At 42.6% G+C, this 225633-nt stretch overlaps 28 protein-coding genes and 2 long non-coding RNA genes across 50 annotated transcripts; 17 read left to right on the forward strand and 13 right to left on the reverse strand.

The window, feature by feature from the left end:
• Positions 1-692: 692 nt before the first annotated feature.
• On the forward strand, positions 693-44483 carry dve (SATB1_N and homeodomain domain-containing protein dve). The gene is made up of 6 exons (XM_044395829.2): positions 693-1446; positions 19919-20552; positions 38048-38257; positions 38750-38979; positions 41279-43041; positions 43256-44483. Exons 1-6 carry the CDS (start codon positions 1381-1383, stop codon positions 43413-43415), a joined length of 3063 nt encoding a protein of 1020 aa, XP_044251764.1. The 5' UTR covers positions 693-1380; the 3' UTR covers positions 43416-44483.
• A 7637-nt stretch (positions 44484-52120) lies between these two features.
• Positions 52121-55643, forward strand: LOC108064822 (uncharacterized). Its single transcript, XM_017152542.3, has 5 exons — positions 52121-52419; positions 52620-53889; positions 53951-54167; positions 54226-54488; positions 54541-55643. Exons 2-5 carry the CDS (start codon positions 52622-52624, stop codon positions 55535-55537), a joined length of 2745 nt encoding a protein of 914 aa, XP_017008031.3. The 5' UTR covers positions 52121-52419; positions 52620-52621; the 3' UTR covers positions 55538-55643.
• A 1059-nt stretch (positions 55644-56702) lies between these two features.
• On the reverse strand, positions 56703-71612 carry wdp (Leucine rich repeat protein windpipe). Of its 2 annotated transcripts, XM_017152510.3 has the most exons (3): positions 71378-71612; positions 67925-67983; positions 56703-59393 (listed from the first exon to the last, which is right to left on the reverse strand). In XM_017152510.3, exon 3 carries the CDS (start codon positions 59321-59323, stop codon positions 57314-57316), a length of 2010 nt encoding a protein of 669 aa, XP_017007999.2. In that variant the 5' UTR covers positions 59324-59393; positions 67925-67983; positions 71378-71612; the 3' UTR covers positions 56703-57313. The 2 variants fall into 2 exon arrangements, with proteins under 2 accessions (XP_017007999.2, XP_017008002.2); XM_017152513.3 differs by lacking the exon at positions 67925-67983.
• A 5995-nt stretch (positions 71613-77607) lies between these two features.
• On the forward strand, positions 77608-89629 carry Gp150 (glycoprotein 150). 2 transcript variants are annotated; one of them, XM_070213537.1, is made up of 7 exons: positions 77608-77711; positions 77849-77921; positions 85371-85920; positions 85982-86205; positions 86266-86596; positions 86658-88374; positions 88440-89629. In XM_070213537.1, exons 3-7 carry the CDS (start codon positions 85390-85392, stop codon positions 88772-88774), a joined length of 3138 nt encoding a protein of 1045 aa, XP_070069638.1. In that variant the 5' UTR covers positions 77608-77711; positions 77849-77921; positions 85371-85389; the 3' UTR covers positions 88775-89629. The 2 variants fall into 2 exon arrangements, with proteins under 2 accessions (XP_070069638.1, XP_044251724.2); XM_044395789.2 differs by having other exon boundaries at positions 77631-77921.
• Positions 89431-90144, reverse strand: LOC108064781 (uncharacterized). The gene is made up of 2 exons (XM_017152480.3): positions 90009-90144; positions 89431-89953 (listed from the first exon to the last, which is right to left on the reverse strand). The coding sequence occupies exon 2, from the start codon at positions 89942-89944 to the stop codon at positions 89627-89629; it is 318 nt and encodes a 105-aa protein (XP_017007969.2). The 5' UTR covers positions 89945-89953; positions 90009-90144; the 3' UTR covers positions 89431-89626.
• A 78-nt stretch (positions 90145-90222) lies between these two features.
• Positions 90223-92565, reverse strand: T3dh (Type III alcohol dehydrogenase). Its single transcript, XM_017152478.3, has 5 exons — positions 92490-92565; positions 92339-92423; positions 91529-91903; positions 91328-91469; positions 90223-91175 (listed from the first exon to the last, which is right to left on the reverse strand). Exons 1-5 carry the CDS (start codon positions 92537-92539, stop codon positions 90433-90435), a joined length of 1395 nt encoding a protein of 464 aa, XP_017007967.3. The 5' UTR covers positions 92540-92565; the 3' UTR covers positions 90223-90432.
• pgc (polar granule component) lies at positions 90284-93304 on the forward strand. Of its 2 annotated transcripts, none has more exons than XM_017152482.3 (2): positions 90284-90411; positions 92664-93304. In XM_017152482.3, the coding sequence occupies exon 2, from the start codon at positions 92686-92688 to the stop codon at positions 92899-92901; it is 216 nt and encodes a 71-aa protein (XP_017007971.1). In that variant the 5' UTR covers positions 90284-90411; positions 92664-92685; the 3' UTR covers positions 92902-93304. The 2 variants fall into 2 exon arrangements, with proteins under 2 accessions (XP_017007971.1, XP_070069644.1); XM_070213543.1 differs by lacking the exon at positions 90284-90411 and adding an exon at positions 90816-90834.
• A 274-nt stretch (positions 93305-93578) lies between these two features.
• LOC108064784 (uncharacterized) lies at positions 93579-93973 on the forward strand. The gene has a single exon (XM_017152484.3). It carries the CDS (start codon positions 93621-93623, stop codon positions 93771-93773), a length of 153 nt encoding a protein of 50 aa, XP_017007973.1. The 5' UTR covers positions 93579-93620; the 3' UTR covers positions 93774-93973.
• Positions 93964-143862, reverse strand: Liprin-gamma (liprin protein kazrin). 6 transcript variants are annotated; one of them, XM_070213538.1, is made up of 16 exons: positions 143509-143862; positions 142699-142851; positions 125847-125880; positions 112983-113044; positions 112236-112556; positions 110961-111522; positions 108628-108831; positions 106706-107623; positions 106582-106642; positions 105924-106123; positions 103653-104147; positions 99930-100091; positions 99682-99826; positions 96084-96195; positions 95422-95445; positions 93964-95361 (listed from the first exon to the last, which is right to left on the reverse strand). In XM_070213538.1, exons 5-16 carry the CDS (start codon positions 112347-112349, stop codon positions 94906-94908), a joined length of 3453 nt encoding a protein of 1150 aa, XP_070069639.1. In that variant the 5' UTR covers positions 112350-112556; positions 112983-113044; positions 125847-125880; positions 142699-142851; positions 143509-143862; the 3' UTR covers positions 93964-94905. The 6 variants fall into 6 exon arrangements, with proteins under 6 accessions (XP_070069639.1, XP_070069640.1, XP_070069641.1 ...); XM_070213539.1 differs by lacking the exon at positions 142699-142851; XM_070213540.1 differs by lacking the exon at positions 125847-125880.
• On the forward strand, positions 114699-115273 carry LOC108064780 (uncharacterized). Its single transcript, XM_017152479.3, has one exon. The coding sequence runs from the start codon at positions 114765-114767 to the stop codon at positions 115251-115253; it is 489 nt and encodes a 162-aa protein (XP_017007968.2). The 5' UTR covers positions 114699-114764; the 3' UTR covers positions 115254-115273.
• Positions 143863-146203: 2341 nt separating the features above from the next.
• Positions 146204-149446, forward strand: Rtf1 (RNA polymerase-associated protein Rtf1). The gene is made up of 4 exons (XM_017152531.3): positions 146204-146394; positions 146524-147487; positions 147547-148731; positions 148797-149446. The coding sequence occupies exons 1-4, from the start codon at positions 146314-146316 to the stop codon at positions 148898-148900; spliced, it is 2334 nt and encodes a 777-aa protein (XP_017008020.2). The 5' UTR covers positions 146204-146313; the 3' UTR covers positions 148901-149446.
• Positions 149447-149888: 442 nt separating this feature from the next.
• On the reverse strand, positions 149889-150746 carry LOC138912668 (uncharacterized). The gene is made up of 3 exons (XR_011418229.1): positions 150681-150746; positions 150300-150550; positions 149889-150228 (listed from the first exon to the last, which is right to left on the reverse strand). It is a non-coding gene; the product is annotated as an uncharacterized lncRNA (long non-coding RNA).
• An 809-nt stretch (positions 150747-151555) lies between these two features.
• On the forward strand, positions 151556-155161 carry wrapper. The gene is made up of 5 exons (XM_017152551.3): positions 151556-151854; positions 152728-153207; positions 153571-154080; positions 154553-154687; positions 154746-155161. Exons 1-5 carry the CDS (start codon positions 151677-151679, stop codon positions 154940-154942), a joined length of 1500 nt encoding a protein of 499 aa, XP_017008040.3. The 5' UTR covers positions 151556-151676; the 3' UTR covers positions 154943-155161.
• A 1950-nt stretch (positions 155162-157111) lies between these two features.
• LOC108064792 (protein amalgam) lies at positions 157112-168793 on the forward strand. Of its 4 annotated transcripts, none has more exons than XM_017152501.3 (7): positions 157112-157159; positions 160373-160518; positions 165377-165598; positions 165657-165979; positions 166068-166625; positions 167137-167341; positions 167397-168793. In XM_017152501.3, exons 2-7 carry the CDS (start codon positions 160455-160457, stop codon positions 167552-167554), a joined length of 1530 nt encoding a protein of 509 aa, XP_017007990.2. In that variant the 5' UTR covers positions 157112-157159; positions 160373-160454; the 3' UTR covers positions 167555-168793. The 4 variants fall into 4 exon arrangements, with proteins under 4 accessions (XP_017007990.2, XP_070068790.1, XP_070068791.1 ...); XM_070212689.1 differs by having other exon boundaries at positions 157112-157156; positions 160371-160518; XM_070212690.1 differs by having other exon boundaries at positions 157134-157159; positions 160394-160518.
• A 41-nt stretch (positions 168794-168834) lies between these two features.
• On the reverse strand, positions 168835-178075 carry babos. The gene is made up of 3 exons (XM_017152503.3): positions 177660-178075; positions 169389-169595; positions 168835-169333 (listed from the first exon to the last, which is right to left on the reverse strand). The coding sequence occupies exons 1-3, from the start codon at positions 177718-177720 to the stop codon at positions 169005-169007; spliced, it is 597 nt and encodes a 198-aa protein (XP_017007992.3). The 5' UTR covers positions 177721-178075; the 3' UTR covers positions 168835-169004.
• A 2392-nt stretch (positions 178076-180467) lies between these two features.
• On the reverse strand, positions 180468-181481 carry LOC138912746 (uncharacterized). Its single transcript, XR_011418302.1, has 3 exons — positions 181407-181481; positions 180653-180759; positions 180468-180587 (listed from the first exon to the last, which is right to left on the reverse strand). It is a non-coding gene; the product is annotated as an uncharacterized lncRNA (long non-coding RNA).
• LOC108064768 (uncharacterized) lies at positions 180575-185454 on the forward strand. The gene is made up of 3 exons (XM_017152454.3): positions 180575-180733; positions 183947-184228; positions 184522-185454. The coding sequence occupies exons 1-3, from the start codon at positions 180679-180681 to the stop codon at positions 184869-184871; spliced, it is 687 nt and encodes a 228-aa protein (XP_017007943.2). The 5' UTR covers positions 180575-180678; the 3' UTR covers positions 184872-185454.
• Positions 185455-185789: 335 nt separating this feature from the next.
• On the forward strand, positions 185790-186117 carry VepD (Ventrally-expressed protein D). Its single transcript, XM_017152456.3, has one exon. The coding sequence runs from the start codon at positions 185840-185842 to the stop codon at positions 186083-186085; it is 246 nt and encodes an 81-aa protein (XP_017007945.2). The 5' UTR covers positions 185790-185839; the 3' UTR covers positions 186086-186117.
• A 188-nt stretch (positions 186118-186305) lies between these two features.
• qkr58E-3 (quaking related 58E-3) lies at positions 186306-188964 on the reverse strand. The gene is made up of 6 exons (XM_017152549.3): positions 188721-188964; positions 188536-188657; positions 188112-188476; positions 187701-187790; positions 187488-187573; positions 186306-187164 (listed from the first exon to the last, which is right to left on the reverse strand). Exons 1-6 carry the CDS (start codon positions 188881-188883, stop codon positions 187031-187033), a joined length of 960 nt encoding a protein of 319 aa, XP_017008038.2. The 5' UTR covers positions 188884-188964; the 3' UTR covers positions 186306-187030.
• A 399-nt stretch (positions 188965-189363) lies between these two features.
• Positions 189364-190103, forward strand: PolE4 (DNA polymerase epsilon subunit 4). Its single transcript, XM_017152546.3, has 2 exons — positions 189364-189559; positions 189618-190103. Exons 1-2 carry the CDS (start codon positions 189379-189381, stop codon positions 189902-189904), a joined length of 468 nt encoding a protein of 155 aa, XP_017008035.2. The 5' UTR covers positions 189364-189378; the 3' UTR covers positions 189905-190103.
• A 413-nt stretch (positions 190104-190516) lies between these two features.
• qkr58E-1 (quaking related 58E-1) lies at positions 190517-193229 on the reverse strand. 7 transcript variants are annotated; one of them, XM_070213556.1, is made up of 5 exons: positions 192851-193227; positions 192278-192782; positions 192116-192217; positions 191627-191811; positions 190517-190879 (listed from the first exon to the last, which is right to left on the reverse strand). In XM_070213556.1, the coding sequence occupies exons 1-5, from the start codon at positions 193104-193106 to the stop codon at positions 190734-190736; spliced, it is 1194 nt and encodes a 397-aa protein (XP_070069657.1). In that variant the 5' UTR covers positions 193107-193227; the 3' UTR covers positions 190517-190733. The 7 variants fall into 7 exon arrangements, with proteins under 7 accessions (XP_070069657.1, XP_017008033.1, XP_070069659.1 ...); XM_017152544.3 differs by having other exon boundaries at positions 191627-191808; positions 192851-193225; XM_070213561.1 differs by lacking the exon at positions 190517-190879 and adding an exon at positions 191378-191579 and having other exon boundaries at positions 191678-191811; positions 192851-193228.
• A 1021-nt stretch (positions 193230-194250) lies between these two features.
• Positions 194251-195312, forward strand: LOC108064769 (trypsin beta-like). Its single transcript, XM_017152455.3, has one exon. The coding sequence runs from the start codon at positions 194545-194547 to the stop codon at positions 195310-195312; it is 768 nt and encodes a 255-aa protein (XP_017007944.2). The 5' UTR covers positions 194251-194544.
• A 71-nt stretch (positions 195313-195383) lies between these two features.
• LOC108064762 (uncharacterized) lies at positions 195384-198051 on the reverse strand. 2 transcript variants are annotated; one of them, XM_070213554.1, is made up of 9 exons: positions 197922-198051; positions 197291-197535; positions 197181-197226; positions 196968-197116; positions 196352-196912; positions 196169-196217; positions 195979-196103; positions 195555-195922; positions 195384-195455 (listed from the first exon to the last, which is right to left on the reverse strand). In XM_070213554.1, exons 2-9 carry the CDS (start codon positions 197499-197501, stop codon positions 195399-195401), a joined length of 1566 nt encoding a protein of 521 aa, XP_070069655.1. In that variant the 5' UTR covers positions 197502-197535; positions 197922-198051; the 3' UTR covers positions 195384-195398. The 2 variants fall into 2 exon arrangements, with proteins under 2 accessions (XP_070069655.1, XP_070069656.1); XM_070213555.1 differs by having other exon boundaries at positions 197291-197435; positions 197922-198023.
• qkr58E-2 (quaking related 58E-2) lies at positions 198001-200780 on the forward strand. Of its 2 annotated transcripts, XR_011418083.1 has the most exons (5): positions 198001-198526; positions 198593-199220; positions 199280-199380; positions 199437-199818; positions 199875-200780. XR_011418083.1 is itself a non-coding variant. In XM_017152526.3 (4 exons), exons 1-4 carry the CDS (start codon positions 198217-198219, stop codon positions 199679-199681), a joined length of 1284 nt encoding a protein of 427 aa, XP_017008015.2. In that variant the 5' UTR covers positions 198001-198216; the 3' UTR covers positions 199682-200780. The 2 variants fall into 2 exon arrangements, 1 of the variants encoding a protein (XP_017008015.2); XM_017152526.3 differs by having other exon boundaries at positions 199437-200780.
• Positions 200781-200943: 163 nt separating this feature from the next.
• Positions 200944-202374, reverse strand: mRpS29 (mitochondrial ribosomal protein S29). Its single transcript, XM_017152527.3, has one exon. It carries the CDS (start codon positions 202290-202292, stop codon positions 201120-201122), a length of 1173 nt encoding a protein of 390 aa, XP_017008016.2. The 5' UTR covers positions 202293-202374; the 3' UTR covers positions 200944-201119.
• Positions 202375-202713: 339 nt separating this feature from the next.
• On the reverse strand, positions 202714-205841 carry LOC108064763 (integrin alpha-PS3-like; the record flags this gene model as incomplete). The annotated part of the gene is made up of 7 exons (XM_070212094.1): positions 202714-202854; positions 202916-203672; positions 203736-204098; positions 204149-204278; positions 204335-204904; positions 205214-205316; positions 205374-205841. Coding segments are annotated over 7 exons (2532 nt in total), but the record flags the coding sequence as incomplete, so codon positions are not given.
• A 3075-nt stretch (positions 205842-208916) lies between these two features.
• On the forward strand, positions 208917-213451 carry rad50 (DNA repair protein rad50). The gene is made up of 9 exons (XM_017152536.3): positions 208917-209072; positions 209127-209697; positions 209763-209976; positions 210034-211212; positions 211268-211691; positions 211749-211918; positions 211971-212231; positions 212294-212396; positions 212454-213451. Exons 1-9 carry the CDS (start codon positions 209004-209006, stop codon positions 213390-213392), a joined length of 3930 nt encoding a protein of 1309 aa, XP_017008025.3. The 5' UTR covers positions 208917-209003; the 3' UTR covers positions 213393-213451.
• Positions 213452-213760: 309 nt separating this feature from the next.
• LOC123003417 (uncharacterized) lies at positions 213761-214180 on the forward strand. Its single transcript, XM_044395922.2, has 2 exons — positions 213761-213946; positions 214001-214180. Exons 1-2 carry the CDS (start codon positions 213779-213781, stop codon positions 214178-214180), a joined length of 348 nt encoding a protein of 115 aa, XP_044251857.2. The 5' UTR covers positions 213761-213778.
• Positions 213961-215181, reverse strand: LOC108064821 (probable palmitoyltransferase ZDHHC24). Of its 2 annotated transcripts, none has more exons than XM_070212946.1 (2): positions 214886-215020; positions 213961-214832 (listed from the first exon to the last, which is right to left on the reverse strand). In XM_070212946.1, exons 1-2 carry the CDS (start codon positions 214890-214892, stop codon positions 214228-214230), a joined length of 612 nt encoding a protein of 203 aa, XP_070069047.1. In that variant the 5' UTR covers positions 214893-215020; the 3' UTR covers positions 213961-214227. The 2 variants fall into 2 exon arrangements, with proteins under 2 accessions (XP_070069047.1, XP_017008026.2); XM_017152537.3 differs by having other exon boundaries at positions 213964-214832; positions 214890-215181.
• A 293-nt stretch (positions 215182-215474) lies between these two features.
• On the forward strand, positions 215475-217823 carry ppk12 (pickpocket 12). The gene is made up of 7 exons (XM_017152450.3): positions 215475-215842; positions 215896-216096; positions 216162-216443; positions 216497-216612; positions 216666-216754; positions 216812-217397; positions 217558-217823. Exons 1-7 carry the CDS (start codon positions 215691-215693, stop codon positions 217821-217823), a joined length of 1692 nt encoding a protein of 563 aa, XP_017007939.2. The 5' UTR covers positions 215475-215690.
• The last annotated feature ends 7810 nt before the right edge of the window (positions 217824-225633 follow it).

Consider the following 225633-nt stretch of genomic DNA (forward strand, 5'->3'; position numbering starts at 1 on the left):
AAAAAATGGAAATGCATCCTGTCATAGTCCATTGGAACTGTAAGGAATTCACTAAGCCCAAAAAACGAAAAAATACCTGTATGCAATGCGTAAAACACATGTTTCTACAGAATAAATGTTTATTTTTGAACAACAGTTTAAACTTTTAAATGATTTTTAGTTAGGGGCTGTTCATATATTTTGTATTCACAATTTTGGTGATTTTTGACCCCCTACAACACATTTGTTTTCGACTGATAATAATAAACAATAAGCATCCTTTGTTCACGATTCGGTTTGCTAAATGGCTTGATTTTTAATACATTCATAATGCCATTTTTATTGAATGATAAGATTGTCAGCCTTTATGCAAATCTACTACCTTTACAGAGTCTACTACTATTTGGGGCACTCTCCCGGCACTCACACATTGAAACCCCAAGCCAAAAGAGAGAGCGCTCTTTGGCTCTCCGGTCGCTCTGACTCACACCAGTGCACACGGAAAGGCGGCAAATGGAGCCGCGTTGAGAGAGCCGCCTGGGGGTTGCGGTGGGCTGGGGGAGGGGAGAACGAGACCGAAGACCGAATGCCAAACACCGAGCACCGAACACCGGCACCGGCAACATCGACTGCGACGCCGGCAGCGGCGGCGGCAGAGCCAGCGGCGAATGTGCGAAGGCGAAAGAATGCCAGTTGCGGCAGTTGTGCGACAACTTTGGCCAAGAGAGGATGTCTTGACGCGCGTCCGCTCACCAATACCCACAGCGATACCTTGCGAAGAGAGTCCCGTGCAGAGAGCCAGATCAGTCCAGAGTTCAAAGCCAAAGGACTCGGCTAAGAAGACGCATTTGCCCAAGGGAAAGGAACGTCAGAACGCCAGAACGTGAACGCTTCGCTGGATTTGCGATTGCCGCACCGCCAAATTCGATACGCTGCCAATCCTGGTGACGCAGCAACGCGATCAGCTCCCGATTTCATGGCACTAATGATGTCGCGTCGCCCACAACAACAACAACTGGAACAGCAACAACAAGAACAACAGCAACAGCAACAAGAACTGCAGCATCCGCATCCACTAGCGTCATCGAATCCGTTCCAAAAGGAAACGCGCGTTTCCACCTGAGCGTGTGTGCGGTTGCGCGTGTGTGTGTGCCTGTGTCTAATTTGCGTATCCGCGTCACAAAAAAATAATAATAAAAAATTCAAATCAAATCAAAGAATATATACCCCAATCGAATTTGAAATCGAGCTCCCCTTATCGCGTTTACAAATTGCAATCAAGCGAAATCGCAGCGAACCATCCAAATTGCAATTAATGCCCGAAAGCGCATCTGCATCTGGGCCATAAAAGAAATACGTGAACAGTAGAGTCAGTGATTAGAACTTTGAATCGCCAGCGAGATGGACTTCCAGAGCGCCATGGAGACCTTTGCCGAGGCCTGGGTGGCAGCCAATGCCGGCCAGCAGGTGAGTTTCCAAAATCTCTACGGAGATACACCCCCAGATTTCATCATCCCCGGCGAGATCGCTTTGCCGGCGGCACTTCACACCTATTAGTCAGATCTCTCGACTTTCCCTCGCTTTTTCCCCCGTAACTCCAAAATGAATCAGTTGAAAGCAAACAAAATCGGCCGGGCGACATATGGCCAAGCCAAAGTGATAACGCCCGTGTAGATATGCGCTCGTTTCGCTATTTATGCAGATTAAGATAATCCTTATCGGCTGAGATTTTCGAGATCGGTGCTGCGATAAGCCCCCAGCCCATTTGTTTATCTTTTTGCGCTGCGTTCTTCGTTTTGTTTGGCCACTAATTGCATTGTAAAGCCGATCCCCAAAGCCCCAGGCGAAAATGTGGGCTGAGTTCGGGGCCCCGAGTTCTCCGAGAGAGCTTTTGCCAGCCAGATAAGATAATCCCGACGGTAACTTTGACAAATGCTGGTAATTTCGGCATAAGGCGATGACGAACTTAGATATCGAATGGGGTTTACGGGTGGGGATATTACCGGCGAGTAGGGGTATGTAAGCACCCCCACCCCCTCTCTGGGCTTTGCCATCGCGTCATCATTGTGCGCTGCTTTTTTTTTATCGGACTCGAGCGCCCCTGTCACTGATATCGCAATTAATCCAAATAAGTGCGATAAAATTGATTATGAACATGCTGGCGTGATTAGTCCAACTCAACTCCCTTCCCACCCAAAAGCGATCCGCGAAAACAGAAAAAGGGGGGATCACTCATACACATGTCCGGAGATATCTGGGTGTGTGTGCGTGTGCGGTTTATTGGCAGACATAATTGATTATGTTGTGTGAGTGTAATTATTATTTATCTGGCTCTGCGGTCTGACTTCTGCCTTTGCTGCTTTGCTGCCTTCGCTGCTCAGCCCATTGATATCGCTTTGAAATCGCTTACCCAAACACCCGAAACGGGGGGTGACTAATCCAAGAATTTATGGATTTTATTTCCATTCGATTTCGAAAACATCTCCATGTTGTATATTAACCAAATCTCAATCTCGCCCAGACCCACCGCCATTGTCTTTAAGCTGAAATCATGCCACAAGAATTATTGTACTGGCCGAATCGAAAAGCAATCGAAAACAAGCACATACCCTTGCCATAGGGAATAGGTTCGGTTCCAATCACGAACTCAGGCCTTCCCTGAGGAGGATTGAGATTACTATATGGAGGAACTGAAATCCATCTTAACGGATCCTCAGGGATTTGCTTTTTCAAATGGGTCCACGCGTTGTGCCAATTGGGATTGCTGTTTGTTCTTTCTTTTCGCCTGATTCCATTTTCGATAAACTATTTTTTGTTAATTACTTATGACGAAGGTTTTATAAATTTTCTGTGATGATGTAATTATATTTTTAAAAATTTTAATTTCATTAGGCTAGAGCTAGAGCATTCGAAACTTCGGCTTGGCTGCGATTCGTTTCATCTTTTTTTTTTGTGTTGTTTCTTTTTAATTTTTTTTGACAGTTTTATGTGTCGACGCATATGCTTAGTGAATGGGATTAAGATAAGACGGCGTAAGTTGGCCGGGTCCTCTGCTGGCTGGGCTAGATAATAAACCAGTATGGCCAGAATGGGTATAAATAAATGTGAATTCTTTCAAAACTATAACAAATCATTTTCAATAGCAAAACTGCTCATGAGTGTGTGTGCGAGACTTTTTTGGGCTTGCAAACTAATTATAAAGCATTTAGCTTTATTGTTGTGATAATTTTTTGGGTTTTTTCTTAGGGACAAAATATCGGAATCGAACGCGGGGAAATAGATAATGCCGAGCGGTTAGATCACCTGGCGTAGCCCCCTTCGGGTAGTCAGATAGGCCGTCTTATAAATTATAAATGGTTCGATTTTGTCTAATCTGAAAGTGTTACGGGGGCCGGGGAGCTGGGCGGAGGCATTAGGAGTCAGATAATGGAATATTTATTAATTGAAATCTTCTTCGCCGCCGCTTCCTGCTCACCGTGTCGTGATCATCGAATAGTCATTTCCTCTGGCTCGTTTTCCCCTGCGATCTGTGATCTGCGCCCAAGACTAATGATAATCGGGGTTAATCTGGCCGCGCATCGAATCGGGGTTCCAATCAAATGCATTCTTCGCCCATTCTTTGGGCCTGCTACCGCTTCTCCTTCCCACGTTTTCGGTTTCGTTAAATTCCGGTAGTCAAATGTCCATTAAATGCCGCTCATAAATGTCCAAACTGTTTGTCATCTTTGTGGCTCCGTTGTTGTCGTGGCCGCCGCCTCCTGACTTCTGGCTTTCTTTTCTTCCTTGGCTCGAACACTACTGCCACTACCATTCTTCGGGCGGTGGCTGTCCGTATTTATCAGAGCTTAGGCATGTTCCCCTCCCGGACAGCCCCCAATATTTCCTGATCTCTTTAGCCGCTTGGGTGCCGAATCGGTGCTACTGATTGTAACACATTTTTAGCATTTCATTCGACGCTTTCTCACTCCGCTTTGGCTTTGTCGATCCGTTTGTCAGTTGAGCGGCTTTGGGGATTTTTACGGCCCGATTATGCGAGTTCGCATATCGCATATAAGCGATATATATAGTATATATAAACGTATTTATTAATTATTCAAAGCCGATTGGATTATAATAATTTATAATGATTATTATCATAAGTCGGCGGACTTGGCCTCAGAGATTGAGACTCGGTTCGAGATCCAGATTTCGTTTGTTGTTCGTTCTGCGAGCTTCGTTTTCGCTTCGTTTCAATCAAACTAAGAGCGGTGACAGTACTAGATAGTATTGTACTTGGCGGTAAGTGGCCAGGTATATCAAACACCGAAAACGCTTTAAGTTAATTACACGTTGTCAGCTTGTCGCTGAGACTTCCATTTCTATTTCGATTCCCTCATTTCTTCATTTTCATTATTATTTTGGCACTTGCGGAGCGGCCTTAAATCAATTCCCCACTATTTTGTGTGTGATCGGTTTTCGTGTGTTCATGTGCTCATGTATCGGTTTCAGTTTCAGTTTCGGTTTCGGTATTTCTATTCCCCATTCGGAATCGCTTTCAAAGGCGCCGCTCAAGCGAGCTCTCACCTCCTCTGCAGCTCCTCAGATAATCAACAAAACGTGTTCGACTTGTCGAGGTTTTCCTTTCTGCACTTATCATAGAACACCATTCGGTTTTTGTTGTTCTCCTCACAGCTAATGACACCTTGATAAAACGATTTGTAAGACATTGCGATAAAAGCGGTTCAGGCTTTGTAGCTTAAGGCAAACCGAAAGCTGATAAAAATACAAGCCGAAAAATACAATAGCAACAAAAAATGGAAAAGTTCGAATGATAATGACAACTTTGGGTAATTAATTTGTTGGGCCGGCAAAGGGGGTGGCGCAGTCCAGATTGTGGATACCCGATGTCTTTGGGTATTTGTTTGGGCATTTGTCATTCAGCTTAATCGGAATGCACGGACTGTGACAAAGCACGAGAAAAGAATCGAATTTTATACAATTTACGCATTTCGAAAGTCATCTCCAAATGTTTCCTCCCCCATTGTCACCTTTTTCATTCTTAATTAGTGGATTTAGCTTGTTCCCCGTAGATATACGAGGCTGAGTTCTCCATTTTTTTTAGCCCCTCCGCAACTATTTTTATTTGGGCCAGCCAAATCCGTATTCCTCCGGCTCGGTGGACATAAATTTCCGAATGTTTTGAGAATTATGACAAGTGGGTTGGGAGACAAGTGGAAATGAAATGAATATCTGGGGAGATTCATATATATCGTTTGTGTATATATAGGCGGTTCTGTTTCTGTGATTATAAACTTTGGTTCTGATCACGATGACATTGTGGGGCTTACATGAAGGTATTTTCGGCGTGGAAGATTTATTATTTATCACTAATACGCCCCGTTGAAAATCATAAGCCGCACCAGCAGCCGGTGATTTCTACAAGTCACAGCGACAATCGGCTTGCGAGCATATGTCTTCAAGTCCAGCGTCAAAGAGTCGGTAACCTCGTCTTATTTAAAGTATTAACTGCTAACTAATGTGCGACACATTATAAAGAGCGCTGCGGACCGGCAACTATCGATACGAATACCGAACAGGTGATCGCCAACACGGTGAGTAAAATAAGCGGCGATCATGCCTGGCATCGACAAAAGGGATTATATTTCCTAAGCGGTCCCAACAAAATGTGCCCAAAGCTGCTCCAGACGTCTGCTGGGGTATTCAATGCCCCGACGATCGCTGAGCTGCTTAACTAAATCCGGCTTAAGATCCAACACACAAAATTAATGTCGTTGAAAAACACAGCAAAAGTCACACATTAACAGCGACGACGACGACGACGATGTGGTGTCCCAGGAAGTGGCGATCTCTCTCGATTCTTCTGACTTGGCTAATGGGCATTGGGTGACTCCATGGGCAGTGGCTAATGGCGAGAGGAAATGCTCGGTGTGTGTGGACATCTTACAGGGGATTAGTTTCGAATTTGCAGCGCAAAGCGGAATGCGGGAAAATAAGCTCTATGCGCGGTACTCACTTGCTCCCTATCCGTCGATCGATGGAAATTACCAACGATTTATTGGCGATCGCCGATCGTCTGGCTACCGTGATCAACTAATCCACTTATCAGGCGGCATCTTCTGCCCCTTCCCCTACTTCCTTCCTTTATTTCTCTCTCTAAAATCGAACCATACACGCTTTTAATCGGCGTCATAAAGTCGGCAAGACGATAAATCGATCAATTAGGCCATTTAATCTATACAATGGGTCACCAGCCGCCTTTTATCCAAATCTAATCAATTTCACCAATATCACTGCCTCTTGGGCAATACTTGTGGCTAATATCTAAATGTGTAAATTAGTGTGTTTGCCTTTTATTTTATCGGTGGCCTTTGGAAACCCGAAAGCTAAAGCCTGACCACTACTAGGTGCATGTATCGAATGCCCCGACTTTTGTCGCCGGGTTAATCTAATCTAATAATTCTCTGGGAATTATGCGACCGTTTCGTTTCGGTAAGATAACCGCCGCAAGTCCAAGAAGGGAATTCGATAAATTCCCCATGCTATCATAATGAAGCGCCCTCAAAATTTCCAGTGTGGTTTTGGGTAAACAGAAATTGATTGATTAGACACACAATTAAGGCAATCACATCTGATTCCGGACTCGATTTTAATTTTGAATAAAAATGGGGGCAGGGTGAGTGCTTCCATTCCGGCAGCTGCATCTTTTGGGGGTCAAAGACGAGTGTCGATGTGCCGATGATACGATGACCCATGCTTGCGTGCTTGACACTAACCCCAAAAAAACCAGAAACAAAAAAACAAATCAATTCCTGTGCAAATTGAAAGCGGTGGCAGGTGGAAAAATCACCTGGAAAGTGGGTGGCTCGCATGTCAGACGGCGGTAGCCGCTTATCGGTGTCATCGTATTTTGTTCGCCACACACGCTGGATGCAATGCATCTAGACTTGGCTAAACTTTGCGTGTTAGCCGAACCTAATCCAGGCTAAATGGGCGGTGCAAGGGGGGTTTTTTGGAGCACTGCCCATGTGATATTATGTGAATGTCAGCTAATCTGCAAGGCAAAACGAGGCAGCAATTACACAAAACACTAATTAGAGAGAGAGCAGTTCCCCCCTTTTTTACCAGCAGGAAGTTGTCAGCAGCTCACTCAGTCAGTCAGTCAGTTACTCAATCACTCATTCAGCCAGTCGGGCATTCATTCAGTCGTCGTATACGTAAACCCGAGGGCCCCGGGAAGATCATGGAAATACGCTTATGTCGGATTATCCCATAATTTATGTGAGCTGCGCCCTGGCCAGACAATGGATTTGCCTTTCGAGCTCACAAGAACGCACACCGGTGCACACCTAATTGCCACGATCATCAGGCTGTGTATCTGTAGCGAGTATCTAGATATATAGAAAGGAGGCTAATGACAATGCCCAGAGGAAGCGAACTCCGGCGATCAGGGGCAGATGACAAAACAGAAATTGTGTCATTCGATTGCAGGATCGAGGAGGCATTTAAAAAAGGGAAGAGAGTAGGGAACCCGGCAATAGCAACCGGAAGCGTAATCGAGCTAAACGAACGCCGTCGGGGAAGTGATCAGATGTGCGTGTGTGTGGGTTAACCCATTGTGCCAAGGAGGAAAAAAATGAGCGGGAAGCGCTAAGGAAAAACGCGACGAGGAAAGTCAGAAAAATATATATAGGTAAAAAGAGAAAAAAAAACACTACCGGTCAAAAGGGAAGGAACTGGCAGGGAGAATAGGAACAACTGGGAAAAAAAGCGGCTAGAAGACAACCACCAAAGGTCCCCCCACGTGCAATTAATAAAAACGTTCTGGGCGAGGGAAACGACAAACTGGCCATAGGAAAAATGAGGCACCGAGGTACGAGATCCCCGTAGCTATGGCAGCAGTGCAAACAGGTGAGGGTGACTTATTCCTAGACCAGTCAGCTGGGAACAGCTGAAAGGCCAGGCAAGAGATATGTATCTGCGGGATGCAAACTGCAAACTGCATCTACGGCAGCTAATTAACGAAAAAGTCTTAAAGCACTCGCCACTAAACGGGAGTCCCAAGATTGCTATCTAAATAGCCAAAACTTTTGTATCTTTCGCTCGAAATCATTTAAGTTAACTCTTTAACTTAACTTAAACTTAAGTATAGCAATTACTTTTATTTTTATTGGCCATTAAAAATAGAACGTCTTACCTTTGCAACAAAATATGTAAATATCTAAAATTTCCTCTAAATATTTTTATTGCCGCTCAGATACACCTTTTAGAATTTTTCCGCACTGCAAATTCTGTGAAATACTTTTATTTTCCCCGAGAGCATTTCCTGTTTGGCGAGGCGATTTTCGGCCATTGCCAAACGTTTTCCCCTTAAAAATAAAGACATATTCGAGCGTTTAGAGCAGAAACCCATTCCGAGTGTCGCCAAAAACTGTTTGGCGAGCGGTAAATATATTTGGAAAACACATTACCCAGCGAACGGACTCGTAAAGTCGGAGCGTTAGGGCCTCGCTAAGGGGGCGGGTCCTCCGAGAAGATCCATAAACTTACATAGTTGGGCCTGTTTAAAATGCGCTTAATAGTTTCAACATGTGGCGTGGAGAGACAATTAGGCAATAAAATTAATTCACACCAAGAAAAGCATTAAAAGCGACGCCAGACGTGGAGCAAGGTGCCGCATTTTCCATTCGCCATCCTTCGTTTTTCCCGTTTGGAGTTTCCACTTGGCCATGCTACATTTTCGCACGCATAACTCGGAAATTGCAACTCCATGGTGGCGCGTGTCCGCCGACAGTTGGTGATACTTTCCATCACCCCCCGCGGCATTAGAGCTCCCCTCCCCCCACTTTAATTGACTTTTTTTGCGTTTGACTCCCTGAATGGCGAGAGTCATTTGTCTACGAATAATTAAGCCGATCAAACCAAACAAAAGTTGGCGGCAGGCAGAGAACTGTCATCGAATGCATAAAATCATTATTCGCAATTGCCGGAGAACTCTAACAAAAAAGGGGAGCATGTTGGCTTTACCTAGCCCTTAGACTGCGTTTATGGGATCAGGAAGTTTGACGTCAAAAAATCGCAGCATTAAAGTGTAATTATGGGAAGTTAGAGACAAGAGGAGGTCTCGTAAAATCAAGAGGAGGTCTCGTGTAATTTAAGAACAATATATAAATCTGTTTTACTAATTTTATAATTTATCTAGTTTGTCTTCTAGTTTTTTTTGTCATTTTCCACCTCGAAAAATCATTTATTAAAGGGTTTTGCTTTCTCTGAAAAATAATTCTAATTTAAGAATATTATTTTCTTTTTGTTTTTCTTATAAATATTTTGTGTCTATAATTCTCTTTAATTTTTTTTTGTAATTTTCCACCTTAACCACATAATTAAATGTAACAGTTTATACTTTTGGCAACATCTTCGAATGGGGCTACTTTTACCCTTGCTTTAAAAACAGCACGTGCTGTGTGTAAAAACCAGAATAAAGTCGGCACACGCTCATCTCCCGGCTTCCTGTCAGACCTCGGGTTACACTTTCTGGATCTGAAGAAGGAGCAGCAGGACCTGGCGAAGTAGGACACTGCTGTTACCTATACAAATGAGGGTGCTGCTGCTTCTCCACATCCGATGTGTGCCCTGATATGATAATCTCGCCATCGAGAGCTCGCACCTCATTTGTGGAACAGCAATTGTCTAGAGGTCTTCCCCCATTCGCATTGTATGCCGATGCCGCTGCCGCTGCCGAGTGCTTCCTGTCTCGATGTGGCAATAAAAACGGGAATACTTCCACTCGAGTCCAAGGTGAGCCTTGGCCTGTGTGTGCCTGTCTGTATGTCTAATCGTTCCCCCCTGCTAAAATAAAGAAGCGAAAAACGAGGGGCTGTTCGTCATTTGGTCTCTTATCATTAACGACTTTTGTTCTTTTTATTCTCGCACGATATCTGCGATCTGAAGAAGTCTGGGGTTCTTTATCCGCATCCCAGGACGAAAAGTGAAAGCGGCGAGTGGTTAAAAGTGACCTAACGCAATTGGGGCAAACATTTTAATTTACCCTGATGGGGTTGGGATGAGAAGGTCCTTTTGTCCTGCCTGATCTAATCAGGCTTCGTTACCGCTAACGGTAAAAGCTCACTGGCATTTCTGCAACCATTCCTCTCCAGCTTTGTTTGAAGTTCACATGTCCTGCTCACATCCTGTTTAGAAAACCTTTTGTTTTCTTTCGACTGTCTGCTCTCAACATTTGTATATTTATTTTTTATTGGTCTGCTGCCCAGTCTGTTTAGGCCAAAGCCACACAAATTAAGTTAACTTCCTGTCTGTCTATGGCTAATAGCAAATTAATAAGAGCTTCCGGTCAATTTGGCTTGCGGTTTTCTGTCGCATTTCCCTTTCGTTGGTCGCCGCTCGCTTCTCGCCGTTCGTCCTGTTTTTATGCTTCTGCGGAGGTGGGTGTGACCCCGACTCGAAACTTCGCGACAGCTGTAGGCTGCAGGTCTCCTCGACTCGAGGCTTTTTCCCCTCCATTGGTGCGCTTCTTTGGCGCCTGCCCTTGACACACATACGTATCCTCGCCCAGCCCGGGGCATCCTTTTCCACTCGAGTACTCCTCAGCTGCACTTACATTGCAAATGCACTTTCTGCAATTGTTATCTAAGTAGGGCTCTCGGCTATCTGCATTTCAGGCCGCTTCCTGTTCTTCCCGTTCGTCCCGTTCTTCCCTCGCTTACAGGCCTCGGGACCCTCAAGGTGGCACTTGCACTGGGCCAAATGTCAAAGCAAACGCCGACGCAACTGCAACTGCAGTTGCAGTTACAGGAAGAAGGACTCGCGTTCTTCGGAGGAGTAGAAGGTCCTGCAGAAGGTCCTGCTCGGCTACCTTCGCTGTCGCACAGCTGTCCAAATTGTGCAATTGAAATGGGTATCGAGGGATCTTAGGTTCTGTTCCTCAAACCTTCTTTGTTTAGCTACCTTGGCGGGATTAGGCCATTTCTGGATTAGTTCTAGGAGTCAAGTCATTCGGAAGGGGGTTTAGGGATTAGGAATTTATTTCAGGAAAATAGGGATATCTTTATTAGAAAATATTGATAGAGTTTCAATTTCTTTGTAATATTATCTCATCAATTAATCCACTCCATCACAGCCCCATCGACTAACGCCAATTAAAACTCTATATTCGAAACGACCTCCCCCATTTCCGATGCAACTCCGCCCCAGCCGTGGCGGTTTTATCAATTTAAAGCAGAGCTGGCATAATTTACATTTTTATTTATCGAGGGTCTACCGTTTCCAGGCGCAGACATGGCTGCCGAGTGTTTTTGGTGGACGGAAAGGGGGACTCGTGGATGTGGATGTGTCTATCCACTTTTACTGGAGTAACGCTGGGGGATATTTTTCACATTTTTAGCTTAATTGCATTTGGCTGGCCGCACGTTCCGTCCGAGAGGCAATTGTTTATCTTACGCTCGTCTGCGCTGCGTCTCGTCTGTCGTGCAACCTGCAACCTGCTACCTGCAACAGTGCAACACCAGCAAGTAGCAACTTGCCACGGCAACTGGTATTTTCCTAGCTGTCTTTCCTAATAGACACACGCACACACTGACTCACGTGGTGCCAGAGCAGTTGGCAGTTTGCAGCTTGCAACATTGCTGCAAAGTCAAACAATTGTCGATGGGGCACGATGGGCGGAGGAAGGGGGACCACTGGCCACAAATAGGGGGAGTGTTTTGTGTTCTGTGGCTTGTTAAGTTTAAGATTGTTTGATATAGGCAGAGGCCTGGGTGCCATCCCATTTAAGCCCCCTGCCCGCAGCAACTTGCAACGTGTTGCTGCTACGAGGCTTTCGGCGCTAAGAGACATGTTTTCAATTATGATTGCTGGCGTGTCTTATTAATTACAACCATCAAGCGATAGACAGCATTTAGTCCGGCATTTAGTAGGGGAGCGGCCAGGGGTGTTGGTAAACTTTAATTGGCTGCTCGAAATAGTTGAAATATTAAGTCAGTTACCTGATCTAAATGGATTAGGGTCTCGAATGAACAATTAGTGGGAATAAATAACAATTAAATTAACAAAAGTACAGTATTTGTGTATTGACTTTTCCCTAGAAAATAATATTTAATACAGATATCTAGGAAGTACAAATCTCGTCATCTCTTGTATCTATTAGATACATACATGCGCATTTGCCTCTCTGCGCAGAATCAGTAAGCTGCCAGAGCTCAACTGAACAATCTAACTGATTGCTTACAAATGAATCTCAATTAAAATTAATTCAAAACATGAACCGAGTATTATTTACCCATTTGACACTCGCTAGAAGTGCTCGCGTATGCGAGCCGCACTCACAGATTGACACACATCTCGCGATCGGCACCTCCTCCCGTTTCATTACCCTTCAAATGCGACGGATCATCAGCAGAGAGAAATGGGGAGCTCTTCTTCAGGCTGAAGACCATAAACCGAAGACTGAAAGACTGCGGAACACTGGGAGCTGCGCATATCAACGGCATCAATTAATTTGGTATTCGTGATTCTACTTAACATCGATTGACCCCGACAGATTAGTGAGCGAGGCGAACGAAATGTTGAACTTTGCTTTCGAGCATTCCTCGAGAGAGCCCCAACCCCTTCGAGCTGTGACGCAAATGGTCAAGCCGCAGTGCGATTATTTACATCTACAGATATTTCAGTTAATTGGGACCAACTGAGCCCATCCGAACCATCGGTGGCTATGCGACGTTTTTGGGGGCGCCACTGGATAGCCGCAATGGCCTAATTGGTGCGATTGAATTAAAATCGTTTGCCGCCACTTGATGGTTACACTATGCGATGCCTGTGCATCGGCTTCTTTCGGTGTCGATTAGGCTCACAGATCACTTGATTGCTTTGCTCTTGGTTCGCTTAAATGATTGATCAATGGGCCAATTGTCCGCGAGAATCAGTTTAGAATTTGCATGAATCTCGGCATTGGAGCGTGGCGTCTTTTATTGATTGATAAATAAAATATATTTGCCCGGAATCAGGCGATTACATAAGTGAGGAGCGGGATAGAATAAAATTCAAAAGTAGGGGGCAGGGGGAAAGGATCCTCTTCCTCGAAAACCGGAGGACACCAAATTGCTTCCTGCTCATTTGGCCGTGACAAAATTGTGTCCCCTAACTACTCCGCTTGCTCAGCCTTTTTATTTCTAACTTTTAACCTATTTAATTGACTTATAATTGGAGTGACCCACACAAACACACGGGCGAGGCCAGGCCATGTGTGTAGGTAATAATTTGCCGAGCAAGGAATTCCTCAAGCGCAACAAAGGATCATGTGAAACAGTTAGCAGAGAGCGAGAGCCCGGTCACACATGAACGAGTTTTCCGCAGCCGCAGGGAAAAAGGTAAAGGAGGGGCTGGCATCGAGGAAATTATGCCGCCCCGGCATGTTGAACTTGAAATTGTAATTTGGCATTCGGTGCCCGGCATTTGGCATTGGCAAGGGCACCTACATAGCCCAGGATGTCGTTCGACGGAACGAAAGGAACTCGGGGTTGTCACTGCAGTCTCTACTCTTCCGTTAACTGTTTCTGGTACTCTGGTCCTCCAGGAACTTTGTCAGCTGTTACTCGATCGATGGCAAATGACACTATGAAATTATCCACCACTTTGGGATATTGGAAATGTTAACTTAGTGAACACAGGCAGGTAGTTAAGGTGCTTCCTACTGTAATTAAAGGATTACGAGGAATTGCTGAACCGAACAAATTCCAAGATGATGTGTTATTCCCAATTCCTAATTTATTTAGTAAGTTCTTACCCAATATTTAGAAAGCTACAATTAAAAGTCGATAAGTATTGCTACTTTTTATTCCCTTCTCGATCGATTTAAGTGCCCATCAAGTGTTAAGTTAATAATTTGCCCAGGGAAATACTCAGACCAGGTAATTGAAAGAATGGAAAATGCCAACACACATTGTAAGCACGAGAGAGCTTTATTAATTTTTGTATTTAAAACATTTCAAGCACTCGACACCTTCTCCCCAAGTAGCAGTGGTAGTACCAGTTTAACTTGAGGTTCCCGAAGAGCCGCATCTCCAGTAGCCGTAGCACCAGTAGCAATGATCTCAAATTGATGTTCGGACGAGTAGAAATAATGAGGACCTTGCGGGGAAGACCGAGGACTGAGGGGGGGATCCATACGCAAGGAACGCGCGCATAATCAAGGCATGGGGACATGGACATGTACATGGACCTGCTCCTCCACTTTGGACATGCCATTGCCATTGCCAATTGGCGATTTGCCTTTGCTGCTGCTTCAGCCTCTTGCCCCTTTATGATTATTGTTATTATTGAGTGTAGGCCTCTGCAATTCAGGGCAAAGTCATCATTAATGCGTCGAGTGCAGCGAGCGAGCATTACCGAAAAAGCCCTCCGAGAGGCAGTAAAATAAAATGAAATGAAATATAATTAAATGTCCGCGTAGCCGGGTAGCTGGTAGCTGGTAGCTGTTGGCCGTCTCGTAATTTGGCCACAAATTCTTCAGCGATCGTCTGGGCTCTCGAGTTGAGTCTCTGGATCTGGCTATCGCTCAAACTGATCGCATACCAAGTCCGTCGTGTATATTTTGTCAACCGGTTCTCGCCATCCCATCCGAGGATCCGACCAGCCAATCAGCCATCCCTTTCGCACATTGTCTCTGCTTATCTGCGGCTTTGTGGCATCTTTAAATGGCGTTTTTTCGCACTCGCCAACTCGATGCGGGCGTCGATCTTTCCGGGGGAGGTTGAGAGGGGAAAAGCCCTGCTCTTTGGCAAAACGTTCGCTGATTTTTAATTATTTTGCACGTCGCAACGATGTTCGCCATCGTTGGGCCCGCCAGTTGACCATGTCTGCCGATGCTTTCGGATGGCCGATCTGCTGCCTTTCGTCACTTCGATATTGAAACACTTAATCACAATTTCGTTAAGGACACAAGGCATGCGGGTCGGACAGCAGGGACATAAGCACATACATAAATGGCAAAAGTCCGAGAATATTCCAAAAATCTCATACAAATTACGAAAATCAAAAGACAAGCGGAGAAATCACGAAGCGCGGAGACACGAAAATGATATTTCTACGCGCCGAATTCCGAATGATCGCATTCTGCTGATCGCAGATCGGCGATCGCCAAGTTGCCTCGCTGGGGAATTTGACGAACACGAAATGCGAAATGAGAAATTCGAATCTCGAATCTCTGGCCGCTGATCGCCTCCCGCTGACGATGATAATTAATAACAGGGGCCCGGCAAAAGCAAAATCAAAAGCAAAAGCCCAGCAAAGAGCATAAAAACGCTACCAAACACCCAATCGTACGGCCAGAAAAAAACCCAGAGTCTTGGCCAATGGAAATGGTAATGTCTCGGAGCGAAGCGAAGCTCCTCCCGATAAGCAAAAAAGAAGACAGACATAAACCAGTCGGACATAATCTCAGACGGTGGGGAATGTCAATGTGTAGCTGCACTTGAAGGAAAATATGTGTCTACTGAAGGGTATTACAAATTAAAACCGAAAAACCAAAAAAAAATATTCTTTTAAAAATTTAGATCTATTTTGATATTTATTTATTTTATTTTTTTTTTTTTACTTTATTTTCTGTAGTGTATAATGTCCGATTAAGATCCCAGAAAAAAGATCTCCGATCAGTGTTCGCTGCTCAAGTGATCAACACTTACACTTGCTTACGTGTCTGCTGGCTAAGCAAACTGACAGCGAACATGACAAGAACAAGGTCTTTGACAAGAGTCCCCAGATAGAGGAGCTTATCCACAGATGCTGCCCGAAAATTCCCACCGAACAGGCATTTTCAACTCATTCTCACCAGCGATCAGCTCGATCCACTCGATCCCTATCCCTAACCCATCCGCAAGTTGATCAGTTGATCAGTCATTCCCATCACGCAGCACTCGGGAAAAAACAATTAATGCCTGGCAGGAGGAATCAAATGATATTTGGCCAAGGACAAGACAGCGCCATGGTGCCAGGCGCAACCACGATTTATAGCCCGGGTGGAATGTGCCATACATCAGTCGCAGCCAGGATCAGAGGAGCAAAAACAATTTAGCCTGCAAGGAGGCAGGAGTATCTGCTGTCGATGATTAAAACACATTAAAAATCCAGTAGCCCCGGTAGCTGGGAAAGGGAAAGGGGTTTTTCAGTTTTTCAGTTTTTGGTCGCCTTTCTCGCTGGCTGGTGGAGCCCAAACTAATTTCATATTTTTCATGCAATTGATGAAATTCCATCAAGCCCCCGAAAAAGAGACTCCTTTCTTGGGCAGCAGCCCCATCCATCCCCATCTCCGATTTGTATCTGTATCTGTGTCGCAATCAGAATCCCCAACTGTCCGTCCATCTGTCCGTCCGTCCGTCCGTTCGCTTGATGTTCGGGGACTACCTGTTGCGACGTGTTATTAGGCGACGTATTGACGACAAGCAAACGTCAACCCGAAACGTCAGCTCATCATATCATCGATTGATGCGCATCGCATCGCCCTTCTCCTACCTACCAATCCACCCTTTTTTGGAGGCCCTCTGCATATTTTCGGGACTGAAACAGAAGCTCTCTGCTTGTTCTGGAATTTCAAGAGGGTAAAATAAAAAAAAACACGTCCAATGTTGGGCCTCTAATTTTGTGCACATCCGAGAGTTGCTGTAGTAGTGGTACCCCCTTCGTCAAGGTGGTGATATTTGTTAGTGTAAACTGTCCATCAGCCGATGGGCCGTTCTTGTTCTTCGCCAGCGGACCGAAGTGATTTTGCGCTTTAATGAGGATTATTAAATGCGAGATTATTATGTGCTGCAATTACTTTCCGCTGCCACTGTGCTCGGGGTTTCTTTTCCTTCAGTTTCTTCTTTTTTCGCTCCAGCATCGGCCGCCTCATATTCGGGTTTTTTCCCCCTCTTTGATTTATTTTATTGAACCATAAAAATGTAAATTTTCGCGAGACAAAAGACAAAGTTAATCGTTGTCAATTATGGCCTTTGACAGGTTAATATTAAAACGTTCGGCTTGATGGGTGGAAAGGAATGGGGCGAATATTCAGCTTGATTGGTAGCATTCAGCGAGGATGATCGGCTGGAAGATCAGGAGCGAACCGGGTTGATTAATGCCTTCGGATGGCCATTAATAAGCGGATGGAGAACGGCGGTGGTGTGATCGAGCAGGGATTACTTGGGGCTGCTTTTGGCATGATATATGTGTGCCTATCATAGAGCCAAGACCTTATAAGGAGTGTACAGATTTCTTTGCCAAGTATGATGACTCATTCAGTGCGTTCAATTGCTCCAGAGGATCAGCAACTCGTGGCATTCTTCTTCGATCAGCCCTAATGCCAGGCATTTGGTGGGCAGCCCTTGAAATGTTTGATTATTTCGCAATTTGAGCCCGCTGGCACTGCAGTTTCCGGCAGAGGCGAGCGCCGTCCTCCCCCTCGGGCGGGATGCGGAAACAGGAATCCGGGGGGCAGCACCTCTATTAACATAATCACAACACGAGTCGGTCGTCCGTCGATCCCAACCGAAAATTACGGCAAGTGCAAGCGCGAAGAATATACAGATGCCACATATACATGCATATATCGTATGTATCCTGGGATGTGCCGCTTGGGTAGATCAATTTTTCGGGAACCCAAATCACTGCAGGGCGATCAATTAAAATTTTGATCGAATTTTCGTCAATTTCTTGACATGTGGCCAGGAACAGAAGCCGCGTAGCAAGTCCGCAAAAGAGTGAAAAGTAAAAAGAGGACGGGCAGAGGGACTGAGACAAGACGAGATCAATGTAAGCTGAAATTGTCGGCCGGAGGCCTTAGGCGAAAATTGCTCTGTCTGCGGGTTCCTTTCCATATTCCGCTGCACAGGGAGAAAATCTTATATTTCACGTCTTTTGTTACATTCTAAAAAAAACTTGACTAGAAACGCTGATCGATTTCTTCTTATGATATGCGTGCACCTCAATTCAATATGCTCGAAATGTAAACAAGTCAGAGAATATGCGCATGCAATACTAGAAAATTACCATGCGCATATCGATTTTACCAAGACGTGCTATTTCGTGTGTAGAGCTATTTTATGTTTTTAAAATGTTATATAGATATTTTGAAAGACATCTTTTGTATATATTTTTTTCTGTGCATACCCCACTTCCTCTTCTTCGCTGGCTGCCGCTGCATAGTGAATGAAATTGATTAAAGCGTAAATGAATTTTTGCGGGCCTAAATCGCCGCTGATGGCCAAGAGGAAGAGGTGGGGAGCTGGCGATGATTATAACACAAGATCGATTGCTGCTTGTCGCTGATCGCTAACTCGATGCGGCTACTGTGGAAAGCAGAGACGCCGCTGCAGCTTCAGTTTTAGCCCCAGCTTCACGATGGTCCCAAACCCAAACGCAAACCCCTCTGCTCTCATTAAGTTTCCGAACATGTTTTCGAAAAGGATCTCCTTGGGCAGCGGCTGCCGCTGTTTTTATGCCCTCATTTGACAAACTAGCCAGGGGCGACGATCGACCTGGCCGGGATCAAAATCTCGATGCCTCGGCATCGATTTAAGTTTATCCGCACGATCAGCGCCAAAAAGCCGAAATGCCAATGCCATAATTTTTTGCCAATCCGCACGCACGGGAATGGGAATGGGTATGGGATCAGGGAAAAAACAAACGACGGGATGGAATCCCTGAGCCTTAGAAGCTGATGGAATTCCATGCGTGCCCAGCCAGCATAAACGGTAAAAACGGTAGCCACAGCGAGACGCTATAATTATTGGGGTCGAATCGGGATGGCTAGTGGGAAAATAATGGCTCCTAAGCAGACAGATGAGTTCGGTTCGCCGATGAGCTAGAACTAGTTCAAATGGTGTTATAAAATGTTCAAAAACACGATCTCAAATAAGATGTGATAGAGATAAACTGTTTATTTGGAGAAATAAAAGGAATATTATTACTAGACAACGGATTATATGCAAAAAGTATTCTAAACCTTCGATTCCTAGCGATTTTTGATTAAAGATAAATTGTACTTAAAAATTTGAAATTATTTTTTGAATTTGGATTTTAAGAAAAATAATTTCATCTTTACTAAGTCCGCTTGAACTCGAGTGTTATTAATACTATTTTACTAAAAAGTAGTATTTAATGATAATTATTTTAAATCTGTTATTCCATAAAATGTTGAGGATTCTTAGAACCTTAAATAATTCAGAAAATCTTATCTTACTCTCCAAACTAAGTTCCACAACCGACGGATAGCAATGACAAAATTAATTTATTTTTCTGGATTAGTATATCAGTTTCTTTCAAACTATTTCAATCAAACATATCCGATCAACTCGGAATTCGGTCACCACATCGCAAGGGCAGAGTGCCATCGCTGATTTCGCTGGGGACCAAGTCTTTGGGTCCGATTCCATCATCAATTGCCGCTTTGTGGGGGCTTCGGCTTCGACTTGGAGTTGGACTTGGTCTTGGGTGCGAGGCATTGTGAAAGAGCTTTCTGCTCTTTAATGGACTGGAGACGAGAGCCACATTAATTTAGTTACGCTTCGACAACGATCTCGAGTCGGAGATCTGCGCATCATTAAAGACAATTTCGTGATTCGCCACGATTTGTGCAGCAAATTACTTGCTAAATTATAGAAAGCAAACACTGCCCCTCTGCAGAGGCGGAGGCCTTTGCTCACAAATCAATAGAAATCAACGCCTGTCAGGGCTGAGACGATTCTCATGGCCATTGTTGACTTAATCAATAAAGCGAATTTGGGTTGTTTTCTATTTCGAGTGCGATCGAATCGAATCGAATCGAATGAAGTCGAATAGAGTGGAATGGAAGTGGAAGTGGAAATTTCACCGGATCATTTAGCCAAGCAAACAAGCGACAAATGGAAAATCTCGGCCCAAGTAACTCATTGTCTTTTTTCCCTCTTTTTTTCAGAGTCAGGCCTTGGCCTTAACCAGAGCTGCCAACGCGGCCGCCGTTGTGGCCGCGGCCAATGCCAAATCGCCGAACGCCTCCTCCGCCTCAGCCAGCCTGGCGGATCTGGCCGTCAAGAAGGAGCACTCACTGTCGCCGCCCCACAATGTGGTGCCCATAGTGGGAGTGCCCGGTGAGGATCAGATCCGCCGATCCTCGTTGCAGGGCGTGCAGGAGAAGCTCACCCAGCTGCAGATGCAGCAGCAACACCACCAGCAGCAACAGCAGCAGCAGCAACATCATCACCATCAGCAACATCAGCAGCAGTCGCAGCAGGCGGCTGGCGGAGTGGGTGGTGGCGAGGTGGCTGGGCGCAGGTCCTCTGAGGGCACCCCACCCACATCCTCCCATCCGCCGCCGAACGCCGAGGGACTGGCGCATTCCTCCTCCACAGCCTCATCTAGTCAGAATGCCACGCCCAAGAGCGATCGGGAAAGGGAGCGGGAGAGGGAGCGGGATAGAGAGGAGCGCGTGGAGCGGGGCAGCATATCCTGCCTCCCACCGGCCGCCCTTGGAATGCCGCAGCAGGCCGAGAAGCTCCTCAGCCATCCGGCCCTGGAATCGCGTCGCGAGTTCGACGTCAGCAAAGTGAATCGTGAGTAAAGGAAGCTTTCATTTTGTATTTGTGATGTAAAAGTTGGGCACTCATTCTGTACAATCCTGAGTTGAATGCATTGCATAGTGGTACCTATTCGTTTTTTGGGGTCAGTGAGTCACTAATAGTGACTTCCTTGCAGTTCAAATTGAATGTGACAGGATGCATTTTCCGTTTTTTTCGGTTTTGATATCCAATTAAAAGTTTATTGTTTAAAAATTTTCAACTTGAGTTAGCTTTTTTTGCTAGTATTGGCGACATATGGGTCAACAATAGGGCTCCCTAACACCCTTTTTAATTCTTCTCAATTTTCCGTCACTATTGCTTTCGTTATTGTGTTCGAGTATTCACAGCAGCTTCATTTTATTTAGACAGTGCGACTTCACAAAGCGTTCAAGTTCTAGGCTTAAAAAAAAAAACCATTGCCATTGTTTTCCATTTTTTTAAATTTTTTGATTTAGAATAGCTGGTACTAAAGAAAAAAGCAGAGAAACAGTTTAAAAACAGTTGAGATGAAAGTATCGTAGAAATGCATGAACAATTTCACAAATTAGTTTTTATAAAAGGTAAAAATGTTTTTTGACAGAAAAAATATTCAAATATATTTTATTCAAAGGGTAAAAAATGGTTCTATCTAAGATTCCTGTGCATTAAGAGCCTTTTGTTTAAGTTTTAGTAATTTTTGCAGATTATTTTTTACTTTGGTTCCTTTTAAAGCATCATTGATAGTTGGGGAAATTTAAGAATTGAGAACATGATTTTTCAAAAAAGTATGTTTATTAAAGCTTGATTGATAGGCTTAAATAATTTAAAAATTAATTGAAATGATTCGTAATCAATAATAACCAAGAGAAGGAGTAAGGCAAATAATATTTCTCAATACTATTCATAATCTAGTGCGTGATTATGCGTGTAATTAAAGGGAAGCAAACTAGAGGGGGTAAATTCTCCGGCCACTTTAAAGACACAACTTTAATCAGGCGGCCAGCTGCTGATGGTATTTCCTCTGCCCCAACTAATCCATGAAAAGTTCATTTGATTTGCTCACAAGGCATTAAGCACGTATCCCACAGAAACCCAGAGGAGCACAGAGACAGAGTGAAGCACACACACGCACTCACTGAGTGCGTTCCTTGAGCAATGGCCATGGTAATCTTGTTTGGTTCATCAATAGTTTAGCCATGGCCAGAAGTAAACCTGTGCCACCTTGTTGCGGATGCATACACCGAGTATCTGCCGGATATAAATGGAAACTGTGAAGCCTTTTGCATACCAACGATATCAGTTCACTTCCCTCACTCCATTCAGCCGGAGATACAGATACAGAAACAGACACAGAAACAGCACACAACACTCGTATATGGATCGAAATCCCCTGGATTAAGCATATGAAGCATTCATAACGTTTATTTTGTGTACGGATGTGTAGCTAGCCGTATGTCTATGGAATGTCTGTGTGTGCGAGCAAACATTCGCTTCTGGCTTAGAAAGTGGGTGGGAAGGCGGGGTGGCTGTCATTTGAGCACCCACTTGTGGAGTGTGGAGTGACTGCCACACCCCCGAGGAGGAAGCGTGCCTTGCTTTTGTTTGCCCTGGCTTCAGTCGCTCGTCTCTCGGGCTCTCGCTGCGTATACGCAATCTGGCAGGATGTGGGAGCTTCGAGCTTCGAGCATCGAGCACGTGTGCGATGGCTCAACAGGTGGCTGGTGGCAAATAGCTGTGGATGTGTCAGGGCCAATTTGTGGCTTCGCCTGCGCAAATAGTTGGCCAAACAATTGACTTGAGCGTTAAATATGGGTGTTAATATTTTTGAGTTACCAAATACTTTAAGCTATCTTTTCCAAAAACGATAGTGTGCCAAAAACTTAAACCAACTGAAACACAGAGGGGATTTGATTTGAATTTTGTTGCTGTGAATTTGTGAATCTGTATCGTGTATCGTGTGTATGTGTGTAATGTGCTTTGTAGCATATTTTGAGGATTTGCACAACAAAACGTGGCAGGAGTTGGAAATCGGATCTCCACTGGATGCCGGATCCTAGGATGGAGCTCAGTGCTGTTTGGTTTGCTTATTGTTGCCGTCATTTGGCATTGTTATTGCTGTTCTTGTTATTATTGTCATTTAACATTGCCATTTCCAACAATTCGAACAGCTGCCGTGTGGGTTCATATGTAAATCTGTTTTGTTTCGATGCGTTTTGTTGTGCATATTTCGGGGTGTGTGTGTGTGGGGGTGTGCGTGTGTTTATTGCGCCTAAGCTGCTCAGCGACGCAACACGATATTTATCCTGCCGCACCACCCAACTGCAACCCACCCACCCACTGACTCGCCAGCTGGGCTTTTTCATTTGGGGCTATTTTTATGTTCCTGTTTTTGCGATTCTGATTCTGATTCCGTCTCTGCTGCGCTTCGATTTATGCAGAGTTTAGTATGCAACATTTTCATACGTTAGCCTTAATAAATCCCCAGCCGGCTGCACTTGTCAATATGCCGACTGTCCTGCCCCCTGCCCTCCCCCCGTTTGGTCCTGCAGATGCCACACTGTTGGCACCTATAAGCCTATGCAAACACACACACACACAGGCGGCGCGTTCTGCAATTGAAAATCACTGCGCCTTAGTTAACGACACGTTTGTGGATCAACGCGTTCGGGAAAACGAAACAGGCAGCCCCATCCTCCACCCACTTGACCCTGCTGTTGAATCATTGTTACCACCAAAAGTGGAGCAGCAGCGGCATCGGTGGCAGCTGCATCCGCATGTGTCATAAGCCAGGCGGCGGCACCATGCACACAGGACATAAGCACGCGCTCAAGGATTCAAAAAATGGGCACCCATTCGATCGGCTATTATGCAGATGTCATGATGCGGGCGGGATTGTATAATGAGATGGAGGCGGCTAGAAAGACTGGCCGAAAGAACCCCCGATAAGCCCTGATGGACGCACAAGTGTCGGCAAAGCTGGGCAGTAAGTTCTACCCACTGGTAATCAGGCGACACAAAAGCATTGCACAGCTCCTGCTGCCGGATAAGAGATACTCAACGAGAGAGATGGAGTTTCGCAATCACACGCAAAACTAGCTCCGACTCAACTGAAGCACCTAACTCCTCCTCACCTGTGAGGGAAGTGGCTAAGTCCTGGGCCGATGGATCCGCTGGGGCGACAGGTGGGTGGGGTGGGGTTGAATGGGGTGAGGTGGGCTGAGCGGCAGCAGCTTAAGTGTTAAGCGTTATGCACAGTGGCCAGTGCAGAGCTGAATGATACCACTCACCTAAGCCGGTTCCCAAAACCCACTCTTCATTGCCCCACCACCCCATCCAAAACCCAATCCCAAAGCTCCATATGTGCTCTACTGCATAGAGACTAGATGCAGATGCGGATACAGATACAGATACAGCCTCAGATTGAGATACAAATTCGAATAAATGCCAAAAGCAACAGGAGGCCACATTTCCGAATTATAAGCAAAAAGGGATTGGCCCGTCCAGCAGCAGGAACAACAACAACAGTCGCAGGATAAAAGCCCGTTGTTGCCAACCAGCCACACACACAAACACTAACACACATATATATGTCGGAATACATTTAGCCAGGACATCGCCAGGAGCTAAAGGCAGGTGCTGCAGGTGATGCTGATTGAGTTAAGCCACCATCATCGAGTGCACTGAAAAATGTAGAAGACCAACCCTAAACGATAGTCGCCATAAGAAGGAAAATCTTAAAATTTTTATAAAAAATATCGGAAATTTCTAATTTAATTGTCATTATTTAAAATATTTATTTATTAAAACAAACCCTATTTTTTTATCACCAATTTTTCAACGTGCATCTGCGACACAAGATGCTCCTCCTGGTGCCTCCAGCTCCAGTTAGTCCCTTTATCCCTCACACAAAGAGAACTACAAATTTTAAGGATTTAAATGCAGGGCGAGGTGAACGAATCGAACTTTCGGAGCTGCCACAACGAGAGATGAGCCGGAGAAAGCATCCTGCCCCTCCTCCGCCCACTCGGCAATCGTGCCACTTCCACCTTGCAACCTAAAGCTCGATTCGAGCGGCTTAGGGCTCCAGCTCCCAGTGCGTTTTCGGTTTATAATCGAATAAATACTCCCTCTGTGTGTGCTGTGCGATTATCAAAACAGAAGCACATACCATATACATATGGCTGCAACAGAGGAACTGCAACTATAAATCACTTGCATTAACTTTGAGCGCTTTTGTGCGAGTAAATATATGTGGGAGCATAGAGTATATCTATTAATACTCGAGTGGAATTATGCCGGCAGCACATTTGTAATTAGACAAGGACTTGGCTCTGCCAAAGGGGTTCGATTATGAATATTATAAGACTCGGTAATTTTACGTTTTGCCAACAACAGCTGCAGCTGGGATTTGCCATAAGCTTCCCCTCAGAGGGTCTAAAGGACACACTTTCTTGAAACTCTCTACAGGCATCTTATTAAACTCCAAACAAAAGCCAGAGTGCCAATTAATGCTGCTGCTAAACCGTTTATTTCCTGTCACTTCATATTGAATTTTCCCCAACTAGCCGGCACATTCAATATTCCACTTTAACTCTATATTTTCACATACGCACACATAAAGGGTATTAGGGGAATTAGGAAAATCACCAGGCGAGAGAGAGAACAACTAATGCGAACGCAACTGGGCGTTTCATAATCCACAAGCGAAAACAAAATCATCATCATCATCAAGGAGAGAAGAGGGTATGAGAAGGACCACCCAAGGACATTAAGCAAAAGCATCAAGTTTGCGACTTATCCTGCGACCTAAGCCTCCTGAACCCGGTGAACATTCAGCTCAGAAAAAGGGTAGAAGCAGCCCTCTTGCCTCTCTTTCTACCCCTTGTATAGCGCTCTCTCTCTCCCTTTCGACTGCCTGCTTTGCATGCGAATTTGGCGCCAAAAACTTTCGAGTTCCAGCCCGAGTTGCTCGAGCCGAGGGCACGACATTATTTGGGAATCCCTTATCCCTTTATCTGGCTTTAGCCCTAATCCCATCAGACACAAATGAAGAGAAGTTTCACGTTTCGAGTTGCCTCGGCCGCCTCTTCCGTCGCCTCTGCTCCTTTTCCAGCTCCTTAAGCTTTTGTTTTTGTTCCTTTGCTTTTGAAGTGCTTTGGCAATGGCAACGACGTCGGGATTAGGCCGCCAGCTAATGCGTCCTTGTGCCTGTGTGCGTGTCCTTTTCCGTCTCCGCATCGGTATGTGTATATGTGTGTGTGTGTGTGTGTAAGCCAGGTGGGTTAGACGGCGGCCCAGACGATTCCCAGTTTTGGGAGCGAGTCGACGTCGAGTCTTTGGGGATGCTAATCCCAATACGACTGGCAATCCTGCCAAACTGCCGGCAGACAACGCACAACCTTGCCGCTTACTAGCTGCAGGCGATATACTGAGAGAAATATGTAGTGTGTAGTAGTAATTTAATTATTAAATATTATATTATTATTATTATATTATAAAAATTATTATTATAAAAATTAAATATTATTGAATATAAAAAGATATAAGAAATTTTATCCTATTGTGAAAATAAAATTCCTTTGAAATTTTTCTTGTTCTTAAAAATTATTACCATTTCCTCTCATTAAAAATAAATTATGTTGCAATTTTTTTGGTTCAATGTATCCAAACTTCCATAGATATACTTTCACACTCCCTTGCTTATTTCACCTCCCCTTATTTCTCTCGGTGTGCTGGCAGGCTTTATTGATCGCGCTGGGGATTATCCAGGGCGCTGGCATATTGGCAGCCTGGCAGTCGGGCAGGCGATTGTCCATTTTCAATTTGTGCTCCACCAGCGATTCGGGAACGGGAAGGGCATGGTCGTCGAAATGGAAGGGGTTTCGCTTTTGGAGGAGTGGGCAGTGGTAGTGGGCCTGTAATCCGTTCGAATGCCCGTCCAATGCTGCCTATAAGTTCGGATACATCTATATTCGTACATATATATGCACAGTGCACATTGTTTATGCTGCTTAAAGCCAGTGGCTGTCTGGTGCTTTGTTGTTTTAGCCTCCATATGAATCATACGCAACGTAATCCCAATTCGTTTAAGTCACTGACAATCCATGGATGCCCAGGCGATGCCGCAACGCATCCACACGAACACAGACACTCACACACACTCTCGCATTGTCCAATGCCAAATTGTAGCCCCCCTCCCCCACCCATGACAACCCCCCTTTCCGCCGCCACCACTGCTTTCCGTTGGGTCGAGCATATTTTCGCAATAAAGTAGATCCCGCATTAATCCCAACGATTTTGTGCTCTGGGCATTGCGTGTGCTTTATTTGTCCGTGTATGGGTGCCGGCTCCGTTCAATGTACGAGTGTATCCGTGTGCCCGTTTACATGTCTGTATGTGTGTGTCTGTGTTAATCCTTAAACCGGCAGAGCTAAAGCTGCCCGCGCTGACGTCGCTGCCGACTGCAACCGAAAAAGGCCCAAAAGCATGCCATGAGTTGGAGTTTTCGAAGGGCGTGCGGTGGTTTTTTGGGCGGAAGGAGGCAACGAAAGGGGGGTGGAGGTCGGTGGGCCCCACACAGCGACAGCAACGCACAGTGACAGCCCGACCCCCTTTCCCAACCACCCCCTTTCACGCCGCCCGCCCTTCGAGTCACGGTTTGCGGATGAGTCGATGGCGACGGCTGCTGCTGCTGCTGCTGTTGGGAGATTAACTTTTTTCCATGCAAACAGTGGCGGTGTGGCGGGGGGCTTAGGGGGGAATTGACAAGGGGACCGGCTGTGGGGGCCGGGATTTTGCGTTTGCGTTTGCTTTTGCTGGCCGTGTGGGCGAGGGATTTAATTTCGTGCGGGATTATTATTTCGGATTTAACTCTTCGTTTTATGGATCGCTTGGCATTATAATGAACAGCGGCGTCGCTGAATGGCCATGGGCGTGAAAGGGGGGCCAGCTAGTCATTACATCTAAAAATACAGAAATAGATACTTGTTTGATTTAAAATTATTTCAAATTTTAAAAAGTCAAGATGAGTAAATAAAATTATTTACCTTTAATTTATTATGAATTTTTTTTTTGTGAAATAAAAAAATATATTTTAAATGTTAGACTAATGTAACTTGTAGATTTATAATTACAGCTAATTACATTGACTACAATGTATGCATATGATCTTTCAGATAGTGTTTTACATTGTTGTTTGCGATTTTGTAGTACAATTCATGTTTTTCAGTAATTTCTATTTTCAAGACAAATCCATTATAATCCAACCATCCCCCCTTAACCCATCATATCCCAAATGTAAACCACTTTTACTCGAGGTTAGCACGCCACTGTTCTATAACCCGCTTTGGCATTATAAACTCCGGTGTATTTTTATAACTAAAACCTTCGCATCGCCTGCGACAGCTTCAGCTTCAGCGTTCAGCAATCCCCGCCAACGGAAACTGTGAACCCGAATCCATTATAGCTTAAGCTGCTGCCAACACCAACAGCCGGGGTACACACAGATACACACGCACACACGTACAGCTGGGGCATTATCCCAAAACGAAATGACATCCCTTGGAAATTAATCCTTAATTCCATTCATTTCGTATAATCCCTGAGATATACTTTGATAAGCGTAATGCGGGGCCAGGGTTTAACTGCAGAGCGAGCGAGATGGGGCTATAGAGAGAGAGAGGTAGTCTAAGAGGGGGGTGGGGGGTGTGTACGTGTGAGCCGCAGGAGAGAGAGCGAGAGTGAGAGAGAGAGAGCCCAGAGCCACATGTTGCTATCAATTTGTGTGCGTGTTTCCCCCGTTTGCATTTGTATCTGTGCCTCTGCCCCCGGCCTCTGTATCTGTGTGAGTAGCCCTATCGCGTCTGTGTGCGTGTGGGCCAGAACTCTCGACTCTCGCAGCTGAGTTTTCGGTTTCGGTTTCGGTCTCGGTTTCCGCTAAAGTATCTTTAGTATCGTGCCAAACATGCTGGAAGAAGGTTGGTGTTACTGTTACTGCTTCTCGCTACTCCCTGTGTTTTCGTTCCGTTCGCGCCGGTCATTTGTGTTTGTTGTTTGTGTTTGTTCTTGATGTTTTATGTTTGATGGCCTGGCCAGCAATTGGATTATGGATTTGAGGCTCGGGATTATGGGCAGACTCTATGAGTGTGTGTGTGTTAACCCAAGATGAACCCGTCTATCTAACTATCCTAGTGAACTGTGAATTGTGTGAGGTGGTGACCTGCAAGGACAAGTGGCTCAGGACATCCTACACAATAGATCCCGCCATTGAGTTCCTCTTTTAACACCCTGACAGCTGTGTGTGTGCTTGCGTGTATCTGAGTGTTTTGAGTCTCCAGACCAGATTTGCCACACCACTGTCAAGTCGCATTTGTCAACAAAGGCTACGGCTACGGCTAGAGCAACACACTGGCAAACAACACACAACACAACACAGCAAACAAACACACAAAGCGCTCAAATGAACTTAAAAAGCAGAGCGAAAGCTTTTAAATCTGTTGCTTTCGTGCAGGCTAATCCCTATGAAGTTCACTAGATTTTGCTTTGTTGCTGTTGTTGTCCCAGTTCAACAGTGGCAGACACCAGCTCACCAGCACACACACCAACACAGCGAAGTACTCGCTCACAGATACACACAGACACAGAGGAAGTAAAGCTGGCAAGGGAGAGCTGCCAACAAGAGCAACAACAATGCACGGCGCGCTTTGGCACTTAAACCGAACTGAGCCGTCGGGCAGAGCTCATCCTCATCCTCAACCCAACACCCCCCTTCCCCATCCCCATCCCCCCAAGGGAGCAGGTTGGAGCTGGGCAAAGCAGCCACCCACCCAACCACCCACCCACTGACCTAAGCCACGCTCACCCACCGCCATCCACAAGCCACCCAACACCCACAAAAATAAAAGCCAGAGCAAAAACAAACAAGCAGCGAGGCTGTGAAAATAAAATAAAGCCTGAGAGAAGGATAAATGAAAGGGGGAACTGAGCTAGGGGTCTGGACGGGATCATCTATGTGGGTACTACAGGTCTTCGAGTAAATAAAGTTGTGCTATATTGATCTTAAAGAAGTGACAGTTTAATATTCAGTCTAACCAGGCACAGTCTTACCTTACATCGGTCTTTAAATAGACAACCGATCTTACACAATGATTTATTCTTTAATATGAAATTATTTATTCTTTAGTATGATCAATACCTATATTTTTATTAAATATATAATGTTACATTAATAAGCTCTCCCTTATTATAAATTACATAAATTAATCTTAAATTCACTGATCTTTGTAGAAAACTTAAATAGAGTTTTATCAATTAAGGAAGATCGAGTTAGTCATTACTCTTTACCCCTAAAAAACGTTGTTGCCTAGCAAAAGCCTCTTAGATCCGTTTCCAAACCGATTACCATATGGCATTCTTGGCTTTCGAAATGCGTAACCAGGCAAAGTTCCGCTTTGATTTCGATCTGCAAATCCGTTCTCTTTGATCCCGATTTCAGAACATGTTCAACCCTAACGCAAAGCTTTTTCCACTGCCAATCTGAGATTAAGCGCGAGATCTGCTCATTACAATAGTGCTCAAAAGGCATTTAATTACCCAACCCTCGGGTTACTCGGAGTACTCCGTCATATCTGATTATAAAACCCGGAGTGACTCCTCAAGCGTGCTGACTGGTGATTAGTTAGCGTGGTTTCGCTTATTATGCCTAAAAAGCGAATTCCTCCTCGGATTAAAAACCATCGCGCAGCTCGGTGGCTTCATCCCTTCCTCAGCCGGTCGAGTTCCACCCCATTCCGCTTAGAGATTATACCAACTTTTGACTAATTTGATTATCTGATTTGGTATTCATAGTCAGAGGCTCCCTCGCCCACCTCGACCCGTTTTTAGTTGGCTAGCTGATGCATTTTTTCACTGGCTCCACAGGCGGTCGAGTGTCATGTGTGTCCCTGGAATCCCCAAAGATTTAACTGTAAAAGCCCCACGGCATTGCTCCCACATCCGAGTGCCCATGCATATGTACATATATGCATGGCATGGAGCACGGAGCACGGAGCGAAAAAAAAATCAACTCGAATACCGCCGGCATTGGATGAAATCGCAAAAAATTAGTAGTTAATCCCCTTAAATTGAATGCCGCAGATGGTGTGGCCATTGTCGTTGTCGTTCTGTTTCCGTTGCTATTTGGCTAGTTCATCTAGCTGATACAGGCAAAAAGGAAACAAAAGTAGAGAAGTTAACTGGGTGTTTTGGACAGCGCAGAGTTGGCCAACAGAGAAGCTAACACCGCAAACAAGAGGCGTGTGTTTGCGGCAATTAGCCGGAGTTGCCACATAATACGCGCGGATAAATGTTTAAGATTTTAAGTTGGCAAAGGCCAGATATGTTCTGTTCTGTTCTCGGACCTAAGCTGTCAGCCGAGGGAGCCGAGTATGTGTTACTGTGTTTGCGGTTTGGCTTTTGTGGCCAGGGCTTAGGGCCCCGGCACTTAATCCGCAACTAGTGAAGAAATCTGTTGAGAAATTTAACCTAATCCCGGCCAGAGTTCAGAGATCTCTGCACAGTGGATCCAACAAAAGGCTGAAAATAATGACGAACTCAAAGGGAGGGGGGACTTATAATGGCACTGCGTAAATCCCCTTCAAATTAAGCTCCTTGGCAGCCTCGCGTATCGACGTCTCGCACCCTTCATCCCAATTCCCAACTCCCAGCCATTCCAGCCCATTCCGATTTCGATTCCGATTCCGAGGCGAGGTTACGCTTAATGCAAATACAATGCTACGCGCTCACCGCAGCCGGATCAAATTTCATCCTCCTCGGAGGGCAACGCAAGCCCCTCGGATCCCCCTCCACTGCTCCCGCTGCCCCTGGGGGCAGACAAAGCCCAAATGCCAAAATACCAATGCGATATGGCGACATCGTCGACATCCTTTCTGCCTCCTTCTGAGTAGGACATCGTCGACATCGTCTGTGGGCCACTAATAAACCCAAGCTCCCCCTTCCGCCGCCGCCTCTGTAAAGCCGCTCATCTGGCAGCTCCTTCAGCACAGCCCCTCTTCGCCCCCTCCTCGCTTCTCTTCCAGTTCGCAGTTCATTGGCAGCGGATTAAGCCGGCGCGCATTCGCAGAGGCAGTAAATACAAAAGACGCTTTTGCCATTGGATCGATTTAAAATACTTCAGCGGCAAGGAAAATAAGCGGGACAGAGAAGAAAAATCAGTTGTGGGTATTATTAATAAGCGCAAAAGGGGCAGAGGCGGAGGAGGCGGAAGGGTAATATGCATAAGCACCATTAACTTGTACTTAAAACTGTGGCAGGTGGTTGAGCCGGGGGTGCGGACCGCTTAAAACAGGGGGGGGGGGGGGGGCGGTATCGCCCCCTCGCTCGCTGGCTGAATGTAACTTAATTCGCCGTGTGGCTGCCAGCGTCTTCAAGCGGATTATATTAATCAATACAGTGATATATATGGCCTTTGTTCAGCCTTCCAGCTCCTTGCAGCTCCTCTGCGCTTCCTCTTCCTCATTTGCCTGCGAGAAGGCTTTAAATCCGACTGACAGCCACTAGGCGTATACTTGATGTACTCCATCCGCAGTGATACTTTCGCTGGAGAGTGGAAAGCTTTGTGAATTAATTTAAATACATATTTGAAACTGAGAACGAAAGGTGTATTGTTTCAAGATAAATAAATTCGGGATATAATATTCAAGAGAATTTTTTAATTTGGAAGGATAGTTTAAACAAGTCCACTGGGTATCTGCAAGTCGTCATTTATGGATTGCCCCTTGGTTTCTCGCCTGAGACTCACTTCGAGTTCTTTTGCCCGCTTTAATTGAATCAATGGCACAGATCGCATGTTGTGCTCCTTTTGCCTTCTGCCTTCTGCCACCGCCGACCAGAGACTTTGTTTGGCTTTAAGCAGGAAGATTTAAACGTAATGCTAGCCGCCTGGCTGGCATATTCATGCATTTATGAATATATATGTATACACACATGCCTATAATTCAGTCACACAGTCAAAGCGTCTTAAGCGCTAAGTAGAAGCAACGTAAATAAGTAATATTGATAACTAAAGTGATTAAGGTTGCCTTTGGTCTGCTGTTGCCGTTGCAGTTGCAGTTCCCTTTGCTCCGTGTCTGTGGCTTTGTTTTTGTCTTTGTCCGCTGCAACTTAAGTATGGATCCCTCCACTGCTGCTGAGTGGGTGGCCAACTTGGTCAATTCAAAGTGCTTAAAACAAACGCAGTTCACGATGGGTAGACATACGATTTCTTGGGTGCCATTTCGGCTTTGGCCCTTTCTTTTCCGAGCTGCGATTATGTTTGGTTCAACTGGTTTCTGGTTGATTTTTGGAACAAAAACCCTTCCCTTTGGACTTCTATCTCGGCTGCGCTTGTTTGCAGACATTATCGACATTTAAATCCCTTATTTGTGTCTGCTGCTCGGGCGTCCTTTTCGAGCGCACTTGATGGCATTTGACAAATTGAAAATCCTTTTGTGGCCAGCGGTCGTCCTTGTGTGCACGCATGGCCTTATCCTGCAGTTCATAATTTTAATCCGGTTCCACAAAAATGTCTGCTTATTTGCATCGTCGGAGAACCCAGAGCTCTCGACATTCTTTGCGCTTTAATTATTCACTTCTTGGACTCGTTTTAATCTGGCTGCCATCAATTTATCATGGCTCTCGATTCGATACGATTGCATAACTGGGCATTGGCATTTGCCCGAGAGCTGAGAGTCATTTGGCCGAAAAATACACATCATAATCCTTTTGTAAGGATTTGTCCTCGGCACATGGCTTTGCCTCGCCTCGAGCAGCCCAACCCCCTGTGCATTCAATTATCGTTGGCCTCGCAGTTGGCCATTGTCTCAGGGTCCCTGTCCGCAAATTCGCAAAACTAATGAAGTGCTGCAGCTCCTTGAGCAGCCTGCTAATGCCACTAGAGTCCTTTTTCCTTGGACTTCCCCTCCGTGGACTCATGGACTCCTGGACGGCTGGACTCTTGAACTCTTCAGCCACTTGGCCGCATGTATAAGCATGTTTTCTGGTTTGCTTCACAGACAAAGCTTAGAACCACTTAAGAAAATCCATTCACAACCTGAAACTAACTAGAGTCCTGCCGTTGGCTCTGCCCATGTGTGTGTGAGTCCTGCAAAGATTTTCGAATGCTACGTCTGAGGTTTTGCCCCTGTCGTTTTTGCCGGCAAAAGAAAGCTCACCTGATGATGGTCCCAAATCAACATATGAAGCAAACAACAAAAAGGATTAAGTCCAAGACACACACAGACACCCACACACATTAGCCCTTTGCATAGTTTTATATGTCTAAGGACAAAAAATGAATTTATTGCGCAACAAAAACAAAACTTGAGACAATTCCGAAGCCTAAGCCATGGGGCCGAGGCCAATTTAGCAGTTGAGAACTTAAGGGTTGGGCAAAGGATTCAAATAAATTACCGCTACGGGCCATACTTATTTCATTAGGATTATTTTTGACTAACATTTACGGCCTCCCCCACTCCGAGGACTCCGTTTGCGAAGTAATTGGAGGAGAGCTAGATGGCGAGTCAAAGGATTCCTGATTTCCGGCTATATCCGACTGGGCGGATTTCGATTTGTTCGCCGATTCGGGGGCGCTAAACGCGAACAGTCAGCGATAAAAAGAAGGAAAAGGAAAATGCCTCACGGCATTAATTATAATCCGCTTAAAAGTTTCAACATGTTTTCCCAGCCCCCCAAAAGCCCCATTCAAAAAACACACGACTACAAATAAGGCGGCACAAAAAAAGCCAAAGTACAAATCTCAAAATACGCCTCTGACTCAGAGAAAAAAGGCCACGAGGAAGAGGGCCAACTCAAATGCAGAGTGCAGATTTCTCGCATGTGCACAAGTGGAACTCGAACTCGAACTCGGAGTGCTGAAGAGCATTGACTCTGATTCGGAACAGAAGTGTTTATGGGGGTGAAAGATCAGTCCAAGAGGCAGCTCAAAGACCCTCGACTTACAACAAAGGCGATTCGTAATCCTGGGAGAGAAAGCAAGGCGATAAAATACATGATTTCTTGTACCAATGCTATTTTGAAATAAAATCTACTGCAGTAGATTCATGAAAAGAGAAATATTCGAAAATCATTTTCCAAAACTTAGAAATATATACATTTCAACGATAATATTCTACTAATGTTTTTATGATATTGCTGCAACAAAACCAACCTTATATTGATTATACATTTTTAATGAATGAATGAATGAGAATTCACAATCATTCTTTATTACCTCAGTAATACCTAAAAGATCCAAACTAATTGGCAATCCCGCAAGGCTTTTCAATGGCTAATCTTTAATTTCCTAGGTATTCATTATTCCGTAAGGCAAGGGCAATTCTTAGGCAGCTTGTTTTTCCTGGGTCCTGCGGCAGGGGAGCAGAAAAGACCCGAGGCAAGACGCAAACCGATTTTCATTTTATTGTCCTGCTTAATATGTTTGTTTTTCTTTTGAAAGTGCAGCGGGTCAGGGAGCAGCGGGGAAAGGGGGCGAGCAGGAAAATCAGGGAAAGCGCAGGGACTAAGGCCAGGATATGTGCAGGCAGCCAAAGGTGTGAGATGCCAGCCAAGTGAAAGGCTCATGCGTGTGTGTGTGCGTACTTCCCTTTGTGTGGGGAAAGTTCTTAAGTCGCTCCGAATGCTGCTGAAGCTGAAACTCCGAGAGCTGTCGAGGCATTATAAATTAAAATGCACGCATTAAAAATTCTACTAAAAAGAGTTTGCAATTAAGTAGGACTTAAGTTGAAGTGTAAATAAAAATGCACACACACACATCCCGAAGGAAGCTGGAAATTTGTTTGCTGGCGTGAAGTGAAGGAAAAACTTGTGGCAATTTCCTTAAGACTATTGCTTAATTTCCGGTCACTCTTCCTTGCCGAACACCGCCCACTGCAAACACCCATGAACATACACACGATGGCAAAGGGAAGCCTACTTAAGACCCTTAAAATCCTTGAGATTTTTTGCACTGGTCAAGCAATGATAAGCAAATTTCCCAACAGTTCACTTGGCTTAAGACGAACCCTTTCCCCACAATCATCCCTTTTCCAGCTGCTGCTCATGTGTCCGTTCGGGTTATTAAAACTTTTGGTCTGTTGAAATTTTAATTTTCCTAAATACCCAAATCACTCAAAATCATTTTAATAAGTAAATTATGAGCAGGCTGCCTATAAATAAACAATCACACAATTTATTCCATCGAAAAAGTCGAGAAAAGACTACAAATATTTGCCAGGCCGAGAAGGATACTTGAGTAATCCTTTGCAGTCACCTAAATAGCTTCGCTTGCCCATAGTTTGTGTGCGTGTGTAGGGATTAAATCGTTTTGATGTCCTTGCCAGGGCAATTTATAATTATTTGTTTGCCTCGTTTGCCTGTGGTCAGCCAATTGGTCAATTTCTTAGAAGAAAGTCGAGTGGATAAAACTTTTCCCCCCAAACCCCAAATTCTGATATTTTATGCACATGAGATGTTTCTGGAAACTTTTCAAAAGATTATAAGTTGAGAGACCTTAAAGGAAAACGGGGGGGAAAACCGCTCCTGGCCGTTACCTTCGCTGCCATTCTCCTTGAGCTGGGAATTTTCCAATTTCGCTTGATTGCGATGACTGAACTTGATTATTTCTGCCGCCATCGATGCAGGTTAATAAATCTTAAGCCGCGTGCCGGTTCGCGGGGATTCGATTCGATGAGTAGGGCTGGTGGGATGGATAGCGTCTTAGCCCCCGGAAAGTAGAGTTCATTTACAAATCGTTTGTCGGCTTACCAGGGGAGCTCGCCCAGTAGAAGTCGTCTGGCTGCCACGCCAAGATTTAATGCCCTCAAACAGTTTTCCTCCCGCGCTTAATTCAATTTGTTTTGGCCCGCTTCGACTGTCTCGATTACTTACCATTTCTCCGTTTTTTTTCCTGCTATCCTGCTTTTTTGCCCTCCTGCCAGGGCCACTGATAATGCTAATAAGGATAAGCTCTGTCTGCCATCTCGTTGGCCCGGGTGACTTAAAGCTGCCGATTCCGTGGGCCGCCAGTGGTTGCTGAAATGCCAGTTCAGATGCAACAATTAGAGGCTGCTCGGTGGTTTTGGGGCTCCACACTCTGCCACCTAAAACCACGCACACTAAACGCAATTGCCACCCAAACACATATGCAGGTGGGCCAAATCCGCTTTTGTTTTAGCTCCGGCGAATCATGGCTCCATGGATAATGGATTTATTGAGTTTATAATACGGTTGTGCACAGGACCCACAACGAACTTTCATTCAGGGAAGCGGAACGCTGCACTAATGACCAGTTTTCGGTGGAAAAGGGAGAGGCCATGGCCATCATAATACGAGAAAATTGAGCTCAGGCCAAAACAATGCGTTTTGTGGGTGGATAATGGGGGCAGCAATCTAATTTCGATTTCCATTTTACGTTAATATCTGGCGGAATATTTCGAAAATTATTGAATTTAATGTGATTATTATCGGAACTCTTCCGTCACTTAAAGTTCTATCTGATCTGCGTCGGTGACAAACAATGCATTATAGTTGAATTCTTTATTCCTTTTCAACTCGGCATGGCCAACGCACAAACACACGTTGTCGAGGGGCTGATGTATTTATTTTTAATGCCGATGGCCCCCAATGAGGTTTTCATGGCAATTAAAAGATTTGCATGGCGCACACACACGCCTCCCACAAAAATATGGCATGAAAATCGCACGTAATTGGGCTGAACTTTTGGTTGGTCCGATTTCCACCGATTTTCCCCTGCTTTCCCCGACTTTCCCCGTGAGCGCCGTTCTTTAAAACGCTTTCAGCTGCCCGGACCTGTGGACTCGGCAAATGCCAATCGTTCGCCAATCTCTGGCTGCTTACAATTTTTATAATTGGAATAATTAATAATACCATTATGTCGGCCGAACCTGGGGCGTTAAGCCTATTTGCTGTGTGCCCCTCAACCCTTCGGCCCTTCAATAATACGGCCACGCCCACTTTGGCCCTGGGAGAGTATGTCTATAACTTCTATGTTCTGAATTTTGCCATTTTATTTTAAGCCCTTGATAACTGGTTAGTAGGGGCAGGATGTAAGTTCAGGTGGGCGATATTGAAAGGAAGAGCATAGTTCATAATTTCAAAAATGTGATTTCCCAAATTTCAAGTTCTTTCTGCCAGCTTTGGGGGATAGTTTGTGAAGCCACCCCCCTCAAATGGGTGGTATATTTAATCGGCTAAAACCATTTGCGGCTAACCGCAACATGCAATAATTTATTTTAATGCCATGGTGCGTGCGGAGGTGTAGAGCGAATCTGCATAAAATGGCCCATTTCAAATATGTTTTAATTGCTTATTTTAATTTGTCGATGATTTGCACTTGGAACTAGACTGAACTAAACCGATTATTAAACTGCACTCGAGTGTGGCAGCGTTGAATTATTAACATTAGTACCTATTATTTCTAACCAACCATTATCCCCCGTTTCTCCTGCTCCTTCCAGCCAAATCACTTCCACTTCACTGTGTGGTGGAGTCGGTGCACTCGCTGCACGCCTCCCTGACCATCGACACTCGCCAGCCCTGGAAGCGGCGGCCCAACATCGAGACGGACAGCTACGTGATCATCGCGGCGGCCACGCCCTGGAGCGAGATTGTCCAGACGGCCCTCCAGAGGCTGGGCTACTCGCAGGAGGTGGCCAACACAGCCAGAGGTGGGTGTTCCTATAAGACTATAAACAAGCTCTTTCCACAAAAATATTAGTTCGATTTGGAAAGTTATTCAGTTAGTAGTGGTTGGTGGTCCAAAACCGACACCCCAGTTACCTCAACATAAGTCCTAGAAAAAAATGTCTACACAGACAAAAGAAATCAATATCATTTATACATTATTTCATATCAATAAAACGCTGATATGATAAATTTATGATTCAAACATATTAACTAACATTTTATCATTGCATAAAATGTATAAAAATACTGTTTTAAAATACCAAATGATTTAATCATTATTCATATTAAATTGATATGAATAACTTTATTTTCTGTGTATCAATACATTCACTTATTCACTTAAATCGTACAAAAATATTTTATTTATGGTAATAATAATTTAAAGGATAATAATTAAATATCTAAATAAATCTAAAATAGAATATTGAATATTTTTTTGTAATGCTAACTCTCTGGAATTTCTCCACCCACAGGCTCTCTAATCATCAAACACTGGAAGCCCATTCCCCTAGAGCAGATATCGGACAACCCGGCGGTGCCCGTGAGCGATATTGTGGGGGAACTGACCTCGGTGATCACGCTGAGGATCGTGATCCTGCGGCCCAAGACCTCGCCCTTCGGGGAGATCAAGGACAAGCTGCTCAAGCTGCTGGTGCTGCAGTCGCATGCGGTGCTCCGCTCCACAGGATGCCCGCTGGATGAGGTGAGTTTCAGCCCGCCCGCCCCTTCGGCAGCCAATTAGACATTCACTTTGAACTTTCACTTAAAATTCGGCACTAAGACGACAAAATTCTATAATGATTCATAAGCGGTTTACGGAGAATCCCCCTCTGGTACTCTTATCCTTCTCGGAGTTGCCAAAACTTGCCGAAAAATGTCTCCGGATGAGAAGTGGCGACGCTAATTTGCGTGATGTGAGGAGGCATGAGCATACATATAGAGACGCACAACTTTTGCATGTCCTGCCTGCTGGGGGAATATTAAACTCATTGAAAATGTTTTGATAGCAGCTACAAAGAAATTTTGTTAAGCCGAGTTCATTTATTTGGTTCACTTAACTAATCCTTTTCTGCAATAGTTTTCGGTTTTAATCAGCTTTACGTTGCCAGGTCTCCTGTCTCCTTTCTCCAGGATGTGTGAGTCGGTCGGCTTGTGTGGCTTTTGTTTTCCTTATTGAAATCGGTTTAGAAGGCTTAGTTGGCAATCCTGCAGAAGGGGTTTGCACACTACTGCATTGCTCACATGACCCAATTCGCTGGGCGGGAGGCGATATCGGTGCATTAGGGCCATAAATCAAATGCTTCGTACACTATCATCGTCGGCGATGAACAACACGAAATCACGGCCAGAAATACCCTTCAATTGATATTGTGAATGTGATTTTATTGGCCCCGATCCCCCCGATCCCCTTCCCACGATTAATATTAGCAAAGCAAAGCACGGCAGTTGTCGTCCCTCCTAATCACCTGATAAGCATTTACCATAATTTCCACATTCGTTGTCTGACACTGTCCACTGAGGAGCTTTGCTTTTGCTTTCGCCTTGCTTTGGGGTGCGGCGATAGGAAAATCAATTTAATAATACCCCGCCACGTAAGAAGCGTCAACCCATTTTATTTACAATTAGGTGTCTACCCCACCTAACCCACCCATCCAGTTGGCCTGTGTTCTGAGCAGCTTAAGTGATTTGGGGCGCCTCCTTAGCTGATAGCACTGGAAAGGCTAGAGAACCGCAGCGGAACCACCGAACCGCCGAACCACCAAAACAGCCAGACATTATCTTTCTCCACCGTTTGGGAGACAAAGCAGTATCTGTGAGCATTTAATACGCCATACCTACCACCCTTTGGCCCGGCCAACTCATCGCGTTTCGATTCTATTTCTGTTGGGTAAATTCAATTTTAATCGCCATAAGCTGATGTGTCGCTGCCTATCAGGGACTATCTATTTATCGCCTTCGATTCGAGGCACCGTCTGTTAATATCAGCTCGCCGGCATGGTATCGCCCAGGTATCAGTCCCCAGGGTCTACATATATCGTAATAGGCAATTTTCGACTCGCACTCGCAGTCGCACATTTATGGCTAAGTAAATCCCGGCACTTGAGGCCCCCGGACAAGCCAACCGCCACCACAACTCCAACCACAACTACAAAACCCGGCGACTGTGATTTTTATGACAGCCGCTTAGTGACCGGCGGACTCTGGGGTCTTAGTGCAGCTACTGTTGACAGTCGCTCAGTGCAAACGCAATCCCCGGCCCAAGGTTGGCCCCACTAATCCCGTGCATTTCGCTCTGATTTCCACACGGAACACAGTTTTCCAAATTGCCCGATGATCGAATCGATGGTTTTTTGTTTAACCATCATATGACAGCACTTGTGTTAGGCATTCTTAATTATACAATCAGTCAATTGGGCAATACAAAATGTTTTCATTAATTTCCATGTGTATGACACATGATTTCTGGCTTAATAAAATCTAAGATTACTAACTACTTTGCTTTCCATAGGGATTTCATTTATTGGAAATTAAATATATAACTACCTTTTTTATTTGTCACAACTCTAGACCATTCCAATGCTTTGAAATTATCTTGAATTTATTGCTTACGATACTTTTTAGGGGGAATCCGAAATGTTTCCACTCATAATTTGTATGTCTCATGGTTATAACCCATCAAACTAAAGTTTTTCAAGAATAAAAATAACCAATTAGTTTCTACAATGAATGCTCAATGCTGCAAAGCAGTCATCAAAGAATTAAACGATTCTAAATATTTGCTTATTATTACTATTATTATTATATTAACATTTATTTTATTTTAAATATATTTAGAATACAATTATTTTTTTTTTTTATTTTGTCATATTAAAGATAGTATACAATACTAAAATTAATTTAAAGAAAATGGCACTGGAAACTGAAGTCCTTCGGCCACGAATACAATTATGTTTAAGCACCTAGTATTAACAGATCAACACACTTTTTTTGTCTTCTTCCAGGTGACGCTATCCCAGATCTGCCGGAGTTCCCACCAGAACACCTATGCCCTGCCGGGAGGAGAGATCTCTGACGACCTGCGCCGCAAATTCGACCAGTGGTGGTCCAACCAGCTATCCCCCCAGGCGGCGGCCATGGCGCCCAAGATGCTGCCCTTCATGGGTGGTCCCTCGGCAGTCCCAGTTCCGGTGGCGGTGCCCGGCGAGATGGACTTTCCGGTGGGCACGGCCATGGCGGCGGCGGCCGCTGCCGCGGCTCATGCGGCTGCAGCCGGCGGAGCAGCGGGCGGCAATCATCCCCTGGGATCGATGGGCAGTCGGGAGAGTCTGTTGCTGGCCAACGAGGCGGCCCATCATCCGGGCGCTGGACAGGCTCCGGTGGGTGGACACCACGGCAACATGCTGGTGCATCCCATGCACCCATCGCTGCACCACCATCACCATCACGGGGGCGGCGGTGGCGGCCATGGTCCGCCGTATCCCAACCAGAAGACTCGCATGCGCACCAGCTTCGACCCGGAGATGGAGCTGCCGAAGCTGCAGAAGTGGTTCGCCGACAATCCGCATCCCTCGCGCCAGCAGATCCAGACGTATGTGGTGCAGCTGAATGCCCTGGAATCGCGTCGGGGTCGCAAGCCGCTGGATGTGAACAATGTGGTGTATTGGTTCAAGAACGCTCGGGCGGCCCAGAAGCGGGCGGAGATGCGGGGCGGAAGCCTGGGCAGTGCGATGAGTGCTCTGGGACATGCCGCCATGAATGGCTATCTCAGCCAGCACGCCCCTTTGGGCCAGAACTCCAGCAGCAGTGCCGGCAGCCAGCCCATGAGCATGGGCAACCTGTCCATGTCGCACGACTATCTGAAGAGCCCGCTCAGCCTGAAGTCCGAGGACATCGACACCATGTCGCAGCACTCCGACGACATGGACGAGGAGCAGAGCAGGCCCAACACGCCGCAGTTGCCCCTCTCGCTGACCACCCACGAGCGGCATCGCAGCTCGCCGCTGATGGACGAGGACGACGAGGAGGCGGCGGGGGAGCGGGAGCGGGAGCAGCAGCAGGAGCGCGAGGCCAAGGGCGATGGCTTGAATGGCAGCTTGAACGACGAGGATCGACATGAGAAGTCGCGGGATGAGATGCAGGACAACGAGAAGGAGAACTCCGGCGCGGAGGATCGCCACCAGGACGCCCAGGATGCCCAATCGGAGTTGGCCTCGGCCAACCAACTCAACAACAATAATCACAACAACAGCGGCTCGCACAATGACCAGGATGTGGGTTCCACGCCCAAACGCGCCACGCCCAAGGAGGAGGACGACGACCTGGACATGGACGAGGACGAGGAGGACAACGAAAACGATGCCAGCCACTTGGACGAGTTCCGTTCGCCCTCGCCGGACTTGGCCGGCGGCGTGGTGCCGCACAAGGACCAGCTGCCCTTCCCCATGGTCCCCAACTCGATGTTCTCGCAGTCCTTCATGTACATGAGCCACTACATCCCGGCCTTTGGCCAGGCGGCCGCCGGGCATCCGCATCACCATGCCGCGGCCGCAGCGGCAGCAGCCGGAATCCAACCGAACGCCCTGATGGGCGGCGGCGGTCTGAACCTGTCGGGCATCTCGAACGAGGAGCGACGCAAGCGGAACCGCACCTTCATCGATCCGGTGACCGAGGTGCCCAAGCTGGAGCAGTGGTTCGCCATGAACACGCATCCCTCGCACAACCTCATCCTCAAGTACACCGAGGACCTGAACACCATGCCATATAGGTGAGATATCTTTACTTTCTATCTTGAAGAATTCAATTTTTTGGGTATCATTTAAAGTAATAATTTTGAGTAGTTAAATATTTTATATAAATATTTCATATATTTCATAAGTTGTTAGTCAAACGTATACATTTTTTTAAATAGATTTTTTTGTTCTGTTTTACATAAAATAATTTTAACTAATTTCCCATCCCATCTTTTCTTACTTTTCCAGGCAAAAGTTCCCGCGTTTGGAGAGCAAAAATGTGCAGTTCTGGTTCAAGAATCGCAGGGCCAAGTGCAAGCGCCTCAAGATGTCGCTCTACGACAGCAATCAGTGCGCCCAGCTGGGAGGACTGGCCTCTTTTGTGCCCAAGTACGAGGAGCGGGACTAAGATTAGGGAGCCCCGCCCGGAGTTCGAAATCAAAATTAGCAGCATTTCTTCTTGTAAATAGTTGAACGAGAGACACACAAACACACAACACCCAATTTAAGCAGCTGGAAAATCAACGGCTGCAGCTATGACAAATACTATACCATATACGATAGCTCATAAATATGTAATCCCCTAGTTTAGCCAACTCTAAGTATTATAGAACGAGAACTAACCCAGTTACGCGTTACCAGTTGCCCAGGAGCATCTAGCGAAAATTAGAGCAAATAGATAAAGCCACTTTATGAGTAATACGATCTTGCATGAACCAGTATGAGTAATTTATAGAGAACTTAACCCTAACCCAGTAAACGGCTCTCCTAAACCGCATCTATTTCTACCTAGTTATTAGCCATTGATTAGAAGGAGGGCGGCCACATTTGGGGGCCAGCTCGTTAAGGATAAGCAAACCAAAGAAAGCCAATTTTCGAGAACCGTAGTCGTAGAAGCGATCTGCGATCTGTATATAATGTATGTTATCCTAGGTACGCATTCTTTGAGCATTGTGAATTTTGTTTCGGCTTTAGTTGCATTTTAATCTGCAGTTTAAGTTAATGTTAAGTTCGAGTTACCAGTACCAGTACCAGTACGTTTAGTTGCCCTGCCTTATTTGAGAAGCCCCTTCCCACGCCTAGCACATATCCCCTTCGATCCATGCACACGGATATCGCATATAGAATGTATAACATACGATTCGTTGGTATCTAATACCAACCCCCAAAATCCAGCGACCCAATCAGCTTCGTTGCTATCCACTCCACTTCGGACACGTAACTAAATCTACACACTGAAATAAAATGTTTTACAAATTGTTCCATTAGTTTCGTAAGCCTTCAGATAGATAATAAACTTAATTCAAATAATATTGTAATTTATTGCAAGCATCGATACGCAGACACACACACAAGTAACACAGACAGACATACAGCGAAAACATCCACACATCTTTATATATAATATAAATAGAAATATATTCCCCAGCAATTATTAAATGATTAAATAAATACAATTTTAAATGTCAAATTCAAATGAAGACTTTTCATTGGCGATGAATGGCAGAGGGTGAGTAGCAAGAAAAGTGATGGAATTTGCATAAAGAAAGTAGATTAGGCTTCGTTGCTTATTCGTTTTAAAAATCTGGCGATAAGCTTTAATATACGGTGATTAATCAGAAAAACCTGAATGCTGTTTATTAGCATGAGGATAAACTTCGGATATAAAATATATTTTATTTCACTAAACAGGAAGTAGGTTTCTAATTAATTTCTAACTTAGAAAGCTAATTATTTTGTAACGAACCAATTTTAAATGTTCCTATTAAGAATAAAGTCTAGATTTTTCAGACACATAATTAAGGTGTTCATAAATTATCCAGGAATGCATTGCAAGGAAAGAATGGGGTAATATTCAAATTTCTCATTTTCTACTGAAGCCTTGGGCTAATGTGCTGCTGCAGTCGTAATGTGTTTGGCAATTTCTCATATGTGCCAGATCTTTGCTTTATTTCTTTCTCGCCTTTTTTCCACATTTTCGGTAAGTCACTGATAAGCGAAGGGAAATAAATATGCATATGTACGGGAAACGCAGAAAAAATGGCAATATGAGCAGCACATTTGGCTTCGTTTGTAGCATGAATTGTGGCACGGGGCGTATGAGTTATCTTCCGCCCTCCCGCATCTTGGCCGCAGATATGAAACAATTTATTAGCGCCAAAGTTTACTTATTTTCATTTCTTTATTTCGCTCGCCTTTGTTACATCCCGCAGACATTGCCAGATACCGATGGTTATGGTGGGTTTTTCAGGGGGTTGGGTTCGGTGCGGTTACTAAATCAGCAGTCAACATTATTTCTTATTTTAAGTACACGTGTGTGTGTGGTTTGTGGGAGTGTTCAGGGGATGTGCATCATTTGTTATCGCAAACTTTTAAATTAAAATTGTGGGAAGGAGTCAGCGCTCGAATTTATAGCATATCTTTGGGCCGCAGCATATTGGACTGCGGCTGCTTATTTATGGATTTCGTAATAAAGTGCGAAACTGTTGCATAGTTTACCGATTTCTTGCGCATTTAAAGAAATTATAAACTCCAAAGCGATGTAAATCATTCCAGGTATCTGCAACTTTGGAATTCCCTCCACTTCGCAAACATAAATATTTACCCAAAATATTTAATTCCTGGCCAAGAAGCTCCTGCTAACTGAGAAGCCCTCCAAGCTCCAAGCTCTATACGAGAATTCCGCATAACTTTATCCATTAATTAAAATTGCCAGCACTTTGCACCGCTCGGTGTGGTTGGCTCACGAATGAAATTACAGCCACGCCCCCTCCAGAGCTCCAACTGCAGGTCAAAATGGTGGGTGGTCCGAGGGGGCGGGGCGGTAGCATTAAATGTAAATATACATAAACAGGAGGCGAGCGGAAAAGAAAACATTTACATAGTTAACTACGCCGCACTTGCGGCTGTTGGCCAACTTTCGAGGTGGCTCAAAGGTGGGTTGCCACTCCACGCAGAGGAGCATAAATCTTGCTTTCGAAAACTTTTTCATATGCCCTTAATGACGCCAAATAGGGAATAAATCTGAATAATGCAATCATAATTAAGTGCTGTCCGAACCCCTTATAAAGATATTGAAATATCTATTGAATTCAGCTGGAGATCACTGCACCATTACGAGGATTCGCCATCAAAGACAAATTTCTTGGCGGCAATTAGAGCGGACGAAACAAAAAGGGCTCTTGCAGAGCCAAAAAGGACAGCGGGCGGGGAAAAGGACAAGTTCACCAGGAGGGTGGGACATAAATAGTTTTGCGGCTTTGACTGATATGCGGGGCAATAAAACTAATGAGCGTGCGAGCCAAAATAGTTGACAGTGGTTTGGTGGTTGGTTCGCCAGCGGTTTGCTCTCACCACCCATCCACCCACCACCCCCTTTACGTTTGGTGGTGGCGATTCATTTGCCAAATTGAGTGCGCAAACAAACCGTAACGAAAGTCAAATGAATATAACGCAAGTCCAATTAAATGGTCATAAGTAATAATAATTCCGCTTTGATTTGTGACATTCACTTTACACGACCGTCGAGGGTAAAGAAAAACGGAGAAAATAAGGAAAGTACAGGAAAGACATCTTCATCTTGGCCAAATTAGTTAATGAGCCCCTTTAGAAAAGGGAAAACAAAAGAAAGCCAATAACCGGGATGAGTAATAAATTGTCCAGGCTGATTAGAAAGCTTATAGAGCAGCAGAGCAGCTTGCCTATAAATTTAAGTTTTATAAATGATACCTACTTTTAAAAACTGTTGGGTTTTTTTATTTTCATAAATTTAATCCGTTAGTTATAATAGCTTCTAATAGAACAAACCCCAAATGCTAGTCTTTAATGGAGATCATTAAATAATAATTAATTTTAAGGGCCAGAAACTTGAAACGGTCATGAAACTAGATTTTCCAAAGGGGCTACGAAACCACCCACTTTAGCCCGGGTCAGCGGCAAATTACAACTGGTCTATCTAGATTTTGCGTAAGAATATGACAGGGGGGCTTAGGCGGACACGTACGATGGGCTATTTTGGGGAGTGAGTGGAAAAACATAGCTCAAGACACCCTCACACTCCCCACTTAATGCCCGCCTGCATTGGGCGATTATTATTTATTATCTTAATTACGTCTTAAAATCCCCTGTGAGGCGGGACAAGCACCTGCCTAGGAGAACAGGATGCGAGGGCAGACAGCCCCTGCCCCTGCCATTGCGAATCCCATGTCTCGGCGCTCATGTGCTTTTCCGGACTCTGCAGGTCGTAGGAAAGTATTTGCGCGGAAAATTGTGCTTCCTTTGGAGGGTGGGGGAGTGGAAAGAGTGTGTGTGCTTGGCGCACATGCTACCACTCTAAGCCTTCCCTTGTCTTGTCTTTTTGGCACCTTATCCCTTTGCATCCTTCTGCATCCTGCCCCGCTGTCAACTGTCGTTTGTCTTGGGCGCGTAATAAAAAGACTTAACAACGCGAGTTGTTTAATTATTATTTATGACACTCCTCGGCTCTCCCGGTTCGCCAGATTATTGCCCCAAAAAATTGTTGCTCTAGGAGCTGGAAGCCGGGAGTTGGGGGTTCGGAGATGCACAAGCTAGATTGCCGACTGCTTGATTTACCGTCTTGGCTGTTAGGACTATTTAAATCAATTGCGGATTCATGGGCTGCCGTTTGCGCCTTCAGATTTTCCTACAGAGAGCCAAGCCCAAGCCCGAGCTCAATCTCAATTCATTTTCATAAAATCCAAAACTTTTACTTGCCCATAATTTACGATGATAATTATGGCAACTGTGAATTACCCCCCAGGGAGGCTAAGCCAAGGCCGACTGCCGTTTGGCCCACATCCCACCCACAGGCCACCACCTTCTCCCACTTTCTCCCACTGGTCACTGGGCAGGCGGAAAAATATAAAAATGATAATCCCATTGTCAGGCGATAATTCAAAGTTTCCCATTCATTTGCGCCGCTGGGCAGCGTCCAACGATCAACAACTAAAAGGTGGAAGATTTTTCAACTCAACTTGAAGAGGGCTTTTTTGTGTGACTTTTAAATGTTGTTATTGTCTCTAGGAAATTATTAAGTTTAAGATATTATTTATAAGTGTATTTTTAAGTTTATTAAATTCGATTCTCTGAGTAGTCGATATGACTATTAGTGATGATTACAGGATTTGGTTGTGAAAGGTCTTTAAAGAAAATTGTTTGTTGCAGACTTTTTGAATGCCTCATTTTTTTCACTTTGCAATATTACTGTATTCATGGGTTTTTTTGAACAGAAAGTTTTACATTTTTAAAGAAATAAACAAAGTTAAACGACATTATATGTGATATACTTTTTCTTGTTTCTTTAACATTATAACAAATAATAATTTTGAAGGTATTTCCTGTTTTAGGTTTACATACATCTTTATTTTCCCCGGAGCATCTGCAGAGTGACTCAGCCTGATACTAAGCCCTGCGAATGAATTATGCTTTTAATTGGAAACGCTTGGCGCCAAACGCTTTCTGCTGATGCCGAGATGGCGTTGCCAAAAAAGATTTGCTCATTAAACCGCCGAAGGACTTTCTGGCCCACTCCGCCACCCCCCATCCTCTGGCCAGATTTTTCCCCATGGCTGTCTGCTGGCTGGTGGTGCGCCGCAGGTATAAATTTCATAAAACTAATACGAATTGATTTATGGCATTCTTTGCTGGCCTGGCGAAAGGCTTGGGTACATCTTCCTGGTCTTGCTTTTTTATACCCCCTTCCTTTACGCCCCTGCAGATGGCATTCGGGAGGCTGGCTTTTTAAATCTCACCCCAACCCCTGGAGGTGGCAGGAGCTGCTATCAGTAGCTGGCATTTGCTCTGGAGTTTGGAGTCTTTGTCTAAATCTTTGCCTGCTGTCAGAGGAACAAAGTTTTCGGCGTAAGGTGTGCTCCTGCCCTTCCGAAAACCCCTTCCCAAAGAAAAAGGGGTGAGTGGGTGGTGGTCTCGGTTGCCTCGGCGCGTCTTAAGCTTATAATTCATAAAACATTTAAGTTGACGAAAATCGAAATTTATTGCTATTCAAGATATTTTCCCCGGAACGTTTCCTTTGACTCGAGCTAAAAATCTAGAATGGCAAGCATTAAATGGGAATGTCTTTGGTTCAACTTATGTAAGCACCCACCCACCCCCTTGGCGGCATAACTGAATAATAAATATAATTGTCTATAAGGCATTCCAGGGCTAAGAATATGCAAATTGAGGGGTCTACTCCCTTGCTTTATCGCCCCCCTCCACCCAACATTTATTTATGTTATGTTTGTGTATCAAAAATGGTACTCCTTGTGACGTATCGTCCTGCAGATAGAAGCAAATTGTTTCTCTCCATCCCAGAGTGACAATAAAAAAAGCGAATCTCAAGGCATAAAAATATAATCAAAGCCACCGGAATGAGAGGTCGTTTTGGGGGCGGAGCGGGGGAGTGTGTGGCCCACATTTCAATGATGCGGCCGATTAGAAGAGTCATAATGGCGAAGATATCTTTATGACATCTGCGGAAATGCTAAGCCAGCAAGCTAGCAGGATGTCGATGGGCCATCGCACCTCCATTTCCACTCCGTGTCCATTTCCCACTCGCCAGGACTTCCTGCCTCTTCACCTGAGTTCGCATTTCACTTTATCAGCTCTTCACTTTTTCCGCCTCTGGCAGATGGACAGTTGGGTTGGGTGAGTGGGTGGAGTGCTTATCTCTCGACACCGCAGCTGTCATTCAACTTAACTTTAACTTTGACTGCACTCCGGGTGGTAAACGGTGGCACACTCCGCGATTCCTTTGCCCCGACTTAACGCTGCGAAAATAAATAAAAAGCACTTCATTTCTTATTAAAAAACCGCTGGAAATTGCCCAATAAAACGGAGCGAAGGCCGCGACAGCTCTAAGTCAGCCCAGATTAGACGGGAGAAAATTCAAAATCAAAATCAATCCATTAACAAAAGCACACAAAGGACCAAGTCCTTGGACCATGCGGCATTAACTTGTGATTTCAACTGTGCGAATTCCCAACGCCGGCGATGACTTTGCATCGCGGCGGCCGCTAATTATCCCATGGAAAGTGGGCGAAGGGGGCGGCGCTGGGAGCTGAAGGCCAGGACAAAAGGCGTCTCGGCAACAAAGCCGTTGCGATTCATTAAAACGGCAAGGACGCGGCAAACTTGAGTGGGAGAGCAGCATCCCTGCGCATCCCTGCTCATTTTCGTCCTCAATAGTGAACAGTTTGGAAAAATCAGAGAGACCCGCGAGGGGTCGGGGGTCGTATCCTGACGAGCTTATCAGTCGCGGCATTACGCCGACTTCTGCATTCTCCTTGGATTTCTTTGTTGCCCTCTGCTCCTGATTTGCCCCAACCCCCGAAAGGCAGGGCATCAACTTATTTCTATTTGTATCGTCGCTAACCATTTAAAATCGTTCTCTTCAAGTTCTCTAGAAATCTGAGGGAGTACATTGCTCCCTGGATTTAATTATCAAGTGAAAAATATCATCAAAATAAGTTGATTTGTATAATGGCAACAATATTTTAAACTCGATTTTAACTTTAGAGTATTAGCAACACACAAAATAAAAACATGCGTTGATCAAATCGATATGCGCATATCGTTTTTACCATGCAATACCGATTTCTCTCTCTCTCTCTCTGGAAGATTCTCTGACTTCGGAAAAGAGAGCAATATGCAATATGGCGACTAAAATTACGTGAGTGGAAGGTAAAAAGAACATTCAAAATTGTACCATATCAAGTCAAGTGTGATACCACATAACATCAAATTGATCATCGTATCATATCAATTTTTTTTTGGGTTTTAGTTTTTTTATTTCACCTTCGAAGTGTACACAAAGTTCGTTTATTTTTCTACAACTGTTTTTCTTCTTCTTACTAAGAGTACTTCGAATATTTCCTGTTGCCTTACCGCTCCTCACCGTAATCAAGCCACAAATATGTTGCTGTCAACACGTCAGCGATGGGACTCCTGTTTTTTATTTGCTCCCTGGGAATGGGTTCGTCTTATTTTTCATTTCGCACTGCATCTTTATCGCGCTGTCGTCTGAGGCGTCGTTTCTGTTTTGCTCACGCTTCATTACAATAAATCCGGTTACGGGTGTCTGCAGGTCGCTGCTGCACTCCGGCCGAATCCTCCGCCGGGAATGGGTATGGGTAATTTTAATGCCCTATCAGCGGCTGCCGGAGACGAAAAAGGAGTTGTCTGACTCTGGTACCGGATTCCCCATTCAAACAGTTGCACTTCAGTGGGTGACAAGTTTATTCAGTCTTAAACGACTCCATTTGTTGCCATCTCTGCAAGTACTCACGGTTGATTTGTTGACATATGCTGTAATGGACTTAGAGCCTTTTAAAAAATCAACTTAAAGTGGCAAGTAACAGAAACAAAAAACGGTTAGCCAAAAAAAAAAGAATTACATTGTACACTCTATTATTCTTTCATAATGAAATGCCAGACATTACCACATGATGATTATATATTTCACTAAATTTATGCACTAAATTAATGCCAAATATTTTGTCTTCTTTTCGACTGAGGAATTATCCTCTTTTCGACTCAGGAATTTTCCTTTGCAGCTGTCCAAATGACAAAACATTAAAAAAGATTTCAAGGATCGTTTTTCGTATCGCTAACTTCGATTTTGCGACAACCGCCAAAAGTATGGAAAAACCACCTTAAACCATACCCAGAACATGGAACAACTATTAACTAAATAAAATCATACTGCGTTAAGTTAGTACAAATATTCCCAATCGATTAGGCTTAAAATATAGAAAATCTTAGTGCTGACAATATTTTTAAAAGCTATGTCAAAAATAAAAAAATTCGAAATAAAAAGTTTTAACAACAAAAACTGTTTGAAAAATCAAATTATATCCAGAATCATCCAGATATTTCAAAATATTTTGATGTCGGCTAAGGTTTGAATATCCGCTAAGGTTTTCTAGTATTTTTTCGAAATTCCGTAACCCGTTTGCCCGGGAAATTCAAGTAGTGGTGCGCTTTGCCACACTGCTCGTTGCCCCATGCAAACGGCGGTCTTATCAGCGGCTTATCTTATCAGTCGTAGTGGAAGCCGTTGCCGAATGCCCGATGAACGCCGCCAGCGGCCAGCAGGTGAGTAATTTTCCTCAGTCGGCCAGTATTAGACCAGCAGTTGCGCGGCGACCCTCTTGAAAACCCAATAAAATAGGCCGGAATTCCAAAAACATTTAACCACAAAGTGAAAAATGCTGAGGGCGTGGCTGCATCCGAATGGCAGTTAAATTATAAATTGTAATATCAGATTTCAAGACTCCTCAGTGCTGGAAACTCCTTCCCGGTTTGGTTCTCTGTTTGGGTGCTCTACTTTTTCGAACGATAAGATAAGAGGAGTGCAGTTCGAAGGGGAAATACGAGAGGCAGCAATTCAACAGGTGAATAAGTTTGGGCTAACTGTGACGTCACAAACGCCTTGGAATCGTCGCAATTTGTAATTGCGTTTAAGCAAAACCCACAGAGACGAAGGTTGAAAACAAAAAGTGTCCGGTGATAAGGCTGTATATGAAAAATGCATGCGCAATAGAGTAGATTGTGGATCTCGAACTTAAATCAGCTTCAACCATCTCTATTGCAGACATGAGGTTCGCTTGGGATCTGATTTTCCCGCTCCTGTGGATCACCTCTTCCTGCTCGGCAGTCAACTGCCCTTGGCCCTGTCGTTGCACTTGGGTGGTGGACAGTTTGTATGCCGACTGCTCGAGGAGGAGTCTCCAGACCTATCCGAGCTTCGATGGGATTCCCGTGGAGCATCTGGATCTGTCGGGAAACAAATTCGGCGAGTTCCCCACCCAATACGCGGACATAGACTCGCTGATCTACATGGATCTGTCCAACAACCACATCTCGGCCATTGAAAGTAAGACCCTCATTGGTTTCACATCGCTGAGAACTCTGCTGCTGGCGAATAACTCCATAGATTCCTGGGAAGCCCTCACTCCCAACGAGGCCTTCAAATATGCACCGAGTCTCAAGCGTTTGGCCCTCGATGGCAATCGATTGGGTAGTTTTGGCACCGGCGAGAGCTTCGAGCTGCTGACCAGTTCATCGCTGACCGAACTGGAGCTTTCCTCCTGTGAAATCACCACCGTTGGCGGTGACCAGCTGGTCAATCAGCTGCCCAGCCTGGAACGCCTCAATCTGGCCAACAATAAACTGGCCCAAATAGCGGCCCTGCCGTCGAGAACCCTGAGGGCCCTGGACCTGAGTAACTGCAGCATTACGGAGCTATCCGGCTTCTTTCTCGATGCCCTGCAAAATCTCGAGGCCCTGAACTTGTCCCGCAACACGCAACTTCAGTTCGACAGCCTCTCGGAGGATCCCATACTGACCTACGTGCTGCGCAGGTTGGATCTCTCCTATTGCAACTTGGACGAGATAGAACTCAGTGGACTGCCCCAGCTGACGGAGATTCGATTGCGCGGAAATCTGCTGAGGGTCGTGGATGCCAACACCTTTGCTAACAACACCATGCTGGAGGTTCTGGATCTCTCGCAGAACGTCCTGCGATTGATTGGCCAAGATGCCTTTGCCAATCTGAAGCGATTGAAGGTGCTGAATCTGGCATTCAACGAAATAGCCCGGCTGGACAGGAACTTTGTTCGCAACAACGATGTGCTGGTGGAGCTCAATCTCAGTCGCAATGTCCTGCAGAAGTTGACCAAAATCGTGTCCAATTCGGTGCGCACCATAAACATGAGTTGGTGCGAGATTACCGCCATTGACAGCACCGCATTGTCCAGTCTGTCGGCCATTCAAAAGTTGGACTTATCCAACAATCTAATCAGTGATATACCCACCTTTATGCGATCCGAAACGCTGCAGCAACTGAATCTAGCCAACTGCAGGTGAACATAGCCCTTGCATTTCATATTTATATAACAGTAAGTAATAGATTTTCGATTTCAGGCTAACTACCGTTCGCAACAACACCTTCAGAGAGTTTTCCGAGTTGGCGGACCTCCACCTGAATGGCAATCGTCTCACGAGTCCCATTCCACCCCATTACTTTAGTGGCAATAAGTACCTCGATCAGTTGTGGTTGGGCGACAATCCCTGGATTTGCGACTGCCACAGTCCGCTCTTCGTGGACTTCTACGACTTTCTGACATCTAAACCAGCTAAGGTTTGTTTGGGCTCTAAGTTGATACACTAATCTCTTAACTTTTGCTTTACTCCCATAGATAAAAGATAAAAATCACTTGCGCTGTGCGGCTCCTGCTATTTTCTATGGAAAACTCTGGGAGTTTGCCTGTGCGGATGTGTGGATTGTGAATGCCAGGAGTAGTAGCGGTGGTGAGAAGGCCTGGTCCGTCATTATGATAACCCTGCTGGGGCTGGGTGCTCTGGTCCTGGGCTATGCCTGCCTCCAAAAGTTCCTGAGGAAGCGGAAAATCCGGCAGAGTGACAGGGAGTTCGAGGAGAACGATGATGAGCTGCGACGCATGTAAGAATGGAACCATATTAATTATTAACCATATTAATTATTTACCTTACAGACGAGATCTGAACTCCCGCATTCTGCTGGAGGACGCCACTCCGAGTCTGCAACATACCCAGGAGATAAGTCTGCTGCCCTCCTACGAGGACGCTCTGCGAATGCCCAAGTTGGTCAGGCCGGTGAAGTCGATGATGGATCTCTCGGGACCCGAAAGAGCTCGCAACTCCCGGAAGCTGAGACGTTCACAAACCCAGGCCGACGGTGAGGGATCCCAGTCGGAGGCGGAGGACGGACTGCAGCTGGACTCCCGCCAGCGATTCCGCAGCGTGGAGATGCTCTCGAACCGGGACAAGGAGAGAACCGCCCAGTATGGACCTTACAGGCGAACCGGTTACATGGAGTACAATCAGTCGGGTAGTCGGCGCTTCAGCATCGAGGACTCGCGATTCCCGGCGGCCCACCTGAAGACCCAGAACCTGCAGAGTGCCGAGCAGATCGGCAACTTTCAGAGCTACGAAAATAGTCCCTACACGAAGCGTAGGCCAAAAATAGCCGAGATTCCTCCGTTCAAGAGGGTAAATATGATGGCCGACAGCGTGGAGTTCCTGACGGATCCGGAATACGATTATGTGGGCAGCAAACATGGCAGTCCGTTTGCCAAGAGGAAGCCAAAAACCCCGATCCTAACACCGCCCACCATGAAGGTCAGCGCCCAGGTGTACACACTGCAACAGAGTCCCGTCCTGGAACTCGATCCCGCCATCGAGGACTACTTCAGTGCGGCCAAGAAGCAGCCCTCCTCGTCCACCATCGCCAGCGATTTCCAGGAGCTGGAGGAGCCGGAACTCAAGTCCCTGCCGGATGACAATCGATCAAGTGTCTCTCGATCGGATGGGGAACCGGATTTGGAGCGGGGAAAGCGCAAGAAGCGGAAGAATTCGGCCAGTCGGCGGGTGAGCGGCAGTTTCACAGCGGCCAATGCCGCCGATAGTTCCTCCAGCGACTCCGAACACCACGTCCTGGTCCACAAGCCCATGCGAGAGACTTTATTTTAGGCCCACACCGCATATAACACATATTATTAGTCATTTCCGACCTGTTACCATATCCATAAGACTATTTAAATGCACCGCTAAATATACTTACATTTTTGAGAATTCATTATTGGTATCTATCGCTGTGGATTGGTTATATTCATGCGCGATCCACGGGGGGTGATATGGGTGATATATCACCCCCCCCATTCGGGATGAAAAATTAAAGAAATTTTGGTATTCAACAAGAAAGGAAGCTTGGCCAGCCGAAGCTTATATACCCTTGTAGATAAAAGAATACTCACTCGGTGCAGTTCCAGGGATTCCAGATTCAGCGTTTCGATTTATTTCAATTTTGTTTTTAAGTAGTCAAGAATCAAAACGCCTACTTCCTACAAAGTTACAATGAATTTTCTTATATTTGATTGGGAGCCTTAAGATATAGTGGTCCGATCCGGCTGGCTCCGACATATGTACTACCTGCAATAGAAAGAAGACCTTCGGGAAAGTTTCATCGCGATAGCTTTAAAACTGAGAGACTAGTTCGCATAGAAACGGACAGACGGACAGACGGACAGACGGACAGACGGACATGGCTAGATAGACTCGGCTATTGGTGCTGATCAAGAATATATATACTTTATGTGGTCGGAAACGTCTCCTTTACTGCGTTGCAAACATCTGACTGAAATTATAATACCCTCTACAAGGGTATAAAAAGTAGGCAACAAAAAATTTGTTCTGATATCACCCCCCACAACAAAATCATGAATCCGCCACTGGTTTTATTTAGTTAATTAGTTAACAAATAATACTCAACGTTTTTCCAAACTGAATTATGACTCAAATATTTGAAAATGAGTGAAAGCTCGCCTTGGTAGCTTAAACTTCTGAACTTCTGCAACTTGTAAATGGTTCGAAACCTGGATAGTTTGCTTTGCATGTGGCGCCATCTACATAACAAACTAAACAGTTTGTAGTTGTTTCATTACCATTAGTTCCATTAGTCCATTACCACCACTGTGGACGGCAGTACACGTAGTGACGAAGCGCACCAGGAGAGTTTAAGAAAACGACTGTTATACCACCTAAAACACACAAAAGATGTGACGAAAAAAAAATAAACATGCGGGAAAAATGGTGTTTATGCCTACCTTTGATTAACAGAAATAAAAACAAACGAGGATTAATTTCAAAATTCGCTCGCATTTAATGAATTCACACATAATAATTTCACAAGAGAACGAGGCTTAAGTAGTTTACAGTATATAGGTAGGTTATAAAAGTACATATACAGTAAGTATGGTGTGAACATCACATGCAGATGCAGGTTGAAAGCGTTTATCATTCAAAAGAGTTATCTTCGTTATCTCCTTGCCGTTTTTCGACCCCGGTTCATTGATATTTTTGCACTCGACGATTTTTATACGCATATATTTTTTAACTTTGGTATTAAACTAGATTTACGCTTAGGAGTAATTAATTTACTTATGGCTAAAACACTACTTGTCGGTCACACTTAAGAGGGGGAGTTGGGTGCTTAACTCGAATAGTTTGCTGTTGTCGTCGCCTCGGCTTCAGTTTCTTCTGTTTTATTCTAGATGTTGCATATTGTTGGTGATGAAGCTGAGGAGGGATTACACCCCATTTCCCTGCCTTTCCAAAAACCGATCAGAGATTTCTGCATCCATAGAATAGAATCTCATGTCAAATCCGATCGGAATGAAGGGGGTAACATTCTTGGGGGCGAGTCGGGAAGGTCGGGCTGTGTCGAGAGTTTTAATGGCTGGGCCCAGATCAGTGGCCATTGATCACCTGGTGGGTGTGGGTGGGTTCGATGGGCCTGACGGGCGTGGTGATGATGTCCCCGGCATTCGACTTGCTGCGCGTGACCAGCATGGGGGTCTTGGGCTTCGGGGTCTCCGTCAGCTTGATCTTAACGCGACCCGTTTCGGGCGAGTAGACGGGCGAGTATCTTCCGGATTTCGGGGACGAGGGCAGGTAGGCTCCATCCGGTTCGTTGTTGTTATTCTGCTCGGCGTTCTGCTGCTGCTGCTGCTGTGAGTACTTCGAAGCCCTCGGCGACTGGGGGGTGGGGTAGCGCGGCGAGATGGGGTAGTACTCATGGGGGGCGGGCTCCTCCTTGGCAGCTCCATTTGCCGATCCGTTGCCATTGAGCAACGGCTGCTGGTTAGCTGCATCCTTGGTATCTCCGTTCTCGGGATACGGCTTCTTCACAATCTGGGCCTCGTCCAGCTTCGTCTTCTCACCAATCAGGGGGGAGTGCTCCTGCCCGTTGCCATGGCCATTCTTGTGCAGCGGCTTGCCCAGCTGCTTCTTGTCCATGTCCAGCAGCTCCGTCTGCCTCTGGGCCTCCGCATCGCGGGCGGCGGCATTGCTGTCGTACTTGCAACGCTTGATGGCCACAAAGAGCACCAGTCCGACCACAATCAGTCCAATCACCGCCAGCAGATAGTAGATGGCGCTGCTGTCGTCCTTGGACTTGCCCACCTTGGCGGTCAGGATGTCGGCGGACTCCTTGCTGTCGTCCAGCGGCCCATCGGTCACCACATCGGTCTCCAGTTTGGTCAGCACCACCGGCACAATGGCCTCCTCCTCCACGGGCTTCTTCTCCTCCTGGTCGCCGCCCTTGAAGATGCCAAAGCCGTTGGAGAAGACGGTCTCCGGGTTCTCCACGGGCTTCACATCGCTGTCCTCCAGCTTGCCATCCAGTTCGTCCTCCGAGGCGATCTTCACCTTGGAGAGGTCGGGAACGATGATGGGACCGCCACCGCTGCCAGAGCCCTCTTCGTCCTCATCGTCCTTCACGATCTTCTCCGCGATTTCGGGCGTTTCGACCACAGTCTTGGCATCTTGGGACTCCGCCGCCTCTGGCTCCTCCTCCTTGGCCACCTTAAGCTCCATGTTTCGTTCACTCAAATCTCCTGATCCTTCAACCAAATCACCGGGCAGCGGCTCCTGCGGCGAACGAGCCTTCTTGGAGGTGGCAACGACCTTTCGGTCAATGGGCAGGAAGTCCTTGACCAGTTCATCCTCGTCCTCATGCTCGCCGGAGGCAGCCACAGCCGGCTGGTCGCCCATCATCAGCTCGTTCTCATCGGCCTCGGAGTCGAACCACTGGTACTGCTCCTTCTTGCAGATCTCGTCCTGCTTCAGCTGCAGCCAGGGGCGACCCCGGAACTCCAGGGGATGGGAGCAGATCACGGGGTGCTCCATGTAGACAATGCGCTCCACCAGCCAGTTGCGCACCTCCAGCGTCTGGCAGGAGCAGTTGATGGCGTTGTGGCTGAGCTCCAGCTGGCGCAGCTGGTGCATGTGGGTCAGCTCGAGGGGCAGGGTGGTGATGTTGTTGTGCTGCAGGTTGAGCACCTGCAGATGCTGCGGCAGCTTCCTCAGCTTGTCCGAGGTGAGGCGGTTGTGCTTCAGGCTCAGTCGCTTCAAACCCTTGCCCAGGTGGCCCAGATCCGTGAGCTCGTTGTGCGACAGATCGGCGGAGGTCAGCTCCGGCAGCTTGTCCAGCACATGGCTCAGCCGGGTGAGGTTCAGGTGCGACAGGTCGATCGAGTGCACCGGCACCGTCGACTGGAAGGACTTCTCGGCCAGCCGCAGACCCTGGGTGCTGTTGCACTTGAGGTGGTAAAGTGGCTTGTGCGTGTGCTGCGACAGGCTGCAGATGCAGTCCGCCGGGCAGTCGGTGGGCGGGCGAGCGGCTGCGGGAGTGGGCGTGGCAGTGGCGACCACAAAGAGGAGCAGGGCCAGCCAGGCGGTCAGGTGGACGCGTTCCATGGCTGTGAAGATGGTTTGAGGGTGCTGTGCTGGCAGTGGATCCTTCTTACTTCCTCTCTTGGAGTCTTATCTGCAAGGGAGAAGAGCAGAAGAAAACGTCAGTAGAAATCTTTAATAACTTACAAGCTAAATGAAAGAGGTTTTTAATATTAAACAACAATCATTTCTAAGAAATCGATGACGCACATTAAGTGAAGAGATTAAAACTTCGATGAACATTCGTCTTGAATAAGTGTTTCGAACTTCAAAGTTCCTTTTCGTCTTTTATAACTGGTTTAAAAAAGTTATTTACTTATGATGCGTAATCAAAAAACACCTTAAATCGCAAATAATTAATATCCTGAATAATTACATACATTTGTTATACTTCTACGAATTTGTATGACTTTCTGTTTTAAATAAATAAAAATGGAAAAAATTATGACTCACTTTTCCCAAAAAATCACACGACTTGGGTTATTTACCTGCTTCTAAAAATATTTGTTTAAAACAAAGAAATATGTGTGTAGCCAAGTAATTAAAATTTAAGTACTCACAAAAACAGAATGCAAGACCTAGAAATACATTTCTTATGCGGTGATTTAGATGATTTTCGATCTGACTGACTCCACCTTTGAACGGAAACTAACTGAGCTTTCTTTGGCAATTATCTTTGCTTGGCAACCTGTCTTCGTCACTCGTTGCGTCATCGCCATATTCTACCAACTTCCACCATCTTCCTACCCCTAGCTTTTCCTCCTGCCAAAGACCAAACCAAACCCTATCGACAGACGTTATCGGTGTTAGATTCGCTTATCGCCGCCGTTCAAGCCCGAGTATTTGACGCTATCTGTGCGAAGGGTAATTGATATTTCACTCGTTTGTTTTCCGCCAAAGAGCTCCGTGACATCAGCGAAGCACCTGACCCACCAAAAAGGCCGCAGAGGAGTGACTCAAATCCAATGAGAACTGGAGAATCTCCAGCTGATACAGACTATTATTCGGGGGGCGGAGGAGGTGAGGAGGTTGGGGCCTTGGGCAGTTGCACTCGGTTGCTTAATCAGAGCAGATTGTCAGCGGCCCGCTTTTAATCCCCACATCTTCTGTTTATTGCTCGCTTTCCACGAGCCACGCAAACTGATTGACGGCTGTCTCGTGGATGCAATTTAAGTGCAACTGGCGCTCGTTTAGATCGACCTCCTCTGAAGCCCCCCTCACTGATAAGCCCTGAGCCTCTGACCGCAAAAACTGAAACTCTTGTACACCAAACGAAAATTTGAGATATTTGAAGTATTTATGTACAAATCTCTTAGTTTTTCTGGTATTTAAGGCAGAACAATAATTTTGAATTTCAATATTTAGGTTTGGAAATCCCCCATAACACATTGATAATTTTTAAAGAGCAATTAAATATTTTTTATATATATCTAAAAACTGTCTTGAAAAAATCTTTTAAATATTTCACTGCCATATAAGCAAGTAAGTAAAATAAAATTCCATTCCACCATCGGTTTTTCCCTCCGTGTGTCACAATGGCGATGCCCAAGCCTAATCAACAGATAGACGAGATCTAGAAAAGATGCCGTGTTGTCTGAGTGGCTCTAAGTTGCAGTCGCAGAGCCAGCTCAATTTGCAATTTGTAACGCGGACTTGAATTATTCAACAGTTGGACCATATTTGCATGCAAGTATTGTAAGCTGAAAATAACTACAATATAAGGGTTGCCCCTCCTGCACGTGTCGCCCGGCGGGGGATTCCCTTGTTTTTAGTACCCTTTTCGCCCTTCGATCCGATGAGGCTGAAAATTGGAAATGGTCACAAACATGCAGCTGCTGCTACTGCTGGGCAAATAATTGAGGGATCCCCGCCCCTCGGAGCGGAAAATACCAACTGGAAATGAGGCGTCACACGAGCATGCAAAAATAAATCTGCACGATCTCAAGGGGGAATCCAAGGTCAGTGTCATTATGCGGCCATTCGTCCGCAAAGCGGAGGAGACATATGAAAAGTGGTTTGCAGCTTCCAGCAATTGTGTCACTTCTTTTGGCTAAACGGGCACCACACAGTGTCTTCTTTTGGCTTTGGTGTTGACAAATTGCCACGACTTGAGATGCATAAACGGAACTTTCACCGGGGGAGGAGGTGGGTCTTCGGACATTTATCAAAATCTGTCAATTGCTGAATTCGTAATTTGCAGCTGCCACCTGTTGCGCCAATTGCAATCAATGCGGTTAATTGCATTTTGCTAAAATCTTCTGCACCATCAGCGATCGGCGATTGGCGATCGGAGAGCTCTGATATCATAATTCGATCACGAGGCATAGTTAATTACTTTCGGACGAGTCTAATACCCCTTTATACACATGCACTTTGATGTTTTGCGGCGACAGGAAGCCGAAATTAGAGAGGGGCATATAAGGGGGCCCTAACACATCCACCAAATGCCACTTAATGACGAAAACGAGACCAAGTTAGAATAAACCGTTTGCAAATTGAGAGAAATCAGCGCCAGACAACGGCGAAAATCTTAAACGATGACAAATGTTCAACCTTGACAGAGGCAGGAACAGAAAGAGAAAAGGAAAAAGTAAGAAGAACAATCTCAAGTTTCTGTCTTCGAGTTCAACTGGAAATGCCCTGCCGACTCTTCGCTTCCCCACAACTCGTTCTTCCATTCTTTCGCACTCAAACAACAAAAAATAAATACAAAGAGCCACAAAAATTAAATCACGTCATGCTGCGATCGCTGGCAAAATAAATTGTTATATATGCGTATTTTTAGATTTGTGCAAATCTTTTTTATACATTTCAATTAGCCTGCGCGCGGCGGCCAGAGCAGCCACAATGATAAAATGAAAAGTGTTTAGCTGGGCTTTTGTTTGGCCATATAATAAATGCACGGGTATATGCAAACAGACTTGGATCTTCTGGGCCACTCGCTTAAAATTCCATTTCTGCTGGCACTGACACATAAGGTGTGTTTCAAAATTATACGACACCAACACACTTATTTTTGGAAATTTTTTAGCGTTGTTGTTGTCTATAGAAAGCGAAACATTTAAATGCAGATCGAAAGAACAATGTATGATGTGTACGAAAAAAAATACCACGCGTCCTTCATCCTCTTTTTAAGGATTTACCGCTAATTTTTCGAAATATAGTCTATTTTTCGGCTATGTGCGATCGTTTCATAATTATACGACACCATCGATTTTTTCCGGTTCCAATGATCAAACTTGACCGAAATTTTTTTTCTGGTTAAATATAAACCAAAAGGTTCCATTTTGAGAGTAATCCAGCCCAAAGGTCCTTTCAATCTTCAACCAATACATAAATATTGAATATGTCTCTCTACACCTTAAAAAAGTAGTTTTTCGAAGTCATATCCCACAATTCGTCTTAACTTTTGTCTGGTCAATATTCTTAGCACTTTTGAATCAAATAAAAATCCTTTTCAGTTCATTACATGCACGAAACAGACCTCAAAAATCTTTTTTTAAAGGATTGCCCTTTTGGAACCAAACTGTTTTATTCCAAAAATATTTGATTTTGGGCGATACTTTCTGTCAGAATGCAAAAATTTGTTCTTCAAAACCTTAATAAACTTTCCACATTTCACGATTGGAACATTTTAAATGCGATCCCCAGTCTGCGCCCCCCGAATGAAATCCCATGGAGAAAACACTCAAATTCGTATGAAAAAATTTCGAAAAAACTTCAAAGTGGCGCAGACTGGGGATCGCATTTAAAATGTTCCAATCGTGAAATGTGGAAAGTTTATTAAGGTTTTGAAGAACAAATTTTTGCATTCTGACAGAAAGTATCGCCCAAAATCAAATATTTTTGGAATAAAACAGTTTGGTTCCAAAAGGGCAATCCTTTAAAAAAAGATTTTTGAGGTCTGTTTCGTGCATGTAATGAACTGAAAAGGATTTTTATTTGATTCAAAAGTGCTAAGAATATTGACCAGACAAAAGTTAAGACGAATTGTGGGATATGACTTCGAAAAACTACTTTTTTAAGGTGTAGAGAGACATATTCAATATTTATGTATTGGTTGAAGATTGAAAGGACCTTTGGGCTGGATTACTCTCAAAATGGAACCTTTTGGTTTATATTTAACCAGAAAAAAAATTTCGGTCAAGTTTGATCATTGGAACCGGAAAAAATCGATGGTGTCGTATAATTATGAAACGATCGCACATAGCCGAAAAATAGACTATATTTCGAAAAATTAGCGGTAAATCCTTAAAAAGAGGATGAAGGACGCGTGGTATTTTTTTTCGTACACATCATACATTGTTCTTTCGATCTGCATTTAAATGTTTCGCTTTCTATAGACAACAACAACGCTAAAAAATTTCCAAAAATAAGTGTGTTGGTGTCGTATAATTTTGAAACACACCTTACTTTTCTATCGAACTCGCCACATATTGTGGGTATTTTCTCTTTCGCGGGAGGGGAAAAAGAAGCAAAAAGCTGATGACGCCAGGCAATTAAAACATCAGGTGATTTGGGTATTTTACCTGGCCAAGCTGAAGCTGCAAACGCTAATGTGTTGACCGCATTAAGACGGCAAAAAGAGGCAAAAAGTACCGCCAAAGTCATAAGAGATGACGTCTAACTGCGGCTTGTGAGCCAATCGGTTGGCTTTGGCCAACACAGCCAGTCAGTCATTCACAGTATTCGCGACAACCATTCAAGACATTCAAGCGGCGGCAATGGATAGACAAATTAGCATATTCTAATTTCCGACTGACTCCGGCTGACAGATCGACTGATCGGCACATAATACATATATATAATGACCCACATTGAGGACGGAGTACGCCGTCAACATTATCAATAAAATGCCATTTAAGCGTTTTCGCAATTCAACTGTTCAATCAAGTGCAAATGAGCCTAAATTCAGGCGTAACCTGAAAAACTCTTTCCCATATTTAAGCGCGTTCCCGTTCTCTTTTTAGCCCGAGTTTTACCTTTCTTGGCCGTTGAGTGTGGAGTGTTTAATTGATTTCCACGAAACGGGAGAAAACCAATCACCGACTGGGGCATGCATAACCGAAAAATATGAAAATATGAGTAGCGAGCGGTGGCCAAAATACCGCATAAAAGCCAAAGAGACGGGCAAAAAGTGCAGAGCGTAAGCTGAAATTATGTGAATTATGCAAAACGTGTTGGCCAAAGCAGAAAGCCAAAGTCAACGTACCAGATAATAATGGTCAATAAACAGAGCGAACACCAGACCCTCCTCCGGGTAACATTGCGTATACGACAAGTGGCCGGATTCTGTACCGACTGGCCAGAGATAATCCCACCATACAACGCACCAATTGAACTTGACCTACGAAATCGTGGGCTATCAACGATCGGCTGATTTTCGCTTCTTGGGCAGGCGGCCAGAAAATGAAATGTTTGCCGTCCGAAAAGCAGGGCGCACAGAATCTTGACATTCAAATAATACTTTACTCTCCCTCTCACTTGAATTCTCGCCGCTATTGCACAGGAATTCTCAAAATAAACAAAGACCAGGAAAAACCGAATCGAAAGAGAAAGGCAGGCTGCCTAGCAGCCTTAAAAATATATTTTCATTCCCATTTCTTTTTTATTTTCGGGCTTCCTCTTGCAATCTATGCAAACATTTCACACCCACGCCCAGGCCACAAAACTTAAGACTTTGCCATTGACACAAAGGCAGAAATGAGGCACCCAGATACAATTGATGATGGACTTGGATGTCGACGAGTGTTGATTCTGATTAGTGCCAAACGCCATTTCAAATGAGTGTTTCTGTCAGTGGCCAGAGGTGCGAGATCGGAATGGCCGGGGGAAAAGCCACAAGAAACACAGTCTTTTTACGAGGAAATTCTCTTAATCAGACCCGAAGATCATTAAAAATGCTGTCATTAAAACATTTCTAAAGGCCCTGAAAATGTTCAACATATTCAGATTAATTTATTAAAGATTCTAGCCATAAATGTATTATATTACTTTGCAAAATTATACAACTATTTTGTTTATTTGCAATTAAATATTTTATTAGTCTAAGGCTGAGGTTGCAATCAATTATTTCTATTATTTAAAATAAACCAAAATAACCGATGACTTTGTTTTGATCCGGCTATTCTATTCTTAGATCCAAATTATAATTATTAATCCGTAATTGCTGTGTCGATTGATATGGGTGGAAAGTTCTCCACTTAGCGAGGAGGAAACGCTCTGATGACTCGGTCTGACTTTTCATTGAACTTTTCTGGCATTCAATTAGAAACACGTTAATTTAGTCCGAGCTCCCAACTGGTTGCCGATCAATGCCTTATAATTGTCCGAAGTTTATCAATAACAAGTTCTCAGAGATCAAATCAGCTCAGCTGGAAGTCGCGCCACGTAGCAGTAGTTAGCTAATTCGAGCCACAATGTTACGTGTGGATTCAGATACGAATACATCTATTTCTGTGTTTGTGCATACTAAATATCCACACTCTCGTTAATTGGAAAAAAACGAACGAAACCCTGCAGATCGTTCTGCCGGGGAACTCGACAGAGTCATGAGTTTCGGTTTCGCTTCTCGTTTTCGGCATCGGATGATGCAATTGGCAAAAAGTCGTACTTGGCTAGACGTTTGACCAAATTAACGCAGTTGTGTGGGCTGCGTTTTTCCGAAGCTCCAAATCGCCGATGAAATAGACTCGTGCGACGACCTTCCCCCAAGCGAATTGCATCCCATTAACACATGGACTGCTTCCGATTAAACTGGAACTAAAGCGTAATGCGGATTGAAAATCACTCACTGCTGGAGGTGAATTTTAAATTTACTCGACGTTACACTGACAATAAATCTCCGAGTTTCGCCATAAAATATCAATTGAAAGATCCATCCGATTGAACTATTCGCTGTGCTCGAAATCGGTCTTTAGCTTGAGCAATTTTTGTGTCTGGCCGAAAGGCATTTTTACAGCATGCCACATAAATGCCAAGACGACGCCTGACTCTTGCGAGAAATTATTTGCCAATCTGCACCTGCGAAATTCACTCCGCCGACTGCCTTATTTCCCCCTCTTTAATCTGCTGTTCTCTGGTTTATTTACACTGCACATCTCGAGTTCAAGTTCAGCCAGAGCCAACAAATTCAATTATGTTCGCTGCTCGGTGACAGTGCTGCTTACTTGATGATCAGGTTTCATAGGAATCCCAGGCAGAGAATAATTGGCACTCGTAATAAACTACATTTAATTGTTATATGTCATTATTTGTCAATCTGTGCGAATGGAATTCCCAGAAAAACTAAATGCCAATTCACTCGAAAGGTGTCGGACAGGAAAACTGACTCAATATCATTCGGCTGATGTCATAATTGTGATTATGAAATTTAGCGAAATTAATAACGCCAAATGACGTCAGGAAAGTGCCGAAAAAACAATCGAAAATGGAAAGGCCAATTGAGAGACTTCGTCATCGATTGCCGCATGAGATCTGGGAATTGGCTTAAACTTGGATTTCCCCCAGCTGCTTTGTTAGCTTCCTTAAAACCAGATATCATATCGCAGTATCGAGTTTTGCCCGGGGGTTAATTTCAAGAGCAAGTGCTGACCTTCCCGGGAGTTAATCATGTAGTGCAGTGTAATTATAGCCAGTGCATACAGCCCATTCACATTCCCACTGGCTGCTGTTGTGCACAGTAGGCGACTGTCGGGCCAGAAGAGCCCATCAGTTCATAACATCAGATTACACAACAACAAAAACATAATAGGCAAGTAATACTATGTATAATAAATTAAATAAATGGAGTAACAGCTTTCTGTTAAATAAAAAACCCAATAAAATCTTTCACTTTCTAATTTGTAACACCTTTTTAAACTGCAAAATAATTTACATTTTAGAAAATAATAGAGCACAGAAATTTAAACTTAGTTTATTAAGACTTTGTTTAAATATGAACACTATTCTTTAAATTGTGTACACTAAAAGAGATCAAAAAGCGCGCTTCTTAAGCAAAGCATTGTATTTACATCATGTAAAATTGAACTCTAAACAAATGGATAAGATTCTATATTTGATTTCTTTCGGTGCACGATATGGACACTCCTCCAGACAAATTAGCCTGCGGTTAGCTGTGGATGCATTCGAAGATCGCATGATCGTACAGCCGTTTTTCATGGCTTCGTTTGGCAGTTGACACGTTAAGAGCACGCACGTTTGCCGGCCATTTAAGTGGCCCCAGCATCGCAGCTCCGGAGCTTCGGAGCATCTCGCATCTTGGCCATTGCCACTGGCCAGAAGATGGAGGAGCCGATAAAGCGGAGAGCGGCATTTGACAGTTATGACCACTTGTTTTATTTTTAGAGCCAAAAACGGCTAGGCCAGTTGGCAAGCCGTAGCACAGCACGGCAAAAGCAAAAGCAAAGCGAAGCCGGCCGGCACCCACAGACTGGCTAAAAACAACAAACGCGGCCAAAAGTAACTGAACTGGTTTTCGTTTTTTTTCTTTCTGCGCGATGATGACTCGCAGGCCCAGTTAAGAGCACCAAAATATATCCCCTGCCCTCGCCTTGATCTTGACTTCGGTTTTTCTGTTTTCGTTCGGGGAATGCCAATTTGATGTTTGCACAACTCAATTCGTACCTTCTATAAGACATGCAGACGTCGATCCTCGGACGTGGAATCGGATCCTCAGGCCAGAGCTGCAAGAAACGGACAAAATGGCATTTTAATATCAACGATTCGAGAGTGCGCATTCGCATTCGCATTCGCATTCGAGTGACTTGCATTGGGGAGTTTTCTATTTATCTGCGCAATTATTTCTTGGCTTTGATTTTAATTGTGTGCAATTAAAGTCTTAATTGCCCGCCCGTCTAAATTAATTTTTAACGAACTTTGCTTCGGCAATAGACTGTCATTCAGCTGCAGCAGCTGCCTTGAGTTATTACGCTAATCCTAATCCTAATCGTCAGTGAAGTGTGAAAGTTTCGCCCAAATATAAAAACTCTCTTTAAAAGTAAAAGGAAAATTTAAATAAAATTGGCAGAGGTTCAGTCGAGTTCGGCCTCCAAGGTGAAGATCTGTTCTCTGAAAACATCATAGCTCTACCCACTAATGCCTGAATCACTGGCTCGTCGATTCTCAGGGCGTTGCTCATCCATTGTTAGAGCCGAAGAGCCAACAACCTGTTGCCCGATTGCTATGCATCGGACGTGACCGAAAATACTGTCACGTAATCCGTAAACTCCCACAGAAGTGTGGTGGGGTTTCGTTTGTGAATGGATTGTGATGGTTCGCAGCTCAGCGAAACATGCAAATTAACAGCCATTGATAGACTGGTCAGCCTCTGATCTTTGGAATCTTGTGCCACCTGCCAGAGATCACAGATCGAAGATCATCTGAGCAGCAGATGTCGAGATCTTTGAAAACTCTTGGCTGCTGAACTTGAATTGTTCGCAGAACCAAACTATTTCCCTGAGATGTTTACTTTTCGAAAAATTCGAAACGGATAAACAATCGGCTGGCCCATTCTGCGTCACGATTCTCTTGCCAAAGAGGAACTCTCCATATGCCCTAGCCGGAATTCCTTTCATTTCGGCGAGCTTTTCACACTATCTCTGCGACGGGGGTTTTTTATCTTATCGCCCCAACATTTGCTAATTATAGATAGGGCCGAACCCCAAAAAAAAGCCAACCAAACAGAGTCATGTGCACTTGAGCCCTGGGATTTCTGGCTCTCATTTGCGTTTGACAAAATATTCTGTTTCAGTTCCATTCCCTTTCCATTTTCCAGAATGCACTTCAATTTCGGAGCTATTTCCATTTAACCCCCACCCTCAGGGGTTGCCCAATGATATTGTTTTGATTGCGCCTCGATAACAGCTTGTTTCGCCTTATCGAAACACATTTGTTGCTCATCCCCCTTGAAACAACAAAACAACAAAACAACAAAGCAACAAAGCTTCTATATCTAATGGGGACAAGGTTGACACATCCACCCAAAATGGGACCATGAAGTGCACTCCGTTTGTATGGTGGGTGTTAGAGTGTTACTGCATTCGATCTCGAGTTGCCTTGGACCGAGACGAAACATAACACCTCGAAAATTGAGAACTCAGACGATAGGCGCCAATTGGCAATCGAGTTGAGTCATATTGGGTGAAAAATCCGCATAGACTTGAACTTGAAATATGCTTAACTTATGTTTCCTCCTTAGATATGTTATAGCGAAATACATTACAGGAAACTCTTTTCCGTTCGTGTACATTTTCGATAAATTGCCAAACCCCAGGGTAAAGATAACTCGCAGTACAGATACCATATATTAGCACCCACCAACTTGGGCTTTTTGCCTGCCCATAAATATGATTTCTGGAAATTGCCTGAAAAACAGTTTCCAGTTCGCACTCGCACACCCCTGTGAATTATGCGCTGGAAATTAGCACCTTCGCTCTGAGATGGAGAAAAAGTCGGAGGAGTATTACGCAAGACCTGGAGTTTAAAGCACTCCGTTCGATTCCGAGATGTTCGTTCCACCTTCGCAGTTTTCGCAACCCGGGATCATGTCTCTATCTTAGAGTTGATTGATAAGCTCATTAGGTGATGACGTTGCATGACTTTCTGCTTTCGGACCTGACACACAGCACTTTGTATTATTAATATTTCTTTTTTTAAAATTCGTGTACAAGTGATTCACGCTGCGTTTGAAGTGGGTGGTAGACCACAAACACAGGGGAAAAATCGAGAAAATCGTAAAGAATATAGCCCGATCGCTAACCTATCCATAACTGAATGAATCAACTGGCTGCCGTGTGTGCGGTTTCCAATGGTTTTACGTAAACGATTCCGAATTGCAGGGCGCCGAAAGCTCGCCGGCTGGAGAGGTGATCGGGTGGGTTTACGTGTACCCATATGTATATATGCATACATCATATGTACATCATATATGGGCAGGCAGCTTGGATCGCGGGGCTTGGGGTGGCTGGAAGCCAACTAGCGTAGGTAGCGGAGTGTCTGGCGGAGATTTCACATGAATGCGTGCTACTTCTGTCTCATATAATAAGTTTGCAATAGCATTCAAGTCGCTTTAAGTGCCCATACCCGGGGGTTAAAAGAGTAACCGTTTTATTATAGTTTACTCATCCCTCCTTCATACTTATTTCTCTTTTTTGGCAATTATATAACTTGGATGTGTTGGGAAATAAGGTCAAGTTTGCCACAGAAATCCAACCGCAAATGCAAGGCAGATACATATATGTAAGTAATAAAAGGTAAAGCTGTTCGGCGAGTCACTTGTTTCAGTTTTTGAGTTTTTTCAGTTCCAAAAACCTCGAACCCTGGCCTTTTACTTTGGGGAATTTCTCGAATCGAGATTAATCCCTTGTGGATTTTAATATCGCACTTGCTATGGCGATTTTCTTATCACATGTCGCAGACAGCGAGGCTTTTATTGTGGGTTATCAAAAGCCAAGATCGAAGACAAACTCACAGTACACACTAGATTTCTTCGTTATTTGTTCACAGTTTTTGCGGGCTTTATTTCTATATTTGAGAGCACTTTTGTTTAATCAGATATGTGTTTTTGCTTCGCAGTAAATGCGTGAGTACGTATTATTCGCTGTTAGCACTGTTTTTGTCTTTTGTTCTTGGCACTTAGGAACGCCGAGTCCTTCAACACACGATGCGATCGCAGCGTCTTTCGGTTTGAACTGGCGGCCAGAGACTGCCGAGATTTCTCAGACTGCTATCACAGAATGTGTCGCAGCCGCCAAAAAAGCGACAAAAAAATAATACAACGAGAAAAGATACAAAAATTCGAATCTCAAAAGGGGGAGAGCACCCAAAAACGCCGAGAGGGATGACAATGAGGGCAAAAACAAGAGCAGCAGCAGCATCAGCAGCAGCACGTCACAAGCAATTTAGACTCGTAAATCGCCCAATGCAAGTATCTTGATATCTGGCGGTTTGGTTTTCTGTTTGCCGAAAGATTTTTATGCGTGTTTTCCATACTATAATATTTCGCATGGCACTTGCACTAACTGCCAGCTAGTTTTTGCGAGCGTGTGTGGCAACGGAAACTATATAATTTTTAATTACCTAGACGGGTGGCGAGTTGGAACTCGGAACGCTGCCTTTTCGGATCGCTTTTAGATTCGCGCACACGCACCCGACGACACGTCTCGACTTTGGAGTTGCCCGAACCGAACAAAGCTCGATAGCTATACCTGCGAAAATCGGGGAACGTATAGAACGCAGACCGAAAGTCGGAGACCGGAGATCGGAGATCGTACGACCGTTCGCGGGGAGAGCTTGGCACCGAATGAACCGCTAGCGGAGCCCCCGGTTGCGAAGAGCTGAAAAACTTCACCGGAGCGGAGATACAGGCGGCAAGAGCACAGCACATGGCGAAAGCTACCGGGGATGGGATGGGATTCGGAAAAAGCGAGAGAGTGAGAGTGAGAGAGTGGCTAAGCAAACCCGTTGCACACACTATATCTATATAGCTATAGTACTGGAGAACACGTGGATAGTCGGCGGCACACGCGCTATGGAACTTTGTTTGGGTTACGAAATCCATCGAAAAAAGCTTCTAGATTTGCAAAAATATAACGAGATACAGGAGAGAGAGAGAGAGCGCGAAAGCTTATCACCAAATTCAGGCCTTATCAATGATGATGAGTTTACTTGGCGATTAAGTCTAAAAATATAGCCCCACTTATTTTTGCTTGCCTTACACGGTTTGCACTTTTCACTTCCTGCTGTAAAAATACGCAAAATGCACAGGTCTCACAAAAATATATGTAGATTCTGCTGTTTTTTATCAAACACCTTGCATATCTTATCATTTGCCATATTCTTTTCCGCTACACGATAAGTGTCTCTTCTTTTTCGTCAGTGTGTTGTCTCTTTTTGGCAACAGCTAATTAAAGTGACTTCGGGTTAAACTCAACTTCAACTCCGAATGGAAACTACAACTCCCAGTTAATGCGTGGGTGGGTTTTGTTTACGTTTTATTGGGTTTGTGGGTCAAAGTTAATGTTCATTCGTGAATGAATCGAATGAACCTCAAGCCGTTACGAATTTCTATGAGTGTGCATATGTCTGCTATGTATGTACATTTGTACATACGCGGCAGTTGAGTGGCAAAAAGTTGTGTTAATACCAATGTTAAATATTTGATTTCGATTTTATCTTATCGCCAGGGGCTCTCACATTCGCCGTGTTTGTTCTCGATGGGTTTTCGGGTGATATCACCCCTCTCGATTCTCAAGACCCTCTTGTATCCAAAGCCCTTTGCTTCTTTTACGCAAGAACACGGCGTTGGGCGCTAATTAAACGGATTTCTATTATTCTATTAGGAGGTAAGTTGAGGGGCACAATAACAATATTATCTCACCAGCCAAATATTCGCACACCCGAAACTTTTCTTTAATCGCTTAAAATTGAATGCCATCAGCCAGTTCGGCTGTTTGCTCACCTCTTGACTAGAAACTAAGCAATAGACTAAATCATACCCTCTAAAAGCTCTTCCGAATATGATTTTTAATGCTCAAATAAGAAAGTTATAAAAACATTTTTAAATTAAAATTCAAAACAATTTTAATATTTCATAAATTAAATGGAGAAAAAAATGCAATGTATTTATTTGCCTATACAACCTTTGTTTACTGATTGAAACATAGTATAGAAACGCCTGTTTATGGAAAACGGATAAAAAGGCGGACTATTGTTTATCTCACCCGGCGACCCACCTGCCGAAACGACGCCGCCGATCTTCTCCAGCTCTTGTATACGTCAATCGGTCGGAAGTGTCCAACGCCCCAAAACGGGCCACTGATAAAATGTGTGAGAAGTCTGAATGAATTTCTGTTTTGGCAATGGCCAAAATCTTAATTGCAAATCGACGATTTTGGGAGACGTGAACGTTAACGCTGGCAGCTGACGTCAGAGTGGGACATTTGAAAACTATGGGATCGTGGGCGATCGTCCCATATTGAGTTGCATATAATATTTACAGGCCGTGGATTGATCAGAGCCCAGAAAGCTGAGCTAACAAAGAGGTTCGAGTTTCGCGGCGCCTTGTTCTATCGCCTGTTTGTGTGTCTCAAGTAATTGTTTGGCCAACGGTCTATTTACCCACTAATTATATTACATATTCAGGCGGTTGCAGTGAAACCCCTTCAGTGGAACTTTGGAGAGGGCCCATGCGTCATGCAGTTCATCGATTTCCCTGCCGCATGAACGATGGAAACACTCGAACAAAATTGACTCTGTTCTCGATTAGATAGTCGTGATATTTATTAATAACATTAGCCCTCTCGCCTGACAAATATATCACTTCTCACCTCCGCCAAGCGGCCAATCAGCTGGCAACTGGCGGAAAGTTATGCAATTTCCAGAAGTTGTGCGCCAGAGATTGTTTGTTTGTCCAGCGGTGGATACCCAGTGCCTCAAGGTTAAGGCGTTGGCTTTCCCGCAAAAGTATTCCTGCAGCTGAACTGAATTCCCAGATCTCCGGTTTATGCCACATGGGGAACACTGTGTTTTTCGCGGTAGCGTTGACTTAATTGATTAGAGCACCTGACTAATTTCGTTTATGGGGGCTTTGCGTAGCGACAGCTCTGACAATGCGATTAAAGTTAATTTTTGGGTAAATATTGATACGATATCTTCGCAATACGAATGTATGCACTAACGATTAATTAAGCCCCGAATGCAGAGGTTATATAACTCTAGAAGTGGAAAAGTTTCAATTTGCTTGCAAATTAAATATTCCTTAGATGAGAAATCTCCTCGTATGCCAAGTAATGACCCACATTAATGAGATATGCGGACTCCGTGGCGGGGTTTCGTTTTCATTGACTCACTGACTGAGTGACTGACTAGGCGAGTGTCCCACAATGGATCGTCGATCGAGTGGCTTTAGCTTTTTTCTGGGCACTGCGATTGAGGGGCAGGCAAATGAGCTGCAATGAACCGGAAATTCACAATTAACCGTCAATCCCCCCACTCGAGCCGAGTTTCATAACCAACTGCATCTGCATTTGGAGTCGACTCCATTCCATCCACAGGGGTGCAGTATTCGTAGTCGGAATCGAAATCAAAATCGTATATGGAAATCGCACGTTCCGGCTCATTGCCCGCTGGACATTTATTTTCAGCCTAGGTGTAATTTTTAGATGCCTTCTTTGGCCCCCAGAAAATTTGATAAACAATGTGTACACAGCCAAGCATTTAAATTGTTTCTACGTGTTGTTCTACAAAGGCTTTTTCGGTTGCTGGCCAAAAATTATTATATTATGATCTGGCGGCAACGTGATCGCCCTTTCGGTTACTCGGCTCGGGTTGGATCAAACTGGGCGCCTTGATTTGGGGTCGCGGCGATTACAGTTACGCTGACTGGGAGAGTTCATTGGAGTCCCAGTTGCAGTCCCAGTCCCTTCGCCTCCCCAAATATCTTTATGATATCATGTAAATGCTGTTGGGCTTAAATATAGATAACTGTAGTTTCACTTTTTCGGCTCGGCCCATTCCTAGAATGGAATGGGAACGGTATTGGATGAGTAGCGCTTGAGCTTCGTACGTGACTGACGAATTGGTCATTCGAGAGCTTCTTTATCGTGTAGGACAAGTAAGCCAAGTAAATTTGAGCAGAGGGTATACCATAAAGGTAAATGGCTTTAGAAGGTGAGGTAAATTAAATATTGGTTAATTTTAATTTATCTATTAACTTAATTTCCTTTGAAGAAGTTTCATTACCTTTAGTAAAATATCTTACCTAAGAAAACACCTCTCAAAATGTTATCTTAATTTTAAAAACAAATTGCAACCTCCAAGTAAGTGATCTTCCTCAATGCAAGTCCCCAATTGAATCCTCCTGGATGGCTTGGTTTGACTAATGCGCATAACCCTGATTCATTACGCAAAGACTCTCTCCCGGCTTAATCATGCTGTTGCCTCGATAAACGATAAAGATTTTTCATACTAATCCCGCGTTGCAAGTGCAACTGGCAAATGGCATTCGCAGGTGGTCGCTAATCAACGTAATCAACTTGCAACAAGCTCGTTAGGCGAGCCAGACGAAGCATCGGCTGCAGCTTCATGGTAATCAGGCCACCAAGTTCTGGCCAAGTTTTTAGGGGGAACCGGGAAAGGAAAGGTAAACGCGGTGGTATCCGGCGAAGGCCGCTCTAACCAAATTGGTCAAGGAGCTGCCTCTAAGTCTCTGCAGAGAAAACAATAATTTTAATTTTCTCTTCTAGTAAGAGAATTTAAGGGCACTTTATTACAAATGTTTATGGACTGTTCCCAGAACTATAAGAGATTTTAATACAAAAGTTTAGATTTATTAAGTAAACAATAATGTTGTAAAAATAAAATTGAACAGAAGGGATTGTTTAATACTATGGAAACATAAATAAAATTTTTAAATCTCTACAAAAGCTTCATTTTTCGCTGTGTAGGACAGGTTTGTCGGGGCTGTCAGTTCATTGTCTAGGCAGCTAGCCTGACTTTACCGTTGCGGCGACTCGAGCGTTTAGTTGGGTCAAGGTCACCTCTGCAGATGGGAGTTCCTGGCTATTCGCCGGCAGAATCCAGCCGCAGAATCAGAATGGCTGCAATCGGGGGTCTCTAGCCTCGGCGGCAATCTTCTTGCGATGCCAGGCACGCACCAATCAAATGGCCGCCATTCAACGCCATCAGGTCTTCCCATCATCCAGCCAAAGCGATCCTCCGATGCTCGAATGCTGCAATGCTGCACAGATCGATCAGCGCCCAAGTGGCGGCGGATTGCTGCATTTGGTGCTGGCATTGCAAACTGCGTTCCCCATTGAATTTCGTTTTCGATTTGCTTCGATATTATTCATGCCCAATGCAGTGGCGGAATCGAAGGGGGGTTGTATTTAAATACTCAATAATAAAATAGCATTTATTTTGGGCAATAATTCAATGGTTCTTAATAACTGTTTGAAAATATTTTTGAGGTCCACTTAGTTATCCCTTTATCGCCCACTTTCAATTACGCCCATGTTGCTGCAAAAACAGCGACGACCGTTGAACACAAAGCTGAGATTTTTCACAAGAAAATATTCATGTGAAGGCGAAAACTGCGCAGGCGCATGTTTTGTCAACTGGCAATCGGCTGGCAAAAAGACAGCCAGACATTCGGAGGCTAAGGCTGAAAACTGTGACGTTTGCGTGACAGCGGCCACAGAAACAGCAACAATTTCAACTGCTACAATAACCGCATCCAGACGCGGTTTTGACCAGTTACCAATTTTGGCAGCAAGACTTTCATTTATTCGCGATACGATTTTGGCAGTTTAGGATCGCTCGCACAAAAGGGTACATCTCCTTATGACCCGGCAGAAAATGCGAATGGGCATTAACGGTCGCTTTGTAAAGGTTATAAAAATCCTGTTTCTAAATGGTTTTATTTAAAATAAAATGTTTGGCTGCATTTGTTTATATTAAAACGACAAAAAAGTTGTGAATCTATCCTTGTTTCGTTAAATGATCATCTTCTTAAAAGATCTAGCGGCTTCTATTTTACAAAAAAAGTTTAGGATGCGGAGGGGCATTGGGTATAAATCCTCCCACGAGTAAAAAGTACATGGAAATGTGACATTCAAAAAGTAGGCAACCAAAAACGTGTTTCAAAAGTCCCCCCCACAATTAAATCCTGTATCCGCCACTAAGTTAAGTACTAGGTAGGCAACTGTAAATGTTTTACATGAACTTGACTCCCACTATACTTTTGTTTTACATACCAGTTATTGAATTGATTCGTGGCGACATCTAGCGCTTATTTACAGAACTGCCCATGTATCTTACATATTATTTCTACATTAACTACCTGCGGAGGGTGTATTCGCTTCTTGTCCCAGGACACTGAAAAAAAATATACGTGCTTTAACTTAACTGTGGTCTTATTTTATTTTATTTTCAAACCTTCGGGTTAAGCAACAGCGATTTTAAACGGCTGTGTGCAGAGCCTATAATGCCCATAATTTGTAATATTCTATTGCGTCCACTGTATTGATGTTACAATTAAAATTAATTTATTATTAAAATTAATAGATTTTATTTGGACTTTCTCGATTCTGAAATGTCTTGTAGTTGTTGATCTTGAAACAACTTAAAGTGCAATCAAATCGCTAGGTCTAAACGAGAGTTGCAGAGCGAGCGTAAGAGCGTAAGAAAGAGTTTCACAAAGTAGTAAGAGTTTCGTCTAAGAGTTCGCGGGATTTTTTAGGGGGAAAGTATCGACTTTTTGAGATTTTTTAGGAAGAAAGCAACATTTTCGTCTGGTAACACTGGTTTCAAACTGCGAACTCAACAACTTGTTGAGCTCAGTTGAGTTTCAAACTTCAACAGGTGTTGAATACGCGCTACAGTAGACAGCTATCCCATACGATCAATCGATTCGGTAAAGCAAAACAAGCAAGCGGAATTAACGAACGAGCACGTGATCAGCGTCTCAAGTCGTAAATTAAGAAAAAGTGCCGGACCAAAAACTTGAAACCCCGGTGTGCCAGTCCACTAAAGTTTATGTGTTTCTTCTAGCGATCAAAAAACCACTCTTGGATTACCCCGCTTCACTTAGAGACCAGTTGTCTGCAAGCAGACCGCTTATAAGGTGAGTTTCTTGGGGCTTTGATCTGGATTTTGGATATCGAATTGTATCTCTAGTTCATGAGTCGGAGTTTTGGGATTTTGGGACTTGTAGAATCGATGGGAGTGGGGGGTTTTTCGGGAAGAAAAGTGCAGTGCAAGCGAGGGTTAATGTTTCGTCATTCAAAAGAGCGGGTGGGAGTGGGATAACACTAGTCGAACCCCTGCAATCAAGCAGTCGTCTCGCTCTCCGAGCGTATCTTTCCTTCTCCACAAGTGTGAGTGCGCTACCTGTGAATGTATCTTTACCTGGCGTATCTCGAAAAACATACCGAAACCCATACTCTCTCGCCTCGATTGCAGCTGCTCTTGTGTGTGTGAGAGTGAGTATATTGGCTCGCTGTGGTGACATATAAATTTTAAACCTGAGTCGCAATTATCTCGATAAATTCTGCAAGCAAAGCGATCATACTTTTGGTTCAAGTTCTTCAAGCTTATCAGTCGAGCCAATTAAGTTCCCTACCCCAATTATAGTGAAAAAAAACCAAAGCGTTTAAGCCAATTTAAGGCAAATGCACTGGGAAAGCCAAACAGTCAGGGGAAAAAACAGTTAAGAGACAACGCGTTGGCTTTCCACAACAACAAAAGCCACCAGGTAGATAAGATTACACCTGTGTATGTAGTCGGTCGTATCTGTGTGAGCCAGCGATCAGGGGAAAAACGAGAGGGAAAGGGGTGAAGAAACCGGTAATGCATTTACTCAAAAAGAAGTCACCTTCATAACAAACTGAACGCTCTGCTGCAAAAAGCACAACATACTCAACTGTCACAGTCGGAGAGATAAATCTATATAGTTTAGGTCCGACCATGATCGCAGTTTGCATATACCACCTATTATATGGTGGAAGACGGGCAAGCCAGCTATTGGAAAAGCTGAGTTTTTTACAGCTCCAAAGGTCACACTGTGGGTAGTATACCTATAGCATACCTATAGCATACCATACACCATACCCCTCGCTCGTGTTTAATCGGCTTCGAGAGCTTCCTTTAGTATCGGGCCCAATTAATCACAGACCAGAACTTCGATAACAGCCACGAAAAATTCTCCAAAAATAAATAATTTATTTCTATGCATAATTCAGAACCAGTTCCAATCGATTTTCAATTTTAATGCTAGCCGATTTTATTATAACCATCTCCGTTGGCTGTGGCGCGAACGAAGCTGGAATTTAAATGAAATGTACATCGCACACACAAATTATTTACCGAGATCTGGGCAATAAACACACGTTCATTTGATTTTGAGGTGCGACTCGATTTTCCAGACGTAATCAACCAGTTCAGAGGAGTGCACTGTGAATTCCTGGAAAGCGATTTTGTATGCAAATTTTCGCCCCAGCTCGACTTGACTACGACTTGGTTTGGATTGTTCTTGGGCAGGGCACTCGATCCGCTGAAGGATCAGGCAGACACATATAATGTGTCAGGCTGTCGCCAGTCGGCTGATGAATTCCGGGGGGCATTATCTAATCGCAACATAAGCCGGTTCCACATAGGAACCTCCGTACCGCCGTACCTAACCACCTATTTGTACAGATAAAGAGCCCAAAAAGCAAACACGGGGCCAGTTGAGACTTTGCCTCGCTCCACCGAGAGTTAATGAGGTCACAGCACTCTCCGCTCTAGCTGTTTCTGGTTTCATGGCTAGCAATTGGCCGGAGTACGAGTTTTTAGACTTACGACTACGCCGTGGAGGGCGAATTATGAATACTTAAACACATCTTTTATGGCCAGCCGGAGCTGGAGTTGGGCACTTAAGCCCAGCCAAACAATCAACCAGTCTTTCCGATCATCTGGGTGTGGGGGTAAATTTAACTTGGAGCTCCGTGTCTTACACAGAACTTAAGTGTCGGCACATGCGGCGTATGCGCAATGCGGCTGCTTTGCTCGCTGGCTCACTTAGAAGCTTTTATTTGGCACATGATTGCCATACGAAAACAGCGAAAAGTAAACTATTTTTGAGTGATTTAACGATCCAGGTTGCTTTGTTTTAACAGCTTTGGCCAACAATGATGTCATTTGAATGGGATTTGAATGCCCATACCTCCGGGGGAAAGCCGAATGCAATTCTCTCTGGCAGCTAGTTTTTTCACTGCTCAATTGAGCATGACGCTCGCTCCGCATATTTCGCACCCACATTGCGTTGACATTTTACCTTAACCCTGAATCTAATCGATCAAGCCTGACAGTCGGACAAAGTGGCATTAGCATTAATCAATTTCTGCCATAAAACATTAGTCATCGGCATCGCTGGTTCGGTGGTACCACCAGAAAGCAGCTGACAAATGGTGAAGTGTTTTGGCCCTATTCTCGGCTGCAACTTTCTCCTCTTTTGCAATTGTACTTTCGGAACCCAGCAGTTGGGCGTTGGATGCTAAACCCCTTTGCGGGATTGCCTTGACTTGCTCTGGTCTGACCATTACTCAAGATCTCCAGGCCTTAAGCCGATTTCACAGCCTCAAAGTTTGGCTTCAGGGTCTCGGCTTTGGGCTTGGATACTCACCCATTGGCGGGCTAATGAAATGCAGAGAGACTTGGAACTGGAAGTGACTCAGAGGAGTGTGTGCTTACGTGCTATGCAAGCGGTTTCGCGGCTCGGAATGCGGCCTGCCACATGGAACGTGGCCAACTACGTTGGTGGAGGCCGGTTGCAGTCATTCCAACCCTTAATGATATAAAATAGTGGAGTATTATGCCCTACACATGCCAAAAATGTATATTTAAAACGAAGAATACATTAGAAGTACGCAAGGATGAGTTCTTTTCTTACTATTTGAAGAGATCGAATTTAATAATTCGTTTTCCTAGTACATTTGATAAAAAAAGGTCGAGCTCCAGGAACTTAATGGGATTATAAACATTTATAATGCTTTAGTTTCAATTAAATTAGCTAATTATATTTATTATTATTTCACATAATTAAACAAGGACCCAACAACAAAAACCTTTGTTTCTTAATGCCTTTAAGTTAATAGGAACAAAAGCTGATTGCAGGTCTTTTGACAGCGGAGATCAGTGCCTTTCAATACTGGGTGCTTAGCACTCGACACTTAATAAATATATAGATGGCTCAACGGGTTGACAATTCCAGACATTCGTCTCTAGAGGCGCTCGTTCGACCGATAACCAATACGTGATGGCAAAACGCCTTTGTTATTGTCAACAAAGCCTCGTTCGAGTGCAAAGTTTAGAGCAAAAAGGTCGGAAAAAAGTGTTTAGTTTTTCGAAAATCACACTTGGTTGAGTAAACAAATTCAGGTTTCCGTCGGCTAAGCACAATGAAAAGCGCTTTTCAGCTGTTGGTGGCAGAAAAGTCGTGCCCCAGTCAGCCAGGCTTCTAATGTCGCATTATCCAGCACTCTAAAAGTCGGAAGCTGGAAGTCAGAGAGGCAAAAAGCGATACAGATATCGCTAATGAACCGCCCCCGCCAGGTGAAAGCCGGTTTCCCAGGCGCACCGCCTCCTTAAGTTCTTAATTTATGCCTCGCTTCCTGCTTCAGCATCAGGGCTATATATACGATACACCCGATACGATTCTGTTCGATCCAAACAAAGGGCAATTGCAGGCGAGGAAGCAGGCATAAACATCTGATCCGAATGGCTGAAATCAATTTATGGCACTTTTAATAACTGAATACCCATGCAGGGACCTCCCTCAGATAACAGCGAATGCACTTTATCGGCAAAGAACTCAGCGAACAAGTTGAAATTTTAAGTACGATCGATCAGGAGGTATTATTTAACGACAAGTTTTGGCAAGGTCTTAAGAAATGTCGCTTCGTTTATAGGAAATTGCAGCTGCTGCAAAATTAAACCCTCACCGCATGAAAAAAAATTAAAAGAAATTCAATTACTTAACTGACTTAGCGATACTCTTTCCTTTTAAGCAGATAAGACCTTTTTAGATTAGCTTTACCATTTCCTATAATCTAACTGCATTATTGATTGATTGTACCAGCAATATACCATTACAATGTAAAATGCCTTTGCGATTAAATTGTTTACGTAAACCCTAATGAGTTTATTTTGCTTCCAATAGCGCACATTCTCTGCAGAGAGTTCAAGCAACTTGAACGTGACACAATCGGTTATTTTACAGAAGCTACGTTTGGAAATGTTTAAGTTTGAGCGAATTGAAATGGCTTTTAGCAAGAATTTTTCGTAACTCGTAAAGTCATCTGCCTGACTTTTGGCTGCCACCGGGCTAACTTGGCTCACACATCTGCTGCGAGTGGCAATTTCCAGCCAAAAACCAGTCTGGCCATCTTTCTGAGCCAACAGTTTCCCCCTTTTTTCATTTTTTTTTTTTACCGACTGCGTGCTGGTGTGTGGTCAAATGTCGGCATTTTTTATACTTTTGTGTATATTTTTTATGTGACCGCCTTGGGCAATTTCGTCCATTGTACTGGCTGGCTGGCAAAAATTAACGTTGCAGAAATAATATTCCGGAATGGCGTCAACCGAGTAGGATACAGGCCACTCTAATGTACTGAACTCTTGGTCTGTGGTGTGTTTTTCAAGCAGAAATCATGATCGTAAATCTCAAAAATCAGCAGAAACTCGTGATGCTAATGAATCGGTCAACAAATTTGACGGCGTCGTGATCCGCAGATTTAGACCGGATGGAATTGTTTTGGGTTTGAGCCACCCTAATGAAGGCATCAGCTGAGGCATTTCCGTTCAGTCAGTCTCGCTCTTCCCATGGATCGATATCCTTAAAAGGGACGGAGATGAGTTCCCGAAAAAAATGCAATATTCTACCTACACGTCCGTTCCTCTCGTTTCACTTCCTGTTAACGCCAGCTATTTTTACCCAGCAGACAGCTCGATCATTATCCACCCACGCACACATATACTCAGATACTCGGAGATCCGTAGCATGAATGTATTATTTTGGGTATTTCTGGGTATTTGCCAGAGACATTTTTGTGCGTTGATCTTAAGTCGGAGTCAAGGCGAAACTACCTGAGTTCGATAACGTAGGCCGAGGTTCTTTAGCTGACCTTGCTGATCCCGTTGCTATCGCTCCGCAGGAATGCCATTTCTTTTCGGTAACATACGAGTATAATTTATAATATATCGGCTGGCCAGGGGTCGCACCCAGTTTCCAATTTCCGATCGACGCACCCATGCACCAATCGATAGCCGGGCCCCATCTGCTCTCTAAATCCACATGACATTTCTGGGTAACTTGATACACAAATGTGGGCTGCAGGGTCTCATGGGAATCGTTCATAACTCGAATCTGTTGACAAAGCCAAGACCACATGTCTGTGAACCAGTTGATAAACTAAAAACCGAAAAAACAAGCGACGAAGCCAAAACAAAATATAATAATAAATTGAATAGACCCTTACGTTTTAACAAATCTCAGTTAGTTTCGCGATTTGAAATCGGTTTGTTAGGCGACACTCGGGCGAAGTGAGCCTCTAAAGTTTTAACAAAACGATCCAAAATGTTTCCGTATCGGGTTACGCTGAGTACGGGGCCATTGGGTATAACAGGGCGAGATCAGGGTCTATCGCGATCGAATGTCAAAGTGTTCTAGAAACAGTTTCAGGAAAGCATTTCCCCCTTGGGTCTCAGCTAATTAGATGCACGACACTACAATGCACTCAGCTATATTTACTGGCGGGGGATCGATCGATTTATGAGGGGGAAGGATACAGCTCTAATCTTTACAGCCGTAGATAGCGACAGTAGTATATGATGAATTGGCTGACTCACGAATTTCCGAGTGGAAAACGTATTTGCATACATGTACAAGTATGGCCAGTGCCAGTTACCGGTTTCTCTCTAAACTTGAACGGAGCCTCCGTCTCAATCTCTCGGATAGCCCAGTTCGAGCGGACATCTGTGTACACATCGGATCGTATTGGATCGGTTTGGATCGTATTGGATCGCTGCAATGACAGAAATGGAATTAATTATGGTCGGTCGGAGTGTCGGCGGCGCCTTGGCCAAAGTTAAAGCCAAAGCCAAAACCGAAACCAAAACCAAAAGCAATTCAAAGCGAGCCAAAAAGCGCTGTCTGTCTTTCGTGACTCGATGAAATGTGTTAGCCGAAAGACCTAAACACGTTTAATGCGGTCTCGAGACTGCAGTTTTCCCTTCGGTTTTCTGTGGCCAGGCCAACTTGACACCCACTCACAAACACAGAGAGCTGGCTAAGCGGTTTTTGTGGGGTCTAATGAAATGCTCCAACATACGATACGATATGTATGTTCCCCGTATCCATATTGCATATTGGCTGGAATAAATGCGATCTATTCTGGCCGCGTTAACTGCGCACTTTGCATTTTGCTGGCGGTCTCCGATCTCCGATCTACGGCGATCCCGGGTCGTTTGCCTGGTTACGAAAAGCATTAATACCCAAAGATCTTTGTTTACCACTCGGCGAGCCACGGTCTCGAATTATGTGTTTGTTTTGCCATGAAAACGAAGGCAAACACAGGCGGGCTTTCAAAGGGGGCATCCACATCGAATGTCTGGAAAATGCATTCCAAAAAATGGTTAGTTGTATAAGAGACCTGAATCGTCGCGTTTTCAGTCTGGTTTTGGGAATTTCTTAGAATCAGCGAGCTGGCAAACGAGTTCTTAATTGGCGTCAAGAAACGCTCCGTGGGGATTCCCCTACTCGAATCAATTCAGGAGTAGAATGAGATTACCTAATTCACTCGTTAGCCAGTCGTCGTCAGTAATCAAAGGGCAAACAAACCGAAAGCCAAATAAATAAGCCACGAGCTCCAGCTGACGACAGACAAAACTCGAATTGAGACCGAGAGTCAGCGTTTCTGTATCTGATCGAGTGAGGCATCAACTTTCCGCATCTCCATATCTATAATATATAGCTGCCATATCAGTACTTTTCCGAAAAGGGAAGTACCTTACGGATATGGTAGAAAGTGCCAATTGATTTCGCTCAAACTCTGAGTAACGAGACGAAAATACGAAGAGAATCATTATATCTAACGGGGCAACTAGTAAAACGAAACAATTGCCATTAAACGATGAGCAAATATTTGGAAACTTGTGGATTCGGCTTGGTGTACTGACCAAATTAGCATGGCCATTGGCCAATGATGTCAACTCCCCGGGTGCCAAGGTGCTAATCAGGGGTGTCAGCATGGCTCACCGTTTCGCCATGCAGATCGGTGATTTTGGAGGAAATGGGTGATACGACGTGCGTATTCTGGGGCCAGCCATGAATACACGGCCACTTCGCCAGAATGTTGTTGATTCAATAAACGTATATCTGCTTATCTGGCTCCGGCAATTAGCGATAAGATACGGCTCCACTAGGTTGTGAGTTGTGAGTTGTGAGTCGTCTGTTTTTTCTGTTCCGTTTCTTGGAAGTGGCCACAACTGTACGAGTACAAGTCACTGATTCCTCTCTCTCTTGGTCCATTTGCAGTTTGCCCATCTACAGGAGAATGGGTCGCCAGTCGACTTGCAGGCTGGTCCTGCTGCTGGCCTTCAGCCTGGCCCTAATCCACGCCAGCCACTCGAGCGCCGTGAGCAACAAGATCCACTACGTCCAGGATGATCTGACGGAAAACGAGCTGAGCTCCGGCGAGGAGGAGGTGAGCCCCAAGATCTCCACGCCCAAAGTCAAGGAACTTCCCGTGGAGACGACGACGACCACCAAGAGTCCCGAGAAGAAGCCGACGCCCCTGGCCACCCAGAAGTCCCTCACCGAGGAGGCCCTCAAGGATCTAATGGAGGCGGCCAAGCACAGCCAGGCCCTTGCCGATGATCCGCACTTCAACAAGATGTTCAACTCGACGGTCGCCGCCGACGACAAGAACTCCACCGAAAGTGACGACAGCAGCGAGTACTACGCTTACGACGACGATTACAACTATTTCGACGAGGACTCGGAGACGACCACCTCGGGTCCCAAGAAGGCCAAGAGCAATCCCAAGCTGCAGCCCATCGTGGAATCCGCCTCCTTGAAGCCCAAGGTATGATCTTGAGATCTTGAGAGAGAGATCTTTAAATTTACTTACTTAATCTACATTTCAGGCGAAGACCTCCGACCAGAAGACCAAAGAAAGTACTAATGACATCGACAGCGACTCTCAATATGATTACGATGAGGACGAGGATGTAGATGATGATGAGGACGATGCTTCCGAAGATCTGCTGACCGATGATGAGCAGGTGGTCTTCAGCGAGGACGTTCCCTGCCCGCGATTCTGCCAGTGTGCCCGTAATGTCAACAGCTATCTGGTGGCCACCTGCAGCAGGTTAGTCTAATTCAAACTTCAAACTCCAAGACTCTAATTAACAATCCAAATACCTTTCAGACTCGACACCGGCATCCAGAAGTTCGGCTCGGACATCACCGACTTGGTGGTGACCAATGTGGGTCCCAAGTACCCCATCCTGATGGGCCCCAAGTTCTTCCTGAATCTGGGCCTCAAGAACGTGGCTTCGATCAAGATCGCCAACTGCACCTTGGAGTACCTGCACCAAGACGCCTTCCACGGCCTGAACGAGCTGTATGCTCTTAACCTGACCGACGTGGGTCTGGCCATCATCAATCCGGATACCTTCCTGGGCAACAAGAAGCTGCGCATGCTGACCATTTCGGGCAATGACCTGAGCGTGATGTCCAGCCTTCACTATCTGCTGAACGTAGGTTTTTGAACCTCTCTAATCTATAATCTGTAAGATCTTGTTAACCCGCTTTCTGCAGTCTTCCAGCATTGAGGAGCTGGACTTCTCGCGCAACAACCTCATGGAGCTGAGTCCCAAGGCCTTCTCCCAGCTGACCAATGTCGTCTACATCAACCTCAGCCAGAACAGCCTGAAGAAACTGCCCGAGAAGGCGTTCGAGAAGGTCACTCTGCTGGAGGAACTGGACCTTTCCTACAACTCGCTGACTGAGCTGCCCCGCGATATCTTCAACGGCACCACCCTGTCCATCCTGCACCTCAAGTACAACACCTTCAATGGCGATCTGCACTTCGGCACCAAGGATCTGCAGCAGCTGGACCTGAGCTTCAACTCGATCGTCCAGGTGCACCACAGCATGTTCGACAAGATGCCCGGCCTGACCAACCTGAACCTGAAGGGCAACGGCATCCGGAAGATCCAGCCCGACTCGTTCCTCACGCTGAAGAGCCTGCGCCACATCGATCTGTCCATCAACGAACTGGACCAGATCTCGGGAATGCTGTTCTTCAAGAACTCGGAACTGGACGTGATCCGCTTGAACGACAATCCCCGCCTGAGCCAACTGCCCACCGATGGGTTCCTGAGCTACAGTGGTGAGTTCACCGTCTACTACCTGGACATTTCCAACTGTGCCATCGGTCCGCTGGGCCACAAGGCCTTCTCCACCATGCCGCACCTGACCACCCTGAAGTTGGCCTGGAACAACATTAACCACCTGCCGCGTGAGGTCTTCACCAGGCTGCACAAGCTGATCGACTTGGATCTGAGCAACAATCTGATTCCGCGCATGGACGACCTGATCTTCATGGACAACGGCGAGCTCACCAAGCTGAGTCTGGCCGGAAATCCCATTAGCCGCCTGTCGGTCCGCCTCTTCCTTCCGCTGCACCAGCTTCGCTCCCTGGATGTCAATGACTGCGAGCTCACTTCCCTGCTCTCCGATCGCGAGATGGGCAAGGGCTACAAGATCTTCGACAGCCTGCGCAGCTTCAACGCCTCGGGTAATCTGATCAAGAAGATCTCGGCGGAGGATGTGAAGAGCTTCAAGAACCTGCGCTCCCTGGACATCACCAACAATCCGCTGAAGTGCACCCGCGACTTCCAGGACTTCATCAGCTACGTCACCCTGCAGATGCAGATGACGCCGAGGCGTCTGCCTGTCCTGGCCAATCTGGAGGACGATGCCACCATTGTGGAGCTGGAGACCCAGGCGCAGGCCGGATGGGCGTCCTTGGCCCACGAGGTGTGCAAGCATGCCGAGGGCTCTGAACTGCTGGACGAGAAGAAGGCCGACAGCGCCGAGGAGAAGCTGGAGAAGCGGCTGAAGGAGAGCGAGAAGAAGCTGGACGAGGACGAGGCCAAGCTGCTGAGTGTCCTGGACAAGAGTGTGCTGGACAAGAGCCGGCTGAAGGGCATGCAGGAGATCATGAAGGGCTCGGTCACCGCTGAGACGGTGAAGCCCGAGGACGATAGTTCCGAGGAGAATCTAAACAATGGTGGCGAGGACAAGGATGAGGACAGCAGCGACTATGACAGCGACGAGGACGACGACGATGATGAGGACGATGATGATGATGATGACGATCGCTTCGAGGAGGCCAAGAAGGCCGAGAAGAAGGCCGACAAGGCCTTTGACAAATTTGTGAACAAGGAACTGAAGCCAGTGCTGAAGGACGAAGGTGTCCAGGCGGAGGAGGTGGACATGTCCCAGGAGACACGGGATCGCTTCCTGCTGGGTGAGTTATCTTGAGTTAACTATGGGAGGATTTACATAATATAACCGAATGCTTTACCCCTTCAGACAAACTGGGCTTCGACAGCGAAAGCGAGGAGTCCGATGAATACACCGAGAAGATGATCTTCCACGGCCAGCTGTCCTACGACCTGGTGGTCCCACTGATCATCGTGTCCTTCTGCCTCCTGATGATCGTGCTCTCCATCGCCCGCGTGATCTACGTGGTGCTGCGCAAGCGCGGCGAACGCTACCGCATGGCCCTGCTGGCCTCGAAGAACTCGTTCGTGTACCAGAAGCTGAGCGAGGACATCGTCAAGCCCACCAGCGCCAAGGATCAGAAACAGCCCAAGCACCTGAAGCAGCCCAAGGTGCACCGATATGCGCCCATCAACCAGGTCTAAGGTCTAAGTCCACCTAGAATCAGCAGTTCCGGGTCGAACGAGTTGCGCTGTTTTTCTAATTTATAAGTTTATTGATAGTTGAAAAAGTGGAAAATCACATCAGACAATTGACTACACGCAAGCACAAGAATGAAATGAAACAGGAGCAGGAGGAGCAGTTAAAAGTATTAGCGAAAGTGCGAGGAAACAAAGCAACAACTGAGAAATACTTGAATCCAAATAAGAGGGAGAAGAATACTAGGAAACCAATCCTTTGTCCATGAAATAGCCTATACCGCCTAGAAAGTAGAGGTGGGTTTTTGAGTATGCGTTTGATTAGCAACCGTTTCGAAAGCAACGGACTTGCAACCTATCGAACCACTGCCCCCAACCCAATCCAATCTATCCATATCCACATCCATATATACTTATGAGAATTTCGGGAACAACTTGAAGATTTAGTGCCATTTTGCCAAAATTCAAACCGAGCGTAAATTACTTAAAAACATTAGGGTTTCTAAACTGAGTGCCACGTCGGGACTGAGAAACGAGGCGAGAGGAGCAGAAAGTAGTAAGGGTTTTAGATCCGAGTCTGTGTAGCAAACGGTTAGAAGACTCCCTAGAATGACGTCTGATTTTTAATCTGATCACGAGATGAGAGAAATAATTATTGCATAAACTATGTTAAGTCTTTTTTATTACCTTTTTTCCAATCGAATTCAAGTAACCGCTTGACGCATTCGACTTTGAAACCAATTCCGAAAACAATAAATTATTTTAACCAAACCGATCGTAATCTTTACAATGCATACTTAATAGACATACATACGTACTTTTAACAATAACATGCCTTTCAATAAAATTGAATATATTTTATCTGCGTTCAATAAAAGACTCAAGTGGTCCGACATCCCCTTCCTCCTCAACGTAGAGGGTTAAGTCTCGCTGGAAGGCGAGTGCAAAGTCGTTTACCTCCTGATCCCGCTTCAAATCATCTCTAATTTGGCGCCACATCAGTTCAAATCCGCTATCGAAGGGCATGCCCACAAATCGGTTATGTTTGGAACGAAGCTCCTCACCGATCTGCTGCCACATTATCTCAAAGTCCCTGTCGTAGGGCATTCCAATAAATCTACTGCCGTAATCGGAGTATTTAAACATGAATGAATACTCATGTTTGTAGTTGCGCATGTCCAAAATCTGCAATATTACTAAATTAAAATGGAAAAATAAAACCTTTTTGTGCTGTACATACGATGCTGAGATGTCAAGCTTTGTATTAGCTACGTATTGTAAATATTTTTAAATATTCCAAGTTCCAGCGTTGCTCTTTCCTTTTCAGCATAGAAATACTAACTGAAACTTTATAAGCAGAGGACTCTCGAGCGAATGCCAGACCAAAAGAGAGACCACAAAATAATGCTGAATATACATTAAGTCCATAATGTAAACAGAAACTCAGAAAGGAATCAAATTTCCAGTGATTCTGTATGGGATTTTTAATGGTATATATATGTACACACAAAAGTATATGGTCCACTCTAAGATTGGTAAGCGCTGTTATTATATTGGAATTTTAAAAGCTCAAGCATGGTCAGTTTGTAGACCAGGAACCGTTAGTTTAACACTTTTTCCTGAAGCGAACCAGTTGAGCGTGGGTAAGTTAATAGACCACCAAATTAATAGACCACCATGGAGTTCTCGAAGAGTTGCGACAGATTCTCCTGCGTCTGCGCCCTGGGTGCCAGCTTAGTGATCCTCTCCTGGGGCAGGGTTCCCTCAACCAAAGCGGGCACATCGCTGCTAGAGAATCCCAGCTCGCGGAGGCCATTTTCGATGCCAGCTCGTTGCATAAAGCCGCGTACAGTGTCCGCCAAAAGACGACCGGCGTCTGAGTTTCGAACACCCCGCACCTCGGCGCCCAGCAGCTGGGCAGCCTCCAAGTGCCGCTCTGGACAAGCTGGAGCGGTGAACTCAAAGACCGCCGGAGCACTGATCACCACAGAAAGACCATGAGGGATGAGAGCGTGATCCGCGGCGTAACCCTTGGGCTTGTAGTCCCTTACATTTCCGGAAATCGGGTAAGAAAGTCCGTGGCACAGGTGAACGCCGGCGTTGCCGAAGCCCACGCCCGCCATCGTGGATGCCAAATGCATCTGGGATCGGGCCTCCAGGTTGTCTGCCTGGTAGATGGCGTCCACGAAGTTCTTTCGTATCGCCTCCAAGGCGAAGCGGGCCCACACATCCGACACGGGATTCCTGCCCTGATATGTGGGTCTCAAGCTGGGATCACTGGGCGCCGGACCTCGTTCCCGGTAATCCACCGCCGTGAAGCTCTCCAGAGCATGACAGAAAACATCAAAGCCGGCGAAGGCCATCACTCGTTCCGGCTGGGACAAGGTGTGCAGGGGATCAATTATAGCTAAAGTTATAAAATCAAAAATTAGTGAGAGAAATTAATTTAGTGAGTTTTAAATTGAAGGTATTTAGATTGAATTCGATTTGAGTTTCTAAAGTTCTTAAACATTTCATTATGGTGCGCTAGTATTTATTAAATCGAATTAAAGTGCTTACCCAAAGTAGGCTTTAGGAATTTGCTGGAAATCCCAGTTTTGGCATGCAATTTCTTGTAATCAAATATAGCCACCCCAGTGGTTTCAGAGCCCGTCCCCGAGGTGGTGGGCATGGCAATCAGGGGCTTCAGTTTTACAGATATCTATGGGAAATTCAAAATTATTAATATTCATTCTAGTGTTATTATCATGCAGATTTCACCTCCTTGCCCTTGCCTATGGGACAGTTAACATAGTCCAAAAATTCAGCCTCCAGATCACTGCTAAACAGATTGGCTGCCTTGGCTGTATCCAAAGAAGATCCACCGCCAATGGCCAGAAACGCATCGAATTCCTTTCGACGAGCGAACTCCGCTGCGTGCCACATGCTGCCATCCGTGGGTTCCACCCGGGTTTCATCGTAGATTTCGTAGTTGATTCCATGACGGGCGAGTGAGTCCAGGGCCACTTTCACAGAGGGCAACTGCACCACGTTTTTGTCCGTCACCAGGCAAACCTTTCGGGCTCCCAGGTTGCGAAGATCAGCTCCCACTTCGGCACTTACTCCGGGTCCAAAGCGAACAGTTGAGGCCGACATCTGTTAAATGGGAAAGGGATATGATAATTATAATCAATTGATGATATCAGTACGACCTAGTTCAGATAAGAGAAAAATTAGTCCATCATATAGAGTAGATTAGAGTAGATGGGTGGTGCTGATTTTAATATATATGAGATCATAATTAATTTCTATGAAAATCATAGATCATAGAAAATCATTTTTATAGAAAAATCAAGTAATTAGTAATTATTTTGCAATCTCCCTTCCGTATGATAGTTTTCATTTAGCAGATAGTGGTTTTTAACTATCCAAATGGAATTGAATTGATAACTTTTTCATATGCATTTCAAGGGGGCAGGCTATAGTAATTTTAGATTTCAGATTACTATCTGCTTCAGACTTTGAATGTCTGTCTGGAGATGAGAATCTGCTATCTGCAGGTGATCCAAAGTCCAAGTTTTAGCCACTTACCTCGAAGGCGTATTCCATGCGACCCGTTTGGAAGGCGATTGGAGCAGCTGAACCATAATTATGCGAGTGGGCGGGGCACTTGCAACTGTAAGGTTATTATAATATTTAAATTTGTGGAAAACCTTCTACAGCTTTTTAGTTTTAAACTTACGAGTTGCCCACGATCGTGTTGATCAAACTTAAGACATTCTTTCGCGACATTCTGTATACCAATGGGATCAGCTGTTCCGACTCTTCGTTTGATAAGAACCCAAATCGATAGTTGGCGCCAAACGACAATAGTTCCCAATCGATAGCTAACCATTTGAATCTCTCTATCTTTCAGCTTTGAAAAAATAAACCTGAAAATGTGCGACTACCAGATGGAATACTCCTTTGTTTTTGAAGACAGCTCCTGCGAGGGCGACGTTTCAATGGCCACCTATGACAATGGATTCGAGTCCATGTGGCAGCAGGTGGGCGAGGAGCTGCGCAGGGAGCGGGAAATGAACGAACTCGGCCAACTTTTCCAGCAAAACTTGAGCCTGAGTCCGCCGCCCTTCGCAGATCAATGGAGATTCTGAGGGGACCTGCCAAAGCCAGCTCATTGTGATATTTGTAAATAATAGATTTAGCAGATCATTCGCCATATAAGTGGCCTTCTTTAAAGCACTTTCGATAAGTGCTCGTGGATTTTATATTATAACTAACAAACCCCAACATGTTTTTGTATACCTTTGTTTATGAAATCATCTCGTCCGTGTTTTCAAATGTTTGCTTTCGTGAAAATTCGCTTTGTTTTGTCACTTTACCAAGTAATCAATTTGTACCAAACACCAATGATTGTTCATAGATCTTAATTTGGCACTAGACTGCCTTCGATATCGTAAAGCTTAGCCCATTCTGTATACAAGAACAAAGAGGAAAGAAATTTGTCCAATACTTCTCCGAAACGATTCTAATAAATTTCCAATGTATAAAGTTTGATCGTTCGAAAGCGAATTCGTTTTTAATTAGAGGTCCCACAATGAGATGTGACTGCGATTCAATTGCAGGGGGAACAATTGTTCGATGGAGCTAATTACCTAAATGTATGTCCGCCCATTTTTCGCGCTAGATTTACAACTCAATTTGGCGCGTTATCTGGCCGATCTGCGAACATAAACAACTGGCAATGGTAAACGATGTTGACGGCTGTTCCCCTCATTAGCATGCAGATCGTCGCCGATCTGCTGGGCGCCAGACCATAAAACGTTCGATTCGCGACCGATCGGCCAGCAGTTTGCATCCAACATCGAGCGAGATGAAGTGGCTTAGTTTGTTCCTGGTATTCGGGATCCTCGGACTCATCGGCAGCCTGGGCACCCTGGCAATGGCGGAGCCCAATCCGGAACCCAAGGGTCGTCCGCACACCACTCGGCGTCCTCGGAACGATAATGACAGCGATCGACGTTAGCAATCCGATCGGATGGAGGAGATGGAGGTGGAAAAATCTGCAAGGAGATGCACCGAACCACAAAGAACCCAGGAGGCACATCGACTCTCGGTGAAGGTGAAATGTTTTGGAGTCGAGAAAATGCAATATGTTGAGGTCCTGCTCATCTAGCGGGTGGGATCTCCCCCGAACACAATAAACAGGCTTGCGATTACAACAGAGTTTTGATCATTGGTTTATTCGATAGTTTTTGTTCGTCATAGGTCTAGAGTTAAATTGGTCAGCTTAATAATACCCTGACGCTTTCGGGGATTCTTCGATACTGATAGATTGGCGGATAAAGCGGGCTGACTGACATTCTTTGGTTGTGCGAGGGTTTTCGGGGAGTGCGTTTGTAATTACCATATATTTGATTCTGTTTCTGTTTTCTTTTTTTACCATTACCATGCGATATTGAACGTTACTTAGGGCTTACCGTAATTTACAAAGTGCCGCCGTTTCGCGGCTTATCAAATTTAATTCAATAGTTTTCCGTTTCCATTTGCTTAGCTACGATAGTTTCGGTTACAAAATAATTTCAATTTATCTAAATTGCAATCGCACCTCCAGTGTCTGCATCGGCTTATAATTCTGTGAGTATAGTATCTTTCGACTCGACGTGCCTCTCAATATTAACTCGGTTTAGAACTAACTTTACACGTTACAATTACAATTAGAATTACATATACGCGACTGATTAAACTATTCCAGTTTGAGTTCGGGGTGGAGTGTTTTTATCGTTCATTCTTTTCTTATTTTTTTTTTGCCTGCGGATAGAGCCTAGTCTACACAATATTTATGTCGTTAATTACGTTTAGCATATAGTTCGTAGTTCTATCTGATTTGATCAAATGATTACTCGCTTACTTTGTATTTCTTGACGCATATGTATCTGTATCTGCTGAATGCTTGTATCTTGTAGGTGGGTCTGACACTGACTTGAATATAATTGAGTTTGCTCACAGGGCCTAAGCTCAAATGCAGCTGGGAAGGTTAATTGATTGGACTCTGAGGGGGAGGGGAGAGGATGGTCTTTGATTTTCATGCGGGATTACAGCTGAGTATCTTTGGTAGTGGTAGTTAACATGAATCCTATCTAGCTAGCTTTTCACTCTTATTCGGGGGACTCCGAGGAGGCCGAGATGCCCCCCAGGCTGCAGGCTCCCACGCTGCCCGCACTCGTCGAGGCCCCAATATCGCTGATGCTCTTCACGCGCCGGCGACTCTGCTCGTACAGCATCTGGGGGTCCGTCAGTCCGGCATCCAGAGCTCCACCACCCACGGGCGGAGCACTCACTCGATGGCCGGGCGGCGGACCGTGACTGTAGATGCCGCCAGCCGAGGGAATCGGCGGCGGAGCCGTCGTCGGAGGCGGCAGGAAGTGGTGGTAGTGCTGCTGCTGGGGATTCGTGTGCGGATTGGGATACTGGTGGCCTATGGTTGCGTATATTCCTCCGCCACCCTCGCTGCTGCTGTACGAAGGCGTTGGGGAGGTGGAGTTCCCGAAGGAACTGCGGTCGCCGGTGCGATGGGGTTTGCTGTTGAACCGAAAGGCTTTAGAAAGGGAGCTCTGCAAGGAGAAAGAGTGGCGTTACTAGAGATTCTTTGGGAATGCAGTCTACCATCTCACCTGAGATCCTTTCCATGCCGAAATCTGTTTGGTACAAGAAAGGAAAGAAACAGAATATTAATGTTTTCAATTGGCCTAAATAGGTTTTATTTAATCTCCTAAAAGTGCGCTAGGGAACTGTCGTGAAACTTGTGATGTCGCTAGATGCCTATTAACTAATTAAAACTTGTACAATTTTCTTGATTATGATTAAGTTTTAACAAGTTTCTATTAAATCTGTAAATATTTAGAGGTTTGAAATCACTCTAAAAGGGCGTTAAGGTGCCTAAAAGTATGCTGTGAAATATTTTTCCTCATTTTCTACGTGTTTATCAGCACTCAGAGCTAAAATATATCACTTACTTGCAAGCACCTCAGAAAATAAATGCATCATAAATTGAATTTTCAATTTGGATGAAAGCTTGAGACCACAAAACAGGCTTTCAGTGAGATGAAAACACTTGCTCGTTGACTCCCCTTGGGGATTTAAATAATTTGCGACATAGACACCGAAGGACAACAAAAGCTTCACGTCAATTCAGGATAAGGACACATAGTATATAGTATATGCTTTGGCCAGCACTAGATTATCGTATTCAAGACTTAATTGGCAATAACTATAGGACTATAGCCTGTAGCTAGTACTATGGAGAACAAGTGCCTAGTTAGTTGGAAGTACTTACCCTGAGGTTGCCGCTCGAGCGGCGATCTGTTGTGGCATAGTGCTGCAGTCCGCCGGGTCCCGTTAGTGGCACTACGCCGCAACCGGAACGGATGCCCTGACCCAGAGTCGCTCTACACAACAAACATGGCAATTTCGATTTGCGAATTTTTGCATAGGTCGTATGCGTGTGGGTGTGTGTGGTTGTGAGTGGGTTGTTGTTTTCGGGTTGTCGGGCGTATCATATATATCATGTTGTAGATGGGTTGAATGTGCACGTATTTTCGATTTTCATAGGCAAGCAGGCATTTCATAGGCAGGCAGCACATTAAAGACAGGACACAGACGGCAGATAACGGGAGTGTTGAGTATTGGAGATTGGAATTTGAATTTGGAATTTGAATTTGGAATTTGGAGAATGGAGTATGGAGTGCGGTTGGTCAGGCAGAGCAGCAGAGATAGCGATATAGAGACAGAGAGAGAGAGCAGGCAAGGCAGGCACACATACACACACAGAAAGTGGTTTCGTTGGGGTGTTGTTGAGTTGTTGTTGATTGTTTGTTGTTGATTGTTTGTTGTTGTTGAGTTGTTGTCGTTGTGTTGGTAATCGTGTTAGACAATCAAGCAGAGTTAGCAACAACATCAAGCCGTCGATTCGATTACCAAATTACGAAATTGAAGAGGAAACATACGGATGTGAAAGCAAAAGAGAGTGGATCAAATATGTATAGGAAAGATGGAAAAAGAAACGGGACAAAGACGAAAGAATCTGGTTAATCAATGTTGTAGAGTTACTTTTAATTTGTTTCGTATGCTTCGCTATGGCGCAATAAACTACACGTAGCGTAAAACAACAAAGAAATCAAAGATCTATGGTGAGTGAAAAACCCCCGAAAAGATAGTAAAGTAAGGAAAGGAAAAGTAACTTGAGAAAAAAGAATAGCATTGCTAACAGACACGAAACCAGCAGCCATAATATTTTGTTTTTGTTTTTCTTAAGCCTTAGAGTTCCAATCACACATAGTATCGATAAGGTATTTGTATGCAGTGGTACTTATTTAGATGACAACGGTTAGACTAGTTCAAGCTACTTAAAAACATTGATAACACATACATAGAACTTGTTTTCGAGTGTCTGCGTATGTTTTTGAGTAGATGTGTGTGTGTGTGAGAAATAGAGAGAGATAGGCTACTTAGTAAGCAAGTTTTACTTACAATTGACACTGTAGTTGCAAAATTGCGAAACCAAAGTAACGACTTCTTAAAGAAATTAACTTAGGGGAATTGCCCTGCGGTCAAATCAACATTTTTAACTGCTCCAATATGCAAGAAAATATTTTACGCAGCCATAAGCAAGCTATGTCAATCGAAACAAGAAAGGAAGCTACCTTCGGCCAGCCGAAGCTTATATACCCTTGTAGATGAAAGAATACTCACTCGGTGCAGTTCCAGGGATTCCAGATTCAGCGTTTCGATTTATTTCAATTTTGTTTTTAAGTAGTCAAGAATCAAAACGCCTACTTCCTACAAAGTTACAATGAATTTTCTTATATTTGATTGGGAGCCTTAAGATATAGTGGTCCGATCCGGCTGGCTCCGACATATGTACTACCTGCAATAGAAAGAAGACCTTCGGGAAAGTTTCATCGCGATAGCTTTAAAACTGAGAGACTAGTTCGCATAGAAACGGACAGACGGACAGACGGACAGACGGACAGACGGACAGACGGACAGACGGACAGACGGACAGACGGACAGACGGACATGGCTAGATAGACTCGGCTATTGGTGCTGATCAAGAATATATATACTTTATGTGGTCGGAAACGTCTCCTTCACTGCGTTGCAAACATCTGACTGAAATTATAATACCCTCTACAAGGGTATAATAAAACTATCTAGTGAACACTTTTAAGCTTTTGAAGAGCACGACTCGATACCGCAGGGCAAAACTCATTCAGAACGCTTCACAGTATGCAACACCAAACATGGACTATATCATCTAACCACTGAAATGTGAGATGTGTGTGTGTTCATGGACTCGTGTGCGAGTGTGTGGTCATGTAATTGGTCTTCAAGGTTCCATTGTGCGCTTAGTGGCTGTCTAACCGAGCTCTGAAAACAGCTCCTGTATCACAGAGAACTTGGGTGTTCCGGCCTAGTGACAAAAGACGCTCGTGTGGAAGGGTGTGTGTTTTGGCATTTGCAATGCTCTATATTAATATCCGAAGTACTATCTGCCTTCCTCGATGACATTGACATAAGCCTTAACTCTACGATTCTACTACATTAAATGCCTGACTTGTAAGTCAACCTAAGTAAATGCAACGTTAAGCGCTCCACGGGGAGTGTATCGTTATAATATCGATATCTGGATATGCAAAGCTTGGACACTGGTTTTATTTTGTTTCTTATGTGTGCGTTCCTAGTTTACTGCCTAAAGCACTCAATTGTGGTATGGTTACATGTAGTTCTACGAATTCTGGGGTGAATCTATCAACTATTCGTAATGACGAAATGACTAGCGCTGTGCTCCAGTTATTGTTCTCTCCCTATAGTTATTATCGTATCATCTTCATCAGCTTGGCTAAGTAACTCAACAGTATGAATCCCATTTGATTTTTGATTATTTATCATGTTCGTTTTCTTGTTCTTTGGTTCGTGCGGATTATTTAGTGGCCCTGCAATTTGGCCAATTGTCTGGAGGCTTCCATTTGAAATTCTTCCATTTGACAGTAAATAAGGTATCTGCATTTCGGATGTAGAAAATACAAATAAACATGGATCGAGGTATTGGTTGGGAAAGAAAAGAGAGAGAAACATGGCCACGAGGGCCGCCATTAGTGCGATTCGCTTTACGGGGCGGTTTTATTTTGCTTAACAGATCGTCTAGGACACGTTCAAATGATCAACAACGAAACAAAGTACATTATTATCTAAAGATACAGGCTGGAGACCTTTACATACTTATGCACGAGTAGACAGATTTAGATACAGATATGACATCGCATGATATGACATCTAATGAGACGAGAAGTTGGCATTTCTGCAGCCCCATTTCATTGGGGATGTGGAAGAAGATAGATGGATAGTATGCACATAAGAAGCAGATTATAAACGAATGATCAAAGCACTAAATCTATAAAAGCCAGATGTGAATGTGAATGATGAGTGTATGTTTCGGATGATAGTGATGATGATTATACAAATGATGAAATGAAGCCTAAAGAGCTCCCACAGTAACGAAATACTTCCTGCTAGCAAACTCCAAACAAAAATACTCTGTAAACGATATGGTCTTCACAAAGGTGCAGAAATGAACACAAACTCACAACGAAAACAGTTAACAGGAAAGTCATATAAACTCGGGGGGTTGTGGGATCAAAATACAAAACGGCAATAACTCAATCAAAACAAAGACAACTCTAATCAAAACGCTGTATTACGCTACATACTTATGTTTCCACAATTCACATGTCAAAAACCCGAGGGATTACACAAAGGACACTCACATAAGGGGCACACATAGCACACTCACAACTCACAAACACACACGCACACACAGGGTTATCTAGATGGTCTTCGGGGTCTGTGGGGTCGCTAAGCCCCTCAAAACTTACCGTGCGGGCAAAATGAGGGCATCGAATTCCGTGTTGAGATGTCGCCGTATTATGTTCTTCGAGGGAGGAATGCCCAGGGCGGTGGCCATGGTGTCGCCAGAGAAGGACGGTTCCAGGACCACAAGGCCACCATGCACGCCGCTATCTGCAGGTGGGTGAAATCGGGATTAGAGCGGGCCGAAGAATACCCCCTTAATTGCTGCACTGAATGGCACATAATCAAAGAGCAATCGATATGCCGCACTCACCCTTCAGATTGTCGGCGTACTCGCCCAGGTCGATGGAGCGCACCCAGCGAATGAAGCGCTGGTTCGTCCACACAATGGGGTCCGTGTCCACCGTCTCCGATTGCACCCGCCTCATGGCCAGCGTCTGTCGGTCGTACTTCACGATGCGCAACACGTGGATGCCTGTCGAGGTGCAGGATTGAAAGGAATTGGCATTTGATTAGGTTAAAAGCTTTGCCAAGAGAGGGACCAGTAATTACTACTTCATTTTTCCATTTTCCTTTAACTTAAATTGTTGCCAAATTAACTCTGACGTTTCTGAACATTTCAAAACCATTTCCCTCTAAAGAAGGTTTATTCTGCTACAATCAAAGTTCTTAAAGTGTATATTAAGATATAGAAAAAATGTAGTAACTAAAAATTAAACAATGGGTGTTCAAGAAGAACACTTTTTATAATAAATCTAATATTTTACGAGTTCAGTACATGTCAATATGTAAATTGATGTAGAGCCGTAAATAACGATCTGTAACTCAAACCCTACAAGGGTGCAGTGCTAACACTTGTAATCTTAAGTACAGGCCACTTGAGCCTGACCATAAATATAGTTCTCACACTGTACAAAGGGTCGCCTTGCGGGAGGCCGTTGATAAGGTTCCCGCTCAGGCAAACAGATGTGGTCTCTGCGTAGACCATAGATAAGTATATCATAAGATTTTCATGTTAGTTACGTAAGCGAAGACTTAATGAAATAAAATCAGTTTTAATACAGAACTCAAACGTGAAGGTTGTTTCCTTATTACAGGAATCCCTTACATTTTGGTCATTCGAGCCTTTGATTCCTTGCGGAACAATTGGCCAGACTACTCTGCAGTTTTCCCCCACCAGTGGTAAGAGACTCAGAGATATTCTGCACCTTAAAGATTCTGCTAAGTGCTAGACGCTTGCAGCTAAAGGTAGCAATAGATTCACACGATTGTTTTCCCCCACCAGAGGTAAGAGACAAAAGTGTTGAACAAAATAAAAGCAAAAAGACAAGTAAAGAGTCTTTTTTGTTTTTAAGCACCTTAAAGATTCTGTTTTTTAACAGCTACAGGTTGCTAAAGTCGGTAGGGGCGTTTCCGAGGCCTTAACATCGGATTAATATATAGAAAAATATAGTGATTCATATATATTAAAACCAATAAGTTGGTAAGGCGTGTCCGTGGCCAAAACAGCGGATATAAAAAATATAAAATTTTGTAAAAAGTGCATTAAAAAAAAAAAAGTGCCCACAAAATAACATTTGCAAAAAGTGCCTAATTGCAAATGAAATACTCTTGTATTGGAAACAAAAAAAAACCACAAGAGAAAATTGCGCAAAATCCAAAAATTTGGAAAAATAAGGGTGAAAAGTGCCTACAAATGCTATAAAGCCAAGAAGCTATAAAGCATAAAATTGAAAAATCCGACTAAATAAAAATATTATTATTAAAGAAAAAGTGCACAATAAATAATAATATTACCATTAGCATTGACTATGGTTAACAAGAGCCTGCAATATAAATGTGAATATTGTAAAAGGGCCTTGAATTGAATCGCAATTAAGCGTTCAACTCCATTAATTTGGATTATGGGAAAATATACACCATTGGGCAAATAGCCTGCAGATGCAATATTGCATTTTAACATCCCGAAACTGGGATAAATATAATACATCAAGCTACCGAGAGGACGATCTCGGCACCATAACTTAATTTCATTTTGGAAGGAAGAAGACTTGCTGGCTGACCGCAGGACCTGGACACCAAGGGAAGTCGTCGCCAAAATCGTCGCTACAAGAACGTCGTCGACAACATCTTTGAAAAAACGCTATCGTCATCAATGGGCTAAGTCAACGTGATCAACAGATAAGTTCGATATTAGTAACTGATATAGTTGTAAAAAGCACGATGTCGATGTCCGATATTAGTTATTTTAGTGCAAAGGTGGCCTTCTTAGAGAAAGTCGAGCAATTAAACAAATATCTCGATGAGACAGTAAATAATTTGAGTGGCTGCAAGGATTCCCTTAACATAAGAAGAAATAAGATTAACTATTTAGCTACAAATTTGTTTAATGTGGTGGAACAGGCTAGATGTTATTTTGAACGCAGAGAATTTGAACGCATTATTGATGAATTGGAATTCGATGTTCAAAATATAGTAACGGCCATAGAGAAAAGATTCCGCCGTGAAGGATATTGTCCTTGGGTTCTTAGGGAAGAAGAGTTTCTTACCCTGCCAGAGAAACAGTTTTCAAATTACCTCGATGAATTAATTTGTTGTAATGAATTCAAACAAAAAGAGAATACTTTAGAATCAAATCAAATAGATTCACAAACTGTATTATCGAGTCCATTAAAAGAGAAAGAGTTAGGTAGCTTAACGATTTCTAAAGAAATAGAGGATAAAGAAATACACTGCCGTAATATTCCGCCGGCAGGACCTCACTTTGAAGGTGAGGTTATTTTTAGTTCACCATCCGTGTTACTTGAAGTAAATGACGTTCTTACAACCGTTCATTTAGTAGAAGAAGAGTCAATAGACTTAGAATTAATAAATGGAAGTCCTATGACAGTTAGGACTTGCAACGCATACTTTCGGGCCAAGTTATATAATTACAAATTTGTGAAGCAAAGTAGGTTCTATTTAAGAATGATTTGGTGCCCATTAAAGCTAGGTCTGTTTAATTATACAGTAAATATTAAACGGTTGAAGAATGAAAAAGAATACATGAAAAGGTATCATGTTAAAATTAAAGATTTAATATATAAAGATTTTATAAATTTGATAATAAAATCCAAAACCGTTGCAAGGTGTCTAAACATATAAGTTAAAAAGCAGATACAATATATCGAATTAAATATACAGTCCACTAATTTTATATTTGCATTGTTAACGAAAAGAATTTATGTAATTGATAACCTCTACACCGCATCTTGCCGCCCTTGGCAGAATGTTCAAGAAGAACACTTTTTATAATAAATCTAATATTTTACGAGTTCAGTACATGTCAATATGTAAATTGATGTAGAGCCGTAAATAACGATCTGTAACTCAAACCCTACAAGGGTGCAGTGCTAACACTTGTAATCTTAAGTACAGGCCACTTGAGCCTGACCATAAATATAGTTCTCACACTGTACAAAGGGTCGCCTTGCGGGAGGCCGTTGATAAGGTTCCCGCTCAGGCAAACAGATGTGGTCTCTGCGTAGACCATAGATAAGTATATCATAAGATTTTCATGTTAGTTACGTAAGCGAAGACTTAATGAAATAAAATCAGTTTTTATACAGAACTCAAACGTGAAGGTTGTTTTCCTTATTACAGGAACCCCTTACAATGGGGGTGCAACCGAAATAGCTGAATTTTAGTTTGATATGTGTCTAAAAATATACAGAGAAAAAGGAACAGGCGTCTTCCTGTATGAAATCATATTATGGGCTAAAAATGTATTATTGCATATTTTTAGACACAAATGTTGGCATTTAAATGGGATTATAAAAACTCAGCTATTTTGTGGCTTTTTTTATTAGCTAGTATAGGGCTTAGCTAACTTCAGTTACTTTTTAAGAACTTTACAGGTCCAATATTGTTGTCTAAAATACCCTTTTTAATTGTACTTATATGTGTGAAAGTTGGTATATGTATACACTTTAATTTTCGTTCTAGTTGACCAATTAAATTAACACTAAACTTTCTATGAAAATTAAATAAACCGTACCGTGAACAATGCTGGCCTGGTGGAACTTCCGCGTGACGCCCAGGAACTTCTCGAGCTCCTTCTTGGATAGCGTGTCCAGCATGCGGGCGTCGACGAGGGACTGCACGAAGGGCTCCGCGTACTGGGGCAGTCCGATATCGGGCAGCCACTCGGTGGCCACCCAGGTGTGGCCCAGCTGCGTGATGAGCGGGTAGCGCACCATCTCCGGCCGCCGCTGCTCCTCGATGGCCAGTCGTAGTTTCTTGCGGTGCATCGGATGGGCGAGGCCCAGGCCCGCCTCCAGCTCCACGTCGTTCAGCTCCAGCAGAACCTTGCCGCTCTTCACGTTCTCGGCGCACCGGGCGCTGTACTGGGGCATTCCCAGGGCCACCTCCAGCCAGGCGAGCACCTGGGTGGCCCGCCAGCGGTCGATGGGCAGCTGGGAGGCCTCCCGCAGCAGACGCAGCTTCTCGGCGTAGCCCTCCTCGGTCAGCGGATTCCACGAGTAGTCGGCATCTGGAAGGGGGTACAAGTATTATCCTTCGATGTACGGTTTTCTCACACTCAAAATAAATTTAACCCTAAATTTTAGAAAATCGCCCTAAAAATTTCTTTTTTCTAAATACAAGAAAGTTTTTTCTAAATCTAAGGAAATTTTTCTTAAGTCAAGAAAGTTTTTCTCAAATCTAGGAAGTTTTTCTTAAATGTAGAAAATGGTTACCATGAACTTAAATCACCCTAAAATCTAGAAAAAATGTCCTAAACTTTAGAAATTATTTTCTGAAAAATAGAAAGGCAAACGAAAATAATAAAATATTTTGGCAACACCTTTTCTAAAAATTAGTGCCCTTACCCTAAAATGAAACCAACCCTAAATAATAGAAACATTTTCTAAAAAGTAGAAATTTTTTCTAAAAAATAGAAATATTTGTTTTCACATGCTCTGGCACACCAAAATGTTCAATGCCAGAACTTGTCAACTGCCGGCCGGCTGTACCCGTGGCGCAGACGGTTAAAGCACTTGGTTAGCAATCGAATCGACGCGGGTTCGAGTCCCAGAGCAAATTTTTTTTACCTTTTTTTTTTAATTTTTTTTTTTTAATGTTATTTTATTTTTCTTTTTATTTATTTTTTTACTTTTTTTTATTCCTTTTTTTATTGATGGCAAGCGGTAAACTGAAAATAATTAGGTTTATGTTCAGCTATTTACTATATACTACACATAATATAAATTGCGTTAGCATAAATATATACATATGTATGTATATACGTATGTAAATAAGTAAAACGCGAATGGTCAAAATTATGCAATTAGTATTCAAATGTGTTGTCCGCTTCACCCTTTACATACAATGCTCGGTTTGCCACAACAAATTTATGTGCTACAATGGCCCAGTATGTAGGCCGTTCGCTCCTCGCGCGGGAGACCCGGGTTCGATTCTCACGACGGACAAGTAAAAATTGTAAGTTTTTTTCATGAAGATAAAATATTAACTAATCATAATTTATACATTCCCCCATTCCCCCGCAGTCCCGTAGTCCACATTTACAACCACATTTGGCTTTGGTTACATAAGAAATCCAAGTGCAAATACATAATAATAAATACATAACCTTTAACATTCACAATATACAAGACACACAACGCCTGCATATGTACATAGGGAGGAGTACATAATATAAACGTATATACAAAAAAAATCATGATTGAACATGTTTTTTTGTTTTGTTTTTAATTTCTATTTTTTAGGAAAATTTCCTACTTTTTAGAAATTTTTGCCCTTAAATTTAGTAAAATTACCCTAAAATTTAGAAATATGACGTCAAAAAAAATCAAAAATATAGAAAAATGTGACCCTAAAATTTAGGGCTAGCTTGTCTTGAAGACAAAAGTAGGGCGATTTCCTTGACTTTAGGGTTAATTTTATTTTGAGTGCATGTTCATAGTTTGTACTTTGATAAATATATTTCTGCAATTCAATATATGGAATTCAAAGATCTGTACCACTTATTTAAATTAAACAAATAAACGTAATATTTAAAAAAATGTATATTTAAGATGAAATGTATATTTAAGATGAAATATTTTAATTTAATATTTTTATCCGTAAAATCGCAACGGATAAAAAACACGTCGAAAACGCTTTGCAAAAGTCAATCGTTGACAAATAATTAAATGTCTTAGTGATAAAACAATTTAATATCATAACAAATTAATCAGAAATCATCCATTACAATTAAATCATTTACGTTTTAAATCATCTCACAATTTATTTCAGCTTCGGTACTCACATTCAGTCACTCCATCGGCGGACAGGGCCTTGCTTTTATTCCGCGAGCGGGCAAACACCCGTGATATACTTCCCCAAGTTCCGCCACGCCCATTTCGAGCGCCCAGCGGTCCACTTTTGCTGGCATTGGCGAACTTTCGACTGATGGCGCCGCCTCCTGGTCCCTCGGGGTCCACAGGTGAGCCCAACTGCTCCACGGATCTGTTGGCATGGTTAGAAAATCGAAGTTTTAATTTCCTATTACGGCAAAATTTCATTGAAATTTTAACACCATACAAAAAGAATGACATTTTAGATTTTAATTATACTAAAAAGAAAATTTATCAGTGTCCGAATTTTACAAAATCCCCAAATGCAAATGCATAACAAGCGCGGCATGTAACTTTAGCTCCCATTTATCATTTAATTTGGTTTCAGTCGTTGTTGCTCACATGGAATTAATTAAAGCCCCGAAATGGCGGAGATTAAATGAAACACATTGTGTAAAGCAACTCTTAGTTGGACAAAATAATTTGCAATGCAAATAAACATGCCTAAAAGGTGCGTTGTCATGTGTATTTTAATGGTAATAATTTTAAAACCTTTCAGCTTAATTTTTTAAAAATGTTTAATTATTAAGAACAGAATCTAGTCTAGTATAAAATCTCCTTCAAAAATACCTTGAGTAGGCAGCCGAATTGAGGGGCGACAATGTGGGGCTGCGTTCCTTGGGCGTGCCAACTGAAACAAAAGTGTGATTACAGGGTATTTTCATCGTTCATCGTTCATCACCATCCCACTCACATTGGTACATATTCTGGCTGGACACGAGCGAGATGCTGTCCGGATCGACGGTGATGCAGGGTCCGTTGTCACAGGTGCCATCGCTGAAGTTCAGCTCCCCGCCGGTGCTCTCCCGATCGCTGCTGTTCCTCAAACCAGAGTCATTCGAGCAGGAGTTGCGATCGCCCGCCGTGGCCCCGGATCCGCCGCTCAAGCTGCCGCTGAAGGCGGACAGCGAGTTGCCACGCCCACTGTCCTCGCCAGCGCCAGTGCCCCGCATTCCGGCCAGGCCACCGCCCATTCCCGAGGCGGCGGCCATCTGGCTGAGCATTCCCGAGGCGGCCGACGGCGGGGTGAGTGGGGCAAAGGAGTGGAGGCTCTCCTGGTCCGACAGACAGCCGGTCAGCTGGCGGCGGGCCTCCTGCAGCTGCTCCTGCAGCCTCTGGAGCTGCAGATCCCGGGCCGAGAGCTGCTGGGCCAGGGCCAGCGAACGCTCCGCCTCGTCGCGGGCCTGCTTGAGCAGCTGGAAGCGCTCGCGATCCCGATCCCCGGAGATCTTGGCATTCGTCGTCTCCGTCTCCCGCACCCGCTCCTGATAGTTCCGGATGAAGTCGCGCAGCTCCTGCTCCTTCTCCTGCAGCGAGGCACACAGCTGTTTCACCTGGCCCAGCAGATCGGACTTGTCCGTTCGCAGCTTCTTCCGCTCCAGCCGCATGGTCAGCAGCTGGTTCTTCACCGACCTGAGCTCCGATTCCAGGCGTTCGATGCGCTCCCTGGCAGCAGATCCTTCGGCGGATCCTGAGGCTGCCGCCGCCTCCAGTTCGGCACTGGTGTCCACTCCGCCCACTGCTCCATCGGTCGAGAGCTCGAGCAGTCGCCTCAATCGCAGCAGTTCGGCATTCAGGCGATCGTTCTCATCGCGCAGCTTCATGGCAGCTTCTGCAAACGAAAAAGGGGGTTTTTAAGTAGGCCAAAAGGGTTAATGCCGCGGCCAGGAGTTTCAGCTACAGCTACCAAGCTGCGGAAAAGCGGTGATCGTAATCGTAGCAGGAATGCAAGCCAGGGAAGCAAGCTTATATTTTTCATTCCTAAATATGTTAGCAACACTGAATTAAAAGGTTTGTTTTCTTAAGGAATTTTCATAGTTTCAACACTTGCAATTTTTTGTTTAACAATACATGACCTATGTTGTGAGTTAATACAACTAAATCATAGAAAATTCTGTGAATAAGCGATTAAAGTGCTTTCTTATTTTTCGAAAGTCCTGTAATCAATTTTTTTAACTCTGCAGAACGAAACCAATTCAAGTTTTTTTCTAAAATTTAGATTTGAGATGACTTTCGGTGAAATATTAAAAGTTCATTAAAATTTTCTAAAGCGACCCAGATTGTTCTGCGTCATTTGCCATTTGTAAGCCAACAACTACTTACTAGCTTGCATGCCTGCTCATCGATATTCTACTCATAATTAGCATAAATGTCGTCCTCTAGCCACCCACTACCATTTCCCAATCCCGGGAAGTTTATACACTTTTTCACCGACCCATTTCTCGGGCAAAGAAATCAAAAAAGAGCTAAGGAAACTAAGGAACTGATGGCTACTAAGGCACACCAGCTGGTGCCAGAGTACTGGCATTTAATATGCAAAATGAGAAATGAAAACTGAGAACAGAAAAGAGAAAACGCATTCAAAGTTTTGCAGGCGAACTAAAATCCAGTGCAATTATAACTTAACCAGGCCAGAGCAATGAATCGGCAGGCACTAAGCGGATGAATGGAGATCAAGTGCAACTACTTTGTGGGCGAGCTACGTACATATAAATGGGGAAGGGGGTGGGTTTTGGGATGCGGGTTAATTGTGATTGCTGCTGCCTCAATTAAAAATACAGAGCGGAAATTGAGATGAAAGCGAAAAGAGGAGGGAAAATAGATTGATCGACTTACCTGGGGGAGCGGAATGCAGGTGGTGGAACCTTGACTCGTCGTTGCGATTTCCATCGCAGCTCGATGGCAGCTCGAGGAGGAGCAAGGCCGCCGAGGCGGCGGATGTGGGGGAGTGCGGGGCTCCCAGGGTCAGATTCGGATTTACATTCAGTTTTGAGGGCGCCTCCTGATCCGTTTCCGATAGGTTGGCATTTCGCTTGTCGACTGGATTCGGCGTTGTTCAGATACAGATACACAGATATAGAATGGGTTTTTCGGGGTAGGTAGGTTGGTTGATAGATGGGGTAGGCTGATTGGTTGGTTGACAGGTTGATAGGTTGGGGTAGGCAAACATATTCGGGTTGACCCAATAAGTAGTTCCAAACAAAACAAATAAACAGCATGGGCAAACAACGACCACAACAGCAATAGCAAGTATAAGAACAATGCCAACAAATGATGATAATGGTAATGGGGCCGATGAACATGTGTGGGGTGTATAATCCTGTCAGGTGGAAAACAGGGGGTCGTGCAGGACTCGAAATTAGATTTTCTCCCATCGAAAACGGACAAATAGGATTGAAAAGTAAATAAACAACAATTATTGCAGTCGAACATGGAAATGAATTAATATTGATTTTTGGGAACATTAATCTAAATGCAAACGAGTCGACGAGAAATGGCAATAACAATGAATTCATGGGAATGCATTTATGAGATGGACAATTTGATTATCTATCTACCGCCATACAGGACACCCAGGATTCATCCATGTGAATGACGGATGATGAGCCTAAATTGATTGCGCAAACACACGCACACCCACGCAGCTTAATCGCTATTCACACACACAAACTCATAAAATCCCCTCGCGGATGGACCATCTTTTTTTGCAGTTTTTTCTGCTTATTGATTGTCAACATGGATTTATTTTATGGCCAAGGATTTAAATTAAAATTTAATTAGCATTTAATGCGGCGCATGAAAGGCAACAAAAAAATGCATATTTGAATTGAGGTCAGAATGAAAATGAATGGCTGCGATTGTTTACCAAATGCATATATAAATAAACAAACTGAAGAGTTTACTTTTATCCAAGTCCTAAAATTCAAGTGGCTGAATCACTGCCCGTTTAAGTTGCAACGTTTAAGTTTTGGAAACCCAACTCGACCGCAACCACTTTGGTATCCACCCACTCTTTCACCTTTTCCCGGGATGACCCCGCCTATCTGCTTCGTTGACTTTCCAGCTGCAGCACTCAAAGTGATGGGTCAGAGGATCTCGGAATGGGGTGCTTGCAGTTCCGAGAGACGGACCAACGGACGGACGAAGGCCATTACCATCCATTTGTCAGATTTTTGAAGTGTACATCACTCTGCCATTCTGTTATAATCCGATGCGTTGGCCAACCCAAAAGACCACCAGCAAAAAAGCCACTCTGGTCGCATCTCCTGAAATTCCTAAGCCACCTCCTCATCCTCCGTATCATGCCTGTTTTTCATGATGCTGATACCGAGTTGTTTTGTCCAGTATAAGCTGGTGGCTCTTAACATCTGGTTGCCACTGGAAACTGGCCATTTCCCTTGCCACCAAACCACATTCTATTTGTTACCCCCTGGCGAAGCCTTCAAATTCTTTAACAATTATTTTGAAATAGCACAAATGCGATTTAATTTTTTACCCAGCTGCGAGGTGGAAATAAATCAGCGTACAGGTTGAAAGGATTCAATCAGGGAAGCTGATTTAATTCCTCTCTGGCCAGCTCCCATTCGCCATTTCCACAGTGGCCACTATGCATTTGCTCATTCATGCCGCAAAGATCCTGCCCCTGCCCCTTGCTATAGTGCCCGATCCCCCTGCCACCCCTTTTTCTTTGCCCGCAGCAATCTGCTGATTGCAACCCCCCCCCTTCGCTTCATGGCGTTTACACATTACAAATGCATTTGCATACACTGGCCAAAAAGCTTAGTAAGCTTGAATGTTATTTAAATAAAAATAAAATATTTTAGATGCAGTCATCTCTGAATTCTACGATACAAAATGATTTTTATAGGGAAAATACATATGGAATTTGAACTGCTAATATATTAAATTTTCGGTTGATTTAAAATTATTTTGGCTCAAAACATTTTATGAAACTGATTATAAAAGCAATATATTGTGTTCCGTAAAATAACAATTCAGTTTTAAAATTATTTAAACAAAATTAAAACACTTTTAAATGACTTTCAAGGTTATCTCAGTCGTAAAATAACATAAACATAAACTTGAATGGTTTTAAATATGGTTTTTTTCCTGTGTACGAATCTCCCCATTTCACAAACAGAAGTATCCCCCTTCTCCCGCAAACTTACCGGCATTGAGTGCACTGCCGCTGGAGGGGGCGTTGTGGGCGGGGCCAGCTGCCTGCGCCAAGTGACCTGCGGCAATTAAATTCGAGTTATTCGCATGGATCATGGCTGTGCTGCTGTTGCTGTTGCAGTGGCTGCTGCCGTTGCCATTCGGCAATTGCTGCTGTTGCTGTTGGGGCACTCCTACTGCTGCTGCTGCCACGTCTGCCTTGCCAGGATACGCAGGACTCCGGTGCTGGTGGTGCTGTAACTGCTGCTGGAGCGGCTGATTATCAGCGGTCATGGGTGGGGTGAGCGTCTGGTTGCTGCCATTCGAACTGGACGGCGATGAGCTGCTGTCGTTGCTTGGCGTGAGGTCTCGCTTGGAGGCCAGGACCAAAGGTGATGGCTTGGCTGGGGCTCCGCCGCCCCCGGATCCTGTTGCTCCTACTGCCCCCGAGGATGTCGAAGCCGTCACCGAGCTGTCCAGCGATAACAGCGGTCTAATGGGCTTGTTATTGTTCACGAAGGCGGATTTCTCCCTCACACCCGTCGTCACCGAAGCGTCCAGGGATTTGGCGACTTTCTGCAAAGGTTTAAGTGCACAAGAAACTTGTCTTTAATCACTCGTAATCTTTAAATAAGTTAAGCAGTTAAGAGAAAAAAGAGAAATATTGTGTGTCTATGCCGAAACCCACTTTGCAAAATCATTTCATAGTTTAGAAATTCTTTTGAGAGATTAGAACGATTATTTTCTTTAATCTTACATTTATTTAAGGTAAACCAATAATTTAGTTCTTTGAAATTTGATTAATGATTTAAGTTTTTAATCCCATTATAGTGATTTTTAGTATTTCTATCCTAAGATAAGATTTTGCAAAATCAGGAAAACGAGTTGTATAAACACAAAAGCCTAGAAATAGCAAAAGTCACATAGCAAAGGGGGAAATAGCAAAAGAGAGAGATAGAGAAATATGTGGAGCCCAGAGATGTCAATTATTCAATGAGGGATGCAGAATGGGTAATTTTATCGAGATTTCAGTTTGTTTTTGCTCGAGACCAGTGGAGCAAGATGAAGTGGTGCGCCAAAAAAAGTGTGGGAAGTAGAGTGGGTGAAGGTGGGGGCCCCGGGGCATGGGCATGCAATCTGTTTCCAAGCAATGAATGAGGCCCAATTAGGTTAAACATCAAGTGAATTTTCGTTTTTTCTTTTTTGTGGTGCGGATGGTTGGGTGGGGTTCGAAAGAGAGTATCGGGGATGGCTGGCGGAGGGGGGTGGTGCATACGGATTGTACTTACGGATTCACCCAGCTTGTGCAGCGAGGCATTTATGCGGTCCGGATTGCGCGGCGGCGGCTCTGGTGGCTCGGAGGCTGCCATCGTGGGTCCGGCAGCTAGACCGTTGATTTGCATGCTAACCACCACCAACGCGGGCACCTATCGCACACACACCGACGCACCACTCGGGCTCGCTCACACAGACACACACACACCCACTAACTCAACGAACGAAAGGGGCGTGCGAGTGGGCGGGAAGGACGTTCTCGTGCTCTCTGCTGGGCGCCTCAACTGCCACCACTCTGAACTAATCGAGGCTCAAACATTCTGACTTATGTAGCACTACACAGAGAAAAAAGTAAAGCACAATTAATTTCTTTATTAGAATCTAAAAAAAGCCCTCAAGATATCATCTTAACCTGTGATTTTATGATTTAGGGTAAGGTGTCTAAAGTATGAACTGAAAAATTAACAAACCTATTGCACTTCCGGATTTTGGTGCATACTTTTAGGTGATTTTATAAGATTTTTCAAAACCTTTTTGATATCTGAGGCCCCCTTATGAGAGATATATTCCTCAAATAAGTTCAAATTTTGTTTCTACTTCCTAAACCTAAAGGAAATCTTCTCAAACTTCTTAAGATTATATGATTTTTTGTAGTTAAATTTTTAGGTTTTAACTCAAATGTGAAAAACTTCTACATGAACTATGCTACATTTTTTCCCTGTGTTATGCCCTAGAAACGCGTAGATCGGGTCAATACGTACGCTAAGCTAGCTGTTCCTCTCACTTCCTCGCGCTTCAATCTTCCATTCAATTACGAGTTGTCCTGTAAGTAAACAGAAATGGGAATTTTCAGTCAGCGCCTTTGGATATGCATCTGTTTTTTCTGCCCCTCAACTAATTTGGGTCTCCCCACAAAATGGTCATAAAAACTGAGAGCTTTGGATTTGAATCCCCGGCGGGCTTGGTTGTTTGCATGTAGGCCAAGCCAGCCATAAACCTCCATTTATTTTTTTTTGGTGGCCGTTGCATGTCAACGCTCAGTTCCCAGTTTTCAGTTTGCAGTTCGTAGTTCGTAGTTCGCAGTTCTCCTGCTGCAGTTGTCACTACAACTACAGCCAGCTGTTCCTAAGGTAAAAGTTAAATTACAGCTCAAGCTCGCAACTCCAAGCGGATTCTCTGTGGGGCGGAGTGACAGCTGTTAACTGGGCTTGAAGCACGTGACACCGGGCGCAAAACCACCCCACAAGGTACTCGTAACTTTAACCGGTTGGAAAGCAAAGGTGACATGACATGCACTCTACCGTTTGACCAGAAAAATAACACATTACAGTTTCGAAATCAAAAGGAAAACAAAAAAACAAAAACGCACAGGGGAGAAATAAAAGATATAGAAACCACTGGTGTTTTAAGATTATTTTTAAAGGATTTCAATCTTCTTTTATTTTGACTCACCCCTCACTCAGCTCATCTAGTATTATCCATACATGTTTTTAGCCCTGCCAGCTGAAACCCCAAAAACCAGCCCCGTTCCACGCAAATACTTTAAGTTTAATCCGTTTTAAGACCAACTACAACAAAGGATGACCAGCAAAATATGTTGCGGTCATGTTTTGGCTTCATGTTTTTTCTTACAATCTCGCCTAAAAACCCATGATCCGAATGGATGTTTGGGGTCGAGCGATAGAGCACCTATGTGCATATGTTTACGTATACGGAGTACATATACGCCGGGCTTTGGCCAACAGAAGCGACCGACCCCGCACTTAAAGCCGATTCCAAAGCACCTTGACGACGAAACCACAAACATTTATATTAAAGCAGCAAAGCCAGGTGGTAAAATAAGGGGGCGGAGGCGGGTTGTTTCTGGGCGTGGCAGCCACACTAATGTGGTGTGGGCCACACTAGCAGCACAAACTTTAATCATAATAATAACAAGCAACTTTTGCGTTACATCCGTGCCACGAACACAGATGAAGTTTGGTCAGGTTGCGACGTTGTTGGCGGACTGAATGGGTATTTATGTTGCACACGGACAGGCCGCAGATAGATGAGGTCCTCTTAACCCCGGCAACCGAAAGGGGGTCTACTAAATAAACTGCTAACATGCTTTTTAAGTTGCCTTTTTTAATACCTGTGCACTTTTTCGAATGGAAAACTATGGCTGCCCTGGCAACTTTTAGGATTTTATTCTCTAGTTGCATGATTATTCTAAGCATTATTACAGTTTTTTTTTTACTAAAATATTAGTTTTACCTGTTAGTCCTCATGTAATTTGTACAGTTTTTTATAATTACATATTTATGTGGTGTTAAATTCCCTAATAAACTTTTTTATAAATATAATTAATATTGAAGATAACATAAACAAGACACAAATAGGCAGATGAAAATGTTGTAACTCCTTGTGGGTTTACTTTTAATTCTACTCCTTGAATTTTTAATGTTTAAAATCACAGCAAGCATTTGACTTAGTGGCAGTGTTATTTTTTGGTCCTTTAACTTTTGGGCCTTGTCAAAAAGTTAGTCGATACAGTTTTCCAAATTATGAGTAATCCCATGGACTGGCGTGGGCCCCGCCAATCGTCCTTTTATGTGCACTTCGCGGATCCTGTAAGGACTGATCCGCCCAGTGATCTGCATCGCAAATACCGCCCCCCTCCTCCCCCGCCACGCCCCCAGGAGCAGCGCTTGGAGGCGGCGGATGAGCGTCGCAATTGGCTGGGCGAGCAAAAGGTGGAGCAGCTGTCCGTTCGCCTGGCGCGAGTGGCGCTGATCACGGATCGCCACCATAGGCAAACCACCCAAAGTTGGCTGGATGCCCGGGATCGCATCACTCGCGACATGGACGAGCATGTGCGAAAGCGGACGGCCCAGATATCGAAGCGTCTGAGGAACCTCAACGTTCACAATCAGAAGGTTCAGGAGCGCAAGGACGAGGTCAAGAAGGAGAAGCTCCTCAGGAAGCTGAACCATCTCTATGAGGCCAGGAACGCCAGCACTATTTCACAGTTTTGGGGAAAAGTTCACAAATAACATATCAGATTATAAGTAAATCTCAAGTAATTTAAAAAAATTCGAAAACTAATATAAGGATGCTAAAGGATAATCTAAATATATCTCCTAAATATAAAAAATTCTTGCAGTGCCTATTCGTATTATATAAATGCACTTTTAAACTTCATTATCAGTATTTCTTTTCCACATGCTTCAGACATTTTCCTTTGTGTATGGAAGACACCATTTTCCGCTTAGAAAGTTTTGCCTGTCGCAGCGCTTGTCAAACTTCCACTTCTCGCTCAAGTCTGCCATCGACATAGTTTAGTTGCAGAAAATCGCTTGTCAACTTTCGAACAAGCCCGTTTTTATGACTTAACTTTTGGGGGCTTTAAGTTTGTCCAGGTTGTCCGGCAATTTGCATTGGAATGAAAGGCACAAAGTTGAGTACGTAAAATTAGTTACAATTTGTGTCGAAGCTGAACAAATTAGCCGCCGCCCGAGAGACTCGTCGAGTGGAAAGTGGGCGGCGGTTTGAAAGGATTTTCGTAGAGTTTTCTGCTTTCTCGGCTTCCTACCTCAAAGCCAGATCCCGATTATGTGCACTCAACTGAACGTCAGCAGATGAGTGGGAATGTGTGTATGTTTGGTCACATCTGCACACACATCACGAGTCAAAGGAGCGTGTTGCTGGTGGCCAACTTAGTGCTTTCCCTTTGTCCAGGAGCATCTTGCTCCCAGTTAGCAGCTTCCAGCTCCCAGTCACCAGTCACCAGTTTGAGCCAGCTTGAAGTTCAGACTAAGCACTTGACCTGTTTTCGCCCAACTTATTTGATTTGTGGCCTGCTGGTGACGCCGCTTATGCAGTTGCCTTCGCATTCAATTAAACTCTAGGGCTTTCAATGTGATTCTCTGGCCGTATGGGTATAGTCAAGTAATAGCAGGTCGGAGCTGGGCGGGCGATTGCCCTGAGAAGCATGCTTCATAAATTGGATTTTATTAGGGTCCGGGTCCCATGTGTGCGTTTGTGGCTTACGATCTCGAAATAGTTGGCAAAATATTTGCAATTTATTGCCCATTCTTTTAAGACAATAAATATATTTATTAATTTTTTATTCGATACATCGGGACTTAGGCTTGATTTAAGTGGAAATAAATCAGAAACTTGAGAAGGAATATTTAAATGAATTTTCCAAACAACTGGGCAACAAGCTTCGGTATGTTGGTATTTAAAATTGGCATACAAAATGCAAGCAAATTAAGGCAGTATTTGTGCTGAGCAAAATATTTCAAGCAGATTTGATTACACTAACCACAGACCACATCGATCCACGCCAAAATGTTGATGTCCACCCGGGGGCGCCACAACTCGGTGACAATTGACATTGGCAGTGACAGTGACGGGCGGGGGGAATTCAATGAAAATTAATAAGTTGAATTAACAGATTCACGCCGCGGGCAGTCATCGAAATCAAATACGCCGCACACGCGAAGTGGGAATTTAACGGTTCACTGACCGGACAATTGGAATGAGTGACTGCTCGTCCTGTCCATCCTGACAGCGGTCATTAAGCTCCTGTCCCGGCCATTTGATCTGAGCTTGGATGCCTTCCGCTTGCCAGCATTCAATTGGATTATCAGCAAGCGAACACTTTATTTCCGAAAGGCTAACTTCATTGCCCTCTGCATATCCAATGGTGTGACTCGTGACACCATGATGACTCATATACAGCGAAAAGCAATCTGATTTCTAAAGAAAAAAACATTTAAATTCTTAAAGCTTTCGTTCCCTAAAAAAACGAGTGTAATCTTTAAAACATTATTAAAAAATATTAAACTTGACGACCTACCGAAACTTTCTAATCTTAAGAAGACCGAGGTTCAATCCCTAGTGAGTACAAGAATCTTAAAATAACATCGAGTTTACTAAGGGCCGGTTTCTCGAGTGCCGGCTAACATTTCTCGAACAGATAAAGTCCCTGCTAAGGCATTTTGGCTTTCTCGAGCATAAATGTGAGAGCTAACTTTGACAGGGACTCGGAGTCCCTGTTAAGCGTTTTCGGCTCGATAGAATTGACATCTGATTTCCCAAAGCCAACTAAGAATAAGAAACGAAATCACAGCTGACTTTTCCCTTGAAATATACCCAAACAGCTGATGAAATAATCGAAGCACGCCATTTTCTGTGCGTTAACAGCACTCTGTAATTGTTTCTCGTTCAGATAAATTAAAGCAGTCGAGAAAGCGGATTTGCTTTTACGAACAGTTTATCTGGTATTTAAGTTTTTCGAACAGATAGCTATCAGGGACTTTGACAGGGACTCGAGAAACCGGCCCTAAAATACTTAAATTTCTGTATAGTAACAGAAAAACATACAATTATATAAATATGCCAATATTTTTTTATTTATTAATAATTTTTAATTTGATTGCTGGATTTCTTATAATTTTCTATTCGTAGTACAAAAAATGTTCCAGTGTGTTGACCGTTTTACACTTGCTTTTAGCCCCTATTTCCTGTATGACTCGATGGATTCGCCTCCTTTCTCGGCCAGAAAACTTCGATGGAGCGAGAGGAATGTGTGTGAGCAACGCAAATTACACTCTGTGCAAGGGCCGCTCCTCCAGAAAAGGGTAGCCACATGAACCAGCCATCTCCGCCATCTACCAGTTTGTTTGCCAACCGATTTCACTGCAATCTACAGCGCCAGCATTCCCCTTCCGTCGGCCACAAAACTGACAGCAATCAGCTTTGCTGTGGATAAAGTTTTATGCCGAGAAACTCATTTAGTTTGCAATTAATTAGTGGCAGCCGGCAGAGCGCAGTTGAATTTGTGTTTTTAATTTGGCTAAATAGATGCAGCTACCAGGCGATGGAGAGATCGTGTTTAACACAACGGATGAGTAGTGCACTGCTCGAAGGGGGCGTGGCATAGTTTTGGCTGAGTTTTTCACTAGGCGTGAAATGTAAATGCTTGACCCAATTGGCAGGGGGGTCGCAAGGCGGGGAAAAAAGGAAGTGTGGCAAAAAACAACCAACCGCCGACAACAAAATCATTTAAAATGTTTTGCAGCAGGCAAACTTTTTCTCCGGGGCTTTCGGCGAAGACAACTTGAACACAATTTGATAACCTACATTTGGGGGTCTTGGCAACATTAAAAATTTACACATCACGGGGGGTTGACTGAGGTGGCCTTACTCGAACTGCAAAAGTGGAACGGAGTGTTTCCTCAACGTCCTTGAGCTCGTGTTTTTATTTGGTATTAAGAGCATGTCAAGTGAGTCTGGCGAAAAGAGAGGCTGAGTCAGGCCAGCTAAGTGAGTTTTCGTTGTTTTTCCCTGTGGCAGGAAGCGGATGCGTGTGTGTGTTTGCAGGAGGAAGGATGGGAAAATACAGAGGGAGCGGTGGGTAGCAAAAGTCTTTAAGTCCTTTGCCTTAATAGCTTTCAGTTTGCGACTTTCCTGGTCACAAGCCGGCCTTATTCTGCTACGTTACCCCTTCTGTTGGCCCCCAAATCCCGTGCCACCCCCTTTCCACCCCCTTCCTGTTCGCCGTGAGTTATTGTCGTGCCATTTATTACGCGACGCACTGTAGGTAGCCTTTGCTGCCTTCGGGGGGCCCACATGGCGTATGCGTAACGTATAGTCGCGGTAGAAGCTCACGTAATGTGCAACATTTACCCCCCGCGGTTTGTTGCCAGCCCCTTTTGATTTATTCAGCCAGGTGGCATACTTTTGACCCATATGGCTTTGATTTCTTGAAAACTGAAAGCCCCAACCACCGTTTTTAAAGCAGTACTTTTTTACTTAAAAAACTACAATATACCATTCGATCATACAAATGAATATAGATTTTTTTCGGTAATAAACCTAATTAATAAATAAATGTACTTAAGAGGTTTCATAGCCCTTCCAAAGTATTCAAAAATATATTTTTTAACTAAATAATTTAAAGCGTCGGCATATTCTCTTGAAATTTAATTTAATCTGTAACTGAACTAAATTAAAGTTACGATAATTTAAAACATTCTTTCTTTTACTGATTAAACCTCCTCTATTTTAAGTTACAAATTATTATCGAAATTTCTCGCTGTGTATTTAAATGGCTGTCGTGTCTGGCGTCAATTACTGGTGTTGTCATTAGTAAAAACACCAGTCGGAAATTAATAAAGATTTGCACAGGCGCAAATCGGTTTAAAAATATGTGCAAGCACTTTGATTATTCATTCACAAAACCCAAGTGGCCCGAAAATCCCATTGGGAGATAGTGCGTAATTCGTGACTGACACAGATTTTTCCAATTCGCTTTTCCGTTTTATTTTCCTTATTTTTGCCCACACAAACAACAGTCGCAGCATAAAAATGCCAAAAAATTTCCCTGCCTCACGCACACTTGCACAAATATTGACCGAATTTCACTGGCGGTGATGGTGGTTTTTCCCCCCACGCGAAAATTCGATTGTTTTCCGCTCTGTGTTGTTGTTTTGGGGCGATGCTGTGTCTTTGCTGTTTGTTTTGGGAAAATTTACCTCGGATTCTGGCTGGGAAAACAAGCAGTGCACAGCACGTGGCCAAGTTGGAGTCAATGTCGGTTTTTCTTATTTATTATCTTTTTTTCCTCTAGCTGGCTTTCTAATTTGTTGGACACGCTCTGGTCGAAAGTTTTTTGGCCACGCTCTTGTTGATTTTATTGACACTCACACACGCACACACACGACGGCCCACGCACACACTCTCAGAAAGGAGAGAGCGAGAGAGACCGAAGGATATATGGCGAATAATTCAGGCGCTTGGAACGTCTCACTTGGCGAATTTCTCGAACGGCACTGAGCTCGAGTCCTTGGCATTTGGCTCGAGCGTCGTTTTGGCGGCGTCCCTGTGACGTCACGAAAAGCTCGGAAAAACAGGATAACAGAGCGCTTCTGCGCAATGCGAAAAGCTCGAGAAACACTGGAGAACTAACCACCGAAATCTCTCGAAAACCTAGCCTTGGACAAGTGTTTGTTTACGTTTTCCGACCGAACATCCTGCAAGCATCCTTTCGAATCCTTGTTGCTCCGCTCCCGAAACGAAGGTCAAAGCCTCAATTGCCCAAGCGAATTTACGAAATTGCAACGACACCCACCCACCTTGCCAATTCACCTCCACTTTTCAATTAATCAGCAAAATAAATTGTACTCCGCTCCAGTAACCACGAAACATTTCCCCACAATTTAACTTGGCTAAAACAATTTCAAGACATTGTAGCTCAGCCACAAAGGCAGATTTGCCTTTAATGAAATAGCTGAAGACCTGCAACTTCAGTGGTTACCGATGTTTACGGAAATGCAAGTGGCAATTATTTCAAATTTTAAGAAAACCTCGAGGAGTGTGAGTTCAGGAGGCAAATTAGACATTGAGGTTGCAAGACGACAACTGCAGGTTGCTTGGTTTTCCTTTATATTGTAATTTAATCAGACGACACGTACACAATCATTTGTGGCAAAAAAGTGACAAAGGCATTGCAAGTATCTGGAAAAGGCATACAAAGCCAAATATGATCCTAGCACAGAATGTGTTAATGTGGGAGATTCAATGAACTTGTCTGGTGACAATAGCAAAATATTTCTGCAATAAAATCCCATTGAAAACTGTATTTTAAATGATATTCTGGTATTCGCAAAGAGACTCCGTTTAAATTGTAAATGCATTAAATTTATTTCCAATTAATTTTAGTTTTAATTATTTTGCTTTCAAAATTGTTAATTAATTTAATTTAGCTCAATTAATCTATCTTAAATTACTTATGTCACAAATAAGCGAAACAAAAATATAATATATGGTAATTTTTAAAGAGATATAAAAAAGTGAAAAAAAATAAATAGATCCTAAAAAATCTTTATATCAAACTCCATTCGACTTGTCTTCTACATGCGCACAAAGAGGAAATAACTAATTTTGAATTGGCTGATTTGCAATTGTAGGGAACTTTAAGGAAAAACTAACAAAGTTGCCAAATGGTTTTTATTCATGTGAGTTTAAGCCTTTAGTTTACACTGACTTATTGAAATCTTTGCTTCGGTTTAATTGCGTTTTCATTTCGTGAGGGCTCTTTATGCAATAACCTAATCCCTCCGAATTGCTTGTACATCGTAAATTTTTACAAATTTTCCAACAAGTGGATGATATTTTGAAATTATATTTTTTGAGCTTTGAATGCAAGTGTTACTGTTCAATTATTTCCCTTGGATCGCCCTCCGTTCGTAACCCAGTGCAATTCAAAAGCGATTTCAATTGCCATATCAGCTTTCGAGGGTGGAGTGATCCGCATGAGGGCCATAGCAGAGCATTATCCTGTATACAGGACTTGAACACAGTAAATCCCCTTACCACTCGTAACAGAATTATGTAGCAGAGTGCAGAGTGTCATTCATAAATACGAATGGCAAACGTGACTAGCCGCAGCCACGTAGAGGGCATTGCACCTGACAGAATCCCCCTTTTCTCCTTTTAAGCCTGAAATCTAATGGACATGCCAACTGTTTGTATTTATTGTGACTGACAATCATTGTAGTTGCCATCTGTCTGCCTGCGGAAATGTGAAGTGCGGCCATGAGATAAGCGCCGTCGCCTGATGCTAATAAAATGTTATCAAATGAACGTCAAGCGGCTGCTGGGCCTATCCTGCTGCCTGCCTGGCTCTTCTGGCTTATCCTGGTAGACGCCATCGGTGCCAGGATATATGTATCCGATATCCCGAACAATGGGGACGGCTCACGCACACATGGGCCTCATCGATTGCGGGAGGAGGTCATTCAACTCGTCGGCCCCATAGGCCTATGCTATAAAATGACAGAAGACAGAAGACATCCCGCCGAGGACGAAAAGGACGAGCACCACTATCTGCCACAGGTGACGCGTGAAAAATTCCACAAGCCAGGGAAGCCATCGAAGGAAGCGCGACTGCCATGCAATTTATCGCTTTGTCGTAACTCAACTGCCATCGACAGCCAAGTGTCCCACTGACAGTCGCCGCCCCTTTTTCCCACCACCTATCCATCTACCCTACCATTTCTCCCATTACCATCAGCCCACTTTACCATCCTGCCGCCTGCAGAGTTCCGGAAAATCAACGACTACGACCTCAACCTTAAGAATTGAGCGATTGAGGTGCAGTGTAAAAAGGAGGGGAAGATCTCATTGTAATAGATTACTAAATTCCGAATTTCAAAAAGGATATACCTACAGATCTAATTTTAATCACCGTCAGTAAAACAGATTAAGGCCCGATTTCTCGTCTGTTTGTTAAATGTAAAGTACGGTTTAAACCATAAAATTGTATGAAAAATCGGATTTAAGAAATCTTTTGTTTTAAACTAAAAATAATGCTTTAATATCAGTTTATTATGAATTCCAATACTTTATTACTTGATAAAGTACTTAAAAAATTAACAGGTAACCACTTATAACTAAAAATCACAACCCCTGCGTTTTATCTGCCTATAACTTGCTAGTTTATCTTGCAGTGTATTATATTTGCAGCCGAGTTGATTGTGGACTAGTCGTTTTGTCAAGACAACCAATTGTGGGCACGGCATAGCTTTTGTCGCTCCCTGACATCCACTTCATCCTCACCTCGGAGGGGCGTTGGAAAAGGGACTTTGTCAGGGGTGAAAGAAACGGAGTTGCGGTGTCGCGGAGAATGGGGATGTTTATCAATGCCCTACGCTTATCGCCGACAGCCGCAGCAGTCAGACAAGTGGAAAACTATACACGCCCAGAAAACATGGAAAAAGAAAAAGGAGAAAAACAGACGGATGCGTTGGCTTGACAACTTATTTCAACATCTTGTTGTAGCCGTTCGTTGTGCGCTTCCTATTTTCATTTATCGCAATAAACTTTTCCGCAGATGGCACTGCAAAGGGAAATTGGAGGGAGGCGAATGGAGTGTGTTGTCGCCAAAGTTTTCCCAATACTTTCTGACGTCTTTGTTGTTGGCTGGGCCTTTTGTGTGAGCAAATATGAGCAAATATGTTATTGCAAAATATTTGAGTATATTTCTCCATTCTTCGGGTTATTGAATTCGATGGGAGTTCAAGGAATGGCAGATTAGAAATGCAAAATGGAAAATGAAAAGCAAACTGAGCTGCAGCTGCATTGAATTTTTAAGCTGATTTCGAGTGCAAAGCAAACACTGAACCAAATCAGCTTACCGATGCATTGATTACCCCATTGATTACCCCAATCGAGATCCCAGTAATGAATCGAATTAGTATGTAAATTTCCCGAGATAAAGTGCGGATGTGGTAAGGGCAGCGAAATTACCAAAGAGTGTGCTTTACACTACTTCCACTTTCTGTCTCCCTCTTTCTCTCTGACTTGGTCTCTTTCTCTTCCTGTTTCCGGATGTTGCTAAACGGTTTATCGCACTTGCCACTGGAATCGGATGAGAAGGAGTCTGGAGCGGAAGGCGATATATTATTAATGTCTATTATAAGGCAGACGAAGCCAATGCGGCGTATGCGCATTTTTATATTTTTATTTCGCTTTATTCGCCCGTTTTTATTACGGTCCTGCCCCAGGCCAACGACACATTTCTGCCAAATGTTTCTCCATTTATCCTTTTGGCCCTCCCCTCCTCCTTTCGGCCCCGTTTTCGGGTTTCTGCTTGTCGGTTGTCCGGGTTTTATGGCAAGTTGCGAGTCCTGCGTCCTCAGCATCGCTTAATAAGTTTTTATGGCCCCAACTCACGCCAAGTGGGTGGCAGATGAACGTGTTCCAGCGGCGGTCGACCAGAGAATCAGCGCCAGTTTCAGTTTCAATTTTCGGATAGCCACCTGCCCACGCCCACCAATTAACAAAGGTGAAAGTTTCCAATTTTCGGTTACATTTCTACATTGCAGTCGATTTGCGTGCGGAAATCGCGTGAAATTCCCCTTCGAGCTTCTAATTTGATTTGTTTAATTAACAAGTTTGTGGATCTCATTACAATTACATTGGAAAAAACTTAAACTAAACTACATTTATCTTTCGAAAAATAATTTATATTTTAATTAGTCTATTTTTTCCAGTTGTTATCCCTTTAGAATTGATATTTTTGTTTGTGTAAGACCCAACTTGGGCTCAAATCAACTGGAATATCGTACGCAAGCCACCTTCTTTTTTTAGTTTCCTCCTTTATTATTCATGCCAGAATATTTCGCTCATATTCGTATTTTTATGGCAAAGGGACGTGCTCCCTTGAACAGTTTATGTATGAGTTGGCACGGCCATCGATAAATCTTCTTCGGAAGTAAAAAGAAATACTAAAAAAAACAAGTTAAGCTACTTTTGTCATACTAGCCGATGCAGGGCCAAATAACTTCAAGGGGGAAAAGAGAAGTTGGAAAAACACGGTTCGATGGAGAAAACACAACGAAGAGATTTTGAATTGGAAAAACTAGTTGAATGATGGTGAAATTCAATGATGCTGGTAAGCCCAGCTTCACGCATTTTTCTCTTTTAATTGGAGTCTATTGCTGCAAACTTAAGTACTTGAGTACGCATTCAAAGAGCTTAAAATCAATCTTCTTTCAAGATTGATTTGAAGATTATTAATTATTAGAAATATAAATAAGGAATTTTCCTCATATTTTCGATTGTATGGAATACTTTATACTCCTAATAATTAGTTTTAAATTTGTTCGATTGTTTGGACAAAAAATTTAGGAGAAAAGTGATGATTTAAAATAAGTAACTAAATTTCGTTTTGTTTTCTTTTAATTGGCAAAATACCGTGTACCAAGTGTAAGTAAAAAAACAGCTATTTTATTTTTTAATCAAGGACAATGCCTTAAACATTTTTATTTCCACTGTTCCCTAAACAATTTAAATCCATTTTACGCTCTATTTTTTAGCAAATACATAGTACAAACTAATCCCGAGCTTCCTTGTCTCCATCAAATCTTTATGAATACTTTGCGCTGCTCGAAATGTTGTAACATTGTAAACTGACGCCAGCCACGAAAAAAGGGGGAACGACAGGGAGCCACAGGAAAAGATTTCCGATGGCTTTGTCTCTGGCAAATTGCAGCCGTAAAAGCGGGTCCGGTAAGCAGTGGCTTAACATCAGCCGGATCCGGAATCCCGAGGAGCGGCGACCTGCAGCCATATGCACTTAAGATGTCACACGAAACTGCAACAAAAGCCACATGTGTGGTGTGACCATCTCCTCCCTGTATTCTCGCATCCTGCGACATGCCCTTTTCCTTTTTATATGGCGGCCATAACTTTTTCCCGGCCCTGCCCTTTTACCCCTTTTATGGTTGACCAGCGATTAGTTCTTTCTTCTCGCACTTTATGACCCAAAGTAATAGAGAAAACCGAGAACTGGGTGGGGCAACTTCGCTGATATTGATCAAAGTTCAAGTTGGCATTTCCATATTGCCATCCCATCCACTTTCACTAAAAGCTTTCCTTCCCGCAAAAGAACTGCCAGCATTTGCGAAGCACTTGACCAAGTATTTGTCAGCCCGCTTGAACCAGTAACCCACATGTTAACATACCCCTGCTGAACCTCTTCTGAACCCCTTCCCAGACCTACATGTTAACATACCCTTTCGGAAACCCTTCCAATATACTTATCCCACGCCTAAATTGTTCAATAAACTTACCGGGAAGCAATAAGCATTCAATTAGTGACACCCTCTGCAATTAAATAACAGAAACAAAAATGAGACGGATGGATAGAGAGAGAAATGTTAAAATAAGTCTTTATTAATTGTAAATGTTTATTGGTTAAATTTGAACTACACTCAGAAAAAAAATCGCCCTTAATTTTAGAAAATCGCCCGTGATTTCAAATCGCCACTGAATTAAGAAAATTTTTCTAGATTATAGAAAAATTTTCTTAAGTTTATGGAAATTTGCCATAAAATTTTTTATAAAATGAATAAGAAGAAGAATAGTTGATTTTTTTCTTGGATTAATGGCGATATTTTCTTGGATTAATGGCAATATTTTCCGGACTTTTTTCTTGAGTTAATGGCGAAATCGCCTTTGATTCTAGAAAATAAATACCTATTTTTTAGGAAAGTTGTGTAATTTTTTAGTGTTCTAGTATGGTGGCCTAGCTGTTAGAGGCGTTCGGACACTAAACATGTGTACAAAAGTCGACGCGGAAACCGCGGTTCGACTTCACGCAGGGACGAGTCATATTTTTTTTTTTAATAGTTATTGTTTTTTTTTTTCGTATAAAATATCTTTTGTTTTGGTTTTCCATTCACTAAATTGTTAAAACTGTTGTTAACAATATTTAATTAAAGTAATTGTAATTGGTATACCAATAATACGAACGTTAACACTTTAGGCATCTTAAGCCATTGCATTGCAAGAAGCACGCGTGGCCGAGTGGTTAAGATGTCTGTCTATGGTGTGAGCGGTCGCGAATTTGAGTTCAGGTCGAAGTAAGAATTTTTCCTTAAGTCTTTTATATGTTTACAAAAAGTTTTTTCTGTACTTAAAATGCATTGTAATTAATAAACATTTATAATAAATTTGAATTTAAATTAAATAAATAAATAAATAAATAAAAATGTTTATGATTGTCACTAAAACATGAAAGGTTTCCTCTTAGTTAACAAACCTAAATGCAAAAATGATAAAAAAATCAGTCGGACAAAATTTAAAAAAAAGGTTATAAAAAAATTTTTCTTAATTTTAGGGTTTTTTGCCGTAAAATTCAGAAAAATTGGTAATGATTTTTAGAAAGGCGAAACCGTATATTCAAGAAAATTATTTCCCATTATTAATGGCGAATCGCCGTTGGCTGAAAATCATAGGCGATTTTCTTGAATCAATGGCGAATTTCTTGAATCAATGGCGATTTTTTTTATGAGTATACTAACTAATATGAGTGTTTACAATGAAAATTGTATAAACAAATAAAAATATACTTGTAAAGTTTAATATATATTAGAAATCAAAAATAAAATCTTGTTAACGAAGTTTTAAATTATGTTTGCTCTTTAGTTTAATGTGACAATAGATACGTCTTCAAGCTCTTTATTACTTAGATATAATAAACTAAATAAGAAATGAAAAAAATGAAACATGCTTTTGAAAATTAATATAATAGCTGGTTTTTATTTCTCAGTGTAGAAATTTACTTCCGTTTGCCCATTTCAAAAATATATTGCATACCCCAAGGAGCCATCCCCAAACCGAACCAGACCAAACGAAACCAAATTCAAGTCGAGTCGACTGAGCACAGCTGCCTGCATCGGGCAAAGAGATTAAACTTGTCGGGCCACAAGCCCAGAAATTATTCGAGGCTGCCGCCGCCTTTTGTTGCTGCTCTTGTTCCTGCTTCCTAGTTCCTCGTTCCCCGCTCTCTTGTCTTGTGCAGCGTTTTAATTGGGTTTTCTGCCATATTAGATTTCAGGGCCTTACTTGCCTCGCCAGCAGATTCGCAGTGCAGTCAAATGCAAATCCTTAAAGACAGGAAGTTCGACGGCATGAAAACAGTTGGACGAGAAAACTTAACCGTACTACAAGCTGGCAAACTAAAGCGGCTTGCTGGCTATCAGATACTTTCAATCATGTTAACATTCGTGAAATTTATTTACGATGCTCATTAGGCGTTGAAGCACAGGTAGCCTGATTGTAATTGAATTTCGGATAACTAAGCATATAAGTCCCTTGTTTATATGCATTAGTCAGTGACGGATCCAGGATTTGCTTGTGGGTGGTAAATTTCAAAATATATTTCTTGTTGCTCACTTTTTGAATACCCAATTTATCGCCTGGTGAATGCACGTATGGCACTACTTACTTTATCTCTAACTTAAACCTCAATCAACCCTTCAAAAATGTAAAATAAGAAGATTACGTAAACAATCAATTCACTGAGGTGAAGTGCAATTGTTGTAGAGCTATTGAAACGAAAATATCTTAGAATTTACATGATAAAATGGTCAATTGAATGGCTTCAAAGCCCTAACAACCCGTAAACAAAGAACCTGATTTCCCCCCACTCAGCTAAACAATTTCATTTATGGCAGTATCCACATTTTGAAGCATCTAGCACTTAATTGAGGCTCTTGTTTTAATTTACGTATATTCAAACATTCCAGTTGAAAGCTCTTCAAGCTTGAATAACAAACAAAAATCAGCCTTTAAATTTGTTGAACAAACAGCGAGGAAAAAACAATTCCCTCAATGCGAATTTCATGCAGTGGAAACTCAATCAAAGGCAGGACCCCAGACAGCCAGCTCACAGAGGAGGATTTTTCCGGGCTTTCCACGTCGAGATGTTTCTCTTTACGTTTACGTATTTCGTATGCCTGTTTAACCGCACACAGATACGCACACACGATGCAAATTCAGATAGAGATTCATTTGTGTATGGGAATGCATATTTCGAGCACGCTTCCTTGCTTTTCCCTGCTTTCCCCGACATTCCATTTGCATTTCCCCCCGCTCATTTTCATTTTCCTTTAAGCCGTGCCACAGGAACTTTTTGAACTGTCCCTACCTGTTGGAATTTTCCAGTGAGTGCCTATGGAATATCTTTAATGACTAGTTTTCCCAGCAGAAATGGTGGAAATTGCAGAAACAGCATCTCAACATCATGGCCTTCATTACCTCATCTGGATCTGTTCGCCGTGCTCATCTCCGTCGTCTAATGCCACTTTGTAAGTGGTTATTTAGCGTAAGTAATGCAATAAGTCTGCTTCTAGAGGAATAGAAACCCCTATATATATATTTCCGGCATTGCCTGCGCCTGACTTTGCTCAGCTCCGTGTCCGTGTAATCCTCAAAAAAAAAGTAAAAGATGGGCAAAAAGTGCAGGAAAGGTATAAGTAACTAAAAGATGAAACTGCAAAGTGAATTAGTGCGACGCGAAGGTGAATGCCGCCTGCTGCCTGCACTCTAATTCATTCCATAGAATTTTAATTGGCTTCGTGCCGAACGCAAAGTTTAAACAGGAGTTAACTTTTTTCAGGTGTTTTCCAATTGTTGGTAACAAAGAGCAAATGTTTTCGCCGTTTTCTTCTCTACTTTTCGCCCTGGCCAACTTTTTGTCTGAATTAAATGACAAAGTTTTTCCTTCATCGCCATTCAAAATGCATGAGTATTAAGCAGTTGAAAATTATCAGAACAGGTAGAGTAGTTTTTTCCACCACTGCATTTACAAGTTAAATGCAGAATTTCTTTAGCTCTTCACTTGATGGCCATTTGGTGCATATAAATAATTACTAGTTAAATGCAGCTGCAGATTTGTCGAGCATTTAATCTAAGAAAAATGTCATTGCAAATTGGATGGGAAATCTCTTTATTATTATTTACGTTATGTTCTTTAGGTAAAGAGATAATTAATTACAATTTAAGTGCAGCTTTACAAATGGATGCTAATTAAAAAGGCGATTTTAAAATAAGAGAGAAACTTTTCAATGCCTGTGCTGTGTTTTTTATAAATCCAAAAATGTTGTCCACTGGATTCACATTATGGAAAATTTTAATTGAATTGCAGAGTCCGAGTCCCAACAACTTTTCACTTCATTAATTTAATAGGCTGGCGAATTGACACTTGAACCTTGTGAGTCAATATTTGGTTACTTCATCTACTGCACTCGGAAATAACCTAATTGATATTTAATATGCTTGCCCATTGATGTAATTAACATTTTCGTAGCCACCCATCAATTAAGTGACGTCACTCTGCGGAAAATTTATATGAATGTAATCAAAAGTTTCGGACAAGAAAACGAAACTTTACAACTGGATTTAAAGAGCGATTTGAATTCATTGGCCACACCCAGTCGTAGTTAGCAACCTTCGACGTTCGATTCTGGTCGGCGAGACAACTGTAAACGCGCTCTATATATGGCTCCTAAATCCATAGATATAGAAATCGGCTGGGGAGGGGGCGTGTGTGCCATAAAGAGACACTGCGTACGTGACAATAAAATGAAATGTGTAATAGCCGCTGACGGCAAAAAGCTAACAAACTAGCGAACAGATGAAGCTCACGTTGCTCTTTTTTCGTTTTCGTGGTTTTCCGGGCTGAGGGAAAACTAGTGAATTGCGAATGCAACTGCAAGTTGACAAATTTATTTTCCATGGCGATGGCAGGCGGCAGAACGCGACTCGAGTGCAAATGAGTACAAGGAAACAGTAGCACAACAAACGTGGCCAGTGAAAGATGGCGAGGAATACTGGAATTCGCAGCTCGGAATTTGTCGCATTGTGACAATATATACGATGCACAGACACTGCGGAAAATGCTGGAAAAAATCTAATTAAATTAGCAGACAAATTAACCAGAAATGTTGACCATTATTAAACATAATTAAGTAAATAAAATAGCATGTGCGAAGACAAATTAAACGAAACTCGGTTTCCAGAAGTCGCAATTGTGATTCAAAATAAATAGTTACATAAATACGTTATTAAATTAAATAGTATTTTATTATTTCATATTTTTCTTTTCTAATTCCTAATTCCGCTTAAATTCCTGTCATCGTTAAATGAAATTTAATAAAGTTTTTACCTTTTAAATGATGATAGTAAATACAAGTTTATTAGTAAATTCTCTTTAACATTTGAGAAAAACACCTTTTCTGAATATTCTACTTGTAGCTTAAAGAACAAAAAAAAACCAAATTTTCATCCAAAGTTTATCTAAGACATTTTATTTAAATGAAAATATCTTGGTAAATTTATTCAAACTGTTAGGACCAATTGTTTCCAGTCCAAACCAATTAATATTGCATTTGACCAAGACGCAGCTCAGGCTATATTTCTTTTGTCACCCCCCTATTCTCCCTCTATTTTCCGTGTGTTTTTCCTCGAGTCGAGACTACATGAAAAATGAATTGTGCCTGCAGTGGGGCCAAGGTTGGAGTGAAGTCAGGCTCCCACTGGCGGGAATAAGCTCCTGGCGAGGACCTCGACTTGGACCAGCAGACAGGCACGAATTTAATAAAACGAGCGAAGAGCCGGGCAGAGAGAATATATAGTGGATATATATACACATCCCTATAGGAAGGAAGCAGGCAAATATGTGAAACATACGAGCGGAAGCAGGGAAATATGCAGCCCACTCGAGGTGTGTCCTCCAGCAGCGCCACCTGTTGCTCGCCTGCCGCACTTCAATCCAATCGAAATTGCTTAGCGGAAGCTAGGGATACAGGATATCGGGTAGCCCGAGGGAAGGGGCTGCGGGGGTTGCCAGGAGACAAGCGACAGGAAGCGTAGTGCCAGCGAAAATTTCATTTAAAATGTGCGCCATAAGTACGCATTACACACACTCAATTTCCTTTTTCATTTTCCGACGGCCAACTCCTCGTCTGCTTTTTAAGCGGAAGCTTTTGGTCCACACATGCGGCGCTTTTTCAGCTGCCGTCGCTTATCAAGTCCCCTCCAAATTCCATGGCACCCCCTCTCGCACACCCCCCTGAAACCGAACCAACGATGGCGGTAATGTCGGCATTTTATGCGTTCCTGGCATTTTGTGGCTGCCGCGGCTGCATCTGCATTTGCTACCCATCTCCACTCTCCCGCTTTTCCGCCCCCCTGATGTGTGCTTAAATTCCTCACCAGAAGCAGTTGTCGCCCGGCTTTCGGAGGTGTACGTTTCACATTATCCTGACATTTTATGGCTGCACAGGGAAAAAGTAAAGCAAAAGTTTACCGCTAATGCGATTTTATCGAAGGGAATCTTTTTTTAAGGGCCGACATATTTCAGTTATAACTTTGGCATCCAAAATATGTAAAATTTAGGTAAATTCGTCTTATTTCGTCAATATAAGAAAGTTTTATATTAATCTTTCTTATATTATATAAATATAAATAAAATTTAATAATAATAAATACTGAAAACTGCCAATATAATAATATACTTCTACACACCCAAAAAAAAATCGATATGAATCGTAGGTCAATTTGACCTTTTTTAAGATCATTTTTAACTGGATATGAAGCCAGGTAAATGTGATATGGTCGACCAAAACATATACTAGTGCGAGCGAGAAAACATGCTTTCGAAGTACGTCAGTTCGAATATCTGCAGATATTTTACAAATATATTTCAATAAACATTTAAACTTTAATAATGATGTCAAAAAAAAAGTTTAGCTTAATAGTTTTAAATTATTTTCAAGAGATCAAACAGTTTGCTTATTTTTATGCCTTACAAATGGCGCTCATCTCAGGTAACCCTCCATAGCCCCCACTCCATATATGAGACACCATTTCATGGCCATCCTTTTGCCACGGCACATTAACCAGAAAATGGGAATGGGAAATGGTACCCCTGGGGCCTGGAAATCGTATACAATAGGATTTCGGACCACTCCACAATACATTTCAATTAGAGAACACCGTTTCAGTGGGAGCAGGTGCAGTGTGGTTACAGGGATTTGGTGACCAGACTGGCCAATCGGTTCGTCTGGGTTCTAAAATGTTCAACCAATTTAAGTGAAAAACAGAGTATACTAAACCTCAAGGAATATGCTTTAAAATTACCAGCGCCAAAGTCACAAAAAATCCTTCTGAAAGGAAGCTTAAAGTCAAAGCGAAAAAAAGAAGAATGGGAAAGCAGAAGATGACTTTATGACTTTTCAATCCACTTGTGCTTTCTGTTGGAACGCCAGCGACTCCCCCTAAAAACCCCCCTTCAACCTCCCTTTTAACCGCAGATAACAGGAGCTAAAGCCGCTTCAAATCATTTCGTGCTAATGGAATTGCTCCAATGCTGATGGAATTTTTATGGTCCAACAGGGCTTAAGTCAGGAGTTTGTTTTTTTTGGTTCACACAACACGAATTTATAGCAACAACCCCAATAGGAGCCACAAATATTTTTTAAATTTCCCACAGTTTTTCAGCTGCTTCCGTGTTGTTTACGGTTATTTGTCAATAATAATGAATGGATGGATGTTGGGGATTCCTTTTCGGATAAACAATATTCATTTTTTCGATTGAATTCAATGGTCTTTGGATCCGGCCAGAAATAATATTCTCATCAAATGGGAATTGCATAAATCTGCATTTAAAACGTTTGGGCCAGATAAAAAGCCAATAAAAATTTACGTCCGATGGCCACTGTCAAGGTAGTCGAAAGTGTCAGGATGATATTGGTTTGCGATGGGGGTGGAAAAACGATGAGGTGTCTGGGGTTAATACATCAAAAGAAATTAAAAACACAATCGACCCAAGGGAAAACAGCAAACCGTGGTGAAACTCCATTGAAATTGTAAAAAATAAATCAATAAAACAATGGTTTTATTCAATCAATCGAAATTCAGAACAAAAGCCGAAGCTCAGCTTTTATTTTGGCTTTCATTCTTTTGTTCTAACCTTTGGAAATATTTATTAAATAAAAACACTCTGCGAAAGAAAACTACGTTTAAACCATAATACTATCAACATTAAGCTAATTAAAGCCAATAAACTTTTTCTAAATTGAATTAAAAATTTTTTTGCAAAGACCTTTATAATAAAGTCACTTATTTTCCCTTTTAGTTTCATAACATGACATTCATTTTAATTCAATTGCAGCCACATTGTTTTCAAACAACTTTTTCATTAATTTCTTCCTTAAATTTCTTTGGTGTTTATTTGTGTACTTTGTTTATTGACTGTGTATATTTCAGTTTAATTAAATTTAAGTACATTGGTAATAAAAAATGTAAATCCTGTTAGCGACAGTTGAATTTATTAATTGTTTTGTGTATTTTGTCATTTCCCATTTGTGTTGTTGTGTAAAAAAATAGGTAAATTGTGTATGCTATGTAGCGCATTTTCGTGACTTTGAACCACAGTGCCCGGGGCTCAAAATAATGAACAAACTCCCGACTGCGGCTTAGCCAAACCGAAAGGGGGAAAATTTCTGGGGAGGAAGGGGTAAACAGAACACGTCGTCTGCCAACAGCACGTGTCGTCCGCCCTGTGGGCAAATAGTTGGTTGAGCAAAAGGGGCGGGAAAATGGGGAAGGAAGTCCGCCAACGTCAGCCAAAATGTCACTTGGCGATGAGCAAATAAAACTACCGAAAAATGAACATGAAACCAGAGTTGGGGAGCAGGGAACTGGAACAAAAACGAAAACCTGACAACCCTGCCAAGTGGTCCATGTTTAGCAGACTGTTGCTTTTTCAATGTGCTGCTCGTTCCCTGTCTTTTCAGCTCTTTATCCACATCGCCGTCTTTATTTTGAAACCACAGTGTTGAAAAAGGTACTATGTATAATTAGATACACAAAAAAAAAAATTAAGTATACTTTTTTAGTGAAACAGTTAATGTCTTATCAATATATACAAACATATATTTTTTAATGACTCTAAAAGTTAAATTTAATCATAATTTTCCAAATTTTTATTTAGATATATATTGAACTTTCCAACACTGTATGTATGTTCTCGTCTTTGCTGCTCAATTTAGCCCATTTGGCTTCAGTTTTTGGCTCTTGCTGGTGGACTATCACTCTTTTGCCAGGATAACCGGGGTTGAAAGTGCATGACCCAAAATGTACCTGACCACTTCCCCTCCCCGGAACAGCACCACCCACCGCCCCCAGAGGCATTAACATGGAAATACTGAGGTGAACCAAAATCGTTTTTGTGGTTAACTGGGTGGTTTATGGTTACACATTCGCCGCTTCTACCTTTTGGCCCTGTGGGCCTCTCTTTCGCTCCGCAGGCCAACTAATAAATGAGGGCGGCCAGTGGGCGTGGTCACCCATTTGCTGACCGCATTCATAGTGCTGGCCTCCATTTGGCCTCTTTTGTCTCCAATTAAAGCTTGACAGTTCAAAGAAACCCAAGCTAAACTAACCACACGGAAAAAATAACTATATTTACAAGCTGATCAAAAATATAGAACTCTTCTTGTATTTTATACACTTTTGATAAATATGTTTTGCTAAATGTTTATTAAGTTATGTTAGAAAAAAAATGTTAAACCTTTTTTTAAGACTTTAGGAAAACTCTTTTTTAATATTTAACCAAAATAATTACCAAACATTTTGTAAACTCATCTTACATCCATTAGACATCCGAAACTTTTTCGGTGTAGCCTCAATCTGTGAGCTTTACAGATTTTTTTATAGCCAACAACATCCGCGTTGTCATGGGGGTTATGACAATTTCCCCACAGATGTCATCGAGATGGTATTTTAATTCATTTAATTAAAAGTTTAATTACATTTCTGTTTTGCGCCGGATTTGCCAGCCATGAACTCTGTGACATCTGCCAGGCCCATTACGGCTGTACGGATTTCATAATGCCACCAGCGACTAGAGCAACATTTTCTGACCACTAATTTCGTTTTGATTCGGACTTTGATTCGGATTCCGATTTGGATTTGGATGCGGTCATTTCCCCGCCGCCCAGCCAAAACAATCGGTGACGATTTAATTAATTCGAGCTTCGAGTCCATCAAACAAAAGCCGGAATAATAGAAACGGAATCCGGCGGAGCGCGAGTACAATGAAAATTTATTTGATTCGACTGAGAGGCAGCCAGCAATTCACCACCACCCACCATCAGTCACCCACTGGCCACTTGTGGGCCCGTCCGCACCACCCACCTATATAAGTGTACCCTCCTCCCACCCATACATATAAGTTTGCCCGATGTCTGCTGAGCCCGGGTTTATCATTCTGATCACGTAACTTGTGTGTGCCACCAGCACTTTTTCATTTTCATTCACTTAGGCCGTTCGGTGGATGGTGCGGGGCAGACTTATAGAGTCTCTTGCCCTATAATGAAATGATTTCTCTTGACGCTCCGCCGATTCGCGTGGGTTGTGATTTCTTGCTCTGGTTGCTCCATCTTCGAGCTGAAGCTAATGTCGAATGGGAATCTGAAGCTGAAGCTTCTGCCTTTTGCTTTCGTTTGCCTCGGTCGTGCATCATTAACCCACTGGCGACCAACGAACAGCCAACGAACAACTGACATTGAACTCACGCTTGTGCGCTTGTGCGTTTGGGCGAGTGCCAAGGAATTCGAAAAGTTGTAATTCAATTAAAGTTTAATTGGTCCGCAAGCAAGTGGCGTAACTTGGGCAATGAATGTTGTATAACAATTTAAATATCAAATGTTGGGGCGCTTTTCTGGCAACCATAGTTGAGTCAAAATCTGCCAAGTGGGCCACCCCTGTTCCGAAGGTCCGATTTTCATCGAACTTTTTTACTTTTCCGGTTCACAACGAAAATATAAGAACTTCATTTGAACGGTTTTGCGAAATTTTGAGTTTTACCGGAGTTATAGGGGTCAAAACATGGCATTTTTGACACTTTTTCGAAAAAGTTGCACTCAGTCATTAATTCATAACTTCGGAACGGTAAGAGATATCTTTATGATGTTTTCACTAATCGCTCAAGAACTATTATGGCTTTCCATAAAAAAATGTAAAAAAAAATTAAAATTTATTTTTCTTAAAATTAAATCAACATTTTTTTTTAGTTTTTATTTTTTTCAGTGTTCTTCACCAGCTATAGAGTTTAAAACCATTTGAAAATGAAGTTTGATTCATTACGAAAAAGATCCAAAAAAAAAAAAGAGTGGCCCGGCCAAAGGTTTTTCGCAATATCGATTTGAAGAAGGGCGCACAGCGGTTTTCCATACAAAACGACAAAAAGTGCCTCATTGACAGCTGCAGTCGGCTGACGCTACGCGCGCAACGGCATGTGTTGACCAGCCAATTTTCACGAGCAAGCCGTTTTTGTATGGAAAACCGCTGTGCGCCCTTCTTCAAATCGATATTGCGAAAAACCTTTGGCCGGGCCACTCTTTTTTTTTTTTGGATCTTTTTCGTAATGAATCAAACTTTATTTTCAAATGGTTTTAAACTCTATAGCTGGTGAAGAACACTGAAAAAAATAAAAACTAAAAAAAAATGATTATTTAATTTTAAGAAAAATAAATTTTAATTTTTTTTTACATTTTTTTATGGAAAGCCATAATAATTCTTGAGCGATTAGTGAAAACATCATAAAGATATCTCTTACCGTTCCGAAGTTATGAATTAATGACTGAGTGCAACTTTTTCGAAAAAGTGTCAAAAATGCCATGTTTTGACCCCTATAACTCCGGCAAAACTCAAAATTTCGCAAAACCGTTCAAATGAAGTTCTTATATTTTCGTTGTGAACCGGAAAAGTAAAAAAGTTCGATGAAAATCGGACCTTCGGAACAGGGGTGGCCCACTTGGCAGATTTTGACTCAGTTAGTAGTTCGAATAGGGTACTTACTTATGATTTATTTACATTGTAATGAGGGAAAAAAGGTTTAGGTTTCCAAAAGGGCTTCTAAATAAAAAACGGTTGTTAAGCGTATCAATTTGTTTGGACCATAAAAATATCTTATTATTTAATAGTTCCATTAAATGAAATGAAAATTCTTTTAATTATTATAATGAGCATGGTTTCTAATAACTAAACAAATGAAAAGGAATTTGATTAATTAAATTCGCACATTTTACTCAATGAATATTTAATTTCAATTCCAAAACACAAATTTAGCTAGTTAGTATTGGGTACTTATTTATGTTTTATCTGCATTATAATTGGAAAAAACGGTTTGGGGTGTTAAAAGTATTAATTTTTGATAATTAAATGAATGAAAAGGAATGCAATAAGTTTGCCATCAATTCAATGATTATTTAATTACAATTCCGAGGTACAAACTCAGCTACAATCATACGTTTCAAACATCAATATGCTTACAGTTTTAATTGAGAATTAAATGATAATCTACCCGCTTCATTTAATTTTAATATTTTTATGATTTTGGTTTTAATTCTGTTCAGTTTTCATGATTGTATTTTAAACCGAAGATACCTAAGATCTACTTATTTTGCATTTGGTCTTTGACTTCTTTTGAAGCATTCATTTACATAAATTGAATTACAAATCAATAAGCTACAAATACATCTCGAGTATCTTATTATTGCATGCTTTTCTTTGCTCTCAAATTAATGAGACATTTTCTTCAATATTCTTTTACTCCTTCGCTTTCATGGAATATAAGTCCTTCGCCTGCTTCACCCTATTTGTTATGCCAAACCTTATTCTTCCTATTTTTAGTGATTTTGTTTGCCTTGTCGGAGCATTATTAATTTGCAGCCGGGAGATTACCAATCCGTGCATACGTTTTAGCCACCATTTCGGAGGCGAAACTTGCAGTCAGTTTTCTTTTGGGGGCATCACGCAACGGGGAAAATGTTAATAAATGGTGGAAGGGGTGGAGAGGGGAGGGAAAGCTGTCGACAGCGCAGTTTGCACCTGCCGGAGCTGCGACCTCTGCCGCCTTTGTTGCCTGTGCCACATGCTACACGCAATCTAATTTAGCTAGCGAAATACGTGCTAAGCGTGGAAATGGTTAAATGGAAAAATGGCGAATTGGAAAGGCGGAAAAATGGGGACAGGCCACGCCCCGCCCCGCCCAGTTCGAGTGGGCTGAAGGGGTTATTTCACGCAGCGGTAATAATTCGCCTAATGTACTAAGCTCCCTAAGCCGATAAAGCGAGCTTTAACTCGTTGCCGGGAAACTCGGCTTCACCCAGAAAAATGATGGACAACATTTTAGGTCATGCATAGCCTAAAACATTTTAAATGGACTAAAAGTTCCTTTTTAGGTCATGTACTGCCTAAAAATTTAAATTTTTGGTATATTTGCCCTACTATTTAGGTCCCGTATAGCCTAATATTTTAGGACATCGTGGGCCTTAAAATTTATGCATTTTACCTAAATAAATTTGCACGGAACTCTGATACCGTTCTAGCGACGCTATAATTCCCAACCAGTTATAGCGCGGCTTGCATGGTAACCCACTTCGATCGTTGAATAAAACAGCGATTTCACTGCTGAACTGTGAAGCCTCTTCGCTCGTTTTTGTGTGTTGGAATAATGACGACTTCTTGAAGACTAAGCCGACATTGACCTCGAGTTATAAATTTCTCTGTAGTTACTTTATAATATGAAACATTTTTCAGTACAAATTTTTAGGCCAAAGAAAGCCTAACATTTTGGATAGGGGTTTTCTCATATTTTAAGGCAGCCAATTACCTAAAATCTAGGCCAAAAATTACCCCATTTTAGGCCATTAATGGCCTAACATTTTAGGTCATACAATCCTAAATTTTAGGCCATTTAAGGACTTAGCTCCAGTTTTAGGCCAATTTTACCTAAATTCTAGGCCATTTTTTGACATTTTAGGTCATTTTTTTTTCTGGGTGTTGTCACAGCTCAGCGCTGAACTTCCATGCCAAGGGGTGCAGCTCAAAGCAATTATTTCGAGGACCGGAGCTCCTCGCCGGGATTTATGCTCGTTATTCCGTCAGTCGGGGCTATACGGATATGGCCAAGCCTTCTTTGCAGCGGCCCTCTGTGCATCTTCAAGCTGCATTCTCCGCCTGAATTATTCATGCCTTTTGTCGCTTGTTGTTGCCGTGCCTTTCGAGATGCGAGTCGCAGCCCAAGGGTTGCTGCATCCTTGAGGGTTGGCCTGGGCAACAGGCAGCGCCACCCACCCCTGCCCGCTCGCCCACACCCACCCCCCTACTCACACGAAACGTGAAACGTCTTTGGCTTTGTGCATTTGCCAGTTTCGAATACACAGGGAAGAAAACTTAACTCGTATTATTTTTTAGAATGCTTCAGTAATTAATAAATGCACTGGATCAAAATTTGATATGAAATAGGGTCATTTCTACCTTATGATTAATGTTAAACGTTATTAAAATACCACATTTTGTATTTTTGAACAAATATTGTTAACATAATAATATCATTTTGATCTTTTGTAATTTTTTTTCCTGTGCACACTGGGCCAGCCGATCAGATTTTTGGCCAAAAATACGTTTTTCTTTTTTAAGAAAATGACCAAATTGAGTTTGGGATCCTTTTAATAATACATTAAACTAATTTATGCCAAAGTTTCAAAGAATTCGGGCAAGTAGTTTTCTTTTACCATATTTTCAAAGTGAAAAATTCATAAAATATTGATGGAAATGAAAAAAAATTTATAAGTCAAAGATGCTGATGTCGCTGTTCGACTTCTTTCCGAAACTTGCACAAGGGATTATTTTCAACAAGTAAAAAATATAATATAGCTCGTATGTCTTACTTGTTTGCTAAAATAAATGTAATTGTTAATTTTTACGCTTTTTTTCAGCAAATGAGTACTTTGCTTTTCGAGTGCCTTCGAGTGCCATCCCCAAATTAGTTCATTCCTTCAAAAAAAAATTCGTTGATCAATTTACTAAAAGCGTAGCCCACCGACTCGATGCGGTTTTGCCTTAGTTTTCGGTAATTTAAGTTTTAATTGAAGGCTTAACTCGAAGTCGAGCTATTTTGAAGAGCTTAGCTAAGAGAGCCCAAGAGTATGCCATACTTTATTGTTTCAGGTTTTGGTGAACATTTTGCGCTCAAAAATTTGATTTTAGTGTGACTAACATCTAAAATCTACTTTTTACGTACACTAATCGATTATGGTATTTTCCAAACGTATATCTATCTATTTAATCAGGACTATGCAAATAAAAATGTAGCATACTTTTGTGATGACTTCAGAATATGTCAAATTAACATTAAACAAATCAAAAAACAATATTTTTAAACAATTTTTTTTACATAATTTGATTATATAAAACTTAAAAGGTAACAAAAACAAAAAAATAGAAATTTTTTTTCAATCGATTGTTTGATAAACGTTGATGTGGGAGCCTCCGAAAGTTGCACTTTTTAACGGTTCATAAATCTTAAATGACATAATATTTTTTAGTGATGTTAATTTTTTTTAGTTTGTTTTATCTCATACTTTATTGTTTTCGAAAATGGAAGAAGTGCGTCTTCTAGTTATTTTTTTAAAAATAAAAAACCGAAAAGTACGTAAAATTTTCCGACTTTGGTCTGGATTATCTATATCATATAAAATTCCAAGAAATTTTACTTTTAGTTCGTTGGCAAGTTCAATCTTTTAAGAAAAAAACGCAAAAAACTGCATCCTTCTAACTGTCCTAGGAAAGAAATTACAGATTTTTGGCCAAAAAATTAACTTTCTGGCCCAGTGTGCTGTGTAACAATATATTTGCAAACTTTATTTCAAAGTATTGAAATTTTCCTAGATTGGTAATTTTATTTTTTACCAACTAAATCAAGTAATTACGATTTCTATTTCTTGTTTAACCCGTTTTTAAAGTATAGTGGTAAACAAATTTAATTGTGATTTCCATTTAAATTAAAACAATATATTTATGGGATGAATAATATTAAAATAAAATAAAAATTAAAGTTTGGAAAAAAGCTATCGGATATCAGCAATTTTTTATGAATAAAAACCATTTTGATGAGTCATTTTCTTTTTTTTTTTTGCCGTGTCAAATCCGTAATCCTGCTGTCAGGAAAGGCCATTGTAGCTGTTGCTCGCTAGCAAATCCGAAAGCAATTTCTGCAGCATTAATCATCCCCGTCCCCCTCTTAACCCCTGTAGCCCGCGGAACCCCTGAAAGCAACTGACTCGCTTATCTGCCGTCCGGCCATTTCGGGTTAATGTTGACAAAACGCATTTTAAGCACTTCAGCATTTGGCTCTTTCGTATTTTCTTTTGTTTAGCCGACACTCTGGCCCCAACCCCCCACACATGTTCGTCTGTTTGATTGTGATTTGAGTTTTCTGCTGGCTAAATTTGCATTGGAAATGTGTGCAGGACGAAGGACCATCCATCCTATAGCATCCTATCCTGCCCAACAGGCCGGAAACCTTTTCCCAGCCCGATTGCAAGTGGCCAGCAGGGCAACTTTTGTCCAGTGGTCACTCCACAGGCTTTGTTTATAAAGCCAACCCACCCCCCAACCAACGCTTTTCACCGAGCCCAAGGCATATAGCTTCTGTTTTCCCTGCGTGTAGGCCCAACCTTTTCAAAAGGTTCTTTATGGCCCAGAACGAGGACATATAATCGAAATCTGGGGGGAGTTGATTAGGAAATTGGAAAGGACAACACTAACTAGATTTCAAAAATTAAACGAGTCAAAATGTGAGCCTTTTGTCCGAATAAATCCTTTGCCATCAGGCATCTCCAATTAAAATTGATCTAATTTGTTAAGTCAATATCCCAAAGCTTAGAAAAATAAGAAAATTTAGTGGGAAAACAGCAATTAAGAGATATGTGAAAAATATTTATGATATTTTTTGCCTTCCTAAACAGCTTTTTATTAGTTCAGAAAGCCAAGCTAAAGTTGGCATTTCTAGTTCATTAAAATAGATTTATGATGGAATTGATGCTCTTAAATCATTAAATGTCATCCAAAATCAAACCTAGTTTAAAATTGTTGGCCAATTTTCATAATTATATCACACAGCCTGAAATCAAATTAGTCGGTTAAATTCAACCACTAATTGCCCGAATTATTCGGAGTAATTTCCTAATTTGTATTCTCTGCTGACCGAAATAGTTGGCAGCCATTCGTTTCAGTCAGCAGCACCGAACCCGGCCAATTAATATTCATTTGAGCCAAACTCACCCGCTCAACACTTTCCAGCTGGGCGGAAAATCCTTTATTTAGCGAGCAACTTTCCGCGCTTGTTTATCTTTTTCGTTTCGTACTTTAGTTTTGGTTTTTTGGACGCGCTGGTTTTTGTTATTCCCCAGTTAGCTGTTGACGTTGTTTCTCCAGCTGCAAATGCACGACAAATTAACACAGAAAGAGACAGTCGGGGAGGGCCAGAGAGAGACGGGTTGAACAAAGAGCCCAACAAAAACTGAAAACGAAATGCCGCATCCTTCTAACGGAAAAAAGAAATAAAGGGGGGGAAAGCCACGCCCGCGGCTTGGCCGCAAAAAATATTGAAAAAGTGGGAAAATGCGGAAAACTAAAACTCTGTCACTTGCTGCTCTGTGAGATTTGTTTTAACAATAAAAAAAGTGGACTCGGTAAAAAGAGTTTATTCAAGCAGCATAAACCTGAACACGCAGAAAAATACATTTAATTGTCAATATAAATTAATTAAATTAAAGATAATATAATAACTTATTATTTATGTACACATAATATAAATAAACAATTATACAAATCAAGTAAATATTGAATTTCTCATTAAAATGCTCTTGTATTTCCAACATCGACTATCGAATTTCGAAAACAGAAACACCTATCACCACCAACATCAATAAAACTATGTAAAATCTATGATAAAAAATGAAATAGTGGTTCCTTATTAAACTTTTAGGTAATTTTAAGGTATTTATAAGAGAAACCTTAACAAACAAAAGACTTTCTAAAATTAGGTCTAAGCTGGAGTTACAGTGCATCCCACATCCACCCTCTTCTCACCTTTTTCCGTTATGTGAGGCTGAACGCTCAGCGGGCCATGTTTTTATTGGATTTTTCCTCTTGTTTTCTTTTTTCCTTTTCTATTTTCGTGAGATTTTCGCACCACAGAAACACTGAGCCGACACACTTGTGTTAAATATTTTTTCTTTCTTCGCCTATTTGCGCTTAGTATTTTATGGGCTTTTTGTTTGCAACCCCCGTCTGCACTCCACTTGAAAACACTAAGCTACGCGGCACTGAGACACTACACTACACTATGCTACGATGGACCGTTACTTGCGAGCTGGCGCCTACCGTTATTTGCTCCGCACTCGCGAGCTTCTTTCGTTGAACTGGCGAAAAAAAGAAAAAAACACAACGCACACGCACAAGCAGACTTTGCTAGTTTTTACAGCAAGGTGAGCCGAGCTTTAATGGCCGCTCTCGCTCTGGCTCTCATCTCTCTGCCAGGCCTTTTCACTCCCTCTCTCTTACCACTTTTGGCAAAACAGCCGGCGCAACAAAAACGCAACGCCAACGCAACAGCGCCGCCGGCCGAGAGCTTCCAACCCAAAAATGGCAAAAACAAGCGGCGGCCATGGCCAACCACCCCCTTGGGCGTACGCCGGCTCTCTTTGGTTCTCTCTGTTCTTCCGCCCTCTCTTTATTGCGCATGCCCCAAAGCTGAGCTTCAAAGCTCCGGGAGAGCGGACATTTCGGGGGTGGATCGTCGGGGGTTGGGTGGTTAATGCGAAATCAAGCTACAGGGGTCGCTCACAATCCGCAGATCAACAAATTAATGGGGGAAAGAAATGTTTACAGGACTTAGAAAAATCGTAGATTAACAAAATATTAGTATACAAAGACATTAGCGGCTGTTGAAATAAAATAAGGGTAGCTAAGGACACTAAATATTATATTTATAGTTTTGTATACAAATAGTTGTTAAAAAAACCTATTCCTTTTCTTGGAATGCACTTTGTAGTGTTCTTTAACAGATTACTTTTAGAATCTCCCCTTTGAGAACCCACTGTATAAGTATATGGGATGGGCGGTGGCATCGAGTGGGTTGTTTTCATGAGCTGTCGCATTGCTGCTGCTCTACTTGTATTTGTTGTTACTGCAAAATGTGCACTTTGTTGAATGTGCAATGGGTTTCCTCATGCCTCTGTTATTGTTGCTACAACTGCTGATGTTGCTGCTGCTGCTACTGCAAATTGCCTCGCAGCATTTAAGGCGAATTATGAAAGTCTATATGTGGGTGCGTTGTTCACCCTCCGCCCCGAAAAAACCCTCCCCTTCTCACCTCTTTCCCCGTTTTCCCATTTCCACCGCAATTTTCGCCCCGCTGGCAGCCAGAACTTGGGGAAAACGCGCTCGAGGGACCTGAAAACGCCTGCATTTTAATTAATATTGATTGTAAGTTATTTTCTGTGGGGGGCAGCAGGTGTGGTTTTAATTTAGTTTTCAAAATGTGTTTTTGCGTGGGCCAACAAACAAGCACATAACCCACTTACCAGTGTGCGGATAAATGTTTGCCCATTACAGGGTACACAAAGTCAGCAGCCCCTTTCCCGCGAATCGGTATCATGCAAATTGAAGAGGGGATGATGGGGATGCCAAAATTTGCATTTCAATTCTGCAGTCGCCGGTTTCCCTTCCCCATTCCATTCCCCCGAATCGCTCCATCCCCCATTCTGTTTACCGTGCTCGAACAGCTTCGCTTTATTTTTTCAGCTCTGCTCTGCTTTAAGTGTGATTCAGTGTTGCGCTCGACAGCGCGGCAAAATGTGCACGTGCTGCACCAGCCGCAAGGCATTTCCCCGTGGTGAAAATGGAAAAGTGGGAGGGTTTGAAGGTCCTGTCCTGTCCGAACTGAAAAAAAAGGCCAAGGGAAAAATTCAAAAGGAACAATTTAAAATAAACGATATTGATAAGATATGGCGCTCACACACTTCAGCGAGTATAGTCATACTTCAAAAACAAATTGTTTTGAAAATCAAATTGAATTGAAGTGAGGGTCTATGGTCTATGTCTGTCATGTAATGAAAATCAAACATGGTTACTTCTTAATGAGGTAAAATGTCTTGATCTTAAGTGTCTAATTTTAAACACATCAAATTTTGTGACTAAAAATGTGTCCTACATTCGACTAAATAAATACACTTTCTAAAACTTTTTCATTTGTCTGGCTTTAGATAAATCTTAAAGCATCTTGCCACCTAAAAATGTGAAAATGGTACCATGATGAAATCGTAATTTAGTTTCAAATCAGATGGCACTCTAACCTGGAAACTTCAATCGAAAACTTTCAAAAAGAAAGTGTGATAAGAAATGGAAAAACTAGCAAGGAAAAGAGAATTTGATCGTTCGCTTGTAACTTTGCAAAGAAAATATGTCCCAAAGCAAAAACTCGGCTAAATAGGACTGTATCCTTACTTCCCACAGAAAAAATCTGAACTTTAAATGAGAGATTGAAAACAAAGTTGAACTTTATTGAATAAGTAAATTAAACAAGTAAACCAGTTTTCTGCTTAAAGTCGGAGAATGCTTGAACAATCTTAAAAATAATTCAAACTCTCCCATAAGAATACCGTTGATAAAACTTTTCCGTTTTTAAAAACCAGCTGCTTTTGATAACTTTCGATAGCCATATTGCTTCCCTCCCTGGCACATCGATATCTGGAAGCGAACAAAGGCCAAATATCGATAGGTCGATAGCCAGCTATCGCACTCATCTGCCATCTCCAACGGCACGCACTCGATTTTTTCGTATTTTATTTGGTTAAATTGTATTTTCGACTGAAGGCCAGGAAAACGAGCAGCATGGGCAAACGGCGGACGCAATCCCTGATCGACTCCAATTCCAGCGATAGCGACAGCGAATCGGAGACCAATCTGGAATCGGTGAGTGGCGAGAAATTAGATGGAATCCGGGGTCCGCGCCCCTTTCTCCATATTGCGATGTAACGAAAATCAATGCGGCCAAGTGTCTGGCACTATATACATACCTAATAACTTGCAAATAATCCCCAGGACCTGATGTCGCTGGCCAAGAAGCGCAAGAAGCCCCAAACGGCGGCCAAAACGAGTTCCCGCAGCGACTCCGATTCCGACTGGGCGAACAACAAAGCCGGAGCGCCCGCCTCCAAGAAGAAGAAGCGGCGGAAGGCCAGCAAGGACTCCAGTTCCTCGGAGTCCAACTGGGATGACGACAGCCAGGATGAGGAGCAGCCGGCGAGGCAGAGCCCTGGGCAGGCTCAGCAGGAGCAAAAGCCGCCCGAGCTGGCCACCCAGCCCGCCCAGCTGAGCGAACAGGAGGAGGGCGAGGTGTCCGACAGCGATTCCGACAAGTCCAAGTCCGGCTCCTCCTCCTCCGGTTCCGATTCCTCTAGCTCCTCGTCCTCCAGCTCCGATTCTGAGTTCGACGATGGCTTCGACGACGACCTCATGGGCGACGAGGAGGATCGGCGACGTCTCAATGGCCTGTCCGAGAAGGAGCGCGAAACGGAGATCTACAAGCGAATTGAGCAGCGCGAGATTAGCCGAACGCGCTGGGAAATCGAGCGGAAGCTCAAGCTGGCCAGGCGCGGCGAAAAGAACCAGGAGAAGTCGAGGAACAAAGGAGAACGGGCCAAGAAGAAGAAGGAGAAGCGCGAGAAGAAGGCCAAGAAGGCGAGGGAAGCACAGGCGCCCGCGCCGCCACTGGCTTCCAACTCCACGCTATTGGATGCAGAGCCCAAGCCCAGCGGCGAGGTGCGATCAGGGGTCAGTCCCTTGTCCTCGCCCCCACTTGGCCGAGATGTGGCCTCCACATCGGCGGCAGTGGCCAGTATTCTGCCCGACGATCAGGCAGCCGCCGCTGGCGTCTCCGATTACTTCGATCACAAGGAGCGATCCAAGGAGCGCAAGAAGAACGTGGAGGCCAACAAGACGGACGACAAGAGGAGCAATGCCATGGCCCTGCTGAAGGCCAAGCGGGAGGGCAAGGCCAAGAGGGGTAAGCTAGCTAAACGTAGAAGGTTTCACTTCATTCTCACTCTCCCAACCACCTTGCAGAGGAAGAGGAGGCCAAGCGCCTGGCCGAACGGGATCGTGATGACGACAAGGAGGAGCTGGAGAGCGTCTCCGGTTGCAAATCAGCCGTGAAGCTGAAAGCCTCCGAAATCTACTCCGACGACTCGGGCAGCAGCGATTGGGACGAGGATGAGAAGCCCGCGGGCAAGCGGTCGCGCTCCAACAGCAGCAAGGCCTCCAGCGAGTCCGAGGACGACGAAAAGGTTCCCCAGCGGCCCGTTTTCATAACCACTCGAGAGGATCTTAACAAGCTGCGCCTGTCGCGCTACAAAATGGAGCGTTTCGTGAACTTGCCCATCTTCGAGAGCACCGTACTCAACTGCTTCGTGCGGATCAGCATCGGAAATAATGGACAGAAGCCTGTGTATCGGGTGGCCGAAATAGTGGGCGTGGTGGAGACGGGGAAGATCTACAGCTTGGGCACCACTCGCACCAATCGCGGGCTGAGGCTTAAGCACGGAACCCACGAGCGGGTATTTCGGCTGGAGTTCATCTCGAACCAGGAGTTCACCGAGAACGAGTTCAACAAGTGGAACGAAGTGTGCCAGCAGTCGAACGTCCAGATGCCCACCATCGACCTAATCGCCATTAAGCAGAGCGACATCAAAAAGGCGCTGAACTACGAGTTCAAGGACGAGGACGTGGACAAGATCGTCGAGGAGAAGAATCGCTTCCGCAACCGACCCACCAATTATGCTATGAAAAAGACCTGCCTGATGAAGGAGCGCGATGCGGCCATGTTGCGGGGCGACTACGACATTGCACAGGATCTGGGCCAGCAGATCGACGAGCTGGAGAACCGGGCCTCCGAGCTGGACAAGAGGAGATCACACACCCTCAATCTGATCTCCTACATAAACGATCGGAACCGAAAGAAGAACGTTGAGGATGCGGAGAAGGCGATTTTGGAGGAGGCTCGTGCCAACAAGGGTCTCAAGATCTCGGATCCCTTCACACGCCGGATCACTCAGCCGCGCATGGGTTTCAAGGGTGCCAAGAAGGACGACGATGACATGCAGCTGGCACCGCTGCCGCCGCCGCCGCCGGGCAAAAAGAGGCCGAGCGAAGCGGGCACTTCGAGTGCAGGCGCCAAGCCAACAGACTCCAAGGATTTTAGCCTGTACTCACTGCATGACTTTGACATCGACTTGGATGTGCCGCTACCGGGTAAGTTGTTCTCCCTTTTCGTTGCTAAATAATGCTTATAGTGTTTGTTATCCCTCCTTCTTTAGTTAGTACGAATTCAGTGCCCAAGCCGGCGAACAAACCAGCTGAAACAGTCTCCAAGCGTTCGCTTAATCTGGAGGATTACAAGAAGAAGCGGGGCCTCATTTAGATAACGAAATCGTTGGTCTACACATTTTGACAAAGCTTCACATGTTAACGTCCTAGTTTAGTGTAGTGCCCAAATGACTACAGCAAACGTTTGCTAATGCCACAACGACTCACCCAACTAAAGGAGCAAGAAGAAAGAAAACGACGGCCAGTTGCCCTCGGCTTAAAGTTACAGTTCATAATTGTATTTAGTTTGACACAAATGTTTTGATTAGATCGGGCGTAGCGGAGGATTTTCCATTGCCACAAAGTCAAGTATCCTAATCGAGAATACTTGCCCCAGATTGTGTTTGTTCGGTATCCCTTTTATGATTCAATTTTTAGCTAAATTATACAAGAAACAACAAAGAGCAGCAGCAATATCGAACCTTTAGAATCTTGTGCAAGTAAGGGACTCATAATATATATATATATAGATTGATAAAGCTCTATTGTAATTTTTATAGTACCTAAGTTGAAAATTGTATTACGAAAATAGCCAACCCTTCAATCCAACCCAGCCCAATTATTCTCGACGAGATGTTCAATAAATTAACAACTAACATTATTTATACATAATTAGTTTACAGCAAACACTCAATTGTTTACTCAGGCAAAAGGAGATTCCAGGGACAAATATAAAACAGGCTGATTAAATGGGATATGAGCACACACACACACATTCGAACGAGCATGTATCCGTTGGTTGTAAGCGTTGAATGCTGTATTCGAAATTCATCAATTGTAGCCACAGCATTCATATACTTAAATATACACATAAATAATAATTATTTATAATAAAGAAAATTACTATTAAATACTGTTTGATGAGTTAACATTGATGGATAGTCGATCTTAATGAGGGGATAATTATTTTAGTACCTAGTGATAAGTTTTTATAATTTTTTTGTGTCGGGGGGTTTTAAAAGAGAAATACGGTTTATTTGCTTAACAAATTTTTACAGACAGGATAATTAATTGAGTGTCCCTAAAAAGTATTAATATTTGTTAAGATCAAATATTAATTTTACTAAAATGGGATTTGTAAAACCATTTTGCTTTTATCCCCTTCGAAAATATTTTATTTGCTTGGTGCCCTTTTCAACACAAACTTAAATTAAAAAGTAAACTTATGGTTGCCATTTTTTACTAAATCGTTCTCTTGGGCTTGCTTAATTTTGCGTCAGTTGGTTCATTTTAATTGGTTTGCAGTGTGTTTGCGCAGCTGGCTGACTGACTCCCTTTCATGTTCTCACCAAATTAATTCAATTAATTCGATGAAATTGTCTTTTAATTGAACATGATCGCGTTTCGCGCCGTTTCGTCAGAGACCAAAACATTTTAGAAGATCTGCAAATATATATAAAGCGATTTCAACGGTCAATATATGAATTTCCGTTATAAAGAAATCGACATCTTACTCTGCAATGGAAATACATATGATGCTAATTTGAAATAAACTTGAATTGATTGTTCTATAATGCACTTCCGTTTGAATATTTTCAAAGTTTGTTCCTCCTGTCTTTTTGGGAACCTCGCAGCCCCGAACATATTGTTCCCGAATGGTGAATGTGACTGATCCGATCACAATGATGACGATGTGGATGTGGATGGGGGGACCATTGTGGCACAATGACATTTTATCTCGGAATATGCAACGGCAGCACGTTCTCTGAAGCGGAGAGTGTAATAGATCAGCGACGGAATCTCGATTCTGAATCCGAAAACTACCGATGCGTGGCCCATGCAAATGTTCTTGCAACGGCATCGGTGTGGGTGCATCGCATCCCACAGATACTCACAATGCTGCACGGGAAAAAATGAAGATCCTTATCAGTATTAAATTAGCAGGTCAATTGACTTTCAAGTACCTACTGTCACTAAATAAAGTAGTGTTTATTGTGAAGAAGTCCAAGGAATTTATATATATTTTCTCTTAATAAATTATAATATTTTTATAATTTAATATTAAATTTAATAGTATTACATTTAATTATTATAATTATACATTTAATTATTTCGCTTAATAAATTGTAATATTTGGATAATTTAATATTAAATTAAATAGTATTACATTTAATTATATTTTCGCTTAATAAATTGTAATATTTTGATAATTTAATATTAAATTAAATAGTATTACATTTTCGCTTAATAAATTGTAATATTTTGATAATTTAATATTAAAATAAATAGTATTACAATAGACTATTCAATTTTTCGTTTAGATAATAAAATATGAACAATTTAATAATATGTAAGGTACAATATCCCAATCTTTATCACACATAATATAAAATAATAATAATAAAGTAATAAGTAATAACATTTAATTTAAAGTTTGCATATATTTTTTCACATTTTATTACACTTTTTGGTACCATGCTGAATTTTAAAATTGTTCCTATTTCTACATAATTTTTCTCTCTGTGTGCCCATGTGGGAGAATAAGAATCCCCTTGGCGGCAACTAATCAACCGGCATCGGCATGCCTTATACACAAGTGCTGGGTGCTGGGTGCTGTCCGGCGGCGGTTTCTTCATCGTCGCCCCGGACTCGGGCATCTTCCATTGTCCGCCCCTCGGGGCTCCACTGTACATATGTGTAGTGGTGCAGTGTGCGCGGCTTAGGGGACGCTGGCTTCACAGCCAGCTCAACCGATCAGTTCAAAGTTGACTTCGTCGCGGACCAGAACGGACCGTTCTAATTCCGACACGCGACCGTGAATTATAGAATTACCAAATCACAGTTTAATTTAATTTAAAAAAATACAGACTATAAAAACAAATAATAATAAAATGCAACCTTATAAGTGCTCCATTTTGAGGTGTTTACTTGTCGGCTTGATCCTTGGCCAAGTGCAAGCCGAGTTGGATTTTAACAACGATCTTGAAAACAGCCAAAAGTTCAAAAGCATACCCACCACAGTGAAAACCTACGAGAACGATACAGTCCAGCTGCCTTGCACTTTAAATAGTAAGTGATTAATTAATGCTAGCTTTTTCAATAAAATGAGTTAGAAATATTAGTGCATATTGTGACGATTGACTGACTTTCTGAGGATTAGCCCCGCTTTTCGGGCCTTGAAAAAAGCAACCAGCAGCAATTGGCCATAACAATGAGATTTAATTCGATTGAAGAAATGAACTCACAATGGGGCAAATGAAGGTATTATCCGACAATAATAGAGCTCTGGGTGGAGAAAGTCCAGAAACGGATTCTATTAATTGAACGTTTAACACACTTAGCAGCGCATTCAAGTCGCTGGGGAAGAACCCTCCCGAGACATATTGTCAACTGGCCAATTAAAGGATTATTGACAGAAGCAATTAAGTGGTGAAAGGGTTTACAAGATTACAGAAAAGTTACACAAACTGTATTTGTAGGAAACCCAATTCGGGAGTGCCGTCAGCAATTAATGATTTCAGCGTAGGAGTTCTTCAACCCCGAATATAACAAAATATAAAATTCCCAGGCTTTTGCGTTTAAATTTTCCCCTGACTTTTACATTCGTTTATAATCTCTCTTGTTAGAAATACCGAAGTTCAGGGAGCTGAGGACATGTCCTATCTTTACTTATCTTAGAAGGAAGAAGAAAAGAATGCAACCAAATAAACTTTTAAATTAATTTTAAATAATATTTTTTACAATATAAATAACTAATAGTTTGGTTCGTTAGGTTATTGAAGTTCTTATAAAGACTGTTAGTTATTATAAATTAGTTTTTGAAAAATATTTTTTTGATTTTAGTTATCGGTTTTAAAACTTAAAAAAAATTTAATTACAAGAAATGTTTGCCTATTTTAAAAACCATATGTGTTAATTTAATTTAACTTTATTTATAACCAGCTCCCTTTCGGTATGTCCGCTGGCATCGGGACGATGTGGCCCTGGTGGATTCCAGGCATCCAGAGATTCCGATGCCGGATCGCATAATGCTCTGGCCCAACGGGAGCCTGCAGGTGGCCAACGTTCAGTCCAGTGACACTGGCGACTACTACTGCGAAATGAACTCTGACTCGGGTCATGTGGTGCAACAGCATGCCATAGAGGTTCAGTTGGCTCCTCAGGTGTTTATTGAGCCCTCAGATCTCACGGAGCAGCGGATAGGAGCCACCTTTGAAGTGGTGTGTGAAGCACAAGGAGTTCCCCAGCCAGTGATCACCTGGCGGTTAAACGGGAACGTCCTTCAGCCGCACAGCAGCACGGGAAATCGCCAGAGTCTTATCCTGGAGATTAAGTCAAGGAACCAGGCGGGACTTATAGAATGCGTGGCCAGCAATGGAGTGGGTGAGCCGGCGGTCGCCAATGTGTATCTACATGTGCTGTGTGAGTTAATTAATATAATCTATTTCAAAGAAATTTAGATACATAGTTTTAAGACACCAAAAAAAATATTAACTTATTTTATAAAAGTTGTATTTTTTTTACGGTTTTCCAGCCAAATAAAATTAAAATTAAATCCCTACCTTCCCTATATCAACTTTGAAAGTTTTTATTATTTTTTTGAATATTTGAAAGCCGAACTTTGTTTTTAGCATGTTCCCGTAAAATCGATAATGTATATAAATAATGTAAAATCGCTCTACGTTTCATATCATTTTTTTGTAGTTACTCTAGTAATATTTTATCACTTAAATAATAAAAAAAGAATAAACTTACATAATTAAAAAACCTTTACGCACTCCACAGTCGCACCCGAAGTGACCATACCCCAGACCGTGGTCTACACTAAACTAGGTTCACGAGCCCACCTGGAATGCATTGTGGAGGCGGCACCAGCGGCCAACGTCAAGTGGTTCCACCACGGACTGCCGGTGGCCCTGGGAGCCCACTCCACCAGTCACGAGTCGGAGCTGCAGACGAACCGCTCGGTGGATCACTACGTGAACGCCGTGCGCCACATGCTGGTCGTGAAGACCGTGCGAAATGCGGATATGGGGCAGTACGAGTGCCGGGCCAGCAACATGATATCCGGAAAAAGCGGAAGCGTCGAGCTGACCGGCCGCCCGATGCCCTGCCTCTTCAAGATCAATCCGGGCACCCAGAGCTCCACCTCGCACGTCCTCGTTTGGCAGACGGAGAGCCTGCTGCCCATCATGGAGTTCAAGCTCAAGTTCCGGCAGATTCCCTCGAACAATGTGACCCGCCAGATCAGAACCAACTGGACGGAGCTCACGATCCCGGCCCAGGCCACAAATGGTAAGAATAGCAATTAACGAGATCAAAGTTATATTTTTTAAAAATGTGAAATAACCTTTTTTGTTCATGAAGGGAACCGAAAAAGGTCATTTACCCTAAACCAATTGGTTTATTTTCATGAATACTTCGTGATTATTCAGTAAATTTGACAATTCAACCAATTCCAAATTAATTTATGGAATCCAAATTAGCACTTCACCTTTTCGAATATCGGAATATTTTTTGAGGTAAAAAAAACGCAAGGTTAGAAAATGTAATTTAAATTGTATGTGCAACAAATATATCAGAACCTTACAAAAAAGGATTTTTAGTTTAAATGGAAATTACCACTTCAACTAGTGATAAATTAAGACCTGCATAAAAATACGATAAACAATAACTTACCCTTTTAAACGAGATTAAAATTTGACATCAAATATCCGAGACATTAAAAAGTATTAAATTCTTTTCTTTCGTTCATTTTTAACCCTAGGACTTATTTACATCACCACATACACTCTACATGGCCTTCAACCCGCCAGTCTTTACGAAGTTTCCGTATTGGCCAGAAATAGTTTTGGTTGGAGTGATAATAGCAAAATCGTTCGATTTGCCACAGGTGGAGAAGGTAAGATATACTAAAAGAAAATCAAATATTTGATTTATTTATATTATTTTTTCTTCAGTTGAACTACCAAATTACTCGACAGAATCGGAACTTCAGGATGACTTAAGCGATGAGGAGTTCCACAACGAAATCACGCAAAGATCTGATGTTCTATCGGCCAGCATGATATTCAATTCGGGCTCAGTTAATGGGCACGAAGTTAGTGCCTTAATTTATTCCATGTGTCTAATGAAACTATTACTTTTAATTAGTTAGGTTTACCCATAAAATATATAGATTTTTACCGATCCGTTGTCTACGCAACATTTATTAAAAAAAACGTTCCATAAATTCGTGTGAAAAGATGCCTCAGGTTGTAGGTGAATCATATTAAGATTAAATCAATTGAATCATACTTCCGTAAACAAAAGTTAAGATAAGTTGCTGGTGGCAGTGCTTCATGGTAAGCAAATACAGTTTTTAGGGTTATTTGTGACTATGAGGCTAAATTTATCTTTTTTTTGTAATAGACTATTACTCGGGGGTTTAATTTGGTAAGACCCTTAGCCAGACAGGATTTCTAAAAAAGTTATTAATATATGTTATTTTATTTGAATGTAGCTGGATTTTAATATGTTCATATGAGTCAAACCTCTTTTATACAATTTTTTTTAATATTCGTGGGAAATAATGAAATAGTTAGGGTAGGGTAATTTGACGAGTAGGGTAATGTGACGAACTCGTCGAATCTCATATATGACGTCACGACAAAAATTCCAAATAAATGTAGTCGTCTCCCCTTATCGTGTCGACAATGTATTTACAGTAATATTAATAAGAAGTCCCGTAATTTGTTCGTGAGGTAATTTTCGCTAAAAATGTGGTGCGCAAACTAGCAAACCCATTCAATTTACTTGTGTTTCAGCAGTGCCAGAGCAAAGATGAGTGGAAAATAAAATCAGGCAAATATATGCACGTATACATGAGATCTTTATCAACAGTTTTTGGTACCTCGCGTTTTTTTCTTTTGCGCCGTTTGAGAGTGACACCGTTTTTGCTGCAAGTCTACCTTGTAGGGTATCGTGACAAACTTTTTGTAGGGTATTGTGACGAACTTTTTTTATTCAAGAATTTTAACTGTTATCGTTGATTATTTGTAAAAAAAATATAATAATACCAGATAACATTTACTGCTGCAGTTTTATTGTTGTTTTTAATAGTGACGTCAGTTTAATTTAATTTAAAAAAAAATTTGCACTTTGACCATTTTTTTTTGTAAGTTTGGGTATTATCTTATTACTTTTCTCTTTTCCGTATCGAAAATAACCTTTCCGTAAATAATATATAAAAAAATGAATTTTTTTGTTTGTAAAAAGGATGGTTTACGCCAAACGCTGTGGGATTTGGCTACGTTGAAATTTCGAATCCAAATTTTTTTAGAAATATGCTCAGTAAATGTAAGCAACTTTCTGCTTTTACACTTTTAAAAAATATTGATTTTTGGAGAAGTTACATTAAAGAACAAATCGTTCGTCACATTACCCTACAACTTTTGAAAGTGCAAAAAAAGTAGGGTTCACGCCAAACGCTGTGGGATTTAGCTGCATTGGAATTTCGAATTTCGAATTTTACAGGGATATGCTCAGTAGATGTAAGCAACTTTCTGCGTTTACACTTTTGAAAAATATTGATTTTTACAAAAGTTACATTCAAAAAACGAATCGTTCGTCACCTTACCCTACACTCCCCTATGTTTAATTATTCAAACTCAAGTTTTTTTTTCTTAATAACAATCAGGTTATAAGTTCCCCACTTCAAAAACAAAAAAGGATGTATTTGTCCTTCCTTTCATACGTTACAAAACATCATTCAAATCCTAAAATCATAGGTTTCCAAAATAGTTAATCGAAAATAAAGGAAAAAAGAATCTATGGCTTTAAAAATGTAAAATAAAAAATATACATACATGTATTAAACATTTTGATCAAATTATGAATCTATAATTTGCGAACTTTCAAATTGGTCAACCAATTTAAGCGTAAGGCCAAGCGGCCTTCGGTGCGTATGTGTTATATGTGTGATTACTTCAGAAAAGTACAGCTCAAATCTCTTTTAGCAAACCCATAGGCCCTTGCTACTTTTCTTAGGGTACTTATTCAGTGTAGGGCTTCCTCTTTGAACTTCAATTGGCAGTGACATTGCGGACAAGCTAACGCATCTTTCAGAAACCAAAGACTATATCCCCAAAACTCTCTCTCTCTCTCCGCAATTACCAACCTCTCTGTCTGCGGAGAGAAAATGGACTGTTATCTACAGGCCCCAATGCAATGGAGAGCAGGGAATTACATGAGATATACTATATACAGAGAGAGGTGTTCCGTTTACCAACCGTTTCCAAGTGCTTTTGGCATCCACAGCACGCGCTTGACTTTCAGTTCTCGTTTGAACAGCTTCGCGTTCGGTTCTCCACGAAGCCCCAGCGCAAAAAAAAAGGTCTCCACCTCCGTCTCCAACTGAACCAATATACCTCCTATTCCTGTTCCCCCGCAAAAACCCTAGGCTTCAGGCCAATTACCGACAGCTGTAAACGTTTGCATTCGACCTGGCTAAAACGTGTTAAAATCACTTAAAAAATGGCGTGCGGGCGAAAGCGTTGCCAACGCGCAAGTGTTTGAACGTAATTCGTACCAAAATCGGGAAAAACAAAAGGAAAAGAAGAAGAAACCACTTTTGTAACGCTTCAGCTTCAGCCGAAATTCATCTCGCGTCGGTATCTGGGGACCAGGCATCGGCTAAAAAACCAGTTTTCCTCCTCTAGGCTCTCTGGGCAAAATAAATACGAAACAAAATAACAATCTTCAACGCACCGCACCGCATCCATCGCATCCACATCCACATCCATTCTGTAACTCTGGCCCTGAGATGCCGAACTTAAAGATTTTGTGATTTCGGCTTCGGGCCAAAACGACAGGCGATGATTCATAGTAATGGGCTAAGAAAAAATACAAATATGGCCAGCAGATGTGCTCTACATCTTCACTTTTATCCTACTCCTTGGGAGCCCATTTGGCAGAAATTCAAATTCGGTTTCACTCGAAATTCTTCTCTCTGCGCCTCTTTCTTCGTTGGCAGAGTCTTCGCTGCACATTCTATAAATATGTAGAAATATGTAAAATAGCTGTCGCTGTGCCGGCAACCAAAATACACCAAACAACACAAGAAATGGCGAAAAAAAGATGGTCAAACGAAAGCGAAACTGCAAGGGAAACGCATTGGGAGAGGAGGAAGTCGACGAAGGGCAAAGACGGGGACCAGCTGCTGGACGGGGGAAAATGGGAAATGCAAACAAAAACGCTGAATGGAAAACAAATTTTCTATACTTGTTTTTATTTACACTAGAGTAGGCAAAAAAAAACTGTGATGAAAAAAACAGAAAAGTTTCTTGAATTCCGTTTGGGATCCCGATTTCCAAAAAGCGTTCTACGGATGGAAGACAGCTGCATCTGTCCCCCTTCCACACCCTCGCACACAAGTGCATCGGTGGTGTTCGCCCGTGTGTGTGTAAACTTTCAGCGCAATGTAAATAAACAAAGCGCCAAAGACAAAAACAACAACAATTGAGGGGCATTGATTTAAAGAGAACCCAACAGACAGAAGAGGAAGAATAGGGACTAACAAAAAACGAGACAAAAAGTTAACTTCTCTGAACCGAAGATTAAATACCCTTTAAAGGTTCAATAAGGGTTTTTAAATATTTAACAATAATGTTTAAAAAATAGGCAAAACTATAGCAAATTCTGTTGTAATAACTATGTAATTATACCATATTTTTCCAGTTCTCTTCTATAAAAGCAATTAAATTTAATTGTTTTTGATATGGCTAATTAATCTGCGATAAAGAAGATTGAGATCGTTCAGATTTGTACAATTTTATACACATATTGAAAATATTAATTTATACTAGTTGGGATCTTAAAACAATAAAGCCATCTCCCAGTGTATATAAAAAAGAACCCAGTTGGCACCTTCTCTTTTTCTTTGATTTTCTAATTGATAAACAGACTCGAGGGGCGGTAAATACAGTTTAGAGATAGTTAAAGGGGACTTTCGACGACGCGTCGTAGGTGTCAACGAGTGTAAGTACACATACATATATGGTCGTATATCTGAGGTGTCGTCTATTCAGATGAGATGACACCCCATAATATAGTGGTTGGGAAAAACTTTGTTACACAAGTGAGTGCGGAAACTGTCGTTCATTAGGTAGCTTTTGTTTAGGAATACTAAGTGAGGCAGGGAAAATAAAGGAATCTAAAGAGAACATACAAATAAAAGAATATAACACGAAAATTCCTTGTCTTTTCCAAACAATTGTTATAGTGAAAATAGGAAATACAAAAATGTAATGCCCCAAAAAGATATTTTGCCCCAAATTTGATAAACTTTTGCAATAATGTAAAAAAGTCATTATAAATGTTACTTTCCCATCAAATGAGTGTCAAAAAGAGAATCCCTAAGTCGACTGTTGTCCAAGCAAATATTGCGAAAATTTCAAAGATTTTTTGCAAATGCATCAGCGATGGATTATGATCATCAGGCATTGCAAAATTGTTTGTTTTATGAGTCGGTCGCATAAACAAATATGTGTACCGTTTATGTGTCTACGCAAATTATTGTTTGTATGGGTGAGCTATGCCATTTGCAAACGGCTTTTATATTAACAGCCTAAATTTTGTCGATTGGTGTATTTTGGTGTATTTTTGTGTACTTTTTTCTATATCGGTTTTTCGTGCTGTACAGTTTTTCGCATTTGCACATTAATTTATTTATATGCATAAACATTTGCATGCTATTCGACTTGGCACACCCTGACCCAACAGAACCCCCCAGAGCCCCCACTTCGACCCAGTTTACTGGCCGGTTGGCATTGAGTCAGCCCCAAAAGAGAAATATACAGTCGAACTTCCTTAAATTTTACGAATTTTAGATCTTTTTAGATTCAAGTTTAAGATTGTTCAAATAATATATTTTTTACTATTTTATTTAAAGTTGTAAAACTTGGACACTAATTTATATTCACTTTTTTCTTTCAAATATTCAAATCGCTTAAAATTGAGGTCCTATAAATGTAAAATTTTACAAATTTAATTTAAGAAATAGAAGCAATAAAATGTAAACTTAAAGTTATCCCTAAAGAACATTTACTGTACCGAGAGCGAGGGACTCGATGTGAGTTGTAAATTAGCCAGCGACAGCAGCAGTGGCGAAAACTCGCAAATGGCGATTTTTCGCATAGAGATCATAATATCTTCGAGATACAACTTATCGGCGGAGAGCAAATTGCGACAAGATACAACTCACGGCTTGCATAACATAACGCGGCCAAGCGAGTGAGCAATGTTTACAGATCGGTCGAATATTTTCGTATTACCCCGCTGCCATATGTTTAATTTTTTTTTTTGCGTCAAAAAAATCGTTTGTAGTGCGCGCTTTTCCTTGCATTTGGCCCAAGCCAATTAGAAGTTTCCGGTCCGCGGCGCAACTCGCATACAAAATCCACAAAATAAACGATAAGCGAAATTAAGAAATCATAAAACCAAAAAATAAATTGTAAACGTTTTTCGGCGGTTTTTGCGGCTCCCGTTTGGGAGTATCATAATGGGTCTAGCAAATTAATTGAGTACCAACCAAACATATTAATTGCAGTTAACGACCTACCTCCGACAGCTCCGAACCAAATTCAAATCGATAAACAAACTCACCAAAATCAAGACAGAAAAAACCAATCATGATCAGAGCGAAAGATTCGACGTGGTTGCTGCTCATTTGTCTGCTAATTGGACAACTATACGGTAAGTCAAGTACTCAATGTAATGGTCTATAAAAACAAAGAACTAATTTGAAATAACACGATTTGATTTCTGAGTTGATTGCCACCGAAGTGGCTTTTATCATGAGCTTCGAAAGGGGGAATTCCGGAAAAATCTCGGAGTTGAAAGTTGGAGAGAGTTGTAATGAATGTGTAATATTTTTATGGCTGCTTGTAAAGATAAGGAGATTGGAAAGTGCATCAGAAGAGGCAATGATAGTCTTCATAAAACTTGGGATTTAAGAATTAGGTTAAACTTCACTTGGGATGGAAAGATCTTCCTTTTTTTGTGGGTCAATAAAGCACAATGAGAAATAACCCTATCAGAATGAGAAAAATCCCTTTAAACTGGCATTTCCAGAACTTCATTTGAATGTTCATATGATGTCAAAGTGATGACTGTTCTTTGGCTCAATCAGTTTACGTAATATTCCAAATATTATGAATTACCGAATATCGTACAGAAATAAGTATGAGCAACGTTACCCTAGATATGACGCTTGCTTTCATACGTATGTGCTCCATACTCGTACTCCCGAGAAAGCTCCAGATACGCTCGGTTATTGTTATAGGTATATAGGTGTGAGCCACGTGCGTATGGCCTTATCTTTTGCGTAAATTGAACACATACTAGGGCGAAATGTAGGTGCCAGTGGAAAAAACAAGCATATCTTATCGCTTGGGAGAGCGGCAAACACTTATCTCTGCTCGGAAAGTTAAATTTCATTCGCTTTTGGAATTATGGCGCAAATTGCTGATAACGTGCCACATTCCATTTCACGTAGCTCGGGATGTCTGTGCCCGTTGGCTTGAAAACCCTCCCACTCCCTCAACACTTTCCTCATTTTACCGTCTTTTTTCCGGGTACCATGTGTTCTGGAATACGAATAAAAAAGAATATCGCCCAACGAGCAGAATAAATATTTGCCATGCACGAACGCTGTGCAAAGAATGGCATTTTGATGTTGAATATTTGCTCGCCAACTTCTCCTATGTGTTCGTGAAACGCCCCCTGAATTTCCGATGTAATCAGATGTCCCGGGGCATAGGCCATTATATGTATTTCAATATTTATGGATAGACATACACATATATTTGGCTTTTTAATTAACAATGAATTTCGGCCAATTTTAGGCATGAGATAAGGCGGCGTATATAAAAAACCATTAAAAAACCAACTGAAACGCACATGCTGTTGGGAATTTGGAGCCTTGCCTTCTCATGTATCAAAGTGCTAGCTGCTGAAAACTATTCAAGTCTGTTTGGCCCACAAAAACAACTTGTTCAAGTCAATTTGTACAATATTTCATAATACTCCCAGCGACCAAACAAGAATATTTGTTTGTATGCCTTAAATTCTTTTTCACTTTTCAGTTGCCAAACCGAAGTTGATAAAGTCTTGGCCCTAATGGAAATTCGGTTTATTTATTCAGAAAACAACGAGTCAAGGTCTTTGGGGGATATAATAAAATAGTATTCCTGGAATCGACGATTAAGTGTTTGCTTTTACATACCCATGCATTTATTCATAAGTGCTTGGCTGACTTTTAGGAGCTTTTATTCGGTATTTTCCGAATAATACCGAAGCGAAAATGATCAAATTACGCATTCGCAGGCATCCGCAACATTCGTTTTCCAAAAATAAAGATCGCATAATAAATCAATGATTTGATCAATCAAAATGTTCCAGAGGGTGTGGACAGAATGCCCATGCCCCACCCATGGCTTCCAAAAGGCGGGAAGTCGATTTGCCGATTCAATTGATTTCAATTTAATTTTCCATTTATTATGTGTTTGTTTTTTGGCGTCTGTTTTATAGCGCCTTATTTTGTGTCTCTATGCAAATTCATGGAATTAAGTTATGTATACAGTGGGCACTGGGCACCTCAATGTTGAATTTGGGTTGCGGAAAAATTGTTTGATCTATTTAGCTAGCAAATACTTTTTATTCGCTTTTTAACATGTCGAATTTGAAATAACCCGCTGACTATAAATATTTTAGTCTATTTTCTAATGCAGATAAAGTTGTTATCCAAGCTGTAAATTTTCCAAAATTAAATAAAAAATAAAAACAGAATCTTTTATTATTTTATCAGAAAAAAAATATCTTAATAAATATTTAAAGTTATCCCATTTTTGGAGTTTTTCATCTCGAAAGTTACTTTAAAAAAGTATAACTTCTAATAACAAAAGAAATTCGATATATGGAAATTTGCCTGTACATCTATCAAGAATTCCCTCACTCTCCCATTTGGAACTCACCCAGATCTGGGCACTTTTACGACCCCCATCACAATCTGACTGCTCCATCGACTTTTTAGACTTAGACATGACATGTCGATTAAGGAATGTTCCCCTCTTCTGTCGACTCGGCAAAATCTGGCCGCTGTTTCCTTTTCGAGATTTCGAAAATATTGTGCATTTGGGTTTAGCGAGCGGCGAGTAGTTGCCATCATTTATTTATACACATTTCATTGAGTCAGCAGACTTTGGCGAGGATGTCGATGTGGGCCACTGTAGATTTGTTTACTTATGAACTGACCTCATAACTCATCCCCGTCTGTATGCGATCTCTCGCCCGACTATTGACCATATGCGGGACCTGGAAATCGAAGCAACGGTGCGATCATGAAATAGCAATCAGCCAATTTGCTAACGAAAATCTTGAACTGAATCTTGAATGGAAGTTATCAATGGTCCGTCGAGACTACAGACCTGTGCGACCTTCCTGATACGAGTGGAGTGCTACATGGCGCCTAGTCCCAGGAATGCTCGTGAACGAGGCTTACGTACTAAATATGTGACTATATTTACTTGGAATCTGGGGCAAAGTAATGAAGAAGTATAATTGCCTAGCCAAGGAAAAAGCAAATGCGATTCTATGTAAAGTTGTTAACAAGTCAATTAAAGAAGTCTCAAAGTCATTAAAACATTATTGGCGCGCTTGACAACTTTACATTAATTACAATTTTAATGGAATTTGTGTGCATATATATTTTTTTTAAATATTTATAACCTTTGGGTACTCTTTTAAGTTAAATCCTTTTCCTCTAGTTTGTTTTAAATGCAATATTGTCATAATCAAAAGCCTTATGGATGTAAAATTCTAGAACAAGACCCCATCACATTTCAACTAGATAATTGCAATTTCAAAATTCAAAGTAGTACAATTTCCCTGGATGCTTTGCACATGACTTCATCTGTCAAGGAATGCAAAGTCATCAAAGTTGGCCTCAGGAATTGAGTGGATTGCGACAAATTCCCTGGGACGTCCCGCCCAATGCCAATGCAGGCCACAAATGGCCATTGTGTATAGCATTGAACTCGAGTTTAAAGACAAAGGAGTGGCAGGACGACGGAGAGAGAGAGAGTCTGGAAGAGAAACTGGCGCCGCGACATCCTGTCGCCATTGTTCGGAACCACTTGGAACGATTGCACTGGGAGTCGAAGGGAGTGGGGGTCTGAGCACATCATCCATACGGATGAACTTAAGCTGAGTGGTTGTTGTTGATGTTGCCGGGGAGCTGTTTTTTATTTGCAACCCCCGACATCCCGACAACATCCATCCAAGGACAACGCACGCCCAGGGGGCGCTGGATGACGCATGTGGCCCCCTGACTTCTGCCGCCGACTGACCTACTTGCAGACAACAATTGCGTGGAGTCTCGTGGCTCTCGGGAAGCCACTGTTTCCATGGCCCCACAACCTTGACACAGGCCCAAGATTGCAGTTGCAGTTGCAGCTTCCCCAATCACCAATCCAATTCAAGAGCAAACCAGATCGCCGAAGGTCCCCCAGCCATTAAGTTTTTCATTCCATCCAAGCCAAGTGGCCCATGCCATAAAAGGGGCGTCTGACTGCGTGGACGAGCGGATATAAGGAGAGGCCATTGGATAAGATAACTGGCTCCGTCTTTGGATCGAGTGTGTAGTATCTACCTTAAAAAGCTTTTATCGGCCATTGATAACGAGTTTAAGCGACTTGCGTAATCCCGGCAATATCCATCAAAGCCTTATGCGATGGCCGTGATGAAGTTGGTCATGAGTCATGAGTCAGTCATTCGGCTATTAGACGATAGATGACAAGCGAGTTACAGGCCGCATATGGCATGCAAATTGTTATGGCTAATACATAAAAAATGGCGGTTGAACGAAATTACTCATTCAATTTGCATAATTTCGTACCTTTCTTTCGGGCCGAGTCATAATTCAAATATAGAGAATAATAATGAAGATGGCTAGACCCAAACCTCTTTGACTGTACCTTACTTTATGGTCTGCGCTAATTTACCTAGAGCTTAGGACGTATCTTCTCATATCTGCTTTGTTATTTGCCCGAAGATTTATTACTAAGGTAATGGAAATGTTTTATAGAGATGGGCAAAGCAAACTGAATTCTTTGAGGTATACTCTAGGGGGCTTTTTCTGATCAGTTCTTCGCATGGGCTGCAAAGACTAAAACCAAACAGTAATAGTAATCAGTAATCAAGTGTTAGTATCTGCAAATATGCTTTGCGGTATCTCCCCTAGTTCCTGTTGAAAACTCATTTCCGTTTCAGAACTTCACTCTCGCATAAACGAGTTCTTTGTACGGCGACCCTTTGATTGGAAGCAGAAGTTGCTCTGGATGTTGTGTGATTTTTATCAGTTCCAATTAAGTCTGGAACCACTTTGGGTGACTCACAGATGCACCTTGCCTAAACCAAAAATAATGACGCAATGATCTAATATTTATTCAATTCGTTCTGAAAAATAGCTTGCTTTTTATAGTGAAATTTTTAGTTTTTATAATGGGATAGTACCTATTATTCAGTTTTTCTAATATTATAACTCATTTTTCAGTGAGTTGCAATGGATCGCCCGTGGATACGGATGAAAAGGATAAAGAATATCAGGAAGATGATTACGAGTATGACGAAGGTACTGATGACACCGATGACTTCGATGTTACAAAAGACGTAAATGACCAGTTGGCGCCGCCTTATTTTGAGGAAACTGATCTGCGAATTGACGCCAAGCCGGGCGATGATGTGATCCTCAACTGCGATGCAAGGAACTTCCAGCGTGAGTTATATATAGTTCCCAACGTAGTAAAACTCTACATAATATTTCATCCCCACAGTTAGCAATGCGGTGATGTGGTACAAGAACCGGACAATAATTGCGAATGGCCAGAACTCGATTAGCCAGCGCGTGGAGGGCATGGCGAACAACTCGATACTGCTGAGGAATGTGACGCCGGAGGACTCGGATGATTACTATTGCGAAATTCTGCCCCAGAGGGTTCGACAGCACACGGCACTGCGGGTGGGCGCCCGGCTGTCGATCCTCTGCGACGATCGCGATATTACGGATCGATCGCAGACGTTCAGGCAGGGCGACCACCACAAGCTCGAGTGTCGAACGTATCTGCCCGGCAATCCCATTATCAAGTGGTCCTTTAATGTATGTTTTTTTGTTCTAAAAGACGCCCCACTCATTACCCATTCATTACCTATCCCCGGTATCCTCCGCCCTCCCATATGTCTTATAGGATCTTAACGGACAACCCTCTCCAGTGGATAACCAGAATGGCGTGATCATTCTGGACAACGTGGACGAAAAGGACGCGGGTGACTACCAGTGTTTGGCCGACGATGGCAGTCGCCATCCTCCCCACGGCACCGTTCACATCGATGTCCAGTACAGTCCCATTGTCTCCACCCATCGGCACAATGTGAACACCGAGAAGGGCGCCACCGCCGAGCTGTATTGCAACTATCGGGCCAAGCCCATTGGCAGGAGTTACTTCATCAAGGACGGCAAGACCCTGCAACTCTCCGACAAGTACTCGCTCAAGGATTCCGTGCACAACGGGCACAATCGCACCACCCTGATCGTCCGCGAGGTGATGGACAGCGATCTGGGCGAGTACCTGTGCCAGGTGGAGAATGCCATCGGGTCCAACGAGGTGAAGGTGCATGTCAGCTACAACCCGGAGACCCCACAGTTCGAGGACATGTCGGTGGAGGGCAACCAGGTCACATTGCACTGGCTGGTCAGGAGTCGACAGCCCCTCTCCGAGGCCATGCTGGATTACCAAGTAACCGGGGTAGGTGATTTAGTAACTCAAGAGAGAGAAAGGCTCTTTAAGAACTTGGTCCTCCCAAAATAATGGTTCCTATTTTATTAATTAGATTGCCATTAAGGCAACTATTTATTTGAAGTTCACTTACTCACTCTATTTTTATTATTTATCATCATCGTTTCGCTTTTTGATTCTGAGCAGTAATTTAACATTTTCAAATGTCTTCCATTTGAGGCCTAGTACTCACTTCAATCGAAAAGCCTACGAAATGAAAATCTCCTTACAAAATTTTGATCACGAAACTTTCCGCCTGTCATTTTTGTATAGAAATTTTTGATTCGTTGCCTTTTTGATTATAGGCTTAAAATCAATGATAGAAAGCAAAGAAAAATGTAAGAATGATCTAAAAATCAGTATATTTATTTTTTATGAACTAAAAAGGCTTTAAGAATGTCTAACTAAATAATTGAAGCCAAAACGCTTAAGTTTGGTATCGTAAATAGAGGTTAGCTAATCGGAATCATCTGCATTTCAGTCCCTCCATTGGAGCACTGTTTCCGTGCTGCAGACCCATCGCCACAATAGTACGGAGAACATCTGGAAGATCACCCATCAGCTGGAGTTGCAACGCGGAGTGTGGCATGCTCGCGTGAAGACGAAGAACACCCACGGATGGTCGCACTTTTCGAACGATCACGTCTTCGAAATCCGCGACGATTCCGATACCGAGAGAGATGAAGGTGCGTACGCTGCAGTAAATAGTTTTCAAGATATCTAATTTTCCCCCATAACTAGAAATAGAAGTAGATCAGTCTGGCAAGCCGGAACTGCCGCCGGATGAGATCGTGCAGGCCGGAATCGGACCGGTGCCCCGAGGAGCTGCGTCATCACTCCGGCAGCTGAATTTGGGGGCAGTCCTGCTGGCAGCACTCCTGCTGCGAATCCGCCTCTAAATGGGGTGCCACTTATTCGGGCCGAGATGTGTACATACGTATTTCCGGATTACTCAGCCATCGATGGCTTCGGCGCGATAGCGAACGCACATAGGAAACCGAAACTAAAGTATTCTAATTATACAAATGCTAATGCGCGACCGCTAGCTTGGGTCAATGTTAATGTTAATGCTATAGAACACGCTGGAGCGATCACCACTGAAACATTTGTGCCAAGCAGGGGAATTCGAAGAACGAGGATTAAAGTTAATTTAGTTTAGTTAAAGTTAAAGGAGCGACGTTGATTAGGACAGAGAAACTGCGACGATCGGTTTAAAACCGCAAAAACGAAAGGAACATTTTGATTAACCCTAGCTATAATATTTATTTGTTTTGTCTGTATGCATGTGAATTCTGGCACTTTTCACGAAGGAACCCGAATACGTTGATAAGTCCAATATTTAAAGGGTATTTCTGCCTCAAAAGCGATAGTGTAGCGAAAATGGGCAAAGTCTTTAGGATTTGCAATACGTACAATATTTTTGTATATCCAAGCGTACTTACGAACACTAATGTAACTGAATCAGAGGGGAAACGGAAAGGGGAGGGATTTATCGAATGGCACGCAGATTATTTTATAAACTAGACCAAAGCTTAGACATACATATGTGTACCTACCACACCATATACATATGAAACTTATTTTTACGAAACTACGCCACATCAACTCAATGGAACAGAACGATTCAAAATATACAAATCAAAAGTTAGAATGCTTAGGAGATATTGAAGAAATCGAAGGGAGAGAGCCATATATACATATTGTGTACTGTTGATAGTCGGGTTTGGCTTTACTTTTTGTCCTTGATTCTGCTACAATACCTGAGGAACATCGCCATAACATGCTGACCATGTACACTGTACGTATGTGTAATCCAATTGTGAGTGTAGGAATATATTTTATATATATTTTATTTAAGAATCATAACATTAGAGCTGATCAATAAACGTGCCAATCGAAGCAATCAAGCGAAACTGATTGCTCGCTAAATCAAATCAAAACGACACAAGCAAAATAAAGTTCCATAAACAAAGTTTTGACGAGGACCTGATTTCGAATGCCGACCTTTAAGCGTACATATATACATATACAGAATCATATATATAAAATGGGGAATACTTAAAGCCAGTGTCTTACATGAATATTGTAATTTTCGTTGAGTCCACGATAAGTAAGCAAATAAAAATAAACTAAACGGATTAACTTGTGTGTTTACATGTAGGGATTAGATTGGATTGGCTTAGTTTACTTTGGTTCCTTTTTTATTTAATAAATAAAGTTGATTTCGTGTCTTTACAAATACAAAAATTTACAATCAACAAAGACTTCAAATGCTCATTTCCTGTGAGAAGAGTGGAGAGTGTAGAAGAGAGTAGGCAGTGATATCTGCCGGCGTAATACTAAGCTAATCTAGTGCTTGCCCATCCCCAGGAGCAGCAATGCGATCGATCCGAGTAGCGTGTGGCCGAGAAAACTGCTCGCAGATCCCGCCGCCGAGGTGGAGCTCTCCGGTGCAATGGCGTCCAGGGAATGCTCGGCGATGATCACCTTCGTGCTGACCACGGATCCGGCGGGCAGGACATTGCAGCTATAGCCGCCGGCGTCCTGGGGACTGGCCTTCAGGATGGTCAGATCAAAGTTCGAGTCCAGTTTGAAGTTGGGCTGCACCACATTCTTGCCATTGGCTATGACATGGTCGCCGAAAAGCCACAGAACAGAACAAACCTCACAGTTTTCCACTGAAAATTAATAGATTTTTAGAAGGTTTCTCGAGGTACAAGAGGTTAAACTTACGATCGGTTCCCACATCGCAGGTGAGCTTCACATTTTCGCCTCGGATTCCGGTCACAGTAAGGGATTTGTTCATCTTGTCACCGATGCTGGGATGCGAAGATTTCGTCTGCGGACTGGGCGCACTTTGACTTTCTTCTCCATAATCAAAATCATCTGCATCGCTCTGCATTTGCTCTTCTTCGGGTGTGGATTGTGGGTATGAGAACACTGGAATGGAAAAAAAGACGAAATTATAAGTATGGGGAATTCTGTATTTATTTATTTTTGAATTATAAAATAAATATAAGCCACCTTATCTCAAAAAACCATATTTCCGATATTAAAGCCTTTTTTTTAATTGATTATCTATTATTCGTTTGTAATCATTTTTGTACATTCTTCTTAAACTATTTATATTTTATTTTTTACGTGAACTCCACTTTTCTGAACTATGAAACTCATTTCATCTAACCTTTATCCTGTAAAGTTCATACGGTTTTATTTCTTAAATAAAATGTACTTCTTCGATGACCTATAAAGCGACTGCCTAATGCGGCAGCTTCAGAAGATCGACTGTAATTATAGACCATTTGATTGTTTATAACGGCTGCCCGCGGGAGGTCACATCAGCCACTGCGTTTAGTCGGTGGGTTAATTAAAGGAAATTAAATGGAAATCGAAACCAACGCAGTCTTCTAATGCTGTTTTTGTTGTTTTAGCAGGGTGCACTAGGCCAACATAACGGCCTGTGTTTGTGTTTATCTTTATCATTTTCGCAGCTCAAATTCATCAGGGGGTTCCACGGGGAGGGGGTGCTGAGGGGACAGCTGCACCGATGATGGGTTAAATTAAAGGCTGGCAATTCGCATTCACGGGTTTCCTTTCGGTCTCCGTCCCCCTACATAATTACCAACATGAGCACAGTGGCGTAGAAAGGGGATTTACAGATATTTTTCAGTAGTGATCAAAATTAAGAATTAACAGTGTTCGATAAATTTAAAATGAAATAAATAAGTACCAAAATATTAATATTTTCTATATTTTAATTCAAAAACTCTACCAATCCTGAGTTCTACAACCCCTATTTAAAAAATCCTGCCTCCGCCACTGCATTTTGTGCATGTGTACAAACACATTTGGTGGAAAACATTTCGGTGAAATGGGGTCACATGAAAAACGAAAATTAAAATGAGCGAGTGGAAAGAGAAAACAAGAGTGCCTAACCCAACACTCCCCCTCGCAATCGCTTTTCTCTCCCTCCTCCCCCCTCCCTAATTTCGTCCGCCTCTGGGGCGATCGCCGCACCCACATGTGACGTGCTGACGGAAAGCCAAAAACAACTACGACGGCCAGAAGAACGGCAGCACATTGAGCCACTTTTTGTTTTTCGGTGGTGTCGCCGATGGACACACCGAATTGAAAGCATTTCACAACAATGTCCATTTTCATAGTGCCAACTGCAACACGCACACTCTAACAAATAGAGGTGCACTGTGAAAAATACTTTAAAAATTCGTTTACTATTTAAAAGTTAATTTGATACATTCCAGAACGGAATAAACTTATATAATAGCTTTTAATTAATAAAAAAAATCTTACTTTTAGTGGATATGATAAAATAATTTAATAAAAATAATTTAAAACGATTTTTTGACGATTTAAAGATTTGTTTAAATAAAACAGCATTTATTAAAATTATGACTAATAAATTGTGATGTAACTAAATATCAAAATCATTAAAAATATTCTAGATAACAGAAAATATTAATTTAAAAATTATATTTTTGCCTCGTATAACACTATCAAATCTGTTCTCCCAATTTTGTTCCGTGTAAACAGTAAAACACCGCACACACCCTCTAAATAAAAGGGACAGTTTGGTTGGATGATTGTGAAAAGTTTAAATTTACATTTTGTCCATTTTCTTTGGTTGCTTGATTCTATGAGTGTTATGGCCAGTTTTTCATCGGTCGCTCAGCGGAGCGTGCTAAAAAGTTTTTTGAAAACAAACAGTAATTCTCGCTGGGCTTGCAACTCAAATTCGAATTCCTGCCAAAACCGAATGTAATGAAATCGAGGCGATCGTTTCCCAGTTCTTTTTTTCTTGCATTCCTCGTAACCTCCTGGTGCCCCATTCCTCTTTCACAAAAAATGCACATTCAATCACGCATTCGCTCTTTGTCGTAAACTTAAGCCATAAAAGAAATTTATTCTCGTATTTACATTGAACGAAAAAGACACTGAAGCCATCTGAATTTATGTTGAACGCTTTCCGCCCCAAAAAAAACAGCAATTCAACCGGGAAGATAAGCAAACGCGTGGAATAACGAACAACAATTGCAATGAAAGTTTGTTTGCAGAATTGGTTTTTTGGGAGGTCGATCTGAATCGAATTGTTATTTGGCTTCCGATAAACATAAGCCGATAAGCAGGAAGTCAGGGAATATTTGTTGGGGAAAAGGGAAATACCAAGTACACTTATGGTTTATTTCAGATTTTTTCTATGCTGGGTAAATTCTTAAAGATTTTAATTATTCCCCAGGGTTTTAGTCCCAAAGGAAGCTTTCAAACGCTTGCCGTCTCAAAAATAGTTATATTTCAGGGAGAAAAGAGTAAAATTTCAAATAAAATTTCAGTTGATTTGCATAATTGGTATTTAGGGAGGTCTAATTGAAATTTGGGGTAAATATAAAGTTCCCAAAGGTTTCAACAGGAAGTTTAAATATTATACAATTTTTTCTTTAAACTTTATCAGCAAAATAGCATTGAAATTTCTGGTTACAAATTTAAGTTTTTTTAAAATGTTTTCCAAGAAATAGAGCATTTAAGCCCAGCATTTAAAATACCATTAATTTCAACGCCGCCTTTTAACCTATAATTTCATTTCACATCCTCCCGAAATTATCTTAGTCAGGGATTATGTTCGGCTTCATGTTTTCCTATCTCCCGAGATAAAAGTTTCCTAACCTCTCCTAACCCCTGTTTCCCGCCCGTTTTAATTGCTACTCAGAATTGGACCGACAACAATTTATCATAACCATGATTCCAAAAATATAAAGGGCAGGGTAAAATGCATTTCAGCTAATAACCCAGAGCCTCAGGCCAAAGTTAAGTCAGCATTAGTGCCAGTCACTCCCCCTCCTTCCCTTCCCCTATATATATTTATATATATATATCCCCCCTCTGGCCGGGAATCATTCAAGTGCAGCACTTTTGCTGTTGGTTTTACTACCTGTGATAAGGCCCCGAGGAAATTAAGAGTCAGCCGCGGAGGGAGCGAGCTCTCTGATCTTTGATCTCCTTTCCCTGTGTTTTCAGGTTTGTCCAACCGGGTTTGTCCAAGTCCCTCCCCGCTGTAGTTTCTACACTCAACAAAATGAGGTTTTGTTTTTCAGAAGTTCTTACTTCTTGGGTAATTAAACAATTACCATTTTTTTTTTAAATACCTATCAAATTCCTATTTGATTGTAGATTTTTATGAATTTTGGTATTCAAGTGATAGTTTAACAACAAAAAATGTCCTTCATGTTAGAAATCTTTTTAACATTTGAATATAAATTTCTAGGATAAGGAATTAAATGGTTTCCATTCTAAAATATTATTTAAATTTTTGGTATTAATTTCTAAAATTATAACGTTCCGAATCTTTAAACTATTAATTTTTTAGGCCAATCAGGACACATTTTTCCCAGTGCAGTACGTGACTGACCAGCAGAAAAACCTGGCCAAGGGACGGAGCTGCGTTATATGAGCCGAAAATTGTTTGGCTCTTTTCCTGGCCATTGTGTGTGTAGTTGAGTGTGTGTGGCAGATAGAGACATAAGGCGAAGCGGATAATGATAATGGCATTCGGGTTCTGTGAAAGCGATCAGGTTACGGCCACAAACCGAGAGGAGAGAACCTCATAAAGTGACTACCTACGCACCGGGCACTTTGAAATTGGCCAGGACCGGGAGCTGCATTATCCCCGAGGGTCGAGGGGCAAAGGGTGGGAGTCGAGAGGCAGATGTGCATCATTTGACAGATGCCGAAAATAGCAAATTATTCGCAAGCGTGTGCCGGGATCTGAAAAAGGGATTGTGGTCTACAATCCATTTGGCAGATGCCAAACTAATGGAGTACTTTAAAAATTAAAAAAAAAATAATAACTAAAATATGCAAATATATGCGCGCATGTTCCAATCATTTCGGCCTCCATTATCCGAATCGATTTATTTCAATTTCCATTTGTTTGATCCCCCAGATGATGAGGAAGGCTATGGCAACGGCATCAAGTGGCCGCAATAAATTTCGATTTTCTATGATCCAAACTTCTAGACTCTGGAGGCACTTTCTTTATACATATGCATTTCCAAATGAAGAACATTGATTTCACTTAAACGATTTTACATTGCGCCCCCGATCGTTGAGCACAAGTTTCTTTTTCTTTTTTCCCCCCGAAAAGTGCAGAGAAATGTTCCCTTGTGGATTTCGGTTGCACGTGTCTGTGGCAAGTGCCATGGCTTTTGGGTTCGAAATTGTGCGGGCGCACTGCCAGCAGAGGTTAAGACGTCTATATAGTAGGGCTATATATGTGTTATAGCATATAGTTGAGGCGCGACTTTGGCTACGCCTAGCGCATATTAAACCGCTCTGAGGCAGGGCTTCTAATTAATATGCGGCACTCCTTTCTTGTTCTTCCCTGTATATTCCCCCTTTCCTCGATTAGCTATTTGGGTTCGTTTCGATTTGGGTTATTTATTGCCATTTGGCTGAAGACTTCCATTCGGGCTGTGGAGCCACACTTAAAGCTTCAATTGAAATTTTAGCACGCGGCCGAGAGACAATATTTAAAAATTCGACGCACTGGAACTTAAGAATGCTTTGAAGAATGTCGTTAAAAAAATTCTTAACTACTTTTTGGCGGCACAAAAGGGCCGTTCATATGAATACTTCTGAGAAAAATATTAATTTTTTGTTTGAAAAAAATGTATTACAAAAACCGCCAAACCTTTGATTACGTAATATTTTGGAAGACCCTCAAACAACAAAAGATACAATTTAATAATGGGCATCGCATTTCAGAACTAATATTCACTTTTATTTTTGCTTTTATAAATTTCAAATAATTATAATTTAAGAATCCAAGGGATTTTTAAAAGGAATGCTACTAGATCAATTTAGATAAACTAATGGTAAAAAGTAAAATCATTTATTTATATATCTTAGATAACTAGAATCTTTCTGATACACGTATGATATTTAAGACAATCTACACTATTTGTATAATTAACAACTAAAAAATGTACTATTCCCTACTTTGTTTCGTATCATTAAATATCACAAATATTCAAGAGATTTATTCGAAATCCAGGCTGCTGTCCAAAATAGCCAACATAGCATAGGATCGGTTGCCCTCCGAGTACTTATCCCCAGCATTATTGCTTTCCACTTCTTATGTATGGGCTCGTAAATTCTGGAAATATTTCCACAAAGCTGCAGCATCTGCGGCTTTTTGGTTTTTCGCTTTTGACTTTGACTTCTGCCTGCCGCTGAATCAGCAGTTGGGTTCTCCATTATCGTGCCGATCATCAGCGCTTTATGTGTGCATTTCTGTGGAGGGGTTATGCTATGTACAAGCCTCCTATATCGCATATATGTACTTACAATCGTGCCCCACTTGAGTGGTGCCGCTGCACCCCCACTTCACCCCCCTCGAAAATAAAACCCGCACTCCGCGGACGACAACTCATTCAGCGGCAGGCGATTCGCCAGCGACGTTAAGTAAATTGATTCTTTAATTGTCGAGAATTGGTTACCAGTTGGTTTAACTCGCTTTTGCCCGTCGACCACACCCCCGTCCACAAAGCCCCCATATTTGCAGTGGATATGAGTGTGAATGTGAGTATGGATGTGAATGTGGATGCAAGAATGAGAATCGAGCATCGAGAATGAATACATGAATACCAGGCCATGGCGAACAGACAAGACAACATCGGGTGAGTCATCTGGGTCCAAAATAAATACCCCCGGGCCTCCGTTGAGCAGGAATTTCTGCACAGACAAGGGCAGGGCCCTCACACCCGGCCACTCCCACTTCCCCCCTATCCGACCATCGAGAACCCCGACTCCCTCGCATTTCGAGCAAAACAAAATCTTTTTTTATGCTTCGCGGTTCTTTGGGCCTTTGCGGTCATTTGATGCCTTCTTTTTCGTTCTCTCTGCCCGGGCATTTCAATTCGCACCAAGCTGGCTACACAACACACAAAATGCCATGAAATTCAATCCGCAAAGCGGGATAAAAAGAAGGAAAAACCCCAGAATTCTGCACAAGGAAAAACATGTCCCGAAATTAAGACCATGTTTTTGGAATTCTTAAGCAAAATTAATTTTGAAAAAGCGCTGAGTAATTAAATTTGTAGGGTACCATTTATGACACATTTTTTGGTAATATGATTTGGGTAAATATGAAAGGTTTAACGTTAAAGCAAATTCAATTGTAAGTAAAATGAAATAACTGATAGTATTAATCCAATAATAAATATATAAATATAAAAATATAGTGATCAAGTACAAAAAATAATGCTAAAAATTTAATTTTTATTAAAAGGAAGATTTATTTAAAAAATTAGTAAATAAAATATGTTTCTTTAATATCTGTTTAGCATAAACTCAAAAGAAGATATTATATATATTAAGTACTCTTAACACATATACTTTGGTTAACTTTTTGCATTGGTATCAACACTTATCAACTGATGCCATTTTTTCTCCCAGTGATCTCAATGATCATCAGTTAGACTTGTTGTTTACCCATGTCAAGCCCAGTCGGACAACTATGGAATATTAAGTAAATATGGTAAATATGGACTGAGCAAACATAAATTCCTGGCGAAACATGTCAGCAGATCAGTCGGCGATCGGCGGCGGAAAACGGCTTTCTTGTGCGCATGCGCATACCTACGTACGATTTTGCAATCCAATCAATCTGATGATAATCGCATTGTCTATGGATTGGGGTAAGCAAACAGAGGACAGGAAAGGGGTTCCGATTCCAGGTGATCTCCGATCACACCACGACCAATAATGTTCTCACGCTGCTTCGCCACGCTTCTTTAGGGTAATGGCTCCTACCTAGAATTGCGGTGAGTCGAAGGGGCTAATTAATACAGGACCCCGGATCCGAGTTCGAATCTGAATCTGAATCCGATACCGATCCTCACCCAACCCTCCTGCTGCTTAGGCCTTCCTATTGATCATCGGATTGTTTTTGCTCATTTCCTGGGCCCCGGACAATGGGAGAAGTCTGGAATAATTAACAGCCGTAACCGATTCGGAATCACAAATGGCAAACAGCAAATGGCAAATGCCACATAGTGTATGCTATGCACTCCCCTCTTCAGATACTTCCCATTCAATAGAGTGAATGAGCGGGGAAAACTCGAATGCATTCAGGCTGCCGCCATTCATCGGTAGTGATAAATAACTGAATTAATGTGACGGCCTTTGGACAATAAATTATTAAGTTTACTGTTCAACTCACTGTAAAAAGTGCTAAAATTACGCAAGTAATAAAAACATTAGCGATACACTATCTATAAAAACAATCATTTGAATAATGCGGAACTCTCGCCTATTTGCAAAATGTCAGACAGCAAAAGATCAGAGATGAATCATTGTGATAAATCTGAATGGGTTTATGGGAATCTTCAGCGTTGGAATTTGAAAACTAACTGAATCATGGGTGATGTATATTTTTATAAAAACCATTTCTTAAAACTAATAAACTGAAACAAAATATTTAACACAAGCTGGTAATGTTTCCATATAAACCAAAATTTAATGTTTTATAAAAACCATTTTCTAAAGTTATTCGGAAATTTTTCATTGGTTTTAAAGAGGAATATTCATTGAAATTAATAGGAATTATTAAATTATGTCTCGGGAGGCTAATAATTTAAGTCTTAATGATTGAGCAACATTTGACCACTTGGGAACAGTGTTCAAATAAATTGAAACCTATACCCTTTGGTGGCCCAATCAAAAGGCTATATTTATAATTTTTTTCGGTGCATAATCGCTGGGACAAATGTAGGTCAGAATGTGTTTGAAACATTCCGGCAACGACCCGCTCACGCCCAACAATCACATCGACTTATAGTAAATTCCTGCACTTCAAATCCCGGTCCGAATCTGATGCATTGCGATTAGTCGGGAGACGAGAGGCCCGGACTTTTGGGGTCGCCCCCCCCCCCATTTCGATTAGATTATGGAACCCGGCGATTGCATCAGGTTAACCCCAAATTCACTTACCCGCGGAGCTGCCCACGATGAGCAGGAGTCCGGCAATTAGCAGAGCTTGTCTGGACATCATATTGGGGAAATTGTGTATATTATGGAGTGCACTCGTTGCCGTTCGGTGTTTAAGTAGGTATCCAATTGGTAGCGTTTTCGGTTTTTGTTCGATTCCCAATCTGTGTCACACGGGACAAATTGATTTCTGGGTTTTCAAAAATTATTGCCGCGTAATTATGTTGACGTTTTAGCGTTCCAATTTCCGGCTAGCACTGTCAGCACTTTTACTTAATTCTTTTTTCTTATTTCTTCGGCTCGTCACACAAGATAAATGGTTTTTGGCTCTGGTATTTTTCAGTTTTTACTTTGTACATATATTTTGGAAATTCAAAATTCCGTTAACCGTCCGTTCGGGGCAACAGCAAAACGAGAAATGGGAAGCGGTTTTTGGTTTTCAAGTTGCAATGCTGTCTTGTCTGCTTGTGAAAGAGAAAGGCGAAGAGAGTGTGGCTTTCCGAAAGAGAGTGCGTTAAGAGAGCGTGGATTATGTGGCGCGAAATAATTTTATTTAAAAACATTCTTTTCGAAGGGGTTGTATTTATAGAAAGAAAGCATTTCCTGGCCATAAATATGAATTAACGGATGTGGACCGTTGGATATGCGGATTGTGCTTTAAAAAATTCAAAAAGTTATGGTAAAAAGCATATGAACAAGCCCCAATTAACTTAAAATGAAATAGCGAAATACAATTTCATTATGCCACATGCTCATTCTGAATTCCAGCAATTGCTGAACAGCACATGTCTTTCTTTTCACTCTTCTTCCCGAAGAACCGTCTTCGAGTTGCAGTCCAAGATTCGCGGAAATTTATTTGCATCCCCCGGAGACAATTTGCTTGATGCAACTGCGGCATTTTCTCAGGGCTCCAATAAAGCCGGCCTGGGAAGCCGTGATTTCCTTGATTTCCAAGGGGTAATATCCCCCGAGTTACTCCATTACTTTGTCTGTTTTCCTTTTCTTTTTTTTCTCCTGCCTCCGACGATGACGCCTACATCGGGTGAGATACGGATACTTGGATACTTGGATAGTTGGCGCAACAGATGCAGATACGATTTATGAGTGCGACAGCGACCGCATTAAATGTAGATACATGCAACATTTGCACTGTACAAACAAACAAACAATTAAAATTAATCTACGAGCATAAAACAAAGTGCATTGCATTATGGATCTTGCACAGATAGATCTCTTTGAGGCTGTGTGTGCGCTGCACTGAGGAAAAATGTGCGTTAGGTTTCAATAACCGAATCCTGAAATGAAATAACAGGTGAATTGAAATGGTAAGAATTACTAAGAATTATTCTCAATAAGGAATTATAAAAGTTGAAAGGAAACATAAACATTTTGAATAAAAAACAAAATTAAAAATTTAATTTATTCCAGGCAAATAGTATAGGATCACAAAGACCATCGAAATGTTGGTACTATCAAAAATGTAAATGCAAAAATTATATTTTTAATTTTATAATTATTTAGGAAAAAGGCTGCAGACATTTTAGCTAAATAATCGACATTTCTCTATGTTTTGTTTTCAGTGCGGGAATGGTGCGATGTTTGCGTTGTCTTCTCTTTTGGGTGCCAAGCTTGTAAACATCCGCAAATTTAGAACAATTACAAGGGGATTCGGATTCAGATTCGGATTCTGTGGGGCAGATGAGAATGGAATGGGATTGGATGGGTGTGGATATTAATCAAATATTTATATTTACACACACCAGTGCCAACACACTGGAATGCATTCGTAGAATTTCCGAGAATTCGTTTCTTTTGAAAACAAATTAATCAAACAACAAGGGCGACAGCAACAAAGTTAAAAGCCAGCAGAAGACTGGAAGAATAGAATGCTGACAGCAGGGAAATGTGAGAATTCTAGTGGAATTGCTCGGGAAATTGAAATGTTCCGCGAGGAGAGGCGCGCAGACTCCCTGCGCCAGCGACTTAAGAGAGGGCGCACGTTAAGAGTCTTGCCACTCTCTTGTGCAGTTGGCAACGCGGCCCAATGCAGTGGGTGGGAGTGGGATGGGAAGATTGCACCAACTGCAAGGGAATGCTGGAAAGTGGAATTGACCTAGGCACCCTCTCTCTGTCTCTCTCTCTCTCACTCTCCTTTGCTTTTGGTCCTGCCAAGTGGGAAATTGGTATTTTATAGCCTCGCGAATACGAGGCTTTTCCGAAATTCCAATTGGGCACTCCTGCGACTGTGCAACATGAGTCATCTGCTCTCCTTCGTCGCCTTCGGATATTTTGTTATTCGGATTTGGGTTCGGTTATTTGCTTCCTCTTCTCGTTTTCCCATTTAAAGCACAAAAATATACAGAGGAACATCAATAACAGGGAAATATTAGTTAGGACAACTCAATCCTAACTTAGTACTTAAAGTTTTCAAAACTTTAATTTAAATTAGGAGTAATATAATAATGCAATAATGCTCTTTTGAAATATTATTAGAATTTATCAGTCATTTTCTTAGATTAAAGATTTAAATTTAATCTTCATGTTCTTAAAAATTATGGTTCACTTTATACCATTTTGTTAGTACCTGAAGTAAAACGCTTTTTAAAAACATTTATTTTTAGTCAGTAAGAAAAGTTTATAATATAATGGAAAATGCATCAAAATGCCCTAAAGTTCTTATGCAAATTGAATTTATGAACCCTTGTTGCCTGTTCGAAGTAACACTGTAGCTGGATATCCCTCCGTCGGCATTCGCAATTCCAATTCTTATTCCCAACTGGCAGTCCTCGGCGAACAACAGATACGTTAACGACAACCCACGCAAAAGAGCACACAAGGCACGAAAAACCGTAGCGACAAAAACAAAGTTCAGTGTCTCGGTCGCCGTTTATCCTCAAAGTTGGCAAAAAGCGAACTGGTTCTGTTCCGTAGCTGAAATACAGAAATACATAAACAAAAAGCAAAAAAAGTGAAAAGGATTTCATAGTTTGGCATACCCCTCAATCATAAACAAGCGACAGAAATGAGGCATCTCTGGCTGCTGCTGCTTATCGCCGGTGGATCTGTCCAGTTCCCAGGTAGAAATCGCTTCCATCTCTCTCATCTTTTGCCGCATATAGAGTTCCATTAAAGGGAACAAATTAATTTCGATTCAATTTGTAATCTTTATGTGCAGTCGATTTCTTTTCGTAAATCTTTGAATATGCGGGTTCCATAAAAATAGAGAGCTCTTCAAGGGGTTTATATCATCAAGACACAAAGAAATACTTGTAAATTTCTTGTTTGTTTGCTGCTTCTTATAACCCACTCATGGACGCTAATTTGCATAATCTAGAGATTATAATCCTGGGGAAAATGGAAAATGTTCCACGGCACTTGTGCTTATGTATGAGTTGCAGGCGCTTAAGTAATCGATGGATTACATTGCACCACCCCGTTTTCCCGCTGACCCAATAAGGCGAGGCTTTAACCAAAGTCCGCAGACTATTAAAAAAACATATGTTACTGGGATTGCCTCATCATTTGAATTATTCACAACTCGTATTTGTTCGAATGATTCGAAAGTAAAAGAACTCAAGTGAATCATTGAGGTGAATCGGTATCTGGATGCCCAAAATTCCCAATGATTATATGATTCGCGGATAAAGAGATTAGTCATAGCGTTCTAATATATTAATATTGATTAAATATGATATAGGGATTGCCTCATCATCACACATATCAGTATCCAGCAAATACTTAGGTATTCACCGGAGGTTGCATTTTCGCCATCCCCACATGGAACCGGCTCCAAACTCCATAAAACACTTGTCTGCCACCTAAAACTATCAAAGCAGAAGTACTTCATAGGGTCGCCACTTTTATGGCAAAGTTTTCCTTAAACGCTGACTGGGAGTTATTCAAGGGGGCGGTGAGGGGATAAAGTGGGCGAAGAAGGGGGAGGGAAAAGTTGCCTGAAAGAACGTGTGTCATTCATTGAATTGACGACAATTTGGGAACCACTTGTAAGCAGGGCCTGTCTTCCCAAGGCACGATGATGAGTATACACTGAGGGAAAATGAGGAAAAATATCCAATACTTGATAAATAAAATATTCGAGAACTTTCTTTGTTGAATTTTAAAACTCCAAAAAATTATAAGTATAATATTTGGTCTTAGGGCCGTTTTCTCGTCCGCCTGGTAAATTTTAAGTAGAGTTAAAACTCTGATTTTCCTTACGATTTCAAAGTTTTAACCCTACTTTAAATTTTACAAACGGACAAGAAATCGGCCCTTAGACTTATCGGTTTTATGGTCTGCGGAATCTGTTTTTTTTAAACAATTTATAACATTCTCTGGTTGTTTTGAAGGTTTTGTTAAGCCTCGAGTTTGACTTTACAGATGCGAAATCTGGCTCACTTATGAATGCCAGATGGAGCAACTTACATTGATAAAATATAGCTGAAAAAATCAAAAATATGTAGTTTTAACACAGCTTTTCTGTTCGTGCATGAGCATTGTTCAGTGCTTCCAAATAGAGAAATTAGTGGTACAGTAAATGAAAAGGGTGGCAGGGGTTTGGGCTGGAATGAGCACATTGTTAAAAATATCAACATGATTAAAGTGGCTCTTGAATAATTAAGCGACTGGGAGTGGGTCTGGGGAGCTGTGGTAGATGATGAGCTGTCAAACGGAAGAGAATACGGAATACAGCGAGGTAATTGCGTATCATGCATGGGTTCCAGAGTTATTTCTCTGGCTTATCGATATTAATTATAATACGGGGGGGACAATAGAGGCGTGAGATTCCGTGGGTTTGTCATATGAGTTGACAGTTTCCGTAAAGCGAATAAGCGAGTACTTTCTACACTTGACCCTGAAAGTTCGGGCTGTAAAACATAATAGTCTAAGTACTTTTCTATTTCTTTAGTTCTTAGATTCCTTTAATATTGTGGAATAGCATTAAAATATGTTTGATGTGTTAAATTATAATGAGATACGAATAGTTTTTATATTTCTAGTCTTATCTGTTGGATACGCCCCTTTATCTTAAGTTCTGCAATTTCAATATTTGCTCGTATTCGGTAAATATTATTAGAGCATACTTTTGGGGTCGGAAAAATTCCCCCAAAAAAGTAATAAATTTAACGTTATCCCATATTGTCTTTATGATTCAGGAAGATAAATTCATCCCCATTTTCCGCTGACCCAAATCGTATTTTCCGGCCAAACACAAGACGGTAACTACGCCAAGGCTAAGAAAGGTGTCCCGTCTTGTCTGCCAATGTCTTTTCATTTCTCCTAACGAGAGTGCAAACAAAACTAATAACTTTGGCTTTCACACCCCCGTTGGCACATAAACCCACGAATTATATATGGCAAATTGGCAATTTTCGCAGCCATTAAGCAATGCGCTAAACGTGCAAATGACGCAACCAAAGCGCTGTACCCACATCCTTGAGCCAAATTCAGATACACATATGAATGTACATATATCCGCTGAAATATCGGCGAATGTGTGGCTTGCATATGCTGAGTATTCCCGAAAAGAATTCCACATTCCGTGACCTGACCTCCAACTGGAGTTGTAACCATCATATCACTCCAGAATGGGCGTTGACACGCTCCCTGGGAAAATTCATGTATAAAAGGGGATTGGCCTGGCGGCGTATTCCGTATTTCGTTAATGGTTTTATGTTGCCCACCGAGGTCTTTGGAGCTTAGGCCTGGAAACTATCTCCAGACACGGAAATCTGGGCGGGAACGCTTTCGAGTGCTTTTCAATGAGTACAGAGAACAAATTTATTTGCTATGATGGTTATTTTGTGTTTTCATTTAACATTTACAAACAATTAGATTTTCGATATTTTTTTAAGTAAAATAAAAATATAACTAATTTAATTACACTACGTAAAAAAATTGTACCTTTATTTATTTACCTTATTGGATGTCTAAAAACTTTGAATCACATTTTTTGAACAGTAGAGCAGTTGCACAAATTCCGTATTTTGCTATATTTGAACGGATCTTTATCTTTCGATCCCCAAACTATGATATTTTTGGGATTTTATTAAAATTACACTTTAAAGACCTTTACCATTTTCCCAAAAGTAGGTTCCTTATAATAAATACCAAAATAACAAAATAACAAGGAAAATTCAATAATTATAATTATTCAAATTATTCAATTACCCAAAAAAGACAAAACATCTTAACCCTTTTTGACCTAAGAATGATAGAAAGATTTTTTATTTGTGTAGCAAAATTCTGCGTGCGTTTGGGGCCCTACAACTAATTACGATTCATTCCAGGTGTGCTGACCTCCCCGGAGGCACTCCCAGGCAAATCTTCTTCAGCCGCTGTGGGCGGCGATGGAGGAGGAGCTGGGGGAGGAGTCACAGCCACAACAGGTGCAGAAGGACCCAAGGACTACGACTATGAGGATGAAACCCCATCTGCAGCGGGAAATCTGGCCATATCAACGGAAAAACCGAAATTCCCCGATCCTTACTTTGAGCAGACTGAAGTGAACTTGTATGTGCCAGTTAACACGACCAGTGTGAAGCTCGAGTGTCCTGTAAAGAATTTCAATTGTGAGTTCATAGCAGATATTACTAAACTGAATTTTCTATTTATCAATGTGCTGGTAATATATATTTTTTAATTATTCATATTTTTTTGAAATATTTTTATCAGTTTTAGGGCCGTTTTCTCGTCCGTTTGTTATATTTAAAGTAGGGTTAAAAACTTAAAATCCTATGGGAAATCAGAGTTTTAACCCTACTTTAAATTTAACAGGCGGACGAGAAAACGCCCTTATAAGACTGTTTCTTTAAACCTGAAAAGTCCTTACCGAATATTGATTTTTCTTTCTGTTTTTTTAAAGCTGCACATCACGTGATTCTCTGGTACAAGGGACAGACACTCGTCTCCAACGGAAATAACATAATCGACAAGGCCTACAGCCTGGGCAAAAAGTTCTCCCTGACCGTTCCCCTGGCTCCCAATGCCACGGAGGAGCAGTATGTGTGCGAAGTGCCCAACACCAAGGCGCGACGCCAGGTGACCATTCGCTTTGGACCGGGGCCAAGCACCGCGGCTCCATCGGCCGTCACCGACTCGGCGGTAACCTCCAGTCCCGCCAAGGATTCGGCGCCCCATGGACGGGACATTAGCCTCTGGCTGCTCGGCCTCCTCTTGGCCCCTCTCCAATTGGCCGGGTCCTTCCGTTTTTGAAGCGGGCCAAGTTCAAGAGCCCTCTGAAATCTCTGCACCACCGGCATTACGTTTGGAGATGCGCACCGCAACAGATGAGCTTGACATTGGGGACGTGGCCCTCGGATTTCGATCGATGGCTTGGCAAATTAACGTTAGGTGTTGCTTTGTTACTTTAATATATATAAACTTATACCATAGGAAAACGGATTTTTCGGGGAAGCAAACTTCCTAGAGCCATAGATTACTTGAATTACACTTCCAAATCTGCTTCCTCTTACTTCCAACGTCGATGTTTTTAGAGTCCTTTAAAGTAATATTGTTTGAACTTGGATATGCTATCTATAGGATCGAATTAGCCTAGTGTGAATGCTTTAGTCTTGCGCCCCATTGAATCGGGAGATTAGTACATAATTGATTTTAACTTAGCGGAACAAAATGCGATACCAAGTGGCTTAAAGAATCATTGTCAAGGATACTATATAAAAGATATATATATATGAACAGATTACGAGTACATAAAAACAATGTATGCAACTTTGTCGGATGTAAAACTGAAATAAACTAGAGCTGCTATAGACCCAGCTGAATCCATTCAACGAAATCCACCCCTATACTCACATGCAGGCCGGCAGGATTTCATGTCGTACTTTTTTGGGAGTGGGAGGGGGAAGAACGCACACGCGCGACAGGGACAACAAAGCGCTGAGGTCCTTGTAGGACCTCGCTGCAGCTGCAACGCAGTGGAGGAGTAGGTGGAGGAATTCCGCAATGTGCGCAGGGCCTGGCAACCATATGTCGGCTCCTAAGGGTGGTGCCAATGGTGGTGGCACAAGCCTCAAGCGAGAACTTTACTTTCCGGCTCAGTCGTCGACTGCTTAGCGGCCAGGACACACATCTCTCTAGTCAGCGGAATAAATCAGCGCCAAGGTGAGTTCCCATTGAATATTTTCATTCAAAAAATCAGTGGTAAATTCCTCATCCTTCAGATGATACCGCAAAGTGAAAATAACCCTTTGGCCAAGGATACTTACGTCGAGGAATCTCAGTTTTCTGAGCACTGCGGCCAGAGTCGTTGTGGTCAGAACCAAACTGCCTTCGAGGTCTACCAAAGAATCGTGCACCGATTGCAAGCTAATACACAAGAAAGTGACTACAAAGCTAATGATAGCGAGCTACAAAAGCAGATTTGGCTAGCCAGCTTTACGGGAAGGCCCATACAATATCAAAGTTAGCTGAATAACCTTTGTTTATATATTTAACTTAAATAAAAAAATTGTAAATACCATATTTATTCCTTACAAGTAAAAAAACCAAAATATAAAATGACATTTTCATTTAAAAACCTTTATTATTGTAGTTTATTATTAGTCCAAGTGTCTTACCACTAAAAGTTTAAACTACTTACCCATCAGATATTTCAAAAACAAAATTGTTCTTCAAAAAAATATGATATATTTTAGTTATGCAGCAACTTTAGTTGTTTATTCAATGTATTTTCTTTTTCATTTATAAATTCATAATGTTTTATTAACTTATTTTTAAACGCATTTTAATGTCTTGATGTCCAAAATGGATTGTGATCTTCACTTCTTTTGTTTTCATCGAACAATGTGATAATTTCGTACCGTTTTATTACTTTACTAGTTTATTTGGTAGAGATATAACTCTGATTCTACTGCTAGTGACACACGTGTTTAAATATGTAATGCATATATTGATTGTAAGGGGAGGATCGGGTCATTCAATCGATTCAATTATGGTTGGATCTGTTTGGACAGTATTTATTGTATTCATTTATTTCGTTTTATTACACATTTTTGAGAATCATAGAAGTTTACTCAGGAAATCATAATTTAAACAGAATTGTACATGATCCGTTAAAAACAGAACCATCAACAGTTCCAACAGGTTTATGCGAATTATAAATTAAGATTAATATTATGTTTGTGGGAATTGATAGCGCAAGTACGCATTTTTATAAATGTTACTCGTTATTCACTCATAGCGACATTTCAAATGCTGCTTTCTTCTTGTTAGACCAAGAATATATTATGGTTTAGGTATATTCATAGTGCTCCCCGAATGGGTTTTATAACATAAACATCGTCCTTGGTTATCATTTTATAGCGGTGTGTGGCGTAATCAACCGGAGCTCCGCGCGGCGCAGCTCGGTACTATTATTTATATTTTTTGAGTATGGTATACGGATTGGGCTTATAGGACTTGATGGGCGGTTCGCGCATACGTTTCATGTCAGTCGGATATGGACGTTTATATGCCGCTGCGTTTGTCGGTATTATTGATGGACGTGCTATAAAATTGGTTTATTATTATTTTTAGTATGTTATGCGCATATATCATTACAATATAAAAAAGTTGTTTGTTATTTAAAATTAATCATTCCAGAGTATTATATATTTTGCATTGAGAAGTTATTGTTCATTCACTGGTTTTGGTACTGGTACTGGAACAGGTACTGATACTGATACTACAATCTAACCCAAGGAGCCCCATCCAAAGTGCAACCCCTTTGGGACAGTGCGTGGAAGGCGGAAAGCGATCTTATCTAATAGACCCCGGCACTACGAATCTACGGCTGAAAGGAACAGAAAAACATGCATGGGCTCCACTTACGTTTGCTGTACTCATAGCCCGTGGGTGGACGCTTGGGGGGCATACGGTGCTCATATTCGTAGGCCACCTCCTCCCCATCATCGACTCTATAAGGATTGATTGATGTTAGTGACTGTTTTAAAGCATGTTGGCTAGGATTTAGGTACTAATCAGACGCGATATTCCTGGTGGGGTCATTAAATGATACAAAATTATACTTTACAAGTAACTTACTCGGGCGGATTTTCCGCAGCTCGTTTGATTAGATTGATGTACTTGGGGGCTCCATTGCTGCTGCCTCCGAACTTCTTGTCGAAGACAGATCTGCAATATAATAAACAAATCAGATTCCTATTCCTCTATGACAGCCCTCTGTATACCATCTACTCTCCTTGCTGAAAGCCCTTTGTTTTTATTTTTGTTTTCTTGTATTTTTTGTACTTAAAATAGTTTTTAAAAGGGTTAGTAAAACCATTAATCAAAAGACATGCTTTAAGTACATGAATTTGTTTAATATGGCTCATTACTTGTGAGTTATCTGACCCAAGAAAATTATTTAAAAAGTTCTAATTCATTCTCGAAGATTTAAAGACATGTAAATGAAAGTCACATAGGTATACAGAGGTTAGTATTACATCCTCTCACCTGTAGGCCTCCAGGTTGGGTCCGTGTATGCTCTTGGCCGACTCCGGATCCATTTCCATCAGTTCTCGCAGCTGTTCGTGGGAAACCTCATCGTTCTTGTCTGGAATTAGATACTTACGGATCTCGGCCAGGGCGTAGGCTATGCGGGCATAGCACTCCGCCGGCGTGGCCACCGTGCTGACCTCCAGGAAGAGGTCCTTCTGCAGGTGGGCATACCTCGGATCACCCGAGTTGCGCAGCTGCTCCTCCTTGTTTCGATCGCGGATCGAACTGCGTCCCTTGATGGCTATCTTGCACTGGGTCTCCTCTTGCAGCCGGCGCAGCGAGTTGCCCTTGGGTCCCAGGATCTTTCCAGTGAAGTTGAACTGTCGGGGAAGGGATAGGGTTTAATATTACTCAGGGGTATCCTCTGAATTAGACCCACCTTGGGATACTGCTTGACGGGCACGAAGACCTTTTGGGTGATCTTCATCGGCTTCTGCTTGTACACATCCGCGTAGAACTCCTTGCCGGGAATGCGACCCGTGCAGTAGACTCGGTCCACAGCTGCAATATGCGGAAAAGTACCCTTATTATGCGGCTCTTGGAAAATTGGCAAATTGATTTTACCCTCGTCGATTAGCAGTGCGCATAGTGGAAATTCTGCGGACAAACGCTGGCGCTCCTCGTCCAAGTCGGCCAGAAACTTATGGGCCACCTCGTTCAGCCGCGGCTGGTGGTCATGGGTGGCTGGCTTCTCAGCAAACTCGCTTGGCGGCTCCATCTTAATCATCCAAATATTTACCCGAATAACTTTTCAATCAAAAACACAGTCGGAAAAACTGTATGTATAACAGGGTTCAAAATGGCTGCAGGGCTGTCAAACTTATCGAATGTCAGGGTTGTCGAGTCGAGCTTTTTAGTGCGATTTTTTAAACTAATACTTCAAAATGTTTTTAAAATTATCATTAAATTCTGTAAACAATAGATATTATCAAGCATTTCAAATAATAAATAAGTGGCTGACCACAAAAAAAACTTTGTCGAGTTTAATTAGGTATTTAAAAATATTTAAATAAACAAGCGCTAACAATTTATAAAACATCTAAAGAATACAATATTTTTTTATTTTAAACACTCGTAAATATTTTATAAAAAGAAAAACTAGCTGAAATTTTGCAGCAAAACAAAGCCGATAAAAAGCGATATCGATATTTTTGGCGGCAGTCGTGTTGTCCATCTCTATTGTTATAGAATTTGTTTTTAATTTTTGTGATACACAATAATAATGGCCAGCGAAGACTTATTTGAGAATGAATTCTCGGAAGAAGCCGATCTGGAGATCCAGCAAGCCATGGAGACGGAGGCAGAGGAACCAGGGGAAGACAAGGAAACCTCGGAAGTTATAGAGGAAACGCCGGAGAATCCCCCAGCGGAATCTGCCACAGAACCAGTTGCAGATAAGCCTCGTAAGTTATAGAAATCAATAAATAAGATTATACACCAATAATTTAATCCCCTTTCCAGTAACGAATGGCACCAAGCCTTCCGCAGATCACGAAGCAAAGATGACACAACTGCCCTTGGCCAGGATACGAAACATTATGAAACTGGATCCCGATCTGCATATGGCCAACAATGAGGCTGTGTTTACGGTGGCCAAGGCCGTGGAACTGTTCATCGCCTCGTTGTCCCGGGAATCCTACACCTATACGGCACAGTCCAAGAAGAAAACCGTCCAAAAGAGGGACGTGGAAATGGCCATATCGGCTGTGGACAGCCTGATGTTCCTAGATGGTGCCATGAACTTTTGAACCCCAAGCCCCAAGAAAAAACACCCTACAAACAGAATTCTTTCGATTATTCTTTTCTTTATTTTCGGATATTTTTGCGGCAACACACATTCGGTTCTAATCGGCCTAATGGTTTAAGGTTAAAAATAATATTTAAGATTTAAAACAATTGTTGGTTCGCAAGAAAACAAACAAAATAAAAAAAAATCATAATTATAAACGACAACGTTGAACGTTTCACAATACTCATTTTGCTCGTGGGAATTTGTAACGAAGCCGGTAAGGTAATTGGTTAATTTATTTTAACTGCTTCTGATAGTGTTGTTTGTTAATCATTCTGTCCGCAGGCTATACTTACTTTGTCGTTGGGCATATATCTCTGGTTTATCATTTGCTTTTATTGTTGGTTTTATCTCCATAATCTTATGAAACAATATTTCCAAAGCTTAGTCTAACATTAGGCATTGATTAATTACTTGTTTTGGGGATTTTTGTTTGTGTTTTGTTCTCTTTTTGTATTCGCTTTAACTAGCATTAATTGGGTTGAAGTTTTTGATTTATTTTTACAATCATTTCGAGGATAAAACTTGTTGCATTGATGATTTCATTTTTTGTTTTAACACAACTCGAATATTGGGGACAACAATTGCAATAAAAAGTTACGTTTTTTATTTGATTTTCGTTTAGATAGTATATTTAATAGGTGTGCATAGTTGGTTTGTTGACTTTAAACATTTTTGATAATTTGTTTGGAATATATTTTCATCTTTACGCTTAACTTTGTTTAGTTGTGGTTGTTGTTGTAGTTGTTGTTGGGGTTGATTTCTTGGGATTTTGGTAAGTCGATGGGTTAACGTATTTTCGGATATGGAGCCGAGCGATAACGCACGCTTTCACGAGATCGGGATCCAGTTTCGTAGTGAGCAGATGAATGTGATCCCGAGCCCGAGGTTGTTGGTCGATATGACGATGATGAACGACCGTTGCTTGGTTTTGCTATTTTGGAAAGAATTTTATTTGTTGTTTAGACTTTAAATTGTTTCTGTCTCTGTGGTGCTGTTTTTAGTTTTTGTTTTTCATTTGCTTAACATATATACATTGTAAAAAAAGAAAAATATATTGTTTAACCGGTTTTGAATGCACTACACCCTACGATAAGTTCTTCTATTGAGTAAAATGCATTTTTCACGTTTCAAAAAAATAGTTTCAGTTTGCATTTCATATTTTAAACATGTTGTACGGATATTTATTGCGTTTTCTAGCATGAAGTTTTATGATTTTGTTTTCAAAGTGTGAGTTTAAGTAATTTGATTGTTTAGTCGATTTTGCTTTATTCTTTTTTTGTGGCTCTTGCATCTTGTGAATATGTTAGTAGTCGTCCAATTAATGAAGATGATTTTATTGTCGCTGTTCGGTTTAGTTGATTTTGCCTCTGTTTCAGGCATAGTGCATTTAAAATCTTGTTAAAATGGGATGGGTTGCCGTTTATCATAATTTTGGTACGCGGTTTTGTGGCGGTTTCTGTTTCTTGGTTTTTTTTTCTTTCTTTTTTGCGTTTTCAATTTTCGTCGCTTGGTTGGATATTTTTTTGTTTTGCGTTCGAGTTTGTTCTTGAATTGCGCGATTTGAGTTTAAACGTTTACATTGCTATTTGTCGTATTCTTTTTCTTTTTTCATTTTGTTTCTTTTTACATGCCTGCTGAGGGGAAGAGATTAATCGGTCTAGATGGCTAGATAGCTTACCCGGATAGGCCGCCGCATAGGAAGAGGAGGACGAGTGGGGGTGATACTCACGCCGGTAGTCGCGCTCGTAGGAGCTGCTGTCATACTGGGCGTGGTGGGTCGAGTGCTTCGATGTCTGTGGCGGCGGTGTGGCGTAACGATCGTACTCTCCGTGGTGGTCGTACAGCTCGTGGTCCCGGGATCTACTGAAAATGTGGTGGATTTTAGAAAGTGTCTCCTAATATTGTAGATAAACTGTTGCATATGGTACTCGAAATAAACTATCTTTCAACCCAGTTACGTTAAGTAGTCCTGACCAATTATACAATTAAAAATAAAAACAGTTTTGGTAATATTTTGACAGGTAAAACCTATGAGATCTTAGCTATTTGATTAACTTATTTAAAACTAGACTTTCAATACATTTTAAAGTATTTCGTTTCTTGATCCTAACCAAAAATATGAACTCTATCACCCCCCATAATGATTAATAACTCGATTTAATCCAACCTGTGCGTCTTGACGATGCCATAGTTGGGATCGTCCATCACATATCGTGCCTTCTCCAGGATCGAATAAACTTTGGGCTTGGAGGAAGCAGGAGGTGGAGTGCTGTGACGAGACGAAATCCTCAATAGCCATTAAGAAAGCAGCATAAATAAACGAGCTTACCGGGAGCTGTAGGCGCCGTGATCGCCGTAAGACTTGGAATAGTGGTGAGACTTCTTGTACATGCGCTCCTTGCCGTCCATCTCGCGCAGCTGCTCCAGCCGGATGTCGTCGTTGGCATCGGGTATCATGAACTTGCGGATCTCGCCCAGCGCATAGCTGATCCTGTGATAGGCCTCCGCCGGGGGGGCCACCGTCGATATCTCCACGTGCAGATCCCGGCTGAGGTGGGCGTATTTGGGATTCCCTGAGCTGCGGAGCTCCTCCTCCTTGCCGTGGTCGCGCATCGAGTTGCGCCCCATCACCACCATCTTGCACATGGTCTCCTCCTGCAGCTGGCGCAGTGTGTTGCCCTTGGGGCCCAGGATCTTGCCAACGAAGTTGAACTTGGGGTACTCCTTGATGGGGAACAGCACCTTCTGGGCCACTCGGATCGGCTTCTCGCTGTACACATTGGCATAGATCTCCGGCTTGGGTATGCGGCCGCTGACCAAGATCTTTTCCACCTCTGCGGGGCCGTGGAAAATCAATTAGATCCGGTTAACTAGGTCTTACGTGGCCCGGGGCCAAACTCACCGTCGTCGAGCAGGCGCTTGGTGATGATGTGCTTCTTCTCGAGCGTCTTCTTCTCCAGCAGGCACTCCTGCAAATACGCGTTCGTCTTCTCGTTCAGCTGGGGCGTGTCCCGGAGGGCGGCGTGGCTGGTGGTGTGTCCGCCGCCATCCGCCTCCGGAGTCTCGGGAGCGCCGGTCGCCGCTGGCTCCTCGTCGCGCCGCTTCCGCTTGTAGTCGGCGGCGTCCTCGTTGTAGTCCCTGTCGTAGTCGCGCGGCATTGCTGCTTTGTTTATTTCTGGCCTAATGTGTAGGGGATGTGTAGGTTCTGAAAGTCCCGCTGTTGGGAAAATAAAATTCTGAACTCTGAAAAAATATGTATATCAAGTTGAGGACTATCGGAAAACTATCGAGTATCAAATTGAGGACTATCGGAACACTATCGAATGTCGGAAACATTTCGATATCTATTAAATTTGATTAATCGATAGCACTCGATAGTACTGTCGCGTTGTTCAAGCTATCGATAACTTTTGAATTGCCGTTAAAAATAGCTAAAACTGATGTAGCTAAAAAATAAGTATTCCGAAGCAACAATCGATTTCAGCTGAGTTCGCGTAGAATTTGAATTGATGTACGTATAACTATTGCTTAATTTTTATATTCATGCAAATAGTATTATAATTTTGGTGTGAAGTTGGTGTGATGTTACGCAGTAATGGATACGTTTCCGACCGTATCGGGGGTATTACATAAATCTCTTCCAGCCAAAGACGGTTGGTTTTGTGCATTGATGTACGTAAGGACGTGAACGGCTTTTGGTTGGCAAGAAGACGTTTAATCAGTGGATAATAACGAAGTGGAGTGGACATTAAGCTTAGTAATTGGCGTTCAAGGTTTTGAAGATTTATTGATTTAACGTTTTATATCCTATTAAAGCATAACGTATCAAACAAAAACACCTCCTAACGAGGTAACAGAATTCTTTTCCAGACAAAATCCGTTATGTTTCCCACGAACATCAATGCACTACAACAACGGTTTATGGTTGGAAGAGACTTCTGTGAGACACCCGATATTGTCGGTACGAATAAAATTGATGATATCAATGTCGGTAACGAAAAATTAGCAGTAAATTAATGCATCACTAAATAAACACAACACTTCCTAAAATTTTTCTAAAATTTTCCGGAATGATTTTAAACGGTACCAGTGGCTCCCTTTGCACCTCTTCAAACCAAAGACTGTTTGTATTGTACTTAAAAAAATTTTACATCTTCATGTTTGCAACGTTATTTCGTCGTGTAAATTTTTATAAATTTGGGGTAGATCGAGGATAGATAATTACCGAAAATTGTAATAAAATGTTTGCCAAAGCCAAATTGCAAATTTAAGTCAGGTCTCCGTCTGACGTCACTCTGTCTTGAGGAAAACTTATTTTATTATTAAGTAACAAAAGATGAGGCATTTGACTTCTATATTAAGCATTTGAATTTCTTTGTTTTTGAAGTGCATCGTAAAGAAAAGAAAAATTAATATTTTGACAAAGAAAATGTTTGATATTGGCAACCATTTTTATTACTTTGGGACTTATTTTAGGGTTTTGCCGACAAGCAAGTGATAAGAAACATTCAAAGTTCTGATTAATGTGCAGCAGGGAGATAGGAATCCGGTATAAAAGGGGGTCCACTTCTGGGGCCAACTCATTGAATTCGCACCATGCTGAAGTTCGTGATCCTGCTGTCCGCCGTTGCCTGTGCCCTGGGTGGCACCATTCCCGAGGGTCTCCTGCCCCAGATGGATGGTCGAATAATCGGTGGTACTGCCACCAGCATCAGCGACATTCCTTGGCAGCTCTCCCTGCAGAGTTATGGTAGTCACTACTGCGGTGCAGTCATCATTTCCCCGTCCTACGCACTGACTGCCGCCCACTGTTTACCTGACTACATCCCCATCGAGGTTTTGAGAGTCCGTGCCGGATCTTCCTGGTGGTTCATTGGTGGCGACCTTATTTCTGTGGCCTCCAAAACGGCCCACGAGGACTACGACTCCTCCACTTTGGATAACGACATTGGCCTCATCGAGCTGAGCCAAGCCCTGACCTTCAGCTCTTACATCCAGCCCATCGCTGTGGCTACCTCAGACCCCGAAGATGGTGAGGATGCTATCGTCTCCGGCTGGGGCTCTCAGCTCCCTGGCACCAGCATCAACTCGCTTCATCTGCGTGCCGTCCCAGTGAAAACTATTAGTGAGACCGCGTGTCGTTCGGCCTATGGTAACAGAATCACGGCTAACATGTTCTGCGCTGGTGCCCCCGGCAAGGATGCCTGCCAGGGTGACTCCGGTGGCCCACTGGTCACCACTAATGGAATAGTTATTGGTGTCGTCTCCTGGGGAAACGGTTGCGCTAGGCCACAATATCCTGGAGTCTACACCAAAGTCGGTAAATATTTAACTTGGTTTAGGAATCAAGGCGCACCGGTATAGATAGATATACCGATCTTTCTGTCTGCTGTTTTAATACCGTTAGCGAGCTCAGATAAAAAAATTATTGCTTTAAAACTTTTTCTAACTTACGCTGATTTTAAAAAAGTGGCGCAAACTTGGCTGTTTCCTACTTCCTCAATGAACTAATAATCAAACAAAAGTTCCATATATATTTAACGTTAGTAAACCGCAGTATAAAACAATGCAAGTTTATGAAAATAAATAAATTAATTAAACCTAACCGTATTATCGATCCACCCTGTATGTCTTATAACGTTTGTAACAACATGCAGATTATTATATCCATAACTGATTATACCAATCATAACAAACCGTTCCCTTCCCTTATGCATAACCTTTTTTCCCAGTATGTCGCCAGGGTTTCCATAATACTGACTTGTTCCAGGTGGTGCTTCTACGCAAAATTGATTCGCCTCGATTGTTCTCTGAATTCTGTATGAACATTCGTAGCTGTTGACAATTGCAACGCTAACATCAAAAGTTTTCAAGCCTTCATATGTTCTCACATAGTAAAATAAAGTAAAGGGTGCACTAGATTCTTTCCGCTGGTCTCCCATTTTGGCAAGCATACAGATTGGCTTAAATCCGCCTGCAAAATAGATATTTAGAGATCGAGGCTATAAGCTTATTAAAAAATCACATTACCTGTGCCCGTCACCTGTCGATTTAGTTTTAGCAAAGCTATATCATTGTTAGCCCTTGCTTGCTTGAAGATTTTAACAACTCTGTATGATTCGTAGGTCGTCTGTGCTCCAAGCACACTAACTTCTCTGTGAATTGATTGAATTTGTATTTAAATTTAAAATATAGCACGAACAATTTTGAGACTACTCACAAGGAAGCAGCATTTGCTGGCAAGTTTCGGTCATTTGTCATAACAAATTCTGAGAAAAAAAAATAAATTAAAAAACAAAAATCAAAAAACCCATTTGTCTTATAATAAACTTCCAATTATTTTTAGTGTTTACAATTTAAGTATGGTTACTTTAAATTAAATTCAATTATGACAGATACTCACGGTCTGTGATCATCACCCCCAGGGCCTTGAAATCAATTCCATAAATATTTGCAATTAAATGCGAAGCTATCGAATCACCACCGCATTCTCTGTATAACCACTTGTCTTGATCCTTGGGAGTCCTTAAGGGTATGCGGGGTTGTGACGCATCGTCATCCTCATTCTCTTTTATTGTAGCCTCAATCCAGTCCACATAGCTCGTCACATCGGTATACACTCCATGTCCCTTGCACCCTTTCAAACCATAGCTCACGATCCCCAGCTGGGTTGCGAGATTTCCGATTCGTGGAACAGTGATATTGTTGATCAATGGACCACCAGAATCGCCATCACAGGTGTCTCCGTATGAAGCACCGGCACATATCTGCTGCAAACTGGGCCACAAGCCAAAGCTCTGACGACACTGGAATGGATTTAAACGGTTGAGGATAATCGTTTGAAGTATATCGCTTTCCTGCAAATTTTTTTTAAGACCCCATCCAAAGGCTTTGAAACTCATCGTGTGATCTACTTGGCTCTTAAAATTCTTATCCAAAATAATGCAGACTGGCTGGATATTGGCTGTGGAGAAATATAATTAATATATTATCTTAGGTTCTGTAAACTGTTCACATACGACCGTAGGATACGCTTCTGGACAGCTTAAGCAACCCTATGTCATTTTCGGAAGCTAATTGATTTCTGTATAATCGATGAATTATTCCTTTAATGACATTGAACACTGCGGTGGGCTGGGTTTTGTTATATGCTCCCAACTTCACTTGTCTTTAATCAATAAAAATATTGTTTAAATTTAATAAAGAATTCCATAAAGCTTAAGAATACTTACAGGCTATTTTGGTTAAAAATGCAATGTGCAGCAGTTAATACAAAGCCTGAAAATATAATATTATTATAATTATATTATTCCCCAATATTCTTTTGACTGAAAATACGAACGTCTGTGAATCAGAGTCCCACCACACAGAAATCTTTTGCTGTTACTAACGGCAGCCATCCATGCAGCTTCTTGGTTTTTGGCATTTTCTCCACCGAAAATTTTGAATCCCACGTTAGGTGGTGCTCCACACGGTTCCTCTAAAAACTGGGAGGCACCCAGTTCGGTAAGGAACAAAATTAAATAAGAAATCCAAGCTAAAGAAGTCCTCATTTCTCCAGATGTACGAAGCAACTGACTGTGAAAGCTTAAAAAGGAATGTTCTTTAGCACCCAAAAATTGAACAGATAAATACGATGACTAACACGTAAATTTCTAAGCTTGGAATTTAAATGATATTAATCTCTTCACTCATATTTATTTATAAGTCTGTCGAATACGTAATATTCTAAAGTGGCGAAACTGTCGAGCCGCTCGACTATCAGATACCCATTACTGCGCTAAACAATTTCAAAGTAAATAGCCAAAAAACACTCCTAATAAGTTGAAGGGCCATGAGGGTACTGGGAAAATAAAACTTGTTGACCCCCTCTCAATTTTAATAATTTAATTAATATAGACAAAAATGAATAAAATGCAAAATGATAGCTTGAAAATAGCTAAGCACGAGCCAAATTCAAATTTTGGTCAGACCTATCGAAATTCGCGTTTAACAGCACCGCCGATTGGCAGTTAACAGCACGCTGCAGAAGCACGAGAGCCAGCCCAAGAGACCAGAGTTGCCGGACCGCGCCGCTAACATAGTAAATGTCCGAATAAAAATACACACTTAGAAAAAGAGAGAAAAATTAGGGCCGAAGTGTGCAAACTTGGCAAATCGAACCGAAACGACAGCAAAAGCGATCGCCCGCAATCCGCGCACGGAGAAACCCGAGACTCGGCGACAAAGCAGGACGACAGAGCGATCTCGATCCCGAAGGCAGGACAAATGGCGGAGAACGGGCTGCGTGTGCCAGGGTCATCGGCGGTGGCCTCCTCGGTGGCTTCCAGTGGAGCGGCAGGAGCCGGCGCAGGTGGAGGATCGGGTCCAGGAGCAGCCGTTCCCGGAGCAGGAGCGGTGGCCACCGGCGGCGGCGGGGGAACGAGCAACGGGGAGCACGAGAACGAACACAACGCCAATGCGGACAGCGAGAAGACCCAGCCGGCGCCGGCGGTCCAGAAGTACATGCAGGAGCTCATGACGGAGCGGTCGCGCATGGAGAACCACTTCCCCCTGGCGGTGAAGCTGATCGATGAGGGTAGGCAATTGATTTGTCCAGGTCACTTCATGGTAATTATACTGAATTCCCCCTGCTTTTTTGCAGCTCTGGAGCGCGTGCAGCTGAACGGACGCATCCCCACGAGAGACCAGTACGCCGACGTCTACCAGCAGCGCACCATCAAGCTGTCGCAGAAGGTGCACGTGCCCATCAAGGACAAGAAGTTCAACTATGTGGGCAAGCTGCTGGGCCCCAAAGGCAACTCGCTGCGCCGCCTGCAGGAGGAGACGCAGTGCAAGATCGTCATACTTGGCCGCTTCTCGATGAAGGATCGCGCCCGCGAGGAGGAGCTGCGCAACAGCGCGGACGCCAAATACGCCCACCTGAATCTTCCGCTGCACGTCGAGGTGTCCACCATTGCACCGCCCGCCGAGGCGTACGCCCGCGTGGCCTACGCCCTGGCCGAGATCAGGCGGTATTTGACGCCGGACAAGCACGACGACATCCGCCAGGAGCAGTACCGCGAGCTCATGGAGGATCCGGAGGCGGCCAAGAAGCTGACGCTTCGCCAGCTGCAGCAGCAGTCGAATGCCGCGGCCAGCGGAGGAGGTGGCGGCGGCGGCGGCGGAGGCGGTGGTGGTAACGGAGGCGGAGGAGGAAACGGAAATGGCGGAGCAGCTGGAGCCGGCAGCAACAATGGCAACGGCAACCAGCGCTCCGGCGGCAACTACAGGTAAGTCAAAGTCTAGCGTCCTCTAGCTACCAATTTAAATACCCATTTCCCCCCGACAGACAAAAGTTTCAGCAACAATCACACTATCGCCACAACGAGGAGACTGTCTACTTTCGCTCACACAACAACGCGTACCACCAGCCAAAACCCTATGTGCCAGGTGAGTGGGGATAGAGAGTAGCCAATCCTTCGAAGATACTAATTTCGCTATTGCAGCCGCCCAGCGGGGCAATGCCATGCACACCACCTTGCCACCGCAGGCGATTGTGCGAGCCTCGCCGCCCGGAATGGTCGTCAGTGCGGCCAGCTTCAATGGCCGGAATGCCGGGCTGGGCAATGCCGGCGGTGGCGGGATCATGGCCAATAGCATCGTGGCCACCACTGGCGGCGGCATCGGCGGCGCTGTGCCACACAATATGCGCTACCGTCCCGCTGCCCCCTATCAGTTTGTCAAGAAATAATACAGATGGGAGGATGCACCGCCCGCTGCCGTTCGCTGTTTGTTCAACTATTCCTCACCATCGTTGATGCCCATCTATCGTGCCCATCCAAACACCCACAACCATAATCACACCCTCACCCACACACAGCTCCAAAGGTAGATGTAGTAACTATGAGAACATTGGAAACTTGTCATGCATTGATTTCACCAAGATTTCGGCAGGGTGGAAACCAAAACGAAACGAATGAGTAAATGTATGTTTAAGAAAACTAGCCTAAGTAGACGAATGCTCCGTGGAACAGACGACCCAACCAAAACCAACTAACCGAACAGAGAAACACCCACCACCAATCAACAACCGCACTCCTCGAGGATTGAGTTTCAAGGATCTGAGACTTTGGAATCCGTGTGTTGGGCCCTGTGAGCATTTGGAAATGAAAGATCGAAGAAGGAGGCAGAGAATGGATGTATTCAGGGATGATCCCAGTCGAGCCAGATGTCCTTGTTTTGTTTTGTCGCATATTATTTACATTTTTACCTTACCACTGACGCATGCGAAGTTTACATCGATTTCTAATTTATATCAATTGAATATATATATCTCCCTTATGTTTACTCTTATACGTATCCTCCCCGCAGTCGCTTAATCCTATTGCTTTCTCCCACTCTGCGATTAAGTTTATCCTAATTTTTGTTTAATGCATTTTGTATTATGTTTACGTTTAGACGAGGAGGCTTTTTATTTTTATTTGTTACGTCGCCAGGACAGAAAAACCAACTGCAAACGATCACGATTAATATATATAACAAGTATATAGAAGCGGTATGATTTATTACACATAGTGCATATGCCACACCACACGATCACGCGCGCCTACGTATATTCAAAGCATCAGCATATTCACGTAAAACTTTAAAGTCTAAACTTTAAACCAAATGAACATTAGAGACGCAAACGAGAATCTACAACATAGATCGGCTACGATAATGCAAAACCACATCCGATCAGAGAAAGATAAGCAAACACATACATACATAATTGTTATTGTTGTTAAAAGCAACTAAAATTGTAATAGAAATTATGCAAATATACATACGAATATGACGACAAATGTTAATGGCAGCCTAGTTATTATTTTGTTCATTCAAAAACACACACCCCTTACACACACACCGGAACGAAACCTAAGATATAGTCGTATTTGCTGGAGACTGCAGCCTGTAGACCCGACTTGTATTGATTTCGGAACATTTGAAACTGCATGTAAACCCCACACACATATGTGAACGTACGAAACTATATATTTTACAGTGCATTATTATGTATTGCTGATTATCGTTAAATAAATTTCCAATTTGAATTCGCCAGACCAGTTATTCCAAATCGAAAGGAGGGTTCGTGTTCCGAGTTTAACAAATCATATTTAACTTTATTGGCTAACGAATAAGGGACAATTCTACAAGGCCCTCACCAGCTGCATCAGCGAGTAGGGGTTCTTGTTGCTCATGAACTTGAGCTGCTCCTCGAATCCCTGCGGCGTCTTGTTGATCCAGTGCCGGTCCAGATAGTAGTTGATGTAGCTGTGGAACTCCTTGTCCGTGTAGTTCTCCACGTGGATGGGCACGAAGGGATCGAGGTGCTCGAAGCCCTCCTGGCCGAGCAGATAGCGCGGCATGTACGAGTCCATGTGGCCCTCGGTCATGGCGATCTTGTCCACCGACAGGATGCACACTCCGTTCGTCCAGTCGTAGTTGGTGATGTCGAGGAAGGGCTGGGTGAGCGTGATCCTGTCCGGAGTCACGCGCTGCTTGTTGTCGGAGAAGATGCGGGTAATCGGATGGAAGAAGGCGTTGTAGCCATCGATGGCCACCATCACCTTGCACTGGCCGGCGGTGGAGAGCTGTTTGAGCTCGGCAATCAGCGCCGCCGTGGTCTCCGAGGCGTACTTGATGCGAGCTATCCCGTGCTCGACCAGCTCGACGAGCGAGGATCCTGCCGGTGTGCTCTCGCGCTTGCTCCACACGTACTCCCTGCTGGTCTTCAGCTGCAGCCGCTGGAGCAGCTGGCCGTTCTGGGCCTTGAAGTGCACCAGCCAGGCGGCCGCATCGAAGGGCAGGTCAATCATGCCCTCCTGGCCGGCGGCATTGGACGCCTCCTTGGGCCGCTTCATCCAGTTGGGAGCCCAGGGCACGTGGACCAGCAGGAAGTCGTTGAGGGCGCCGTAGTGCAGCACATGGGCCATGGTCAGGGTCTTGCCGGTTCCGTTTTCGCCATACAGCACATACCGCACCACCGGCTTGGTCAGGTCGCTATCTTTGATGTACTGCAGCAGTTCCAGGGCAGGATTCCGGACCATCAGGCAGGCCTCGGTGAAGGTCTTGATCTGCTGCTCGTACTGCTTGGGCAGGCCGCCGCCGGCGAAGATCTGCTTCTTCTGCTCCGCGGGAATCGTGTAGAACTTGGCCACCTGCTGTGCCGAGTGCTCGCCGGGATTGGTGACCGCCGTCCGGAACTCGTTGACGGTGGCTCCCTCCGCCGGAGCCACCGCCGCACTCGTGGACATCTGCTGGACATGGCGCTGCAGCTGGGCGGAGACTCGCGACAAGTTGCCAAAGCGATTCCGGATCATTTTTATTTAGAAATCCTCGAATACTTGTTAAATAAGACCTGGGAAACGAAACCTGCGACCTGCTGGGCGGCTATCGATAACAAACCAGGGACGGCAGCCCAGGGAGCATTACAGAAAAATAATCGATAGTTGCGGGATATCCCAAATATTCAAATTACAAATGATTAGCTTTTTCCAATTATAAAATGATTAAAATCTAAATAAAGCCATTGTGATAAGAATATATTTACTTCACAACGTAAATGATTTAAAGAGATCAATAAGCAATTTAAAATGGTTTAGTCAAGTTTATTATCTATCTCATTTTTCAAGTCTCTAAGAATCCCTTCTCTATTTTATATACAAAAGTATTATAATTTTATAAATTATTAACTTAAATTATTTAAGGGGTGTGCCAAAACTTGAATGTTTTCGCTTTTATTTAATGAAAGTCTTCTTGTGATAAGTAGTGCACGTTCATGCTAGCGATTTCCTCCTCCAGCTCGAGAGGTAAATCCACCTCAAAACTTTGTCGAATTAACTTGCTTAACTCGTCCCTCTTGGTGCGTTTGAAAAATCCAAACTAAACAATACAAATCATTAATATAAAATAAAAATCCTTCTTTGTCTTTAATGATACGAACCTTGTAAAGAGCGTAGGTCATAGCACAAAGAAGGAGAAATCCACCGATTAGGGACCAAATTATGGTCCAGATGGGTAGTTTAGTCTTCAGGTGTCTGAATATAACATTTTGTTCAATTTTCCGGTGAATTACAAACGTACTGCTTGAGGGATCGCCTTTTTTGAGCAGCACTAAATCGGTCGTGATAACAAAGTACTCCCAGGATCCAACAACTTTAGTTAGATCTGCGTTAAAACTGATATTGAGGGTAATGGGTTTATCCGGCCTTAACTGGACGTTCATCTCGGCCCTGACGCACATCTTCATATTAAAGTCCTCACACTGGAAAACAATGGTGCGATTCACGGGAAGATCGTGAGTCCTTACAAGAGCCTGTTGTTTTGGGCTTTCGTCCAGTTCCTTGAGATCCCTACGCTTTCGAGATGGGGTTGTCGGGGTAAACTGATCGTCATCGTCGTCCTCCTGTCCATTCTGGCTAGAATTCTCAATGGTGTCCATTCTGATCAGGGAATCGTTCTGATCGTAGAGATTAATGGGTAACAGCTGGGAATCGTAGGTGGCCTGCATCTTCAGGCTGGATATAGTAATAAAGTGTTGCACTGCATTCGAATCAGCCACTTTAAAGGCGATGGCCATATTAATGGATATTGTCAACTGATCGATGGTACTGGGTCCGTTGCTCTTGATCTCATAACTATTGATGATTTCCACGGAGTTTCTGTTGTCGTCCAAATCGATTGGATCGTTTGTCTGACCACTGAAAGTGAATAAGAGATTTATTTGCATTTCATTAAGTTCTAAAAGTTATATTTAGTCTTACCCGCTGACATCAATGTCGGTAAACTCTCTAATTTGGATCATGTCGGTCTGTTTGTTATCCGCGGAATTCATCTCGTTTCCCTCACTGAATACCGATGCCTCGATGATCAATGACTGTCCACTGAGTGGGCTCACATCGAAAGTTACGGTGACGAAATCACTGTCATCCTTGGCCAGTGGATGTCCATGGTTCAGATCGCATATCATAATGGATTCGTCCACTTTGCAATTTCCAGGAATCTGAGAGAAGGGCAGGTGGGAGGAGCTGGTAACTTTGAATCGAGGCAGGTGGGCGTTCTCTCCGCTGTTGGTGATCTCGTAATTCAGACGGAGGGTATCGGTAGAGCCCAAAATATATGTGGATCTACAGAAAAAACTCAATAGCATTTAACAAAATTGATTACAAAACCTTACCCGAAATCCCTGCTCTCCAACTGCAAATCAACGGCACAAACATCGCTGGCACAGCCCGTTGTGAAGATTAACCTTTCGGTGCAAAAATTCGGATCCGTGGGATCAACAACCACGCAGGTTTTGCAGAACTCTATGGGGGGTGAACTCCTTTTTATAATTATATAATATGAAAAATTAAGATCTCACCCCCTGTTTGGGGAACCTTCTTCGCCAGCTCGTAGTGCATTTCCAGTTCGATGGGCGTGAATATGGACTTTCTGACCACCTGAATTTCGAAGGTTCTACATTGCTCGTCAAGACTCGCTTTCGCCTTGAAGATCCTCTCATTGCTCTGATTCTCGGTGAATTTAGCCCGCTTGTCCATGGTAATCCGGATATCAAGCTCCTGTTCGTGCAGATCCTTTACTTTGGTAAGGTGACTAAATCGGTAGCAGGCGGTGATCTGCACCTCCTCCTGATCCGGTTTGATATGACGCGATTCCGAATTGAATGCGGCATGTACTTTTACTATAGGATAGGAGCGATAGAGGTAGACGACCTCGGCATTGGGTGCTCCGATGGCAAAGTCGTTGAATCCATTGCCATCTATATCCGATCCGCGGGACATGCCGTGACCAAACATGTGCTCTCCGTCCTCGGAAAGTGACTGGGAAGGGGCATCCAGTCGCTGGCTGGGTTTATTCCGCAATCCATTTTCGCTTCCGAGATATATAAACACTGATCCGTTTCCGGCAAATGGAGCTCCCACGGCCACATCTGCAAAAAAAGGAGGGGAATTTCAGTTATTACACACAAAAAAAAAACTTAGTAAAATCAACTGTAATAATTGTCAAACAGGCCCCAACCAGCAAAATTGTCAATTCTACTAAGTAAATAGTCATTTCACAACAACAAAATACACACAATAAGCAAAGACACAAACCCAAAGCAAAAACAAAATACACGTAACTATTTTAATAGTTACGTAACAATCTTTGTTTGTCAATTTTACCAAGCAAATTTTTTTGTGTGTAGGGATATTTAAAAACAAAATTTAAAATTTCACAAAACAGCAAAATAACTCACCATTATATCCGTCATTATTGATATCGCCCAGTCGCGAAAGAGTTGTTCCAAATCGGGCCCTTCCTTCCGCTGGCGATGTCACAGTCGTCCGGTCAAATTTAAACTGCGATAAAAAGACGGCATTAACAACTAAGCTTTTGATTTGGAAATTGTTACTCACCGAACCCTTGTTAATAAAGACATAAATGACACCGTTGTCGCAAGAATTTCCCACATCATATAGGGGCGCTGATATAATGACGTCCGTCAGGCCGTCTCCGTTGAGATCTTCGGCCAAAACGGAGTATCCGAAATATTCGCCAAACTGTTGGCCACTCAAATTTTGTTTTTGGTTGAGAGATTCATGATCATCAAAAATGTAGGCTATTGAGGAATTAAAGCTGTCCCTGGGAGCGGTGGCCACGTAATAGAGAGTGGACAGGTTGTTGCTGTCAAAATATCCCGAGCTCACGGCATAGCCAAGGTACGAGTTTTCATTCAGGGTTTTCTTTCTGATAATTTCGTCTACGTTGTTCCTGTACAGGTTTACCGCTCCCTTCCAATTGTAGATGCCAGGAGCTCCGATCAGGAAGTCGGAGTTATCATCCGCCACATGGGCGCTGAGACCCATTTCACCCATATAGTAAAAGTATCACTCATAAAAATAATTTTCTACATTTTAGAAAATTGCCCTAAAAAAATTTTCGCCCTTGAACTGAGAAAAATTTTCTATTTTCACGACAATTTTGCCATAAATTCAAGGCAGATGACCATAAAAAAATATTTTTAGGGTTAATTTTTCTATTTTTCTAATAATTAGGGCGATTTTTTCAATTTGCTTCGATTTGACCTTTTCTAAATCCAACGGCGAATTGCCCTAATTTTTTTTCTAAAATTTGTCTAAATACAAGGGCGATTCGCCTTAAAAATCACTCCAAAAGTGTGAAATTCGGTAGCCCAGCGGTCTAATCACTTGCGCTTTCAACTTTGCTATATGAGGACTAAGGTCGTGGGGTTGTGGGTTCGAACCCTGTGTGATTCAACTTGATTTTTATTTATTTTTTTTTTTGTAAACGTTATAATACTAAGGACATTTTTTCGTCCGAATTTTAAATTAAAGTAGTCTTTAAACCTTAAAAACGTATGGGAGTTCTGAGTTAAAAGCATCTTTGTGTTTGCTGGCAAGAAAACGAGACTAATTGTCACAATCGTCAGGAAAAAATATACGGTTTAGTTGCCTTTAGTCAAAATATAACGTAGACCTCAAGAAAATAAGATGTCTGCAGAGTTTGTTCGTTGTCTTGCGCGATGGGTCTGTGGTGCAGCGGTAGGACGCTAGACTCTAAACCGAGAGGTCGTGGGTTCGATTCTCGCAACGACCAAAAAAAGTAAGTTGTTTTTTCTCCTCATATTTATTTCCCTAATTCGTTTACAAACATGATTTTTCAGTTCTAACGGCTGTGTTGTATAGATCGGGCCCCCCCTCTCAACGCAGCTCCCATATAAGCTACACACCAATACAATAATATGAAACGGTGTCCTCCGCCGGTGTTGTTTAATTAAAGCAGCAGTCCCAGAATATAGACGATTAAAAAAAAAACATGCTTCCCAAATTCAGTTAAGCATGCTCAAACACGATTTTTTTTAATTTGTCTAATTTTTTAGGGCATTTGCCTATAAAATCAGAAAATTCGCCCTTAATTTTAGAAAAATACACCTTAAAATTAGGGCAAATCACCCTAAAAACAGGAAAATATTTCTTATTTCAAGAAAAATTACCCTAAATTAAACCAAATTTCCATCGGGATTTTTTAGAAAATTTTTCTAAATACACGGGCGAATCGCCAGCGGATACGATTTATGGGCGATTTTCTAAATCCACGGGCGAAAAGTCAGTTTTTTAGGGCGATTTAGGGTAAAAATTTCTATGAGTGTACCTGTTCTTATGTTTTGGATGCATCTGTCGTGATTCAGTTCTGAGTGGAGAGATGCGCTTGACGTTTTTTGGATTGGGATTCGGAGTCGTTGTGTCATTCATCCAGTAGCAGATTCCGTGCATGTGACCTTTCTCTGTCTGTTTGGCGAAAAATCGGGGGGCACACACGAGGAGCTTATCGGTATCACGGGTCCCACCGTCCATCGATCCACCTAGCCACTGAAAGTCCTTGAACTCTGATTTCATAATTGGGATATTGTTTGTGGTATTCAAATTTCCTTTGAAATCCAGGTCATATGTACTGCATTTTGCGTTTTTAAGGGAGCACCTGTAGATCGCTCCAGGCTCGTCGATTGTGCTCTGCGAATTTAAGGTGGATTGAGCACGAGGAGCTCCCACTATAATGCTGCAATGACAAATTAAAGCAACATTAAGATTTATATTTAGTTTAGTAGATGATGTCTAAAATAAATTAAAAACGTAATGGGTTTACATATAAAATGGAAAACTTCATGCGTATTTATAACATATCCGTTATCGGTAAATAAATACGTATATTAACATATGCATTTCTAAATATAAAACTGAATCACTCTCCTTTTTTAATGCATAAAAAAATTATAAGCACAAACCCTGTGACTGTTATGGTTTATTTTTGATGCTATACTTTATCCAACTTAATAATGATAACAGCTCGAAATCATGAAACTTACCTTTGAGTACGAATAACGAGCGAGAATCCAAAGTAGGAGCTCCGCATCTGATTTAAATGACTCTTCAGCTTTGGGGAAGTTATTACTAGGTTTGGATATGGTGAAAAGTTGAAAGCTTCAACTTGGGATTGAAGGGCCCAGAATACGAGAAAAATCAGGGGGCGCATTTTTCTTAATGTAAATTTAAATATAATTAATACTTTATTAATAGCCCTTTCTTAATAAAACTGCAAGGGCTTAAATACGCTCCCACGGAATATAGGTTGTCACTCTGCAAACACTCGAATGAAAATAAAATGAGAAGTTTCAAAGTACTTGGACTTCATTATTTCATTTTATTCCATACGAATTATATTTACTTCCTATGCAGCCTGGTTTCTGGACCCCCAAGTTAATTTTTAAAGTACTGATAAAGGCTTAAGCATTTCTCTTATTCAGAACTTTTATATCTTTTTCATTTCTTTGATGACGTACTCAAGGTTATTAACAGTTTAAACAAGAGAGAACGCTATAGTCGGGTGTCACGATGAGCAAAAAAGTCTTCTACTTTTTAATATTGCATTTATAAATTTTTAAAATCCTAAAAGATGTGGCCGCCAGACACACTTTAAAACCGTTTAAGGCGATTGTGGGCGTTAGGGGAGGCGTGGCAACTCGATGCGAAGGAAGGCCAAGAATCTACCTTATTAATATCAAATTTTTAGCTTTTATAGTTCCCGAGATCTCAGCGTTCATCCAGACAGACAGACATGGCTATATGGACTCGGCTAGTGATCCTGATTTTACTCTACGAGTAACGGGTGTAAAAATGATGTGCGATTGTCTTGTCTAGTTAATTTCTAAAGCATTTTTTTCAAGATACTTATTTACAATTTATCTGTGGAACAAAATATAATTTTTAATATTTTTTGTTTAGTAGTTATAATTTCCGCGCTTTCGGCACAAAAACCTCTCGATCTCAGAATGAACTAAGTAATTTTAAAAACTAACAGGAATCGAAAACCCCGGATTAAAGTAGCTAGAAAATAGCCAACAATCGATAAATTTCGATAAGTTATTCTTTGCGTCTCTCCATCCCTGGCAGCAGCCCGGCAAATTTGCGGCTTTGGTGAAATTAGAAATTATAGGAATTACTTGGTCCTTGTATTGTTGAAGCCCCGACATGTCATCCATTGACAAGTTGTCCATCCAGGGAGTCCGGAGTTTCGGCTCCAATGCCGAGGATCTTCAGGTAAGTGCTGCGCGGAAATACATGTAAATCTTTTGAATACTACGCATTTCGCAGAGCATTACGTTTTCATCGCCGGTCACCCTGATTCTGGGCGAGAATGGATGCGGAAAGACGACCGTGATAGAGTGCCTGAAGTACGCCTTGACCGGTGAGTGTCCGCCCGGGAGTGACCGCGGCAAGAGCTTCGTCCACGACCCCAAGATCTTTGGGCTGAACGAATCGCTAGCGCAGATCAAGATGCAGGTGCGCGACAAGCGTGGCGCCCAGGTGTCCATCTGCCGCACCATGAAGGTGTCCAACAAGCGCAACAAGGTCTCCTTCGAGACGATGGACTCCACCATCAACTTCCTGACCGGCGCCGGGCAGACGAAGCGCGAGAATCAGGACTCCCTGAGCGGGCGCACCGCGGACATCGATGTGGCCATCTCGGACTTCATGGGCGTCTCGAAGGCTATCATCAACAATGTGCTGTTCTGCCACCAGGAGGACTCCAGTTGGCCGCTGGACGAGGCAAAGAAGCTGAAGGAGAAGTTCGACGCCATATTCGGAATCACCGAGTACAATAAGGCTTTGGATAAAATCATAAAGCTTCGTAAGGAAGCTATGGAGGAACTGAAGGTGATGGGTAAGTCAGGCACATCTCATGATAGTCAAACTTTGGTTTCAATGCTCTTGGGTTTCCCTCCCCAGACGCCAACATGAAGCATGTGGCTTATCTCAAGGAGGAAATGGAGGTTAAAACTCTGAACCTGCAGAAGGCCCAGCAAAAGTACGACACCATCAAGGCGCAGGTCACCGAATGCGAGGAGGAAATGAAGCCCATTGATGCCAGGCTGGTGGAAATCCGGAACGTGGAGTTCGAAATTGGAAAATATCAAGCCCAAAAGGTTGAAATGGACACCAAGTAAGTTGTATCATCTGTATTTCTCTATAAAGCAACTAACATATACCTCCTTGCCAGGCACAAAAACTGCAAGGAGCAGATCTCAACCCTTACGCGGAAGATCAAGAGTCCTTTCAAAGGTTCTCTGGCTGAGTTGGAGCAAGAGATCAACAACTTCGATCAGCGCATGTCGGAAATGCAGCAACAGCGCACAGAAGCGGAAAGGGATCTATCCCAGCTTAAGAAAACCAGTGCAAGTGAACAGGAAAAGTTGAGCACACAGGATAAGAAGCATTGCCTGGCCAAGCAACGTCACCAAAGCGAGAAGAATTGTCGGTCACAGCTTCTAAAGCGGGTCAAGGACTTCTGCCTCGCACTACAGATCCCTATTGGTGGTGATCTCGCTGAGGAGCCCGAGAAGCTCGAGGAAGTGCTGCAGGAGATCGAGGCGACTATTCTAGGCAAGCACTGCGAGATCACAGAGATTGTCGAGCAGAACGACAAGGCCGATCGGGGCAGGCAGGCCAAGATCGACGAGCTGCGAATTGAGCTAACCAAGTCGGAGCAAAGCGTGACAGCGCAAGAGAAGCAAAAGGAGACCAGCAAGCGCGAAAGTGAAACCCTTGCAGTTGATATAAAGAAAATTGAAACATCCATGCAGGAATTGAAAAAGCTGGAGAAAGAAATAGCCGATGTAAACGAGCTGTACGAGAGCGCTACAAAAGGTCTGGACCAGCAGGCGATGAAAGAAGTAATCGCCAGTAAGAAATCCAGTATTGCCGAGAAGCAGACTCTGTTCAAGAAGCTGGACGAACAGTTGACTTTCTTGGGCTCCATGGCCAAGCTGGTGGCCGAGATCAGTCTCAAGCAGAAGGAGCTCGAAAAGAAGAACCAGGAAGTGCATCGCGTGCGCAGCCGACACGCAGACAACTTTGGGAAATTCTTCAAGGAACCTATTAACAGCAATTACCGCCGATCGGTGCAGGGAGCCTACGATAAACTTCGACGCGAGATCCAGGAGCTCAACGAAAAGGCCAACTCGCAAAAGCTAAAAGAGCAGTCGTACGAGATCAAGCGTAAGAACCTCATCGGTGAGATATCTCGCATGGAGAAGGAGCTCAAGGAGAGCGAGGAGTTGATATTTCAAAAGTGTCGATCCACTCCGTACGATGATCTGCTGGAGCGGAGCAAGACGGCCATATCCAAGCTGCAGTTCGAGCATGGCGCCCTTAAATCTTCAGAGACCCTTTACAAGAAGTGAGTTTGGGAAAATCCCCTTTAGATATTAAACTTTAATTCAATCCATTGCTAGGTACATCCAAAAAATCGATGAAGAACCGTGTTGTCCCTTGTGCCATCACAATATGTCTGGCGATGAGGCATGCGATTTGACCAGCGAGCTAACCGATGAGATCCAAAAGTTGCCCGATAATATCAGCAGAGCTGAGAAAGCACTGAAGGCGGAGCAAATAAAATATGAGAACCTACTGCAGATCAGACCCAACATTCTTAGGGTCAAGGAACTGAAGGAGACATTGCCTCAGAAAAAGGAGGAACTAAAAAAAGTGGAGGAGCTGCTGGGGGAGAGCGTCAGCGAGTATGAAACGTTGCTCGCTTTGATTGGCGAGCCTACACAGAATATGGAGTTGGCGAATTCCATGATGGGTGACATGACCCTATTAGACGAGGCTTTGAAAGACTCGCTGCGACTTACAAAAGATCTGGATCAGCAAAAGGTTGGTATAGCAATTTTACTTAAATTGGTAGGTTCACTAATTGTTATTATGTTTTAGGCCAAGTTACCTGCTTCCTATGATTCGAGCGTCTCGATGGATGCTTTGCAGGCGGAGAAGAGCCAGGTTTCCAAGGAGTTGGATGCAGAACGCAAGGAGTTAGACTCCACTCAGAATACATTCCAACAGCAAATGGATGCCCTTAATCGTTTGCGCGAAAAAAAGAATAGGTAAAATAAGAAAATAAATATATTCCCCGAAAATAACATTTGATTTTTTCAGCTTGAAAGATAGGCAAATACACCTCCAGGAAGGTCTACAAAGTTTGCCCCAGTTAAAGGAGCGTTTTGAGAAGCTCAAAACTTTTCTTACCACCGTCACTATTGAAATAAGTGAACTAAAGGCCAAAATTCAGCCTTTAAAGGAGAATTTAAGGAAAGCTATAGACGAAAAAGAGCGTTTGAAGGAGAGTGAGAGGGCGAAGGTGGCTCAGCTGAATTCCAAATATAATTCCTACAAAAGCACAGATCAGGACATACAAAGGTGGGTGAAACAAGTCCTTCCAATTTCTTTACATATGTCTGTTTTTTCTACTTCCTATTTAGATTGAACAAAGAAGCTCAGGACTACGCGAAATTAAATCTTCAAAATGAAATCAAGAAACTTGATGAAGTTATAACAGCAACCAAAGATCAGCTGAGGAAACTGGCAAGTATTTCCACTTACATTGTAAAATTATAAACTTTATTCTTATTGTGTTGACAGGAAATCGAAATATCTTTAAAAACTGATGAATTGGAGACAATTAAAACTGAGTGTCTCAACCAGCAGACCGTAGAACGAGATCTGAAAGACAATCGCGAGTTGAAACAGCTACAGGATAAAGAATCAAAACTGAGAGAAAGCTGCCAGGCGCTAGACAAGCAGCTAGGTAACCTGGATTTCCACAGCCTCAGCAAGGAGAAGGTGGACCTGAATAAACGATATGATAATGCCAGAGATCGTAAGGGCAAGCTGCTGGGCCAGCAGGGCGAGATTAATAACCAGGTGGACAAGTTGAAGAAAGAAATAGACGAGCCCAAATTTAAGAATTCCCTTAAAAACTTCCGAAAGGCCAATTACGAGCTGATGGTAACTCGTCTGAGCATCGAGGACTTGGGCCAACATCGTTTAGCCTTGGAATGGGCCCTGATTCAGTTCCATGCGGAGAAGATGGAGAAGATAAACCGGCTGATACGCGAGTATTGGCGGATGATATATCGCGGTAATGACATTGACTATATTCAGGTGAAGACCGATGAGGTTAGTACGGATGCTTCGGCGGACCGGCGAAAGACCTACAACTACAGAGTGGTCCAGTCGAAGAACAACAGTGAGATCGAGATGCGAGGACGCTGCAGTGCTGGCCAGCGCGTCCTGGCCTGCCTCATCATCCGCTTGGCACTGGCCGAGACGTTTAGCAGTAATTGTGGTGTGCTAGCTTTAGATGAGCCCACCACGAACTTGGATCGCGCCAATATAACCTCGCTATGCGATGCCCTAAACTGCATCGTGGAGGAGCGCCAGAGTCAGTCGAACTTTATGCTCATCATCATCACACACGACGAGAATTTCATCTCGTCGCTGGGCAAGATAACCAGCTACCACCGGGTCTTCCGCAACGATGAGTGCAAATCGGTTATACGGAAAGTGCAGGTTGGCTGAGTGGTCGGTCTATCAAAGAAGGTTTTAATACATCAATAAAAAGTATCACATTTGTTATCAATCTATGTATGTTTGCTTGTCTAGTCATCGAATCAATTAGTGAGAGAGCCTACACACAAAAAAATTTGCTTGGTAAAATTGACAAACAAAGATTGTTACGTAACTATTAAAATAGTTACGTGTATTTTGTTTTTGCTTTGGGTTTGTGTCTTTGCTTATTGTGTGTATTTTGTTGTTGTGAAATGACTATTTACTTAGTAGAATTGACAATTTTGCTGGTTGGGGCCTGTTTGACAATTATTACAGTTGATTTTACTAAGTTTTTTTTTTGTGTGTAGTTTCCGCACAGGTGTGGTCGCGAAGAATGATGGGTTTAGTCTCTAGAAATGCTCAATATGTGTGGTCTATTGCTTCTGGCAATCCTTTCTTCTGCGGAAGTTATGTGCTACTCCATTCAATTTGGCACTATGCACCCCCTAGCCGTTGCTATTTATGAATTTGAAGTATTTGCTAAACATTCTGGTGACTACGTTGATGTGGACTTTAAACAAAAGGTATTTTTAATTTTATTTATTTTTAGATGATTTCTTAGGTATTTTTCTATTTAGGCTAACTTGTGTTTCCACATTAACCTGATTTTGGTCATCGATGAAAGTCAAATGGAATGGAAAGGTCAGGCACTCATTCTCACTGGCGGAATTGGTTACAACTTTACAACCTTAAGATTAAAATATATCCAGCCAGAGGTGGCGAGAGTCACGGTTCTCATCTACGGGCTTCCCAGGTAGGAGCTGTATTGCACGTATATACTATATATTTTAAATGCTAATCAGTCTTAGTCTTTTCTGTTCTTAGTGGCACTCCAGTGGTATCCGTCATCCGGCAGATCGCTGCGAATGAGTGGCGATAGCCAGGCTATGTGCATGCGATCTCCAAAAACACTCCTCAGATTCTGGTAGACTCCTCTGTCGTACTTAAGCTTACTCTCCTTTGTGCGATCGGCGGAAACCCCGCCTCTCAAAACGATGGGCACATGGTAACCCAGGAGAAGGACCCCGTAGGCCAAGGCTAAAACATTTAGGCTGTAGAACAGCAGGTACATGTTGCCCCAGAAACTGCCCGTTACCAGGAGCAGCATGGGGCAGGTGAGCTTCAGCACCGTTAGCCAGTTGCAAAAGACGTGCCCCTGGATGATCCACATGTATATGGAGTTGTAGACCAGGGCGTAAACAGATCCCACAAATAGGTAGAAGATGAAGCCCATGAAGAAGCGATGGTTTCGGAGTCCAATGCAGCAACCGGTGTAGAGGCAGTGGTGATCCCGCTTCAGTACGCAGACCTTGCAGATCTTGCAGTGCCATGATCTGGGCGGAGCTAGGGTCTTGCATTCGCTGCACTGCCTCCAGTCCACCTGATCCGTTGGTGGTTCCACTTTTTTCACTAGAAAAGGTTCATACAATATATTATACTCCATTTAAAGTGTTAGCTCTCACCCACCATCCACACTGGTATCGATCATCATGCAGGCAATCATATTTCCCTTGATATTAAACACCAGAAACATGGCCATCAGGAAGGTAAAGGTGTGAAAGAAGCCGCCGGGCTCATGGAAGGCGGGCAGCACCACCACAATCTCGAAGAGGAACACCACGGGCAGAAAGACTCCGATGATCAGGAAGCACAAGACATCCACCAGCCGGCGGGGCAGCGGATTGCTACGGATTCTCATGATCTCTGTGACTAGGGTAAACAAATGGGAACCGATCGCCAGAGGCCAGAAAGAGAACTAACTAACTAACCGGTTCGCTATGTCATCACGTGCGGTGGAGCTTTCTTTATCAAGCTCCAGTTTAGTGACAAAAAGCTAATGGGTCCAAAACGCAAAGCTCCAATGTTTAAGTTTTGGGGCGAAAGTTTACGTTGCATATAATTCAATGAAATATCTTGAGCCCCCCAAGTTCAATATAATTTGATAAAGTCCAAAGCTAACTTAATTAAAATTTGAAATCAAGCGCACGGCAGCGTAAAAATGTGGCAATGCGCAGGGCACTGCACTTATCCTATCAAGATGGGCCACACGTCGTATGCTCGATGGCCTGTAACATGCATATATAAATGCCAGCGGCAAAGGCAACATCGAGAATTTAATTAACTTGAAAGGATTCACTCCGTCACAAATCACTGTAATCAAGGTAAAGCCTTAATTACATGGGTCTTTAATACGTGTGCTGACATCTGATTGATTGCACTATCAAGTATTTATGGAGGTGTCAAGGGGCATTGAGTAAACAGTTGAAAATGGAGCTGTCGGTGTCAACGAGGCCAGAAAGGCAAGGATCCTCGGTGTTTCTGTTCAAGAGCTTTGCCAGGAGTCTGCAGCAATTCCTCAATCAGACTAGTCTGCATGGCCTTAAATTTGTGGGGGATTCCAGTCTCAGCAGTTGGGAGAGGTATTTATTATATAAAACTATTTATATGAACATCTCTATCCGACCTATTTCAGATCATTTTTCTTTGGCTCCTTTGTGACCGCTCTCATAATCACAGTCCATCTTATATCGAATATCTATGTCAAGTGGGATAGCACTCCGGTAATAATTGGAATCAGCCCCCATGCCACTTCCATTTTAAAAGTACCCTTTCCGGCTATTACCATTTGCAATATGAACCAAGTGCAAAGGAGTCAGGTGGCCAATTACAGGGAGTGAGTTTTGTATTCTATTAATGTAGGCACACATCAATCATATTGAAATTAAATTATTTTCCTAGGGGCTCCAACGAGAGCGCTCTTTTAAAGCTTTTGTGCGACTCGGATAGCTGGCAATCCAATGAGTTTGACGAAGAGCTGGCTGCTTTCAACTTCGCCAGAAATAACATGAGGATTTCCGACTTTGTCTCGAATCATTCGCAGTCCTGCGAGAGAATGCTGCTTTTCTGTAGATTCAGTGCCGTGGAGCGAAACTGCTCGCATTTGTTTCAGCGGATTCTGACAGATGAGGGACTGTGCTGCGTCTTTAACTTCGAGCCGCCTGAATATCTCTACAAGCCATCGTAAATATGGGATTTCTAGTTCTAAATATATTTTAATGTTTTGGTTAAAACAGTGCGAATAGCCGTCGGAACTTGACGAATGCAGATGGTTTTGAAAGTGTTAAGTGGGATCCGGAGGCGGGATATCCTGAAAAACTGCCCCCCAAATTTTATCCGGCTACATCAAGTGGTAGGAAAATGATTTAACAAAAGGTGGTACAAATGTTAAGAAATATATTTTAGGAACTGGTATCACTTTGGGATTTACTGCCATACTAGATGCTCAGATGAGTGAATATTACTGTTCTTCGACAAACGGACCTGGTTTTAAGGTATATATTTATATATATAACTTATGACTGGCCGATATTAACACCTTTTGTTTGCAGGTCTATTTCCACAATCCCGTCGAGGTGCCCATGGTGAAGGAGGCTGGTCTGATTACAGCCATTGGCTATGAGACCAATTTCCGCATCGAGATGGTTCGAGCCGAGGCTGTTCCGGCCATTCGTTCGATATCCCGCGACGGCCGGCAGTGTCTGTTCAACAACGAGAAGGAGCTGATCTTTTATAGGATATATACAAGACTCAACTGCGAGAACGAGTGTCTGGCCGCCTACCTGTACGACACCTGCTCCTGCATCCCGTACGATTATCCGCAGATCTACAGCAACGCCACCACCTGCAGCATGCGGGACACGTTCTGTGTGCGCCGGGCCCAGAGAGCCGAAAACCGTCCGGGTTGGGTAAAGTGCCGCAAACAGTGCCTGCCCAGCTGCTTCGATCTGAATTACTTGGCCAGTGCCTTCGCCTTTCCCCTGGCCTCTAACAACTTTCAGCTGGCCAACGCGCTGGTGGAGAGCATGAACAAATCCTATCTCAGCGAGAATATAGCTGTGATCAATGTTTATTTTCGGGAGTCTGTCTACTATGGAAACACCAAGAATGCCTACGTGGGATTGACTGAGTTTCTATGTGAGTATATGAGGATGTCCAAAATAGTAAATAGTTTATCTAAATATATCTATACATAAAAATATTTGAGATGCTTAGGTTAAGTTTAGCACTAGAATGATTAATTTATTTACTTAATATATTAAGGACTAATGTTACTTCTAATTCTTTTCCATTCCAGCCAATGTCGGTGGTGTAATGGGTCTTTTCATGGGTTTCAGCGTTATCTCCCTGGCGGAGATCCTATACTTTTTGATCCTAAAACCCCTTGCCGAACTTTTCGTATGGAAGAGGTCAGCCCTTGTAGACTCAGAAAAAAGCCTTAAACATAATGCCTTCGCCATTGAACAACCCAATACTCCAGATAACTCTACTTTATGGCATACAAAAGAACTGTACCCCAAGGGCATATCATTAAGAGCATACGAAAGAGGTAGAAAAATGTAAAATGTGCTTTTCACACAATTTTTTGAAGCATTAAATTTCACAGAAAAGATATGATTTATATTTAATCACAAAGTACAAATACACATGTAAACTGCCATGTCATGCACATCATTGCGTGACCAGTAATAAAATAAAATGGGAAACGTAAGTTTTTCAGACAAAAAAAAGCGGAATAATTGATTTATAACATGAACTGAAACCCGATGCATATTTAAATAATTCATTGGGAACAAAAACATTCCAAATGGTGAGTTAAACAATGAAATGTTGGTGCTTGATGTAATAAATCGATTAGTCTTTTATTTAAACACGCTTACATCCTTTTGCTTTACTTGTGTGCGGATTAACTTAAATCAAGAAAATAAAGCTATACTACCCAAAGGCGTCGACTATGAAATATGCGGTATTCATTTCTTTACAAAAATATCCACATTTAAGAAAATTAATGGCTCTTAATAATAACACATTAATTTTAAGTTTTTTTATTATTAAATATTTTTAAATAAGATATCTTTTATGTGGAAATCTTTGGGATATCATCTTTAAATATAATTTAATTAAATACTGGTCTGACTTTCAACTTATTCAAAGGCCAGGAAATGTGAAAGTGAGTTATCGTGCGGTGTTAATGGCCCGATTAAATTTCAAGAGAAAGGTAAACTTTTTGATTCAGTTAAACGGTCTTAAAGTGGAAAGTTTGATATGTACATACGCATACGCACTCCTTTAATGCGCACCTCCAACTTTTCCCCAGAGACTCTGTGCCAAAGGAACTCTGGCAGCTGGAACAGATGTGCCCCGAATGAAGGTCGGTAATAGAATACCCTGGCGACTAATGCAATTAACCAAGTTTCCCGGTTAAAGGGCCAGCCCTTGCGTTAGTTTTTGTGTACTCCCCGCTCATTTATGCCATATATTTTATGCCAATAAGAGCATTTGGGCCGAAATTACTTTTGGCCAAGGCAGCCAGGCCGTGCTTTAACTCGAGTATACAGATGTACGTAGGTACTACTACATTGTATGTGTTCTCCGGCAGTAAAACAAGAATAGCTCTTCGCTACTTGCTCACCCTCATCCCTTGGCTTTTGAAGATGGCACATTTCTGCGTCGTCTTGCACTTCTGGCGGAAATTCCTTTGCCCGGTACATGCTCCGGTTTCTGAGCGTTAATTGCTGACCTCAACCTGCACATAAAGCGACTAATTTTCGCACGGCCCCACTGCAGCTCGTCCTGCATAGCTGCATGAATTCAGCGGCACAGTTTTCTCTCCACCCTGCTGCCTCATCCTCCATCATCCACCATCTTAAACCCCCCGGAGGAGGAGAGGAAGCATCCTGCCTAAGCAACAAAAACGGAATGAAATGCATTCGCACAGTTGAAGACAATTTGCGAAATTGCATCGCTCTTGATGTTTTCACGTGCATTCCATCTGGTGTTTTTACGGCAAGTCAACAATGTGCTGCTGGTCCGGTGGCACAGTGCGTGCCATGGCCATAGGTCCTGCGAATCATAGATTTTATATTTGAGAAAATTTAATAAAATCCAAAATCCAATGGAATTCGTTTATCAAATAAACGTTGTTTGCCTTCTGAACCGTTGTTTATCTACGTCAGCTTATGAGATTATCTTTTGCCAACATTTATTTGCTTACAAATGTCCGACAATTTCGAAATGCACTGTTGGGGGCGGAGGATGGTCGGGGGCGGGGGTTTTGAGGATTGGGGTTGCCATCTAAAACCGAGTACAAAAAGCTTTGCGCTCGACCATCTTTCAAGCGATAAGACAACTGGTGCAAATGATTACGACGTGTTCCCTGCCACACTGTACATCTAAAGTCGGGGAGGACCTCTCGGCCCTCTCGGAGATGTAACAGGACAACCCCAGCCAGGAGCTTCGTAAATGTCAAGAGCAGAACTAGATTCAATTCTTTATGGCCGTGTTAACGAGCCAATTCTCCCCTGGATGCTAGCAAACTTTGGCACTGAATGAAAAATTATGCTATTAAAACCGGTTGAAAGCGAACCACAAATAATCCTTAAAGCCGGGCACTGGCTTGGATTTTCAGGCAAAAGTTGAAACCATGTGGGTAAAGGAACAAGAACCCTTCGCACACGAGTAATTAACAGCAAATTTTCTGCCAAAAGTTATCAAGTTGACAATAAAGTTTTCCCACTAACTCTATCTTTCCTCGAGGCGCAGCCACCTGATTAAGGTATAAATATTTGATTCTAGTGTGGGCTGATGGGCCGTTGGGCTATTGGGATGAAGGGGTTCCAAGGCATTGTCAACTTTATGGGCTTCCGCATCCTGTCGCACCCGAATCAGTTATGCATAAAGTGTATTCGTCAAAACGTAGACTCGAAAACGTCTGCGTAAATGCTGCACGTGCGCCGAGTTGAAGGATGAATTGGTGGCAATACTATATATATACAAGATATACATCCAGATGCAGGCGGAGGAAACCATTCGATCAAATGCCGAGGAAGCTCTACAAAATTACACACACACCCCGGAGAGCGAGAAGTTGCATGCGGAAAAGCAATTAAAACTTCTTGTCAGTGTCTCGGAAGTGTTTGTTCATATTTTATGATGTTTTCGTGTAGAAAGCTGGATTATGAATGTGTCACCAAGAAGTGCTGATTCTCACCCCCGCTTCATTCACTCCATCTCGCAACCCCTTCTGTGCATGCAACAAGCCGTCATTGAGGTTGAAAGAGTAATGTATAAAATATCACACATCCGCCCCATTGGACGGACATTGCACAGTGGATGAACAGAGGACCGAGCGAAGGCCAAACTATGGCAACTTTGTGGCAAAACGGAAATGGTAAACAAAACTTTAAACTTTCGAGCTGACCTTTATATTGGCCAGTATTTGATTGCATAAATTATGGCATGTTAAATTGGGTCTTCGTATGGAATACGGAATATGGCATTTGAGAACTAGGAAGACTGCCGTTTTGCCCCGCAACGCTTAAGTGCATCGATATGTTTTCAAAGCATTCTGACGTCTGGCACTTTGAAAGCCACATTTTGCCCCGCAACGCGCCACGTCTGTTATAATATTTCGGCTAATGGAACCCTCCAGCGATGGCTGCTGCCGCCATAATGGCAATCACCTATGTGTATCCCATATCACACACTCCTCATATTTGACGGTCTGCCGGCGGCGGTGCTAAAAACTGGATGCAAATATGCAAATTTGGGTGGCTCACCCACCTGCCTAATGCACCAAAATGCATTCGAAATTGGGTAATTTTACACATGCACACGCCGCAGGCGACATTCTGGGCTTAAAAATGCATTTTGGCTTTTGGATTGGACAGATAGAATTCATGGCAACAAACAGTGAGCAGTGGGTGTTTCAGTGGATGTTTCAGTGGGCGAGTGCTGAATGTTTGAGTGGGTGGGATAAGCCCGACAGGCTGAATAATCAGGACCATCAATCAGGACTCCGAGCCCTGCACACCTCATTAGGCTAATCGTACAATTGCGCACGGCCGGACACACACAAAAACATGGGTTAAGGCGGGCATTCCAAACCCAAGGGCTCTGTGCGGGGTCGGGTTTAACCGCACCGCAATTTGCCCTCATGCGCTAAACAATATTTCATTTTTAAGAGTTGACTTTTCACGCTTGCCGACAGGAGGCTTAACATTTTAAATCCATTGTGCCGCCGCCACCACAAGGACTTTTCAACTTTGTCTCTTACTTTATTAATGCGCACAAAGTACGCCTTTGTGCATTTTTAATCGGCGGCCTGGGCAGGCCTATATCTAAATGTACTCACTTTGTAATTATATTCGCAAAAAATATGGCACGTAAGATTTTTGGAAAACACGGAAATCGCCAAATGTTTTGTTTTGAATCCAAAATGTGTTCCCAGTGTTTTTGGGATGCATCCAGTGCGCAGAATCCCCGAAAAGGGGGACAGCATCCACAGCTAAACCAACATCAGCTTCAGTCCTCCACAGATGGTCGGGCATAACGGTTGAGCTGCGGCCCCCTCTTTGGGGCTAAAATGCCTAAAGACCGAAATGAAAACAACGAAAATATGATAAATTAAATTAGGCCTAATGCTCTATACAAATTGATATTGCAACAATGCCATTCAATTATTTATTTCTAGCGTCCGTTGACACACGTCACTCATACGCACTGTTGTCCATTGTAAAGAAATATGTTTTAATTTACCAGCACAATTGGTTCTAATTGATCTATGAATTTCTATTTAAAAAGCCTTTTATCCCTCTTGTCAAAAATGACTCACGCAGAAAAATGTTAAGAACTAAATGTCATTGAATATAGGCAAAATATTGCCTTTTTAATTTAGTTTTTCATTAAAGCTTGAAAATTTATATTTAATTTGTGTTTTCTAAAACATTAATATTGTCAAAATATCGAAAATATCGATAAGTTTCGAGCTCTATTTTTCATACAAAATAAAAAAGACAATTGCTTAATTTTAATGCAGAACCCATATTATAGGGTATGAAAAAATAAGACAAATATAAATTGTTAAAAATAATAATTTCAGTTCAGGGCTATCATATCAAACTATAATATTTATTCCTGTTAAAACCAATTATCTTAATATTCGTAGAATATGCTCAACAAACTGATTGAATTGAGATTATTTTGATAAAAAGCAATTGACTTGCATAAATTGAAAAGAATTTTTCGCAGAATTTTTTCCCCGAGTGCAGTTGCTATCGAACCAAAATGAAAATTGTCGGTGGTGTTGCAATAAAAGCCGTTGGGCTGTCAAATGTGTGTGACAGTGTGCAAATTGATAAATTTTCAATTTATTTAATAACCGTATTGATGAACCTGGCCCATCTAATATGCATATAATTTTCGCATTCATTTTGAATTTGATTCAACTAAGAGCTAATTAAACGACTGGCGTAAAACACATAAAGTTGAGCTGCAAATAAATCGCTGGCCATTCATTTTCCCGACTCCTGTTTGTGCTCTGTGTGTTCGGAAAAGTCAATGCGATCGGCGGGGGAATGTGGAATCGCAGCTCGTCCTAATCTCCCGGCTTTATCCTGCGTAATAATAACTACTTTCAGGGGCTTTTCCTTAAGGACTTGGCTCGCTATATCGCCTCGCTTTGTTCTTCCCTCTTTTAGTGTTTTGCAGCTTTTCTTTTTTTTTTTTCTGTTTCCTTTGCGTGACAGCTCATGTCTTGTTTATCTAAATCATCCGACTGTGTAAATGCCAGGCCTGTCTTCCTGCCGGATCCGGCCCATCCTCAGTTTCCCATCGACCCTCCATTTCCTCCTCCTCCTCGAGAAGTGAGCTCGTGTCATCACATGGCAATGAGTGAATGACTTTGTCGACTAAACTGTTTTCCACAGCTCCGGTCTGCTATGCAAAAATCCACCCAGTCGAGCAACAATGGCATGTGCGAGTGCTTCAGTTAGTTGGGTAATTACGGCATGGTTGCACATTTTAGCCCCCATTCCCCGACGGCCCCACCCCCTCACCTCATCCGGAATTGTCACAGCTTCTGTTTCTTTATTTCTGCATTTTAGGATTTCAGTATTTCAGTATTTCTGCTGGCTTTTCACATTCGACTTGACTGGTAATCAGAAATTGATCGCCAGCGTTTGACTCACTCTCACATTGGGATGGGGAAAATTGTGGGAAAAATGGTTACATCATGCGATTGCACTTTTTGTGTGTGTGCCTCGCATCTGTCGGAAATTGCCAAAGACATCGATGCCAGGGCATCGCATCATATAACATATAGCAGAAGCAGAATCAGAAAGCAGATTCTGCCCTCTGGCCACTTAGTACATTACTTATATCCGCTGTATGTGCATGTTTGCCAACTTTTTCATTTTTCCTCTGCTCTGCTTTTTTTTTTCTGCTGCCTGTTTGTTTTTGGTTTGAGCGATTGCACGTGCTCTTGTCAGTGTTTTCTTTTTTATTTTACCCCACCAGAGAAGCCACCAAGTTACGCATCCAATAAAAAAGAGGGCAACAGAAACTAGGAAATGGCGCTAATGTTGACAGCTGTCTGCGGATGATAGCCGTGTCGGTATCCGTAATAAGATATTGGAAATTGCTAAATTATTTTTTAAGTGCTGCTATCGAGTTAGCTGCAGTGCATCCACGGAAATGCGAAGGTCCAAAATAACTGGCGCGTGTAGATGAAGCGACGTTGGCCATGTTGGGCGAGTGAAAAATGGTTATTTTCGATTCGGAATTGCGTCAGGGAATTTTATTCAAGTTGCTCTGGTTAAATTCTTTCGTTCAGAAATTTTGTTTTGATTTATTATAAGTTTGATTACCTTATAAAGTAATTACGATTCAGAGTGATAAGAACAATTTGTGAACAGTTTCCTGATTAAAGTATATCCCAACTAGTCGTAATACTTAACCTTAGGTTAAGTCATTCGATCAAATACATGCAATTAATCATGATTCTACTTTTTTTTTTTTGAAATTTATATTATTTGTTTCTTTTTAATTTGTGTTTAATAAAAGTAGTTCCTAGCTTTCATTGCTACCTACTTTGTATTTTGGTTAAGTGATGTCTTTAAGCCTTCGCTGCCTTCCGGTAAACAATTTGATTTTCACCAGCCTCCAAGGTCTGCTGCAGAGCCATTTTCTGCGCGATTCTTTCGGCCCTGCGTTATTTTTTTGGTAATACGTCCCTTGTGCCTTTTTGGATGGTTCTGTTCGGTACGGTTGGGTTGTTGTTTCTGCCACAGTTGCCGTTCCTCCCGCAACTAAAGCAAATAACGGGTACCGTTTAACCCTGCGGCACGGTGTCCTGGGAACGTGGTTTCTCTCTTTTTTTCTGCTTTTTTTTTCTTTTTACCTAACTGGCAGCAGCTCAGGTGTGAAGTGCTGTGAAAGAGGCCACGGAGACCGAGGGCCGTAAAATAGGTATAAAAACCTAGACATGCCTTCAGTTATGATTTGTTATTTGATTACGATTTGCATTTCAATTGCCTTTCAACAAATTGGATTGCCGAGCTGTCGGAAGCGGCTAAATAATTGCGATTTCCCAAAGAACAAAATCATCCGAATGCATGCGAACTAGTGTAAACGAATAGTTCTCTTTGCTTTCGGGATTGCCTGATTAGCATAGCACATAGCACACATCGGAGCGCATAGCTCATCTGTATGCCCCCGAGGAGTGCCACGCCCCCTTCCCGCCCTTTCGGTACTTTTGGTCTTTTATGCGTCCTGGTGCCAGGGGAGCAATAAAAGAAAGAACAAAAAAAAAACAAAGAACGGTGGGAATTGTGTGCATATTAAAATGCTTAGCTTGGTTACCATTGAGTTCCACACATCGCCACCATTTCACAGAGCTCCATCATCACCATCGTTGCTTTCAACGCTTAAATGCCACGGTGGCCCACTTAAAGCGGGCCAGGTGAAGAGGCCACGATAAACAATCAAAAAACACAAAAAATATGTATAAAACAAAACAAGAAAGAACGAAAAATATATTTTCGAGTAAATAAACAAGGCTCAGAGGCCAGAGCCAGTTGTCTTTCGTTGTGTCCGGCCAAATGATAGATGACATCTGTAGGCATCGCAAAAAATTGCCCCAGACAGCCGACAGATGTGGATAAGAAATTGATTGATATACGGACATTGGAGAATCCTCATCCTCCCATACATACTCACTTCGATCCAAGAGTCATTTTAAAGAGCCCGTCATTATTGTGAATTCTCCGTCTGAAAATTTTCCATTTGCCAATTGGACTGCTGAAATGTTCCATATGTTTCAATTTATGGCCCAGCCAGGGGGCCACTGCCGCTTTTTCCCAACGGCTTCATTCTG

Source organism: Drosophila takahashii, chromosome 2R (assembly GCF_030179915.1).
Source record: "Drosophila takahashii strain IR98-3 E-12201 chromosome 2R, DtakHiC1v2, whole genome shotgun sequence".
Classification (NCBI taxonomy): Eukaryota; Metazoa; Arthropoda; class Insecta; order Diptera; family Drosophilidae; genus Drosophila; species Drosophila takahashii.

Excerpts from the sequence above, each read along its gene's own strand:
- VepD (XM_017152456.3), top strand. The coding sequence starts at position 185,840 with ATGATACCGCAAAGTGAAAATAACCCTTTGGCCAAGGATACTTACGTC.
- dve (XM_044395829.2), top strand. The coding sequence starts at position 1,381 with ATGGACTTCCAGAGCGCCATGGAGACCTTTGCCGAGGCCTGGGTGGCA. Across the intron at positions 20,553-38,047 it reads CGACGTCAGCAAAGTGAATC|CCAAATCACTTCCACTTCAC; the intron begins GTGAGTAAAGGA and ends TGCTCCTTCCAG. Across the intron at positions 38,980-41,278 it reads CAGGATGCCCGCTGGATGAG|GTGACGCTATCCCAGATCTG; the intron begins GTGAGTTTCAGC and ends GTCTTCTTCCAG.
- Rtf1 (XM_017152531.3), top strand. The coding sequence starts at position 146,314 with ATGGGCAAACGGCGGACGCAATCCCTGATCGACTCCAATTCCAGCGAT. Across the intron at positions 147,488-147,546 it reads GGAGGGCAAGGCCAAGAGGG|AGGAAGAGGAGGCCAAGCGC; the intron begins GTAAGCTAGCTA and ends ACCACCTTGCAG. Across the intron at positions 148,732-148,796 it reads CTTGGATGTGCCGCTACCGG|TTAGTACGAATTCAGTGCCC; the intron begins GTAAGTTGTTCT and ends CTCCTTCTTTAG.
- LOC108064781 (XM_017152480.3), bottom strand. The coding sequence starts at position 89,944 with ATGCGCAACTACAAACATGAGTATTCATTCATGTTTAAATACTCCGAT.
- LOC108064762 (XM_070213554.1), bottom strand. The coding sequence starts at position 197,501 with ATGAGGACTTCTTTAGCTTGGATTTCTTATTTAATTTTGTTCCTTACC. Across the intron at positions 197,227-197,290 it reads TGGGACTCTGATTCACAGAC|GCTTTGTATTAACTGCTGCA; the intron begins GTTCGTATTTTC and ends TTATATTTTCAG. Across the intron at positions 195,923-195,978 it reads TCGACAGGTGACGGGCACAG|GCGGATTTAAGCCAATCTGT; the intron begins GTAATGTGATTT and ends TCTATTTTGCAG.
- wdp (XM_017152513.3), bottom strand. The coding sequence starts at position 59,323 with ATGGAACGCGTCCACCTGACCGCCTGGCTGGCCCTGCTCCTCTTTGTG.
- PolE4 (XM_017152546.3), top strand. The coding sequence starts at position 189,379 with ATGGCCAGCGAAGACTTATTTGAGAATGAATTCTCGGAAGAAGCCGAT. Across the intron at positions 189,560-189,617 it reads ACCAGTTGCAGATAAGCCTC|TAACGAATGGCACCAAGCCT; the intron begins GTAAGTTATAGA and ends TCCCCTTTCCAG.
- qkr58E-2 (XM_017152526.3), top strand. The coding sequence starts at position 198,217 with ATGGCGGAGAACGGGCTGCGTGTGCCAGGGTCATCGGCGGTGGCCTCC. Across the intron at positions 199,221-199,279 it reads CGCTCCGGCGGCAACTACAG|ACAAAAGTTTCAGCAACAAT; the intron begins GTAAGTCAAAGT and ends TCCCCCCGACAG. Across the intron at positions 199,381-199,436 it reads GCCAAAACCCTATGTGCCAG|CCGCCCAGCGGGGCAATGCC; the intron begins GTGAGTGGGGAT and ends TCGCTATTGCAG.
- rad50 (XM_017152536.3), top strand. The coding sequence starts at position 209,004 with ATGTCATCCATTGACAAGTTGTCCATCCAGGGAGTCCGGAGTTTCGGC. Across the intron at positions 209,977-210,033 it reads AAGGTTGAAATGGACACCAA|GCACAAAAACTGCAAGGAGC; the intron begins GTAAGTTGTATC and ends CCTCCTTGCCAG. Across the intron at positions 212,397-212,453 it reads AAGATCAGCTGAGGAAACTG|GAAATCGAAATATCTTTAAA; the intron begins GCAAGTATTTCC and ends TTGTGTTGACAG.
- qkr58E-3 (XM_017152549.3), bottom strand. The coding sequence starts at position 188,883 with ATGATTAAGATGGAGCCGCCAAGCGAGTTTGCTGAGAAGCCAGCCACC. Across the intron at positions 187,791-188,111 it reads CCCAACCTGGAGGCCTACAG|ATCTGTCTTCGACAAGAAGT; the intron begins GTGAGAGGATGT and ends ATTATATTGCAG. Across the intron at positions 187,165-187,487 it reads GGGCTATGAGTACAGCAAAC|CACGTCCATCAATAATACCG; the intron begins GTAAGTGGAGCC and ends CCAATTTTATAG.
- LOC108064792 (XM_017152501.3), top strand. The coding sequence starts at position 160,455 with ATGATCAGAGCGAAAGATTCGACGTGGTTGCTGCTCATTTGTCTGCTA. Across the intron at positions 165,599-165,656 it reads CGATGCAAGGAACTTCCAGC|TTAGCAATGCGGTGATGTGG; the intron begins GTGAGTTATATA and ends TCATCCCCACAG. Across the intron at positions 166,626-167,136 it reads TGGATTACCAAGTAACCGGG|TCCCTCCATTGGAGCACTGT; the intron begins GTAGGTGATTTA and ends TCTGCATTTCAG.
- LOC108064822 (XM_017152542.3), top strand. The coding sequence starts at position 52,622 with ATGAGGTTCGCTTGGGATCTGATTTTCCCGCTCCTGTGGATCACCTCT. Across the intron at positions 53,890-53,950 it reads CTGAATCTAGCCAACTGCAG|GCTAACTACCGTTCGCAACA; the intron begins GTGAACATAGCC and ends TTTCGATTTCAG. Across the intron at positions 54,168-54,225 it reads TGACATCTAAACCAGCTAAG|ATAAAAGATAAAAATCACTT; the intron begins GTTTGTTTGGGC and ends TTACTCCCATAG.
- LOC123003417 (XM_044395922.2), top strand. The coding sequence starts at position 213,779 with ATGCTCAATATGTGTGGTCTATTGCTTCTGGCAATCCTTTCTTCTGCG. Across the intron at positions 213,947-214,000 it reads ATGTGGACTTTAAACAAAAG|GCTAACTTGTGTTTCCACAT; the intron begins GTATTTTTAATT and ends TTTTCTATTTAG.
- qkr58E-1 (XM_070213556.1), bottom strand. The coding sequence starts at position 193,106 with ATGCCGCGCGACTACGACAGGGACTACAACGAGGACGCCGCCGACTAC. Across the intron at positions 192,218-192,277 it reads CACGGCGCCTACAGCTCCCG|CACTCCACCTCCTGCTTCCT; the intron begins GTAAGCTCGTTT and ends GTCTCGTCACAG. Across the intron at positions 190,880-191,626 it reads CTATGCGGCGGCCTATCCGG|CAAAACCAAGCAACGGTCGT; the intron begins GTAAGCTATCTA and ends TTTCCAAAATAG.
- ppk12 (XM_017152450.3), top strand. The coding sequence starts at position 215,691 with ATGGAGCTGTCGGTGTCAACGAGGCCAGAAAGGCAAGGATCCTCGGTG. Across the intron at positions 216,444-216,496 it reads GAATATCTCTACAAGCCATC|TGCGAATAGCCGTCGGAACT; the intron begins GTAAATATGGGA and ends TGGTTAAAACAG. Across the intron at positions 216,755-216,811 it reads CAAACGGACCTGGTTTTAAG|GTCTATTTCCACAATCCCGT; the intron begins GTATATATTTAT and ends TTTTGTTTGCAG.
- LOC108064768 (XM_017152454.3), top strand. The coding sequence starts at position 180,679 with ATGAGGCATCTCTGGCTGCTGCTGCTTATCGCCGGTGGATCTGTCCAG. Across the intron at positions 180,734-183,946 it reads TGGATCTGTCCAGTTCCCAG|GTGTGCTGACCTCCCCGGAG; the intron begins GTAGAAATCGCT and ends GATTCATTCCAG. Across the intron at positions 184,229-184,521 it reads TCCTGTAAAGAATTTCAATT|CTGCACATCACGTGATTCTC; the intron begins GTGAGTTCATAG and ends GTTTTTTTAAAG.
- wrapper (XM_017152551.3), top strand. The coding sequence starts at position 151,677 with ATGCAACCTTATAAGTGCTCCATTTTGAGGTGTTTACTTGTCGGCTTG. Across the intron at positions 151,855-152,727 it reads GCTGCCTTGCACTTTAAATA|CTCCCTTTCGGTATGTCCGC; the intron begins GTAAGTGATTAA and ends ATTTATAACCAG. Across the intron at positions 154,688-154,745 it reads ATTTGCCACAGGTGGAGAAG|TTGAACTACCAAATTACTCG; the intron begins GTAAGATATACT and ends TTTTTTCTTCAG.
- LOC108064769 (XM_017152455.3), top strand. The coding sequence starts at position 194,545 with ATGCTGAAGTTCGTGATCCTGCTGTCCGCCGTTGCCTGTGCCCTGGGT.
- LOC108064821 (XM_017152537.3), bottom strand. The coding sequence starts at position 215,121 with ATGAGAATCCGTAGCAATCCGCTGCCCCGCCGGCTGGTGGATGTCTTG. Across the intron at positions 214,833-214,889 it reads GATCGATACCAGTGTGGATG|TGAAAAAAGTGGAACCACCA; the intron begins GTGGGTGAGAGC and ends AACCTTTTCTAG.
- Gp150 (XM_070213537.1), top strand. The coding sequence starts at position 85,390 with ATGGGTCGCCAGTCGACTTGCAGGCTGGTCCTGCTGCTGGCCTTCAGC. Across the intron at positions 85,921-85,981 it reads CCGCCTCCTTGAAGCCCAAG|GCGAAGACCTCCGACCAGAA; the intron begins GTATGATCTTGA and ends TCTACATTTCAG. Across the intron at positions 86,206-86,265 it reads CTGGTGGCCACCTGCAGCAG|ACTCGACACCGGCATCCAGA; the intron begins GTTAGTCTAATT and ends AATACCTTTCAG.
- pgc (XM_017152482.3), top strand. The coding sequence starts at position 92,686 with ATGTGCGACTACCAGATGGAATACTCCTTTGTTTTTGAAGACAGCTCC.
- babos (XM_017152503.3), bottom strand. The coding sequence starts at position 177,720 with ATGATGTCCAGACAAGCTCTGCTAATTGCCGGACTCCTGCTCATCGTG. Across the intron at positions 169,596-177,659 it reads CATCGTGGGCAGCTCCGCGG|TGTTCTCATACCCACAATCC; the intron begins GTAAGTGAATTT and ends TTTCCATTCCAG. Across the intron at positions 169,334-169,388 it reads CTGCGATGTGGGAACCGATC|TGGAAAACTGTGAGGTTTGT; the intron begins GTAAGTTTAACC and ends ATTAATTTTCAG.
- LOC108064780 (XM_017152479.3), top strand. The coding sequence starts at position 114,765 with ATGAGTAATCCCATGGACTGGCGTGGGCCCCGCCAATCGTCCTTTTAT.
- mRpS29 (XM_017152527.3), bottom strand. The coding sequence starts at position 202,292 with ATGATCCGGAATCGCTTTGGCAACTTGTCGCGAGTCTCCGCCCAGCTG.
- Liprin-gamma (XM_070213541.1), bottom strand. The coding sequence starts at position 112,349 with ATGCAAATCAACGGTCTAGCTGCCGGACCCACGATGGCAGCCTCCGAG. Across the intron at positions 111,523-112,235 it reads TGCACAAGCTGGGTGAATCC|AAAGTCGCCAAATCCCTGGA; the intron begins GTAAGTACAATC and ends AAACCTTTGCAG. Across the intron at positions 108,832-110,960 it reads CGGCAGTGCACTCAATGCCG|TCGACAAGCGAAATGCCAAC; the intron begins GTAAGTTTGCGG and ends CGCCGAATCCAG.
- LOC108064784 (XM_017152484.3), top strand. The coding sequence starts at position 93,621 with ATGAAGTGGCTTAGTTTGTTCCTGGTATTCGGGATCCTCGGACTCATC.
- T3dh (XM_017152478.3), bottom strand. The coding sequence starts at position 92,539 with ATGTCGCGAAAGAATGTCTTAAGTTTGATCAACACGATCGTGGGCAAC. Across the intron at positions 91,904-92,338 it reads GCATGGAATACGCCTTCGAG|ATGTCGGCCTCAACTGTTCG; the intron begins GTAAGTGGCTAA and ends CCCATTTAACAG. Across the intron at positions 91,176-91,327 it reads ATTCCTAAAGCCTACTTTGG|CTATAATTGATCCCCTGCAC; the intron begins GTAAGCACTTTA and ends TTATAACTTTAG.